General features: G+C 40.0%; 1 protein-coding gene across 1 annotated transcript; it reads right to left on the reverse strand.

The window, feature by feature from the left end:
• Window positions 1–226: 226 nt before the first annotated feature.
• On the reverse strand, window positions 227–154,397 carry COL6A5 (collagen type VI alpha 5 chain). The gene is made up of 41 exons (XM_065942638.1): window positions 154,272–154,397; window positions 126,357–126,452; window positions 124,138–124,728; window positions 120,260–120,892; window positions 114,112–114,672; window positions 108,968–109,522; window positions 106,058–106,636; window positions 101,886–102,461; window positions 99,843–100,183; window positions 99,649–99,730; window positions 97,752–97,894; window positions 96,807–96,899; window positions 94,068–94,121; window positions 91,800–91,871; window positions 91,461–91,487; window positions 91,325–91,369; window positions 91,182–91,235; window positions 88,564–88,626; window positions 87,849–87,914; window positions 87,371–87,424; window positions 83,357–83,392; window positions 82,830–82,892; window positions 79,809–79,871; window positions 78,739–78,801; window positions 76,849–76,911; window positions 75,349–75,399; window positions 75,012–75,047; window positions 73,045–73,107; window positions 70,695–70,757; window positions 68,486–68,521; window positions 68,328–68,364; window positions 65,425–65,436; window positions 62,668–63,155; window positions 58,797–58,890; window positions 57,602–58,255; window positions 54,206–54,296; window positions 46,807–47,012; window positions 18,509–19,198; window positions 17,083–17,179; window positions 16,110–16,351; window positions 227–1,019 (listed from the first exon to the last, which is right to left on the reverse strand). The coding sequence occupies exons 2-41, from the start codon at window positions 126,421–126,423 to the stop codon at window positions 1,000–1,002; spliced, it is 7,824 nt and encodes a 2,607-aa protein (XP_065798710.1). The 5' UTR covers window positions 126,424–126,452; window positions 154,272–154,397; the 3' UTR covers window positions 227–999.
• Window positions 154,398–251,413: the final 97,016 nt, after the last annotated feature.

Below are 251,413 nucleotides of genomic sequence, written 5' to 3' on the forward strand. Positions count from 1 at the left end.
GGATTATTTAAAAATTATTTGAACACAAGAGTATTGTTAAGGAGAATTATAGAGAAAAAGTATAAAAATGCCTTTAGTATTACCCCCTTAACATAGTCACTTAAAAATATGCAAAATATACTCACTGACTTGGTAATTATCCTGTACTGGTGGCCTAATGGGTCTGCGTTGGACTACAGTGAAGTAAAAATGAACAGAACAAGTGTCCACGTCAAACTTGCCTTTATTTTAGAACTTGTCTCTTGCTAACATTGTAATTCCCAAGAACAGTTCTGTCACATAGAGTGTGCGTGATTTTCCATGTTTTGTTTTGTTTGCAGCAAAAATCAAGTACACACAGAGTAAAGCATGCTAAAAGATAAAACAGAGGATCACAGCACAAAATAGCAGTTTATATAAAATTAGCCTCATCTCACTTTTTTCTTTCTTACAAATTCCATTGTTTTGTAAATGTCCTGGAAAGGGCAAACATTGTCTATGATGACAGTGGCTGGACAGATGGGACTTTACAGGTCAATCAGTGTTAAATGCAGCTCTAGGGACATATCAGAAATGAAGACTTGGGCATGGATTTTTATTTCTCAAAAATAGAAAACATTCTTAGGAAATTCTAATCCTAAATCCTTTTTACTCCTGTCCAATTTGAGATATAGATGTGATAAAAAATTATGGCAAAAATATCCTGTAGGCAGGTGCATCATTACAACTGATGCCTCACACAGAGTTGTCAGAGAAAGGATTAAGTTAACTCTTCAAGGTCAGTTGTCCCAAGATTCTCGGGAGAAATGAAATCATTCCTAGTTTCTTGAGTCTGTTCATTGATGTTTTCACTCAGAGAAGTCTTTCCCTCAGATTTGGAACAGAACAAATTTAGTATGTTATTAGTCGTGAAAAATTCCTGCCACTTACGACTCCACTTCTAATAGATGATTTATACTTCCCAGTTAGAACCATATGGAATTTCTCATGCCAGTGGAGCTAAGTTCTTTTCTGCTATGATCATCTTGTGTCCTCACCATCTGCAAAACAAAAATATGTGTTGCTCTTAATGTCACTGAATTTATTCAAAATATTCCCTTTAGAGCCTATTCCTTTTATGCCACATAAGAAAAAAAAAGAGACATAATTTTGCCATTTTCTTTTTTTTTTTTTTTTTTAGTTTTGCCATTTTCAATAGTCATAATAAAAGAGTGGTGCGATCATAGATATAAAAGAACAACATGTACATGGAAGTATAGATATACTTCTTCCTGGGAAAATAGCGGTACACTGATGATCTGAAATTTGATGCTTAGCATATTTACTGACTGGTAAAAGAAAAGTACAGAGATAGATGGATTCTGCCCAGAATCCCTCTAATCTTTTTTTAGCATTAAGTCCTAATTTCTTGGCATTAATTTCTCCTCCTATCCCTCTTCCCCACTCTTCCCTGATCACCTCTGTGTGAGCTTTGGCTCCAGAATCAGCAATACTAGTCTTTGGAGAGCTTGTGTTCAGCTACTGGAGTGGTTTTAACCTCATACAGCCAGAGTACTTGGGAGTTCAAGGCAACCCTTGACCAATCAACAGTCTATGAAGGAGTAAGAAAGCCTCTAGTCAAGACAACTCTGAAGCACAATTCACAGGAATAGCTTGGAAACCCATAAGACATTGATGAAAGAAATGAAGATGATACAAATAGTTTGAAAGATTTACTGTGCTTATAGATCAGAGGAATTAATATTATTAAAATGATTATATTACATAAGGCAATCTACAGATTCAATTCAATCTATATCAAAATATCAGTGGCACTTTTCATAGAACTAGAACAAATTAACCCTAAAATTTGTATGGAAACCCAAAAGACCCTGCATAAATAGCCAAATCAGTCTTGAGAAAAATAGAACAAAGCTATAGGTATTATGCTCCCTGATTCCAAACCATACTACAAAAAATACAGTCATCAGAATAGTATGGTACTAGTGGAAAATAGACATATAGATCAATGGAACAGAATTGAGAGCCCAGTGATAAACCTGTGCTTATATGGTTAGTTGAACTACAATGAAGGCATCAAGTATACACAATGGAGAAAAGGCAGCCTCTTCAATACATTATGTTGGGAAAACTGTACAGCTACATAAAAAGAATCAAACTGGACTGCTTTCTCACACCATAAAAATAAACTCAAATGGATTAAAAACTTAACTCTAAGATCTAAAATCATGCAACTCCTGGAAGAAAACACAGGCAGCATGCTTTCCTGAAGGACTGACTCTTTAGCAAGAGAAACAAAAGCAAAAATAAGCAAATAAAAGTTTGTAAAACTAAAAAAACTTTTGCAGTTAAGGAAAGTATCAATAAAACAAAAAGGCACCCTACTGAATGGGAGAAGATATTTGCAAAGAGTATGTCCAATAAGGGATTAATATGCAAAATTATACAAAGAATATTTATATGTATACACACATATATAAATGTGTATTGTGTATATATAAATATATAATGAAATATATATATAATGCATATGTCTATATAATGAAATACTACTCAGCCATAAAAATGAAATCTTGCCATTTGTGACAACATGGATAGATCTAGAGAGTTCTATGCTAAGTAAAATGAGTCAGACAGAGAAAGATGAATACCACATGATCTCACTTGTATGTGGAATCTAAAATTCAAAATAAGCAAACAAAACAAAATAAAAATAGACTCATAGATACAGAGAACAAATGGGTGGAAGCTAGAAAGGATTCAGGTGATTAAGAGGTACAAACTTCCAGTTACATAATAAATAAGCACATTGGTATGTACTTTCTTTGATAAAATAATATTTCTTATGATTTACATCGTTTTTCTGTTTCACATAGTTTTTCTTCAGAATTTTGAAGCTGCAACTTAGCTCATTCACTTTTAAGGACATATCCCCACGTAGTCTAATTGGCAGAACTAGGCTTTACTGTAAAACCAATCCACTAGTCCTTACGGTAAAACAATTTCCACCTTAAAAAGAGTCTGATTTCTTCTTCCATTTGAAATAAGCACATTGCTAAGGACCTCTGTTATGACATCCTGAGATTTCATTCTGAAATACTTGAATGGGTAAGGCTCTTGCTATGATTTTTTTGGTTTGGTGAAACCACGCTTGCTCCCCTTCGACATTTCTCTTGTAATGCTCTCTGCTTTGTTCTCAGAATTTTCACTCAGGAAAGCTGTATCCTTTGACAAGGGAAATGGAACAGGCCGAATTACTAAATGAGATTTACCATAACTCCGATCATGCTCACTCTGTCACCTATCTGGATTCAGAATATCCAAACATGAGTTCCAATACCCGAGCTCTAGCAACACACGTCCTCCGTAACAGAAACACGTGCAGGATGGGAAAGATCTGAATTCTTACCTGATGTAAAGAAGGCCTACAGATCCAGTATTTAAAGGGCACTTTGTTTGACAACATGTCCCCCAGCCTGTGCTTCCCCCAGAAGACTTTACACCTGGGCAAACTGTCATCCAAAGGCTTAGAATGCCTGAGAAATATGCCATTCTTTGTGTGGGTGACATGGGAGCACTTGTAAAAGGGGATACAGGAAAGGAGGTCTCCATGATTCTTCATACGTAACCAGTCTCAGGGAGATAGAGTCCTTTAAGTACTATTTCTTAGAAATCCACGCATTTGAAAGTCCTTGTATGTCCTCCAGTGTCCCAAAGTATAAAAAGCAGTAGCCTTGCCCAAGTGCCTCCTTAATATAAAAAAGAAAGTTGAGGACCAGGGCAATCAGGTGACTTTTCATGGTCTCGAACCTAGTTACCGACAGACACAAAACGAGCGTCTGGATCTCCTTATTCTCAGTTTAGCCTTCTTTCCACTATGACTGCCATCATCATCATCATCTTACATAATACCTAATGTTTATTAAAATTTAACTCTTTGCAAACTGCTGTTTGAAGCACTGTACGTCCATTTACTGCACACATTAACCTATGATGTAGGCTACTTTTACCCCAGGTGGAGAACAGAACCTCAGAGAGGCAAAACTATGTGCCCAGGATCAAATGACCAGTAACGGCAGAAATAAGATTCAAATTCGTGTCTGACCTCTGGATTCATTCTTTCAACTACTGTTTCCCAAAGTGGTTTCTATAAAACATGAGCCCATTGAAAAATAAATGGAAAAAAAATAAAAACATGAGCCCACTGAGATGCTCCCTGATAGAGAATTCTGTGGTCAAAGGGGCGTGACTATTAGCCCTTCTCTCAGAATTGCAAAGAAAATGAGCTCATTAAAGTCAATGAAAAATTATGCAAAATAAAAAACCAAAAACCTACTTATTAGTATTTTACAGAAACATGATTTCTCCCAAATACTTGTAATATCTAGTGACAGGACCCCCATTAAGAAGACTAATTTAGGCTCAAGGACTATACATTAGGTCAGTGGTTGGCAAACTCTAGCCTGCATCAAAGTCTTCTGGAAGGCCCTGACCCAAGCTTCTGACTTAGTAGGTCTTTGGTAGAATCCAAGAATCTGCATTTCTGATGAATTCCTAGGTGATGCTGACATTCTTGGTCCAGGGACCACACTTTGAGAGACGCTGCACTTAATGATGGAAAAATAAAGGCTAAGAAAGAGTCCCTGGGTTGGCATAATGGAAAAATGAATAGTTACACTTTTCAAAACGTACATCAAAACCTTGCAAATGTACATTATGATGAGCAAATAGAAAGCATGTACATTAAGTAGGTGGATAAAGTGAAAACATCAGAAAAAATGGGCAGGTAAAAAGAAAAGCCCCCTCTCTTTGGGAAAACACAAGTGAGCAAAGCAGAGTAAATGCTGACTGTTCTTCACAATGGATTTTTATTTTTAATTGTCAAACATATTACCAGGCAGGTAATTCACAGGACAAGCCTAGTTGATTATGTACCAGGCGCAGTGTGTGGTCTGAGCTTCAAAGGTATCGTTTCCAACCTTTCAGCAACCCAGAGGTAGGTTTAATGATCTCCTTTTCAAGCTTGAAGGTGTACTTTTGTTTTAGAAACATAATTACAGAGTGTTAATCACTGTGACAAAGCAGTAGGTGCTGTGGATGTTCTTTGGGAAGACGCTTCAGATGTCTGCATCTTCTATTTCCTTATCTATAAAAAGATATAGTACAACTCGAGATTTCTAAAGCTTTTCTGATTTTCAAATTCTAATTTCTCATAAGCCTAAGAAGAAAGCCAAAGTGAGATTTTCTGAAGAGACTCAGACGTACTTCAAGGAGCGGGGCTGACCAAGTCACCAGATCAATCAGTCAGCTAGACTTCTCTGAGAGAAATGATTAAAGACATCATCCACTTCTACAGTGATAGTGTTAGTCGGTCAGTCCTGTCTGACTCTTTGCAACCCCATGAACTGTAGCCCGCCAGGCTCCTCTGTCTATGGGATTCTCTAGGCAAGAATACTGGAGTGGGTTGCCATGCCCTTCTCCAGGGGGTCTTCCCCACCCAGGGATCAAACCACCATCTCCTGTAGCTGCTGCATTGCAAGGCGGATTCTTTACCAGTGAACCACTGGGGCAGCCCAAGTGTGGGAAAGAACCCCCTAAATCTGTGTTTCCCAAATGCGTCTATGCATTATAAATGGTTTGATATTTGCTGACTGTTCAATTGCCAAGCCCACACTCACATCAATTTAATCACATTCTCTGGTATTTCAAGGTATGACTGAAAATGCCAAGGTTAGTAGAATCAGGATTGCAATGAAGCAAGCATTATCAGTAACTTTCTCATTTATTGTCATTTTGCATAATTTCTCCCCTTCAGAAGTTTTCTCCATTTTTCTATTTTATTATACATCAGACATGCAGAAGTGGAGAGCTTCCCTGGTGCCTCAGATGGTAAAGACTCTGCCTGTAATTCCTGTGCTTACATTGTTAATTATATTCCCTACTGTCGTATTTAATCGCTCAGTCATGTCCAACTCTTTATGACCCCATGGACTGTAGTCTGCCAGGCTAGCCTGTCCATGGGATTTTCCAGAATACTGGAGTGGGTTAGCATTCTCTTCTCCAGGCGTCTTCCCAACCCAGGGATTGAACCTGGGTCTCCTACACCGGAAGGTGAGTTCTTTACTGCTGAGCCACTGGGGAAGCCCATATTCCCTGCTACGTCTCCCCAGATTCATATGTTGAAGGCCTAACCCCCACGTAACCGTATTGGATGCAGGGCCTTGAAGAAGGTGAAAGTGAAAGTGAAGTTGCTCAGTCATGTCTGACTCTTTGCAACCCCATGGACTGTAGCCTACCAGGCTCCTCTGTCCATGGGATTTTCCAGGCAAGAGTACTGGAGTGGGTTGCCACTTGAAGGAGATAATTCATGTTAAATGAAGTCATCAGGCTGTGGGCCTGATGTGATAGACGTGGTGCAATTACAAGAGAAAGAGATGCTAGGACTGTCCACTGTATCAGCTCCTGGGGAGATGGTGGCCGTCTGCACACCAGGAAAGAGCTCTCACGGGAAGCAGATTGGCTGGTCCCCTCGTCTCGGACTTCCCAGCCTCCAGAGCTGGGAGAAAATAGCCAACGGCTGTTCAAACCATCCAGTCTATGGCACACGGCACGGCAGCCTGAGTTGACGAAGATGTCCGCTCTTACACCCATCCTCTCTGTCCTGATTTACCAGATTCCTCCTTCCAAGGTTGTGAGAGCATGCCGAATCAGGAGCTGCCCGGTCAGGGTCAAGCCCACATAACCTCTCTGAGCTTCAGTTTCTTCATCTGCGTTGGAAGGTTATTAATCCCTGTCTCCTACTTTTGGAGGGGATCCACATGAGATCATGTTACTGAGACTGCCTTATAAATGGAGAGCTCTGTGCAGGGGTGAGCTGCGTTGGTACCTGACGCTTCCTCTTCCTCAACCAGCCTCCCTTCCCGCCCCTCCTTGATTCCTCACTCCTGTCCCTTCTTCTGTCTCACCTGACCGGTTTGTCCTCTCCTCCATCCACTCCCCAGTCACTTGAGCCCACTCAGGTTTCTTCCTATTACAGTTGTCCTTTTAGAATAGATATGCTGGCAACAAATTCTCTTAGTTTTCCTTTATCTGGAAACATCTTTAATTTGTCTTCACTCTGGACAGCTATCTTTGTTGAGTACCAAGTTCTGTGTTCACAGTCTCTTCCTTCAAGCACTTTGAAGAAAAAATGGTGTTCCACCGCCATCTGGCCTCCATGGCTTCTGATGAAAAATCTACAGTCATTGCAATAATTATTCCTTTCTTTTGTGAAAGTGGAGTCACTGACTTGTGTCCAACTCTTTGTGACCCCGTGGACTGTATGTAGCCCACCAGGCTTCTCTGTCCATGGGATTTTCCAGGCAAGAATACTGGAATGGGTTGCTGTTTCCTTCTCCAGGGGATCTTCCCAACCCAGGGATCGAACCCGGGCCTCCCACACCACAGACGGGCGCTTTACCCTCTGAGCCACCAGGGAAGCTCCTGTTTCCAGATTGTTTATTTCTCCTTTGTTTTCAGCAGTTTGATTTTGATATGTCTGAGTGGGGTTTTCTTTGAACTTTTAAAATCTATAACATTGTCTCTTTTACCAATTTGGGAAGTTTTGACCATTATTTTCTCGATTCCTCTCCCCCACCCCCCCCAAATGGATCCCATTCTACTTTCCTTCTAGAATACCAATGAAACAAAAGTTAGACTCTTTTATATTGTTCAAGTTTCCAGACTCTGTTCATTTCAAAATATCTTCTTTGGTCCCTTTCTCTTTCTCTTCACCTTCTGGGACCCCTATAATGTGAATGTTGGAGCGTTTAATGTTGTCCCAGAGGTCTCTTAGACTGTCTTCATTTCTTTTCAGTCTTATTTTATATTCTGTTTTCCACCATGGATTTCCACCATTCTGTCTTCCAGATCACTTTTCTGTTCTTCTGCCTCAGTTATTCCGCTACCGATCCCTTCTAGTGTGTTGTTCATCTCTGTTTGTTTGTGCCTTGGTTCTTCTAGGTCTTTGGTAAACATTTCTTACATCTTCTCTATCCTTTTTCTGAGATCCTGGGTCATCTTCACTATCATTATTCTGACTTCTTTTTCTGGGAGGTTGCATAGTTGTTTTTTCATTTAGTTGTTTTTCTGGGGATTTACCTTGTTCCTTCATCTGGGACATAATCCTATTTCTTTATCTTGGTAAGCTTTCTGTGATTGTGATTGTGGTATTAGTTCTGGAGGCTGCTGGGACTGGAATTCTTGTTTCTTCTGTCTGCCCTCTGGTGGATGAGGATAAGAAGCTCTGCAAGTTTCCTGATGGGAGGGGCTGGCTGTGGGGAAAACTGTGTCTTGCTCTCTGGGCAGGGTCAGTGCTCAGTAAAACTTTAATCCAATTGTCTGCTGACGGGTGGGGCTGCGCTCCCTCCCTGTTACTTATTTGGCCTGAGGCGACTGAGACCTGGAGTCTACAGGCTCTACAGTAGGGCTATTGGTGACCTCCAAGAGGACTTAGGCCAAGACACATCTCCCAGGACTGTTGCTGCCAGTGCCCCGTGCCTGCGGCAGGTTAAACTACCAACCCACACCCCTGCAGGAGAGCCTCAAGCACTCCTGTGGGGTCACTGCTCCTTTTCCTTGGGACCTGGTGCATACGTAGGTTTTTATTTTTTGTGCCCTTCAAGAGTGGAGTCTCTGTTTCTCCCAGTCCTGTGGAGGTCCTGTAATCAAATCACCCTGGACTTCAAAGTCAGATTCCCTGGGGATTCCCAGTCTCTCTGTCAGATCCCCAGGCTGGGGAGACCGATGTGGGACCTAGGACCTTCACAGCAGTGCAAGAACTTCCTTGGTATTATTGTTCTCCAGTTTGTAGGTCGCCAATCCAGTGGGTATAGGATTTGATTTTATCATGATTGCGCCCCTCCTACCATCTTGCTGTGGTTTCTGCTTTGTCCTTGGATGTGGGATGTCTTTTTTTGGTGGACCCAATGTCTTTCTGTTGATGGTTGTTCAACAACTAGTTGTGACTGTGGTGATCTGGCAGGAGAAAATGAACACACATCCTTCTTCTCTGGCTATGCTGTCCACCTTTGTTCATTTTTTAAAAATTTCCTTTCTCTCTTCAGATCATGAAATGAATCTACTCTGAAATTCACTGACTCTTTCCCCTGTCTTCACTCTACTACTGAGCTCATCCAGAGAATTTTTAAAATTTCAGAGATTGTAACTTTTTCTTTTAAAGCTTCTTTTTGGTCCTTTTTTGTAATCTCTGTTTATCTATCCTGTTCAGATTTCTTATGTTTATCTCATAGAGCACATAAACAATTTGAACAGAACGCCAGATATTCTCAGCAGAGAAATAGAGATTGCAAAAGAAGGCAGCCCACCCCAGTATTCTTGCCTGGAGAATCCCCAAGGACAGAGAAGCCTGGTGGCTTACCGTCCTTAGGATCGCCAAGAATCAGACATGACTAAAGCGACTTAGCACTCACATCTCATGGAGCACAGTTATAACAGCTGCTTTAATGCCTTTGTCTGATAATTGCAATATCTGAGTCAATTTGAAAATTGGCATCTGTTGTTTTTTCATTTGAATACCGTTCATAGCTACTACATAGCTACATAACTCTGTTATGTTAAATAATTTTGGATTGTATACGAAAAGTTTTTTTTTTTTAGGTTTGAAGTATCTTGGTGTTTTTAAAACATATTTATTAAATTATAGTTGATTTACAATGCTGTGTTAATTTTAGGTTACAGCACAATGATTCAGTTATACATACAAACTTATATATATATATATGTGCATATTTTCTTTTTCAGATTCTATAATAAACTTACAGGTAATTATAAAATATTGAGTAAGCTTCCCAGGTGGTGCTAGTGATAAAGAACCTGTGTATCAGTGCAGGAGACCTAAGAGACATAGGTTTGATCCCTGGGTTGGAAAGATACCCTCGAGAACAGTATGGCATCCCACCCCAGTACTCTTGCTTGGAGAAGCCCATGAACAGAGGCAGCTAGCAGGCTACGGTCTATAGAGTCACAGAGCATCAGACACAACTGAAGGAAAAGCACACACATACGTGTATAAACATTAAGTATAGTTCCTGGTGCTAGACAGTAGGTCCTTGATGGTGATCTATTTTATATACAGTAGTGTGTATGTGTTAACCTCAAACTCCTAACTTATTCCTTCCCCCGCCCCACCGCCTTGATAACCTTAAATTTATTTTCTATGTCTGTAGATCTACTTCTGTATTGTAAGTAGGTTCATTTGTAATTTTTCCCACATAGAAGTGATATCACAGGGTATTTGTCTTTCTCTGTTTGAACTACTTCATTTAGTATAATACTCTCTAGGTTCATCCATGTTGATACAAATGACATTATTTCATTCTTTTTTTACGGCTGACTGAATTTCCATTATGGGCTTCCTAGGTGGCTCTAGTGTCAATGAAGCCACCTGCCAATGCAGGAGACAGTAAGAGATACAGGTTTGATCCCTGGGTCAGGAAGACCCCCTGGAGGAGGGCATGGCAACCCACTCCAGTATTCTTGCCTAGAGAATCCCATGGACAGAGGAGCTTGGCAGGCTAGAGTCCATAAGGGTCACACAGAGTCAAACACAATTGAAGTGACTCAGCATGCATGCAATATTCCTACATCTACACTATAACTTCTTTGAATATTATATTTTATATATTCTGAGTCTACCATAATTCTCTGTAGAGTTTTAATTTTTTAAGTAGGCAAGGCAATCAATATACTAGGTTCAGAATGTCAGTGTCTCACTTTCTATGGGCAGTGGTTTCAATCACAGTTTAGCGTTCAAAACCTTTGCTATCCTGTTTTGGTTCTTTCCAATCCACGTACAGCTTAGGGGAGATTCTGGGACTTACGGAGTTCCCATGATTAAAACTAGAGAACCCCTTCCTCCGGCTCTCTTTTCTGAGGCTACCCCCATATGCTGACCAACAGGTCCTGTCTTCTCAGTTACCACACTCCAAAAGATAAGACTTCTCATTAATTTCAGCTGTCTAGCCTTATATTCAGCTCTAAACTGGAGTCCACCTTTAGAGCAAAACCACGAGAGAAAGGAAGAAAAAAATGGGGTTTTCTTCCATAATCTTGGACAAACAGAATTTCCTAGTTTTCCTGGCCAGAAATATGAGGTTTCTATCAAGTTTCAGCCACCTGCTGCATGGCCATCATGCAGACCCAGCTGTGCACATGGCCAAAGAGAAAAGAGAATAGAAACTTGGAAACTCATTCCCTTTCACAATGTCTGCTTCTGCTTTCTGCTCAGAGTTCTTAAGGAGTTACTTTTTGTGTTCTGTCAAGAGTTTTCAGCTGCAATTAGTGGGAAAGAGAGATGGTAAGGGTTCACTGCATCCTGAGACCAAAGTAGGTTTAGTCTTTCTCGACCAGATCAGATATTTCATTATGTTTATAGTTTTCCTTTTCTTACATCTTATCTTCTCTCTCCTGTCTATACTTTTCTCTATCCTCACCTCTTGTTTTCCATAATTTTGCTCATTTTATTATATTCCATATATTATCTAAAATTAAACTCATATCTAATATATATAGTATATATGAAAATAACATATGTACATGTATATAAAGTATGCATGCATTATATATATATACAGTATTCTAATATATGTACAATGTATACATACATTATATATAGTACATACTTTATTGTGAAGGGGCGTGAGTTTCCTATTTTCTTTTTTCTCTATAGTATATGAACTATATATAGTATATATTAATATATAGAATGTATGTATACATTATATATAGTAAAATAGTCTATATATAAAACATATGTATTTACTATTTACTATATATATATATATACACATGATGTGTGTGTGTGTGTGTGTATATATATATATATATATATATATATATATATATTACTATAACTCTATACAGTCAGAAAAAAAAAGACCGGGAGCTGGCTGTGGCTCAGATCATGAACTCCTTATTGCAAAATTCAGACTTAAATTGAAGAAAGTAGGGAAAACCACTAGACCATTCAAGTATGGCTTAAATCTCTTACGATTAAACACTGCAAGTGAAAAATAGATTCAAGGGATTAGATCTGATAGATAGAGTGCCTGAAGAACTAAAGTAGACAGAGGTTCATGACATTGTACAGGAGGCAGTGATCAAGACCGTCCCCAAGAAAAAGAAATGAAAAAAGGCAAAATGACTGTCTGAGGAGGCCTTACAAATAGCTGAGAAAAGAAAAGAAGCTAAAGGCAAAGGAGAAAAGGAAAGATACACCAACTTGAATGCAGAGTTCTAAAGAATAGCAAGGAGAGATAAGTAAGCCTTCCTCAGTGATCAATGAAAAGAAATAGAGAAAAACAATGGAATGGGAAAGACTAGAGATCTCTTCAAGAAAATTAGAGATACCAACGGAACATTTCATGAAAAATGGGCACAATAAAGGATAAAAATGGTATGGATCTAACAGAAGCAGAAGATATACACAGAACAACTGTACAAAAAAAGATCTTCATGACCCAGATAACCACAATGGTGTGATCATTCACCTAGAGCCAGACATCCTGAAATGTGAAGTCAAGTGGGTCTTAGGAAGCATCACTATGAACTAAACTAGTGGAGGTGATGGAATTCCAGTTGAGCTATTTCAAATTCTAAAAGATGATGCAGTGAAAGTGCTGCACTCAATATGCCAGCAAATTTGGAAAACTCACCAGTGGCCACAGGACTGGAAAAGATCAGGTTTCATTCCAATCCCAAAGAAAGGCAATGGCAAAGAATGTTCAAACTATCACACAATTGCGCTCATTTCACACACTAGCAAAGTAATACTCAAAATTCTTCAAGCCAAGTTTCAGCATTACGAGAAATGAACTTCCAGATGTTCAAGCTGAATTTAGAAAAGGCATAGGAACCAGAGATCAAATTGCCAACATTTGTTGGATCATCAAAAAAACAAGAGAGCTCCAGAAAAACATCTACTTCTGCTTTATTGACTAACTGTGTGGATCACAACAAAATGTAGACAATTCTTAAATAGATGGGAATACCAGACCACCTTACTTGCCTCATGAGAAATCTGTACACAGGTCAGGGAGCAACAGTTAGAACCAGACATGGAACAATGACCTGGTTCCAAATTGGGAAAGGAGTACATCACGGCTCTACACTGTCACCCTGCTTATGCAGCTTATATGCAGAGTACATCATGTGAAATGCTGGGCTGGATGAAGCACAGGCTAGAATCAAGATTGCCGGGAGTAATATCAATAACCTCAGATATGCAGATGACACCACCCTTATGGCAGAAAGTGAAGAACAAAAGAGCCTCTTGATGAAAGTGAAAGAGGAGAGTGAAAAAGCTGGCTCAAAGTTCAGCGTTCATAAAACTAAGATCATGGCATACTGTCCCATCACTTCATGGCAAATAGATGGGGAAACAATGGAAACAGTGACAGACTTTATTTTGGAGGGCTCAAAACTCACTGCAGATGGTGACTGCAGCCATGGAATTAAAAGATGCTTGCACTTTGGAAGAAAAGCTATGACCAAACTAGACAGCATATTAAAAAGCAGAGACCTTTGCCAACAAAGGCCCATCTAATCAAAGCTATGGTTTTCCCAGTGGTCATGTATAGATGTTAGAGTTGGACCTTAAAGAAGGCTGAGCACCAAAAAATTGATGCTTTTGAACTGTGATGTTGGAGAAGACTCCTGAGAGTCCCTTGGACTGCAAGGAGATCCAACCAGTCCATCCTAAAGGAAATCAGTCCTGAATATTCATTGGAAGGACTGATGCTGAAGCTGAAACTCCAATACTGTGGCCAGCTGATGTGAAGAACTGACTCATTGGAAAAGACCATGATGCTGGGAAAGATTGAAGGTGGGAGGAGAAGGGGACAATAGAGGATGAGATGGTTGGATGGCATCACCGTCTCCATGGACATGAGTTTGAACAAGCTCCAGGAGTTGGTGATGGACAGGGAAGCCTGCTGTGCTGTAGTCCATGGGGTCGCAAAGCATTGGACACGACTGAGCAAATGAACTGAGCTGAACATTATATAATGTATGTGTACATGGTATATATACTGTGGCTCAACTGGTAAAGAATCTGCCGGCAATACAGGAGACCTGGGTTTGATCCCTGGGTTGGGAAGATACCCTGGAGAAGGGAAAGACTACGCACTCCAGTATTCTGGCCTGGCGAATTCTATGGACTGTATAATCCATGGAGTCACAGAGTTGGACAGGACTGAGCAACTTTCACATAGTTCACCTATATACATATATACAATGTAAATGTTATGCCTTATATATACTATACATATAGTAGATATAGTATGTGTGAGCATGCTCAGTCATGTCTGACTCTTTGTGACCCCATGGACTGTAGCTTTTCAGGCTCCTCTGTCCATGGAATTTTTCAGGTAAGATTACTGGAGTAGATTGCCATTTCCTACTCCAGGGGATCTTCCCAACCCAGGAATTGAACCCACAACTCTTGAGCCTCCTGAATTGGCAGGCAGATTCTTTACCGCTAGCGCCACCTGGGAAGTCTTATAGTATAGTATATCCTACATGTACTGTAGTGCTAAGTCATCTCAGTCATGTCTGACTCTTTGTGACCCCATGGACTGTAGCCTGCTAGGCTTCTCTGTCCATGTGATTTTCCAGGCAAAGATACCAGGGTGGGTTGCCATTTTCTTCTCCAAGGGATCTTCCCTGTTCAGGGATTGAACCCTCATCTCTAATGTCTCCTGCATTGGCAGGCAGGTTCTTTACAACTAGCACCACCTGGGAATCCCATATATACTATAAATAATGTATATATACATTGTACATATAATATAATACTATATATGTAAAATGCAAGTATACTTCATATACATTTACATATATGTAGATTATATATAGTATATGCATTCATTATATAGTATATACTATATAACATGATATACATTGTACATATGTGTATATATATATATGAAGTATACACACTTGCATACATATGTATATAGTGTTTGGGGCTTTCCAGTGGCTCAGGTCATAAAGAATCTGCCTGCAATGTGGGAGACCTGGTTTGATCCCTGGATTGGAAAGATCCCCCTGGAGGAGGGCTTGCAACCCACTCCAGTATTCTTGCCTGGAGAATCCCCATGGACAGAGGAACCTGGCGGGCTTCAGTCCATGGGGTCGCAAAGATTTGGACACAACTGAATGACTAAGCACAGCACAGCACATATAGTATATTACATACGCAATGTACACATACACAGTGCTTTATTATATAACTGTACAAATGTTTATCAAATCACTGTTGGGCATCTCTGTTACCACTTGGAGGCCATTACAAATAATTCTGCTATGAACATTCTAGTACCTGACCTTTGGTAAATATATATTTTTCTGTTGGGTATAGATATTGCAGTAAAATTGGTGGCTCATAGGATATGCCTATTTTCACCATTAGTAGATATTCAGGAATATTTATTTTAAAATAATCTCTCCCATGATTTGGTACACAGCAGAGATTGTGAACAGTTGCTCTAAAATCAGCTACGGCTGCCTCTTCTTCCTCTCTATTTTCTCTTCGCTGTAGGCTCATAACCACTTCCCCACGCACCCTAAGAAGCTCATGGAGATCTCAGAACCGTAGCAGCCATGTCCTGTCTGGTCTCTGCTGCACTGGGGCTCAGCCAGAAGCCTTCTTTGAAGCCAGGAAAGCGCTGATCACCAAGGGATAAAGCAGACCCCCAGCCTTCACATTCTGGAGGCCTGTCGTTCAGTCCCTCTCCTCTCCCATCTCCCCAAGAATGCAGAGCTTCTCCTGCTCCCCCAGGACCTGTGGTCCTCCCTCCCGTCCTTCTCATGTTTCTATGCCTTGACTCACCTCAGGCATTTTTATCTAGTTCTGGTTTTGTCAACACCCGTGGCCCCCTTTCTTCGCCCTTCTAGAGTTTTGTCTCCTTTGTCCCGTTGTTTTGGGGACCTCATGTAGCCTAGATGATAAACCCCTCTGTTAAGCCATCTCTACTCATCCCGATGAGCTCTAATTGCTCATCATCTACCAGGGAAAATCCAGACAAACAAGGGTATTTCAGACTTGTCAACTCTTCGGCACTCAAGGTTACCTTTTTCATCTTGTCTGTCATTTGTTGGAGATGTAATTTCTTCTGAATGTGCCTCTTTCTTGTCTTTCATCATCAGTTCCCCAGATGAAAAGAGCATGTATAACCTCTGGATCAAATCAGTGGTGATACCAGAACTGTTACTATGACTGTTCCCTAATTCAAAGAAATGCCACTGCTGGGAATTGGGTTCACCCGAAAGCTCACTGCTGTCCATCTCAATTTCATATACCTCAGGAAGAAGGCTAAGGTAACAGAGAAAAGTGATGAAACATAGGTTAACCAAGTCCCTTTCAGGATTCAATGTAGTTACAGGCAGCTAATGCAGCAGGAATCAATTTTATGCATGTTATTGGAATAGTCCAAATGTAGTTTGTGTAAGAAATTTGACTGGAGGGGCAACTTTTTAATATTCCAAAGGGAAATTAAACATTTGTGCCCATGGCTTAGTACGCCAAACCATATTATTTTCACTACTGAATTTTTACTGAATACTTAGGACTGGACTTTGCAAAATCAAACTTAAAAAAGAATTCTTTCCACCGACTCCATATGGGTACTGTTTCAAAACAGTATGTTTTTGTTGCTGCTTTATGAGTTTTTCATCTTTTTTCTTATTCTCTAAAACTATTATATCTAACCTTTGATATACAAATTTTCTGTTTTGACAGTACCCAGTATTTGAATGATATTATATAGTTACTAATAAGGTGTTAATAACCCTTTTCTTCCATAAAAACTACAGAGATAGAAATACGGTTCTTTCTAATATGCATCACATTCTATGTGATTAACACCAGATCTATGATGTTGTCACAAATCAGGAACATTTAAAACACACACACATGCACATACACACACATACCCCATAACCAAACTTGCATCCTGAAAACTAAAATGCCATTTATTTCAAACTATTTTCTTAAGGGCTTTTTCTAGTGGTAATATTACCCAAACTGTGAATTTGTCAACTCACAATACAGTGTTTTCTATGCCATTATTCTCTGGACTGAGAGAGGTGATGTTAACACATTTGGGTTTCATGTCTGCAGGGGGGTATTTGTTGATGGCACCTAGAGAGAGAGTGGAGAGTTAGTCTAAATTTTACCCTTCCATATTCTATCACCCAAAGTCAGTTCATTTTTTCCTGTAGTTGGGGGTGTTTCCAAGAGCAAATGAATTTTATAAGAGACTCAGCAAAGTATGCACCTTCTGACTTTGCAATACCTCATTGGCAAAGTCAGCGAGATGTAGCAGTGATTCAGTCAAAAATTCTCATGCTCTCTGTGTTACAGGCTTGTGGTATGATTCAAGGATAACTCTTAACCCCATCTATCATCTGTTTCTCTCCTTCTGAAAGGAGGACTTTCTGGAAGACAGCATTTACTATTGAAATTATCTGCCTTACTTATCTTGAGGTTAGAAGAAGGCATCTTTTTTTTTTCAAATGACAAGCCTGCCACTAAATATAAATATAAATCTACAAGAGTGCCAAGATTTCTGAGGGTTCTGTGGGCCATGGGCTTTATGAATGCCAGAAAAATCTGTATCCCTGTGATTTCCCACTGAACTTGTAGGAGCTACATACAAACGTTCAGTGTGGTCTCTGCTGCACTCCTAATTCCCGGCACTGGCCAGGACTGGCTTGATGCTACAGTTCTTACGTTTGTTACTATAACCATGCCTGGAATTATGGCACGTGGACAGAGACTGGGAGGCCTCTCTCAAATGCCTGCTATGCAAAGATACCCTCAAACCCCTTGCCTGGCTGTGCCCGAGCCAGCTGTCTGAGACAGAGGCTCTACAAGAGATTCATGCCCATGGCTCTTAATAATTCAAGCCAGAACCAAAGTTGGCTTACAGTGACAAGGTAAAACAGAATTCCTTGGAGTAGGTGGAGGGTGGTGGGAGTGGAGTATTACTTATTAGAGTGATGTCACCGTAATACTTTCATTAAGGCTTTAATAATTAAAGTACAGCTTAATGGACAAGAGCACAACTTTAGGGTCAGAATGCATATGACTGAGTCTAGAATTTGCTAACTATTAACTGTGAGCATTTGAGCAACTGATTTAACGTCTCTGAACCTCAGTTTTCTCACTTGTAAAGTGGGGATATTACTACTCTCCTTTGAGGGCCATCCTGAGGATTAAATGATCCACTCCTTAAAAAAACTTGACACATAATAAGCCCTCACATGTTAGGGTTTAAAAGATACTTGTTAGTTTCTCAAGGTCACTAGGACCTGGGGTTTTCTTTGTGGTTTTCTCACTGCCTCCTGCTCACAGTCTTAGGACTGTGACTCCACCACTATTGATGAAAATGAGAATCATGTTACTGGTGGATTGTACACAGAGATATCTATTGCAAAAGCAACAGAAAAGAAAACTTTAATGACTTACGTCTGATTGAATGAACAAATGGCTTGACAAATTTGATGATATAGTTCAAATCTGGCTTGTGGGTTCGGCCAAGCTGGACTAAGTGATGATCCAGTGGGTGGCTGGCTAATTCTTCTAATTCCTTGTCATTGTGTCGAGGACCAAAAGAAAACACAAATATGGAGTAGCCCTGACACTTGGCTCTCAAGGACACATTTCTTAAGACTTCCCTGTCTAAAGGGTTGGTCTCACCAGCAGATATAACAAAGATAACTTTGTTTTTCCTCAGCTTGGGAGTTCCTGCAAAGACATTATCAAGTGTCCACTGAAGGGCATGACCTGTAAAAACATCTCCATTGAGCTGCTGAAGGGAATCTTGGAGATGATGTTTCATTTGGTGTATACTGTTATAAGTGACCAAATCAAATTCTAGGTAGACAGGGCATTCTTCTGTGTTGGGCATGTAGCCTGGAGGAGAGTAGGTCACGATTGCTACTCTGTCTCCCAAGGTGGAGGTCAGTGGATCTGGGGCCAGATGAAAATAATCAAGCACGGAGCTTATAAAAGCTTTCACTTCCTTAAACTCATCACTTCCTATTCTTTTGGAAGCATCTACGAGAAAAGTCACATCCATGTAATATTCTTGAAGAGAGGCATCTCTACTTTCATAAGTAAGACCTGGTTCTTCTTTTCTGCCAAGGTTTTCATGTCCTGCAACAGAATAACTCAAGTCACTGTTTTTAGTAGGAGAATAAACTTGGAATTCCTAGCCCAGGATGGCAGTACTTAGTATGGGGTGTTAATCACACACCATCCCCATACCCATGGCAGATGGTACTAGTCAATATCAGTACTTGTTCTCAGATACATTCACTAAGTTCATCTCTACACAACGTGTGGAGAGCCACTATCATTCAACAGATATTATCACATGTGAAGAAACTTACCCCATCTCTGATCTTTGTCAAAGGATTGACTGATCCTCCTGATATTCTCACATAAGCAAGGTAAGAAATATACAGCCAGTTATAATGAACCCAAGAGAAAAGTACACATGTCAAAATCACATTTATTGATGACATCTTTATATACATGTTTAAAATATGTACCATAGTATGACGCAATGAGAGCAAGTATAAATGCTGACTTCGGAATCAAAATTCTGTGTAAGACACGACATACTCTAAGACCTTGATGGTCAAAGTGCCAATCCACAGTTTACTGGCCCGTAACAAGATAAGAAGCTTGCACCATGATGTAAGGAGGTCCACTACATCACTAAACACACATATTATTTCATTGATTTCATTATCATTATTGTAGCAAGACTTTCTCAATGACGGAAATAGTGCCTCAATTTACACTTTAAGGCCAACTTCTTATCTTGTTGGAGGCCAGCACTTCAAGCAGCTCTGAAGGGTCATGAAATCATGTCCAAAACCATGCGGACAATGGCTGGTTGGTGAGGCCACAACAGGAAATGCCAGCTCAGAAATACAGGAAGGACATGATCAATGTTCTTTTTTTTTTTTTTTTTCTATGAAAGAGATGTGTTTGTGAACCTAATCAGGCAAGAAGTAGATCCCTAACTGGCAAAAATGTATTACTGTCCAACTGTGCTTGGCCCATTATTAAGGCTTTTCATCTATTATTTAGCTTGATCCTCACTACAACCTCACAGATGAATTGATTAACCTTTATGAATGCCACAGAAGTTTAACATTGAAATAGAATGCAGAGAAACAATATCACGAGTGATGTTATTAACAGGGCAAATATTATCAGATGACTTTCGCATGCTCAATGATTTCTGCTTTTCTGGGGCCAACTCCACCTTATCTATTTTATCTATTATAGGATTTTTTCTGATAAATAAAATTTGTATATGTTTAAAATGTACAATGTTCATCAAAAAGTCTACACAAAATAAATGACGGACAGGGTGTGAAGAAAAAAGAACCCTCCTAATTGTTGGTGGGAATGTAAATTGGTATAGACATTATGGAGAACAGTATGGAAATTCCTTAAAAAACAAAAAATAGAGTTACCATTTGATCCAGTAACCCTACTCTGGAACATATATCTGAAATAAACTATAATTTGAAAGGATACATGCACCCTACTATTCATAGCAACAGTATTTACAATAGCCAAGATGTGGAAGCAACCTAAGTGTCCATTGACAGGTGAATGGATAAAGAAGATGTGGTACATATACACAGTAGAATATTACTTAGCCATAAAAAAGAATGAAATAATGCCCTTTGCAGCTACATGGACGAATCTTTACTACTTCATTTAGAGGTTATCACACTAAATGAAGAGAACCCGACATAGAAAGATAAACATCCTATGATACTGCTTATATGTGGAATCTGAAAAATGATACATATGAATTTATTTACAAACAGAAATAGATCACAAATACAGAAAAGGAAAATGGTTACCAAAGGGACAATGTGGGAGGATAAATTAAGAGTTTGGGATTCATATATACACACTACTACGTATAATATAGATAAGCAACAAGGGCGTATTGTATAGCATATGTAACTATACTCAATAGTTTGTAATAATCTATCTGGAAAAGAATTTTTAAAAGAATATATACATATATACACACACATGGATATATGTATTATAACTGAATCACTTTGCTGTACATCTGAAACCAACACAACGTTGTGAATCAACTATATTTCAATAAAAAGTTTAAAAATTGAATGGAAAAAAATACTAATAAAGTACACAATGTTTTGATATAAGTATACATGTATAACGATTGCCAAAATTTGGATTTGATTTGCCAAAGTTTTGTTCAGAATTTTTGCATCCATGTTTACAAGGAATGTTGGTCTGTAGTTTCCTTTTCATGTAATGTCTTTGTGTGGTTTTAGCTTCAAAGAATGAATTCAGAAGCATTCCTTCCTCTTTAATATTCTGTAAGAGTTTGTGCAGAACTGATACTATTTCTTCCTTAAATGTTTTGTTGAATTCATCAGTGAAGTCATCTTGACCTCGAGTTTTCCTTATGGAAAGTTTTGAACCACAAATTCAATTTTGTTAGTCAAGGTTTAGGAATAAATATTTAGGTTACTTTTCCCTGAGTGAGCTTTGGTAATTAGTGCACTGCAAGTAATTTGCCTATTTCACCTAAAATGTCTAATTGATAGGCAAAAACTACAGTCCATGGGGTCACAAAAGAGTTGGACATGATTGAGTGGCTGAGTACACACAGGAGCGTGTGTGCTAAGTCGCTTCAGTTGGGTTCAACTCTTTGCGACCCTATGGACTGTAGCTGGCCAGGCTCCTCTGTCCATGGGGTTCACCAGGCAAGACTACTGGAGCGGGTAGCCATGCCCTCCTCCAAGGAGTCTTCATGACCCAGGGATGGAACCCGTGTCTACTATCTGCATGGGCAGGTTCTTTACCAGTAGCGCCATTTGGGAAATCCGAGTACACACACACATAAGCAAAAACTGCTGATGTGTTCCCTGACTATCCTTTTAATATCTGTAGAATATGTCTCCTCTCATTTCTGATGTTGGTGATTTGCATTTTCGTTTTCACTGGTGAGTTTGACTATAGGTTTACCTATTTAATTGCTCTTATAGAAAAAAAACACTTTTTTTTTTTTCTTTTTTTCTTTTCTTTTCTTTTTTTTTTTTTTTAAATAAATAGTGAGCTTTTATTATCCTCAGCGCCAGAGGGAAGTCAAGCCTGAGCTCTCCGGGCATAAGTAGCTCCACCCTGGAGGTGGAGCCTTCAGCAGCACCTGGAGGAGCTGCTCAGAGACTCGCTTCATCTGGCCGCCCTGCCCCAGGCGTTTCTGAGGAGTTGGGGCCCACAGAGGTCAGCAGGGAGGAGCACAAGGGGGAAGCTCTCCAGCCTGAAGTCAGGCGTGTCCAGAGCGAGAACCCGGCAACACACAACTTGCATCAGCCCTAGAAGGAAGGTGAGAACCCGCCCCCGGCACATCACACGTCCTCCCTCTGGGCATCTCTCTCTCCTGTTCCTCTCTGACTCCACCTTCCTCCACGGGTCCTCAGCTTTGGCCACAGTGCTTGGTTTTTGAGAAGAGAATGTTGAACAAGCCAGGCTCTCGTCATTCTGAGTTCGAACTCTCATTTGACTTGGAAGAGATGTGCTTTCATTTTTTCTTCTTTTTCCTATGCTTTTCTTTCTTCTTATTTTCTCTTTTCTATTTCATTGACTTCTGTTTGAATTTTATTACTCCTTATTTCTCCTTATCTTAGGTTTAACTTGTTCCTCTTTTTCTGGTTTCTCAAAATGAAAATTGAGGTCATTGATTTGAAATCTTTCTTCTTTACCAGTATAGGCATTTAAAGCTATGCTAGATCTCCAAAGTACTGCCTTTAGTGGAATCTCACAAATTCTGGTATACGGTGATTTCTATTTTCATTACTTTCAAAATACTTGCTAATTTCCCCTTTGATTTCTTCTTTGACCATGGGTTATTTAGAAGGGCTTTACTTGGTTTCCAAATACTTTGGGATTTTTTAAAGATTTTCCTGTTACTGATTTCAATTTAATTCTGCTTTGGTCAGAGAATATACTTGGAATGACTTGAATCCTTTAAAGTTTTGAGAATGGTTTTTTTTGATACACAATGTGGTCTATCTTGGTAAATGTTTCATACGTACTTGAAAATAATGTGTGTTTCTGGAATTTTTTACAATTAAGTTTTATTGGAATATAGTTGCTTTATAATGTTGTGCTAATTTCTGCTGCATAGCAAAGTGAATCAGCTATATGTATACATATATATCTCCTCTTTTTCGTATTTCCTTTCCACTTAGGTCACCACAGAGCAGTGAGTAAAGCAACTATACAACAAAAATTAATTTTTAAAAAATTCCAGAAAATTTTTATCCTGAAAAAAGAAAAGGATTGGCATTTGCTACTATTGTGTGCAGTGTTCTATTAATATAAATTAGGTCAAATTAATTGATAGTGTTCTTCAAGCCTATGATATTCCTGCTGATTTTCTGTCTATGTTTTGGCCACTTATGAGAGAGGGCATTGAAACCCACTGAAAGTCTTCTCATTTTTTAAAATCATTTTTGTCTTTGAGTTTTATTTTGAATAACTTATATTGCTACATATTTAAGGTCACTAGTTTTCTCTTCTATCAAATCTAATTTCCTATTAATCCCATCCAGTGTATTGTTCATCCTAGACACTGTAGCTTTCATCTTTACAAATGTATTTAATTTTTTTTTTTACATTTTCTATGTTTCTACTTAACTTTTTAACATATAGAATTTAGTTATAATAACTTTTAATATATTTGCTAATTTTTAACATCTTTGTTAGTTCTGATTTGGTTTTGAGTGATTGTGCTTTTGATCATATGTTCTTTCTGCTTCTTATGCCAGACATTATGAAATTTGCTTTTTTGGATATGGGATACTTTTACGTTCCTATAAATGTTCATATACTTTGTTTGGGGAAGCAGTTAAGCTACTCGGAAACAGTTTGATCTTTTTGGGCATTGGTATTATGATTTGTTAAGTATGTCCAGAGTGGTACTTAATTTAAGGCTAATTATTCCCCACTACTGAAATAAGACCTTTCTGAATTTTCTCCCTAGTGCTTTATAAATTATGAGTTTTTCCTCCCTCTCTAATGGTAAAAGGCACTATCCTTAATGCTGTGAACAATGGAAATTATCCTCTAATCCTTTCTAGATGGATGTTCCCCAGTTGGGTCATTTCCTCCCATTTCTTGTACCATCAGCACTCTGATGAATAACAAAGAGGCATCCTCTGCGGAGCTTTGTTTTCCTCTGCACAGCTCATGCCTCTCTGGTATTCTGTCCTGTGAACTCTCATCCCGTGGTCTCCCCAGACTCTCAGCTTTGTGTCCTCATCTCAAGGAGTGCACTGAGCTCCACCTGAATCCCCTTTCGTGTACCATGGCCTGGACACTCTCGGCAGTAAACTGGAGCAATTGTAGGGTCCATCTCATTTGTTTCTCATCTTGCAGGGATCGCTGTCTTTTACTCCTAATGTCCAGTGTCCTGACAACTGTTGTTTCATTTTGTATATATATGAAATGAACTAATAAACATATATATTTCTTTTGGCTATTTCAATTGGTAGGTAAATCCAGTCCCTGTTACTTCACCTTGGGCATTCTAACAGATGAGAACTGATCATCTTGTTTGAGAAGTTCCTATGAAAACTGTCATCGATGTCAGTTCAGTTCAGTCTCACAGTCGCATCCGACTCTTTGCGGCCCCATGGATTGCAGCACACCAGGCCTCCCTGTCCATCACCAACTCCTGGAGCTTGCTCAAACTCATGTCCATCGAGTGGGTGATGCCATCCAACCATCTCATCCTCTGTTGTCCCCTTCTCCTCCTGCCTTCAATCTTTCCCAGCATCAGGGTCTTTTCCAGTGAGTCAATTCTTCGCATCAGGTGGTCAAAGTACTGGAGTTTCAGCTTCAGCATCAGTTCTTCCAATAAACATTCAGGATTGATTTCCTTTAGGATGGACTGGTTGGATCTCCTGCTGTCCAAGAGATTCTCAAGAGTCTTCTCCAACACCACAGTTCAAAAGCATCAGTTCTTCTGCGCTCAGCTTTCTTTACAGTCCAACTCTCACATCCATATATGACTACTGGAAAAACCATAGCTTTGACTAGACAGACCTTTGTTGGCAAAGTAATATCTCTGCTTTTTAATATGCTGTTTAGGTTGGTCATAGCTTTTCTTCCAAAGAGCAAGTGTCTTAATTTCATGGCTGCAGTCATCATCTGCAGCAAGTTTGGAGCCCACCAAAATAAAGTATCTCACTGTTTCCATTGCTTCCCCATCTATTTGCCATGAATTGATGGGACTGGATGCCATGATCTTAGGTTTTTGAATGTTGAATTTTAAGTCAACTTTTTCACTCTCCTCTTTCACTTTCATCAAGAGGCCCCTCAGTTCCTCTTTGCTTTCTGCCATAAGGGTGGTGTTATCTGCATATCTGAGATTATTCATAGTTTGGTCTCAGGTCAGACAACAGGGAGGGAACACAGCCCTGCCCATCAACAGAAAACTGGATTAAAGTGTTACTGGGCACGGTCCTCCCCATCAGAACAAGACCCAGTTTCCCCCACAGTCAGTCTCTCCCATCCGGAAGCTTCCATAAGCCTCTTATCCTCATCTATTGGAAGGCAGATGGAATGAAAACCACAATCACAAGGAAACTAATCAAACTGATCACATGGACCACAGCCTTGTCTAATTTAATGAAATTATGAGCCATGCCATGTAGGGCTACCCAAGATGGATGGGTCATGGTGGAGAGTTCTGGCAAAACGTGGTCCACTGGAGAAGGCAATGGCAAACCACTTCAGTATCCTTGTCTTGAGAACCCCATGAACAGTATGAAAAGGCAAAAAGTTATGACACTGACAGATGAACTCCCCAGGTCGGTAAGTGTCATTGATGTATCAGATTTTATCAATACATTCATAGTCATAAAACAGGATTTTACATATTAGAAGTGTGTTTGACATGTATGGATCTCCAATCCTCCACCAGAAACTTAGCTTCAAATTCTTCTTAGAATTTTTTATCAATATAAAATTCTTGATCAAATTACTAAATATAAAACTAGAAGTGCAGACCAAAGCATAGCTATTATATTTGTCTATGCAATAGATGCTATGTAATATAATTTAACCCTAAAATACCAACAAAACCCCTTCTAGAGCTCTTGGCAATAGTGTATCAGGATCTGTGAATATTAGTTAAATGGACATTTCTTTCCTTTTGAGTTTACAACCCTGGAGTTGGCTAATCATTACCTGCTCTGTCACCAGAATCTCTGCTTTGACTTAAAAAAACAAAAAGGCCAATTGACATACTTAGTTAAAACATAAGAACAAATATTTCATGAATGTTCTGGTAGAAGAGGAAGAGGTAGAAATGAAAAAGAAGAAATTACAACTGACATCACAGAGATACAAAACATCATGAAATACTGTAATCAACAGTTCCATGTCATGCACACTACTATTTATTAAACAGGTAACTAATAAGGACCTACTGTATAGCACGGGGAACTCTACTCAATACTCTATAATGACCAATATGGGAAAAGTATCTAAAAAAGCGTGGATATATGTATGTGTATGTGTACATGCTAAGTTGCTTCAGTCGTGTCTGATTCTTTGGACCCCCCAGACTGTAGTCCGCCAGGATCCTCTGTCCATGGGATTCTCACAGTAAGAATACTGGAGTGGGTTACCATTTCCTTCTCCAGGGGATCTTCTTGCCCCAGGAATCAAGCCTATGTCTCTTGTGTCTCCTGTTCTTTACCACTAGCACCATCTGCGAAGCCAGATTTATGTAAATCTGTAACTAATTCACTTTGCTGTACAGCTGAAGATAACACGCATTGTAAATTAACTATACTCCAATGAATTAAAAAAAATCAGTTACATGTCCAAAACACAGACAACCTAGAGGAAATGGATAAGTTTCTAGAACCATGCAATTTTCCAATACTAAATCAGGAAGAAATACATAGTCTGAACAGAGTGGTCACTAGCAGTAAAATTGAATTAGTAATCAAAAAACTCCAAACAAACAGAAGCCCAGGACTGATCAGCCTCATGGGGAAATACTACCAAACATATAAAGAAGTACTAATACCTATCCTTCTCAAACTATTCCAAAAAATTGAAGAGAAGGGTACAGTCTCAAATTCATTCCACAAGACCACCATTACCCTCATACCAAAACCAGACAAAGATACCACAAAAAAGAAACTTATAGGCCAATATACCTGGTGAATATAGATGCAAAACCCTCAATAAAATATTACCAAACCTAATTCAATAATACACAAAAAGGATCATACACTATGACCAAGTGGGATTTATTCTAGAGATGCAAGAAGGGCTCAATATCCACAAATCAATCAGTATGATACACCACATTAACAAAAGGAATGATAAAAACCACATGATCACCTCAGCATATGCAGAAAAAGCATTTGACAAAATTCAGCGTACACTCGTGATAAAAACTTCACAGCACAGGATACTATCTCAATATTTTGTTATAACCTATATGGGAAAACAATCCTAAAAAGAACACATACACATATATAACTGAATGAGTTTGATGTACACCTGAAACTAATACAAGGCTGTAAACCTCTATACTTCAACTAGCAAAAATAAATTAAAAACAAAATGTGGTCATGGAGGAAACATATCTCAACATTATAAAAGATATGATTTTCATAAGTTTGTCTCATTTGTGACAAACCCACAGCTAACTTCCTATGAAAGGTTGAAAAGCTGAAAGATTTTATTTTAAATCTCCAGGAACAAGACAATGATGCCCACTCTTGACACTTCTATTTAACATAGTATTGAAAGTCCCGGTGAAAGAAATCTCAAGAATAAGAATAAGAAATAAAAGGGATCCAAATTGGAAGGGAAGAAGTAGAACTGTTACAATTTGCAGATGACGTGATACTATATATAGAAAACTCTCTACCAAAACTATTAGAATAAATGAATTCAGTAAAATTGTATGATACAAGACTAATATACAGAAATCTGTTGTTTTTCTATGCACTAGTAATGAACTATCAGAAAGAGAAATCAAGAAAACAGTCTGTTTGAAATTTCATAAAAATGAATAAAATACCTAGAAATAAACTTAACCAAGGAAGTTAAAGATCTATATCCTGAAAACTATAAAACATTGATAAATGAAGGAAATTAAAGATGATACAAATAAATGGAAAAATATCTCATGTTCATGGATTAGAATTAATATTGTTAAAATGCTCGTACTATCCAAAGCAATCTATGGATTTAATGGATCTCTATCTCTATCTATGTTTAATGAATCTCTAGCTACCTATGTCTAAAAATCATTTTTTACAGAACTAGAACAAATAATCCTAAAATTCATATGAAACCACACAAGACCCTGAAAATTGACAAAGCAAGCTAGAAAAGAACAAAGCTGGAGATATCATGCTCGCAGACTTCAGACTATACTACAAAGTTACAGTAATCAAACAGCAAGGTACTGGCACAAAAATAGTCATATAGATCAATGAAGCAGAACAGAGAGCCCAGAGATAAGCCCACACACTTGTGGTCAGTTAGCCTATCTATGACAAAAGAGGCAAGAATGCAAAATAGAGAAAAGATAATCTCTTCAATGAGTGGTGCTGGGAAAACTGGACAGCTACATAGAAAAACAAAGAAATTAGAACATTTCCTCACACCATATACAAAGATAAAGTCAAAATCAGTTAAGACTCAACTTTAAGACCAGAAATCACAAAACTCCTATAAGACAACATAGGCTAAATACTCTTTGACATAAGCTGTATAAATACTTTTTGAATCTGGGTCCCAAGGCAAAGAAAAAAGAAAGCAAAAATAAAGAAATGGGACATAATTAAAATTAAAAGCTTTTGTACAGCAAAGGGAACCACTGACAAAGCAAAAAGACAACCTACTGAATAGAAGAAAGTATTTACAAGTGATATGAATGATAAATGGTTAATATTCACAACATATAAACAGCTCATACAACTTGATATTAAAAAACAACTCAGTGAAAAAATAAGCAGAAGACAAAGAGACCTTTGTATAAAGATGACATGCAGATGGCCAACAGGCACTGCAAAGATGCTCAGCATTGCTAATCATCAGAGAAATAGAGATCAAAACCACAGTGAGAAATCACTTCACACCTGTCAGAATGGCCATCATCAAAAAGTCCACAAATAACAAACTCTTAGAGGAAAATATAGGCAGACTACTCTCTGACATAAATCACAGCATCATCTTTTAAAGTCTATCTCCCAGAATAACTGAAATAAAAGCAAAAATAAACAAATGGAACCCACTAAAAGACAAAAGCTTTTGCACATCAAAGGAAACAATAAACGAAATGAAAAGACAACCCACAGATTGGGAGAAAATATTTGAAAATGATGTGACTGATAAGTGATTATTAGCCTTCAAAGTTTACAAACAGCTTATGACACTTATTAGCATTAAAACAAGCCACTCAAAAAATGGGCAGAAGACCTGAAGAGACATTTCTCTATAAAGGACATAGAGATTACCAATAGGCATATGAAAGATGTTCACAATTGCCAGTCGTTTGAGAAATGCAAATCAAAACTACAATGAGATTTCACCTCATACCGGTCAGAATGATTATCGTCAAAAAATCCACAAACGGCAAATTCTAGAGACGGTGTGGAGAGAAAGGAACCTTCCTACAGTTGTTGGTGGGAATGTAAATTGGTACAGCCGCTATGGAGAACAGTGTGGAGGTTCCTTAAAAAACTAAAAATAGAGCTACCATATGAGCCTGCAATCCCACTCCTGGGCATGTATCCAGAGAAAAACATGGCCCAAAAAGATACATGCACCCCAGTGTTCACTGCAGCACTGTTTATGATGGCCAAGACATGGAAGCACCCTCAATGTCCATTGACAGAAGAATGGGTAAAGAAGATGTGGTACATATATACAATGGAATGTTACTCAACCATCAAAAAGAATGAAATAAGGCTGTTTGCAGCAACATGGATGTACCTAGAGCACGTTATACTGAGTGAAGTAAGTCAGACAGAGAAGCAGAAATATCATATCACATCCTTTAGATGTGGAATCTAAAAAAAAATGATACAAATGAACTTACTTACAAGACAGAGACTGACAGACTTAGAAAATGAATTCATGGTTGCCAGAGGGAAGGAATAGTTAAGGACTTCAGGAAGGTCATGTGTACACTGCTATATCTAAAATGGATAACCAACAAAAAACTGTTGTATAGCATGTGGAACTCTGCTCAATGTTATGTGCCAGCCTGGATGAGAGAGGGGGATTTGGAGGAGAATGGATACGGGTATATGTATGACTGAGTCCCTTCACTGTTCACCTAACACTATCACAACATTGTTAATCAGCTATATACAAATACAGAATGCTTTTGGTGTTAAAAATAAAGTACAAATGCCTTTAAAAAGTCCACAAATAACAAATGCTGGCAAAAATGTAAAGAAAAGAGAACTCTCCTACATGGTTGGTGAGAATATAAATTGGCACAGACAGTATGGAAAAGAGTATGGAGGTTCCACCAAAAAAACTAGAAATAGAACTACCACATGATCCAGAAACCCCACTTCTGAGTATGTATCTGAGGAAAGTAAAGGCACTAATTCAAAAAAATACATGCATGCTGATGTTCATAGCAGCAATATTTACAATAGCTAATCTATGGAAGCAATTGAAGTATCCATCAACTGATGAATGTATTATATATATAATACATGAGAAACGTTTCATGAGAAACACTGGGCTGGATGAGCACAAGCTGGAATCAAGATAGCTGGGAGAAATACCAATAAACTCAGATATGCAGATGATACCACCCTTAAGGCAGAAAGCGAAGAAGAACTAAAAACCCTTTTGATGAAAGTGAAAGAGGAGAGTGAAAAAGTTGGCTTAAAGCTCAACATTCAGAAAAATAAGATCATAGCATCTGGTCCCATCACGTCATGGCAAATAGATGGGGATATGTAGAGATATATTTCACTTCTAAAATCTCTAAAAATAGGTTATTTACCTACTTGAAGGATTAGAATGAGAATAAAAGAAGCTAAGTGCTAAACTCTAAAATTTAGCCAAACACTAAATAATCACTTACAATTATTCTATTTTGAGTCTAAAGTATCTTACTTGGAAAGATTGGGCCTTTAAAAATATCTTTTTTTCAATAATAGTGAAGTCTGGTAGAAGTGTGGCTAAAGAATATCTATCACTCAGAGCAATGCTGTGTATTTTCTGGTAATGTCACCAAGCCAAATACTCATCTCCAACTCTGTGGATAAATTCCTCAGAATGGAAGAGGAGGAAGGGCTGACTCACTTGTTATGGCTTGAGAGGAATGAGGGACCCAGCTGGATTTCCAGGGAAGCGCCCCCAGAGATTAGCCTAATTTTGCAACCACAGGGCTGAGTGTGGTCCAGCACCTTTCAGGAGAAGTGGAGATGGAAAGGGAATTTAGGGAGAAAGGAGCATTTACAGGGCTGGACCATCTGGACGGGGATTATGATACTATGGAGCTATGATGCCTTTCATGGTTGTGGGAAATCTCGAGATATGAACAAATTATCTTGTGATCTGCCTTGGATTTGTCCAGTGGCCAGAATCAGTCATGTGTTCTCCAACAGGCAAGCCACATAGACACTGTGGTTGATGTATGTGTCGTTTCTGCCCAGATGGACGGCAAAACACATTTTTCAACTTAACCTTTTTTTTTGTAAGGTTTCCCATGAGACTGGCAATGCTTTCATTTTCAATTCTTCCATTTTCTGAGTGTTGAATGAGCTTCAGAGCTTGTGCTCAGCTCCATGCCTGTCTCCTCTCATTTAATATTCCACATAGCACTGTGAGGATGAAATTATCATCATGCCCATTTTACAGATGAGCAAGCTGAGGCTTGGAGGGAGGAAATGACTTGGCCAATAAATGATAGTGTATCAGTGGTAGAGGCACGATTTGCACCCAACTTTGTTTAACTCCTTCAGAAGAACTGGTTATCAGATTTGAGTGTGGAGCAAATACATTAAGGAACACATTACACCTAGCCAAAGGCCCCAGGACCTGGTTTAAAGAACTGGGGTCTTGGTCAATGCTATTCTTTCTGATCAAACCTACTAAAGAAAGTTTTCTTTCAAAACTAGGCAGCTAAATAAAATTTTCAATATTTTCTTCCCTAGGCCATATGGAGCAATGGTTATGAGCTGAATCTTTGGAGTCTGTGACCCTGAGTCTCTTCCATGCCTCTGTTTCATTCTCTAAAAATATATATAATTGTAATAATAAACTATAACCTTATGTTTTTTGAGAAAATTAAAACTTTCACAGTGCCAAGCATATCCTAAGTACTCTATAAATATAATTTTTAGAGGAAAAAAAAACCAAATAAGAGTCTCAGACATTTGAAAATCCTACCTATGATACTATATTTTACAAGCCAGAATTTCAAAAAAATGCAAAGCCGGTTGGTATTAGTAGAACACAATGGACATGCATTCAAGCTCATTCTGTTGTGTTTACACATACTTAACTGGGGAGGAGTTGTGATGATTTATAGACCTCTCCATTTAATACTGTCACCTCAGGCCTTTCTGGTGAGGTCACTAGTAAAGCTACAAGATCGAGCACATGTGTGTCTCTGACTGTGTCTCATTACTTTTATGCCAAAGGGAAATAGAGACATATCTCAAAATGCCTTGTTTTGTTGAATGAATTCCTCTCTCCCCCGTTTGCCTGAACAAGTAGGAGTCATGGTCCTAAGATGAATTTCACCTTTTTCCCAGAAGACAGAATAAATACCCTCTTGGCCGTGACTTTTCTAGGCGACGCTTTGTCCGCAGGATTCACGCTTGCTGTCTACCTCACACTCTGAAACAACAGTCTACAGAAAGGCACTTGCACGCTGAGAAAAGTGATGCAAGCCTGAGGAGTCATTTACACTCAGACCTCCTGGCTCTATCTCTAGATATTTTTAATTATCACTGAAATACAGTTGATTTACAATGCTGTTAGTTTCAGGTGTATAGCAAAGTGATCCAGTTATACATAATTATCCTGGATTATTAAAGGTATTGAATGTAGTTCCCTGTGCTACGCAGTAGATCCTTGATATTTGTCTATTTACATATAAATTTATGTTATATATATATGTGTATATTTTAATTCCACCCTCCTTATTCATCCCTCCCCCTTTGGTAACCTTAAGTTTGCTGTCTATGTCTGTGAGTCTGTTTCTGTTTCATGAATAAGTTCATTTGTGTCATATTTTAGATTCCACATGTAAGTGATACATTTGTCTTTGCCTGGCTTACTTCACTGAGGATTATCATCTCTACGTCCATCTTTCTTGCTGTGAATAGCATTATTTCATTATTTTTTTATGGCTAATATTACATTATATATATATATGTGTCTATATATAATGTATATGTATATATTATATATATAATGTCTGTATGTATATATAATGTGTGTATACATATATAATATGTGTATATATATATAGTGTGTGTATATATACTCAGTGTGTGTATACATATATACTGTGTGTATATATGTAATGTATGTGTATTATATATATAATGTTTATCTATAGGTAATGTGTGTGTATCTATATAATGTGTATATATACACATTACATATATATCACATCTTTTTTATCTGTTCATCTGTCTATGGACATTTAGGTTGCTTCCATGTCTTGGCTATTGTATATAGTAGCACCATGGTTTTAATGGTGTTATTTTGCACTCTGACCCCTGGATGAGTTTATAAGCAGTTTATAAAGCCAATGTATTCTGGTCTATGTCCTCTAAATGAGCTATAAGCAGGAATTTTAGAAAATTAAATTAAAATCTAGAACTTGAGTTGTACCACTAAAATTAAAAATAACTCTCCCAATGATGACATGATACTCCTCAAATTTAGCAACTGGATATATTTCCTTATTTAAATGCGGACAATGTCCTTGCCAGACAACACAGCCTGCATTGTTAAAAGTTAGCATTTGGGGGTGGGGGCGGCTTTCAATATGGTGAAGGAATAAGGCAGAGCAGTCACCTTCCTCCCCACAAAGTCAAAAATACATCTGCGCATGGAACAATTCTTACACAACACCTTCTGAACAATGGCACATTACCCCAGAGTTCCAAAAAGGCAAGCCAGTCTCCTTAGAATGAGGTAGGGCAATAGATAAAAAAAAGGGACAAAGGATTTCAGAACGGAGACCTGCACCCCAGGGAGGTGGCCATGAAGCAGGAAATGTCTCTGCACACTCAGAAACTCCCTCACAGGCAGGGATGGGCAGGGGAGCTTCAGAACCTTAGAGGGAAACTCAGAAGGCAAAACAGAGAGAACTCACTGCAGAGATCATAGCTGGCCAGCACGTCCCAGCAGAGAAGTTGTTTGCACACCCACTGAGGTGAATGGGGGCTGGGTGCTGAGGGTGCAACCCCAGGGAGAGGACCGGGGCTGACGGCTGTGAAGATCCTCTGAAGGGCCTGGTGCAACACAGCTGAGGGAGCCCCGGGAGAAGCCTGGGACTCCCAGAGAGCTCTCTAACGCCCCATACTTTCAGATCTCAGGAACTCATCTTTGTGAATGGCCTAGGTGGGACAGGCCACAGCTGTGAACTGCGCAGCCGCAGGAATAGATACGCCCAGCTGCTGCCAAAGCCAGCAAGAGCGTCAGAGGCAAACTAGGTGTGACTGCAGTTTATGATCCAGAGAGGGGAATGCAAGCCGAATGGCCACAGCCAAAGCCAGGGCAAGTGCCTGAGGCAGGAGACAAAACACCGCTCCTGCGGTCCCAGCCCCAGAGATATCAGCTGTCACCGAGCCATGACCGGGCACAGTGGCTGCCCACACCTTCCTAGGAGCCTGTGAGACTTGCCTCTGTCAAGGGACACACGACTCAGGGCCGACTCCCTTGGGAGAGCACACAACCCGCCTCCGACTGCAGCAACTTCCCGCAGGCCTTGGCTGCAGAAGGCACTCCCCAAACACCCACTTGTGGCTTTCATACCCCGCTCTCTTCCCAGCCTGACTGAGCAAGTGAGCCCTAATAAGCTGCTGGTTTCACCCGCTCTGGTCTGGGAGGGGAACAGACACTGGAGGGTGTCCTACAAGCAGAGACAGGCCCCAAACCAAAGCGGAGCACCCGCAGCGGTGTGAGCAAGGGAAAGGAAAGGAGTTTGTTCATGGAGTCACAGACGCATAGGATCAAATCCCCGCAATTAGCCTGAGACTGTGAACTGCAGGGGCAACTGTGGGGTTTGAGAGCAGGTACAAACTGGAGTAAGGCCAGGTCTGAGTCTGAGCTGACCGCGCAGCGGGTTTAGAGACCTGCCTAGAAAATTCGAGGACTTCTGATGAGGCAGATTGGCTGGAGAGGACAATGGAGGACTCAGGAGGACATTCTTCTCACTACCACTCTCTCCATATGTATTTCCTTTTTCAACTTTAACACCCCACTTACACCAATGGACAGATCATCCAGACAGAAAATTAGTAAGGAAACAGAAGCTTCAAAGGATACATTGAACCAGATGGACCTAATTCATATCTACAGGACATTTCATCCCAAAACAGTAGATTTCACTTTTTTCTCAAATTCACACAGAACTTTCTCCAGGATAGATCACATCTTGGGCCACAAATTAAGCCGTGGTAAATTTTTTAAAAAATTGATCTTGTAGCAAGCATCTTTTCTGACCACAGTGCTATAAGATTAGATATCAACTACAGGGAAAAAACACAAATATATGGAGAATAAACAACCAAGAGCTATTTATTCTGAATAACCAAGAGTTCGGTGAAGAAATCAAAGAGGGAATAAAAAAAATACCTAGAAACAAATGACAATGAAAACATGTCACCTCAAAACCTATGGGATGCAGTAAATGCAGTGCTAAGAGGGAAGCTTACAGCAACAAAAACATACCTCAAGAAACAGGAGAAGCATCAAATAAACAACTTAACCTTGCATCCAAAGCAATTAAAAACAGAAGAACAAAAAAACCCCAAGGTTAGTAGAAGAAAATAAATCATAAAGCTTCAAGCAGAAATAAATGAAAAAGAAATGAAGGAGACAATAGCAAAAATCAATAAAACCAAAAGCTTGTTCTTTGAGAAGATTTTAAAAAATTGACAAATCATTAGCCAAACTCAGAAAAAAGAGTCAACCCAATAAAATTAGAAATGAAAAAGAAGAAATTACAACAGACAACACAGAAATACAATGTGTCATAAGAGATTACTACAAGCAACTATGTGCCAATAAAATGCACAACCTTGAATAAATGGAAAAACTTTTAGAAAATTAAAACTTTTCAAGACTGAACCAGGAAGAAATAGAAAATATGAACAGACCAACCACAAGAACGGATATCAAAACTATAGTAAAAAAAAATCTTCCAACAAGCAGAAACCTTGGGCCAGATGGTTTCACAGGCAAATTCTATGAAAAGTTTAGAGAAGAGATAAACACCTATCTTGCTCAACTCTTCCAGAAAATTGAAGAGGAAGGAAAATTCCCAAACTCATTCTACTAAGCCACCATCATCCTGATACCAAAACAAGACAAACCACAAAAAAAATCACATACTAGTATTACTGATGAATACAGATGCCAAAATTCTCAACAAAATTCTAGGAAACAGAGTCCAAAAATACGTTAAAAAGATGATACATTGTGACCAAGTGGGCTTTATCCCAAGGATGCAAGAATTCTTCAATATACACAAATCAATCAATGTGATATATATTAACAAACTGAAAGATAAAAATCACATGATCATCTCAATAGATTCAGAGAAAGCTTTCAACAAAATCCAACACTCATTTGTGATTAAAAAAGAAAAAACTCTCCAGAAAGTAGGCATAGAAGGAACATACCTCAACAAAATAAAAACCATATATGACAAATCCAAAGCAAACATTATTCTCAATGGTGAAAAACTGAAAGTACTTTTTCTGAGATTAGGAACAAGACAAGGGTGCCCACTCTCACCAATATTATTCAACATAGGTTTGGAAGTCTTAGCCACAGTAATCAGAGAATAAAAAGAAATAAAAGGTTTCCAGATTGGAAAAGAAGAAATAAAATTCTGTTTGCAGATATTTCACATAGACAGTCCTAAAAATGTCACCAGAAAATTGCTAGAGCTAATCAAGAATATAGTAAAGTTGCAGGATATAAAATTAATACATGAAATTCCTAGCTTTCCTATACACTAACAATGAAAAATCAGAAAGAGAAATTAAAGAAACAATCCTATTCACCACTGCAACAAAAATAAAATGCCTAGGAATAAACCTACCTAAAGAGACAAAAGACCTGTATACAGAAAACTATAAGACACTGATGAAAGAAATAAAAAACAACACAAACAGATGGAGAGATATTCTATGCTTTTGGATTGGAAGAATAAGTATTTTGAAAATGACTATATTACCCCAAGCAATCTATAGATTCAATGTAATCTTTATCAAACTACCAATGGCATTTTTCACCAGAACTACAGCAAAAAAGTTCACAACTTATATGGAAACACAAAAGATCTGAATAGTCAAAGCAATCTTCAGAAAGAAAAACTGAGCTAGAGAAATCAACCTTCCCGACTTCAGACTATACTACAAAGCCACAGTCATCAAGAAAGTATGGTACTGGCAGAAAAACAGAAATATAGACCAATGGAACAAGATAGAAAGCCCAGAGATAAACCCACACATCTATGGGAAACCTGTCTTTGACAAAGGAGGCAAGAATATACAATGGAGAAAAGACAATCTCTTCAATGAACAGTGCTAGGAAAACTGTACAGCCACATGTAAAAGAATGAAACACGAACATTTTCTAACACCATACAAAAAAAAGAAACTCAAAATGGATTAAAGACTTTAATATAAGGCCAGAAACTATAAAGATCTTAGAGGAAAACATTGACAGTACATTCTTCGACATAAATTACACCTATATCCTCTTTGACCCATCTCCTAGAGTAAAGGAAATAAAAACAAAAATAAACAATGTGACCTAGTAAAAGGTCAAAGCTTTAAAAGTCCAAAGCAAAGGAAACTATAAAGATTGAAAGACAACCCTCAGAACAGTAGAAAATAATTGCAGATGAAACACCTGACAAAGAATTAATCTCCAAAATAAATAAGCAACTTATACAGCTCAATATCAGAAAAAAAAAACAACCGAGTCAAAAAACAGGCATACTTAGCCAGACATTTGTCCAAAGAACACATACACATGGCTAATGAATACATGAAAAGATGCTCAGCATCGCTCATTATTACAGAAACTCAAATCAAACTAACATGAGCTGTTTGTTCACCCCAGCCAGAATGGCCATTATCAAAAAATCTACAGACAAGTGCTGGAGAAGATGTGGAGACAAGGGAACCCTCCTACACTCTTAGTGGGAATGTAAACTGATATAGCCTTAATGGAGAACAGTATGGACATTTCTTTAAAAACTAGGAATAAATCTACCATATGATACAGCAGTCTCACTCCTGGGCAAATACCCTGAGAAAGCCAAAATTCTAAAAAAACAACACATGTACTCCTATGTTCATTGCAGCACTGTTTACAATAGCCAGGACATGGAAGCAACTTAGATGTCCATCTACAGATGCATAGATAAAAAAAAGATGTGGTACATATATACAATGGAATATTACTCAGTCATGAAAAGAGTGAATTTGAGCCAGTTCTATGGAGGTGGATGAATACAGAGTGTATACAGAGTGAACTAAGAAAGAGAAAAACGAGTGTTGTGTATTAACACACATATATGGAATCTCCAAAAGTGGTACTGGTGAACTCAGTTGAGACTGACCTGTGGACACCGTGGGGGAAGGAAGGGTGGGATGAGTTGAGAGACCAGCGTTGACACACACCCACTGCCATGTGTAAAAGAGATGGTTAGTGGGGAGCTGCTCTGTAACAGAAGACGCCTGGCCTGGTGCCCTGTGATGGCCTAGAGAGTGGGATGGGAGGAGGGGAAAGAGGCTCAAGAGGGAGAAAGGAAAGGAAAGTGAAGCCGCTCAGTCATGTCTGACTCTTGGCGACCCCATGGACTGTAGCCTACCAGGCTCCTCTGTCCACGGGATTTTCCAGGCAAGAGTACTGGAGTGGGTTGCCATTGCCTTCTCCGGGGGATCTTCCCAACCCAGGGATCAAACCCGGGTCTCCTGCATTGCAGGCAGAGGTTTTACCCTCTGAGCCACCAAGGAAGCCCTTAAGAGGGAGAAGACATATGTATAATTATGGCTGATTCTAGTTGTTGGACAGCAGAAACCAACACAGCATTGTAAAGCAATTTTCCTCAAATTAAAGAGAGTTAGCATTTTTTGTGGAAACGGGCATGGGTTTGAATTCTGGCTTTGCTGCTTATAACTTGTGCTTGTGGTTCTTTGCATTAGTGTCCTCATCTGTAAAATATAATAGTCATTATAATAATAACAGATTGGGGGTTAAGGATGAAATGAAGTCATGTATTAATTTAAAAAGAGTTTAGCACAGTGCCTGGTACATAGTTGCACATAGTAAATAAGCAGTAACTTATTACTATTATTAGCTACTGTTATTCCTAATGCATTGTTCCATCAGGCAAGACAGTGTATGCAATGCTGAAATCAATATTGGTCCCCGAAGAATTCCATCTGCACTTTTTTGAACTGGATACTTTCTGATTTGTATTAAGCATTTACTTTTTTGTACACGCAGAGTATACTCTATCAGATTATAGTCTCCTTTTAAGATAGGGCCTCTGTCTGAATCTTTTTTTTTTTTTAATCTCTTTAAGACTAGCATGGGGTTTAATTCAGAACAGGAGCCAAACACCTATTTGCTGCATTAATATTCACAGGAAAATTCACTTAAATGCTTGGCAGAGTTCTTTCCTATAGTAAGTCCTGGCTTCTCTGGTGGCTCAGACAGGAAAGAATATGCTTGCAATGCAGGAGACACTGGTTTGATCTCTGGTTTGGGAAGGTACCCTGAAGAAAGGAATAGCTTACCCGGTCCAGGATTCTTGCCTGGAGAATTCCATGGACTGTGGAGCCTGGAAGGCTACAGTCTATGGGGTCACAAAGAGTTGGACACGGCTGAGCGACTAACACACATACCAGTGGTAAGGGCTACCACTGCTTCCTCCATCACCACCACTAACATCACCCAATTATTTCTTCAGCTATCCACGTTTTATTCCATTATCAAAGGGCCCCGATGAAAAAAGTGTTGCTAACACTGTAGAACATTGCTTTAGTAATTGCAACAAATGATTGCATGAGACCTACAGAAGCAGCCTGTGAAGTCAAATCATCCACGTATCTTGAACTCGCAATTCACATTAGTTCTGCCATACTCAAAATCTTCAAGGAAGTCACCCAAACTATAATAACTATACAATAAATTCCCGAACAAAAGTGAATGCCACAACCTGTCTACAGTTTAATATTAACAGAAGACTCAGTTTGTCTCCCAAAGAGCATCCAGATTGTTGAGATTTCCTAAAGCATTCATGAGATGTGTCACTACAGTTCAGACATAACCCCAATTCTACCACTGACCTCTTTCACACATGTACTAAAATGAAAGTAGGCTGTTCAGCTAGGGGACTGTTTTGATGGGTAACTCAGAAGCCAATTCTGCCGCCTTTAATTTCAGTACAGATTTTAGTGTAGCAGAAGATATATGTATTCAAATTCAACACGTAACAGCAAAAATTGGAAGCAAGCTAAGTGTTCAAGAGGTAAACAGTTAAGTACATTCCTTCACTGAGAGAAACATTATGAGAGAACAGAAAAATCAGTATGAAGCTTGCAGCAATATGTAAAATGTGTAACATGTGTGCAAAGCAGGATATGTAACTGAATAAAACTATGTAAGCCTGTGTGTGTGTGTGTGTGCTCATTCGCTCAGTTATGTCCAGCTCTTTGTGACCCCGAGGACTGGAGTCCACCAGGCTCCTCTGTCCATTGGATTTCCCAGGCAAGAACACTGGAGTAGGTTGCCATTTACTCCTCCAGGAGATCTTCCCGATCTAGGGATTGAACCTGAGTCTCCTGCATCTCCTGCACTGACAGATGGATTCTTTACTACTGAGTGACCTGGGAAGTGCATGCAAACGTACATGCCAAAGAATGTGTTCCACTCCACAAACATCTCAGTGTGCTAAATTGTCTGATTTGTGATTGTAAGAAAATTTTATATGGTATAATGTTGAAGCTGAAACTCCAATATTTTGGCCACCTGATACGAAGAGCTGACTCATTTGAAAAGACCCTAATGTTGGGAAAGATTGAGGGCAGGAGGAGAAGGGGACGGCAGAGGATGAGATGGTTAGGTGGCATCACTGACTCAATGGATATGAGTTTGGGCAAACTCCAGGAGCTGGTGATGGACAGGGAGGCCTGGCGTGCTGCGACTCATGGGGTTGCAAAGAGTTGGACATGACTGAGCGACTGAACTGAACTGAACTAATAGTATCTATGTAATTTTTCTCAAAAATTAGCAGAACCCTGAGGGTGTACTGGGAAACAGTGGACAGTGTGTAGAAGTCATGAGTCCTATACGGAACTAGTCTTTCAGTTTCATAGTCCTGAGGGCGTGGAGTTTCTCCTAACAGGGTTTCTTTCGCTATTGACACTCTGACTGCATGATTCTTTGTTGTGAGGGGATGTCCAGTGCACACCTCAGGGTGCTTAGCAGCATCTGTGGCCTCCACCCATCAGCTATCAGTAGCACCTTCCAGTTATGAAAACTAAACAGTGTCTCCAGACACCTCAATATGCCTCTTAGGGTGAGTGGGCGGAACCACCTCCAGGTGAATTTGCAACAACTAACCACTAAATGAGGTCGCAAAGTTGACATGACTTGGTGACTGAACAACAACAAGAGCAAATCACTAAACACCTTTCCAATGTTAATACCTTATTCTTGATTCAAAGTGAAAAAGAGACAGTGGCTTAAAAAAAAAAAAGCTGACTATAGATCACAGTCAAGTTAGAAAAATATTGGCTTGATCAAAAACTTTGTTCGGGTGTTACAGCAAAAGCCAAATGAAATTTTTGTCCAACCCAATAAAAATGTAAAGCAAAATCCAGGCAATTCCCTTGTGAACAACTCCAGCCTGGTTTTAAGAGGGAAGTGTTCCTTCTCATTATTTAATAAAATTCATTGAAAAGAATATCAGTTGAAGTTGTCCTAAGGCCAGGGACCACTTAAAGCTATGAGTGAGCACTAAGCTGAGTTTGGGTTGGTATTCCACATTTTAAAAAATTATCCTGTCCCTGTTTAATCTTGACAGTAGACTAATCATGCCTTAAGTATTAACGCAGCATCCTTAATGAAAGTGCCAGTCTCACCATTGGGTCAACAGTTGAATTTAATTAGAATTAAACCATCATTTTTCATTACATAATTCCAAAGAACTATGTGTAATCCATTGGTGAGCAATTAAGAGGAACTGAATTTTCCAAGGAATTTTTACATTGTGGAGGTCTTGGTCAAAATGTGTAATGGTATCGCTATATAATCTCTTGGAGAAGGAAATGGCAACCCACTCCAGTATGCTTGCCTGGAGAATCCTGTGGACAGAGGAGCCTGGTGGGCTGCTGTCCATAGGGTTGCAGAGAGTCAGACACAATTGAAGCGACTTAGCATGCATAGCACGCATATGATCTCTACATATTTGGATCTTAAAAATGTTTTCTTAGATAGATGTTAGATAAAGAGATGGGTGGATGAATGTTCAGTGTTCTTGGATGAGTAAAATAAAATTATCCCTGGATCCCTTCGGCAATAGGCATTCTTCTGTTCTGTGACACTATCAGTAGTTACTCAGTTGATTTTAGCTGAGAATGAACAGCACCTCTGGTACGCTAAAGTGGTCGCATGCACAGTGGTTCTTAAACTTCAGCCTGGATGAGAGTCACCTGTGTTGCTTGTTAATCATCAAAGGGCCGAGCCCCACCCCTCAGTTTCTGCTTCAGCAGACCCAGGACGAGTGCAGTTCTAGGTTTCCAGGTGGTACTGACGCTGATGATGTACAGATACGCTTCGAGATCACTGGGATAGTGGATCTCAAAAATGAGTACCTACAGAAATCACCTAGGGTGGTTTTAAAGCTTGTAGCTTTTTCCTAGCCACACACACACCCCTAAATATGAAGAAGTAGTACTGAGAAAGGCTTAGGAATCTGTGCTTAGGAAGGGTTTCCAGTTAATTCTGATACAAATTGTCTTTGAGTTGCAGTAAAAGGCAATGCCAACGAATGCTCAAACTACCACACAGTTGCACTCATCTCACATGTTAGTAAAGTAATGCTCAACATTCTCCAAGCCAAGCTTCAGCAATACATGAACCATGAATTTCCAGATGTTCAAGCTGGTTTTAGAAAAGGCAGAGGAACCAGAGATCAAATTGCCAACATCCACTGGATCATCAAACAAGCTACAGAGTTCCAGAAAAACACCTATTTCTGCTTTATTGACTATGCCAAAGCCTTCGACTGTGTGGATCACAATAAACTGTGGAAAATTATGAAAGAGATGGGAATACCAGACCACCTGACCTGCCTCTTGAGAAATCTGTATGCAGGTCAGGAAGCAACAGTCAGAACTGGACATGGAACAACAGACTAGTTGCCAATAGGAAAAGGAGTATGTCAAGACTGTACACTGTCCCCCTGTTTATTTAACTTATATGCAGAGTACATCATGAGAAATGCTGGGCTGGAGGAAGCACAAGTTGGAATCAAGATTGCCAGGAGAAATATCAATAACCTCAGATATGCAGATGATACCACCCTGATGGCAGAAAGTGAAGAGGAACTAAAGAGCCTCCTGATGAAAGTGAAAGAGGAGAGTGAAAAAGTTGGTTTAAAGCTCAACATTCAGAAAACTAAGATCATGGCATCCGGTCCCATCACTTCATGGCAAATAGATGGGGAAACAGTGGAAACAGTGGCTGACTTTATTTTTCTGGGCTCCAAAATCACTGCAGATGGTGACCGCAGCCTTGAAATTAAAAGACACTCCTTGGAAGGAAAGTTATGACCAACCTAGACAGCATATTAAAAAGCAGAGACATTACTTTGCCAACAAAGGCCCATCTAATCAAGGCTATGATTTTTCCAGTGGTCATGTATAGATGTGAGAGTTGGACTATAAAGAAGGCTGAGTGCTGAAGAATTGATGCTTTTGAACTGTGGTGTTGGAGAAGACTCTTGAGAGTCCCTTGGACAGCAAGGAGATCCAACCAGTCCATCCTGAAGGAGATCAGTCCTGAGTGTTGATTGGAAGGACCGATGCTGAAGCTGAAACTCCAATACTTTGGCCACCTGATGCAAAGAGCTGACTCATTGGAAAAGACCCTGATGCTGGGAGGGGTTGGGGGCAGGAGGAGAAGGGGACGAAAGAGGATGAGATGGTTGGATTGCATCACTGACTCAATGGACATGAGTTTGGGAGGACTCCAGGAGTTGATAATGGACAGGGAGGCCTGGCATGCTGTGGTTCATGGGGTTGCAGAGTCGGACACGACTGAGCAACTGAACTGAACGGAAGGAGTGGAGCAGGCCAGAAAAGAAGATGGAATTAAAGCTGAATTGGAAACCAGAGTAGCGAGGAAGAAGCAGAGGGAGAGGACTAGGTGAAGAGACCGTGGCTGTGTTTCTTATGAAAGAGAGTGATACACAACTCATTGCCAGCTGCAGTACTCTGGGAACTAAAAATTCTTCAATGGTTAAGATTCCTGACTTCTGCAGGACTCTCAGTTCAACGACATGAAAATTAGCTATTGACCACATGAATCACATTATAAATGAGTGTTATGCATAGCATATGGACGTTATCAACCTTTTATTTGTGCAATACATCTGTAACGTATCAAAGCTCATCTCTTGGTGACTAAATAAAATATTTGAACTACAATTTATTCTCCTTGAGGTTGGCACATTATACAGAAAGTTCTTAGCAGCTTTTAACAACCAGCTAACAATGATTTTAAGATAAAAAAACAGATAAGAATAGTACAAAGTCCCTAGACAGTACTGATGATCTGAGACTCAGATTTATCATAAAGGAAAAAAAAAAATATATATATGTTATCCATAGGTCCGAGACTCTGTTTCCAGGAAATTACAACTTGACATGATCCTCCATGGAACTCTCAACACACTTCAACCCACTGCAAGAGAAATTGTGTGAGGTAGGGATAAGAGAAAATTGACACTTTTCCCTATAGAGCCATGCAACAATTATTTCTTCAGCCAAATTAGACCTTAAGCTGGTACTTTTATGAGTATCTCCATTCCCAGACATCTGAAAAACCAAGTGAAAAGTTTCTACTATTACTGAACAATGTTCATTAAAGATGGCTGCAAAGATGAGTTTCTTTTTTTTCCCCTTAAGTATCCAATTATTTCTGCCTTTCTTGAAAAGGTTCACACTTTTGAATTATCAGACTTTAAAATGCTCACCTCTAACCATACTATCACAAATGACCATTTAGTATTTCAAAAACTGCCAAGACAATTTCTCTTTTTCTGTTTTTAAAACTTGAGCATGATAAATTCCTGTGCCTTGAGAACTGTTTTAATTCCCATATCATTAGAATGAATACCCCAAATTAACTGCATTCATTAAGAAAAACAATTTTTATTCTCTTCTTTAAGTTATGTCTCTATAATGATAATATGTTTTAAATAAGCAATGAACATACTTGAATACCTTAATGCCAAGGAACTATGTACATGCAGTTTTACTCTATTACCTTTTTAAAAAAGTCTTATTTTTCAACTAGTGATTGATTGACTTTTTAATTCTGAATTCTAGTTTCTATAAAGGAAATTTTAGTTATTTTTAAAGGTAAAATTCAAACTTATATATTTCAGAAATAGGGGGAAATATGGGGACATGAGAGTTGAGCCCAAAGAATAGAACATTTATTTATCCAAGGGAGTTACTAAGAATTAGTATTATTCATTCTTGTGAATAATTGGCATGCGATTGGCCCCCTTTTCTTTCAAACTTGCATATGCTAACAGTACACATGAAACTTATGATATAATGCTTTAAATGTTTGCACTCTGGCCAAATGAGCATTTTGGAAGACTCCAGATGCATAGATGGAATAGCTGACCAGTCTTTTAGAATGTCACCCTTTAAAAAGAAAATAAGGCCAAAATTCTATGTATCTGATTTGCTTGAAACTATTAAACTCTGACAAAAAGCATTTCTGCTTTGCCATTAAAATGTAAAGAGTAGACAGTGGAGTATTTAATTTATTTCCAGTGGGAGGGAGGAATCTTACACCATCTTATACAATCGCAAATTCTGGGGCACTGGCCAGGGCAACTTTTAAGTTATTTTAACTCCTCCTTTGCTATGGTATTTCCCTATATTGCCTCCTTCTACGTCACACTAACCTAAATTGTGGCTTAAATTGTGGCTTCTAGAGAAATCTTAAGTTTGGTGAGAATATCAGGGATGTTTCTTAGGGCTTACCAGTGATTTCCAGAATGATACCTGTGACCATTTAAATCTTCAAATCAAATAAAAACAGCAGTTGTAGCCACCATCTTGAACTTGAAAAAAACTTGCTTTTTATACCATGGTTGTTTGTTTGATTCCCTATTAGTGTTAAAAGATGAAGATCAAGTTATTCAGTATAACTTTTCATTTCCTTACCAGATGTGAGACTTGTGATTGCTTCAGAACCCCAATCTTCTTCATATTTAGTCATTAATTTCTGTGGCATGAGCATCTGGCTTGGAATGTAAACCAAGTGGTCACTTCCATTGTCCTCCAGTACAAAAGGTGCATCTCTCCTAGCACTCAATCTCTGACCAATGATGTTCTCTCCTGAAGAAATCTCATAAGGTGCAGGGGTAAATCTAGAAGATAAAAAGGAAGGTTTTAGGTGAACTAAAACTTTAGGAAAAGTTTAAACTTCAGGGAAGTTTTAGTTTTATTTGTATTAGGGGAATATAAACAAAACATCCCAATGATTTAATATGGTTACTTAATCATTTCTTAGAATGATAGTTGGGTGCTAAAAATCTAAACTTATTTCAATCAAATAATTCATTAAGATTCATTACACTACATGGGGAATTCTACCAAACATGTAGAGAAGAACTAATACCTATCCTTCTTAGCCTATTCAAAAACATTCAAGAGGACAGAACACTCCCAAATTCATTATAAAAGGCCACCAATATCCTGAAACCAAAACCAAAGACACTCCAAAAAAAAAGAAAATTATATGCCAATGTCTTAGATGAGTATAGGATGCAAAACTTCTCAATAAAATATTAGCAAACTGAATCCAACAGTATATAAAAGAATCATAAACCACATGTCAAGTCAGATTTATGCCAAGGACACAAGAATGGTTGAAAATACACAAATCAATCAATGTGATATACCACATTAAAAGAAGGAAAGACATAAAATCACACGATCATCTCAACATATGCAGAAAAAGCATGTAACGAACTCAACCTCCGTTCATGATCAAAGTGGGTATAGAAGGAACATATCTTAACATAATAAAGACCATTTATGACAAATCTGCAGCTAACATCATATGCAATGGTGAAAAGCAGAAAGGTTTTCCTCTAACTCTAGGAACAAGACAAGGATCCACTCTCACTACCTCTATTTAACATAATTCTGAAAGTTCTAGTCACAGCAATCAGATAAGAAAAAGAAATAAAAGGTATCCACATTGGAACAGAAGAAACAAAACTGTCCCTATTTGCAGATGGAATGAGACTTTATGCAGAATATCCTAAAGGCTCTACCCCAAAAGTATCAGAACCAATAAATGCATTAAGCAAAGTCACAGGACACAAGTTTAATATACAGAAATCTATTGCTTTTCTATATACAAATAATGAACTTTCAGAAAAAGAAAGCAAAAAATCAATCCCATTTAAAATTGTATCAAAAAGAATAAAATACCAAGGAGGGAAAAGACCTATACTCTGAAAACAATAAAACATTGATACAGAAAATTAAAAATGATACAAAGAAATAAAAGATATAATTTGCACTTGGGTTGGAAGAATTAATATTGTTAAAATGGCCATGCTACCTAAAACAATCTACAGATTTAATGCAATCTCTATCAAAATATCCATGAAAATTTTTCACAGAACTAGAAAAAATAATCCTAAAATTCATATGAAACCACAAAAGACCTTGACTTGCCAAAGCAAGCTTAAAAAAAAAGCTGGAGATTCCATTCTCCCAGGCTTCAGACTATACTACAAAGCTACAGTAATCAAACTAGCAAAGTACTGGTATAAAAATAGATGCATAGATCAATGAAACAGATTAGAGAGTCCAGGAATAAGCCCACACACTTATGGACAATTAATCTATCTATGACAGAAAAAAGCAAGAATGTACAATGGAGAAAAGACAATCTCTTCCATTAGTGGTATAAGAAAATGGAGAGCTGTATGTAAAACAATGAAATTAGAACATTTCTTCACACCATATACAAAAATAAACTCAAAATAGATTAAAGACCTAAATGTGAAGATCGGAAACCATAAAAGTCCTACAAGAGAACATAGGCATGAATCATAGCAATATTTTTTGGAACTGTCTTCTCAGGTAAAAGAAATAAAAGCAAAAATAAAGAAGCAGGATTCAATTAAACTTAAAAGCTTTTGCACAGCAAAGGAAGCCACTGACAAAACTAAAAGAGAACATAGGGAGCAGGAGAAAATATTTGCAAATGATATGTCTTATGAGGGGTTAACATTCAAAAGAGATAGATACTTCATACAACTCAATGCCAAAAAAACAGCCCAATTAAAAAAAGAGAGAAAACCCAAACAGATATTTCTCCAAAGAAGACATACAGATGACCAGCAGGCACATGAAAAGATGCTCAACATTGCTAATCACCAGAAAAAAACAAACCACAATGAGATATATCCTCACACCTGTCAGAATAGCAAACATCAAAATAGCAAATGTTTGAGAGAACATGGAAAAAGGGAACCCTTGTATACTGAGTGAGGATGTAAATTGGTGCAGTCATTTGGCAGAGCAGTATGGAGGGTCCTTAAAAAACCTTAAAAAAAAGAGAGCTTCCATATGATCCAGAAATTCTTCTCCTGGGCATATATAAGAAGAAAACAAAACCACTAAAAAATACTAATCTGGAAAGATATATGCACCACAATGTTCATAGCAGTATTACTTACAATAGCCAAGACATGGAAGCACCCAAGTGCCCATCAACGGATGACTGGTTTAAGAAGATGTGGTATATATATATATACAATGGAATATTACTCAATCATAAAAAGAATGGAATATTGCCACTTGAAGGTACATGAATAGACTTGGAGAATACTAATAGTTAGTTAAGTAAGTCTGAGAGAAAAACACAAATACTGTATGGTATTGCTTATGTGTGGAATATAAAAAATAGTACAAATTAATGTATATAGCAAACCTGAAACAGATTCACAGATGCAGAGAAAAAACTTGTGATTAGCAGAGGGGAGAAGGTGGGGGAGGGGCAGATTAGTGGTATGGGATTAAGAGATATGAAACTATTATATATAAAATAGATAAGCAACAAGAATATTTTGTATAGCACAGGGACTTATAGCTATTATCTTGTAATAACTTTGAATATAATCTGTAAAAGTACTGAGTCACGGTGCTATACCCCTGAAACTAATATAATATTGTAAATCAACTATACTTCATCTCTTAAAAAGCATATACTGATACATTTTTGTAAATTCCCATTTATCATCCTCTTTCCCCCCATTTGCTTAGAGCCTATGAAATATTATTTAATATGTTGAAATAAATCAATCAAATGCAATGACAAAGAATGTTCAAACTAATGCATAATCGCACTCATCTCACACGCTAGCAAAGTTATGCTCAAAATTCTCCAAGTGAGACTTCAACAGCACATGAACCGAGAACTACCAGATTTTCAAGCTAGATTTAGAAAAGGCAGAAGAACCAGAGATCAAAATTGCCTACATCTGTTGGATCATAGAAAAAGCAAGAGAATTCCAGAAAAACATCTACTTCTGCTTTATTGACTACACAAAAGTCTTTGACTGTGTGGATCACAACAAACTGTGGAAAATTCTTAAAGAGATGGGAATACCAGACCACCTGACCTGCCTCCTGAGAAATCTGTATGCAGGTCAGGAATCAACAGTTGGAATCGAACATGGAACAACAAACTGGTTTCAAATTGGGGAAGGAGTACGTCAAGGCTGTATATTGTCACCCTGCTTATTTAACTTATATGCAGAGTACATCATGAGAAACACTGGGCTGGAGGAAGCACAGGCTGGAACCAAGATTGCCAGGAGAAATATCAATAAACTCAGATATGCATATGATACCACCCTGATGGCAGAAAGTGAAGAGGAACTGAAGAGCCTCTTGATGAAAGTGAAAGAAGAGAGTGAAAAAGCTGGCTTAAAACTCAACATTCAAAAAACTAAGATCATGGCATCTGGTCCCATCACTTCATGGGAAATAGATGGGGAAACAGTGGAAGCAGTGTCAGACTTTATTTTTGGGGGCTCCAAGATCACTGCAGATGGTGACTGTAGCCATGAAATTAAAATACACTTACTCCTTGGAAGGAAAGTTATGACCAACCTAGACAGCATATTAAAAAGCGGAGACATTACTTTACCAGCAAAGGTCTGTCTAGTCAAGGCTGCGACTTTTCCAGTAGTCATGCATGGATGTGAGAGCTGGACTATAAAGAAAACTGAGCAACGAAGAATTGGTGCTTTTGAACTGTGGTGTTGGAGAAGACTCTTGAGAGTCCCTTGGACTGTAAGGAGATCCAACCAGTCCATCCTAAAGGAGATCAGTCCTGAATATTCATTGGAAAGACTGATGCTGAAGCTGAAGCTCCAATACTTTGGCCACCTGATGAGAACTGACTCAAAGACCTTGTTGCTGGGAAAGATTGAAGGCAGGAGGAGAAGGGGACGACAGAGAATGAGATAGTTAGGTGGCATCACTGACTCAATGGACATGAGTTTGAGCAAGCTCCAGGAGTTGGTGATGGACAGGGAAGCCTGATGTGCTGCAGTCCTTGGGGTCGCAAAGAGTCAGACATGAGTAAGCGACTGAACTAAACTGAATTTGTCACTGAGTTTTAGATAAATGACAAGAAACTCATAGGTTACTTGGGAAAACCAAATAATGTGTCTCAGATTGATATCAGTCTCCACAGAAAACCTAGAATATAGTCGTTTAAGTTACTATCAACTACCCTGAGAGGAATAAGACTACATAAAGCATATCTCACTGACATTATCCCTCCTAAAATGGTGCTTTCATTTACATTCTTTGGAGTAAGAATGATAGCTTGAAAATATTTTTGCTTTTATTTAGATGATTATAAAAACATATTCAATATAATTTTATTCTTATTTTATTAATGGCTCTGTGAGTGAGTGAGTGAAGTCGCTCAGTTGTGTCTGACTCTTTGCAACCCCATGGACTGCAGCCTACCAGGCTCCTCCGTTCATGGGATTCTCCAGGCAAGAACACTGTAGTGGATTGCCATTTCCTTCTCCAGGGGATCTTCCCGACCCAGGGATCAAACCAAGGTCTCCCTCATTGCAGGGAGACGCTTTACCCTCTAAGCTACCAGGGCTCTATAGGCAATTTCAAATCCGTGTTTACATTTGCATTGATACTGGTGTTTGGCACCCCCTGGCACTACTTGAACTGTTGAGAGAGGAAAGGAAATAAAGTCTGATATAATATACCAATAATACATTCAAACCAAGCAAAACCCAGATGAGATGATGACATAGAGTGGGAATGATCATTTTATGGCCGTGTAGGGGAGGATGAGTGCTGGAGAATCAAGGCCTCACGGAATCAAGCAGAGCAAGCTGAGCTGCAGCAGACATCATGTTTTATATATCTTACCAAAACATGTACTGTTTTAAAAATGTATTGAAATATGGTTAATTTGCAATGTTTTGTTAGTTTCAGGTGTAGAGCAAGGAGATTCGGTTACATACATATACATATGAGTGTGTGTGTGTGTGTGTGTGTGTGTGTGTGTGTATATATACGCACATACAGATTCTTTTCCATTATAGGTTACTACAAGATATTGAGTGTAGTTCTCTGTGCTATACTGTAGGTCCTTGTTGGTTACTTATTTTATATACTTCACTTTAATTTCAGTGTATATGTTAATCCCAAACTTCTAATTTATCCCACCTCCTTGCTCTTTCCCCCTTTGGTTAGCACAAGTTTATTTTCTAAGCCTGTGAGTCTGTTTCTGTTTTGTAAATAAGTTTGTTTCTATCACTTTTTTAGATTCCACGTATAGCCAGTATCACATGATATTTGTTTCTCTTTGTCTGGCTTCCTTCACTTGGTATGATAACCTCCAGGTCCATTCATGTTGCCGCAAATGGTATTGTTTTGTTTTTTATGGCTGAGTGATATTCCATCGTGTGTGTGTGTATATCTCATCTTCTTTAACCATTCATCTGTCAAAGGACATTTAGGTGACTTCCATGTCTTGGCTATAAATGCTTTTTTGTTTTTAGGAATTCTATTTTGGCAAAACAGAATCACCCAATACATTAAATTAGTGTCTTCCTGAATTTCCTTAGGTTTGATGTATAAATTTGTTTTTGTTTGCTAGTTGCTTAGGAACTAGACACACATGGTATTCGCAGCTAGTTTATTTTTGTACATGCCTAAATGACATTATATTAGAATATAGTTCTGTAAGAATGGATTTTCCTTTAAATAAGATTATTTTCTATTCCACACTAGGAAACACTGCTTCATAGGGCATCAGTGCCATATTGTCCTTCAGGAGGTGTGAACTGATGGATGCTCCTTGTTAAACTACCGACATGACAGAAATACTTTAATCTTCCCATTTTGCTCCTGGATAAATGGGAAAGACTGCATCTATTCTTAGAAGCTCTTTACTTAATTGCAATGTGATCAGTCAGGGCCATTATGAGCCTAACTCTGAACTTTCACAGGCTACAGTTAGGGATCCAAGGTCTGTGAAATAGAGAAGCACAGAGCAACCAAATAAGCTAAATTCTCATTCTAGCTGAGGTTCATGATTCATTCAGATTAATTATTTGTATATTCATTCATAAAAAAAAAAATTAAAGAAAATTGTTTACATGTGCAGGTTTCTCTGATGGCTCAGTGGTGGGGAAAAAAAAAAGTCCACCTGCCAATGCAGATGTGGATCCAATCCCTGGGTCAGGAGGATCCTCTGGAGAAGGAAATGGCAACCCACTCCAGTATTCTTGCCCGGGACATCCCATGGACAGAGGAGCCTGATGGACTACAGTCCATGGGGTTATCGAGAGTCAGACATGACTTAGCAACTAAAACCAAATATTTACATATGCAATGATATCATGGGGTCTTTCATACTATGTTTTTGGAACGAAACAATGAATCACATTGAACCCCAGGCTTCAATGAGACAAGACAATGGGATAGAGTGTAATAAACTCCTCAGCAGAGGTGTAAAACAGAATTAAGCAAGGAAGAACCTCTGGATTTTGGCTGAGAGTAAAGATGGGCTTCGAAGAGTTAACAGCTTCAATCGGGGCCTTGAGGGGTGGTAGGGTTTTACTGGGAGGAACAAGGTCTCAGGGAGTGTGACCAGAGGTTCAGAAGGGTGAAACAGCAGTTCACACAGGGCAGACAAGAGGCCAGCGTGGCCAGAACTCTGTGCTCATGATGGGCAGAGATGGGAAGTAAGGTTGAGATAGGTTGAGGCTGAATTCTGGGTTCTATTCCGGGGTAAAACTTCAATATGGAAATTTCTGAGGAAACCATGAAGTTTAAAGCAAAACTGCAATAAGCTAATGAGGATGTTATAAAATCCATCAATTCAGAAAGCATGCTTGATGTGTAACTTCTGCTGCAGATTGTGGAACACGTGAAGAGCCTTTCTCCAGAGACCTCGTCAGCTTCCTCCACCTAATACCTGCCATCAGCCAGTTACACACTGCTCAGTCAATCAAACGTCACTGATAAATATCAGAGCTTTCCAACTCACAGGAGACCAATGTTTTGATCTTCCTCGTCTTCTGAAGCAATGAGTTTGCAGATGTTCTCAAGCACTGGTGGTGGGTACTGATTGAATCCTCCTATTGAGAGAGGAAAGTGATAGTTAAATTTTAAACTAGAAATTGTACGTGCTAAGGGGAAGAGAATCTCAGTAGGAATCTTCTTGAAGCAATAAATGTCACTAAAATACTTCAGCACAATTTGGCTGGGGTGAAAAGAAAATAGTAGCAACTGGAAATAGCATTCAGAATTTGATTATAGAATATTTTTCAGCCAAAGAATTACCAGGGACCTCCTCAAATTGTTCATTTTAAGAGTTCATTGTGAGGCAGAGACACTTGATTTCCATATGTTCAGGCTGACATGATCTAAGGAAATTTTTATTCTGATTCTATAATACTTTTTTCACTCAGACTTATGCTAATAGTTGAAATACAGAAGACATGATGTTTTATTACATAATGCTACATCTGTGCTTCTGCACCAATTAACACTGATTTCCTAAGAGGAAAATCGTCACAGGAAAGATTTTAACTTATTTCCCTACACAATATATCCTTACCTCTTCCTATTGTCCTATAAACTGTGGGATACTGAGAAGTATATAATTTCCCTCCTTATTCAGGAAAATAAATCAGTTTCAGTGAAAGGAGACCTTTGACCATTGAAAGATCAAACACACCATGAAAACATCTGTGAATGCTTATGGTTTTATAATAATCATATTTCTCTGGTTCTAAGATGAGCAATATTTCTGTTTCTTTGAAATGAAACTGTCTTCTAATTAATTGAGGTTGACAGTTATTGTTGATGAGGAAGGAACTGTGAGCCATTGTCATCGCCTGTGCATGTGGGAACAGTAAATATGCCAGCTCCAAAATGTGTCAAATTGTAGGAAAAAAACTCTTGGTAGTAAAAGAGACTTTTAACCTCTACAAATCAAGTGGATATGGGAAGGCAGTGAATACCACACCTTTAACAACACGGCTCAGCTGGCAATCATGGATAAGCCAGCTCAAATAACTGTGAAGCATAACTTAACAGGCCAACAAGATCAGTTTGGGGTTGTTTTGTGGAGTCTTTTTAAAGTGCTGCTCCATGATGATTGTCAGGAAGGGAGATAAATTGGGAGATTAGAATTGACATATACATACTACTATATATAAAATAGGTAACTAATAGGGACCTACTGTATAGCACAGGGAATTCTGTAAAGACCTGTATGTAAAAGAATATAAAAACAAGTGTATATGTATGTGCACATATATGTACATATATAACATTCATTTTGCTATATTCCTGAAACTAACACAACATACTCCAATAAAAAAACTTTTAAGAAGACAGAAAAGGTCTTGATGGCATAAAGAACAATATCACGTGGGGAAAGATGGCTATTGATGACTCTTAAGAAAGAACTCACAAGATCAAATTTTGAATAAGAACAAGTTTTCAGAATGCTTTAACCAAGTCTATTTCATGTATGTGTGCATGCATGCCTCGTTGTCTGACTCTTCGTGACCCCATGGTCTGTAGCCCACCACGTTCCTCTGTTCATGGGATTTTCCTGGCAAGAATAGTGGAGTGGGTTGCCATGCCCTCCTCCAGGGAATCTTCCTAACCCAGGGATGGAACCTGCCTCTCTTATGTCTGCCATATTAGTCGGTGGGTTCTTCACCACTAGCACTACCTGTATATTTCCTTTTTATATATGCATAAGAGTGACATATCATAGTCTGTCTAAAATAACTCTTTCAATGACTATAAAAAACTCTAACATGAAATCAACATTTACTTGGAAGTACTTTTTCTTTTTTCATAATACAATGGTGCATTACAATGGAAGGACTTAGGGTTAAAGAAATAACATGATATTCCAAAAGGGGCAATTACTGAATTCTTCAATGAAATGTGGGTTGCAGGGAAAAGGAGAAGCTCCTTCTGCAAAGAAGAGTGAACTCCCAAGATGTTGTCACCATGATAGGGTTAGAGATTCCTTGAATACTAGGGTGACTCTGGAATCCTAAGGTGGTGGAATTGGTTCCAGCAGATTCCCAGAAAGAAGAGGTTTAGCTCTGATTCTATGGGATCTTCTAGAGTAGGGTTTCTCAACCTCAATGCTATTGACATTTTGGGCTGGATTGTTCCTTGCTGTGGGGGAAGCATCCAATGCATTGTAGGATGTTTAGCAGCCTCCTTGGTCTCTACTCAGGTGGTGTTAGTGGTTAAAAAAAAAAAAAAAAAAAACTGGCCTGGCAATGCAGGAGATATAAGAGAAGCAAGTTCAACCCCTGGGTTGGAAAGATTCCCTGGAGGAAGGCAGGGAAATTCACTCCAGTACGCTTGTCTGGAGAATCCCATGGACAGAAGAGCCTGGCGAGCTACAGTCCATAGGGTCACAAAGAGTTGGACACGGCTGAAGTGACTTAGCATGCAAGCATTGGTCTCTACCCACTAAATACCAGGAGTATCCTCTCCCTTAGTTGTGCCAAATAAAAATGTCTCCAGGTATTTCCAAATGTTATCTGGGGGGCAAAATCATCCCCAGCTGAGAACAATCTGTCCGGAAAGAGCATTTCTTGAACCACTTGTGGTGAAGGACAAGGTATTTTTATTTCCAGCCCTTTGCAGACTGATCCTTTTGGTTTATCTTTTGTTCAGTGAGACAAAGTACACATTCTTACACTTGTATAATGTGGCCATGTCAAATTGCTCTAAGAGTTTCTAGATGCTCATTATCAATTTGTGTATTTCTCTCTGTACTCTTTAATTTATGGACTAACACTGATCCAATGGGTGACATTTCGTAGTACATTGACCTAGAACTTTGCTACTCTAAGTATGATCTGTGGACCAGAAGCACTGACATCGCTGAGGAGCCTGTTAGAAATGTGGAATCTCATGATCCACCCTACATGTACTGAATCAGAACCTGCATTCTAACAAGATTCCTGTATGATCTGTAATTAGACTTCTGGGGAGCAGCACTCTCACACAGGTCTCCAGGCATGTCAAGATTGTGAAAAAACCAGGTGTAGCAGGGAAAACTTTTATTTAAATGTTCAACTTGGAGACCACATAAGAGCTGCAAGAACTTATTTAGGCTGAGTAAGTGTGATTTGATCTGAAGTCAAAGATTGGAAGTCACTCTGTGCTTTATCATGCTGAGATTTTGGCTAAGAGACATTCTATCATGAAATCGGTATCATGACCCAGGTATAAATAGGGTATAACCAAGATGTGTCCTATTCCTGTCACCCTTTCACCACCCAATTCATATATTTTGGTAAGCTATAGATACAGAGATATCTTGAGTTATCAACACTATTAACAAACACTAATTTATTAAAACAAAGAGGTAAAAAAAAAAAAAATAGTGACTTACGTCTCACTGAGTACACAAATGGCTTTAAAAACTTCACAACATAATCCAGATTTGGTTTATGAATTCTCCCAAGCTGTATCAGATGGTGATCAAGTGGGTGGCTGGCTAGCTCCTCCATGTCCTCCTCGGTTGTCAAACCCAGGGAAATCACAAATATGACATAACCTTGACACTTGGCCCTCAGAGCCATCTTCTTTAGGAATTCCTTTCTCTCACGGTTTTCTCCAGCGGAGACCACAAAGATGACCCTGTGTTTTCTTAGCTTGGGTGTTGCTGGGAAGAGATTCTCCACGGTCCACAGTAGGGCATGACCAATGGTGGCTTCTCCATTTAGCTGTTGGAGGTCAGTTTCAATGTACCTTTTCATTAGAGCTTGACTGTTATAAGTTGTAAACTCAAACTCTGTTTTTACCACATTCTTCTGTCTCCTATCCCAAGGAGAATAGCTCAACAAGGCAATCCTATCACCAGAGTCTGAGATTATAGGGTCTGAGGCAATGTCAAAGTTGTCAAGCATTGAGCTCACCAAGGCTTTCATATTCTTAAACTCATCACTTGCTATATTTCTAGAATTGTCTAAGAGGAAGGCAACATCCATGTATGAACTTTCAGGTAAGACAATTTCTTTCTTGCAAGTATCTGGAAAACATTTATCTGAAAACATAGAGATTCATCATTGGTTCAATGTTGGCACAAGGAGACACTGTTGGTTGAGATCTTCCAATGAATAAGAAACTGATTATCAAAAATTAATCATCTAATCAATACCTCTTCAACTTCAATACTTCAGTTAATAAGGAATTTTCAACTTCCTCATAATTTCTATGACCACTAGCATACAACTTGGGAACATCTTTGATGAAAGTAGATATAAGTAACAGGTATATTTGAAGTCTATAATTCATGTCCAAACTCATTTAGAAAATATTTCTAATATTTTAGAAGCCTTTGATACAAACTATCAAATTGTCCCCAGGAAGAGCCAAATCAATTGGGATAATCTTCTAAACTAATTTTTACATTCTATGGAAACGTCCAACATTACAGAGATTGAAACCCTGACATATGGTGTTGAAAGACTGGAAAACTTAAAATAGAATCTACAATCAAAAATCTTTGATAAAAATAGATTTAATAACTCACCCAGAAGGCATTTAAGTGTTTCAGCCCAATAAATTCTTTTCATTAGTCTTACCATAGCAAAGGGTACAGCGCCGAAGCCTTTCTAATGGATCATATTCCCCGTCTGGAGGAACAGAAAGCACCTGAAATGTTCCTGTGTTGTCAAACTGCATTGAAAAAGAAATATATGCTCATTTGATTGTTTTCTTTTTCATTTATTTTTATTAGTTGGAGGCTTATTACTTTACAATATTGTAGTGGTCTTTAGTCATCATTGTTACAGGGAAGAATCTGTTTCTTTAACTTTAACATTTGCTTCCCGTTGCTTTTGTTCACTGAAAGGATACTGTCCATACATAATTGCCTTGGGGAACCCTGACCCTCTGCCTGTGTGTTAAACCAAAGTGTCTTTGTTCAGAGTCACAGGTGATTCTGTCCACCTGTGAGTGGCTGCAAGAAAGAAGAAATTAACACATCCTCTACCTGAGGCTGACCATTCCAGGAGACATTTGCAAGATTAATGGCCTTTTTACTTTATTTCCTCACCTCCCATCTCCCCTCTATGTTCTGTAGAAGAAACTGGCCTTCAGACCCCAATAAGATGGCTTTTTTGGGGTTATTTTGAGACATTAGTCTGCCATCTTCTTGGTCTGCTAGTTTTCCAAATAAAGTCATTACAACTCGCCTCAACACCTTGTCTCCAGATTTACTGGCCTGTTGTTCAACAAGCAGAGCAACCTTGGACTTGGTAACATCATCAAGAATTCACTGTGCACCCACTTCAAGAGTTTGAAAAACACCTGACTGGTCACCATCACCTTGCATTGTTGCTCATTTCTGTATTCTGTGCATCTTCATGTATGCACACGCATACAAACACACACACACACACACACACACACACACACACACACACAAAACTACCCCCCTTTGATCCTAAACATAACCAAAGGAAACACAGAAACTGTATCAGCAGCTCAATTTTATAAGAAAACTGCCACAAGATAACCACAAGATTCACTCACTGGGTTAGGTATTAAAACCTCATTCCTATCTCCAAACCTGCAATTCTGCATTGAATTTTTACACATTTCTGATTATGTACCAGCTGATTATGTGCTATCCATTAGCTTCTGGAGTTGGGTCCTGTAGAAATTTTATATTCACAAGTTACCTTTGACTTCTTTAAGTAGAGATTCCAACTATTTCTGGGCTTCCCAGGAGGTGCTAGTGGTAAAGAACCTGGCTGCCAATGCAGTAGACATAAGAGATGTGGGTTCCATCCCTGGGTCAGGAAGATCCCCTGGAGCAGGGCATGGCAACCCACTCCAGTATTCTTTCCTGGAGAATTCCATGGACAGAGGAGCCTGGCAGGTTACAGCCCATAGGCTTGCAAAGAGTCAGACACAACTGAAGTGACTTAGCACGCATGCACAACACTATCTCCACCCAATTATGCTATCTATGAATAGAAAAAGGTGCATCTTTCAGATGTCAACTGGATTTCCCTGATCACAAATTCCAACTAAAAATCTATTCCAGTCATACATCCCTTCACTGTTCACCTGAAGCTATTACAACATTGTTAATCGGCTATACCCCAATACGAAATAAAAAGTTCAAAAGATAAAAAACCTATTCCATACTACTCAGCCATAGAAAATAATGAAATAATGCCATTTCCAGCAACAGGGATGGACCTAGAGAAAGACAGATATCATATCACTTCCATGTGGAATCTAAAACACAGCACGAATGAACACATGCACAAAACAGAGACAGACCCATAGACACAGAGAAAAGACTGGTGGTTGCCGAGGGGGTGCAGAGGAGGGAAGGATGAGGAGTTTGGGGTTATCAGATGCAAACTATTATATATAGGATGGACAGACAACAAGAGCCTCCTGTATAGTGCAGGAGACTATATTCAATATCGTGATAAACCACAATGGAAAAAGAATGACTCTCAGAATCGGGTGGAAAGGGAGGTGGGAGGGGGATCGGGATGGGGAATACATGTAACTCCATGGCTGATTCATGTCAATGTATGACAAAACCCAAAAATATTTTTAAAAATAAATAAATAAATAAATAAGAAAAAAAATTAAAAAAAAAAAAGAATGACTCTCTATGGATAACTGGGTCTCTTTGCAGTACAGCAGAAATTAACACAATATGTAAATCAACTACATTTCAATTTATTCATTCATTTATTCATTCAGTGACTCAATGACTATATCTTGGGCATTTACTTTGTATGAGGCACAATGCATCACAGATACTTTGATTATATGGAACAAATAAATCATTCTCAGGTGATGAATGGATCTCTCAATCCACAGACATGCTCGTGCTTTTGTTTCCTCCCCCTCAAGAAATTAACAGATTAGAAAAACCACCCCCTCTGTTTTTCTGTAAAGTGCTGAGTATTTTGAAATATTTATAATCATTCCAGCCTTATAGTTAGAAAGTAGCTATTTCTACTCTCTAATTTTTATGAAACTGGATGCTTTGGTATAATTTTGTATTGATCTTGTTGCTCCCCTGTGTTAAGCATTAAATGCCTATCCCTTTTCCAGCAGATCTTCCTGACCCAGGAATCAAACCGGGGTCTCCTGCATTGCAGGCGGATTCTTTACCAACTGAGCTATCAGCGAAGCCCAAAACATTAATTGCAACCTTGGTGAATCAAGGAAGTTTATTCACAGGAGTCAGTCACATGCTCTTCATGCATTTGTTCATTCAACAAATATTCATTGAGCGCACACAATGTTAAATAGGTACTATTCTGGGTGCTGCGGATACAGAAATAGACAAAGCAGATGAAACCTCTACCCTGTATTCCAGTGGGAGGATATATACCATAAGAAAACAAATAAATAAATAATCTATATGGGGAGGTAATATTTTTATAAAAATACTTTAACTTCCTACAATTCTTTCTGTCAGGATCTACTGTGACTCTATGGCTCCTATTTTCAAAAAATTGTGTTTTTCTTATGAGCAGATTAAATCTTTTCATGTTATGGAGGGCTTTTCTTTTTATAGTAGAAATATATGTATTTGTAGGCTTCCCAGTTGGCACTAGTTATGAAGAACCCGCCTGTCAATGCAGGACGTGAGAGACGTGGGTTTGATCCCTGGGTCAGGAAGATTCCCTGGAGAAGGACATGGCAACCCACTCCAGTATTCTTGCCTGGAGAAATCTATGGACAGAGGAGCCTGATGGACTATGGTCCATAGGGTCACAAAGAGTTGGACACAACTAAAGCAAATTAGCATGTACTCACACATGTGGATTTGTGTAAAATAGATCCTTATAATCTCTTGGGCAACATAATGGCTTCCCCCAGCTTCAGAAGCATATACTTCATGGTTAATATGAACATATTTTATAACAGTAGAACAGTAGATGGAGAAGTTCTTATGTTTGGTGGGAGAAAGAGGGAAGCACAGATCCCATGAGAATCTGTGAATCCAAAAGGGACAGAACTCCTCTTGGGAAAAAGGTTCATACACATCATAGTTTTACACAACATTAAAGGTTCAAAGTTCCCTTAAACTTCACCCATCACAGGTTAAGACCAGTTGTTCAATGAGACACAGCCAAGAGATGGCAGATTTGAGAAGTACTAGATCACCAGAAGACCGACAGTCCTCTCTATCAGACAAACTCAAGTTCAAAGCTTGATTGAGCCACTTAGTAATTGTACAAAATGGGAGAAGTCACTCAACAATCTGGGACTCAGCTTCTCGATTTTTAAATAGAGATAACATGCATTCAGTTCCATGTTTACTAGAAATTGGATTTCAAGGACTCTGGAAACAAGACAGCTATGAAAATTGTACAGGGGGTCAAGAGGCCACTTGATTCCTACTCCTCAGTATTCCTATTCTGCCAGTACCAGTATCTAAAACCAGACATTGCCAAGGGAGGTACTTACCCCAAAAGCCTCATCGAGGTAAACCTTCTCATTAAAAGCGAAGACTGCAGGACTGATATCCAAGGCGCTAAACTCCATGGTGGCCGTGATGATGGATGACCTACTTGCAGCTTGTCCGTTGCTAAAAAACACAGCAACTCTCTGCACATTGGCTCCCACAGATGTCCGCTTAAAGATGTTCCGAGCCACAAACCTCATCGCATTCCCAATGTCTCGGACTTCCCCGGAGTTTTGATATTTTATTTGGGAGAGTAGCTGAAGAAGCTGCTTCTTGTTACGGTAGTCAGACCCACGGATGAGGTAGCTGGTGCCCGAGTTGTAGGAAACCACAACAACTCTTGCTCCCACAGGGCAATTACTTTCCCTGACGTGAAGGTCGCTGACAATAGAAGTGATGATGTCCCTCATTTCATTAAATCTCTGCTCTGTGATATCGTTGGACTGGTCCAGGGCAAATACCAGCTCTGTTGGATATACAGGACACTTTTCTACAAAAGTAAGAGTCAGAAGCATTAAGTTGTTCACTGGGTCAGAAGGCTTTCCAATTCCATTTACTCCAGTGAGACAGTTGACACTGAGGTCTGGGAAAACACAGCTGTCACATCAAATCTAGAATCAGAGCTATCCACGTGTAAAGGGGGGGAAGGATTCTGCTTTGTTAGCCTAAAGTGTTACCTAAATACAGAGTAGTGATATCTGGCAATATAATGCTCAGACTTCACCATCTACCACCATCTGTCTTCTATTTAAAAAGAAACTGGAAGGAGTGTTTGGGCTGATGGAATTACCCTGTAACCTGATTGTGGTGATGATTACACAAATCATGCATGTGTAAAAACTGGACAAAAGAGTGAATTTTACTCTATGGAAAATTTTAAAAGGAAACTATGGCTTTTCAGAAAATCTGAAAGCTTATTCTCTTAAAAAAAAAAAACACACTTCAGAAACGACCTACTAATAAGGATAAAGTCAGTTGGAAGAATTTCATCCATTTATGTGGCAAATACCTGAGTATTCATCATGTGAAATGCAGGGTAACATGCCCTGTGAGATACACGTGAAGATGAACAAACACAGGTCTACCTTTGAGGAACTTGTCTCCGGAGGATCATGATATTGAAAGGTAGACAGTGATCATTATTCTTCTTGGGGATTATTCTTCAGAGGACAAAGAGGCTGTTTCTAGGGAGAGGGGATTTCTGGGGCTTTGGGATGACAGCCAGGGTGGCAGGAAGAAGGGGCAGCATAGTGGTCCACAGCAGACCTGCATTGAGCTGTCTGTAATCCCCAACTCAGTCGTAATGGTTTGATGATAACTGCACTTTGGGAATTTCACAGGGCATCTCCTCTATGATTATAAATAAAGGCCTTATTAAAGTCTGGACACGGGAAGAGAAAAAGAAATTATTTAAAAATTAGCCGACCCTCCATGTACACAGGCTGTTTTACTCTCCCCAATCTGGCTTACTCCCAAAGCACATTAAATTTAAAGTATCCCATCTCCCAGCTGCTATTCTCAGTAACAGAAATAGAGGAGAAAGTGTTGATTTCAAGACTGTGTTTTGAATCAAGACATTTTACTGCGAAGAAATTTTAAAAATATGAAACCCAACAATGAAAACCAAAATGAGAAAAATGATGTCTTGTTTCTTGTTCAGTTGCGAAGTCATGTCTGATTTTTTGCAACCTCATGGACTGTAGCACACAGTTCTTAACCTTATAGTAAAAATGCTTAACAAAATGGTAGATAAGCATCTTCATAGATGAGCCCTCATCACAGATATCCCCAGGAGGCACTACCAATTTCCATTTATTTTTCATCTCTCCCTTTCCTAGTGCCAGCATGGTCCCTGATAAATTTAATTCAAATCCATGAAATTTTATTGAGCTCTTAGACATCAGAGTTCGGGGGGATTAAAGGGAATGGCACCAAACTTTGGGATGAGCTCAAAGACCCTGTTAATCTATCTCAACAGGCCGCTAGGAGACCAGGAGGTCTTGGAGTTGATCTAACTGGTTTCAGGGGCAACGTCATCTGAGGGGTCACTGAACACCCTGGAAGATCCTCCTCCGTCCTCCGGGTCAGGCTGACAAGTGGGAGACACGTGGAGGTGAGAGGTGTGAATGGAGGACAAATGGAAGAAAGGAATCATCACCTATCCAAGGTGCCAGTGTCCACAGACTTAGCAGCAGATGGAGCAATGAATGTGGTCAGACACCTGGCCTTGCCCTGAACTGCTCAGCAGCACAAAACCTACCCCGTGAAGGAAAGGAGTTAGAAACTGTGGCAGGACTTGGAAAGAACAGCTTGCGAAGGGGCTGGGGACCAGGTGGTCAGCATTGTATAGTCAGGTCCAAACATGACGTGTACAGTTACAGTCATAATACGTGTCTACCAAGAAGTTAGAAATTCCTTTTCTCATGGGGATGAGAGTTTTTTTTCCCTTTATGAAGTGCTTATTCAAATCCTTAGCCCATTTATCTTTACTCTTATTTAATTATTTTTTGAAGTGTAGTTGATTTACAATGTCGTGTTCATTTCAGGCATACAGCAAAGTGATTCATTTATACACTGATATATAAATACATATATTCAGATTCTTTTCCCTTATAGGTTATTATAAAATAGTGAACAGAGTTCTCTGTACTATAGTGTCTGTGTTGGTTATCTGTCTTATATACAGCAGTGTGTATATGGGCTTGTCAGAATGCAGGAAATAGTTCAGCAAGAAACATAATATGTTTAAGAATACTCACCTTTCCAACAAGCTATAAAAAGGAGAGAGAGAGAAAGAGTCTGTTACATTTTTGGAACTCAGACTAAAAATAACCCCCAAAACAAAATTTCAACAAAACTTAGTATTCTGTTTAGCTCTTATTGCAAATGAGGCTAATTCCTAATTACAGGAGGTCAAGGTTAAAAGTGAGAGGAGGATGGACACAGAATTCTACTATTTTATGGATCTTTCCGACCTTTCCTCCTTGCGAGCCCTGGTCAGCAGACATTAGCAGAACTCTGGTTGAAATTTTAATCACTGGTCACTTGTTTTAGAAACAGAACAGGTGAGCCTCTGATCAAATGGCATGATAGCTAAAATTAAATTTGTTTTGTCTCTCTTTTTACAGCTTTCTGAGAACCGTTCAGCAAGGCAGGACTAAAATATGGGGTCTTCTTGTCTTCCTTGATGAACACCTTGGGTATCTCTATTTTTCTGCAGAACTGTGGGGATTTCCAAATGAATTTTGTCTCTGCTTAAAAAAAAAAAACAAAAAACAGCTCCTGTGTTTGACTGATCTCTGTATTCAGACAGAAGGAACACTCAAGGCTTTCTCCTGAGCATCTGGTTTCTCCAAGTGATTTGCTTGGTAAGTGTGGGATGAATCAGGGGGAAATACTGGTAAATCTTTAAGCACAAGCCTAACAATTTCCTGCACCCCCTCATGTCAATCCTATGAGCACGTTTGTTTGTCTTTATCCTGCAGCTGCTGAGATGCTGAGGGTCAGCAGAGGGCACACAGGGCCCACTGCCTCCTCTGCATCTCCGGGCCTGAAATAGATTCCTTTTTCTGACTGAGAAGTCCCATTGGTTAACCTCCAGCCCAGCTGCAATGCTAGAAGCACAGACTCTAGGAACAAACACTTTTGTCTGGTTTCAATCTGGCAAAGCTGCATGACTTTGTGGAGAAACTACTTGACTTCTTTCAGTGTGTTTCCTGTTTTATATTTAGTTTTTCCTGAAAGTCCAGTTTATTATGTCTCTTCTTCTAACACTCTGATTACTAGGGCCCTCCTACGTTATTCCGACCACTGCTTTCTCTCCCCATTCTCCATAGCCTCCCAGATCTTATTTTATTCTGGGGGAAGGTGCCACCCACTAACCCAGGGCCCAGGCCCTCATCCCGGTGTGGCTAGAGCTGTCCTAGGACTGAAGAACAACCCCAGTGGAGCAGGATTCCAACCTTGTGGGACCTTGGGTATCAGCCATCAAGGAAGGCCGTCTAAATTAGCTCCAAATGTCTTTTTCCCCATCTCAGTTCTGCATTCTGTAGCTCATGGTCTGGTTACAAACCCCGCCCACTCCCTCCCCACCACCAAACTTCCTGACTAACTCCTTCCATGCAGTGTTGGGAAGTACCCTTCAAAGCCCAAATCCTCCAAGGTGGGCGCTCACCTCCCCACCCCTTCTCCCTCTCAGGTCGTCCTTGATTGGGTCACACACCCTTCTCTCCACAGTGGCTCTCCGCTTGTTCTCTCCCTGAGCCCGGGGCTGGTTCTCACCTCCTCACCGTGCCGGAGAGCCTCTCAGCTCTCCAGGGACATCTTTGACATGGGTTCCCTGCCCCGCCCCACCCAACACCTCACTTTGGAGTTCTCTTCATTGACTGCTTGCTGCCTTTCCCCAAGCTGCCCACACTTGGCAGGACTCTGTGTAATACCGGTTTTCTGGGGTTAAGTCCACTCTTTTTGCTAGGGCAACTCCCTGGGTTCATCCCGTGGGTTTCCATATCTGTCTCTCGAGTTGCAAATTCTTGGGAATCTCATCCATCCCTGAGGCTCTATGGACATTAGTGACTCCAGCTTTCTGAGCTTCTTCCTTGATTCTCACCTTTAGAGGACTATTTTATCAGCTGCCTGTATATCATTTCACTTTAGGGTCTGCACAGCATTCCTTTCCCTCTGAAATGTGGAAACTCGTCACCTCTTCCTACCTATCTATTTTCTTCACAATTCTTCCTCTGTCTGTTCATCCACGGTGGTACCAAACCTCTCCCCATCTGGCCTTATGGTATTTTAAACTTGATTCTGTTGTTGGTCTTTGCTGGCCATACACCTGCAATGACTACATTTTTATCTACTCTCCTTCAGTAAATCTCTCAGATTTTCCATTCTTCTGACTGTGATTGTGTAGCATGACTATAAACCACAATGGAAACACAAAGAAAGAAAAACCACATACAAGTCTACCACCCTAACATAATACATGGCTACATTTCCCCAATTTCTCTTCTCATATTTGTTTCTAGTGGTGTGTGTGTGTGTGTGTGTGTGTGTGTGTGTGTGTGTGTGTGTGTGTGTGTGTACATATAGGGGTTTCTCTGGGGCTCAGTGGGAAAGAATCTGCCTGCCAATGCAGGAGACTTGGATTTAATTTCTGGACTAGGGAGATCCCCTTGAGAAGGAAATGGCAACTCACTCCAGTATTCTCGCCTGGGAAATCCCATGGACAGAGGGACCTGGTGGGCCTCAGTCCACTGGGTTGCAAAAACTCGGACACGGGACACAACTGAGCAAGCAAACAGCAACAGCATACGTATAACCTCGAACCACCACATTCATCCCTTTCACATCATGCCCTCCAGGCCTTGGTACATAACTGCTAGTGTGAGCTAAGTCACACAACTTTTGAGTTGGTCTCATCGTATTTCACAGGCGTGTTTTCTCTCCCTCTAGAAAGTACACCTCTGAGCTAAGGCGTGTGTCTTTCCCTTCCACATTTGTCATGAGCTGTTCCCACAGCAGGCACTCACAGCAAGCCTGCTGCTGAGGACATGGGGCTTCTCCACCAGCGAGTCCAGCCTACTGATTCCGCATCCCCACACGGCTTTCGTCCTAAGTGCCCTCACCAAGCACCGATGCCCTAAGACACACAGATACTCACGACTGTGGTCCCGCATGAACTGGATTAGATCACACTGCTGTATGTGGAAAAGGAGAGAGAAAAAAAGGAACATGAGCACGGTGACTTCCAAGTGGCCATATTCATTTCCCAGGGAACGGGTTGCATTTTTTTGTGTACGTGAATAATGAGATACATACAGAATATACAGGCTGCCCTGCCATCCCTTTAGGGCCCTAGGAAAACAAACACAGAGCAAGTTATTAGTAGAAGAACTGGAGTCTTCAATGCTATTTCCTGACACACACCAAGAGTATAAACCTTTCTGTTTCAGCATTTGATCAACTAAGCTAATATCTACCTGGACTGAACTGAATGATTTTTCTAGGATGACAAGAAGGAAAGAAACAAAAGTATTTCTTAAAGATATATGTACTGCAGATAGAACATTTAGAAGGCATTTCTCATAAGAATACTTAAAATTACAAGCAGTAAGCTTCCCAAGAAATAGCATGAAGGAGAGACACTTACTGAAGTATATTTAAACTTCTGGCAGCGGCACTCAGCCACCCCATATGTGAAAAAGGCAATTACATAGCAGAATGGACGCTACATGGAAGGAGAGCATGCACACTAAGCCCATAAATCCTGAAAGGTGTTGGATGGAAGGAGTACAGATAATCGGGTGAGATGAGTCAAGAAAGGCTCCTAAACACACCCAGCCACCTTTCTTGACACTGTGAATTTTTCTCTTTCTCTCTTTTAATTTCTTTTATGAGGATCAGCCTTCTTCTTGGCATTTGGTTCTTAATGTGTTTGCATATAGGAATCCCTCTGGGCAGCTGGTGAAAGCTAGGATGCTGTCTTCAGAAAATATTATCACATGTTCATGACTGCTATGCAATTTCACTGACTCTCCCACCAGAAGCTCAACTACTGATGTCAGTGAAAGAACCTCTTTCTAAATGATAACATGAGCACCCATCCATCCATCCGTCCATCCATCCATCCATCCATCCATCCACCCACCCAATGAACAGCTAAACATCTGCTGAGGGCTGAGGTACCCCTCTGCATGCTGCCACTGTTAACCAGAACTGTGATGGCATCCATGATCTTACCCTCTGGGGGCATATTTTCTTCCTGATCCAAATAAGGAAATATGCCTCTCACTAAAAGCCGCAGAATCTCATTCTTCCCTTTACAAGTGACGGCAGGAAACAGAAAAGAATGCACAGCCTTTTAAACAGAAGGAGGAACAGTTTCCAACTAATGAATAGGATAGACAGCCCACATCCTACAGAAGATCAGACAATAGAGAGTAGGTCCCAAAAGACTGAGTTTAAGAATAACTTGGAGCAACTTCTTCGGGAGAAGCTAAGGGCCTCAGGCCTGAGACAGAGAAGCCACAGTCTAGATCAGCACGGCCAAACACAAGAGCAGGAAGACGTGGGACCCCCAGGGCAAGCTCCAGAATCTGGAAAGGAGACCAGGCCAGATTGACCCAGGAACTCAATTCTCACCCACGTGCCTAAGAATAGTCACTAGTTCCTTCATGCAAAAGAAAAGATTATATCAAAGTATCCTTTACTCTCGTTGATTCTCATTCTATTATGGACTCAGTTTTCCATGAAAGATGCATGTTTGTTTTTTTTTTTTCTTTATAAAGTGGCAAGTTAAAGAACACCTCCAGGTAGTCAGAAAATAGTCACACTGCACAAAACAAGAGTAAGCAGTTGCTCCTCTCCTTAACACACTGCTTTCTGCACCTCACACACGAAACAGGCACCGGCAACATTTAGCTCTTACTTGACTGTTCTGTTTAGGAGGGGAGAAACAGGTTAATAAATCATCACAGTAAAACAAAAGGCACTAACATAGAGACGTGGATATCTTGCCAGTGAGAGATGTACCTGGCTCTGCTCAGGAATGCTTCTAGAGGGAACTGAATCCCTCATAATTCAATCACAGAGCAAAGTGGTAATTTTACCTCCAAATCTCTTTAGCATTGAAATCATGAGTTCAGGAAAGTAACAACAGTGGCTTGGGAAACTTTTATCAACTTGTCAGGACACCTTAATGAAGCTTATGCAATTCTATCTCTATTTTAAAGCCTCATTAAAAATTAACAGTCATAGCTCATATTGGTATTGAAATTTTATAGTTTACAAAGAACACTCACAGTTGATTATCTGATCCTCACAGCTACCTTTTGAGGTGGTTCAAACACGACACATCATTACCATCTTAGAAGGAAACTAATAGGCCCAGGGATGCATCCAAGGGCACCCAGGCAGCAAGAAACAGAACTTGAACTTGAACCCAATGTTTCTGACTTTACTTTCTGTGCCTGTTCCATTGGGCATCCTAGGAAGCCGCACAGTACTTAGTATTCGTGAGTGTACTTACTCTCCGTCCAGGAGGTCCTTGGCGTCCAGGAGAGCCTTTTTCACCTTTCAAGCCTACCGTGAGCTGCAGGTAGAAATATACATGAGTTTCCACATCCTCTATCCATGGGGACTCCCTCAGCCTTAATGAGACCTTATAATTGCTTTTAAAAATTTAGAAAAAGCAAACAAGAGTTCAAGTCAAGAAAGTTCCTTACTTTTAACATAAATAGCCATCCTTTTTACTCATAGAACTCAGAGAAAAAATAACTTTCCCAACAGTTCATTGTTAGTGTATAGAAATGCAACTTATTTTTATATGTTGATTTTGTATCCTGCAACTTTACTGACTTTATTAGTTCTAGTATTTTTTTGGTGAAGTCTTTAAGATTTTCTATGTACAAGATCATATCACTGCAAATAGACACTTCTACTTCTTCCCTTTCATTAGAATTACTTTTATTTCCCTTTCTTGTGTAATCCCTCTAGCTAGGACTTCCAGTACTATGTTGAATAGGGTAGAGAAAGTGGACACCTTTGTCTTGTACCTGGTCCTAGCAGGAAAGTTTTCAACCTTTCATTGTCGAGTGTGATGTTAGTTGCAGATTTTTTTTTATGTATTGTATTGACGTACATTTCCTCTATACCTAATTTGTTAAGAGTTTTCATACAGAAAAGATATTGAATTTTGTCAAGTGTTTTTTCAGCATTTATTGAGATGATTATATAATTTTTATCTTTAATTCTAAATAGCCATTCTTCAGTTCAGTTCAGTTCAGTCGCTCAGTCGTGTCCGATCTTTGTGACCCCATGGACTGCAGCATGCCAGGCTTCCCTGTCGATCACCAACTCCTGGAGCTTGCTCAAACTCATGTCCATTGAGTCGGTAACATGATCCTACCATCTCATTCTCTGCCGTCCCCTTCTCCTCCTGCCTTCAATCTTTCCCAGCACTGGGGTCTTTTCAAATCAATCAGTTCTTCGCATCAGGTGGCCAAAGTATTGGAGCTTCAGCATCAGTCCTTCCAATGAATATTCAGGACTGATTTCCTTTAGGATTGACTGGTTTGATCTCTTTGCAGTCCAAGGGACTCTCAAGAGTCTTCTCCAACACCACAGTTTAAAAGCATCAAATATTCGGCACTCAGTTTTCTTTATAGTCCAACTCTCTCATCCATACATGACTATTGGAAAAACCATAGCCTTGACTAGACAGACCTTTGGTGACAAAGTAATGTCTCTGCTTTTTAATATGCTGTCTAGGTTGGTCATAGCTTTTCTTCCAAGGAGCAAGCATCTTTTAATTTCAAGGCTGCAATCACCATCTGCAGTGAGTTTGGAGCCCCCAGAAATAAAGTCTATCACTGTTTCCATTGTTTTCCCATCTATTTGCCATGAAGTGATGGGACCAGATGCCATGATCTTAGTTTTTTGAGTGTTGAGTTTTAAGCCAACTTTTTCATTCCTCTCTTTCACTTTCATCAAGAGACTCTTTAAATAGCCATTCTTAATAACTGGTAAACATCCATTTCCTTCTTAGCCTCTTCATCTAGTGAAGAGGCACTGGCTGTGCATTTAAATCTAAATCAATCATAAGCTAGAATTAGCACTTAAAAAAGCAAATATACTAGAGCATGTGGAAAGCTAATAAAACCTACCATCTGCAAAGGATCAAACAAGAAAATAATTCCCCACATTCATTACGACATGGGTTGCCTGTATCATTCCCCATAATTCAAGGTAATGGATATAGATGCTAATGAAAAATATCCAACCAGATGTAAATTGCATCTACTCAATTGCATCTCTTTCACAATGCTAATGACCATTGATATAACACTCAATTTTAAAATGAAAGGATGCTTGTCTCAGCATTTTGTTTTTCAACAACTATAACACTCTGCACTTTGCTATTAGAACATCTCAACAGACTTGCTTAAAATGAACACCTCAAGTGACCATGGCTCTGGGACCAGAATTGTCAGAAAATGCTCCAGGACACAGTGGGAAGATGTCAGCTTCATGCTTCATTTCCACTCACAGGGTTAATATCCTGGGCTTTAATATATGTCTTAGAAAAGACTGGAAGACACTGGCATTTATTGGAACAGCTTATTATCAATCTGCAAAAACTTAAAATAGTTCAGATTCATGCAACCATAGAATTTTGGAGCTCAAAGTGACTTTTGGTGTCATTAACTCTCATGTTACAGCAATAGAGACCTTGAAAAGTTGTGTTGAAGATCACACAGGTAGGAAGTGGCATTTCATATGACCCTGGGTTGGACTGACAATCCACATTTATAATTATAACATAAAAGCCAGAATCTTCAAAGAAATATTTATTATTTCTGCAATTATAGACCACTTACAGTTAATCCCCTAAATCCTTTTGGTCCAGGCCCACCAGGAATTCCAGGATCACCAGCATCACCCTAAAGATTCAAATATAAGAAATCAAGATGTTAAAGTGCTTGCTATGATAAAATGAAAATAATTCTCTCCAAACCAAAACTTAATTAATTTTGTAACTATACCACATACTAAACATTAAATGTAGCTCTTCTTATCATTTAGAACTAAGTCTAAATGATACACTTAGATATTCCCCAAACTATTTTAATTGTCTGAGAACACAAATATTTATGCATAAATATCAATCCAATGGCTATTCCATCAGTTACTAAAAATACCTAAAGAGAATTGCTTGAAAATCAAGGAAAACATATGCGGTGCTGATTTTACAAAGTACGAAACAATGAATTACTTCCTAAATTCCTGAGTTGTTTCTCAAAAAGTTAAAGGTAAAAACAAATTTATTCTGACTTGGGTGGAAAACTAATTTAGCACTTAATCAATAAGCTAATTTCACATTTATCTGTAAATTGAAATGTGCTAATTTTCTCTTTATCAGCAAATTAGAAAATTGGTCCTTTACAATGAGAACTCCTATTCTAAAAGTTATTTACGTAGTCCCTTCTTGTACCCTTCTCCACCTCGGAAAGAATCTCTTTTGGTAATTCATCAATTAAAATCACTTTTAAGGGGACTCAAAACTTGACTATTTTCCTATACTGAAGTTGAGTCAATTTGCTCAGACATTCTATTTTTTCACCCATATTTTCCATCAATTATTGGAAGCCATTTTTCTAGACAGGATAATTTTATTTATTTATTTGACTTTTATTGAAGTTTAGAAGTATAGTTGATTTATGATGTTAGTTTCAGATGTATAGCAGAGTGATTCAGTGATACACATACACACACATATATATATTCTTTTTCAGATTCTTTGTCCTTAAAAATTTTTACAAAATATTGAGTATAGTTCCCTGTACTATACAGTTGGTTATCTGTTTTATATATAGTAGAGTGTGGAGAATCCCATGGACAGAGGAGCCTGGTAGGCTACAGTCCTTGGGCTCACTAAGAGTCAGACACGACTGAGTGACTTCACTTTCACTTTGCACTTTCCTGCATTGGAGAAGGAAATGGCAACCCACTCTAGTATTCTTGCCTGGAGAATCCCAGGGATGGGGGAGCCTGGTGGGTTGCCATCTATGGGGTCGCACAGAGTTGGACACGACTGAAGTGACTTAGCAGCGGCAGCAGGAGAACGTATATATTAACCCAAACTCCTAATTTATCCCTCCCCAACTTACCCGTTTGGTAATCACACATTTGTTTTCTGTGTCTGTAGGTTTATTTTGTAAATAAGCTCATTTGCAAGATTTTTAAAAGAATTCTTATCACGGAATTCCAATGTATAGAACACATATAACCTGAGTTAAAATGGAAGGGGCCTCTGGTCGTAGCCCTTGAAGGTCAAATTCAGGCTGATAGGCAATGAGGAATTCTAGAAGATGTTTGATCAAGAAAGTAACATAACAAATCTATACCTTGGAAAAAACAGGTGACAATAGTGTTTTGAACTAACTGAGGTTAAATTTGAAAGTAGGAAACCAATGAGAAGACTCTTGTAATCTTTCAGGTAAGAGGAAGTGAAGCTATGAAGATGAAGGGCAAAGAACAATAGCAGAAGCCAAGAGTTTTGCATGAGATCACCAGGGTAGAGAAATCAAGAAAAAGACAAAGGAGTGAACTTGAGAGGGTACCTAGAGGTAGGGTTTCAAGACAAGGAATATCAGGCAGTGAAGGACATCTTTTCCAATTTAAGGATTCATAGGGGTTAAGTATGGTCCTTTTTTTCATGAAGCTCAGGCAACCAATTATCCTGCTTTTTTTTTTTTTCTGTTTCATTCAGATCCACTGACTTATCTTACTTCTCATGTTGAAGGTCAAGATCACAGTAAGTTTGACAAGTTCATGTGCACCATACCTTTTGGCCCATATCTCCAGGGAATCCTCTTGAACCCTGCAATTTTCAGCAGATAACATAAATAAATCAACACACCATTTCTGCAGTATAATCATTTTTTCTATTATTAAGTTTGATGGTTAAGAATATGCTTGCAATGCAAGAGATCTGGGTTTGATCCCTGGGTCGGGAAGATCCCCTGGAGAAAGGAATGGCAACCTACTCCAGTATTCTTGCCTGGAGAATTCCATGGATAGAGAAGCTGGTGGGCTACAGTCCATGGGGTCTCAAAGAGTTGGACACAAGTGAGAGGCTAACACTTTCACCAATTAAAGAAATAATTGTTTTCCATATTTACCTTGACTCCTTTTCGTCCCACAGGACCATAACCTGGGATGCCATAATCACCCTGTGAACAAATCAGTTTATTTCAGTTCCTTAAGAGTGAAAATTAATTGTAACTTATACTGAGGAGATTATAGTGTCAGGAGCAAAGCCCTGGGGACTTCCAGGTGGAGGGAGCCTGACAACCTTGAACTCTTAAAATATGCATGTTGCTTAGTTTTCTGCATTTCCTGGTATGGCCCTGGTACTTTACCGGTCAACTCTGCTTTTCAGACATTGCAGGAGGCAGAGGGAAGGCCATTTAGACTGACGGATCAGTAGTGGTTATTTACCTGGAAAATTAAGAGCTAGTCCAAAGAACACTGGGTGAGGAATTCCTCAAAGAAGAATTATAAATGACCAATAAACATATGGAAAATTGTTATCCTCACTAGTAACCAAAGAAATGCAATTTGAAACAGTAACGAGATAAAATTGGTAAAGATGAAGGAAAAAAAAAAAAAAGCACAATGCCTATTGTTGGTATGTATGCCCTGAAGTGAATACTTTTCCTGAATAACAATGCATACCTTGTTTGATTTTTCCTAAGGGCATCTTGCAATAGGGTTTAAACCCTTAATTAAATATGTACATATTCCTTGACCTAGCTATGCTACTTCTAGAAATTCCTATGTAGAAATTAATTATGGCTTCATCCAAAAACTTAGTTACATACAAGAATGTTCATTGCTGTGCTATTTAAGACAGTGAAAAACTGAAAGTAAACTGAATATATAGTAATAAGAAATCGGTCAAATGAGCTAAGGTACATACATTCAGTAGAATATTTTGAAGCTATTAAAAGCAACATTGAGGGGAAAATGTAATGACTTGAAAATATGTTCATGATACAGTGTTAATAGGGAAAAATAGAAGTTTTTTCAGTATCCCAGAATATTAATGTTACATATTTCAAAATGGTGGGATTATGGGTAATTTTTTTTCCGTTTCCCATGTTTTATGCTTACCCAACTTCCTACAATATTTACACGCAACATTTTAATAAACATTATTTTTGAGAAGAAAATAAAAATTTTCCTAGTTTTTCCTATATTGGTGGCTCAGTGAACTACTGAGGTCCTGGTACAGCCGGAGACACTAAAACAGATACCCTATTTCTTGATCCTTCTTGATTCTCCCCTCTTCTCATCACTCTGGAGTTTTGCAGGAACTCAAGAGAAACTGGCAGTCCTGACTTGCAACTGACAAGGCCATATAGGTTGTTAACATCCTGAACTCATCCGTTATTCTCTCTGCATTCCGTGTTCCCTGTTAACAACTGTTCTCCCCTTGTTTCAGCAGACAGACCAGCTGCAGAATGAAAGCTGCAGGGAGCCAGAGGAACGTCCTCACATCTTCCTCGGAGGTCCCAAAACATCTTCAGGACCCAGCTGCTTGACCTGATAGTATCAGCCCTCTTCCGTTTACTGAGCCCTTGGAACTGAGAAAGGGTGAGGGTCCTAAAACCTCGTACCTGCTTTCCTCGCTGTCCAATTTGCCCCGCTGGCCCTGGATCTCCAGGAATCCCAGGTTCTCCCTAGTGAGTGAGGCAAGAAGAGCTTCAGATCAGTAAAAATCAAGCCTGGCTTCCACCACAGGACATTCTGTCTGTTCGCTGGGGATACTGTGTTCTCCCTGAGGGTCCAGCACTCAGTAAGGAAAGGGAGTGTGGGAAGCAAAGGATGATCTTCCCAAAGGCGAGTAGGAAACACTAGCACAGCCCAAGCCTGGACTCAGCACTGCTTTCCCAGTGCTCTCGATGGACTAATGGAGAGGGGAAGAGTGGAAAATTTACTCCAGGGAGAGTGAATTCATTTGCTGATTTATTCATGCATCCAACAATTATTTATTGTTCTGGAAAAGGAACTGTTGAACACGACTCACATGGTTCTGCCCTCATCAAGAATACTCCGGTTAGAAAGAGAGACAATTAGGCAATTCTACATCAAGTGATGAAGTTCAGGGTCGCCATGGCAGCAGAGAGGAGGGGACTCTAAGTCAGATTTGATGGGGTTGGCAGGCTGACTGCCTAAAGGAGGGAAACAGGGATGCTGAGGCTTAAAGTATGAGTTGTGCGAGCTGGAAGAAGGACCGAGGGAGGAATGAATATGGAGAAGGGAAGGGAAAGTGAAAAGCCAGGGCAGCTACACAGGAGCAAGATGAGGGAGGAAGCTTTAGAATTAAATAGGGTCAAAGAGCCTTCTAAGCTACTGGACCAACCTAGATAGCATACTAAAAAGCAAGAGACATTTCTTTGCCAACAAAGGTCCATCTGGTCAGAGTTATGGTCTTTCCAGTAGTCATGTATGGATGTGAGAGTTGGACCATAAAGAAAGCTGAGCACTGAAGAATCGATGCTTTTGAACTGTGGTGTTGGAGAAGACTCTTGAGAGTCCCTTGGACTGCAAGGAGATCCAACCAGTCCATCTTAGAGGAAATCAGTTCTGAATATTCATTGGAAGGACTGATGCTGAAGCTGAAACTCCAATACTTTGGTTACCTGATGAGAAGAACTGACTAATTGGAAAAGACCCTGATGCTAGGAAAGATCGAAGGCAGGAGGAGAAGGGGACGATGGAGGATGAGATGGTTGGATAGCATCACCGACTCGATGGACATGAGTTTGAGCAAGCTCCAAGAGTTGGTGATGGACAGGGAGGCCCGGCACACGGCAGTCCATGGGGTTGCAAAGAGTTGGACACAACTGAGCGACTAAACTGAACTGAACTGAAACTACTGGGAAGTTTGGAGATTTTCCTAAGGGCCACTGGGAAGTTAGGACCAGTGACATAATTTGTGGGATGCAAATGAAAGCATGGCCCCTTAACCCAAATGCAAAGACCTTCCAGATGGTCAAAGCAGAGCAGGAAGCCAAGCACAGGTGCCTTCTAAGTGAGGCCCCCTGTTTCACTGAACAGAGCTCAGGGCCATGAAACTGCCCTGGAGGAGGGAGCCTCTGAAAGGTTTTGAGCAGGAGAGTGGGATTCTGAACAGGCCAGTGGTCTGTTCTCTAGGGATCTTGGAAGTAGGGACACTTCCAAGAAGGCAGGTTGAGTTAGACAGAGGACTGCATGCATGAACAGATTTGAGCCCTGACATCCCCCATGTCCCTGGCCGACTCTGCCACAAATGCCCTGATGCATTCAGAAAATCAGGAAGTTGAGTTTATCAGAGTTGCTTTATGATAGGTGAATAAACCGTGTCTCTCCTAGTGAAATGAGGCAATTTCACAGAGGAAGGAAAAGAATCTATTGCAGAAAACAGGTGAGAGGTTGATGATGTCTGGATCATGTGAAGAATTAACATGAAAATTCAAAAACCGGAGCTCCTCTTTTCTCAGCATTTGAAATCTGTAGGAATTTACCTTTTTCCCCAAAAGACCAGGCCTTCCAACACTCCCTTTATCTCCTACTGGTCCAGGAGCACCCTGAAAGAAAACAGGAAACACAGAAGTTCGCACTGCAACAATTCATATAAAATCTGTCAGAATAGATTGGCTTTTCTTTGTGTCATTTCTAACGACTTATTGATACTTGCTGAAGAAGAGACCCAACCTGAAACCAGATGCCTTGGGCTTCAGTCCTGGTTAAAGGAGCCCAAGTTTTCATTTACAGGGATGTGGCTAGTCCAAATGGGGCCTTAGTGAGAAATTAAAATGGCACCCTTGATGCAACACATTACTTCTGAATGTGGCAACTCTGTAACGGACTGATCTTGTTAGAACAAGACATTGTGCTGTCATTGTCACTTTTGTGCTCTGCGCCATCCACGTATGTGAAAAGGGATGCCAAATGTGTTGCTAATCTGCAAAGGGGGCCAACATGTCTCTCACAAACATGCTGGGAAGATCACTAAAGCAACACAGGCAGCCCTTGCCTTCTAAACTCTCGCTATCTGCACTGAAAAAGTGAACAGATTCAGAACGTTTTCATATGAATCTCTTACCATCCAAACTCTCATTATTCACCATCAGAAACTCAGGAACAAAGTAGCTTCAGGGGGTGAATTCAAAGCTGAATTTTGGAATCAAATAAATTCGAGTAGCAAGCGATCTTTTTAGAGTCAGTTTCAAATATCTTTCGTCAACAGAGACAGGCATGACACAGATAATTTTCAAAAGTTAGAAAAGCCTGAATAATGTATCAGGTTTGTAAATTTCCTGAGTCAGCATGATGCGCATTCTCCTAAAGGTTTTCTTCAGACAGATGAAGTAGGTCTGTGCTTTCCAAATCAAACCCCAGAGAAGGAGAAAGGGGGAATGAACAGGGAATCTGAGCTGTGCTCAGTATTTTTCCCCCAGTTTGTCCCAAGTTAATCCTCAAATGAAAGACTCCACATCTAGATAATATAATATAATCTCTATGCGAAGATGTTTCTGAAGCAAGAGGAGAAGGAAGGTTGGAGGCCACTGACAGGACCACCTTGGTCACGCACCTGAGGTCCTTTCTGTCCTTCGTCTCCCTTCTCTCCTTTCCTGCCCGGAGGTCCGCTTAATCCCTTTGGGGGTAACAAAAGAAACACAATGCAATCAAGTCAATGAAAAGGGATTTTCTTTGCTACTGCTCTTGAAAGACAGGCATGGAAAAGCACCAGCCCAGCCCTTCAAGCAGTTTAACACCACGATTAAGCTTGTCTCAGAAGAGAAGGTGCTGGGAGATCCGGACTCCGTGGAGCAGCTCTTATGAAGAAATTCCCTGCCTGGGTATAAGACCTTATCCCTCTGTAACAGGTAGAAATGGAAAAGAGATTTAAAGAAGAAATAAAACCCACAGAATAAGGAAGCGAGACACAAACAGTAGGCAGATGGACTCCTGTGATGTGGCAAGTTATTGGGCCAAAGTACTTCGATGTGTAAAAGAGAAAGCAAGTTGTTCTAAGTTAGCACAAAAGGACATTTCCACAGAAGATCTCTATCAGAGAAATTAAAACATATTAGCTGCCATATTTCTCATCAATTGTTTGGTTCTCATATGGTTCTCTCGCATGGAAAGGAAAATGAGAGGTGCTGGTATAGTTTCTCATCACCAAAACAGCAGCTGTAAGATGTTTTGGCTGCTCAGGGTGAATGGTGGTCAGAGCACCCACTCTCACCTTGGTTCACAGTCTGAGCATCACAGAAACCCTATAGGGGCTCAGGTAATGCTACTCCTCTCCCTACAAAGGCTGGGGATGGACTTAGGCTGGCAGTCATGTCCGACTCTTTGCAGTCCCATGGACTACAGCACGCCAGGCCTCCCTGTCCATCACCAACTCCTGGAGCTAGCTCAAATACGTCCATCGAGTCAGTGAGACCATCCAACCATCTCATTCTCTGTTGTCCCCTTCTCCTCCTGCCTTCAATCTTTCTCAGCATCAGGGTCTTTTCCAATGAGTCAGTTCTTCGCATCAGGTGGCCAAAGTATTGGAGCTTCAGCTTCAGCATCAGTCCTTCCAATGAATATTCAGGACTGATTTCCTTTAGGATTGACTGGTTGGATCTCTTTGCAGTCCAACAGACTCTCAAACGAGTCTTCCCCAATACCACAGTTCAAAAGCATTAATTCTTCGGTGCTCAGCTTTCTTTATAGTCCAACTCTCACATCTATACATGATTACTGGAAAAACCATAGCTCTGACTAGACGGACCATTGTTGGCAAAGTGATGTCTCTGCTTTTTAACATGCTTTCTAGGTTTGTCATAACTTTTCTTCCAAGGAGTAAGCATCTTTTAATTTTACGGCTGCAGTCACCATCTACAGTGATTTTGGAGCCCAGGAAAATAGTCTCTCACTGTTTCCATTGTTTCCCCATCTATTTGCCATGCAGTGATGGGACCAGATGCCATGACCTTAGTTTTTTGAATGTTGAATTTTAAGCTAGCTTTTTCACTCTCCTCTTTCACTTTCATCAAGAGGCTCTTCAGTTCTTCTTCACTTTCTGCCATAAGGGTGGTGTCATCTGCATATCTGAGGTTATTGATATTTCTCCCGGCAATCTTGAATTCAGCTTGTGCTTCATCCAGCCCGGCATTTCACTAGATGTACTCTGTATATAAATTAAATAAGCAGGGTGACAATATACAGCTTTGAACGTACTCCTTTCCTAGTTTGGAACAAGTCGGTGTTCTACCTCCAGTTCTAACTGTTGCTTCTTGACCTGCACACAGATTTCTCAGTAGACAGGTAGGGTGGTCTGATAATCCCATCTCTTCAAGAATTTTCCATAGTTTGTGTGATCTACATAATCAAAGGCTTTGGCATAATCAGTATAGCAGAAACAGATATTTTTTCTGGAAATTTCTTGCTTTTTCGACAATCCAGTGGATGTTGGCTATTTGATCTCAGGTTCCTCTGACTTTTCTAAATCCAGCTTGAACATCTGCAGGTTCATGGTTCATGTACTGTTGAAGCCTGACCTGGAGAATTTTGAGCATTACTTTGCTAGCATGTGAGATGAGTGCAATTGTGCAGTAGTTTGAACATTCTTTGGCATTGCTCTTCTTTGGGATTGGTATGAAAACTGACCTTTTCCAGTCCTGTGGCTACTGCTGAGTTTTTCAAATTTGCTGGCATATTATGTACAGCACTTTCACAGTATCATCTTTTAGGATTTGAAATAGCTCAAGTGGAATTCCATCACCTTCACTAGCTTTGTTTGTAGTGATTCTTCCTAAGGCCCACTTGACTTTGCGTTCCAGGATGTCTGGCTCTAGGTGAGTGATCATTTTGGCTTGTGACATTGTGCAGGAGACAGTGATCAAGACCATCCCCCAGGAAAAAGAAATGCAAAAAGGCAAAATGGCTGTCGGAGGAGGCCTTACAAATAGCTGAGAAAGGAGAAGCAAAAGGCAAAGGAGAAAAGGAAAGATATACCCATTTGAATGCAGAGTTCCAAAGAATAGCAAGGTGACCAACTACCCTTGTGTTAAAGCCACTCTCTTGGGTGACCCTAGCATATTTCTGACGTGAAAAAGAAAGAGATGTCACAACTCTAATGCCTGTCTCACTAATGATATGACCAAGAGAATATGCAGATGCCTCAAATGGAGCCCTATCAGTGATATTCTGGAAGCCCTGCCACCCCCTGTAGAGCTAGTTTCAGGAGAGGTGAATAACAGTTGTCAATTTCTAAGTTTCCTTTATGGGAGTCTGTGTGCAGGACCTTACTTAAGTAAAACCAATTTGTTGATCCGGATATTGATTAGTGACAAAGTATTAAGGTCTCAATAATCCATTATGATTAAAATGCAGACACGATGCCAGGTACACACTAGAGCAAGCTTTCCTCTATAAGTGAGCTGCAAAAATGGAGCAAAGTCATCTACCTGCATTGGGAAAGGCAGAATCCCTGAGACATGTATCATGGAGGAGGGTAGGGGCAACTTCAAATTGTTTCAGTTTTTTATGTTTACACAGAACTACGTCTTCCCATCAGAATAGCAGCATTATTATCAGTATTATAAATATTCCAACTTACCTGTGAGCCTTGTAATCCTTCAGCTCCTGATTCACCTTGAGGTCCAGGCGTCCCGGGTTCCCCCTGATGGATGAATTTTCAGTGTTAAGATTCTCTTCACATGGTTTCCATCTAGGTTTTCTCTTCACAGTACCTAGTGCTGCATGGCATGGTACCTGGAACTGTCTTGTCTGACTTGGATCGTGCCCCTCTTGGCCTAGGACTGTACTCTTCCATGCTGTCTAAGGACTGGACTCCAGGTCATTCCTTACTCTAAGACAGAATTGCTCTGTCTTGCAGTCAAAGCCCAGGGTCTGTGAACAGCACAGTCTGCAGAACCGCACAGGTCCCCTTGTCTCTGAGGTGTTCATGAAGGAGGTTTGCCTTACTTCAGGTCTGTCCTGTGTCTGGTCGCCTAACTGATGGACACTGGCTCCACCGGTTGGCAGGGCTCATATCCAGTGCTCGGCACTTCCTGCAGCACCCTTATCAAATGCTAGCTCATTGGCCCCACCTCCCGTAGAGGACAGGAGAGAAAGGCTACTCACCAAGGCTCCCTGGACTCCCCTATGGCCTTGTCGTCCCTGGATCAGAAAAGACAGAGGGTTAGTGAGTGGGTGTCGAGATGGAGGCTCCTTAGAGCCTTAGAGGCTCTTAGAGGCAATTGCTCCTTAGAGGCAATCCGATCTCTCTTGTTCCGGATAGACAGAAAAACAGGCAGCTTGCAGAAATGACTTCCCTGAGCCACTCTCCAACAACAAGATTACATACTGGCACTTAATTACTAACTAACATTTGGGGGATTGATTGCAAACCAATCTAAAAGTCATTACAGACTTGGCTCTAGTCTGACAACCCTGACAATTATCTGGGAGGCTGTTTGGAGAATCAGATCATCCCAGAGCACCTGTCTGACGCCCACGGACTCCAGCAAATCCCACAAAGTACTGTCTGCTGATCAGAGGTTTCCTGCCTGAGAACAAGCTGTGCCATATCCGTCACTCTCTGTCCCAGTCCCTGATCATATCTCAGGGGAGAGTGAAATATCATTACACACAGTGCCCCTTAGACTCCATGGAATTCTCCAAGGAGGACGTGGCCAATGGTGTCCACATGCCGGTACAATGCCACCATCAGGGTCGTCAGAGAAAAGCTGATCTGAAGCCAAAATACAGCAGCACGTCTCCAGAAGCAACTTCACGTTGCCAGGGCAGGCTCTCCACCTAGTGGCTATCTCTGCTATCTAGAGGGTGGCTAAGCCAAAGGAAGATATCCCAGCCCCAGATCCTAACTTTTCTCCTAAAAAGCTATGATGAGGTCTGTCCTCACCCCTCACCTCCCAGCTCTGCCTCACTGAAGTTGCCGGAGGGACATCTCACCCATCAACCAACTTTGTGTGGTGATAAACAACTATGATTACTTCACATACAAAAGAAATACTCAAAAAAACTTTTTTTTTCCCTACATTCGTTTGGAAAGGTAACCATGGAAATAATTGCAGAACAGCTGTTTTCTTTCAACTGCCCAGCTTCTGAATCTTCTTAGAATAAACCACCTCACCAAATATCACCTCCACTGGGTTGGCTAATGATTAGAATTCTTCCAAAGAGGTTCTGCCTCTTGATTCAGGTACTCTTTGCTTAAAAAGTGCAAATACCCTTTGGAGAAGTTGCTCTTTGTAATTTGTCAGCTATTTGTACCTTGATGTGACTCACAGAACTCTTGACAGATGAAAGCAGAGAAGAAACAGTACATAACATTTGAAGTCACTGTTTCATGATGTCGTAATTCTGTCTCCATTAAAAAGCAAGGATGAAATGGCATTCATTTTGTATACAGACAGTGCAGCCAAATGGTTAGGCCATTCATTGTCCTCAGAAGTCAGATGGCTGTGAGCTCAGCCTTGCCCTTTGAAGCCTGGGTGGCACAGAGCAAGTGCACAATAAGCCGGAGCCTGACTGGTTAGGAGTGAGACACCCTGGTTCAAACCCCAGCTCCAACATTCACTACCTATTCTGATCCCGGCCAGTTTGTCCAAGGTCCCTTGCTTTTTCTCATCTGTAAAATGGCTATAATCATAATTTCTACCTGATAGATTTGTTATGAGGATTACACAAATTAATATTTGAAAGTGATTTGAACCAGATCTGGCACAAATTAAGTGCTCTAGAAGTATAAATACTACTATCTATAAGTATTCCTTGTGCTTGATAGGCCAAAGGCATTGGGCCTGGAAGAAAAGCATGTCAGTCATGTCCCACTCTTTGTAACCCCATGGACTGTAGCCCACCAGGCCCCTCTTTGCAAGGAATTCTCCAGGCAAGAATAGTGCAGTGGGTTGCCACTTACTTCCCCAGAGGACCTTTCGAGCTAGGGATTGAACCCAGGTCTCCTGCATTGCAGGCAGAATCTTTACCATCTGAGCCACCAGGGAAGCCCCCAAATGGGCGTGGAACATGCTTTCAAATGGTCTGGTTCTTAGTACACAGATCCATTGCTTTTTCAAGAGCTGGGGCAACAATTTAATTTATATAGATTGAAATTGTGTCACCCATGAGGAGATGTCTTAGGTTTGCTTGTGTTTTTAGCATTTGTCATTCATTTAAGATCCTCTGACCATCATAGAGAAATCTAGCCTTCACTGGAAAGGTGAAAGAGAAGTAGAAAAGCCATTGCTTTATATCCGTCCATGTTGCCTTGTTTAATTCAAGAGAAAAGAGGTTAGAGGAGGAGATGGGCAGGAAAGTGGGTGAGGATGGCAGAAACAAGCTGAGCCTCCTGTCTGTGAAGTGACTTAAAGTCACTGGGTGGTTTGTCCAAGCAGTAATCCTTTTGCCTGGCCCCAGCACCTCTTTTTTAAAAGTGCTAATTGACGGTGACTGCTATAAAGCTGTTTCACACCAACAAAACTAGATATTTATCTTTCAGATTTATAGCATTTAGTTCATCTTGCTGATCTCCTGCTTCCTCTGATTAATTTGAATTATTTTGTGTGGAGAGGAGGGCAACGTCCCAAAGAATTTCACTAGTAGCGTTGGGAGGCCTAAGTCATCCAACTGGAGACCTTTCCCCTTAAGAACTGAGTCAAGATAAACAAAGGCAGGAGGAATTAGAACATTCACCCATTATCTCTCCCAGAGAGAGAGGCAAAAGCCACAGCTTTCAAAGTGGCAGGAAGATTCCAAATTTACAACAGAAAAGGAAGCCAAGTATTTCTAGTGTTCTCTTGACCAAAACCCAGGGCCAAATCTAGGATGTTTTACGTAATTTCTTTTTGTGATCTCCATCTGAGTGCATGATGAGTGACTTTCTAACACACCATAAACATACTCTCTAATGTCAATAGTCCACAAAGGGAAAATGATTTCTTGGTTGTTCTTTAAAAAGAAGGGGAAATCCAACATTTCTGTTTTAGGTGTGATATCACACGGGATGTTGTAAAATTACTTGCACCATCTCAAGGTTGCCACTGGCTCACCCCTAATCGCCAATGTTTTGGTTTATTCAGGAAGAATTTATTAATATCTGTGATTTTTCTTTCCCACTGGTGCTATACGAAGAGGAAGAGAGTATATTTGAGTGTTAGTCGCTCAGTCATGTCTGACTCTTTGAGACCCCATGGACTGTAGCCAGCCAGGCTCTTCTGTCCATGGAATTCTCCCAGGCAAGAATATTGGAGTGGGTTGCCATTTCCTTCTTCAGGGGGTCTTTCTAACCCAGGAATTGAACCCAGATCTCCCGTATTGCAGGTAGATTCCTTACCTTCCAAGCTACCAGGAAAGATATGTATTTCTTAATGTTCTTTAAAAAGCTCAAAGATGCTGAGCTACTGGAGGATGATTCTTATGTGAAAGTCATTGGCTCTCTACAAAGACATTTAAAAGCTTCCAGAAGGTGGAAAGGGAAAAACACACCATCACAATGGTCCTCAACCAGGAGCAGTTTGCCCCCTACCACTATCCTCGACTGAAACTTGGCAAGATCTGCAGACATTTCTGGGTGCCACAGCTCAGGAAAGTGGGTGTTACTGACATCTAGTGTGTGGAGACCAGGGATGCTGAAAATATATATAATGCACAGGAAAATACATATAATGCACAGGAAAGCCCCTCAGAAAAAAGACTCATGAAAGTGAAAGTCACTCAGCTGTGTCCAACTCTTTGCCACCCCATGGATTATACAGTCCATGAAATTCTCCAGGCCAGAATACTGGAGTGGGTAGCCTTTCCCTTCTCCAGGGGAATCTTCCCAAACCAGGGATCGAGCCAATGTCTCCCATATTGCAGGCAGATTCTTTACCAGCTGAGCCACAAAGGAAGCCCAAGAATACTGGAGTGGGTAGCCTATCCTTTCTCCAGCAGATCTTCCCGACCCAGGAATAGAACTGGGGTCTCCTGCACTGCAGGCGGATTCTTTACCAACTGAGCTATCTTGACCCCAAATGATAACAGTGTCAAGATAATACTCTTGGATCAGCTGACTGCAGGGACACATATTCCGAATGCCTCCGTGGCATCTTCAGGTGATAAGGAGGGGTAATAAATGTCCATGGAAATACTTACCCTGCTCCCTTTGGAGCTAGGACTGCCTGGAGTCCCTTTCTGCCCAGTTCTACCCTGAAAGAAAATCATTTCCCCAAGATCAAAAGGTGAAAGATTCTGAAGAAAGGACAAAGGCATCAGCATAACAACATCAAATACCATTAAAACTGAACAGATGTGTCAAGAATACTTCTGCATATTAACCCTATTGGGTATGTATGTATTAAAGAGGAAAATGATATGGCAACATGCACTGCTATGATGGTTTCCCCATAAAACAACATCACCTGCCAGAAATGTGATGATTTTGCCCATAGAGATGTAAGTTACTACAGACATGCCTTATTGCAAGAAAATAAGGCTCTCTTAAACTGAGGAGTGATTGTTCAATTATAAAAAAGGGTTATGTATTTTAGTAAATAATTAATTTAGACTTTAAGAAAGCCTTGGCTCCATAACAGAATTAACCAACTCATATACATTAAACAGATCCAATTACTTGTCTTCCTTGTTCTCCTTTGGAGCCCTTTTGTCCTTTGATGTTACTGCTTTGTCCTGGATTACCCTAGAGGAAGATTTAAAAAGTACTTTAGAATCAAGAAATATCAGCCTTTTTTTTTTTTTCTCAAAATAGTACAATGTTCAAGAACTAAGCTAATTTGAGCTAAGTAATGAGAGGTGGGAGAAAATTCTCCATAGTTGAAGCACAATTTTTTAAAAAGATGAAAGTAATATTTTCCTAAATCTGAAGGAGGCTTAGTGATAAATGAAGAATTATGAGTGCTTGCTGAAGTTACAGTGATTTTCCCTTCTCTACACTGGCAGCTTCACTAATGCACACATCCCAACAGGCTTATGCCACTCATTCAAAATGTAGCAAGATTCCCCTGTAATCGAGTCTGCATTAGGGAATCTACAGGACTGAAAACTCAATAAGCAAAATTATGGAAATTTCATTCCCAAAGGAACTTGACAGTCTTAAAATGAATAAGATGGAATTTTTGTTCCCATCTCTGAGGGTTTTTTTATATATATATAAAATCAGCTCAGATCACATGCAGGTTTACCTCCAACAAATCAGCCTCAGTCAATACCTACTACACCCCTCCCAAGTCATGTGTTTGCCTATGGGTTAGTGGAAACACAAGAGGAAAAAACACAGGAAATGTGGAGTAACTACGCAATTCAGAACCACCTGGGCCCCAGAAACTTACAGGATCCCCTGGGAAGCCCTTCTCCCCATATCCCCCAGGGGGGCCTCTGGAACCTGGGCTGCCCTGAAAAAAATAAAATAAAATGAGCTCCAAGTTAGCCTGCAGGAGGGTGTTAAAATATCAAGGGCTGTGGCGTTTGGTGGGGGGGGAGAAAATCAATCAGACAAAATGATTCACATTCCTCTATCCCAGCCAGATTCCTTTCAGCCTCTCAAGCAGAACCAAGCCCAGTTTGAAACTTACGGTCAGGTCTATTTATAATGAGGCTGAGAAAAGGTAGAAATTCTCATGGTCTAGCACCACCCTCTAGAACCTTCTGCAGAGATGGAGAGGTCTCCATCCGCACTACCCAGTACACTAGCCCCTGGCCATAGGCGGCCATCAAGCACACGAAATGCATAAGTACGATAGGAGAACAGAATTTTTCATTTTAGCTAATTTGAATTTAAGTAGTCATATATTGCTAGTGGGTACCTTACTAGCAATCCCAGCCAGTCTAGCCACTTCTGACACCTGTAATTAAGCTGTCCACCAGAAGCCTTCAGTGGGATGTTCCCTTGTCACTTCAGATGACTATTCCCGACTGAACTTGCCCAAGCCAGCATCCTTGCAGGAATTTTGACTGACTTCTCATTTCCTGCTCCTCTGGTCACCTGAAAATCTGACATCCTGGAGCCAGAGCCAGGGTCAGACAAACAAGATACTAAGGGTACAATATTTGGGCAGGCACCCAATCTATATCACTCTGAGAATAAGTGCTTCCTTAAATTTTGCATGCCAGGGCCTCACTTCAGCCTGGACCCTTAATGTTACATCCTTAATGTGTCTTTTGTCTGTTGCTTAATTTGAAGGCTTCAGCACATCTCACCCTGGTTACTACAGATCCACCTCTCATCTTTGCCTTGCATCTATGTCATCCCCAACACACCCTCCACACTACTGTCATGGAATATCTCTAAAATGCAAATTGGATTGTGACCTCCTTGCTTAAAATCTTTTTAAGGCTCCACATCCCCTAATGGTCGTAATCCATACTGCTTCTCCTTGGCTCACCAGTGCCTTCCCCAGCTCTTCCCATCCCGCTTTGAACCCCAACTCCCTCCACCTGAACCTTAATGCTCACACCAGGCAGAACAACTTGCAGGGCCCCCAAGCCTCCATGTCTTTGCTTAAACGAATGGATACGAAAGTTGTGGTACATATACATAATGGAATATTATTCAGCCATTAAAAGGAACACATTTAAATCAATTCTAATGAGGTGGATGCAGCTGGAGCCTATTATACAGAGTGAAGTCAGAAAGAAAAGCACCAATACAGTATATTAACACATATATATATATATATGGGATTTAGAAAGATGGTAACAATGACCCTATATGTGAAACAGCAAAAGAGACACAGATATAAAGAGCAGACTTTTGGACTCTGTGGGAGAAGGCGAGGGTGGGACAATTTGAGGGAATAGCATTGAAACAAGCATATTACCATACATGAAATAGATCGCCAGTCCAAGTTCAATGCATGAAACAGGGCTCTCAAAACCGGTGCCCTGGGACAACCCAGAGGGATGGGATGGGGAGGGAGGTGGTAGGGGGGTTCAGGATGGGGGACACATGTGCACCATGGTTGATTCATGTCAATGTATGGCAAAAACCACCATAATATTATAAAGTAATTAGCCTCCGATTAAAATTAAAATTAAAAAAAAAAAAAAACAACTGCTCCCTCTGTCTGGAATGCTCTCTCTCCACGTCTTGCTAATTCCTATTCATCTTCAGTTCAGGGATCATTTCCTCCAGAAAGATTTTCTGCTCTCCCTCCCCACTCTTCTCTGGGCCCACACAGTTGCCTATAACATGATCCCAACCACATCCCTGCATTCCACTAGCTACTGATATCTCCATCTTCCCAACCACACCAGAGGGTTCCTGAGGACAAGGACAGTCTGGTTCATCTCTGAGTCTTTCGTGCATAACTCAGTGCCTGACACACGCCAGGTATTCAAAAGTATTTGATAAATAAGTGAGTCAGAACATAAAAGGAAAGCTGCTTGGAACCAAGGAGGCACACATTAATGAGTGCTGAAGTGAACTGAATATAAAATACATATATATATATATATATGATGATCTAGTTGCTAAGTCGTATCTGACTCTTGTGACCCCATGGACTGTAGCCTGCCAGGCTTCTCTGTCCATGGGATTCTCCAGGCAAGAATACTGGAGTGGGTTGTCATTTCCTTCTCTACAATATACATATCATTGTGATTTGCTATATCAAGTCCACCAAAATAATTCTGTCCTTTTCTCTTGCTTTTTTTTTTTTTTATGCAATAAAGAAAACAAGTTGCCAATGGGCAAATGGATTCACTTGCAGACTTCTAAAAAGATGCTCACAGATTCTTGCAAGTTTTGGATCTTTCTAGCTTGGAAATTCTTGAAAATTGTATAGTTACCCACTTGCCCCAAATGGGGATGCACCATCTACTCAGTGGTAATAGGCTTCACTGTATGCCAGTCAGCTGTCCACTTTCTTCCTCATAACCTCTGACACACTACAGTTAAGGTTATCTCTAATGCCAAATTCTCCTTTTTTGATGTACAGAAAAGTGTTACCTGGGACCCTGGATCACCTTTTTCTCCCTTTTTCCCAGGAAGTCCATGAAAGCCCTAAAAGAAGACAAAGCAAATGAAATTCCCATTAAAGACATACATCGATCTGATGATGATTTTGTGGCACTTGAAGAAAAATGGCTTACCTCTTCCCCATCCAGTCCATCAACCCCATCATCTCCGTGTTCTCCCTGAAAGACAGACAAGGCAGATCTTTGCCACCTAATGTGCAAACTAATCCCATTAAGAAGTCAAATTTGACTGAGGAGTAACCACACGTACCTTATATCCAGGAAATCCTCTGTCTCCCTGTAAAAGATTAAACATCTCTCACTGGCATGTCAAAGACTGAAGGTGGATTCAGTCTGTTGGGGAGGAAAGGGGCTGCTTCCATGAAGAGTGACTGTGTTTTCCTTTAGTTACTTTTGGCTATACAGCCACAAAGAAGTTATGGGTGGAATTTAATTAATGCTCATAATTTATTGAAATGACTAAAGAGACTTAGTCTGCCGAGGAAGAAACTAGCATATAATTAGGGATAGGGAAAGTGGGAGGAGGGATGGAAGAGGGAGGGAATGGAGGAGAGACAGAAGATGCCATAGGGAATTTAAAAACATTTACCTTTTGACCCCGCTGCCCTGGACATCCTGCACTCCCTCTGTTTCCTTGGGGTCCAACTTCTCCTCGAGTTCCCTGGGGAAAGGTACCCAAACAGATATCCATGGTGATTCTTTGGCCAGAAAGCTGCCAGCCATTTAGTTTTCCAGAGTGAAGCCAGAACTGCACACCCTGAGCTCCAGTTAAAGCAAACTCGCCTGCACACTGGTTCATTAATTCTGTTTGTCCCCTGGATTCAAACATTTTCCCATCAGCGCTTCTGTACAGTTCCAAGATCACACTAAGGTATGACGTGAGCTCAGCTGCTTCCCTGCCCTCAACAGAAAGCACAGCCAAAGATCTGAGGTCACATCACTTTCCAGCCACATTTCAAATGGTCCCCTGACACATGTTGACCCTGCCATCTTGCCCAGGCCCTAATCAGCCTGGAAAAATCACCATGGTTCATGGCAGAGAAGCAAGTTGGTTCCAGGGGACTGGAGCTGAGCAGAAGCAGCTGATCAGAAGTGACACTGCCTCAAGTCAGTGCTCATGGGAAGGACTCCCCAGTTAAAGATCCCCCAAATTAGAAGATCCACACAGGGAAGAGTACCCAAGGTCAATGACCTGTGCATCTCTCACTAGTCCAGCTTCTCCCAGGAAATATTTAAAAACAGGTAAGGGCTGGAATGGGCTTCCCTGGTGGCTCAGATGGTAAAGAATCCACCTGCAACACGGGAGACCTGGGTTCGATCCCTGGGTAGGGACGATGCCCTGGAGGAGGGCGTGGCCACCTACTCTAGTATTCTTGCCTGGAGAACTCCATGGAGAGAGAAGCCTGGTGGGCCACAGTCCATGGCGTCGCAAAGAGTCAGGCACGACTGAAGCAACGTAGCATGCATGCACCACACAATGGCTAGAATAAAATGAGTCTCAAGAGAAGAACAGTACTGTGTTTCCTGAGAGCTGGAATCCTCAACTGTCTTTCCCCATTGAGTCCTTGGGGCTTGGCTCAGATCGGGGTGCACAAAAGGTGCTAGTGGTTTGCTGTGTGAATAAATACTAGCAATGAACTTAGTTCTCTCCTTCCTGGTAGGTGAGGGCAGAGGCAATTTCCCTTTCACTGCTTCGCTTTCTTTATTTTACTGAGGATTGTTTGCAATAAAAGCAGGAGGCCTCACCCATGGCCACAGGTTGCTGAGAGTGAAAGTGAATGAAAGTTGCTCAGTTAAACACTGTATTTGTCAAAGCAATGTCAGATGTGTTTAAAACATTCATCAAGTGAAAAGTGTTAGCTGCTCACTGGTATCTGACTCTTTGCGACCCCATGGACTATATAGCCCGCCAGGCTCCCCTGTCCATGGAATTCTCCAGGCCAGAACACCGGAGTGGGTAACCTTTCCCTTCTCCAGGGAATCTTCCCAACCCAGGGAAAGAACCCAGGTCTCCCACATTGCAGGCAATAAGAGGAATCAAAATGTCCGCATGGTTTGGACTCAGCCAGCTGCGGGCTCACAGTCAGGCAGTGGGTGACTCTCTTCCCCTCACTGGTTGGCTCAGTTGGCTCCATAACTCCTCCAAAGGTATAGGGTGGGTAAACTATAGTCTTAGAGGAATTTATAAGTTGACAGAGGAGGAATCCAAGGGCCAAGAACTTACATATCTTATTAAGGTTTCACTAGGTCAGCCTTGGGCCGTCTGACGCTGGAGGCTGTACTTTTAATCTCAACTTGCTATGCAGACAAGGGTTCTAAGCAGGTTGAGATGCAGGTTGGATACCTCCTGAACTTTCCCCATCTCAGTGGAGCTGCCCAAGTGGTTTCCATTCCTCCAAATCCATTTTTATAATTTGACTGATGAACCAAGAGAGAGTTATGGTTTGGGCATCAAAGACTGAAACTCAGAAGCCGTGTGCGGCGTAGGACCGTGACACCACATGTGGGGGTGCTTTGCCCACGTCTCTTTCCACTCTGGAAGCACTGGGCTGCCGGTCCAGAGAGACACCCTCTCAGGCTTCACCCTACGTGGGGGCAGAGGGAGGGTGCCCAGATCCTTGCCAACCCCCCCAAAATGTGGCAGGCAAAACATAGGTGAGTCTGCTCCCTTCTTTCCCCCAAAAGTAGATTCAGCAAGTGCCTCGTGATACAGACAAAGAGAAGGGAAAAAAAGCAACCCATCTCACCCCTCAAACTACAAAAAGCATATAAACAAAACCCCATTATTCCTTCTGGAAAATAAAACTTTCTATGGAAAAGGAATGAGTGTGGTGGGCAGTGAGTCACAAAAACTTACAGGTTCTCCGTCCTCTCCTCTGTATCCTCTGCTGCCTTTCAAACCTGGAAAACCCTGCAGGGAAAGAGAACAATCCATCTTAGTCATCTGTCATCAACTCAGACCTGCTACCTTAGGCATTTCAGGCAAGTCCCTCCCTCCAGCCTAGCTGTGGTTTTGCAGGCGCAGCTGTGAGTTTGGGGAGAGTTGGACAAGCGCTGGGGCTGGCTTTGGTCCTGGCTCTCGGCTCTGAAGCTCTCTGCAGAGGTGGCCCTCCCGATGCCTCCAGAAAGCTGGGTTTGGAGGCCCCCGCCGCGTCCTTCAGGGCCAGATCTGTGCCTGGGGGGTTGCATGGAGGATAGCATTGTCCACCATGACCCCTTCAACAGGCAAACTGAGAATATTTCCAAAGACATCACTTTACTTTCTTCCTCCTTTTTTTTTTTTTTTTTGAGGGCTCGAAAAAGAAGGAGCCCTTCCACCTATCAGCTCTATCGGCTGTAATCTGCTATCTTCTCTCCCTCTCTTGTTTCATCGTCTCCTGGTTTAATTTTGACAAGGATTTCACTTGAGGTTTGCTTTCCTCACCCTCTAACACAGATCCCCACTGTTTGCCCAGTATCCTGGGAGGTTGTGCTCTTGGAATAGAATTCTAGTCTCTAGCAGCATAATAAGAGAGGAAACCGGGCTAAACAAAACATCATAACTTGGCAAAAAGCCCAGGGGAGGGATAAATTAAGAGTTTGGGATCAATGTATACACACTTCTATGAATAAAATAGGGAAATAATAAGGTCCTACTGTGTAACACTGAGAACTCTACTCAATATTTTGTAATAACCTATAACGGAAGAGTTTGAAAAAGAATACACACACACACGCACACATGTATGAATCACCATGCTGTATATCTGAAATGAACACAGCTTTCTAAAACAACTGTATTTCCATAAAAATATATTAATAAATTTATTAATTAAAAACTTAAAGTCAGTAAAAAGGCTGAGATCAATTATCCTCTCACAAGGATGGACAGTGTAAGACTCCGGAGCAAGAATCATTTTTGAGCCCTTAAAATAAAAAGGAGTCTCCTTTCCATTGTGAGATCTAAAAGGCATTTGAAAAAGTGCATAAAAGTGAATAAAATAGAAAGGTACAGCTTAATTGTTATGAAGTGAACATTGGTATAACCACCGCCCAGGCCAAGATATAGGACATGGCTGATACCCACACCTAGCAGCTATCCCAATCACGAACTATTCCCCACCCCTTCCCTGGGAACACACGCTTGCTTTTATGATGACATTTCCAAGTCTTTGAAAAATACTTCACTACTTGATTATTCATCCTTAGACAGAATAGCTATAGGTTAGTTTTGCCTGTTCTCAAACTTTTTATAAATCTATCATACCATATGCACTTTTATGTGTTCTGCCCTTTTTTTGGCCATTACTGTGCTTATAAAATTCATACCTGTTGTCATGTGTAGTTGTAGTTCATTCATTTTCATTCCCTTAGAGCATTTCACTGAATTAAAATACCATGATATATATACACACATATATATATATGTATATATATGATTTATTTATTTATGCTATTGCTATGTAATTCATTTTTTAAGGGCTATTACTCTGCAAGTCTACACTCTTTATGTAGTTCAATCATGTCCCATTGTTGATGAAGCAAAACTTTCCCCACCATTTCTAACACCTCTTGCCACCTTGCAAACTGTCTAAAGTCTAAATTGCAGAGCCAAGGAGCAATACCCCAAAGTCTACACAAGGGAAAAAAAGGAGTCATTCTTAATAGTAGAATCAAAAGTGAGCCTTCTGAACCCTCCTACACTGTTGGTAAGAATGAAAATTTGTGCAGCCACTATGAAAAACAGTACGGAGGTTCCTCAAAGAACTAAAAATAGAGTTGTCATACAATTCTGTGATCTCACTCTTGGGCAAATATCTGAAAAAAAAAAAATCTCTAATTTGAAAAGATACAAACACTCCAGTGTTAATAGCAGCACTGTTTACAACAACCAAGATATGGAAGCAACCCAAACGTCCATTGACAGAGAAGTGGGTAAAGAAGATGTGGTATATTTACACAATGGAATATTACTCAGCCATAAAAAGAATGAAATAATGCCATTTGCAGCAACGCGGGTGGACCTAGAGATCATCATATGACGTGAAGTAAGTCAGACAGACAGACAGATGTCATATGATACCGTGTATATGTGGAATTTAGGAAATTATACAAGTGAACACATTACAGAAATAGACTCACAGACATAGGAAACAAACGTAAGGCTACCAAAGGAGATGGAGGGGATGGAGGGCAGGAGTTTGGATTAGCAGATACACACTACTATATATAAAATGGATAAACAAGCTCCTTCAGCAGAGCACAGGGAACTATACTGAATATCCTATAATAAACCATGATGGTTTGTTACAGGTTTATAGAAAAAGTATGTATAACTGAATGTATACCTCTCTTAATACATATGTATAACTGGATCACTTTGCTGTATAGTAGAAATTAACATAACATTGCAAATCAACTATACTTCAATAAAATAACTATTTTTTTTTAATGTGAGCCTTTCTGATCTGGCTCCTATCCCAGAGAAGTCACACAATTTGCCCAAAGTAATTACCTCAGCCTCAAGTGAAGGCTGCAAATCCAGCTACTCAATCTCAGTTCCATCTACACCAAACCAAAGCCCATTCGGTACAACAGTGTCACAACTGAATGGTACCTGGGAGGCTCGTGGCCCTCGGATCCCTTGAGGTCCTGGAATCCCTAGACATTTGCAAAACTTACAGCAACAAGTCCTCTCTGCAACATTCCCCTGGAAAGAAGAAAAACTGAGTGAGAAAGTGCAGCGTGGAAATTCATCACGTAAGAACTGAATTGGCATAAACCATAATTCACCACCTACAGCCCGTCCTCTCCTGTTGGGTGAGGGACTGTGGAGAATAACAGGTGTTGTTTTGTTTGTTTGTTTTAGCCTTGAGGAGAAAGCATCAGATTAGCAATTGCACTGGCAACATACCTTCTCCAAGGAAATGACCTCTATTTATAGAAGGGGCGCTCACCACACAGATGACCACTGGTTGGTTCCTAGTTGACAGGCTCTTGCTTCCTGGGATTTCTGCAGTATAAACTGCTGGTTTTTTTTTATTTGATTAGGGGTTGGTTGACTTTTTATTTCCCTCAGCTTTCATTTGGTGAGAGAACAAAGGATGAAAGGTCATGGGGAAACAAAAAAACGATGCTCTGGGCTTTCACACTTTTTCATATGCTAAAGACCGTGTGCTGAATTTAGGGCGAACAAGGGAATCTTTGAGAATACTCATCAAAATTCCAATCTTGTTCCCAGGGCATTTTTTAGAAAGATTTCTCTATTTATTTTTGACAGCACTGGGTCTTCATTGTTGAGGGCTTTCCTAGTTGCAGGAAGCAGGGATGGCATCACAGTGTACGAGCTTCTCATTGTGGTGGCGTTTCTTGCTGTGGAGTGCAGGCTCTGGGCGCTCAGCCTTCAGAAGTTGTGGTGCATGGGCTTAGTTGCCCTGAGGCATGTGAAATATTCCTGGAACCCATGTCTCCTGCACTGGCAGGCGGGTTCTTAACCACTGGACCACAGGGAAGACCTCCCAGGGCATTTCGAATAACGTGGGATTTTTGTTCAGCAACTCACCAGATAATGTGATAGCGTACTGCCCAGTTCTTTCATTTCAATGGTCAGGTGAGTCCTGTAGTCAAATCCTTTTCCAAATTCAAAGCTGGAAAACTCGCCATGAGTGGTTGCATTTAAGGACACTACCAGCAAAGCATCAAGCCCTAGGCAGCAAAAAAGATGATGATAAAACCCAAGGAATCACACCCCCAAAAGAAGAAAAGCCCATCTTATCTCCTTTCAGTGAACATGATTCAACAAATCAGAAAGAGGGGGAAAATAAGAGAAAGAAGTGCTCCTGACATTGAAGAACCCAACAGTGGCATTGCCTGCATCTTTTGTACATACATAAGGCAATGGTTCCTGACTTCAGCATGAAATCTAAGAAGTCTTACACAAAAACACTAGCAGAAAACAGTGTTTAATATCTCACCACCAGTCCTAATGGAGTTCTTCAGCATTTGAAAGCAATTTTTAAGAAAAGGTGTTGCTTATCTTCAGAATTCTTCAGAATGTTTTTTAACATGGTAGTTAGTAACATATCTTTTCCCACCACTTTAAAAATGGAAGTCTTGTGTAAAACATTTACAGTGCTGTGTTAGTTTCAGGGGTACAGCAAAGTTATTCAGTTATTTTTATGTATACACACACACACACACACACACACACACACACACAGAGGTTATTCTAAGATGCTGAATATATTTCAGCATCTGAGCTATACAGTAGGTCCCTGCTGTTCATCTGTCCTATATGTAGTTGTGTGCATATGTTAATCTCAAACTCCTAATTTATCTCCCCCACCACTATACCCTTTGATATACGTTTGTTTTCTATGTCTGTGAGTCTATATCTATTTTGTAAACATTTGTCTTTCTCTCTCTGACCTACTTCACTTGGGCTTCCCTCATGGCTCAGCTGGTAAAGAATGCGCCTGCAATGTGGGAGACATGTTCGATCCCTGGGTTGGGAAGATCCCCTGGGGAAGAGAAAGGCTACCCACTCCAGCATTCTGGCCTGGAGAAGTCCACGGATGGAGGCAAGGGTAATTAATGCAGAGGGCTATGGAAGCCCAGCACCCTTGCCCGAAGTGTACAGCCTGCACCCCAGAGTCCCTCGGGAATCAGACCAAGGTGAGGACTTTATGGAGACACGTCATTGTCCATAACCTCCACTTCTCTCTGTGGTTTCTCTCTCTACCTCGGTAAGCCACATACACACCGATGCCTTGCCCAGATTCAGCTTCTAGGGAACCTAAGACACTTGCTGTTTCTGTCTGTGACACTCCGTTTCTGCTCCCAGTCCATCTGAAACTATGACATGGACAGGGGAGGTACAGTGAGGAGTGCTTTTCAAAATCCATGATGCAATCTTTCCTATGGAAAATCAGACACAATAGGAGGTGTCTTAGGTCCCCTAGAAGCTGACTCTGGGAGAGGAACCTCTGTGTACGTGGCTTACCGAGGTAGAGAGAGAAGCCGCGAAGAGAAGTGGAGCTTGTGGACAATGACGTGTCTCCATGAAGTCCTCACCTTGGTCTGATTCCCGAGGGACCCTGGAGCACAGGCTGTACACTTCGGGCAAGGGTGCTGGGCTTCCATAGCCCTCTGCATTAATTACTCTTGCCTCCATGCACCAGGTGGAATATGTTATAACCCCAACCTCCCCTCCAAGAATCAGGTCGCTGGTGAGGTTAGTCATGGGCATCGGGCTATAGAAGGTCACAGGAATAAGTCCTTGGCTGTGGCATTTGCAGCATCTGGGGGATGTGTGGGTGGTCAGGAGGGGTTGGGCAAGGCACCAGCAGCATTTGCTTCAAGGGGCCGGGCAAACCCCAGGTTCCAGAGCACCCGAGGAGGTAGAGACTTGTGCAACACATCCCCTGCTTCCTCATTTACATTTTCAGTTTCAAGTTTACCTGCTTCCCTGAGCCTGTCCGATTGATCTTCAAGCATCAGCTTGCTTTCACCCCCAAGACCATCTGAAAAGATGAGCAACACCTGGAGAAAGAGGAAAGCATAGAATGGGATGACTTGAGAACAAACCATGTAACTGGGAGGCAGAAACTAATGAAAGGACATGGAGATGGGAGCTAGAGAGTGACTTGGTTACCTGTCCTTGGGATGTAGACACATTCTCAAACGTGTCCCACATGGACTGCAGGAACTGCGCGTTCAGGTGAGTTGGCCCATTGACGGTGACTTGCAGGAGGCGGTCAAATATGGTTTGCTGGTAGATTTGGAACTTGGCAGGGACATTCTGGTCGCTGTTCACCTTAAAGGCCATGCTCACCTGCACCTCTGCACCTGCCCCGCAGCTGACACCCCTGATGGACGTGATGTCCTCTAAGATGCCTGGGAGGTATGATTCCAGCCGGGGGTGGCCGTGGAACAATGGCTGGCCCCGCAGGTGAGTGGAAATGTCGAAGCCAACCACTATGTCCAGAAAGCAGTCTGGAGACCAAGGAAAACGAGGCCAAATTAATGACCAGCCAGGAGTAAGGAAGGGCAGAGGGTTCTGAAAAGGGGGAGCATCACGGTCTAGGGCTGGAGGGTCTCTAGGACCCAAAAATGTCTAAGAAGGAGGATACTGGCTGCTGGGTCAGCTTGCAATACAGGTATTTGTTCTGTCCCCTTTCAAATGTTACATGTTTCAGGGACTATTTGAAGTCTAATCCTGGTTTAGTCTTATTCTCAAACTGGCCTTGTATGTGTGTGTGTGTGTGCATGCATGCATTTTTTCTTCATTTAATGAGGACATATTATGGTGAATATAATTATAAAATATAAAATATTTGAATTGTTCTTAGAATTTATTTAATCCAGAGGCCATCAACTCAGTCAACAACAAAGGTCAGGAGGGTCATGTTATCAAGTCAAGTGGGCAGTGGGTGAGAAAGTGAATGCAGGGCAATGACCCATCTGTTCACCATTCACTTTCAACTGAGAGTCGCCATGTGGGAAAGGGGGCCCTGTCTGGTCACACCGTCTGATTTTTTTCAAAGAGAAGCCTGAAATCTACATTTTAGTGCAAAACCTCCAATCTGTAAATGCTATCAGCTAATTTCACAAGATCACAACACCAAATAGGACAAACTCAATTCAGCAGCAAGCTGCTATTTGGTCACCCGTGACCCTGTCCAGTTGCTCGTCTTACACACGAGGCGATGGTGAGCTGCTGAACCGGAGCAGGAACCCTGACTTTCTGATTCCGGTCCCGGGCTCCTCCACCGCTGTCGTCTGCCCCCAGTGAGCACCCCACCAGACAGCTTGGAAAAACCAATGTGGTTTGTGAAAGAACCGGCTTATATCATACTAAGTCTAGAAACAGAAGCCCTTGGGGAATTTCTGCCTGTTGCACAAATTCCACAAAATCTTATCCTTCACTGATGCTCTGTCCTCCCAACTCCCAGTCCCAAGTGTACAGAACCAGAATCCTGCACACAGCTCTCAGCTGGAGCTAAAGAATGACATCCCCATCAGATGGACCACAGCTCTGCTTTTATTTCCTTCAGTCCCAGCCCACGTGACTCACCTCCATGACACCCCTGGCCTTTGCAGCCACCAGCCCCAGTGACCTCTGGAAATTAAATAATCCCCAAGGACAATTCAAATCTTTGCTATGTTGGGATTATATGAATACCATTATTCAAAGAGGAAAATGTACCAGACATGTGCTGATACAGTTGACACAGACAGACACACAGACACACACGTGCACACACATGCACACATACTGAGTCCCTTACAAGATGGTTCAACAAAGTTAAAATAGGAAAAAGTCCAGCCAGCAAATGTTTATTTTGTTTACTCACTGTGGGATGTAGGGCATTGCTCTGGGACTTCCGGAAGCAGAGAGGATAGAAACAGAAGGCTAAGTTCCGAGTGTTAAGAAGAATATAACCCCTGGATGGTAATGGAGGAGAGGGCTGACCTGGGCACACAACCCAGGGCATCCTCTGGCCTCTGAACCCTTTCCCCTGCCTCTGAGGAAGGCTGACCAATCCCAAACTTTTGGAAACAGAGGAGACACCTATTTTCATTGCATATTATTCCAAACCACATCCTGTTAGATTTGCCCAAAGACACCCCGGGAAATGGACAACCAGGAAGCTGCAATCAAACAAAAACAAAGAAGGAGCCAAGGAGCACTTACTGGTTTTCCCGCAAGTCTGGCAGATTTCACGGATCATTCTTTTTTTCACATCCACATTCTTTAATCTATCGAAGTCTTGAAAAGTGATGATTTTTTCAGAACTGCCCGTGATCGGCAAGAGCTGCTCCTTATAAACATCTCCTATGCCCAGAGCCAGAATACAAATGCCAGCTTCTCTCAGGGCCTTCACTGCCTTTGACACATCATAGCGCGGACCCCCAGATGTGATGACCACCAACATCTGAGGGACACCAGCGTTCCTTCTGCCACCGGCGGACGGCTCAAACATAAGGCTCACTTTTCTCAGGGCCAGGTCTATTCGCGGAAGCCCCTTGCTCTTGCTGATAGCTTGAATTCGAGACTTCCATTCAGTTTTGGTCAGAGAGTTTTGTAACTTGATAATTTCTTGGTAGTGGCTTCCAAATTGGACCATCCCAATTTTCATCCTCTGAGACTGAATGTCAAAATTATCAATCAAGTCTGACAAGAAAGTTGTCATGGTAACAAAGTCTGAATCAGATACCATGTCAGAGCCATCACAAAAGAAAATCACATCCGCTTCTTGAACATTACAGACTGCAATTGAAAAAAAGTAAATCACTTATTGTCCTCAAGAATCATTCTAAATGTTCCCGTCTCTCAGATATTTAATTTCTTCTAAGTCCTCACAGTCATGGCAAATTGAGATAAGATAACAGATGAGAAATCACAATTGGCCCTCAAAGGGAAGAAAAAGTAGTGGTGAGGAAAAGTTAATAGGCTTTGTTTCAAATTTTAATAATGTACATGATACATCTGAAAGGACACTGAAAGCTCCTCTGAGAAAGGAAGGAAGAAGTTTGACTAGATTGACTATATTCATTGAAAGGTCATTGCAAAGGCCTGAAATCCATTCAACACTCCCATACTGGAACATCCGCCCAAGTTGAGTGCCACTGTACTCAAGTGCCATTAGTAATTTTGTTATTATTAATGCCACCACTTTACATTTGTGTTGAAAACTATCATTTTAAAAATGTGTTTAGCATACAATAATGGTTAATATTCACAACCACCTGTTGAGGAATTGTTCTGATCTTAGGTAGAGAAAAGGAATTCAGCGGTTAAGGTGCCTCAGAATAGGCAATCACTATGCAGTGGAGCTGGCATCTGGATCCCTTTTATCCTTAAATCCAGCACTCTTTCCTACTACAAATTGATTTAATAATATCATAGCCCAAATATTGAAATTTCATGGACAAGTGCTAGTCAACATTGGTTACAGGGTCATCTTTCTGAAGTCCCATGTGACATGACCCAAAACGAGGAATGATCTTTTATGCTCAGTTTCCATCAAATGCAAAGGCTGGGATGGGGCTGTATTAAAGTGCATCATCCCCAGCTGGGATGACGGGGCACGCGTCATGGATTTGTTTTGTCTCTTCTGCTTTCCACTCTTTCCTTCAGAGCTGTGCCCTAAACATTGTGCTAGTAAACACCATGCATCCAAAAGTTAGACTCTATTATCTCAACATCTATCTCAAAACCCTGTCTCCACACCGACTTCCAAAAGCAGGTGTGGGAGATGAGAAGAAAGCAATCCATAAGGAAAAGACTCCAGTCCTACTAATAGCTCTAGATTTGGTGGGGACCCAGTGATAAATAAGAGTCTTAGCCCTGCCCAATGAGCTCAGTCTTGTTACAAGGAACCAGCAAATATGTGTTAGATGCTACCATCAGGGGAAATAGAAGGTGCAGGAGACATAGGACATACCAGTGGGCCACTGACATGTGCTGGGTCAGAAAACTGGCAAACACAATCTGAAAGGTGACAAGCAAGCTAGATGCAGCCAGGAGAAGCCGTAGGCCGGTGTGTTTGTGCTGGGTAAGATGCTGCATGTGAAGATGAAGGGACTTCAGGATGACTGGAGAGGCTGTGAAGCAGGGGGCAATTAATGAGGTTGGAGACGTCAGCAGGACCTACTTGGAACTCAGGAGTTTAGAAACGGTAACCTGTGAGCAGGTCAGTGACATAGCCCAGTTTCTATCAGAAAGATGCCTTGGGGACAGTCATGTTTAAAGAGGATACCCACATTCTGTATCTGAAACCAAGAATCTGAATTTATTGCTTACTTAAGTAAAGTAGAGTTGTGGAGATGATCAGATGTAGCTTTACTCAGCCCAGCAAATGCTGGTCTGACACAAGATTTGGGGGGAGGTTTTGTTTGGGGTTGGACGATTTCACAGAGAAGTGAGTGGGTTAATGTCAGTGGACAAAACAGGATTTGTGTTGAACACTAAAGTAGGTTTCAAGCTGGTAGAGAGGAAGGAAGGGAGGTGGAAAGGAAAAAGAGAAGGAAGTCGGAAAAAGGGAGGGAAAAAGAAAGAAGAAAGGAAGTTAGCTGGATGGTTGATGTGTTTGCCATGTGGGGAGGACCAGGACAGTATCTGGGAAGGATTCCAGGTTTCCAAGGAGGCACAGTGACCCTCCTAGAGGGCGGGTTGATCTCCACTGCTTTTAGTCAGGTGGCAAATCCCACCCCTTCCTCACTCAGACGTGATGCCACCAGCTCGCCCTACCGCAGGGGTATCTCCTGGTTCAGCTCTGACCCCTTCCCTCCTGGTTCCTAAAACTGGTCTCTGTTATCCCATTCCTGGGATATCCCACTGATATCCCACTCCTGGCCTTGATTCAGAAAAGCTCACTGCCCTGGTTGGACTTCCAGTGGCCCTACAGGGTGCTGACAATCCCATTTAGAGGGTCCTGAAATTTTGAAGACAAAAGTCTATCTGTTTAAAGCATGAAACTTTCCACCTGAATTTGGCCTGAACCTGATACAAAGTATTTGCACTGGGGCCATCAAGCAAATGCACAGCACAGGCAATCATGAGATGAGGAAAGCTGAATAGGGCCCTAGGAAGAGCCGAGGAAAGGGAAACAGAGACGCCCAGCAGCAAAGAACGCTTCTGCAAACTTCCCATATGTCTTCAGTACGGCAGCTAAGGACCTTTAGATCTTTCTGACTCAAGAATGCATTTCATACACACTGAGGAAACCAGATCTGAAAGAGACACGTGCACCCCAATGTTCATCGCAGCACTGTTTATAATAGCCAGGACATGGAAGCAACCTAGATGCCCATCAGCAGATGAATGGATAAGGAAGCTGTGGTACATATACGCCATGGAATATTACTCAGCCATTAAAAAGAATTCATTTGAATCAGTTCTTTTGTTTTTGTTTTTGTTTCTTTTCTTTTCTTTTTTTTTTTTTTTGTTCTTTTTTTGAATCAGTTCTAATGAGATGGATGAAACTGGAACCCATTATACAGAGTGAAGTAAGCCAGAAAGATAAAGAACATTACAGCATACTAACACATATATATGGAATTTAGAAAGATGGTAATGATAACCCTATATGCAAAACAGAAAAAGAGACACAGAAGTACAGAACAGACTTCTGAACTCTGTGGGAGAAGGTGAGGGTGGGATGTTTCGAAAGAACAGCATGCATATTATCTATGGTGAAACAGATCACCAGCCCAGGTGGGATGCATGAGACAAGTGCTCGGGCCTGGTGCACTGGGAAGACCCAGAGGAATCGGGTGGAGAGGGAGGTGGGAGGGGGGATCGGGATGGGGAATACGTGTAACTCTATGGCTGATTCATGTCAATGTATGACAAAACCCACTGCAATGTTGTGAAGTAATTAGCCTCCAACTAATATAAATAAATAAATAAATAAAAATTTTTAAAAATTAAAAAAAATTTTTAAAAAAAGAATGCATTTCTGATGATGAGTGATGTTGAGCATCTTTTCATGTGTTTGTTAGCCATCTGGATACATGAGTCAGGTGCTCGGGCCTGGTGCACTGGGAGGACCCTGAGGAGTCGGGTGGGGAGGGAGGTGGGAGGGGGGATCGGGATGGGGAATACATGTAACTATATGGCTGATTCATGTCAATGTATGACAAAACCCACTGAAATGTTGTAAAGTGATTGGCCTCCAACTAATAAAATAATATTAAAAAAAAAAAAAAAAAAAGAATGCATTTCTCTCAGAGACGAGAAAACTGGTAGCCTGAGAAGAAGAACGTTCAGCCCACGCCATCTGGATGACGGGAAGCCAAGTGTCATCGCTTACTTTTTGTGTAAACTTGTATTGCTACACCAACTTTAAAAGCACAACTTACCCTCTTGCGAGTTGTTACACATACTGTCCTGCAGAGGCAGGTAAATATCTTTCAGTTTGTCGAAAGCACTGACATGGATAGTGTGATTTTTATCCCCCGCCATCATCTCCAGTTCCACTTGGTCAGCCGCACCTACACCCACTGCGTGGATGATGACGCCTTTGGTTCTTAATTTTGAAGCCGCGTCACTGAGGTTCTCTCTGTCATGGGATACCCCATCCGTGATAACGATCAGCATCTGCTTCACATTTTGCTTGAGACGGCTGCCGTGTTGCTCTGTGAACAGGTCGTTCGCACGCTCCAGAGCCTTGGCGGTGTAGGTCCTCCCGGCCGTGCTCCTCCTGTGCCGCCTCAGATGCTCGATGATGGCTGATCTACTTGAGTACTTGTTGAGGTAGAAAAGGACCTCGGGGTCATCTGAGTATCTGAGCGCTCCAAACCGAACGCGGTCCAGGCCCACGTCTGATTTCTTCACCAAATGGATGGTGAGGTTGATCATGTTTTCTTGGTCCTGGGTGTTGATGCTGCCTGAGTGGTCCAGCACAAACACAACATCTAACTGCTGAATCCGTTTACAATCTGAAAGCAGAAGAGAGCAGGCGTGACAGATGTTTGCAGTGCGCTGCTTCCCTACTGGCTCAGAGGTTAAAGCGTCTGCCTGCAATGAGGGAGACCTAGGTTCGATTCCTGGGTCGGGAAGATACCATGGAAAAGGAAATGGCAACCCACTCCAGTATTCTTGCCTGGAGAATCCCATGGACAGAGGAGACTGGTGGGCTACAGTCCACGGGGTCGCAAAGAGTCGAACACGACTAAGCGACTTCACTTTCACTTATCTATATAACTCCCTGATCAGATCAGCGCTTCTCACACCTCCCTACTCTTGTTCTGCTAAACCTCTTCAGGTCATTTGCAGCAATGTTTGCTAAGCAGGCTTTCACCAGGAAGGGAATGTCAGGAGGTGATTCAGTGTAGTACAGTGGTGAGCCTTGACCAATTCTTGCCAGACTGGCCTGCATTTTTGAAGGGCTGGGGGGCTCAATGTACAACCTTGGAGTTTCTGTCTGGCCCCTTCAGGCTCAGTTTCCAGGAGATAAGTTTTCCTCTGTGCACCACGCCTCTTCACATTTCTTTGTGGCCCTTCCTCTGACCTTCCCAAGCTGGAGCCCAGAAGACCCCACACAGGGGAAGACCTAAGGCGCTTGTCCCCACACCCTGGCCCCAAGCCCTCCTCCTCCTTAGAAACCAAGCACCCACTCTGGGTGGGTCTCCAATGTATGGCTTCTTTCCACCCTTTTCCTTCCCTGAGTAGCTTAAGCACATGCTTCCCAATGGTTCACCCTCCACCTGCCATCCTTAGCTCCAAGCCTTATTTCTGGCAGTGAGGTCTCCAAGTTTTCAGGGATCATCTGCTGCAGATGAACCCAAGCCATGTAGGAAGAGGACTCAGCATGATTTGGCAACAAGTCATAACTCGATGTATATTTATGAGCAAACTTGATACACACTTCTAAATTTACATGATAAATAAATTTATAAACTGAATGTACAAGTCAGCTAAAATTCTACCTCATGTTACAGACAGGGACTCTACAAACATGACATTTCTCAATGAAGAAAGGCCAGAGCCCTTTGGATTTCAGAAGTGGGGCTGTGGCCTTACTGTGAGCCCTTCTTAGAATGTCTCCACAATCCCAAGAGTTTGGGAATTACTGCCATTCGTGGAGGAAGAAGAAAAATTCCAGTTAAGCCTTTCCAAGAGAAATCTTAGGGCCATTGCCTAAAGCTCAGTTTACACTGAGACATCTTACTTGTTAACCTTCTGAAATTTTCACACACAAAGTTCTGAAGAACCAAGTTCAAAGGAGGTTTCTATTGCCCTAGGAACAACATACAACAAACTGACTAATGCTTTGGTTTGTTCTCTTAGTTGTATCCAAAACACAGATAACAACAGCACGTGATAGATTTAAAAGTACTGGTGGTGTTAGCCTTACATGTGAATTTATAGCAAGTTCTGACACAAGTCATTAAAATTGATGGGCTCAAACCTAAGGTTGCTTAATACAATTTGAAAAGCACTACAGTGTCAGATAAAAGTGATGACTCCAAGCAATCACTTTAAGAAAAGTAACAAATTAAAATTTTCCAAAAGGATAGGTATATGAACAGGCAAATGTAAACTACTTAGCTGAGAGAGGGTAAGAATGTAAGTAGTAAATGTATAAAAATACACTGTATCTTTAAAATACAAAGAAGGTGCAGAGTTGTGCTTTGGATACGGAACTTAATTTAACTAAGAGGAAGATGACTATTTCTAATTACACATTCTTACGTATACATACTTAGCAATGGTTATACGTAGCCAAGAAAAACTGGGAGAATCATTTGGGATTAAAAATTGACTGGAAAATCTAGGTATGTAGGTATTAAAAAGCTGGAAATTTAATGTAAAATTCTGAGATCTCCTTGGTATATGTGGCTTCCTGGTGGCTCAGCGGTAAAGAACCTGCCTGCAATGCAGGAGAAGTGGCAGGAGCCGAAGTTTCGATTCCTGGGCTGGGAAGATCCCCTAGAGAAGGACATGGTAACCCACTCCAGTATTCTCTTGGTATATCTATTTGAAGCTATCAAAATCAGACTATATGTTGCCAAATTAGCAGACAAAACTGTTATTCTGGAATATCCCTGGGTATTTCACATAAGTATACAGCCCATGAGTTTGAGTAAACTCCGGGAGTTGGTGATGGACAGGGAGGCCTGGCGTGCTGCAGTCCATGGGGTCGCAGAGAGTCGGCCACAGCTGAGCGACTGAACTGATTCAGCCCTGAGGTCATAGCTTTTAATTCACCCCACTATAAAGTCAACAGCTCGCATCCTTGCGTCCTGAAGGATAAGAGGGTCACTTACCATGAAGAGCACACACGCGGAAGACGAGTTTACTCTCTATTGACTTTAGATCATCGAAGTTCTCCACGTGGAAGATCAGGCTGCCATCCCCACTGATCTCCTCCAGCTGAGTCCTGTTGGCCCCGTACACCCCCACAGAGAAGATGACCACACCTTTGTCCCGAAGAGCTTTTGCGGGGTCTCTCACATCATCTTGGGCTTCTCCATCAGTGATAAGAATGAGAAACTTTTTCACCATTGCGCGGCCACCCTTGGCCTCAGTGAAGTATGGTTCCACAACGGTTATCGCACTTCCAGTCAAAGTGTTCCCACTGATGAGGTCCATGCTGTCTATTGCATCAGAAATTTCTTTCTGTGTGAAGTATTTATTAAGCTGGAATTCTTCCTTACTAACATCACTGAATTGAACTACACCAACTCGGCTTTTGTCTTCACCAATCTGAATCTTATCTAACAGGTTTTTCATGAAAGTTTTCATTTTCTCAAAATTTTCATATCCTATACTGCTAGAACTGTCCACCAGAAACATGATGTCGGCCTTCATGTTTTCACATCCTGCATGTGACCAAAAAGACCAGAAATATACCAGGTTGGCATGGTTATCAGAGTATGTAAAAGACAGTAAAGCAGAAATAAATAATTTAATCAGTAAATATCACAAATTAACTCAAGCAACTGCCACTGCATTTGAAAATTTTGTTTCTTTTGTAGTATTCTGCTGACTAGAACCCTAAATCAGAAATTCATTGAAGATTATCTAAAAATTTTCAAAGAAGAAATGCAACTCCTAAAGTATATATTCTTTCACTCACTTATACATGCATGCATTATGCACTTATTCATAATTCATAATTCTTGAAGTGTATGAAATGGCGAGCATCAGGCCAAGTGTTAAGGATGCAGTGGTGATCAACAAAGAAAGTCAGAGAAAAGTAACCAATTTTTGGCACTAATATGACTAATATTTCAGGGTTTTATGTGCATGAAGCACAAAATTCTAAGTAACCTTTATATAGCATTCTTTCTGGAATAAATTAAAGCAATTAAAAATATCAATATTAGAAATTGGGGTGAAAAGTTTTTACTAGAGATAATAAATACTTCAGTAAGCACATATCTATTCAACAGGGACTATTACTTTATTTATACATAAAATCTGTTGATACCCCATGGACTGGAAGTGGGCGTATATATACATATACGTGATGGCTCAGATGATAAAGAATTTGCCTGTAGTGCAGGAGACCCAGATTTGATTTCTGAGTCTGGAAGATCCCCTGGAGAAGGGAACAGCTATCTACTCAAGTATTCTTGCCTGGAAAATTCCATGGACAGAGGAGCCTTGTGGGCTACAGTCCATGGGGTCACAAAAAGTCAGTCATGACTGAGTGACTAACACTTTCACTTCCACCTCATACATATCTGTGCATATATACACACATAGAAGATCAATTTCTATAAGCCATAAAAAAGTGCTATTAATTCATGTGTGTGTGTGTCTGTGTGTGTGAGTGTGTGTGAGTGTGTGTGAGTGTCTGTGTGTGTGTGTGAGCGTGTGAGTGTGTGTGTGTGTGTGTGTGAGTGTGTGAGTGTGTGTGTATGCATGTGTGCATGTTCAGTTGCTTCAGTCTTGTCTGACTCTTTGAGACCGTATGGACTGTAGCCTGACAGGCTTCTCAGTCCATGGGATTCTCCAGGCAAGAATCCTGGAATGGCTTGCCATGCCCTCCTCCAAGGGATCTTCCTGATCCCAGGATCGAATCCACATCTCTGGCATCTCTTGCATTGAAGACAGATTTTTACCATTGAGCCACCTGGGAAGCCATGTGTGTGTGTATATATGTTTACATATGTATACACGCATATGCACCATAGTACATATATATATATATATATAAAATATATATAGCATAAAGTGTAAATATATTGTCTTTAGCATGTATCTCCTTAGTCTTAACCCTTTCTTTTGTTATCACTGCCATTCTCTTACCAGTCCCTTCCTCAGTCCTTACAGAATCTATCCCATACTATTTGTATATGACCAGTTATCATCAACCATAGAAGAATTAAAAAATGCCTACTATTTTTTACCTTTCTTTTCTTTTTTTAAAATTTATTTACTTTTAACTGAAGGGTAATTGCTGTACAGAATTTTGTTGTTTCAAACCTCCACATGAATCAGCCATTGGTATATATATATCCCTACCCTCTTGAAATGCCCTCCCATCTCTCTCCCCATCCCACTCCTCTAGGTTGATACAGAGCCCGTGTTTGAGTTCCCTGAGACATACAGCAAATTCCCAAATGTTTACTATTTTTTAATAATTTATATGAGGTCCACCGGAACTTCCTTGATGACTCAGGGCTAATGAACCCACCTGCCAATGAAGAAGATGTAGGTTCAATCCCTGAGTCAGGAAGATCCTGTGGAGAAAGAAATGGCAACCCACTCCAGTATTCTTGCTTGGAAAATCCCATGGGCAAAAGGAGCCTGGCAGGCTACAGGCCATGGAGTTGTAAAAGAGTTGGACGTGACATAGTGACTAAACAACAACAACAAAAACAACAACATAAAGCCCAGTAGGGGGATTAAAACCATTTGAGATCGATGCTGCCCTGGGGCCATTTTGAAAGTTGTGAATAGGGAAATTGCCAAAGATGTTTGAGGGTCTTGATAAATCCCCAGTGCTGGGAAGTGTGGAATGCTCTCTTCCACAATAACATGTCAAAGGGGGAGATTTCTACATGCAGTCACTATTCACGGGATGCACCTCCTCATCGAAAAACCATAGCTTTGACTAGATGGACCTTTGTTGGCCGAAAAATTGATGCTTTTGAACTGTGATGTTGGAAAAGACTCTTGAGAGTCCCTTGGACTGCAAGGAGATCCAACCTGTCCATCCTAAAGGAAATCAGTCCTGAATATTCATTGGAAGGACTGATACTGAAGCTGAAGCTCCAATACTTTGGCCACCTGATGCGAAGAACTGACTCATTGAAAAAGACCCTGATACTGGGAAAGATTGAAGGAGGGAGGAGAAGGGGACGACAGAGGATGAGATGGTTGGATGGCATCACTGACTCAATGGACATGAGTTTGGGTAAACTCCAGAAGTTGGTGATGGACAGGGAGGCGTGGCATGCTGCAGTCCATGGGGTCGCAAAGAATCGGACACAGCTGGGCTACTGAACTGAACTGAACCTCCTCATCTCCCATTCCTCTATGTCAATAAAAGAATTTCAACCAGGAATATGGCCGCCCAGGTAAGGACTACATTTCCCAGGTTTCCTTGAAGTTAGATGTGGCCCTATGACTGTGGATTTGTTAGTAGCTATGAGGAGGAGTGATTTAACCCCTTCTAGGTCTGAACAATAAAACAATTGAGCCTGATGAGATGCCCCTGGTCCTATCTCCGTTTCCACAAACGGAACACACCAAAGACGACAGGGTGTGGAGCTCCATCTTTGACCTACAGATAGTTACTATGTGTTGCAAATGGACCTGCCTCTTTGCTAGACCTGGACTGCTCACCCTGGACAACTACACAAGAGAGAAACAATACTCTCTGTTGTGTGGAATGGGGCCTTTTTGCTAGAGCCTCTTACCCTGCCAGTGAATGGACACCCTGGGCCTCGCTCCATCCATGTCCTCTCTGAGAGGAATCAGTTTTTTCCTAGGTCATCCAGCTTTGGCGTCTTGGTTTTTCTGGCCCTCCATTCACCATCTGTGGCTCCTTTCCTTGTCCACAGTGTCTCTTCCCTCAGGTATGCTATGGTTTGGGCACATGGACTGCAGCTACTTTACCAATAATAAATATCCTGTCCCTCTCAGACTGGTGCCTGCCTTTGAAAAGACCTCAAATACAGTCTATTTTATTTCTCCTGAAATCTTTTTACTTTCTTTGGCATCAACTGCAGGAAACATAAAGGAACTTGTATTCATACTGTTTCTAAGACATCCTGAAGACCCAACTTTACTCCTGTCCATAACGGGATGAAAAAGGTCAATAAAGTTATGATTTAGGATTTTACTGTCAATGTTACTTATTTGCTGGCTTATTTTTCTTTGGATTTTAATGACTCAGAGAAAATTCCAACACAGTTTCACTTTTGTAAGTTCGAGTAAAGCGAGAATTCTTTTCTTTTCCATACCGATGAACACCTTGACCAACTTTTATAATAATCACACTTTATGTAGCACTTACCATGGGCTAAGCCCTCTTCTAAATGCTCCACATGCATTATTTCCTTTAAGCTTCATAATAAGCCTGCACATACAGGACCAAGCCAGGTAGACAGTAAGTAACCCATTCAAGGTACACAGCAGGAATTTTCACATTGTTCTTCCTAACTTCTGTTACTTAATTTTTAGTCAGAGCAAAAATGCAAGTATGTTGTTTGCATTATGAATAAAAATAAACAGGGGTTACATATGTACTAGGTATGCTTTCATAATAAAGAAATAACAGTTTGTATTTACTGTAAGGATATTCTGATGTAGGTATTGTCCTAATTTTATAGATGAGCAAGTACAAGTTTCAAGTAATGAAATGAGTTGAATCCTAATCCACTGAAAACCAGAGCCTGTTTTCTTTCCACTGTTCTCATCTGCCTCCATTAGTGTGTCTCACACACACATACACACACATACACACACATACACACACACACAAATATAAGGCTTTCCTGGTAACTCAGAGGGTAAAAGAATCTGCATGCAAAGCAGAATACTTGGGTTCAATCCCTGGGTCAGGAAGGTCCCCTGAAGAAGGGAATGGCAACCCACTCCAGTATTCTTGCTTGGAGAATTCCACGGACAGAGGAGCCTGGCGGGCTACGGTCCATGGGATCGCAAAGAGTCGGACACCTGAGTGACTAGCACTTTCACCTCCATGGCAGTGGGCTTGGTTAAGGTAATAGCATCCTTAGCAACCTTCTTCTCACCTACAGCTTTCAAGATGGCCTTGGGGCATCTGTCTACAGAGGGATTCTCCCACCTTGGCAACTGGCTTAAAGTCAGGAGCCGAACCCCTTCAGCAAAATGTGAGCCAGACAAATGGTCACATCACTCATCTACTTGGCTTATTAGTGCCCCTGAAACAACTAAGAAAGTACAGATAATAAAGCCTTTTTGTTTTGCTTACCTTTCTCAGTGCAGATACTGTGAACGACTTCATTTTTGATGCCTTTTAAAGCATCAAAGTTCTGCCCAAAGTTAACCCTTTCCTCTTCCCTAGCAATTTGTTTCAGTTGCGTTCTGTTAGCCTCCCCAATACCAATCGCATGGATGGTGATATTTTCAGCCCTTAGTCTCTCAGCAGGTTCCAGGACAGCATCTCCGGATAGCCCATCGGTCAACACAACAAGATGACAGGGTACCTCATTTGTCCGCTGCTTCCTTCCCTTCTTCATCAGTGGCAGCATGAAATCCAGGGCTGCCCCAGTAAAAGTTCCACCGCCAAGTTGCTTGATGTTAGAAACAGCCTTTCTTAATTTCACATCATTAAGGTAGTCACTGATATCAAATTCCACTTTCTGCTGATAGGAATACTGCACAGCTCCGACTCGAACTTTGTCTGGACCAATGCTAAACATCCCTATCACCGCCAACATGAATTCCTTGATTTGCTCAAAGTGTTTTTCCTGAATGCTTCCTGAGCCATCAATGAGGAAATAGAGATCAGCCTCCTTTGTGTCCACACAGCCTGCAGAAAAATTGAAAACAGAAAGTACATCCTCTGTTAATTGTAGAGAATCTGGAGAGAACTTTGCAGGAGGATTTGGAGAGGAGCCTGAGGCTGTGAAGCTGTTACAGGGAAGAGCAAAACCTGACTACATGTTGGATCTGTTTCTTTTACTTTAGCCTTTGCTTCCTACTGCTTTTGTTCACTGAAAGAATACTGCCTGTACATAATGACTTGCCTTGGGAACTCTGCCACCCTGCCTGAATGGTAAGCTAAAGTGCCTTTGTTCAGGGGAACATTCTGATTCTGTCCACCTGTGAATGATTGCAAAAAGAAGAAAGTAACACCCCCATCCCTGAGACTGGCCTTTCCAGGAGATGTTTGCAAAATGTATGATCTTTTTACTTCCTCACCTCTTCCCCTTTTGGCTCTATAAAAGAACATGGCATCCAGGCCCCATAAGATGATTATTTTGAGACATTAGTCTGCCATCTTCTCAGTCTGCTGGCTTTCCAAATAAAGTTGTTATTCCTTACCTTAACACCTCATATCTCAGATTTACTGGCCTATTGTGTATCAAGAGCAGAGTGAGTTTGGATTCGGTAACAGCTTCTGAAGAATGAGGACACTTCAGCTGAGGCCTGGACATTTCACTGAGCACATTCAGATCCATTTTCTCCTGCGAAACTTACCACCACCTTGTGAGGAAATTGAAACTGAGTGAGGCCTGGTCACCGAGGTCACGCAGTGAATTAAAGACTACAGACCAGATTCCCAAACCTCCAGGCTTTTTAAGATTGATTTTCTGGTATTGACACCTGTCTGCATTTGTAGTTTATGCCTTATCATTCCTTTGAGAAATAGGTTCAGACGACTTTCTAACTTTCCCAATAATCTCTTCTACCTGGAGCCACTAGAATAATATATTTAAAACTAGAACCGGACCATATTACTCTTCTACTTAAATGGTTTATCACTGTAGTTAGAATTTTAAAATGAAAAATAACACTAACCTTTCCTCCTTATCTTTCTCATCCTATTTCTGAGTAAGTGAGTGAAAGTTGCTCGGTTGTATCTGACTCTTTGCAACCCCATGGACTATACAGTCCTTGGAATTCTCTAGGTCAGAATACTGGTGTGGGTAGCCTTTCCTTTCTCCAGGGGATCTTCCCAACCCAGGGATTGAACCCTTGTTTCCTGCATTGCAGGTGGATTCTTTACCAGCCGAACCACAAGGGAATTAGCAATTCTTTATCTTCCTCACTGTGTTTCAACAACACTGAGCTTCCTCCTGTAGTTTTGTGCCTGCCCTCTTTCCTGAAATATTCTTCCCCCCAAATCTTCACATGGTTGGTTCCTTCTCATCTCATGGATGTGTCAACTCAAATGTTCTAGGTTCTTTAGAAGCCCTTCTCTTCCCTTCCAGCTAAAGCACATCAATCATTATCTATCCTATTACCCTGTCTACTTTATGATATCCATTACTTCCTGAAATTACTTTATTCATTTGTTCATGATCACAGCCTGTTTCCTGACACAGAGTGTCAGCTCCATGAAGGCAAAGACTTTGCCTAGTTTTCTGCTTCTGCCCAAGTGAGGCCTGGTACATCACAAGATTTCAACAGAAAATTGTAAATGAAAGAGCTCTCAATATTTTTCCTTTGTTGAGAAGATCCTCTGTCAAAAAGTGCTTTAGCTTTCCTAATAGTCTCTTTACTACTCTACTTAGCCATTTTTTTAATTGGGTAGAAGAAAAAAATATACCTTTGAATTTAGGTTATATGCACAGTTACCTGGTTGAGTATGTGAAAAGGTCTCTAAAATACAAGACAATTTAGTCATTTCAGAAATATTTTCTTTCTTGATAGCTTGTTGGTAACTTATAGCTGTTGACAATACTTCAGGCTATGGGGAGTTGGCTCTTAAGAAATCAGAAATACTGAAAATAAGTTTGAGAATTAAACTATGAAGTCAACATATAAAGTATTAGGGCAAAGGTAATGCTGAAGCTGAAACTCCAATACTTTGGCCACCTTATGCAAAGATTGACTCGTTGGAAAAGACTGTGATGCTGGGAGGGATTAGGGTCAGGAGGAGAAGGGGACGACAGACTGAGATGGCTGGATGGCATCACCGACTCGATGGGCATGAGTCTGAGTAAACTCCGGGAGTTTGTGATGGACAGGGAGGACTGGCATGCTGCGATTCATGGGGTCGCAAAGAGTTGGACATGACTGAGCGACTGAACTGAACTGAACTGAAGCAGTTATCTGCAAAAGACAAGTGTGATCCCCAGACAGAAACACATGATAGAGACCAAAATGAATTGACTTATATATCTAATAAATAAAAATGGTGGTCAGTAATGAGGAAGAGAAAAATTCGAGTCCCGGGGGTAACCATGGCAATGCCCATCAATCCTGTCCTGGAGCTGTGCCAGTCCAATACACTAACCACTAGTCACATGTTTCTATTAAAATGTGAACTTAAACTGCTTAAAATTGCATAAAATTTAAAAGTCAACTCTTTAGTTGCAAAAGCCACATTTCAGGTGCTTAACAGTTCCATGTGGCTATTACACAGGACAGTATAATTACAGAATATATCCATCTAAAAAGTTCAGTTGAACAGAGTTGAAGGAAAATGTGTCCCCTGGGGCAAGGTCTTACCTGCACAGTTATCTAGAGATATAGATCTATATATTGGACTTCAAAACAGCATCATTCCCCTGACTAAATACCACAAGACATTTAAGTCATAAAACTAACTCCTTTGCTCTGATTCCACATCCTCCAGCAATCTTTTGCTTACAGTCTAGCTTCCCACTTGTATATATGTCTACAGGGAGAGACTGTATTTCTCAGAGGAATATGGTCTTCACTGTCCAGGTCCCTGGCACTATAGTTCCATTATAAATATAATCATCAATCTTTTCCTATCCATTAGTCTCCTGGTTTGGTTAATATGAGATTTTCCTTGCTTTCATGAAGTTCTATTAAATAAATTGAAAACAGTCGGAGGTGGTGGACACAGCAGTGACTAAGTCAGTAGAGATTGGTTGCCTGTGTTTGACCATTTTGAAACTGCAAAGCTGGCTCTCTCACTGCAGACCATGGCAAATTCACTGAGGTAGTGGTTCTCAGATTGCTAGTTTGAGTTCGTTGGAGAGCTTTCTAAAATGCCTGCCCTACCTTCAGACACTGGTCATTGGATTGGGTCACTGAATTATTAACAGTCCCCTCAGGAAGCCCTGATAAATTTATAGTAGACACTGTGGGTGCTCCACCTATATCCCCTCAAATCTTTTACCATTTTTGTGTAACCAGTTCCCAGCACTTTCATTCCAACAGTTAGCACCAGTGTCTAGGGGTGGGTGGCTGCTCAGGCTGTTGAAATCCTTTCTGCTTTTTACTTGAGCCTGAAGCGTCTGGAAACGAATATTTCCTCCTGTGTGCTGGAATATGAATCCTTTGGTTACATTGCCCCCTGACTAGGACAACTCTAGGCTTAACCCACACTGTCTCTAGAATTGTTCAGTGGAACTGGCCCTTCATGGGACTTTGCTTATCATCCTGCCATTCCTGGTCCCATATGCTCACTTCCCTACCGATCTCCAGTTTTCCTGGGTATATTTTTAATACATCAATTTTACATGAATCCTTATCTGACATCTACATCTGAGGAATCCAACCTAAGTCAGGTATCAATATTTGAGAGCCACTGAATGAATGCGAAGCCACTTACTGAGGCTTTATGGAAGATAAGGGTACCCTTGTCCTAGCCTTGGTCCCATTTCTTCCCATTTAGAAATTCTATAACGGCAACAATAGTTTTTGTCACGTAATTACAAACTCTCTGAGATAAACCACACTACACATCCCCCTATGCCTTAAACTTTATACTACAACAAAGCACCTACCACTCTGAAGGACTGCTGTCTGCATCATGCAGGAGGTAACAGGATACTGGTTCTTTGCTGCTGCCATGTAATGTATATATGCAAGAGGAAAGTGAGGGCTGGCCCAGGACTGCATCCTTACACTTTCAGTTGACTAACGTGAATTTAAAATTAACCTTTAATGTGATTGGAGGATTCTTTTCCAGGTGGGTATTGCCAAATTTGAATCCAATTGTTTGAAAGCATTTTATTGCAGGGAAATGTGTGAAGACAGCAGATAGCTCAGAAGTAGATAAACTCAAAGCCACATCGAGTAATTTTTGTCTGTGTGTCCTGGCACCTTTGAAAAGAACTTGGTAAGGCTATAGCAGATTCAGTTGTGGATAAAGATATAAGTAAAATGATGATCCCTGCTAAGATCTTCATAAGAGCAGAATACTGGCAACAACCTCTATATCCAACAATTTAGGCTATATCAAACAAATTATGTTATACCCAGAGGATGGAATATTACTTCCAACCTAAAAAGAATATTGTCAATGAACATTAAAGAGGTGGACAAAAGTTCATGGTATAAGGTTGATAGAAAAGGGAGTAAGGCATATCATCCTGGTTATCCCTAACATCCACTCTCTCTTCTAAACTAATTTAGGCCCCAGTAATTTGCCGAGGTACTTGGCTGCCCCAAGTAAAGATTACATTAATGAGGAGTGATATGTGACTAAGTTCTGGCCAATGGGATATAAGCAAAGATGGCATGTGTAATTGCCGGGAACATCTTTGAAGAAAAGGAGGGGGAAGCCTGCCTTTTCCTTCTATTTTTATCATTCTAGTTTCTGGATGTGAATGTAATTCCAGGAGCAGTTATCTTGGATTATGATACTGGGAATAGAGACCACAAACAAGAAAATAGCTTAGACACTGACACTGGTGTACCATTCAGCTCTTTATACCTACCTTAGGACTTATTTGTGAAACAGAAAATAGTTTTATCATATCTAAATCAGTGTTACTTTTTTTCCTTTTGTTAGTCACACTCAGCGGTAACAGTCAATGATACAAGTACCCAACAGTGTGTTCCTGCATTGTCCAATATGCCAGCCACCAGCATGTGGCTGTTAAAAATAAACTAAATTAAACTTAAAACTCAGTTCTTCAGTTCCACTAGCCACATTCCAAGTGCTCAATAGCCAAAGTTGGCTAGTGACTGCCTTACTGAACAGTGAAGCCAAAGAACATTTCCATCATTACATTAAGTTCTTTTCAACAGCACTGATACCCATGTTACATCATTTTTTTAAAATGTGTATGCATGTGTTTGTATGTCCATGAGTGTAGAAAGAGAGAAGAGACTAAAAGATAAGAGAAATGTTAAGAATGGCTTTATCTGAAAGCTAAGACTATAGGAGACTTTTTTTTTATGTTCACCAACACTATTAAACTATTTTATAATTACCATTTTTATATTTTATTCCTATATGACTTACATGCTTAAAACCTCCGTTGCAATCATTTAATAGCATTTAGGAAAGTCATAAGGTTTGAAAATTTATAAAGAGAAACTATCACCAAAATCTAACTTTAGAATATTTCATAACTCCCAAAATTCCTATACCCAATTACAGTAAGTCCTTGAGCCTGACCCTGCTCCCACCCTTGACAACTGCTCCTATTACTTTTATAATATGAAAAGTATTTTTTAAAACATACCAGTTTTATCAAGTTCCACTTGTTCAGCCTGAGTCGAAACTTGGGACCATATTTCATTCTGGAGCTTTTTAAAGAAGTTCTTACTGTAATTATGCAAGTCTGCATAGGACCCTAGTATGGAGATGGTCTGTCCCGGAGGGTAAGACACTATTTCTTCTAACTGGGTCTTGTTGGCCCCTTCAATGCCCACGGCATGCACAGTTACATCCTGCAGCCGGAGGTCGAGGGCCACCTCCCGCACATTGTCATCTGACGGCCTGTTAGTAACAAGGACTGCTATTTGGGGCACTCCTTGGGCCCGTCTGCTGCCATGTGATGCTGAGAAGCCTTCCCTCCTCATCTGCTCAAGGGCAGCTCCAGCATTGGATTTCCCAGCCCCCAGAGAAAGCTTCTGGATTTGCTCCTGAAATTCAGACAGGGTTATGCTCGAGTTCAGAAGAGAAAACGTCTTGACTCTGTCACTGTAACTCATAAGTCCAAGCCGCAGGCAGTTGTTTTGCACATCCATGGAGGAGGTGACGTTCTTCAGGAAGTTCTGCAGAAGCCTTAGATTCTCTGTGGTCCCAACAGCCTCATCCACCAGAAACATGAGGTCGGCAATTGAATCTTTCCTACAGGCCCTGGGAAAGGGGACTATGGAGAGAGAAAAGGCAGGTAGGTTAGTACAGACCCCTGGCTCGGAGTGAGAAAGTCACCGTATAGATTGTCAGACGTTATTAGGGAAAATGGAGGGAGTCATGACAAATAGAGGTAGCAATTTTTTGCTGAAAAAAAATAAAAATAAGAATTCTGAGCAAAATTTGCCCTATGTTGGTGATGCGGGGTAAGAACCAAATTATCTGAGACATAAATAAGTTAGGGAAGGCCTCTCTGAAAGGATCACATTTAGGTTGAGAAAGGCGAAGAGAAAGATTCAGCTGCACGCTATTTGAAAAAAAAAAAAGAAGAATTCTGGCAGAAAGAAAGGCAAGAAGTAGAAACAAGCAAGAAGCCCAGAGTAGCTGGAACCGATGAGCGAGGGGAACAATGGTGAGGTCAGAGGGAACCAGGTCCATTCATATGGGACTCACCTGATCCTATTCGCATCTTTTAAATATCACCCTAATTCCTGAAGGGAGACAGTGAGCTCATTAAAATTTACTTAAAAGTAATTGTCCTAATACAAGAAATAGATAATGGTTCTTGGGCAAAGATAAAGCAGATAAGATAGAACAACAAGAGTAGTTTTGATACATGAATTCGAGGTAGAATGGAGGACTTGATGATAAATTAGATATATGGTAGGAGACAAAAAGTAGTGTTGAAAGCGCCTAGGTTTTCGATGTGAACAAGTGAGAGGATGTTGGTTGTGTCTTTTTCCAAGATAGGGGAGATAGGGGAAGAACAGGTTAGAGGGAGGAGTCAAGAGCTCTATTTCAGACATGCTAAGTTCGAGATCTATTGAAGATGCCAGGTAAGCAGTTGGCTGTATAAATCTGGAATGCAGGGGAGAGTATATCACATGCACAGAAAATACCCACTCCAGGCACAGATGGGGGAACCACAACTGTGATAAGTGCAGCTGAGAGATAAGCTCAAATCTTGCCAAAAGCTACCCTAAGATAGTGAGCTCTAGAAGCCAAAAGACATACCTTACTTACTTCTATCTCTCCGGTACCTGGTGCCTGGTAGGAGCTCAGAAGTATTTGTGGAATTATAATTCTCATAAATCTACTAATGTACTCTGAACCCCCACATAGTTGGCTAAAACAAACTTTCAGCATGACTTGCTCAGCTCAGCATTTATTTGCAAATAGCTATTACAAACTGTTTGCCAAACTCCATACAAGTCATATCACTCATATCATAAGGTCAACACTATTATCCTCACTTTATAGGTAAGGAAACTGGAGCTCAAAAGTTAAGCAGCTTACTCAAAGCCCTTAGCAGTCAAGCCAGGGTTTGAACTCAGATTCCAAAACCCTTATTCTTAACCTCTAGGCTTCCCTGGTGGCTCAGATGGTAAAGAATCTGCCTGCAATGTGGAAGACCTGGGTTCAGTCCCTGGATCAGGAAAGGAATGGCAATCCACTCCAATAGTCTTGCCTGGGGAACTCAATGAATAGGGGAGACTTGTGGACTACAGTCCATGGGGTCGCAAAGAGTCAGACATCACTGAGTGACTAACATTTTCACTTTCAAAGGGAAAGATAGGGTCCTGACAAGCAACCCTTGTTGAACCATATACTGCTGTGAAATAAATCAGGAGGAGTGAGAGCAACACGGCCAGTACCCAGAGCCTTCTAAGAAGGTGGTAAAGCCCTACTGTCATGGAGACCTCAAGCTATCTACAGGGTTGTAAGATCTCCAAGGTTCCCAAGGGGAAGGGTCACATTCATTCATGTGCTTAGTCACTCAGTCGTGTCTGACTCTTTGGGACCCCATGGATGGTAGTCTGCTGGCTTCCCTTGTCCATGGGGATTCTCCAGGCAAGAATACTGGAGTGGGTTGCCACACCCGCCTCCAGGGGATCTTCCCAACCCAGGGATTGAACCCGGTTCTCCCGCATTGCAGGCAGATTCTTTACTGTCTCAGTCACCACGGAAGGGTCACAGGAGGGTCTCTCTAGGAGGAGAAGTACATGTGCTCTGAGAACTTGCTATTTCCCCCAAGGCAGAAGGAATGAAGGCTGGGAAAAGTGGAGGTAAAAGTACTTCCTGGTGCTTCAGAGGCAACACTAACTGAACAGAGGCTGCCCAATACTTACCCAAACCCATTTCCTCCTCTTGCTCACAAGACTAGACATAGTTCCCAGCCTCACCTACAGTTAGGTGTGGCCATGGGACTAAGATCTTACTAAAGAAATGTGAGCAGAAGTAATGTGTGCCTCTTCCAAGCTTAGCCCATAAAATCATCCGTGAATGACCTTCCCTCTTTTTCCCCTTCACCAGCTTCATACCAATTCCCAGGGCACCTTGAAAGTAATATTTGAAGATGGAAGAGCCACCACCAGCCTAATTATTTGAATAGAAGCAAAACAACTGGTCAACCTGAGCACTAGTCCTATAATGTTACAAGGGAAAGCAATAAACTTCTTATTCAGAAAGTCTACTTTTTATTAAGGCATAGCTTGGTCTGATTACAAAATCAATCCATAGTGATAGCCAAGGAATTGGTGAATGAGAGCAGGAAAAAAGTTTCAAGGTCATTCCAACTTTTATAGCTTACAAATGAGGGTGCTGATGCAAGGATCACAGAGACAGAGGTGACTCTACTTCCTCAAGTTCACAGCCAGCTAGCACCACTGTCTGGATCTTTTTTACCTATAGTAAGGGCAGTTTTGACCACACCGAGTGGCTTCCTTGAGTCTTAGAACTAGATAGCACCTACTCAGAATAGTCTATCATCATCAACTGAGCACAGAGGCAGCCAGAAAAATCCATTTGCTAGGAACTCTTTCCACCTCACTCTGGATGGAATGGTTGGACCCGTTAGCAGTGCAGTATGCTTACTGGGTGCCTTCCATGTGTGTACTGACCTGTTCCACCTGCTCGTCAACATTGCTTACGTGGCCTCCTGTCTCACATCACCCACTCTTTGGTAAGGCTTTCTAGGATTACCTCCTAAGTAAACTATATTTTTACTCAAAGGTCTTCTGTTTGGGGGTCTTATGGAGAACTTTCCTAAGACACAAATAAAGCATTTTTCAAATGAGAAGCTGTGGTAGTCTCCTTTTAGATTTAGAGGATCAGGAATGAAAGTTGATGAGAAGGAGGTCTTCTACATTTCTGCGTGAAATAGAGATTTCTCGTGGGTGGCACCCTAGAGATAATAGGAGATGGCTTTCTCGGTCAGAGTGCATAGGGGTAGGACACCTCTTCAACCAATGACCGCCTTACCTTCTATATCAGAGTGGGCTACTGCATCTTTGTACTGAACTGCATCCTTGAGAATTTGCGTCATGTTTCTGGAGAACATGCTGAGGTCCCTGGCCGTCCGGAGGCTATAGTGGAACTGGCCCGTGGCCATGGCCTTCAGGGTCTTCTCAGACGCCCCCTGCATCCCCACAGAGACGATCCTCACCCCATCTTTGCGCAGCGCTTCGGCGGCCTCTTCCACAGCATCTTCAGACTCGTCGGAAGCCAGGACCACGAGGATCGGGGGAAATTGTTTCTTGTCCCTCCCGCTTGAGAAGTAGGCCCTGTGCACCTCCTGGAGAGCGTTTCCAATCCGCAAGGAGCCCCCCAGGAACCCGAAGTTCTTCTTGATGTGATTCAACATGGGGCCCCTGCTCTTGAAGGCTCTGAGCAGGAACTCTCTGTGGAGCCCATCACTGTACTGGGCCAGGCCCACGTGGTACTTGTCAGCCTCTATGGGGAGGCTGCTGATCATCTTGTTGATGAAGGACTTCACAAACGGGAAGGACTTAATTCCCAGGCGGTCGGAGCTGTCCACGAGAAACACCACATCAGCATACTCAGGGCCTGGCCCTATCAAAATAAGATGACAACAAACCCAAATGAGGTGATGGTTTAGCCTTGGTATTTTAACCACATCTCCTTTGAGATTATGTCCTAGTGTTAAGGGTAACTCAGAATCCCGAGGAAAGAGTCTTCTGGAGGTCAAACAGAGGAAACTGTACTTGTTTATGCTAAAATGTCAAACAAGAGAACTTCTGTAATGTTAACAACAAATTTTTCTTTCTCAACTCTGTGCCAAAGGCAACCAACTGACATTTTTGTTGTTGTTGTTTTTTGGTTTTTTGGAACCCCAAACAACTGGATATTGTACTAAAAGAATAAACAATGTGATACCAGAAAGTCGCCAAGTGGCCTGCGGATTAAAACCAACTTTTATAACAATATCAAGCAGAGAAGCAGCTATCTTGGGCTGGAGATCATAGAGGCAGATCTGAAACAGGAGCTTTTGATTGAGGGGAGGCAGAGGAAGAGAAGCAGGATGTGACTTGATTTGAGGAGACTCTGGTGCATCCTTTACACGAGAGCATCCCTCTTTGGTTCAAGAGGGATGGCTTAGTGGTAAAGAATCCACCTGCCAATGTAGAAAACAGTTTCCTTCCCTGCTTAATGGTAAAGAATCCGCTTGTCAGTCCAGGAAATAGGTTCGTTCCCTGGTTTGGGAAGATCCCTTGGAGAAGGAAATAGCAACCAACTCCAGTATGGTAGCCTAGGAAAGTACTGAATGAACAGAGGATCCTGGCTGGCTGTGGTCCATGGGGTCACAAAATAGATGGACATGATTTAGTGACTAACAACAGTCAGTTATCAGCTACAGACCTTCCCTAAGAATTGGAGAGAAGGATCGGAGGGTTACAGGCATAACCTCCTGGGTAAGGTGACTCTGGGAAAGCCAAGGGCAATTCTCCTGAGAAAGCGAGGTACTGCTGTGAGTCATTGTAGGCAATATTCACAGCAACTAGGGGCGGGGGAATATATGCGTACCTCATAAAGAGCGTCTGGATGATGGAAAAAAACACCAGTGTTGACTATAGCAGAAATGGTCAGCCACCTCCATCCTCCCAATTAGTGATCTGCTCGTAAATGTTTAACTAAGCAGGATATTTCTTAAAAAGTGACCCTGATATCAGGAAATCTGAGGGTAGCACATGCAGAGTTAAAAATATTTCTTTGAGTGATATTTTTATAAATACAGAAAAATCTAGCTTTTATATTCTACATATATATGGAATATGAAAACTTTTATATTAATTATTATATACATATAATTTCCTCTGTGGGGTTCCTTTTTTTCCCTTTTCTTTCATTTATTAAAGCCAAGTTGCAAACTGACCTACAAAACAAATGGGCTGATTCTATTCATAGAGACATAGAACATCAGGACTTCAGAAAATCAGTGAATAATTGAAGTTATTCTGGCCAGGTATACCATAACTCATGATTTTGCATCTAGTTTTCTATCATCTTTGAAAGCTTAAGTACGCTTGACATTGTATATCACCAACTGCAAATAAATTCCATCTACTTCGATTTTTCAGTAAAGAAATACATCCCTTGTTTCTGTTAATTAAAATAAAGATTTGTTGAGACACAGAAATATTTATTTTCCTAATAATAATAAACATAAAATATAGTGGTACCTGGGCTCTGATATGTCAGGGTTTCAGTCCAGAAGATCGGAACAAATATAGTTAGCAGGATCTTCATCTTGTTAGTGAAGTTTTCTTGCTTTTATTCTGTTAAAAAAAAAGCATGTTGTTCACCTTAGGAAAAATCTCATTGTTAAACAAGAAATAACTACTGAGAAAGTTGAGTTAGAACCCAATATACTATAAACACTGTATTTATCAAAGCAATGTCAGGTAAGTTTAAAACATTCATCAAGTGGAAACTGTTAGTTGCTCAGTCGTATCTGACTCTTTGCGGCCCCATGAACTGTAGCCTGCCATGTTCCTCTGTCCGTGGAATTTCCCAGACAAGAATACTGGAGTGGGTTGCCATTTCCTCCTCCAGGGGATCTTCCCAATGCAGGGATCGAACCCGAGTCTCTTGTCTTCTGCACTGGCAGGCAGATTCCAAGTCTCCGTTGCAGGCAGATTCTTTACCATCTGAACTACGAGGAAAGCATTCATCAAGTGTTTGAGTGTTTGTTGAAAATGTCTCTGTGTGTATGCATTTGCTCAGTCGGGTCCAACTCTTTGCGACTCCATGGACTGTAGCCCAAAGGGCTCCTCTGTCCATGGAATTGTCCAGGCAAGAATACTGGAGTGAGTAGCCATTAGCTTCTCCAGGGGATCTTCCCAACCCACCGATCGAACCTGCGTCTCCTGCATTGCAGGAAGAGTCTGGGCCACCAGAGGAGCCCATTCGCTGAAAATAGATAATGTTAATGTTTGTTGTGTCCTTACCATGGCTCAGATATTTTTCTTAGTGCTCTTTAAGCATCATATTATTTAATCCTCCCAACCATCTTACTGAGGTACACCTACTATAACACATGACAGATAAGGAAACAGGCACAGGTGTCTTGGTATTGATAAGTGGTGAATCCAGTGTCCTAACCTAGACAGGTGATCATGGAGCCCAAACTTTAACCACAGTTCTATAAGCTTTATGCAAAATCTGTGAACTCACAGAATTTACAAAGTCACTATTCTTGATTATCTGTTTTCACATCAACAATAACTATTGCATATGTTTACAACTTGGCTTAAAAATCCAACAGCTACCCACATTTCTTTCTTCATTAATCCCCTGTGAAAATTGTTCTGTCACTTGTGGTTATACCCAATTTTGCAAATTACTTTAACTTCAGTATTTCTCTTCATGAGCTCACAATCAATTAGAAATATTCTTCATGGGAAATTATAATCTTACAGAAAGGCCACCAAGTCAAAGTTGTTGTTTTGATTAATAGGGAAATACATAAAATAACCAATACTCAAGAATAGAGATGCCTTTAAAGAAATACCTAAAGTATAAGGGCTGTATTTTATTCTAGAGTTGACCTTTCAGCAGTTATTTTGAAATTGCTAATCATGCAGGAAGATTGAGGGAATCACTGGAAACTAGATTTGGAAGCCACCTTATAGATCATTTAGACTAAACCCTTATTTTGCCAAAAAGGAAATAGAGGCTCCCTGGTAGTTAGTAGCTGAATCACGTCATCAATGACTTTCAAATCTATAGTCATCATATTCTAACATATCATATATTTTACTTATTAATCAATTTTATTTTTAAGATATAGTTCACATTCTACACAATTTGCCCTTTAAAGTGGACAATTCAATGTGTTTCAGTTTATTAGCAGGATTTGCATCAATTATCAGTAATTTCAGAACATTTTAATGACACAAATATGACACCCCATACCCATCAGCAGTTACTAATTTTCCCCTCCCCAAAGTTCCTGGTAACCACTGATCTGCTTTCTTCTCTATGGATTTACCCATTCTAGACATTAATATAAATGGAACCATATAGCATGTGGCCTTTTGTGTTTGGATTCTTTAACATAACGCTTTCAAGATGTATCCATGTTGTAACATTCTTTTTATGTTTGAGTAGCATGAGATGGCTGAAAGTCATCACCGACTCAATGGACTTGAATTTGAGCAAACTCCAGGAGATAATGAAGGATAGGGAAGCCTGGAGTGCTGCAGTTCATGGGGTTGCCAAGAATCGTACATGACTTAGCGACTGAATAACAATATTCTACTGTATGGATATACAACATATAAACAATCTATACACCAGTTGTTGGATATTTGGATTGTCCTACTTCTGGCTATTATGAATAATGCTGCTATGAATATTCATGTACAAATTTTTATGTGGATAAATGTTTCCATTTCTTTTGGTAGACACCTAGAAGAATTTTTGATCTTATGCTAGCTTTATGTTTAACACTTTTAGAAACTGCCAAATTGCTTTCCAAAGTGGCTGCCTCATTTTACACTCCTACCAGCAGATATAAAGGTCCCAATTTCTCCACATTCTCACCAACACTTGTTATTGTATATCTTTTTTAAAAAATTACACTCATAGGAGAACTCTCTGAAAACAAAAATTATTAATATGCTAATGGCTCTAATGAAAAATGTAGACAGCATGCAAGAACAGACGGGTGATGTAAGCAACAAATTCAAGAGAGTAGAAACTCTGTAACAGAAGTGAAGAATGTCTTTGATGGACTCATTACTAGACTGGACTTAAGCTAAGGAAAGAATCTCTGAGTTTGAGGATTTATCAATAGAAACTTCCAAAATTGAAAAGCAAAGAAAAAAATGGAACGTTACATGTAAGAACTAGGGGACAACTCTTAAAAGTATGATATATGTGTAGTGGAAATACCAGCAGGAGAAGAAGTATTTGAAACAGTAATGATTGCGAATTTCCTGCAAGTTAATGTCAGACACCAAACTACAGATCCAGGAAGCTCAAACAACATAAAAAGGATAACTGCCCAAAACAAACAAAAAACAAATGCATTATCTATAGAGGAGCAAAAATTACATCTGACTTCTCAGCAATCACACAAACAAAAGGAGGTTGGCACAGACGATTTTATTTATTTTACATTTTATTTTTTTCTGTGCTGGGTTTTCATTGCATTGTACAGGCTCTTTGTTGAGGCACACAGGCTTCTCTTGTTTTGGAGCATGGGCTCTAGAGTGCAGTCTCAGTAACGGGTGCACAGATTTGGTCTCCCCACAGCATGTGGGATCTTATTTCCCCAACCAGGGAGTCAACCCATGTCCCCTGCATTGGAAGGCAAATTTTTAACCACTGGACCACCAGGGAAGTCCCAGGAGTTGACTATCTTAAGTGTCGAGAGAAAAAGACCCACAAACCTGGAATTTTTCAACCTGTGAAACCATCTTCAAGAGTTGACAGAGAAATAAAGACTTTCTCAAACAAAGGAAAAAAAATGAGAGAATTTGTTACTAGCAGACCTGATGTTCTTGCAAAAGAACATTTTGCAAGAGATGTTCAAAGAAGCTCTCAGAGAGAAGGAAAATAATATAGGTCAGCAATTTGGATCTCCATAAAGACACAAATCATGTTTTCATCAGACACAGAAAGATGCACAGACACAGATGATTGTTAAAAAAGGAAGACATTTTTATTGTACTCACAGCCCCTTAGAAACAAAAAGCAAGATGTGCCATGCAGGGCCACAGAGGGAAGACCTGAAGAGACAGGAGCAGGCAGAAAGAGGTGGGGAGGAGTCTCATCCTGGTTTTCCTGGGAGGCAATGGGCAAGGCAAGGTGTGGCAAGCTACAGCAACTTAGAAGTGAATAGTCCGAGAAATCTCAGTGGGGTCTGCATTGTAGGGGTGGTCATTTGTTGCCAAGTACATGTTACTGGGGTGGCAAGGAAAGGTGAGTAGTGCCCCAGAGTTCAAGAGCCCAATAAGCGGAGGCAGGAGAGGGTGTGGACTCAGGATTTATTGGTTTCTACATCCAAGGAGTGTTAGCAGGCAAGTCCTACTATTTCTAGGAATTAGTTAATCCTGGGGAAGGGCAGTCCCTCCTTGGGTCAGCAAGCTCTCAGAAGCCAGAGCATCAAGAATACAGAACACACTACTGAATTTTTAGAATCAAACTTAAATATACAAATAATTTATTTTAAAATTTATTTATAAATAATTTATATAAATATAAAAAAATTATAAATAAAATCAATAACTAACAAGGATCTACTGAATGGCACATTAAACTATACTCAATATTTTTTATAACCTGTAAGGGAAGAGAATTTGAAAGAAAAGGATATATATATATATACACACAAATACATATATCTGAATCACTTTGATATACACTTGAAATTAACACAACATTGTAAATCAGCTATATTTCAATTTAACAAAAAGGAATATAGAACATAAGAAAATACTGTTAATGCAAGAACAATAAAGAGGGGATAAGTGAAGTTAAAATTAAGACATATTTTTCTTATTCTTTAACTGATATAACAGATAAGAGCTTGCTCAAAATAGTAGCAACAACAATGTATTTGGTGATTATGCCTTTTATATATTTGAAGTGAATGACACAATAATATGCTGATTATTGACAGGAGGGAGAAGTTAGGGATGCTTGGTTATTAAAAGGTACTTGCAATTCCCATGAAGTAATATAGTGTTATTTGAATTAGCTGTAAATACCCAGGACAAATTTTAAGGCAACCACTAAAAAGGTTTTTTTTTAAAAGATAATTGATACACTAAGAAAGAAAACATGGAATCATATAAAATTCTCAATTAATTAAAAAATCAAAAGACATAAAAGAGTATAAGACACAAATATAAAGAACAAGTAGGAAACTAACAAACGTAGGTATATATGGGAACCCAGCTATATCAATAATCACTATAAATGACATTGGTCTAATTACTTCCATTAAAAGACAGAAATTATTAGAACGTATCCAAAAAAGACCCTATTATATGTAGTTGAAGCCCACTTTAAGTATGAAGACAAAATAGAATAAAGAAAGTGGATGGAAAAAATATGCTAAAAGATAGAACAATGCTATTAATTTCAGAAAAACAAACTTTTGAGTAAGGAAAATTATCAGTGATAAAGACAGACATTACAAAATGATAAGGGATCAATTCTCCAAGAAGACATAATAATCCTTAATGTATATGCATCTAAAAAGAGGGCATCAAAATCAGTGAGACAAAAACCAATAGACTTGTAAGGAGAAATAGATCAATGCATTATTATAGTAGAAAACTTCAACATCCCTCTCTCAGAATTGGGCAGATCCAACAGAGAGAAAATCAGTAAGGAAACCATTGCACATTTTTTAACATAATTGACAACTATAAAATACGTTATTCAACAATTGTGAATATGTATTCTTTTCAATCTCACATAGAGCATTCACTGAGATAGACCACATTCTAGGCCATAAGACACACTTTAACAAATTTAAAGAAATACAGATCATACAATGTCTGCTTTTAGACCACAGTGAAATTAAACTAGAAATCAACAATGATAATTAGAAAGTACCAAAATGTTTGGAGATTAAACAACACATGTTTAAATAACACAAGGGTTATAGACAAAATTTCAAAAACAAATTTTAAATACTTTGAACCAAATAAAAATAAAAAAACAGCTTATCCAAATTTGTGGAATGCAGCAAAACTAGTATTTTAAAGGGAAATCCAGAGTATTGAATGTATATTTCAGAAAAGAAGAGAGATATAAAATCAATCAGCTAAGTATCATATAAGCATCTGCTTTAGGAAAAATTTTAAAAAGAAGAGAAAATTAAATCCAAAGAGAGGAGAGGAAAAAAATTTTTAATGCAACAGAATCAATGACATTGAAAACAGGAAATAGAGAAAAAAAATCAACAAAACAGAAAGCTGATTCTTTGAAAAGATCAAGTAAATCTATAAACCTCTAGCTAGTGTAACTAAGAGAAAAAGGGCACAAATTACTAACATCAGAAGTTACATCACTTGGGACATCACCTGGATGACATGGACATCATTGTTATTATTGTTCAGTCACTAAATCATCTCCAACTCTTTGCAACCCCATGGGCCATAGCACACCAGGCTCCTCTGTCCTCCACTATCTCCCAGAGTTTGCTCAAATTCACATCCATAGAGCTGGCGATGCTATCTAACCATCTCATCCTCTGCCCGCACCCTCTTCTCCTTTTGCCATCAAACTATCCTAGCATTACGGTCTTTTCCAGTGAGTCGGCTCTTTCCATAAGGTGGCCAAGGTATTGGAGCTTCAGTTTCAGCACCAGTCCTTCCAATGAATAGTCACGGTTGATTTCCTTTCAGATTGACTGGTTTTATCTCCTTGCTGTCCAAGGGACTCTCAAGAGTCTTCTCCAGCATCACAATTTGAAAGAATCAGCTTTTTGGTGCTCAGCTTTCTTTATGGTCCAACTCTCCCAACTGTACATGACTACTGGAAAAAGCATAGCTTTCACAATACAGACTTTTGTTGGCAAAGTGATGGCTCTGCTTTTTAGCACACTGTCTAGGTTTGTCATAGCTTTCCTTCCAAGGGACAAGTGTCTATCAATTTCATGGCTATAGTCACCATCTGCAGTGATTTTGGAGCCCAAGAAACTAAAATCTGTCACTGTTTCCACTTTCCTCCCTTCTATTTGCCATGAACTGATGTAACCAAATGCCATGATCTTAGTTTTTTCAAAATTTGAATTTTAAGCCAGCTTTTTCACTTTCTTCTTTCACCCTCAAAGAGGCTCTTCAGTTCCTCTTCACTTTCAGCCATTTGAGTGGTATCATCTGCATATCTAAGGTTGCTGATATTTCTCCTGATAATATTGATTTCAGCTTGTGATTCATCCAACCCAGCATTTCACATGAGGTATTCTGCATAGAAGTTAAATAAGCAGGGTGACAATATTTAGCCTTGTTGTACTCCTTTCCCAGTTTTGAACCAGTCCATTGTTCCATGTCTGGTTATAACTCTTGCTTCTTGACCTGCATACAGGTTTCTCAGGAGACAAGTCAAGTTGTCTGCTACTCCATCTCTTTGAGAATTTTCCACAATCTTGTGAACCATGCAGTCAAAGACTTTCGCATAGTCAATGAAGCAGAAGTAGATGTTTTACTGGAATTCCCTTGCTTTCTCCATGATCTAGTGAATGTTGGCAATTTGATCTCTGGTTCCTCTGCCTTTTCTAAACCTTACAAACCCAGCTTGTACATCTGTAAGTTCTCAGTTCACATACTGCTAAAGCCTAACTTGAAGGATTTTGCTGCTGCTGCTGCTGCTGCTAAGTGACTTCAGTCATATCCGACTGTGTGTGACCCCATAGAGAGCAGCCTACCAGGCTCCCCCATCCCTGGGATTCTCCAGGCAAGAATACTGGAGTGGGTTGCCATTTCCTTCTCCAATGCATGAAAGTGAAAAGTGAAAGTGAAGTCATTCAGTCATGTCTGACTCTTTGTGACCCCATGGACTGCAGCCCACCAGGCTCCTCCATCCATGGGATTTTCCAGGCAAGAGTACTGGAGTGAGGTGTCATTGCCTTCTCCTGAAGGATTTTGAGCATAACCTTATTACCATGTGAAATGAGCACAATTATACGGTAGTTGGAACAGTCTTTGGCACTGCCGTTCCTTGGGATTGGAATGAAAACTGACATTTTCCAGTCCTGTGGCAACTGCTGCTTTCCAAATTTGCTGATATATTGAGTGCAACACTTATCAGCCACATCTTTTAGGATATGAAAGAGCTCAGCTGGAATTCCCTCACCTCCACTATCTTTGTTCATAGTAATGCTTCCTAGAGCCACTTGACTTCATATTCCAGGATGTCTGGCTTAGGTAAGTGACCACAACATTGTGGATTATCCAGGTCATTAAGACTGTTTTTGTATAGTTCTTTGGTATTCTTGTTATTTCTTCTTAATCCCTTCTGTTTCTTACTGTTTTTGTCCTTTATCATGCCCCATCTTTGCATGAAATGTTCCCTTGATCTCTCAAATTTCCTTGAGGAGATCTCTAGTTTTTCCCATTCTATTGTTTTCCTTTATTTCCTTGCATTGCTTATTTAAGAAGGCCTTTTTATCGCTCCCTGCTGTTCTCGGGAACTCTGCATTCAGTTGGATATATCTTTCCCTTTCTCCCTTGCCTTTTACTTCTCTGCTTTCCTTAGCTATTCGTAAGGTCTCTTAGACAGCCACTTTGCCTTCTTGCATTTCTTTTTCTATGGGATGGTTTTAGTCACTGTCTCCTGTATAATGTTATGAATCTCTGTCCATAGTTCTTCAGGCAATCTGTCTACCAGATCTAATCCCTTAAATCTATTCATAACCTCCACTGTATAATCATAAGGAACTTGATTTAGATCATACCTGAGTGGCCTAGTGGTTTTCCCTACTTTCTTCAATTCAATTGCCCTAAGGAACTCAAGATCTGGACATGGACATTAAAAGGATATTAAATTCCATGACTGCAAGGACGATTATGAACAATTCTATGTTCACAAATTTATAACCTGGATGAAGTGGACAAATTTTGAAAGACACAATCTGTCAAAACTCACACAAGAAGAAATAGACAATCAGAATAGGTCACATCCATTAAATAAATTGAATCAACAATTAATGACCTTCCAAAATTGAATGCACCAGGCTCAGACAGGTTCACTGGTAAATTATACCAAACACTTATACCAGTTCTTTACAATTTCTTCCAAAAGATAGAAGCAGAGAGAATACTGCCTAAATCATTCTATGAAGCCAGAATTACCCTTATACCAAAGCCAGATAAAACATTACAAAAAAAACCACTACAGACCAGTATCTTATATGAATGTAGATGCAAAAATTCTCCAAAAAAGTTAGCAAATCTAAGCCAACAATGTACAAAAAGAATTATACACCATGATGAAGGTGTATGAACCAGGTGCAAAACTGGTTCAACATTCAAAAATCATTTATATAATTCATCATATCAAATACATAAAGAAAAATACAAACTAGGAATAGAGGGACTTTTCTTAACATTTGCATACCAATTGGAAAGGAAGAAATATAATTATCTTTATTTGCAGATAATATGGTTATCCATGTAGAAAATCCCAAAGAATCCACAAAAAATCCCTGGAACTATGGTAGCAGGATAAAAAGTTAATATACAAAGCCTATTACTTTCCCATATTCCAACAATGAACAATTTGAATTTTAAATTAAAAACACAATGCCATTTATGTTAGTATCTCCAAAACTTAAACACTTAGGTATAAATTTTTAAAATATATATAGGATCTATATGAGGAAAACTATAACATTCTGAGGAATGAATTAAATAAATGGAGAAGTATTCCATGTTTATGGATAGGAAGACTTAGATTGTCAAGATACCAGTTATTCCCAACTTGATCTATAGATTCAATGCAACCCCAATCAAAATCCCAACAAGTTACTTTGTGGATATTGACAAACTGATTCTAAAATGTATACAGAGAAGCAAAAGACCCAGAATGGCTTACAGAACATTGAAGAAAAAGAACAAAATCAGAAGCCTGACACTGACTTCAAGAATTTTTATAAAGTTACAGTAAGCAAGACAGTGTGGTATTGGTAAAAGAGTGGGTCAGAATAGAGAGCCCAGAAACAGACTCACACAAATACAGTCAATGATCTTTGACAAAGAAGCATGGACAATAAAATGGAAAAATGATCTATTTTTTCAACAAACCATGCTGGAAAAACTAGACATTCACATGCTCCAAAAAAAAAGTAATCCAGACCCAGACCTTATACCCTCCACTAAAATCAAGTCAGTGTAGACCATAAACCTAAAATTACAATGTAAAACTATCAAACTCCTAGAAGGTAGCATAGGAGAAAATTTGTTTGACCTCAGGTTTGATAATGACTTTTTAGATACCATTTCAAAGGCAAGATCCATGAAAGATATAATGCATAAGCTGGGCTTCATACAAAACTCTTGCTCCACACAAGACACTGTCAAGAGAATGGGAAGACAAGTCACAGACTGAGAAAAAAAAAAATGTGCAAAACATGTGTCTAACACAAGACTGCTATCCAGAATATACAAAGAACTCTTAGAATTCAACAATAAGCAAAAGAACAACACAATTAAAATGTGGGCAAAGATCTCACCAAAGAAGACCCACTAGAATGCAAATAAGCATATGAAAGACAGTCCACATTGTGTATCATTAAGAATGGCAAATTAAAACAATCAGGTAATGTCACACATCTATTAGAATGGCAAGAATCCAAATTATTGACAACCAAAATGCTAGCATGGATATGAAGCAAAACAAGCTCTCATTTATTGCTGATGGGAATGCAAAACAGTACAGCCCTTATGGAAGAGACTTTGTTAGTGTCTTACAAAACTAAACATATTCTTACCATATGATCCAGCCATCACACTCCTGAGTATTTAACCAAATGAGTTGAAAACTTATACTCACACAAAAATATGCACATGGATAAGTTCATGGTAGCTTTATTCATAATTTCCAAAGCTTGGAAGCAACCAAGATGTCTTTCAAAAGGTGAATGCATAAATACATTTTGGTACAATGGATAAACACGTTTTGGTACAACAGACCATGGAATATTAGTGGTAAAAAGAAGTGCGCTAACAAGCTATGTAAAGATTTAGAGGGATCTAAAATGAATATTAATAAGTGAAAGAGCCAATTTGATAAATTCTGTATCCATACGACAGAGGATGAGATGGTTGAATGGCATCACCAACTCAATGGACAGAGTCTGAGTAAACTCTGGGAGTTGGTGATGGACAGAGAGGCCTGGCGCACTGCAGACCATTGGGTCGCAAAGAGCCAGACACGACTGAGCAACTGAACTGAACATTCCATATGATTCCAATTCTATAATATTCTGGCAAAGGAAACTATGGAAATAGTGAGGAGACCAGAGGTTGCCAGTGTTTGTGGAGAGAGGGGAATGAAGCTATTCTCTATGATACTATAGTGGTGGATATGTGTCATTATATACTTTCCAAAACCCATAAAATATGCAACACCAAGAGTAAACCCTAATGTAAATTATGGGCTTTGGGTGACAGTGATGTGTTAATGCAAGTTCATCAATTATAACCAATGAATCAGTTTGGTGGGGGCGTGGGAGGCGGCATGTGTATTCATGTGTGGGAGCAGGGAGCATATGGGAACCCCCCGTACGTCCTGCTCAGTTTTGCTGTAAGCCTAAATAAGGGCCCTAGTTTGAGCATTAGGAATCTGTCAAGGATGATAAAAATGCTCTCTGTATTGATTGTGGTTAGATGGAAGTAGTATGTGCCAAAACAATTTTAAAAACACACTTAAATGGATGCATTATATTGTGTATGAATTATGCCTCAATACAGTTGATGTGCCCAGTTTGGATGATAGATTATGTGGTCTTAAGCATAGTGTATCAAGGGCAGGGAGGTAGGAGTGGTCTAACCTGGAATAGGCATAAAGGGGTGCATAGAGACTTTAAAAACGTTAATAAACCCAAGTGGACCTGATTCCCAGTATCCCAATGAGCTGGCAATTCTAATCAATATTGGTAACAATCTAATCCTTCTTAGCCACATGGACCATTTCTACTGCCCTTCCATGTTGTTAAACCACACGATACACATTCCCATGCCTAGAGACAAAACTCATACCAGTTTAGAAATAATCTTCCAGAAATCTTATGAATAAATGGGTCATGACCTATGACACTTAAATGCCAAGAGTCTGAATCTTAAAATTAGGATATTTTAGTCTAAGCTAAAATAGACCCATCATAGTACAAATTTGAGGAATCTAAAAATAAATCTAAAATTGTATGCTAAACGTGTGGCCTATTACTGTTTTCTTCACACTTTAGCAGCAGAATTATAAACAATTGGCATTGGAGCTCAGGAACCACACCCTTAACATTGTCAGCTGCTGAATTATTCATGAGGTCACTGTGTTACATTCATGCCACAGAAGGCAAATGTTTCTTGCAACTGATGTCTATTTGGAAGAGCATACTATTTAGAGATATTTTTCCCTTAAAATTTCTTTTTTATCTTCATTTTCTTTATATTTTGTGTGAAGTCTGGCATAAAGATAATTTAATCTAAATATAGATTATTTGGTGATTTTCCTTCTCTTAAACTTTTTAACTGACATAGTTGACATTCCTTCTTTAATACAAAGAATTTGAAAAACACAACTTTTTTCTTAAAATTTCATGGTCAGAATGGTATTCAAAGTAAAATTCAGTTTATGAAGATGATTTTGTTTAACAGCATGAGTCCTAATACACTGAGCCAAGCATCAGGAAATTTTTCCTGGACTTTGTGTCCAATAAAGAAAAAGTGAAAAGTGAAGTCGCTCAGTCATGTCCGACTCTTAGCAACCCCATGGACCACAGTCTACCAGGCTCCTTCATCCATGGGATTTTCCAGGCAAGAGTACTGGAGTGGGGTGCCATTGCCTTCTCCGGCTATAACTACTCCATTCTGTACTTGCAAAATCAGCTGCGGACAATATGCAAACATACCAGTATGGTTGCAGAATTGCTTTAGGACTTCGGTGGGGCCAAACAACTTCTGGCTCATGGGCTCCCTCCCAATATAAAAGTAAACTAAAAATTATATTTAAATAACTTTAGATACATGAATTTTTTTGGCAAAAATTAATAGACTTTTGTGGGCTCTAACATTGCATTGTTTTCCTGATGTGAGAAAAAAAATCAAATGTTTTGACCCTAAAAAAATTTTTTCTGTTTTTTAAAGACATTAAGGGATTTCATTGACTTCCGTGGGCCCTGTTCTTCTATGCCTTCTGTACTGAATGGATAAGTCAGCTGAAAACAGCTGTGTTTCAATAAAACTTTGTTTGGCAGCAGGCTGCCATCTTTGTATTAAATAGTTAGACAAGTTTAATATTATGATTTAATCTCTATTATCCTGCCTGGTAGGAGTTTTTAAAATTTTAAAACAATTGTTGGCTTAATTATTCTTCCTAAATGTATCTACCTCATTCATACTTTATTAATATTCATATTAACTGTTCATCTATTTTCTTATTTGAAATTCCATAACAATTGTCCCTGACCAGTATCATCATATAGTTGAAACCAGCATCTTTTCTGATTGGTCAATGATTATTGTTAACTACTGTTAATTCTGCTCTTGTATCTACCTTATTCTTCCTAACAGCTGTATAGTACTCCACTATACCAATGTATCCTAACTCATTTTGCCAACTCTCTATAGATGAATACTTAGATTGTTTCCAATTTTTTCACAATTCTGAATAATGTTGCAATAAATTCACAGCACATTGGGAAAAGTATTTTTACAGAAACACTTGTTAGGAGTGGAAACTCTGGGTCAAAAGGAATGTATATCAAATTATAACCAATATTAAACAACTGCAACAAAAATGTGGTACTAAATTACATCTCCCTGGGAACATATGGGAGTCCTTATTTCTTCACATTCTCATCACACACTGTTAAAGTTCTGGAGGGAAATTCATATTATCGCATGGCTCTCTGAATTCCTATAATTATTAGTGAGCTTGCAAATTATATTTCTCCTATGAACTATATACCTAAGATTCTTAACAGCCATTTTCCCTTATCAGTGTTTGTCTTGTACTGACCTGGATACACTCTTAACATTCATGAATATACACAGTCCTGGGTGTTTTATATTTTTTGTTGTTATTATAAATTTCTTCTACTCACTTTACTAAATGATTATTTATATTGACCACATTCCTGAACTCTCTTGTTGAGTCATCTAGACTTTTCTGGTATATTCCGAGTTTAAATGGAAATAATGATTATTTTGTCTCCTCCTTCCTAAATGTCTGTATCTTACATTATCTTATCCTATTATATTGACCAGAACTTTGAAAGCAATGTTAAATAATAATGATGTGGATAATGTTCCTAACTTAATGGTAATATTTCAAATATATTAAAGTGTGATATGCTGGCTGTTAGTTGGTAACGTGTATTTCTAACCATGTGTATTGCTGATCCTGTTTGTGTCGCCAGTTGTCTTGCTGCTCACACTATCCGCCTTGCTCGCTGAGCCAGGGTAGACAAGGCGCAAGATAAGAGGCTGGAAGAAAATGCGAGGAGCTGAAGGAGGTGCAGATGCATTTATTCTCTTCTGGCTGGCATGGAAGCCGTAACACCGCCTCTCTCCTGGCCAACGCAGCAGCCACAGCAGCAAACATAGCACCACACAACATAACCGCACACAGCCCTTCAGGGCTTTCCCAGGTGAAGCTTACATAGGCCTACTGTACACAGTAGCCCGTGACCAAGCGAGCACCTCATGACGCGCATGTGCAGTGCTATAATGATCTCAGCTGTTGCACAGTCATTATTTGCAACACGTGGGGCGAGGGAGCCTTCTTGCATCAGCTACAACAACAACCAGTTACATCCCCAACACGTAGCAAAACCCAACTCCAGGTGTCACCTAGAACGCATGTTGCAGTCTTTGCTCTTAAGGGGTTAGAAGAGCCACCCTCCACATGTGGAGTGCTGTTATCTGCCATGCCCAAGTTCTGTCCACTGTGTCCTTGTGAGATTGCAGGAAGGCCTCCGCAGAGGCAATCCCACCCCTGCGGGACTTTTATTAAGGACCCCCAAAACACGCCACGGGCCCACAAAAGAGGGGACTTTTGTGGCGTTGACAGCCCACCCACATATTCAAAATGCTTTGCAATATGTCCTACTGTTTAGTGTGGAATATGTTCACACTGTTCTAAGTCTGCAAGAGAATCAGAGGTTAGAAGCACAGCACAGACACAGCCTTTACACTTTACACCGTACACTATCCTAAACTTGCAAGAGAAGACAGAGCCTTTACAGTACACCTCTGCACCAATCAGCCCACATTTGCATCCGCATAACCTGGACGGGGACTTTACCAGCTCAGCCCGGCTTCAGAATCTTCACACTCCTGACACTTTTTGCCTGCTGCTGCCCCTCTATTTCTCCCAAGCGAGCCACCATTGAGGTCCCTTCATAGATGGAGCACCACACATAGGGTGCAAGGAGAGCAGTCAGGGATCCAAAAGAGGTCCATGGGGCATTATTGAAAATGGTGTATCAAATGCCGCTAGCAAAATGCTCATCATCTGGGCCTCAGGTAATTGGGTTAAATACCGACTGCTTCATGCCCAGTTCTCTCACGGCTTGGGTCAACTCGGCATAGGTATGCCATTTACTCCTAGTATCCGGGAGCTTTCCCACAGTGGACCACGCGGCGGGGCTGGCTGCGTGAATCCATTCCCGCGGTCTCATAAGGTTCATCATCACCTACACTTACCGCCTCGCTGTCAGAGATGCCGGCTTCATCAGGGTCACAGGGCTCTTGCTCTAGCACCAATATGCATTGCTCGAGCTCTCTCAAGCGTCCCTTCACGTTGCTCATCGGCTTGGCATCACGGAGATCACTACCCATATTAGCTTTCAGGGCAGTCAGGAAAATCCACCCGACAGTGCCGGCAGTATATGCCGCCTTGGTCAGCAGGTGGGAACTCACCACCTTCATAACACCTTTTCAGTGCCATCTGGCGAACCGCCCACCGCCTCCCAGTCTTCCGCCAGAGCCGATGCCCGAGAGGATCACAGTCACACAAACTGTCTGGTGGCCCCTGGCTTCCCCCACCCCGTGGCGCCTCGGGCTCCCCTACCCGCTGGGCATCCTGCCGACTATGCCAGTGCTACTGCTGATCCTGTTTCTGATGCCAAGCGCCTTGCTGCTCACACTGAACGGCCTGCCCTGCTCGCTGAGCCCAGGGTAGGCCAGGCACGAGCGAGGAGGCTGGAGAGCTGTAGGGACTGCAGATGCGTTCATTCTCTCCTGGCTGACACAGCCGCCATAGCAGCAGACAGAGCGTAACACAACCCCTCAGGGCTTTTCCAGGTGAAGCTCATTTAGGCGTACTGCGCACAGCTGCCCGTGAGCAAGTGAGTACCTCATGATGTGCGTGTGCAGTGCTACGAATGATCTCAGCTGTTCAGTTCAGTTTAGTCGCTCAGTCGTGTCCGACTTTGAGACCCCATGACCCGCAGCACGCCAGGCCTCCCTGTCCGTCACCAGCTCCCGGAGTTTACCGAAACTCATGTCCATTGAGTCGGTGATGCCATCCAACACTGTTACACAGTCATTATTTACAAAACAAGGGACGAGAGAGTCTGAACACACCATCTTGGCTAATTTTCTCTCTCCCCACACCATGTTTTAAAAAAAAAAATCCTCAGGGTACATGCCTAGGAGTGGGATTGCTGGGTCATATGGTGGTTTTATTCCTAGTTTCTTAAGGAATCTCCATACCGTCTTCCATAGTGGCTGTATCAATTTACATTCCCACCAAAAGTGCAAAGAGTGTTTGTTCCCTTTTCTTCACACCCTTTCCAGCATTTATCGTTTGTAGACTTTTTGATGAGGAAACCAAAATTGGAAGAGACACATGTATCCTATTGTTCATTGCAGCATTATTTACGGTAGCTAGAACATGGAAGCAACCTAGATGTCCCTTGACAGATGAATGGGTAAAGAAGTTGTGGTATATATACACAATGGAATATTACTCAGCCATAAAAAGGAACACATTTGAGTCAGTTCTAATGAGGTGGATGAACCTAGAACCTATTATACAGAGTGAAGTCAGTCAGAAAAAGAAAGATAAGTACCATATTCTAATACATATATACGGAATCTAGAAAAATGGTACTAAAGAATTTATTTACAGGGCAACAGTGGAGAAACAGACATAGAGAATAGACTTATGGCCATGGGGAGAGGGGAGGAGAGGGTGAGATGTATGGAAAGAGTAACATGGAAACTCACATTACCACATGTAAAATAGATAGCCAACGGGAATTTGCCGTATGGCTCAGGAAACTCAAACAGGGGCTCTGTATTAACCAGAGGGGTCGGATGGGGAAGGAGACAGGAGGGAGGTTCAAAAGGGAGGGGATATATGTACACCTTTGACTGATTCATGTTGGGGTTTGACAGAAAACAGCAAAATTCTGTAAAGCAATTATCCTTCAATAAAAAATAAAATTTTTAAAAATCTTGTTTTAACCTAAATTTAAGAAAATCATGAATAGCTGTGAAATATTACCAATTACTTTTTCAACATCTACTGTAATTACCAGGTATATTTTTTCTTTTACAAACTAATAATATTTTAGCTTTAACAAGGGGTGTGTGTGTGTGTGCTGAGTCACTTCAGTTGTGTCCAACTCTGCAACTCCACAGACTGTAGCCCACCAGGCTCCTCTGTCCCTGGGATTCTCCAGGCAAGAATATGGTAGTGGGTTGCTGTGTCCTCCTCCAGGGGATCTTCCTGACTCAGGGATCAAATCTATGTCTCTTTACATCTACCTGCATTGGCAGGTGGATTCTTGACCACTAGAGCTACCTGGGAAGCCCTTAACAAGACATTAGTGGGTAATTTATTATAGTTCTTAATATTTAACTATTATGGAACAAATCCCACTTAGTCATCATATATCCTCTTCTATGTACTGTCAGATTTTACTTGCTAATATCTGATTCAGAAATTTTGAACCATTGTTTTGAAATGAAGAACACTTCACTTTGTGACCTCTCTGGGTTTGTATCAACACTGCTGCACTTATAAGAATGACTTGGAGGCTTTTCTTCTTTCTCTTCGTTTCTAAACATTTTAAACATTAGAGGAATTATCTTTCAACACAAGTTTTGATGGGATTTACCCAGGGTCAAGAGTGCTAGCTTTCAGCTGTCTTAATTCCTCCCAGTGTTAGATGCCACATCAACTTTCTACTGCTTCTTTAGTTGGATGTTGTAATTATCATTCTTGCTTTCTTCTGCAAGTTTCCATTGCATCTTGGTTTCAAATTATTTATGATAAAATCAGACACATTATTTTCTCTTTTTTCTCTCCCCTCTAGGATTATCTCTAACTTCTCTTTCCTAATATTATGTATTTGTTTTTTTTTTCTTTCTTTCTGGATTATGGCAATTAGTAGATCATCCTTTTCACTGTGAGATTTTTCACCAAAGAATTTTTTGCATGTAGTAATCAATCCTTTTGTTTTTCTTTGCCTTAATTCTCAATTTTCTGTTTCTATCGTTATTTGGGTTCATTTTGTGCTTTCCTATAATTTCTTGAATTGAATGATTAAACCATTATTTCTATTCTTTCTTTCTGTTTTTTTTTTTAAGGAGTAAAAACTTTTTGAGGCAATGCATTTTCCTGATTATAACTATATCTCTATAACACTGACTTTGGTAAGTGAGCATTTTCATCTTTATAATAGGGCAGTTATTCTTCAATTATGGTTTTAAATTTTTAAGTAGTTAGAGATTTTAATTTTTGGCTTTTTTATTGAAGCTGTTTTATTTTTCAGTGTGAGTGTAATTCCTACTTTTATTATTTACTTTTGGCTTTAATGCATCACATTCAGAGATTGTGGTCTGTGCTATTTCTTTTTTTAATCTACTGAGGTTTCCCTTGTGACCAATATAAGCTCTCTTTTTAAAATGACTAATAAATCTTCTTCCTGATAATATAGAATTTATTATTAGTCTATTAGGTTATCCTTATTTATTTTTGCCTATCTAATTTCTCAAGGACTAAAATAAGGGCAACGCATTTCCCCTACACTATATTTTCATGAATTTTCTTTTATTTCCTACATTTTAGCTTTATATATTTCTGTAACAGCTAGTTATTTTCTAAGGTTTATGTTGTCCTCGTGGACTATATTCATCATTTGTTAATCTTTATTATATGACCTTTGGAAACAGCTTGTGCCACCATTAGATCAGAAGCTCCATCAGAAAAGCATATCTGTTTTGGGTCACTGTTGTATCCCCAGACTTTACTATTGTTTATCAATAGCACTCAAAAAATACCAGTTTTTAAAAAGAAGTTTAAAAAAGGGGGGACGGATAGAGAAGGAAGTGAAGAAAGTAAAAAAAAAAAAATGTTTGAGGCCTCACTGAGTATATTTTAATTGCTCTCAACATTATCTGATACAACATTATAATCCCTGTTTTCCCTTGAGTCAGGTCAGTTCAGTCGCTCAGTCTGACTCTTTGCAATCCCATGATCTGCAGCACGCCAGTCTTCCCTGTCCATACCAAATCCCAGACCTTGTTCAAACTCATTCCATCAAGTCAGTGATGCCATCCAGCCATCTCATCCTCTGTCATCCCCTTCTCCTCCTGCCTTCCATCTTTCCCAGCATCAGGGTCTTTTCTAATGAGTCAGTTCTTCCCATCAGGTGGCCAAAGTATTGGAGTTTCAGCTTCAGCATCAGTCCTTTCAATGAATATTCAGAATTGATTTCCTTTAGGATTGACTGGTTGGATCTCCTTGCAGTCCAAGGGACTCTCAAGAGTCTTCCCTAGCACCACAGTTCAAAGGCATTAATTCTTTGGCTATTGGCCTTTTTTATTGTCCAGCTCTCACATCTGTACATAACTACTAAAAAAACCCATAGCTTTGACTATACAGACCTTTGTAGGCAAAATAATGTCTCTGCTTTTTAATACACTGTCTAGGTCTGTCATTCTTTTCTTCCAAATAAATAGGTGAAATGAATTAAATAATATGTTTCACTTAAACTGACATATCTAAAATATTATAATCTCAATGTATTATAAATATAAAAATTATTAATGAGACATTTCACATTATTTTTTCACACTAAGCCCTCAAAATCTGGCACAAGTCAACTCAGACTCATCACATTTTAAGTGCTCAATAACCACCTATGGTGAGTGGCTACCTAATTGGACAGCACAATTATAGATCATGGAACACGGAGAAAAGGACAGTGTTCTTTAGGCCCTCAGTCCAAGGCCTTCTACCTCACCACCCCAGGTTAAGGAGAGCGATATCTCAGCACATCCAGAGTCCTTATAGCACAAACCAGTTAGGAAGTGTTGGGCTGGGTGACTTTTAAGAAGCAGTTCATTAAGACAGTGTTTCTGCAGCCTTAATATGCCCATGAATTACCTGGGCATCTTTTAAAAATTATTTTACAGAAGTAGATTTGATTGACAATGTTGTGTTAATTTCTGCTATAAGGAAGGTCATTCAGAGAGCCAAAATATTCACTCTTTTTCATATTCTTTTCCATTATGGTCAATCACAGGATATTGAATATAGTTCCCTGTGCTATATAGTAGGACCTTGCTGTTTATCTGTTCTATATAATAGTTTGCATCTGCTAATCCCAAACTATCTTTCTGACTATTCACAAGAGAAGACACTACACATGGACATCACAAGATGGTCAATACTGAAATCAGATTGATTATATTCTTTGCAGCCAAAGATGGAGAAGCTCTGTAGAGTCAGCAAAAACGGGAGCTGACTGTGGCTCATATGATGAACACCTTATTGCCAAATTCAGACTTAAATTTAATAAAAGTAGGGAAAACCACTACTTTTTAAGACCACTACTTTTAAAAGACTGTTCAGGTATGACCTAAATCAAATCCCTTACAGTGGAAGTGAGAAATAAATTCAAGGGATTAGATCTGATAGAGAGAGTGCCTGAAGAACTATGGACAGAGGTTTGTGACATTGTACAGGAGACAGGGATCAATACCATCCTCAAGAAAAAGAAATGCAAAAAAGCAAAATGGCTGTCTGAGGAGGCCTTACAAATAGCTGTGAAAAGAAGAGAAGCAAAAAGCAAAGGAGAAAAGGGAAGAGATAACCATTTGAATGCAGAGTTCCAAAGAATAGCCAGGAGAGATAAGAAAGCCTTCCTCAGTGATCAATGCAAAGAAATAGAGGAAAACAACAGAATGGGAAAGACTAGAGATCTCTTCAAGAAAATTAGAGATACCTCTTATTTAACTTATATGCAGAGTACATCATGAGAAATGCTGGGCTGGATGAAGCACAGGCTGGAATCAAGGTTGCTGAGAGAAATATCAATAACCTCAGATATGAAGATGATACCATCCTTATGGCAAAAAGTGAAGAGGAACTAAAGAGCCTCTTCATGAAAGTGAAAGAGGAGAGTGAAAAAGTTGGCTTAAAACTCAACATTCAGAAAACTAAGATCACGGCATCTGGTCCCATCATTTCATGGCAAATAGATGGGGAAACAGTGGAAACAGTGAGAGACTATTTTTTTGGGCTCCAAAATCACTGCAGATGGTGATTGTAGCCATGAAATTAAAAGATGCTTCCTCCTTGGAAGAAAAGCTTTGACCAACCTAGACAGCATATTAAAAAGCAGAGACATTAGTTTGCCAACAAAGGTCTTTCTAATCAAAGCTATGGTTTTTTTCCGGTAGTCATGTATGGATGTGAGAGTTGCACTATAAAGAAAGCTGAGCACCAAAGAACTGATGCTTTTGAACTGTGGTGTTGGAGAGGATTCTTGAGAGTCCCTTGAACTGCAAGCAGATCCACCCAATCAGTTCTAAAGGAAATCAGCACTGGGTGTTCATTGGAAGGACTGATGCTGAAGCTGAAACTCCAATCCTTTGGCCACCTGATGCAAAGAACTGACTCACTGGAAAAGACCCTGATGCTGGGAAAGATTGAGGGCAGGAGGAGGAGAAGGAGGTGAGGATGAGATGGTTGGATGGCATCACCGACGCAATGCACAAGAGTTTGAGTAAACTCCGGAAGTTGGTGATGGACAAGGAAGCCTGGTGTGCTGCAGTCCACAGAGTCTCAAAGAGTCGGGCAGGACTGAGAGACTGAACTGAACTGAACTGAATCCCAAACCCCCACTCCATCCCTCTCCCTTCCCATCTCCCCCTTGGCAGCCACAAGAATGTTCTCTATGTCTGTGAGTCTGTCCATTTCTTGAATAGGCTCATTTGTGTCATATTTTAGATTCCACATATAAGGGATGTCACGCGGAATTTTTCTTTCTCTTTCTGACTTACTTCAGTTAGTATGGCACTTTCTAGGTCTGTCCATGTTGCTGCAAATGGCCTTATTTCATTATTTTTTATGGCTGAATAGTACTACATTGTATATATGTACCACACCTCCTTTTCCAGTCATCTGCTGATGGGCATTTAGGTGCTTTGTATGTTTCGGCTCTTGTGAATAGTGCTGCAATGAACATAGTCTTGCATGTATCTTCTTGATTTAAAGTTTTGTCCAGATATTGGGTGTCTTTTTAAAATGCAGGCTCTGATTCAATAGCTCTGGAGTGCATTCTGTATTTTTAACAAGACCATAAAGGATGCTGGTCCTCTGAAAACACTTCTTGTACCAAAGGATTAAGTTATATATTCTAAAGTCTGTCATAATTGTGAGTGTCTTTCTGATATGTTTTCAAGTTGCCATCTAGAGCAGTCTAAACCAGTGCTATTTAACAGAAATAGAACACAAGGCATATATAGAATGTGGCTATATATTCTTGGGTTTCATTCATTTCATTTTTCCTTTTAGTTCTTTGTTACTGAGTCATTGTCTTCCAGAATCTGATGTTACTGAGATAATTCATTTGGTTAACCTAATTTATTTTTAATTTTTCTGCCAACATAATGTATCTATTAAATCTCAATAACATCATGTTTATCTTTGTTTTTGTTTTTCTGGAACATAATAAGACTGAGAATTTTGATCTGCCAATTCAGATGTTCTTTTACTTTGGCAATGTTTTCATCTATTTCCATATTTCTTCAATTAAAAGATTTTTTTCACATTTGGTGTTTCTCAAATAACTTGTAAGTAACATGTTCATGCAATAATTTATCATTTACTTTTATTCTCTTGAAAGCTATTTTTAAATCAATGGTGCATCTTGAAATTAATGATAGTTTGAGACCAAAGAAATGCAGTGTTTTATATTTATCTTCACTTCCCTGTGATCTTTCTCTCCTTTTTTTTCCTGGAAAGCCACATGGTTTTGTGCTTTTTGTCTGTTATTTGTCTTCAATCACCATTACTCTCCTTAACCAGTTTTCTTCCTCTGTCCATATGCTCCGCAATCTGTCAAATTTTTCCCCAAACTGCCCTTCGAGTCAAAGCTCAATTTTCCACAAAGCTGACTTATATCTAGTTGCTTCTAATATGGGTTTTGGTTTTGTAACAGTTTTATTTTCCTTTTGTACTTTTCTTGACTTTCCCTTTCATTATGTCTTACATTTTTTTTTTTTACCACTTTTATTATAAACCTGTTTTCTCTAAAGCCTTAGAGTTCGGAGTAATTTTCTTCTTTTTTGGAATAAATGTTAATCTCTGTGTGGCATATACCAAATGCTTCTTTCTTTACTGGAAGCAGTTTTGCATAACCACATTGGTGCTTTGGGTATTTTGTATAGGTTTTGAATATGTTTTGGGGATAAGGGGATGAGGGGCAAGGGGAGTAAAGCTAGGATCCAACAGAAGTTGGTTGTACACATTTCACATTTATGGTTCTCAGCTATTTTGTAGTTTATTGATATTGGGAACAGACATTTTCCTCTCATTATACTTTTAGCTGCTCACTACTACTTTATACAGAAGCTACTGATTTTTTTTTCTGGATTTATTTTGTCAGCAACGTCAATTAACTCAACCAGTTTTTAATTATTTCTCTTAGCTACGGTCTCTGTGAGTCACTACTACCACTTTCCCATAAGACAAAAGAAGATGGTGATGTAACTATCTCCCCCAAGCACGTGCATGCTCAGTCGTGTCCAGCTCTTTGTGACCCCATGGGCTGTAGCCCACCAGGCTCCTCTGTCCATGGGGTTTTCCAGGCCAGAATACTGGAGTGGGTTGCCATTTCCTTCTGCAGGGGATCTTCCCAACCCAGGGATCAACCTTGCCTCTCCTGCACTGGTAGGTGGATTCTTTACCACTCCACCACCTGGGAAGCCCCACCCAAGTTCACACAGCTATTAAATGATGAAATTTTGATTTGCAGGTGGGCTGCCATCTCTCGGGTCGCACAGAGTCGGACACGATTGAAGTGACTTAGCAGCAGCAGCGGCAGTAGCAGCAGTGAGAGTGAAACTTGCTCAGTTGTGTCTGACTCTTTGTGAGCCTATGGACTATCCAGTCCATGGAATTCTCCAGGCCAGAATGCTGGAGTGGGTAGCCGTTCCCTTCTCCAGGGGATCTTCCCAACTCAGGGATCCAACCTAGGTCTCCTACATTGAAAGCAGATTCTTTACCAACTGAGCCATCAAGGAAGCCCTGATAGGTAGGGTAGACTCCCAAATCATTACACTGTTTGAAACTTTTGACTATGTTACCTCCCTCTTTCCTTTTTTCTTACCTAATTGCAGAGTCATCTTCATTCTCTCATTTCTTCTACAACCTGCTCCCTCTCTAATAGAGATGAACTGAGTAAAGTAAAGCTAAGGTCCAGGGTAGGTCTCTAACTGGGCATGTGCTCTTGCCATCTTAAGCCTCAACTTCCTCATTAATGAAATAGTAATAAACACACCTACTTAAAAAAAAAACTTTCTGGATTACTGCAAGATTTAGATATAATCATTTAATAAACTTCTTCAAGACCTAGACAGAGATATCATTATTATTACAATGTCATGGAAACAATGACAGATTTTATTTTCTTGGGCTCCAAAATCACTGTGGATGGTGATTGCTGCCATGAAATTAAAAGACATTCACTCCTTGGAAGAAAAAAACTGTGACAAACCTAGACAGTGTATTAAAAAGCAGAGATATCACTTTACTGACAATGCTTCATCAAAGCTATGCTTTTTCCAGTGTCATGTATGGATGTGAGAACTGGACCATAAAGAAGGCTGAGCACCAAAGTATTGATGCTTTAGAGCTGTGGTGTTGGAGAAGACTCTTGAGAGTTCCTTGGACTGCAAGCAGATTAAACTGGTCAATCCTAAAGGCTATCAACCCTGAATATTCATTGGAAGGACTGATGCTGAAGCTGAAGCTCCAAAAGTGGGGCCACCTGATGCAAAGAGATGATTCACTGGAAAAGACACTGATGCTGGGAAAGATTGAGTGTTAAGAGGAGAACAAGAAGGGGGCAACAGAGAATAAGATGGTTGGATGGCATCACCAACTCAAAGGGACGTGAGTTTGAGCAAACTCAGGGAGACTGTGAAAGACAGGGAAGCCTGATTTGCTGCAGTGCATGGAGTCATGGAGAGTTGGACATGACTTGGTGACTGAACGATAGCGATCGTGCCCAGAGCATTTCTATTTCAGGGCCTATCTGCTTGACTTGAACATCCTCAAGCCACCTAGTTGCCTAGAAATTTATTACACTTCCTCTCTCACCTTCTATTCTCCAGTGCACTCACAAGTACGCATCACATCCACTGTCCCTTGCTCTTCAAAGAACCATTCTTGTCCAGCATCTGCACTACATAGATTTCTAGTTGCCTACCCATTATCCATTATTGCATCTTTATCAACTGACTCTCTATATCAATGAGTGGGGCAACATGCTCAGCTGCAAAAACACATTTTCAAACCTCCTTTGTCACAAAGATTTGCCAACGAAATATACACAGAAAGTGGATGACCCAGCAGAAAATAGGTCTTCGTGTAGTATAATTATGCCTGCACTACTGATGGAGAAATTAAGGTAACACATCTTGCCCCAAAACTTGAGGTCTCTCTGACTGTAAAGATGATGCTCTTTCTATTGCCTTACACTGCCTTTATAAGGCTCCCCTCTCACTATTCAGGTCTCTTTATGTCCCTATTGTTGAAGGTAATTAGTTAACCATACTAAGGGAGAAAGCTCAAGGTATCATCTGGGCCCTGCAAATAATGTGGAATTTTACAGTGGCTTTTCAGAGACCCGGTCTTGAATTACAGAATACCCCCTTGAAAAGTCAGAATTCAAACAAGTCAGAAAAATCTAGGGCAGTACCATCAGGCACTGGGGATTGGCAGGACTAACAAAAATGGTGACAATTGTCACGGGTACTACAAGCTAGCTCTTCCTCCTGAGGTAGGTAGGCATGCATCTTGTTTGTATCCGAGACCCCAGTTTTGCCCAGCCCTTACCTTTTACTCCTTTGTACCTGCCCAGAGAGGACCTGGAGCTATATCCGACAAGATTGACAGGGGTATCCTAAAAGCAAACTGCAGAGCCATGAAAAGTACACATTCCAAGTGAATTTCTGCCCTCCACTGCTCGAGCTAAAGAGTTCTAGGTAAATATTCCAGGATTCAAAAGTCCTCCCTTTTGGAAGGTGATTTGAACTTGAAGGCAGAAAATCACAACATAAAATAAAATGAAAACAAGATATATGTCATAAATCTTATACTTTGTTACAGAAGGATGCTGATTTTATGTTCTTTGAGTACTTATGAACAAGTATGACAGGTATGATTCTGAGGAAAACAGAAAAGCTTATAGGGCAAACTTTATTTTCAGACACTCATGACATTCCTAGCAATGGCTTAAAATTTTACCAACATTTCCAAAGTTGTTTTCAAAGAGAATTTAGTTCGCCTTTGATAGCTGTGAGCAAGCCTTTCGGGTGTTTTAAATTAAAACATGCATACATAATTAATTATATGGTCATCCTATTAAGCATTTTCTCTGCTTTAACATATCAACAGAGTCCAAGTTGTAACCATACAGTAGGTAGGGAGCTCCGCGGTGGTGATACTTTGAAATCATGCTGGCTAGTGCCACCTCAAAACCATACATCCTGCATCCAGAAAACTGAGAAATATACACATTTTTCCAGAGTCTCAGAATGAGTCAATAATGGATTTAGACATAATATTTAAATTAAGCCACCAAAGGAGAAGCAGAAAAACAAACAAACAAACAAAACCCACAACTGAAAGCAAACCGTTCACAGAAACAACATCACTGAATATTTCATGAGTAAGGTTCTCAGCAGTGATGAAGAGACAGCCCCATCTACAGAAATTGTTCAGAACCTTGGAGAATGAGGAACCACATGATTTGGGTATACCTGGCATCTATATTTGTTTCTAAAAGGCATCCCTAAAGCAACTGATTCCTTTTCAGAATTCCTACGAGGTAGCTAGCTCTGGCATTGGGCTTCTCAGAGAAGGGGACAAATTTTCTCTCTCATTTTGATTCATAAGAAATTTCAGGATATCTATTTATTCTACTTGTAAAATATATTACATAAACTCATACAAAGATAAAAAAAAAATATGTGCTGCCAATGTGAATCTCTTTTTCTTAAAAATTTTGTTCAGAACTCACTCACAAACTAAAAATCCCTCTTCCAAAATATCTATTCTGGCATTCAGAGTTAACAACAACAATAAAAATTAACTTCAGAAGGAGCACTTAAATGCTAAAAACCAAAATTAAAAAAAGATATGAAACACTACACCAAATTACAAAGATCCTGGTTAAAAAAAAATATGCTAGCAGTTTGAAGATGTTAAGAGCCAGATAACTCCCTCCTTCATTTTGAAGGAAACTTAATTGGAACCTGGCACACAGCAGAAATTCAGAGACGTTTGTTAAAGTGGTGAGTGCTGTTTTGAGGAAATTTCAGAGATCGTAGTTCACAGTTTGGGACAGAGTGGCAACTTCTACAAACTATGAGTGTTTCAAAGTTCTTATGATGCAGCACCTGAATCTACCCCAGTAACTAATGCGTTATGGCTCACTGTGCACCCACTGTTGTTTATGTCAGGGTTTTGCATGGGGTAAGAGGCCCAAGTGTTAGACCCAAGTGATCTCTAAGCCAGTGGCTATCAAACTTCTGCAGGGTCAGAATCTCCAGGAGGGCTTGTTAACACACACACTCCTGAGTTCCAGAGATTTAGGCTCAGCAGGTGTGGGTCGGGGCCCTTGAATTTCCGTTTCTAACCAGGTGCCAGGGGATGGAGCTGCTACTTGTCCTTGGACGCGTGGAATAGCACTGCTGTTGGATCTTTTTCAATTCAGAGTCTAACCTTTCAGAACCAGGTCTCAGTTTGCAATATTCCTTAAAGTCTGGGATTTGACAGCATCCTATAGGGGCAAAAATTATCAGGATGTACTCACGTCTGCCTACCTGCCCTCGGAGCCCTCCTCCGCCCATTTTATGCCCCAAGCCCCTGCAACCGGCACTCACCAAGCTTTCCCAGGGCCCGGGGCCCCTCGGAACCGTGGGCACGGCCCCTGCTTCCCAAGGGCGGCACTAGCGACCGGGCGCGGGAACGGCGCGCGGTGGGCAAGTGCGGAGCTGGGTCCCCGCTCTACCGCGGGTGGTACGGAGCGCCCCGCGCCCTGCTGGCCCTTTTAAAACGCGCGGGACTGGTGAACTTGCCTGGGCTCGTCCCGCAGGGGGGGTCGGGGGGGTGCTGGACTGTTAATTCTTCGTGGGTTTCATGTGAGTGTCCAGAGACTCTCCAGCTGTTGGCTCTCTGCGCAGCTGCCAGCAGCCGTTTCGGAGGAAGCCGGGGGCTGCCAAAAGAAAAAAAAACTTGAAAAAGCGGTTTCTCAGAAACCCAGGGCAACTTTTATCTGCTGAACTGAGGTCACTGCTGCTACTTGAGCTGAGGACTCGCCATTTGGCTCCAATGGTTTACGGCTTACTCTGTGGTCTCCTCCAAGCCAGCCTGCAGAGAACCAGAGAGCATTCCCAGAGTCAGAGAGCAGGCGATGGCTGGGGGAGCTGAGGTCCGAGAGGGAGCAGAGAGCAAGGCTGGGCTAAAGGCAGCAGAAGCTCCCCAGCAGCTCCCAACAAGGGCAAGGCCGGGAGGGGGCTGGGAGGGGGGTGTGCAACAGGAGTTTCTCGATTTCTCGCAGGGATCCCAATTATGCACTTGAAAAGCATTGCCTGTTCTTAGGTGGATGGCGTGTTTGCTTGCTTTTATGTTTTCCATTGATGTGAACCCACGATTGAGATTTTATGGATAAACCTATTCCCAGCTTGAGCAGTTGAATTCAGTCTATCCCCACATGCTCAGCCTGCCATCTTCTCCGTTGTACTTGAAGAAGTATGGAAATACGTAACACTGATGAAAGTTTATTAAAAATGCCAAGTTGTTGTCAGTCACTAAGTCATGTCTGATGCTTTGTGACCCCGTGGACTGCAGGAGGCCAGGCTCCTTTGTCCTCCACTAAGGCCAAGAGGAAAGTTTATTAAAAGGTCAAGACCCTTGCTTAGCAAGGGCCATTAGAGCTCCAGGCCTCTCCCGTTCTAGAATAGCCTCAGAAGTGAATCAGGAGTTTCCTAGGTGTGTCTCAGAAGGAATGGGGCTGGAAGAATGGAGAGAAGGTAGTGGAAGGAGGGCTGTCAACACTTTTTCCTTTTATTATTATTTTTTAACAAAGGGAACACAAATTTTGGTAAAACTAATGACTGATTTCTTTTTTTTTTTTTTTAACTAGTAAGGGGCACAATGATCTTTCTCAGAAGATAGTGTATTTGCTGTAAGCTAGAGCTTACCTTCGAGAAGGAAATGGCAACCCACTCCAGTATTCTTGCCTGGAGAATCCCATGGACAGAGGAGCCCCATGGGCTACAGCCCATGAGGTCGCAAGAGTCGGACATGACTTAGCAACTAAGCCACCACCACCCTTCTGGGATCTACTTAGTAGAGTGAGGATCCCAGGGTGTTCTGCACAGGATACCCCAAAATGCTGGGTTTGAACCTAGTCCTGTCCCGTGTGGAGGAAAGGTCTCATCCTGGCCCCCAGGGTTCAGAACCCCCTGCCTGCCTCACCTGTGTCCTCTCTCCAGTGGTTTGCCTTTTGTGTGTGTGCTGTGGGGAAGGATGCGCTGGTACTCACTGTCCTTCCCTGACACTGCCCACCAGAATTATGCTGCCAAACATGGCCCAGCTCAGCAGTCCCCCGAGAGATGTGACGAGAACAGGAGCACAATCCAGCAAAAGCAGAATGGGGGCGGGGGGGAAGAGGCCATGTTCTCAAGTATACCACCACCCAGTATCACTGCTAGAAACTAATCAGAAAAAAATCTCAAGGTGCCAAAGAATGGTTTCCCTGATCGAGCTGTTCTGCATTGTCCATCCTCCGCTGCCCCCAGGACTGATCGTTTAGTATCGACGCATCTCAGATTCTGTCCAGGCTTTGATGAAGGAAAGAGGAGACTGGAAAAGCAAACTTAAAACTCAGCATTCAAAAAACTAAGGTCATGTCATCCGATCCATAACTTCATGCCAAATAGATGGGGGGAAATGGAAACAGTGACAAATTTTATTTTCTTGAGCTCTAACATCACTGCGGACTGTGACCATAGCCATGAAATTAAAAGTTGCTTGTTCTTTGGAAGAAAAGTTATTGACAAACCTAGACAGCATATTAAAAAACAGAGATATTACTTTGCCAACAAAGGTTCGTATAGTCAAAACTATGGTTTTTCCTGTAGTTGTGTATGAATGTGTGAGTTGGACCATAAAGAAGGCTGAGCACTGAAGAACTGATGCTTTTGAACTGTGGTGTTGGAGAAGATTCTTGAGAGTTCCTTGGACAGCAAGGAGATCCAACCAGTCCATCCTAAAGGAACTCAACCCTGAATATTCACTGGAAAAACTGATGCTTAGGCTGAAGCTCCAATACTTTGACCACCTGGTGTGAAGAGCCGATTCATTGAAAAACACCCTGATGCTGAGAAAGACTGAGGGTAGAAGGAGAAGGGGACGACAGAGGATGAGATGGTTGGATGGCATCTTTAACTCAGTAGACATGAGTTTGAGCAACCACTGAAAGACAATGAAGGACGGGGAAGCCTGGCGTGATGCAGACCATGGGGTTCAAAAGAGTTGGACACAACCAAGCAACTGAACAACAAGTGCGCCTCACAAGGGAAGCCCATGACAGTCAGGGCTGGAAGGTCAGAACCCACATTCCAGAAGCAGAACACACATGCTGTTCCCATTTGCACCCTCATGAGCTGTCCATACACCCTCTGTGGACAAAGACTGCTTAAGTGAGATGTTTTTTCTAACCAAGAGTGTAATCCCAAGGAGACCTGTCTCACTTCAGGAGAAGGGCGCGGTTCTTTCCCTACACTTAACTGAAGTAGTATTCCAATTGCATTGGAGTTGTTCTGAATTTGGCTTTTTTGAGTAACTTTTCTGGAAAACATTATTGTAGAAATGTTTTTATTTGTAATACAATTACAATTGAAGTTTCACAATCACACTATGATATAAAAGTGGTTTTGGTGACCAACAGCCTTTTCTACAGAATTCAACGCGTTCTTTTTCTTCCTTCTGTTTGTAAAATTGAAACAATTGTTCTCCTAAAGAAGTGAAGTGAAAGTCTCTCAGTCACTCAGTCGTATCCAACTCTTTGTGACCCCATGGACTATACAGTCCATGGAATTCTCCAGGTCAAAATACTGGAGTGGGTAGCTGTTCCCTTCTCCAGGGGAATCTTCCCAACCCAGGTCTCCAGCATTGCAGGCAGATTCTTTACCAGCTGAAATAACCAGTGAAGCCCTTTCATAAAGAAATTATAATGCAAAATTTGTCCTCTGTTAGGAATTACACTTGTTCTACTAAAGATACATTAATTTGTTTCAGAAAGTAGGAGTTTTAAGCTCAGCTTTGCAAGGAATTCAGCTACTAAAATCACCAAGCTTTCAATTAGCTACCATGGAAAGTAGACTATTTGGACTTACATTTATCTGGCTTTGATATTGAATAAAAGAAAAAAAATCCAGTATTTCAAAATTGTGGTGTCTTAAATATGTTCCCAGAATTGTCATGAGTTATTTGCTTTTCATTAACCCAACCTGTACAGTCTGGGATTTCTGCAACTGTTTTAGATAAGGAGATAACATTAGAATGAGTCACTCTACAACTGTCTTCTACTCTACCTTCCTTAATTCTTACTGAGAAGTATTGATTTATTTCCAAATTTGTGAACCCTACACTGTTACTGAACACAAGTTCATGTGCCCAATGCACAGTGAAGCCAAACAAACCAAAGTATCAGTTTGGAGCACAGAAAGGTTTGTTACAGGGCCATGCAAGAACAGGTGGCTTATGCTCAAATAACCCAAACTCCTTATAGAGTTTCAGCAAACTATTTTTAAAGGCTGGATGAGGGCAAGATTCAGGAATCACGATTGCTGGGAGAAATATCAATAGCCTCAGATAACGACACTGCCCTTATGGCAGAAAATGAAAAGGAACTAAAGAGCCTCTTGGTGTGAAAGTTCAGTTCAGTTCAGTTGCTCAGTCATGTCCGCCTTTGCGATCCCATGAACCACAGCACACCAGGTCTCCCTGTCCATCACCAACTCCCAGAGTCTACCCAAACCCATGTCCATCGAGTCGGTGATGCCATCCAGCCATCTCATCCTCTGTCATCCCCTTCTCCTCCTGCCCCCAATCCCTCCCAGCATCAGAGTCTTTTCCAATGAGTCAACTCTTCGCATGAGGTGGCCAAAGTATTGGAATTTCAGCTTCAATATCAATCCTTCCAATGAACACCCAGGACTGATCTACTTTAGGATGGACTGGTTGGATCTCCTTGCAGTCCAAGGGACTCTCAAGAGTCTTCTCCACAGTTCAAAAGCATGAAAGAGGAGAGTGAAAAAGCTGGCTTAAAACTCAACATTCAAAGAACTAGGATCATGACATCCAGTCCCATCACTTTATGGCAAATAGGCAATGGAAACAATGAGAGACTTTATTTTTTGGGTGCTCCAAAATCATTGCAGATGTTGATTGCAGCCATTGTACTGATTATATCCTCAAATTCTATTACAAGTTCTTACTATTCAGGTGGCTTGATATATTATATTTTTCTATAAAATTTTGCTTCTAGCCTTTCAATGAGTATTCAGGGTTGATACTCAGTAGGATTGACTGGTTTGATCTCCTTGCAATCCAAGGGACTCTCGAGTCTTCTCCAGCATCACAATTTTAAAACATCAGTTCTTCGGTGCTCAAGCTTCTTTATGATCCAAATCTCACATCTGTACATGACTGTTGGAAAAACCATAGCTTAGACTATATGGACCTTTGTCAACAAAGTGATGTCTCTGCTTTTAAGTATGCTATCTAACTTTGTCATAAATTTCCTTCCATAGAGCAAGCATTTTTTAATTTCATGGCTTCAAACACGATCCATAGTGATTTTGGAGTCCAAGAAAGGAAAATATGTCACTGCTTCCACTTTTGCCACTTCTATTTGCCATGAAGTGATAGGACCAGCTGCCATGACCCTAGTTTTTTAAATATTGAGTTTCAAGTAGCTTTTTAACTCTCCTCTTTTCCCATCATCAAGAGGCTTTTCCATTCCTCTTCAATTTCTGCTATGAGAGTGGCATCATCTTCATATCTAAAGATGTTGACTTTAGATTTTTGACTCAAGCCTATGATTCATCCAGCCCAGCATTTCGCATGGTGTGCTCTACATATAAATTAAACAAGCAGGGTGACAATGTATAGCCTTGACATATTACTTGCTAAATTTTGAATATGTCCATTGTTCCATATCTGGTTGTAGCTGTTGCTTCTTCACCCACATACAGATTTCTCAAGAGGCAAATAAGGTGGTCTGGCATTCCCATCTCTTTAAGAATTTTCCACAGTTTGTTGTGTTCCATGCAGTCAAAGTCTTTAGCATAATCAATGAAGCAGAATTAGATGTGTTTCTGGAGTTCCTTTACTTTCTCTATGATTCAGTGAATGTTAGCAATTTGATCTCTGGTTCCTCTGCCTTTTCTAAATCCAGCTTGTACATCTGGAAGTTCTCAGTTCACATACTGCTGAAGCCTAACTTTGCTAGCATGTGAAGTGAGCACAATCGTACAGTGGTTCGAATACTCTTTGGCATTGCCCTTCTTTGGGATTGGAATGAAAATTGACCTCTTCCAGTCCTGTGGCCACTGCTGAGTTTTTCAGATTTGTTGATATATTGACTGCTGCACTTTAACAGCATCATCTTCTAGGATTTGAAATAGCTCAGCTGGAATTCCATCACTTCCACTAGCTTTGTTCATAGTAATGCTTCTTAGCCCCACTTGACTTCACTCTCCAGTACATCTGGCTCTAGGACAGTGACCACACCATCGTGGTTATCTGGGTCATTAAGATCTTTTTTGTACAGTTCTTCTGTGTATCCTTGCCACCTCTTCGTAATATCTTCTGCTTCTGTTAGGTCCTTACCATTTCTGTCCTTTTAATGCCCATTCTTGCATGAAATTTTCCCTTGGTATCTTCAATTTTCTCATCTCTAGCCTTTCCCATTCTGTTGTTTTCCTCTATTTCTTTTCTTTGCTTATTCAAGAAGGCCTTCTTATCTCTTCTTGCTATCTCCAGAACTCTGCATTCAATGGGGTGGAGCTGTCCTTTCTCCCTTGCCTATTGCTTTACTTCATTCCTCAGCTATTTGTAAAGCCTCTTCAGATAACCACTTTGCCCTCTTGCATTTCTTTTTCTTTGGGATGATTTTTGTCACTGTCTGGTTTATTGATCAAATGTCCTTTTCCTATTTGATTAATCTTTGCTCCAACTTCACTATTTTGCTGTATTCAGTTTCTAGGTATCAATACATTTTCCCCTACTTTCTAAAAATTAATTTATCTAAGGCTACAGACATTTCCTCTGAACACAACTCCAGTTACAACTTAAAAGCTTTTTTGTGTAGTCTTCTCATTTTCACTCATTTCTAAATACACTTTAACTTTAAATTTCCTTTCTTGAGTTATTTTTAAGTGCATTTTATTTCTCCATCTATATTTATATTCATAACATAAAATCATTGCACATGACTTACTTGATGTGAGTGCTTTCCAATTCATCAAGATTCTGTTTGTTCTTATAACAGAATTTTACTTGTCTCCCCAACATCTAACATGTGTAACATTGTACAGGAGGCAGTGATCAAAACCATCCCCAAGAAGAAGAAAGGAAAAATGGTTTGTCTGAAGAGAAAAGAAAAGAAGCAAAAGGCAAAGGAGGAAAGGAAAGATATACCCATCTGAATGCAAAGTTCCAAAGAATAGAAGGAAAGATAAGAAAGCCTTCCTAAGTGAAAAATGCAAAGAAAAAGAGGAAAAACAACAGAATGGGAAAGACTAGAGATCTCTTCAAAAAAAAATTGGAGATCAAAGGGATATTTTGTGCAAAGATGGGCACAATAAAGTACAGAAATGGTATGGACCTAAGAGAAGCAGAAGACATTCAGAAGAGGTGGCAAGAATACACAGAAATACTATACATAAAAGATCATCATGACCCAGATAACCACAATGATGTGATCGCTCACCTAGAACCAGACATCCTGGATTGCGAAGCCAAGTGGGCCTTAGGAAGCATCACTATGAACAAAGCTAGTGGAGGTGATGGAATTCCAGCTGAGCTATTTCAAATCCTAGAAGATGATGCTGTTAAAGTGCTACACTCAATATGTCAACAAATATGGAAAACTCAGCAGTGGCCACAAGACTGGAAAAGGTCAGTTTCCATTCCAATGACAAAGAATGTTCAAATTACTGCACAACTGCACTCATTTCACATGCTAGCATGGTCATGTTGAAAATCCTCCAAGTTAGGCTTCAACAGTACATGAACCGGGAAATCCCAAATGCAGAAGCTGAATTTAGAAAAGACCAAGGAATCAGAGATCAAATTGCCAACATACACTGGATCCTAGAAAAAGCAAGAGAATTCCAGAAAAGCTTCTGCTTCATTGACTATACTAAAGTCTTTGACTGTGGATCACAATAAATTGTGGAAAATTCTTAAAGAGATGGGAATAGCATACTACCACACTTGCTTCATGCAAAACCTGTATGCAGGTCAAGAGGCAAAAGTCAGAACTGGACATCGAACAATGGACTGGTTCCAAATTGAGAAAGGAGTATGTCAAGGCTGTATATTGTCACCCTGTTTATTTGACTTATATGCAGCGTACATCATGCGAAATGCCAGGCTGGATGAAACACAAGCTGGAATCAAGATTGCAGGGAGAAATATCAACAACCTCAGATATGCAGATGACACCACCCTAAAAAGTGAAAATGAACTAAAGAACCTCTTGATGAAGGTGAAAGAGGAGAGTGAAAAAGTTGGCTTAAAGCTCAACATTCAAAAAACTACGATCATGGCATCCAGTCCCATCACTTCATGACAGATAGATGGGGAAACAATGGAAACAGTGACAGACTTTATTTTCTTGGGCTCCAAAAATTACTGTAGATAGTGACTAGAGCCATGAAATTAAAAAATGTTTGCTCCTTGGGAAAAAAGCTATGAAAAACCTAGACAGTGTATTAAAAATCAAAGACATAAGTTCGTGGATTTATCTCTGGGCTTTCTATTCTGTTCCACTGATCTATATTTCTGTCTTTGTGCCGGTACCATACTGTCTTGATGACTGTGGCTTTGTAGTATAGTCTGAAGTCAGGCAGGTTGATTCCTCCAGTTCCATTCTTCTTTCTCAAGATTACTTTGGCTATTTGAGGTTTTTTGTATTTCCATACAAATTGTGAAATTATTTCTTCTAGTTCTGTGAAAAGTACCGTTGGCAGCTTGATAGGGATTGCATTGAATCTATAGATTGCTTTGGGTAGTATAGCCGTTTTGACAATATTGATTCTTCCAATCCATGAACACGGTATATTTCTCCATCTGTTTGTGGCCTCTTTGATTTTTTCATCAGTGTTTTATAGTTTTCTATGTATAGGTCTTTTGTTTCTTTAGGTAGATATACCGCTAAGTATTTTATTTTTTTGTTGCAATGGTGAATGGTATTGTTTCCTTAATTTCTCTTTCTGTTTTCTCATCGTTAGTGTATAGGAATGTAAGGGATTTCTGTGTGCTAATTTTATATCCTGCAACTTTACTATATTCATTGATTAACTCTAGTAATTTTCTGGTAGAGTCTTTAGGGTTTTCTATGTAGAGGATCATGTCATCTGCGAACAGTGAGAGTTTCACTTCTTCTTTTCCTATCTGGATTCCTTTTACTTCTTTTTCTGCTCTGATTGCTGTGACCAAAACTTCCAAAACTATGTTGAATAGTAGTGGTCCACGAGTCTATGGACACCTTAATTCGACAAAGGAGGCAAGAATGTACAATGGAAAAAAGACAACCTCTTTAACAAGTGGTGCTGGGAAAACTGGTCAACCACTTGTAAAAAGAATGAAACTAGAACACTTTCTAACACCATACACAAAAATAAACTCAAAATGGATTAAAGATCTTAATGTAAGACCAGAAACTATAAAACTCCTAGAGGAGAACATAGGCAAAACACTCTCCTATATAAACCATAGCAGGATCCTCTATGACCCACCTCCCAGAATATTGGAAATAAAAGCAAAAATAAACAAATGGGACCTAATGAAACTTAAAAGCTTTTGCACAACAAAGGAAACTATAAGCAAGGTGAAAAGACAGCCCTCAGATTGGGAGAAAATAATAGCAAATGAAGAAACAGACAAAGGATTAATCTCAAAAATATACAAGCAACTCCTGCAGCTCAATTCCAGAAAAATAAATGACCCAATCAAAAAATGGGCCAAAGAACTAAACAGACATTTCTCCAAAGAACACATACAGATGGCTAACAAACACATGAAGAGATGCTCAACATCACTCATTATCAGAGAAATGCAAATCAAAACCACAATGAGGTACCATTACATGCCAGTCAGGATGGCTGCTATCCAAAAGTCTACAAGCAATAAATGCTGGAGAGGGTGTGGAGAAAAGGGAACCCTCTTACACTGTTGGTGGGAATGCAAACTAGTATGGCCACTATGGAGAACAGTGTAGAGATTTCTTAAAAACCTGGAAATAGAACTGCCATATGACCCAGCAATCCCACTTCTTGGCATACACACACTGAGGAAACCAGATCTGAAAGAGACACGTGCACCCCAATGTTCATCGCAGCACTGTTTATAATAGCCAAGACATGGAAGCAACCTAGATATCCATCAGCAGACGAATGGATAAGGAAGCTGTGGTACATATACACCATGGAATATTACTCAGCCATTAAAAAGAATTCATTTGAATCAGTTCTAATGAGATGGATGAAACTGGAGCCCATTATACAGACTGAAGTAAGCCAGAAAGATAAAGACCAATACAGTATACTAACACATATATTTGGAATTTAGAAAGATGGTAATGCTAACCCTATATGCAAAACAGAGAAAGAGACACAGATGTACAGAACAGAATTTTGGACTCTGGGAGACCTTTTGGGAGAAGGTGAGGGTGGGATGTTTCGAGAGAACAGCATCGAAACATGTATATTATCTATGGTGAAACAGATCACCAGCCCAGGCTGGATGCATGAGACAAGTGGTCGGGCCTGGTGCACTGGGAAGACCCAGAGGAATCGGGTGGAGAGGGAGGTGGGAAGGGGGATCAGGATGGGGAATACTTGTAAATCCATGGCTAATTCATGTCAGTGTATGACAAAAAACACTGCAATATTGTAATGTAATTAGCCTCCAACTAATAAAAATAAATTATAACCCTATATGCAAAACAGAAAAAGAGACACAGAAGTACAGAACAGACTTTTGAATTCTGTGGGAGAAGGTGAGGGTGGGATGTTTTGAAAGAACAGCATGTATATTATCTATGGTGAAACAGATCACCAGCCCAGGTGGGATGCATGAGACAAGTGCTCGGGCCTGGTGCACTGGGAAGACCCAGAGGAATCGGGTGGAGAGGGAGGTGGAAGGGGGGATCGGGATGGGAAATACGTGTAACTCTATGGCTGATTCATATCAATGTATGACAAAACCCACTGAAAAATAAATAAATAAATAAAAATAATAAAATAAATGAAAAAAAAAATCAGAGACATTACTTTGCCATAAAAATCTATCTAATCAAAGCTATGGTTTTTCCAGTAGTCATGTATGGATGTGAGAGTTGGACCATAAAGAAGGTTGAACATCGAGGAATTGATGCTTTTGAACTGTGGTGCTGGAGAAGACTCTTCAGAGTCCCCTGGACTGCAAGGAGATCAGACAGTGATGCTAGGAAAGATTTAAGGCAAAAGGAGAAGAGGTGGCCAAGGATGAGATGATTAGATAGCATCACTGAGTCAATGGGCATGAATTTGAGCAAACTCCAGGTGATAGTGAAAGACAAGGGAGCCTGGCATGCTGCAGTCCCTGGGGTCGCAGAGAGTAGGACACGACTTAACAACTGAATAGCAACACCCTGACCGTGTTTTCATGCTTGCACTCCACATCTGCTGTATCTTCCTGCCTCCCCAGCTAGCCTCCTTGCAGTCTCAGTCTCTCTGCCTGAGTACTTAGGCCCCTTGGGTCTGAAACTGAACCTCAACCTCAAGGACTCTGAGACTAACCTCCATCCCTCCTCAGTCAGGCCTACTTTAGACTCAGTGTGACCCCACTGCTCTGAATAGTGACTCTAAGTGAGGGAGTCCTACTCCTGCTGAGAATGCTCTCTGTCCCATGGAAGAAAATCATACACATGGTACACCTGCAAACAAGGATAAATCATAAGATAAAGTAATCCCAACCAAGAAGCCCATGAGGGATCCACAGACAAGTGCAACAGAAAGTCAAGTGATCACTGAAAGCTAAACAAATCAGAGAAAGTATCCAGAGGAAGCAGGATTTGAAATGTAATTTGCTGAAAGGGCAAAGGCTAGGCAAGCAGATGGAAAATGTGAGGAATGCTGAGAAAGAAGTAGGAACGCATTCTGAGAAAACAGAACAAGGAAAAGCCCGTGAGATAAACCCATCATTAAAGAGAAACTTCTTCTATAGGAGAATGTTTGCTGTTCCATTTTCATTTTATTTTCATTTACAGTACCATCATCATCACCATCCACCCCCGTCTCCAGGACCAGCATCACCACCATTACCATCCCCATCATCAGTCAGTCAGTTCAGTCGCTCAGTCATGTCCGACTCTTTGTGACCCCATGGACTGCAGCATGCCAGGCCTTTCTGTCCATCACCAACTCCTGGAGTCCACCCAAACCCATGTCCACTGAGTCAGTGATGCCATCAAACCATCTCATCCTCTGTCGTCCCCTTTTCCTCCTGCCCTCAATCTTTCCCAGCATCAGGGTCTTTTCCAATGAGTCAGCTCTTCACATCAGGTGGTCAAAGGATTGGAGTTTCAGCTTCAACATCAGTCCTTCCAATGAACACCCAGGACCAATCTCCTTTAGGATGAATTGGTTGGATCTCCTTGGAGTCCAAGGGACTCTCAAGAGTCTTCTCCAACACCAGAGTTCAATAGCATCAATTCTTTGGTGCTCACCTTTCTTTACAGTCCAACTCTCACATCCATACATGACTACTGGAAAAACCATAGTCTTGACTAGACAGACCTTTGTTGACAAAGTAATATCTCTGTTTTTTAATATGCTGTCTAGGTTAGTCATAACTTTTCTTCCAAAGAATAAGCATCTTTTAATTTCATGGCTGCAAACTCCACCTGCAATTTTTATAGCCCGGAAAAATTAAGTTAGCCAGTGTTTCCACTGTTTCCCCATCTATTTGCCATGAAGTGATGAGACCAGATGCCATGGTCTTAGTTTTCTGAATGTTGAGTTTTAAGCCAACTTTTTCACTCTCCTCTTTCACTTTCATCAAGAGGCTCTTTAGTTCTTCACTTTCTGTCATCTGCATATCTGAGGTTATTGATACTTCTCCTGGTAATCTTGATTCCAGTTGTGCTTCCTCCTGCCCAACATTTCTCATAATGTACTCTGCATATAAGTTAAATAAGCAAGGTGACAATATACAGCCTTGACATACTCCTTTTCCTATTTGGAACCAGTGTGTTGTTCCATGTCCAGTTCTAACTATTGCTTCCTGACCTGCATACAGATTTCTCAGGAGGCAGGTCAGGTGGTCTGGTAATTGTAATAAACTACAATGAACACATATAATATGCAGACCCAGAAATATCCAGAGACCCAAATTCTAGAAAAACACTTGTCTTTCCCACTTTCAATTCTTTGTTTGGAATAGGACCAAAGCTGCTTTGGATCATTTGTCATTTCTTGTTTTCTTTTCAAGAGTTTAAGGATGAGAACTACTTAGCTTGTTCCCCATTGTCATCATCCTCTGTCCAAATATTTTGAAAACCCACTTATAGAGCATTATCTGCATTAAAACACTCTAGATTCAAAATTTTTTAGTCTGTTTAAAAAAAAAAAGTACAGGCCAACAACTAGTGGGTCTGTGCACTCTAAAGCCCAGAGCATTCTGCAGTCAGAGAAGCCCATGCACCACAACTAGAGAAAGCCCACACACCACAGAGAAGAGCCCACACACTACAATAAAGACCTAGCACAGCCAAAAAGTACATAAATAAGAAAATTGTGGTACATGCACACAATGGAATGTTACTCAGCCATTAAAAAGAATACATTTGAATCAGTTCTAATGAGGTGGATGAAACTGGAGCCCATTATACAGAGTGAAGTAAGCCAGAAAGATAAACACCAATACAGTATACTAATGCATATATATGGAATTTTAAAAGATGGTAATGACAACCCTATATGCAGGACAGAAAAAGAGACACAGGTGTACAGAACAGACTTTTGGACTCTGTGGGAGAAGGCAAGAGTGGGATGATCTGAGAGAATAGCGCTGAAACAAGTATACTATCAAGGGTGAAACAGATCACCAGCCCAGGTTGGATGCATGAGACAAGTGCTCAGGGCTGGTGCACTGGGAAGACCCAGAGTGATGGGATGGAGAGGGAGGTGGGAGGGGGGATCAGGATGGGGAACACATGTAAATCTATGGCTGATTCATGTCAATGTATGGCAAAAACCACTACAATATTGTAAAATAGTTAGCCTCCAACTAATAAAAATAAATGAAAAAAAAAAAAAAAAAAAGAAAAAATCCAGTTGTAAAAGAATGAAGTAATGCCGTTTGCAGCAACATAGATGGACCTAGAAAGTGTCATTATGAGTGACGTAAGTCAGAGAAAGGCAAATATCATTTGATATTGCTTATATGCGGAAGTCAAAAAAGGTTACAAATGAACTTATTTACAAAACAGAAATAGAGTCACAGAGGTAGATAACAAACTTATTGTTACTGGGCAGGTGTGGTGGGGGAAGGCAGGAATTGAAGAAGGGATTAATGGAGAGCTCATGACTGACATATACACACTACTATAAATAAAATAACAAGGACGTACAGTATAGCACAGGGAACACAACTCAACACTCTGTAACAGGCTATATTGGAAAAGAATCTGAAAAAGAGTGCATATGTATATACATATGACAGATTCACTTTGTTGTACACCTGAAACCAGTACAATATTGTAATCAACCATATTGCAATAAAATTTTTTTAAAAAGAAAAAATAATATAGTTATGATCTAAAGACAAAACAAAAAACTACATTGCTATATAATGTCAGGGTAATTTTCCCAGCAGCTTCTATTGTGAGGTTCCCTGGTCCTCTCTATGGCACCAGATATGTAGTCTTTACATTGCTTTATTCATTGAGCCAACAGATATTTATAGGGTAACTTACTATATGCTGAGCACAGAGCATGCAATGGAAAGCAAAAACACTCCCTGCTTTGTGAGGCATTTGGTGCTGGGGAAGAGATGGGCCTTGTATTGGGTTATCTACTCTTACCTCACCTCACACAATTTCTGTGAGTCAGGAAATTTAGAAGTGGTTTCTTTCAGTTGTTTTTGCTCAAGTTTCTAAAGAGTCAAGTTGTTGGCCAGATGAAAGCTTGCCTGGAGAAGGAAGGTTTGCCTCCAAGATGGCTCACTCACATGGCTGTTGGCAGGAGGCTTCAGCTCTTCACCATGTGGAGTCCTACAAGGTTGCTTCAATGCACTCCATGAATGAGAGACCCAGGAGAGCAAGGCAGAAATAAAACTGCTTTTCAGGCTCTCAGCTGAAAGTCACACAGTCATTTCCACAGAATTTTGGCTCCACAGGTCAGCCTATGAGAGAAAACTACATAGGATATAAAACAGGGAGATGAGAATCATTGTGTGTTGGGGGGGGGGGCGGGGTTGGTCCTTGTGGACAGGCTACCAGACGTCATTAAATGATAGCAAATATAAATGTAAAATTATGTCTACATTAAGGAGGCCTTCATAGACCATGTCAAAGATATATTTTAGCCTTTATTCCAAGACTGTCAAGACTCCATTAAAATATTCTTGTGAGAGGGACAAAGCCCTGAGCAGTACGGCACAAAGCACTCTGGAAAGCCCTTCCTCCATTATTGTGACGTCATCAGCTCACTTCTGAGTGAATCATAATGAATGTATTTTAAATGCATTGCTGGGCTCATGAGAAAGTGCAAGACGCCTCTAAGGGCTGGAGAAAATTGCAAATAAAATACATCAGAGAGATAGGCAAAAATGGACAAAGGTGGTGCTTCTGGGAGCAAAAGCCAATTTCAGGAACCCAGAGTATGGGTTTAGCTGATTCAGGGAATAGGAGAGTAGCCCTTACAGAGAATCATGTCAGGAATCACTTAAAAGGGATCCTTGAGGAAAAAAGTCTTACAAAGTGAGCCAACATGGGAAGAAGCTCTTTCTACTCCTTTCCTGTGTGAAAAAATTATTAAATACTAGCGATAGATTTTCAGAGAAATGATAACTATAGCCTTGCTCTAGTAAGAGTCTAGAAATCAGATTTATACTACTTAGGTATAGAGGTTTATGTGGTTCCAAGTTTGTGGTACTATCTGATACCTAGCAAAAGGAAATGCAAGTTCTTTCTGAATTTTGAGTGGGAATGGAAATATTCATTATAGGCTTTGTTATGGTAAGAATGCATGTTTTTAAGAGTAATGACTAAAAAACAAAGAGTGCATAATTTCCAAACCAGTCAGTTCAGTTCAGTTCAGTTCAGTGGCTCAGTCGTGTCCAACTCTTTGCCACCCCTTGAATCACAGCACGCCAGGCCTCCCTGTCCATCACAAACTCCCAGAGTTTACTCAAACTCATGTCCATCGAATCAGTGATGCCATCCAGCCATCTCACCCTCTGTCGTCCCCTTCTCTTCCTGCCCCCAATCCCTCCCAGCATCAGGGTCTTTTCCAATGAGTCAACTCTTCACATCATATGGCCAAAGTATTGGAGTTTCAGCTCAACATCAGTCCTTCCAATGACACCCAGGACTGATCTCCTTTAGGATGGGCTAGTTGGATCTCCTTGCAGTCCAAGTGACTCTCAAGAGTCTTCTCCAACACCACAGTTCAAAAGCATCAATTCTTCAGTGCTCAGCTTTCTTCACAGTCCAACTCTCACATCCATAGGAGACTACTGGAAAAGCCACAGCCTTGACTAGATGGACCTTTGTTGACAAAGCAATGTCTCTGCTTTTTAATATGCTATCTAGTTTGGTCATAACTTTCCTTCCAAGGAGTAAGCGTCTTTTAATTTCATGGCTGCAATCACCATCTGCAGTGATTTTGGAGCCCCCAAAAATAAAGTCAGCCACTGTTTCCACTTTTCCCCATCTATTTGCCATGAAGTGATGGGACCAGATGCCATGATCTTAGTTTCCTGAATGTTGAGCTTTAGGTCAACTTTTTCACTCTCCAAACCAGTAGAAGGGAATAAATGGAATTTTTAAAAAATGCATTAATGTGTCATAGGAAGCATATGCTACAGGGAAGAAGTGACTCCAGGTTGGATCTAAAGCTTCCTGTTGCTTTCATTCACTAAAAGTGTACTGTCCATACACAATGGCCTGCCTTGGGGAACATTGTCTCTCTGTCTGCATGTTAAAACAGAATGCTTTTGTTCAGAGCCCTATCCCCCTGTGGATGGCTATCAGTTCAGCTCGGTCTCTCAGTTGTGCCCGACTCTTTGTGACCCCATGGACTGCAGCATGCCAGGCCTCCCTGTCCATGAATAGCTATAGGAAGAAAGAAATTAACACATCTGCTCCATGAGGCTGGCTATTCCAGGAGATATTTACAAGGTTAATTAACTTTTTTTTTTTTTTTTTACTTTACCTCTTCACCTCTCCTCCTCTCTGCTTTAGAAAAGAACCTGGCATCCAGATCCTGATAAGATAGCTATTTTGAAACACTACTCTGCGATCTTCTTGATCAGTTGGCTTTCCAAATAAAGTTATACTCCTTGCCTCAACACCTAGTCTCTTGGATTTATTGGCCTGTTGTGTGGTGAGCAGAGTGAGCTTGGACTCAGTAACAGGCACAACACTTTATAGGTTTTTTTTACTATAGGTAAAATGCATTCATTATGTTAACCTTGGTTATCTCCAAAGGTGTACAAAATAGCTGTGAAGAAGATGAACTCTGAAATGAGATAACCGAAGTTCAAATCCTACTCCAAGTACTTATTTGCTGTGTGATCTCAAGCAAGTCATGTAACCTTTTCTGTCCCTCAGCTTCCTCAACTATAATTTAAAAATTACAACTATATATATATATATATATATATATATATATATCTTATAGAGGAGTCAATGAGTTAATATATATAAAATTCTTAGAAGCATTTCTTAGAAGCATTAGATTTCTAATGTTTAATTTCTAAGCATAAATTTCTTAGAAGCATTAGAAGTATTAATGCTTAAATTCTTACTAAGATTTGTGTTTTAAAGGGGAAAAGAGAATAACTTTTTATTTTCTTGTTTATACATTAATATATCTCTGGTAGGCTCACAGTGAACTGACAAGATTGGTTGCGTTAGTTTTCTGCACTGTTGGTGGGAACGTAAACTCGTGCAGAGACTATGGATAATGGAATGGAGGTGCCTCCAAAAACTAAAACTAGAGTAAATATTATTCAGCTGGTCCACTCCTGGGCATATAATCAGAAAAAATGAAAACTCTAATTTGAAAAGATACATGCACCCTATGTTCATGGCAGCACTATTTACAATAGCCAATACATGGAAACAAAAGGAATAAACTTACAGTGTTCAGTCTCTCTTCTTTTTATCTTGCAATAAACTATAATGGAAAGCAATATGAAAAAGAAGACAGATAGATAAACTGAATAACTATGTGATACATAGAACTAACACAACTTTGTAAACCAACTATACTTAAATTTAAGATAAAAAGATAGGTTTCCTTCGAGGAATGAGGGAGGGAGATTTAACACTGTAAACTTATTTCTTTTGTTGTTTGATCTATGTACCTTTGTGATCTATTTAAAAATTAATTTAGAAATATATAGAGATATATATCCTTAAATATATTTTAAATAAACTATAAATCTTAAGAGATCACTTATGTATTAGAATAGGCTAACTGCTCTAGCAAATTGAGCCAAACTCTACAGAAATTTATATGCTATATCCTAAGTTATACTATTTCTTTCTGCCCTTCCTCTCCCCTATCTACACCTTCGTAGTAGGTTACTTTATTAAACTCTCTTCAAATTACCCAGTTTGAGTTTGCCATCTAAGAACAAGACAAGAGTAAACTATCAACCTGATAGTTGTGCCCAATCTGACGTGTCCTTTTTACCATTTCTTTCACACAAGTTCTACACTGACTATCCATTCTCTGGGGTCTCTGATGGTTTAAAGGGCACACATCAGGCTTTTGGGCTTAATCGTGATTTGCAGCCTTGATTTTCTCAACTGTATTTCCCTCAAAAACATGACTTTGAGCAATTACTCAGAAAATTTTAAGATGAAGACTGAAAAATGTAAAGATTTGTTTTTAAAACATCTGACACTCTTCAATGATAACCCAGGCAGAAATAAGACATTTCACATTTTTTGGAAATATATGACAAACACATTACCTGTGTGATACATTTTATTCTGTTATACATTAAGAATAAAAATGTTGAAAGAAATATGTGCATGATTCTTCATAAAACAAAAGCAAGTTAATATCTTGGAAGAGGTAGGAAACTGTTTCCAATTTAACTGGGGAAGAGACACACCTCTGTAGTAGCTAAACTCATGGTGCATGTTCAGCAAAGGTTAAATGCTTTAGTGGGCACACAGAAAGGCCAGTGTTGTACAGTTAAGTATGAGCTATCATAAAAACTTACAGGCTAAGATTTTAGGCTAAGCTTTGGGAGTCTGCAAACACTAGTCATCCCAATACAGCTGAACTAAATTAGCAATTTAGTGAAGAAAAGCATGGAGTGGGGCGGGAGGAATAGCACAAAATATGCTTAGAGAAGTAAGCATGGTCAAGTATTATCTAGTCTTGTTCCAGAGCCTGGATTTTATTAAACACATTGAGAAACCACTGAAAGATTTTGGGCAGGAAAGTGACACAATTCCCTTCACATTTTAAGTAGAACATCATGTGGGCTTTGTGCTGACCAAACGGAACCATGAATGCAGAGGACCAAACTGAAGATCATTGCAGTGGTCCAGATGAGAGGTAACAGGGACTTTGACTAGGGTGGTGACCGTAAATATGGATGGAAGTGCCCAGAGTTTAGCTGTAACTTGAAAACAAGATTACTTTGGTTTGGCATTGAATCTGATATGGGATACGAAGGAAAGAGAAGTATGAGAGCTGGCTGCTGGATTTCTGGCTTGAGTGCCTTGAGAGGAAGACTGAAGCTTTTAGTGATATGAGAAAAAAAAGTTGTTTATTCATCACAATCCTAATAATTTTCTAAGAAAGAGGATGCTTATAGCTGGAGGAGGTTTCTGTTTACTTAAACTAAACAAAGTCATCATCTTCACTATGAGAGATTCACATACTCGGAAAACAGGATTAACTAGCAGATGGGAATATTTGAGATGGAGAAAGCTGAGTTCAAGCTGAATATCTCTATATAGAAATGTGAAAAATTGAAGAGAGGAAAGCTCTGCACTGAGGGGAGATGGAAAAGCCCTTAGCCTTCGTGTAAACAATAGCCAAAGACCCCCTTACAGCCTACCTGGCTAGTGGACTGTGAGCTACTTCATCTGTGGCCTGCCCAGCTTATATCAGGAAAAGAGACCAGGTTGCTGTTGTTCAGTCACCCAGTCATGTCCGACTCTTTGCGACCCCATGGCCTGCAGCACACCAGGCCTCCCTGTCCTTCACCATCTCCTGAAGTTTGCCCAAGTTTATGTCCATTGCATCAGTGATGCCATCCAGCCATCTCATCCCCTGATGCACTCTCCTTCTGCCCTCAATCTTTCCCAACATCATGGATTTTTCCAATGAGTTGGCTGTGGGTATCAGATGATCAAAATACTGGAGCTTCAGCTTCAGCACCAGTCCTTCCAACAAGTCTTTAGGCTTGATTTCCCTTAAGATTGACTGGTTTGATATCCTTGCTGTCCAAGAGACTTTCAGGGGTCTTTTCCAGCACTACAGTTTGAAGGCATCAGTTCTTCGGCATTCTGCCTTCTTTTGTCTTTAAACAGGTTTAAATAGAACAAGACTTGGGTAAGAGGCCCATGATTCCTATCTTTTCGGTCAAATGAAAATGAATCTTGAAAAGGAGCCTTGATCTAGAGAAAGAGATGAGAGAACTTAGCCATCCCCATTTGATTCTTGAACACTTTTTTCTTTTTGAAATCATACCAATATTCAGCAGTATCACTGTTTGGAAATTTTTCTTAAAGCAACTGCATCTGTAACTTACTTTTTAAAAAAATTAAAGTATGGTTGAGTTACAATATTATGGGTATTTCTGCCACACAGTAAAGTGACTTGGTTATGGAGCTTTGCATGTACATATATATCATTTTTCATATTGTTTTCCTTTATGGTTTATCACAAGATTCTGAATATAGTTCCCTGTGGTCTGCAGTAGGATGTTGTATTGTATCCATTCTATATATCATAGTTCGTATCTGCTAATCCCAAACTCCCAATTCTTCCCTCCTCAACCCCACCCCCTTGGCAATCACAAGTCTATTCTCCATGTCTGTGAGCCTGTTACTGTTTAGTAGATATGTTCATTTGTTGTCATAGTTTAGATTCCACACACAAGTGATATCATATGGTATTTGTCTCTCTCCTTTTGACTTATTTCACTTAGTACAAAAATCTCTAGTTGCATCTCTGATTTACTTTTTAATTAAAGCACTGTCTCTATTTTGGGCTTAAGAAAGGTAGAAAATAGCCAGGAGTCATCACTCTGTGGGAATAATTTTAAATTAACACTCAAAGACTAATGGAATCCATAGGCCAAATTCCCGCACATGAAGGGCATCCCTGCAGCTCAGCAGGAAAGAACCCTCCTGCCAATACAGGAGATGCAGGAAATATGGGTTTGATCCCTGGCTTGGAAAGATCCCTTGGAGGAGGGCATGGCAACACACCCAGTATTCTTGCCTGGAGAATCCCATGGACAGAGGAGCCTCACTGGCTACAGTCCATGGGGTTGCAGAGTGGGACACGACGAAGCAACTGAGCATTCACTCGTGTTCCATATGGAGACTCCACAGGCTCTTTACTGTTCTTAACCACCCAAAACTTAACATTAGCTGAACTCCCTAAAGAAAATGCATTCATATTGAAAGGATTAATGAGCAACATAGGTTTTGTTGACAACTATTGAGTGGGCAACAAAATAGGACTTATATCACACCCTGCAAAACAATCTAATAAAAATTTTCATTAGACATGTTATCCTAAGTCCCTTCTTCTCTTGCCTCTTTCTGCTGAGAGTTCCCCTTGCCCTTTCCCCTGCAGAGTATTCTATTCTTCTGTTCTCCCCCAAACCTCAATACCTTCCATGTGTTATTGGGCTTTCCTTTCTTGAAGCATAAACCACAAGCTACCACAACTGTTAACAAAGAGTGGAAAATTTTATCCTATTTTTTTTTTTCACTACTGTTTGTTCCCTGTTGGAGAACAGTGGCTTTTGATTGGCTTAACTAAATTAAGTATGCATGACATTCTTCCAACATTCAACCATAGGTACTATTTTCTTGCTACTGATCCCCATAGAACCAGCACCAGAAAGAGATGCAGTTTCTGTCAGATGTATGTGGGCCACCTCCTTGGGCTCTTCAAGGAGAAAATTCCCAAGAGAATACATAGTTTGAGGCCATCTCACAGAGAACCACTACATCTCAGGGGAACAGAGTCAGAAGAAATTGGGGATGCTTGGGAATTGATGATCAAAACCAGAGATAGGACTGAATCCAAAGATAACAAGCCCACAGCTGGATGTCCAGAAATCCAGATCCCAGATGTGTCAGCCTTTGGGCCCTGCTTTGGCCTTATTGTAGGATGGATTTAAAGAGCTAAAAGCTTTAAAGAGCTATGAGCCCTTTTAGACGATCTCAATCTGAACACAAAAATAATTATTTGAGTGGCTATTTTCTTCAATCTCCCAAGAATGGTGTATGGGCAGTATTAGATACAAAGGAAATAAAATAATTCATGGAATGCATAAGATGTTTTAGGTCAGTGGTTCTCAGCATCAGTGAATATCAAAAGCACCTGAAGGGCTTGTTAAAACAGCTGGACTCAACCTCATATACTTTCTTATTCAAAAAGTATAGGGCGAAGCCTGAAAACATGCATTTCTAACAAGTACCCACTTGTTAGGTCTAGTCTAGGGCCACACTTTGAGAACCACTGCCTTAAGGCATTAAGTATCCCTTAATCTCTTAGACGATTCTGGTTGACAAAGGTCCTTTCTGTGTATATCTGCTGTGACTCATGATTTCACTGCCATCTCTTCTATAGAGAAGCTTCTAAATATGGCATTTACAAGTCATTATGAAATGTCAATCAGAAGTTAGTAGTATGTAGAATTTGCCATATGAAACTGATTTTTAATTCTTTCCTCTAAAGTAAATTTATCAAAGTAAACTTACCATAAATAACAAATGATTCATACTTGAAAGTAAAGTGACTTTGAAATATAACAAAACCTCAGCTACTCCATCATATAGGTATATTGATTCATCAATCAATTTTAATTAACCTCCAATAATATACAATGGACTGGTTCTAAACTGGGAAAGGAGTATGTCAAGGCTGCATATTGTCACCCCACTTATTTAACTTATATGCAGAGTACCTCATGCAAAACACTGGGCTGGATGAAGCACAAGCTGGATTGCACAGAGAAATATCAATAACCTCAGATATGCAGATGACACCTCCCTTATGGCAGAAAGCAAAAAACAACTAGAGAACCTCTTGAGGAAAGTGAAAGAAGAGAGTGAAAAAGTTGGCTTAAAACTCAACAAATGAAGACCATGGCATCTGGACCCATTACTTCATGGAAAATAGATGAGGAACCAATGAAAACAGTGAGAGATTTTATTTTCTTGGGATCCAAAATCACTGCAGATGGTGACTGCAGCCATGAAATTAAAAGATGCTTGCTCCTTGGAAGAAAAGTTATGACCAATCTAAACAGCATATTAAAAAGCAAAGACATTACTTTGCCAACAAATGTCCATCTAGTAAAAGCTATGGTTTTTCCAGTAATCATGTATGGATGTGAGAGTTGAGCTATAAAGAAAGCTGAGCACCAAGTAATTGATGTTTTTGAACTCTGGTGTTGGAGAAGACTCTTGAAAGTCCTTTGGACTGCAAGGAGATCAAACCAAGTCCATCCTAAAGGAAATCAGTTCTGAATATTCATTGGAAGGACTGAAGATGAAACTTCAATACTTTGACCACCTGATTCAAAGGACTGACTCATTGGAAAAGACCATGATGCTGGGAAAGATGGAAGGTGGGAGGAGAAGGGGATGAGAAAGGATGAGATGGTTGTATGGAATCCCTGATTCAATGTACATGAGCTTGAGTAAGCTCTGGGAGTTGGTGATGGACAGGAAAGCCTGGCGTGCTGCAGTCCATGGGATCGCAAAGAGTCAGACACGACTGAGCAATTGAACTGAACTAATCTTGACCTTTAAATTGGTTATAAATAATTTGATTTAAGGAAGGATATAAAAACTGCTGTAAGTCCCACCTTAGGGGGATTCTTTACCCCCTCTCAGTGTCTATGCTGAGAGCTTTGTACTTTCCTCCTCTTTAATAAATCCTAATCACTTACTGCCATGAGTGTTTTTGTGTGTTCATGGATTCCATTCTTCATTTCTTCAGACAAGAACTCACATTCCCATCTCACCTTTTGGGGGCAGGATTCCTCAATGCGTACTCAAGGTAAGCACAGATATTCACTCTCAAGTCCGGCATTCACCTCTTGTTACCTAATCTAATTGCATGGTCTCTTGAACCACTCATTGTTTCACAAATTCACTGCATGAGTTTCAAAGGCAGACAGAATTAGAAGACAGTGGCCTCAGGCCTTGGTATTGACCAGCTGATTGACCTGGAGGTGCTGAACCAAACTTCTGCTGGGCTGCTGCCTCAGTGAGAACTGCAATACATCTACCATTTCTCTTTCCTAACATCTAGAGGTCATGAGATTTTTCACTTAAGGTAAGATCATTTTGGAGGATGTGTAAATACTACTAACCTTGCGCACTGCATAGCTTGCTTTAAGGGAACTCCAGTTCAGGCATACTCGTGTTCAGGAGCATAGGAAGTCCACCAACCTAAGCTCTCACTCTATCTATCTCTAGGTGGAAGGGAAGATAGAGACAGGAAGAGGACAAAGGCCCAGGGCACCCAGATAAGGGTGGTCAAGCCCAGGTGCCCTCCAAAGTTGAGGGAAGCATACATTATTGCTGCTTCTTTGCTCTCACTCCACAAGGAGGGGACACCCTCTATCAGAGGAACCAGAGAAAAGAGCACCGGACACTGGTCTTCTCTCTTTCAGATGAGGGCAACCTCTTCGAGTCCCATACCCAGCTCAAAACAGACGCCTTTGGAATGTATACTGAAGAACTGGAAGAAGTTTGACCCTCACACCGTTAAAGAAGAATATAATCTTTTTCTGCACCGAGGCATGGCCTCAATTTGATCTATCTGATGGTGAAAAATGGTTCCCTGAGGGCTCATGTAATTATAATGTCATCTTCTAGACCTCTTTTGTAGATGTAAAGGAAAATGGTCAGAAGTCCCATGTATACAGGTTTTCTTTGTCTTGAGAGAAAACACTGTCTTATGCAGGAGTTGTGGGCTTTTTCCTTCTATGCTGCCTATAAGTTTCCCCAGACTCTTAGGTTCAAACTGTCTCCCTTATCCAGGGCTGCCCAAACCTAACCCACAAGGAGCCTCCACAACCTCCAGTAGCGCTTCTGGAACCAGCAGCAGCTCCTACCCCAGTGACTCCTAACCCAACCCGTGATCTCTAGGCTATATCCTTCCCTCCTTCCATTACAGGAAGTTCCTAAAGGAGACTTGGGACCCACACAAATCTATGTCCCTCTCCCCCCCCCCCCAAGATTTCAGTTCAGTTCAGTCACTCAGTCGTGTCCGACTCTTTGCAACCCCATGAATCGCAGCTTGCCAGGCCTCCCTGTCCATCACCAACTCCCGAAGTTTACTCAAACTCATGCCCATCGAGTTGGTGATGCCATCCAGCCATCTTATCCTCTATCATCCCCTTCTCCTCCTGCCCCCAATCCCTCCCAGCATCAGGGTCTTTTCCAATGAGTCAACTCTTCGCATGAGGTGGCCAAAGTATTGGAGTTTCAGCTTCAGCATCAGTCCTTCCAATGAACACCCAGGACTTATCTCCTTTAGGATGGGCTGGTTGGATCTCCTTGCAGTCCAAAGGACTCTTAAGAGTCTTCTCCAACACCACAATTCAAAAGCATCAATTTTTCGGCGCTCAGCTTTCTTCACAGTCCAACTCTCACAACCATACATGATCGCTGGAAAAACCATAGCCTTGACTAGACTTAAGACAGATTAAATTAGACCTAGGATGCTTTACTGAAGATCCTGACAATTATATAAGTGTTTTCCAGGGTCTAACCCAATCTTTTGAAATGGTATGGAAAAGATGTTATGCTAATCCTTACTAGCGCCCTTACTGACAATAGAAGAAGTAGAGTAATTAAAAACGTGCAGGAATGCGGAGATGAGTGGTATGTTACTAGCATGCAAGGGAGATCTGACAGTGAATCAGTCCTGCAGGACTCCAGGCAGTGTCCATAGCTGACCCCAACTGGGCCCATGACAAAGACAGTGATGACTGGAAGAGAGTCACTTTATCACTTGCATTAAGGAAGGCTTTTAAAAAATCACTAGTTAAGCCCTTTAACTACTCCAAACTATCTGGAGTGACTCAGGAAAAGAAGGGAAATCCCACAGCTTCTCTGGAAAGGCTTGGGGAGGCACTGAGAAAACACATTTATTTGGACCCAGATTCCCCAGAGGGCCAACTTATTCTTAAAGACAAATTTGTTACTCAATGAGTTCCAGATATTTGGAGGAAGCTCCAAAAATTGGCCTTCAGCCCCGATATGGATTTAGAATGCCTCCTAAGAGCTGTCACATCAGTATTATTTAAGAGATCAGTATTATTTAAGGAGGAACATAAGGAAAAAAAGAAAGGAGAGATAAGAGAAAGACTGAAGCTCTCATTGTGGCCTACAGGGAGTTAACTTTAGGGCACCAAAGGGGGGAGGACAAAAGCAAAAGCCTGGAGCCTGTTTTCATTGTGGCAAGGATGAACACTTTAAGGGACAATGCCCCCAAGGCAAGCAGAGGCCACCACCAAGGCCTTGCCCCACTTGCAAAGAAGATCACTGGAAGAACTGTCCCAAATGATGTAGGCTTCAGGGGTCAGAAATTCAGACCTAGGATCAAGACTGATGTGGCCTGGGGCTTCCCACTTTGTCTCCTGTCCTCATCACTGCACAGGAGCCTCGGGTGACTAACTGTAGGAGCCCATCTTGTTAACTTCCTACTCGATACAGAAGCCACTTTCTCAGACCTCCTCTCTAATGCGGGTCCTCGTTCTACTAAGTCAGCTACTCTACGTGGCATTTCTGAAAAGCTGATTACAAAATTCTTTAAGCAAGAGTTGAGTTGTAACTGGGATTCCATTCTCTTTTCTCAAGCCTTTCTGATCCTAGGAAGAGATATTCTATCTAAAATGCAACTTTCAATTCATATGAAAATGGGATCTACAGAAAACTTATACTTACAACCCTTACAGAAGCAGAAATTAACCCTGAAGTCTGGGCAACCAGAGGAAAGACAGGAAGAGCCATTTATGCTCAACCAGTAGAGATAACTCTTAAAAATCCTAAAAACTTTCCTCACCAGAAACAATACCCTCTAAAGCAAGACTCTAAAGAACTCTAAAGCACTGCTTAGAAGAGCTTTTAGAAGGCTAACACAGGGACTAATTTCCTTGATTGAAAACCTCAAAGGACAGGGGCTCTCAATCAAATGTTATACACCTATTTTGGGAATCCAAAAGCCTAGTGGGGAATGACTAGTTCAGGACCTCTGCCTCATCAATGAAGTTGTAATTCCATAACATCCTGTCGTGCCTAACCCCTATCCTGTACTCTCCCAAATCCGAAAAACAGCCACTTATATTTACCGTTTTAGATTTAAAAGATGCCTTTTAGCCAGACTCATCAAGAAACAAAGGGAGAAAAATCAAATCAACAAAATTAGAAATGAAAATGGAGAGATCACAGCAGACAACATAGAAATACAAAGGATCATAAGAGACTATTATCAGAAACTATATGCAAATAAAATGGACAACTTGGAAGAAATGGACAAATTCTTAGAAAAATACAACTTTCCAAAATTGAACCAGGAAGAAATAGAAAATCTTAACAGATCCATCACAAGCACAGAAATTGAAACTGTAGTCAGAAATCTTCCAATAAACAAAAGCCCAGGACCAGACAGCTTCACAGCTGAATTCTACCAAAAATTTAGAGAAGAACTAACACCTATCCTACTCAAACTCTTCCAGAAAATTGCAGAGGAAGGTAAACTTCCAAACTCATTCTATGAGGAAACCATCACCCTAATACCAAAACCTGACAAAGATGCCACACAAAAAAAGAAAGAAAGAAAGAAAAGAAAACTAAAGGCCAATATCACTGATGAACATAGATGCAAAAATCCTTAACAAAATTCTAGCAAACAGAATCTAACAACATATGAAAAAGATCATACATCATGACCAAGTGGGCTTTATCCCAGGGATACAAGGATTCTTCAATATCTGCAAATCAATGAATGTAACACACCACATTAACACCACATTAACAAATTGAAAAATAAAAACCATATGATTATATCAATAGATGCAGAGAAAGTCTTTGACAAAATTCAACATACATTTATGATAAAAAAAAAAAAAAAAAAAACCTCCAGAAAGCAGGCATACCTCAACATAATAAAAGCTATATATGACAAACCCACAGCAAACATGATCCTCAATGGTGAAAAATTGAAAGCATTTCCCCTAAAGTCAGGAACAAGACAAGGGTGTCCACTCTCACCGCTACTATTCAACATAGTTTTGGAAGTGTTGGTCATAGCAATCAGAGCAGAAAAAGAAATAAAAGGAATCCAGATTGTAAAAGTAGAAGTAAAACTCTCACTGTTTGCAAATGACATGATCCTCTACAGAGAAAACCCTAAAGACTCCACCAGAAATTTACTAGAGCTAATCAATGAATATAGTAAAGTTGCAGGATATAAAATTAACACACAGAAATCCCTTGCATTCCTATACACTAACAATGGGAAAACAGAAAGAAATATTAAGGAAACAATTCCATTCACCATTGCAACAAAAAGAATAAAATACTTAGGAATATATCTACCTAAATAAACAAAGACTTATATATAGAAAACTATAAAACACTCGTGAAAGAAGTCAAAGAGGATACAAATAGATGGATTGGATTGGAAGAATCAATATAGTGAAAATGAGTATACTACCCAAAGCAATCTATAGATTCACTGCAACCCCCATCAAGCTACCAACGGTATTTTTCAGCGAACTAGAACAAATAATTTCACAATTTGTATGGAAATACAAAAAACCTCGAATAGCCAAAGCAATCTTGAGAAAAAAGAATGGAACTGGAAGAATCAACCTGCCTGACTTCAGTCTCTACTACAAAGCCACAGTTTCATCAAGACAGTATGGTACTGGTACAAAGACAGAAATATAGATCAACGGAACAGAATAGAAAGCCCAGAGATAAATCCATGAACCTATGGACATCTTATCTTCGACAAAGGAGGCAAGGATATACAATGGAAAAAAGATGACCTCTTTAACAAGTGGTGCTGGGAAAACTGGTCAACCACTTGCAAAAGAATGAAACTAAAACACTTTCTAACACCATACACAAAAATAAGCTCAAAATGGATTAAAGATCTAAACCTAAGACCAGAAACTATTAAACTCCTAGAGGAAAACATAGGCAAAAACTCTTCTATATAAACCACAACAGGATCCTCTATGACCCACCTCCCAGAATATTGGAAATAAAAGCAAAAATAAACAAATGGGACCTAATTAAAATTAAAAGCTTCTGCACAAAAAAGGAAACTATAAGTAAGGTGAAAAGACAGCCTTCAGAATGGGAGAAAATAATGGCAAACGAAGCAAAGGACCAATAATTGGTCTCAAAAATATACAAGCAACACCTGCAGCTCAATTCCAGAAAAATAAATGACCCAATCAAAAAATGGGCCAAAGAACTAAACAGATATTTCTCCAAAGAAGACATACAGATGGCTAACAAACACATGAAAAGATACTCAACATCACTCATTATCAGAGAAATGCAAATCATAACCACAATGAGGTACCATTTCATGCCAGTCAGGATGGCTGCTATCCAAAAGTCTACAAGCAATAAATGGTGCAGAGGGTATGGAGAAAAGGGAACCCTCTTACACTGCTGGTGGGAATGCAAACTAGTACAGCCACTATGGAGAACAGTGTGGAGATTCCTTAAAGAACTAGAGATTAAAAAAAACAAAAACAAAAACAAAACTGGAGATAGAACTGCCATATGACCCACCAATCCCACTGCTGGGCATACACACTTAGGAAACCAGATCTGAAAGAGAAACGTGCACCCCAATGTTCATCGCAGCACTATTTATAATAGCCAGGACATGAAAGGAACCTAGATGTCCATCAGCAGATGAATGGATAAGAAAACTGTGGTGCATATACACAATGAAATATTACTCAGCCATTAAAAAGAATACATTTGAATCAGTTCTAATGAGGTGGATGAAAGTGAAGCCTATTATAGAGAGTGAAGTTAGCCAGAAAGAAAACACCAATACAGTATGCTAATGCATATATATGGAATTTACAAAGAAGGTAATGATAACCCTGTATGCAAGATAGCAAAAGAGACACAGATGTATTGAACAGTCTTTTGGACTCTGTGGGAGAGGGCGAGGGTGGGATGATATGGGAGAATGGCATTGAAACATGTAAAATATCATAAGTGAAACGAATCACCAGTCCAGGTTTGATGCATGATACAGGGTGCTAGGGGCTGGTGCAATGGGATGACCCAGAGGGGTGGGATGGGGAGGGAGGTGGGGGGAGGGGTTCAGGATGGGGAATACATGTACACTCATGGAAGATTCAAGTCAATGTATGGCAAAACCAATACAATGTTGTAAAGTAAAAGTAACTAATTAATTAATTAAAAAAATAAAAGATGCCCCCCTTTTTTTGGCATACCCTTAGCTCAAAGTTCACAATTTTTGTTTGCTTTTGAAGATCCATCTGATTCCTCTACTCAATTGACTTGGACAGTGTTGCCTCAAGGATTTAGAGATAGCCCTCACTTGTTCAGACAGGCTTTCACCAAAGACCTAGCTGCCTGTGGGCAACTGAATCTATAAAAGTTGATCAATATATAGATGATATTCTCCTTTGTGCTAACACAGAGAAAAAATATAACCAAACCACCTGTGACTTTCTTAATTCTAGCTTTATGTGGCTACAAGACAACAAAATCAAAAGCTCCAATGTGCCAAGAAGAAGTCAAATATTTAGGATCAAACTCTCTCATAGAGTTTGAGTCCTAGGAAAAGAAAGAATGGAACCCATTTTACAAAAGCTTCACCCTAACACTCTTAGACAACTCTGTGGTTTCAATGGCATAACTGGCTACCATGAGATTTGGATTCCAAGATATGGAGACTTGCCTTGACCTTTGTATAAGTTACTAAAAGACACTCAACAATCAGGACCAAAGGTATTACAATGGGAACCTGGAGAAATGCATGCATTTAAGACTTTTAGCCTGCCTTCAGTTCACTTTAGTTCTGTCACTCAGTCATGTCCAACTCTTTGCAACCCCATGGACCGCAGCACACAAGGCCTCCCTGTCCATCACCAAGTCCCAGAGTTTACTCAAATTCATGTCCATTGAGTCAGTGATGCCATCCAACCATCTCATCCTCTCTCGTCCCTTTCTCCTCCTGCCCTCAAACTTTCCCAGCATCAGGGTTTTTTCAAATGAGTCAGGTGGCCAAAGTACTGGAGTTTCAGCTTCAGCATCAGTCCTTCCAACGGACACCCAGGACTGATCTCCTTTAGGATGGACTGGTTGGATCTCCTTGCAGTCAAAGTGACTCTCAAGAGTCTTCTCCAACACCACAGTTCAAAAACATCAATTTTTTGGTGCTCGGCTTTCTTCACAGTCCACCTCTCACATCCATACATGACTACTGTAAAAACCATAGCTTTGACTACACGGACTTTTGTTGACAAAGTAATGTCTCTGCTTTCTAATATGCTGTCTAGGTTGGTCATAACTTTTCTTCCAAGGAGCAAGTGTCTTTTAATTTCACGACTGCGGTCACCATCTGCAGTGATTTTGGAGCCCCAAAATAAAGTCTCTCACTGTTTCCACTGTTTCCCCATCTATTTCCCATGAAGTGATGGGACCAGATGCCATGATCTTAGTTTTCTGAATGTTGAGTTTTAAACCAAGTTTTTCACTCTCTTCTTTCACTTTCATCAAGAGACTCTTTAGTTCTTCTTCACTTTCTGCCATAAGGGTGGTGTCATCTGCATATCTAAGGTTATTGATATTTCTCCCAACAATCTTGATTCCAGCTTGTGCTTTTTCCAGTCCAACGTTTCTCATTATGTACTCTGCATATAAGTTAAATAAGCAGGGTGACAATACACAGCTTTGACATACTCCTTTCCCAATTTGGAACCAGTCTGTTGTCCTGTGTCCAGTTCTAACTGCTGCTTCTTCACCTGTATACAATTTCTCAGAAGGCCAGTCAGGTGGTCTGGTATTACCATGTCTTGAGGAATTTTCTACAGTATGTTGTGATCCACACAGTCAAAGGCTTTGGCATAGTCAATAAAGCAGAAGTGGATGTTTTTTTGGAACCTCCCTCACTTTTTTGATGATCCAGTGGATGTTGGCAATATAATCTCTGGTTTCTCTGCCTTTTCTGAATCCAGATTGAACATCTGAAAGTTCATGGTTCACATACTGTTGAAGCCTGGCTTGGAGAATTGTGAGCATTACTTTGCTAGCGTGTAAAATGAGTGCAATTATGCAGTAGTTTGAGCACTCTTTGGCATTGACTTTCTTTGGAACTGGAATGAAAACTGACCTTTTCCAGTCCCAGGCCACTGCTGAGTTTTCCATATCTGCTGGCATATTGGGTACAGCACTTTCACAGCATCATCTTTTAGGACTTTAAATAGCTCAACTGGAATTCCATCACCTCCACTAGCTTTGTTCATAGTGATGCTTCCTAAGGTCCACTTGACTTCGCACTCCAAGATGTCTGGCTCTAGGTGAGTGATCACACCATTGTGATTATCTGGTCATTAAGATCTTTTTTCTACAGTTCTTCTGTGTATTCTTGCCACCTCTTCTGAATGTCTTATGCTTCTGTTAGGTCCATGCCATTTCTGTCCTTTATTGTGCCCATCATTGCATGGAAAGTTTCCTTGGTATCTCTAATTTTCTTGAATAGATCTCTAATCTTTCCCAGTCTATTGTTTTCCTTTATTTCTTTGCATTGATCACTGAGGAAGGCTTTATTATCTCTCCTTGCTATTCTTTGGAACTCTGCATTCAAATGGGATAATCTTTCCTTTTCTCCTTTTCCTTTCACTTCTCTTCTTTTCATAGCTTTCTGTAAGGCCTCCTCAGACAACCATTTTGCTTTTTTGCATTTCTTTTTCTTGGGGATGGTCTTGATTACTGCCTCCTATACAATGTCACGAACCTCCATCCATAGTTCTTCAGGCACTCTATCAGATCTAATCCCTTGAATCTATTTGTCACTTCCATTGTATAATCATAAGTGATTTGATTTAGGTCATAACTCATCTAGTGGTTTTCCCTACTTTCTTCAATATAAGTCTGAATTTGGTAATAAGGATTTCATGACCTGAACCACAGACAGCTTCCAGTCTTGTTTTTGCTGACTGTATAGAACTTCTCCATCTTTGACTGCAAAGAAAATAATCAATCTGGTTTTGGTACTGACCATCTGGTGATGTCCATGTGTAGAGTCTTCTCTTGTGTTGTTGGAAGAGGGTGTTTGCTATGACCAGTGTGTTCTCTTGGCAAAGCTCTATTAGCCTTTGCCCTGCTTCATTGTATACTCAAATTTTCCTGTTACTCCAGGTGTTTCTTGACTTCCTACTTTTGCATTCTAGTACTGTAAAATGAAGAGGACGTATTTTTGGTGGGTGTTATTTCTAGAAGATCTTATAGGTCTTCATAGAACCATTCAACTTCAGCTTCTTCAGCATTATTGATTGGCACACAGACTTGGATTACTGTGATATTGAATGGTTTGCCTTGGAAACGAACAGAGATCATTCTGTCGTTTTTGAGATTGCATCCAAGTACTTGATTTTGGACTCTTTTGTTGACTATGATGGCTACTCCGTTTCTTCTAAGGGATTCCTGCCCACAGTAGTAAATATAATCGTCATCTGAGTTAAATTCACCCATTCCAGTCCATTTTAGTTTGCTGATTCCTAAAATGTTGACATTCACTCTTATAGCTTCTGTTTGGCCACTTCCAATTTGCCTTGGTTCATGGACCTAACTTTCCAGATTGCTATGCAATATTGCACTTTATACCATCAGACTTCGCCTCCATTACCAGTCACATCCACAACTGGGTGTTGTTTTTGCTTTGGCTCCATCTCTTCATTCTTTCTGGAGTTAGTTCTCCACTGATCTCCAGTAGTATATTGGGCACCTACCAACCTGGGGAGTTCATCTAAAAAAGATAATGTCCTATCTTTTTTCCTTTTCATACTGCTTATTAGCCTACCTACAGGAGACTAATTTAATCTTTTTGTAACAGAAATATCAGGAATAGCACTGGAAGTTCTAACTCAGCCCAAAGGAAGCTCACAACAACCTGCTTCTTATTTAAGCAAAGAACTCAATTCTATAACCCAAGGATAACCACATTGTCTACCAACAGCGGCCTCAGTAGCTCTATTAATTCCTGAAGCTACTAAGTTAGTTATAGGCCAAGATCTGACAGTCTATACTTCACATACTAACTCTGGAATTTTAAGCTCTGAGGAAGGGCTATGGTTATCTGACAATCTGATTCTCATATATCAATCCCTGCTCTTAGAAGGACTCATAATTCAGCTAAAAACTTGCTCAGCCTTAAACCCAGCAACATTCCTTCCTGAATCATTAGATGAGAAGCCAGAACATGATTGCCATCAAGTCCCAGCTTTAAACTACTCAGCCAGGGAGGACTTAATAGACAAGCCTTTAGAAAATCCTGATGAAACTATATTTACAGATGGCAACTCCATCATGGAAAAAGGAGAACATAAGACAGGATACACAGTGGTCATATTATCTAAAATTTTAGAAAGTAATCCCTTATCACCTGGAACTAGTACTGTTAGTTTAATTGATTGCTTTAACCAGAGCCTTAGAGCTGGAGACTGACAAGAGAGTGAGCATCTGTACTGACCCTAAATATGCTTACTTAGTCCTTCATGCTCACACTGCTATCTGGAAGGAAAGAAATTTTAAAACCACAGATGGCAATCCCATTAAAAACTACTAAGAAAGTGTGCACCTCTTAGATGCAAGTAAACTACTCAGAGAAGTGACAGTAATACACTTCTGGGGCCATCAAAGGGATGATTCTGATGTAATAGAGGGAAATAGGAGAACTTAACAACAAGCAAAAAAGACAACCATCCAGTCTTTTAATACTCAGGCTCCACTTCTTTGGGATAAGATCCCCACTGACATAAAACCCCAGTATTCTCCCGAGGAACTTCAACACTCTCTTTCTGGTGGAGATATTCTACTCTCCTCTGGATGGCTCCAAACAGAGGATGAAAAGCTTATATTACCTTCTATCACTCAATGGAAAGTTCTTAAAATTCTACAGCAAACTTTCCACTTGGGAATTGAAAATACTTACCAACTGGTTAAGAGTCTTTTCAAGGGAAAAGGATTAATAAAAACTCTAAGCCTGATTGTTAAATGATGTGAAGTCTGTCAAAAGAATAATCCCGATAACAGCCAGTCAGCTCTCCCAGGCTTACAGCAAACAGGAAGTTATCCTGGAGAGGACTGCAAATAGACTTCACTCATATGCCAAAAGTCAAAGGACATCAGTACCTACTAGTTTGGGTTGACACATTTACCAGGTGGAGAGAGGTATTCCCTTGTAGAACGGAACAAGCAAAAGAAGTTATTAAAACTTTAATACATGAGATCATGGCCTGATGTGTGGAATTCAAAATTACAATGGCCCTGCCTTCAAGGTTACATGAACACAGGGCCTCTCCAGGCCCTAGGAATTGAATTTCTGTATTTACATTGTGTCTGGAGACCTCAGTCCTCTGGGAAGGTAGAAAAAGCTAATGATATGATAAAGAGACATTTACAAAAACTCTCACAAGAGACTCACCTTTTCTGGACTTCATTACTTCCTTATGAGAATAAGAAATACTCCACAGTCATGGGGATTTAGCCCTTTTGAAATGCTATATGGGAGGCCACTCCTCAAAAAAGATTTACTTCTAGACCAAGAAATGGCTGAACTAACAAAACATGTCACTAATTTAGCTTCTTTTCAAAAACAGTTGCAATCCCTAGTAAATGGAATCTGACAATCAAAAGAAAATAAAAAGTCCTTATATGATCCTAGGGACCTGATTTCTGACAATAGTCCCACCTTAACTCCCACATAGGAGGAGTCCTATACTATTATTCTCTCTACCCACTGTTAAGGTTACAGGTATCAATGCCTGGATTCATCACACACCAATAAAGCCTTGGAATTCTCCTAGAGAAAATCACAAGGACCACCCAACACCCCTAGAGGAAAATTCACAGGAAAATTCTCAGTGTTTGGAATATCAATACACTCCCTTAGAAGGATTGAAAGGACTGCTCAAGAAGGGCCCAGGTAAGTAACTCTTCTAACACAGCATGCTCAGACACACACTACTCTATTTTGTCCTTCTTAATGTAATAATGACCTCTCTGGTCCCTTTAGATTGGACACAGGATAATGTTTTCATTTCATGGGCACATTTGTATGCAATGTTCCAAAATCCATCAGACTGTTGGGTCTGTGGGGCCCTACAATTATCCTCCATTCACAGACTGCCTTGGTTACTGTCACTCATAGAAGGACCCGATTTTCAAAAGATACGAAAAGTCAAGTCCAGGCAATGGCTGATTCCACTTCTCCTTCTGGGACTGCCCTATGGAACTGGGTATCAATTTCCACCTAGTGGAAACCCCTGGTTCTGATGGGAAGCCTTATTTTTCACTTATTGCTTTTTGGCTCTTGTATTCAAAATCATCTCTCTCGCTTTGTAATGTCTTGCATAGAAGCTATCAAACTTCAAATGGTTATGGACATGGAGCCTAAGATGACATACCAAGGTCCACTAGATCATCCAACTGGTGGAGACCTAGCTGCCATCCCTTCATGATGCCCCTACACAGCTCAAAGAAGCCAGATCAGTCATTGCCCCTTTTCCCATAATGGCAGTTAGAGTCTAAAGGGGGGCTTTCAGGTAGAAATTACTAGGCAGTCAGTGTAGAACTATGAGATCTCAGTCTTGTTTTCAGTAAATATCCTGCTCCATTGTCCTGAATTCCTGGAATGTGTCTTTAGTCTGAAAAATTATCAGCATTCAGATCCAGGGAAGGGCAGTATTTAAATTCTGTTCCAGATGCTTGAGGGAAAAATAACTGGTGATCATTCATCTTAAGCCCATACATCTGGTCCATTATAAAATGGCCAGGGTGAAAAATGAAAATGAAAAAGAGTGGTGACTTAATCCAAGGATCAAGAGAAACCATAAAGATGTTAAGTATCCTGACCTTTAAATTGAGTGGTTAGAAATAATTTGATTTAAGGAAGGACATAAAACCTACTGCAAGTCCCACCTTAGGGGGACTTTTTACCCTCTCTCAGTGTCTATGCTGAGAGATTTGTACTTTTCTCCTTTATAATAAATAAATCCTAATAAAAGTAATAAACCCTATTTGCTTTCTACCATGACTGTGTGTCCACGGATTCCATTCTTTGGCTTTGCAGACAATAACTTGGATTCCCATCTCAATGGCGTGGAGGAAGCAGATTAAAAAACCACCCAGGGCTGTGACCAGCCTGCCAGAACAAGCCTAGCACACCTCCAGCCTATACTGAGCTCCTGTTCCAGCCCCTCCTGGTCCAGTACTGCTCCCCAGTAAGGCAGAAGTTGTTATGGCCAATAAAGGTGTACACACTTGGAGGGAATGGAGCCAACTCAGATCCCCAGATATGCCTCTGACCAAGATGCAGTCTGCCATTGCCAGTCCGCCTGCATCAGTGCACTCACTCATGAGGGAATTAAACTAGATGTAAAGCAAGGAGTGCCATCTGCCACCCACACATTCCTGCACACACTTGGGAGAGAGCAAAACCAGCTCAGCAGTGTAGCAACACCATATCCCCAGACAATCTCTAACTGTAGCACATATGCTAGGGTAAAAGGGAAACCACCCAAGAAGTGCAGCCTCAAGCCCTCAGGCCCCACTCAAGACCCCAGTCAAGTTAGATACTGCTCTCATGGCCAGGAGAAGCCCAACTCCCTCAGGGCTGCTGATTCAGCTACCTCAGGACCTGCCCCTGTTCCTCATAGGCCACTGATAGCCATTGGGCATAGGAGACACCCAGATTGCATCTGGCTTTGGCTGTAGCCCCTCCAACTCCAAACAGCACTTGTTGTTCAGTCGCTCAGTCATGTCCAACTGTTAGCAACCCCACGGACTGTAGCATGCCAGGTTTCCCATCACAATCTCCCAGAGCTTGCTCAAAGTCTTGTTCATTGAGTCAGCGATGCCATCCAACCATGTCATCCCCTGCTCCTCCTGCCTTCAATCTTTCTCAGATCACAGTCTTCTCTAATTAGTCAGCTCATTGCATCAGGTGGACAAAATATTGGAGCTTCAATTTCAGCATCTGTCCTTCAAATGAATATTCAGGACTGATTTCATTTAGGATGGACTGATTGGATCTCCTTGTTGTCCAAGGGACTGTCAAGGGTCTTCTCCAACACCACAGTTCAAAAGCATCAATACTCAGGTGCTCACCCTTCTTTATGGTCCAACTCTCACATCTATACATGGCTACTGGAAAAATCATAGCTTTGACTAGATAGACCTTTGTCGGCAAAGTAACATCTCTGCTTTTAAATGCATTGTCTAAGTTTGTTGTAGTTTTTCTTCCAAGGAGTAAGCATCTTTGAATTTTGTTGCTGCAGTCACCATCTGCAGTGGTTTTGGAGCTCAAGAAAATAAAGTCTCTCAGTGTTTCCATTGTTTCCCCATATATTTGCCATGAAATGATGGAACCAGATGCCATGATCTTTGTTTTTTTGAATGTTGAGTTTTAAGCTAGCTTTTTCACTTTCCTCTTTCACCTTCATCAAGAGGCTCTTTAGTTCCTCTTCACTTTCTGCCATAAGGGTGGTGTTATCTGCATATCTGAGGTTATTGATATTTCTCCCAGCAATCTTGATTCCAGCTTGTGCTATATCCAGCCCAGCGTTTCTCATGATGTACTCTGCACATAAGTTAAATAAGCAGAGTGAAAATATACAGCCTTGATGTACTCCTTTCCCAATTTTGAATAGTCCGTTGTTGCATGTCCAGTTCTAACTATTGCTTCTTGACCTGAATACAGATTTTGTAGGAGGCAAGTAAGGTGCTCTGATATTCCCGTCTCTTTAAGAATTTTTCAGTTTGTTGTGAGTTACACAGTCAAAGGCTTTAACATAGTCAGTGAAGCAGAAGTAGATGTTGTTCTGGAATTCTCTTGCTTTTTCTATGATCCAACAGATGTTGACAATTTGATCTCTGATTCCTCTGCCTTTTTTTAATCCAGTTTGAACATCTGGAAGTTCATTCTGTTGAAAACTGACTTGGAGAATTTTGACCATTACTTTGCTAGCATGTGAAATGAGTACAATTCTGCTGAAGTTTGAACATTCTTTGGCATTACCCTTCTTTGGGACTGGAATGAAAACTGATCTTTTTCAGTCCTGTGGCCGTTGATGAGTTTTCCAAATTTATTGGCGTATTGAGTGCAGGGCTTTAATAGTAACATCTTTTAGGATTTGAAATAGTTCAGCTGGAATTCCATCACCTCCATTAGCTTTGTTCATAGTAATTCTTCCTAAGGCCCACTTGACTTTGCACTCCAAGATGTCTGGCTCTAGCTAAGTGATCACACCATTGTGGTTATGTTAGGGGAAGCACACTGATTGAAACCGCCCACCCTGGCCAGGCACCATAGTAACCATTTGCATGAGTTGTTTTATGGCAGGAGATCCTGATAAGGAATACGGAACTAATAAGCCACCACCAGCCGGAAGAGTTCGGGAAAGATCGAGAGGAGACACAACCTGTCTGTCCACTTCCCAGAATCCCTCTTGCTAGCATCCATCTTGGCTGAGCGATGCGTGCGCCACCAGGAAAGACTCTGAATTAGAATGATTGGCCAAAGACCACCCGGAAACTAATCCCATCACCATAAAACCCAAGACTGTGAGCCACGCGGCAGAGCAGTTCTCCTTGGGTTCCCTTACCTACTGCTCTCCACCCGGGTGCCCTTCCCAATAAAATCTCTTGCTTTGTCAGCACGTGTCTCCTCGGACAATTCTTTTCCGAGTGTTAGACAAGAGCCCAACTTCGGGCCCTGGAAGGGGGTCCCCCTTCCTACAACAGTTATAAAGGTCATGAAGATCTATTTTGTATAGCTCTTCTGTGTATTCTTGCCACCTCTTCTTAATATCTTCCTCTTCTGTTAGGTCCATACCGTTTCTGTCCTTTATTGTGCCCATCTTTGCATGAAATGTTCCCTTGGTATCTCTAATTTTCTTGAAGAGATCTCTAGTTTTTCCCATCCTATTGTTTTCCTCTATTTCTTTGCATTATTCACTTAGGTAGGCTTTCTTATTTTTCCTTGGTATTCTTTGGAACTCTTGAAAGGTTGTTGTTGAGCCATGACAGATGCTGAGATTCTTAGCCTCTGGAGGAAAGGAATTCAATCCAGGGCCAGTGACGAGGCTTGATGACTCAGAGCTTTTGTGTAATAAAGTTTTATTAAAGTATAAAAGAGATAGAAAAATCTTCTGACATAAACATCAGAAGGGAAAAGAAAGAGTGCCCCACTATTAGTCTTTAGCCGAATGTTTTATGTCTGTTAGAAAGCTATTAATCATTACCATGTTTCTAAATTCCATATATATGCATTAGTATACTATATTGGTGTTTATATTTCTGGCTTACTTTACTCTGTATTATGGGCTCCAGTTTTATCCATCTCATTAGAACTGATTCAAATGAATTCTTTTTAATGGCTGAGTAATATTCCATTGTGTATATGTACCATAGCTTCTTATCCATTCATCTGCTGATGGGCATCTAGGTTGCTTCCATGTCGTGGCTATTATAAACAGTGCTGCGATGAACATTGGGGTACACGTGTCTCTTTCAGCTCGTTGTTTTTGGATGGAAAAATGAGGAATGGGCTAATAAGGATGCAGAAAGTAATGGAAGGTTTGTGGAAAGTGGACCCTGAGAAGGGTTTTGTTCATGATCAAGTCTGTTTGAGTTTGGAATGAATTTAACTGAGTAAATGAATTTCAAAAGTGAACAAAGAAAGAATGAAAGAAAGCTATTAATCAGATAATAGAGACACCTCAAGGCTGATGGAGTTTCACCAGGCCCCTCTCCCACAATATACATTTTTGGGCTAGGATGGCAGAGGTGTGTTATCACCCAGCCACAAAACAATTAATATGAATACTGGTCTGTTGAGCTATTATCAGTCCAAGCTTTGAGAAAAGAACAAAAGTTAGTCTTAGGTGGAGCCATTTTGAAGAAAGGCAAATTCCAAAGCAAATACATAGTTCATTAACATAGCTTAAGAAAAACATTTCCATAAGAAAACGCATCTGTTAGCTCAAGGTTTGAGAAAAGTTAAGTTCAGGTGAGCCAGGTGTTGTCAAGGCAACACAGAATTTTAAGAGAAAAAAATGTGACACTTGCAGCCTCTTTCCTCTGGAGACCCCTGGCCTCTTGCCTGTTACCCTCTCACTCTGCACTCAGATGGGTATATCTTTCCTTTTCTCCCCTGCCTTCTGCTCCTCTTCTTTTCTCAGCTGCTTGTAAGGCCTCCTCAGACAGTCGTTTTGCCATTTTTCATTTCTTTCGGCCTGACCACCCAACCAGGTGGTGGCTGCAAGCACCCCCCAAGTGGTGATATGCCCTGTACTCATTTCAGATCCAGCTCTCCGACCAAAGCCACTAGACACGTGCAGACTGCACAGGGATGCTCTCAAACAAGAACATGCCTTCCAGGTTATTTCACTGCATTTAGTGAGAGAAGTGGGCTATTGGACTTCCCTTGTAGTTCAAGCAGTGAAGAATCCACCTGCAATACAGGAGACCCAGGTTCAATCCTTGGATCAAGAAGATCCCCTGGAGAAGAGAATGGCAACTCACTCCAGTGTTCTTGCCTGGAGAATTCTGTGGACAGGGGAGCCTGGTGGACTACAGTCCATGGGGTCGCAGAGTCAGACACGACTGAGCGACTAACATACATGCGTGCACATGTGTGCACATACACACACACACACATGCACACACACACAGGTTACTGGAAATCTCCAGCATCAGAACACTTCCTTTAGTTTTTGATTCATTTAACTTACTGGATACACTATTGAGAAGTTTTCTTAAGAAGGGAAGAATAATTATTGCTTTTCTTGAATTCTTACATATCTTAGATGCCTCTTACTTTTACACATCCATAACATTTAACAAAGTATAGAATTTGAGGGTCGTTTTTTTGCTCCCTTGAAACATTATTGATCTGACTCCACTGTCTTCTGGTATTAAATTTTTCAGGGAGAGGAATAATCTGTGATGAGCCTAATGTTTTCATTCTTAGAGGAATTGGGTGGAGAGGGAGGTGGGAGGGGGGATCGGGATGAGGAATACATGTAACTCTATGGCTGATTCATATCAATGTATGACAAAACCCACTGGAAAAAAATAAAAAATAAAAAAACTTAAAAATAAAATAAAATCCCTAAAAAAAAATTTTTTTTTAAATTATGAAAGTATGATAACACATTTACAGGAGACTTGGAAAATACAGAACAAAGTTACATATAGTTCCACTGTATGTTGCAATTATTTTTTAAGTAGATAAATTAAGACTTTTGGTTGGAATATCGATATCAAACTCTCAAAAAATAACAGAATGAATAGACAGAAAAGCAAAAGGATATAGTAGACCTGAAAAGCACTATGAACTAAATCAATGTAATTAATATTTATATAATTTTCACACAGCACCAGGGTACAAATTCTATCCAAGTTTCCACAGACTATAAACCACAAGGCACTGGAACATATTCAGTGCCATAAAGTAAGGTGCAAAATTTTTGTGGTCTGGAAGTACTGAAATCATACAAAGTCTGTTCTCTTATCACTGTGGAGTTATGTTAGAAATCAGTATCAACAGATAGTTGAAAATAACCCACTTATTTTCAATTGCAATGTGACATTTACCAAGAGACATCTTTAACCTAGGCAATGAAAGCCTCAAGAAAATTAAATATTGAAAAAAATACAGAGGGTGATTGCAGAGAAGAAAGCATTTAAATGATAAATTAATAGCAAGGTTACTTTTTAAAAAAACATGTACTTGAAAAGTAAATGTCCACTTTTAAATGATGGGTGTATCTAAGAAGCCATAACAAAGAAAATATAAAATATTTGTAACAGGATAAAAATTAAAAGAGAATTTGTCAGAATTTGTTGCATGGAGCTGAAGCTGTTCAGTGCAACTAAGTACAATGTAGAATCTTGAATAAGGTATGAAAACAAATAATGGACACTAGCATTAAATATTGTGAAACCTGATCAAATGTCATTTAGTTAATAATACTGTATCACATGTTAATTTCCTGTCATTGTTGTTTTTACAATTAGTATTTCTTTATATTTCCAGAGACCCACCTCAAAGCAAGGGACACATACAGACTGAAAGTGAAGGGCTGGAAAAAAAAATATTTCATGCAAACGGAGACCAAAAGAAAGCAGGAGTCACAGTACTCATATCAGATAAAATAGACTTCAAAATAAAGGCTGTAAAAAGAGACAAAGAAGGACACTACATAATGATCAAAGAATCAATCCAAGAAGAAGATATAACAATTATAAATATATATGCACCCAACATAGGAGCACCACAATATGTAAGGCAAATGCTAACAAGAATGAAGGGGGAAATTAACAATAACACAATAATAGTGGGAAACTTTAATACCCCACTCACACCTATGGACAGATCAACTAAACAGAAAATTAACAAGGAAACACAAACTTTAAATGACACAATGGTCCAGCTAGACCTAATTGATATCTATAGGACATTTCATCCCAAAACAATCAATTTCACCTTTTTCTCAAGTGCACATGGAACCTTCTCCAGAATAGATCACATCCTAGGCCATAAATCTAGCCTTGGTAAATTCAAAAAAATTGAAATCATTCCAGTCATCTTTTCTGACCACAATGCAATAAGATTAGATCTCAATTACAGAAGAAAAAAAAAAAACTATTAAAAATTCCAACATATGGAGGCTAAATAACACGCTTCTGAATAACCAACAAGTCATAGAATAAATCAAAAAAGAAATCAAAATATGCATAGAAACAAATGAAAATGAAACCACAACAACCCAAAACCTATGGGACACTGTAAAAGCAGTGCTTAGGGGAAGGTTCATAGCAATACAGGCTTACCTCAAGAAACAAGAAAAAGTCAAATAAATAACATAACTCTACACCTAAAACAACTAAAGAAGGAAGAAATGAAGAACCCCAGGGTTAGTAGAAGGAAAGAAATCTTAAAAATTAGGGCAGAAATAAATGCAAAAGAAATCAAAGAGACCATAGCAAAAAAATCAACAAAGCTAAAAGTTGGTTTTTTGAAAAGGTAAATAAAATTGACAAACAGTTAGCAAGACTCATCAAGGAACAAAGGGAGAAGAACCAAATCAACAAAATTAGAAATGAAAATGGAGAGATCATAACAGATAACTCTGAAATACAAAGGATCATAAGAGACTACTACCAGCAGCTCTATGCCAATAAAATGGACAACTTGGAAGAAATGGACAAATTCTTAGAAAAGTACAACTTTCCAAAACTGAACCAGGAAGAAATAGAAGATCTTAACAGACCCATCACAAGCACAGAAATAGAAACTGTAATCAGAAATCTTCCAGCAAACAAAAGCCCAGGACCAGATGGCTTCACAGCTGAATTCTACCAAAAATTTAGAGACGAGCTAACACCTATCTTATTCAAACTCTTCCAGAAAATTGCAGAAGGCAAACTTCCAAACTCATTCTATGAGGAAACCATCACCCTAATACCAAAATCAGACAAGGATCCTGCAGAAAAAGAAAACTACAGGCCAATATCACTGATGAACATAGATGCAAAAATCCTTAACAAAATTCTAGCACACAGAATCCAAAACATATGAAGAAGATCATACATCATGACCAAGTGGGCTTTATCTCAGGAATGCAAGGATTCTTTAATATCCAAAAATCAATCAATGTAATACACCACATTAACAAACTGAAAGATAAAAACCATATGATTATCTCAATAGATGCAGAAAAAGCCTTTGACAAAATTCAACATCCATTTATGATAAAAACTCTCCAGAAAGCAGGAGTAGAAGGAACATGCCTCAACATAATAAAAGCTATATATGACAAACCCTCAGCAAACGTTATCCTCAATGGTGAAAAATTGAAAGCATTTTCCGTAAAATCAAGAATAAGACAAACGTGTCCACTCTCACCACCACTATTCAACAAAGTTTTGGAAGTCTTGGCCACAGCAATCAGAGCAGAAAAAGAAATAAAAGGAATCCAGATAGGAAAAAAAGAAGTAAAACTCTCACTGTTTGCAGACGACATGATCCTCTACATAGAAAACCCTAAAGACTCTACCAGAAAATGACTACAGCTAATCAATGAATACAGTAATGTTGCAGGATATAAAATTAACACACAGAAATCCCTTGCATTCCTATACACTAACAATGAGAAAACAGAAAGAGAAATTAAGGAAACAATACCATTCACCATTGCAACAAAAAGAATAAAATACTTAGGAGTATATCTACCAAAAAAACAAAAGGCCTATATATAGAAAACTATAAAACACTGATGAAAGAAATCAAAGACGACACAAATGGATGGAGAAATATACTGTGTTCATGGATTGGAAGAATCAATATTGTGAAAATGAACATACTACCCAAAGCAATCTATAGATTCACTGCAATCCCTATCAAGCTACCAATGATATTTTTCAGAGAACTAGAACAAATAATTTCACAATTTGTATGGAAATACAAAAAACCTCGGATATCCAAAGCAATCTTGAGAAAGAAGAATGGAACTGGAGGAATCAATCTGCCTGACTTCAGGCTCTACTACAAAGCCACAGTCATCAAGACAGTATGGTACTGGTACAAAGACAGAAATATAGATCAATGGAACAGAATAGAAAGCCCAGAGATAAATCCACGAACCTATGGACACCTTATCTTCGACAAAGGAGGCAAGGATATACAATGGAAAAAAGATGACCTCTTTAACAAGCGGTGCTGGGAAAACTGGTCAACCACTTGTAAAAGAATGAAACTAGAACACTTTCTAACACCATACACAAAAATAAGCCCAAAATGGATTAAAGATCTAAACCTAAGACCAGAAACTATTAAACTCCTAGAGGAGAACATAGGCAAAACACTCTCCTATATAAACCATAGCAGGATCCTCTATGACCCACCTCCCAGAATATTGGAAATAAAAGCAAAAATAAACAAATGGGACCTAATGAAACTTAAAAGCTTTTGCACAACAAAGGAAACTATAAGCAAGGTGAAAAGACAGCCCTCAGATTAGGAGAAAATAATAGCAAATGAAGCAACAGACAAAGGATTAATCTCAAAAATATACAAGCACCTCCTTCAGCTCAATTCCAGAAAAGTAAATGACCCAATCAAAAAATGGGCCAAAGAACTAAACAGACATTTCTCCAAAGAAGACATACAGATGGCTAACAAACACATGAAAAGATGCTCAACAATACTCATTATCAGAGAAATGCAAATCAAAACAACAAGGTACCATTACATGCCAGTCAGGATGGCTGCTATCCGAAAGTCTACAAGCAATAAATGCTGGAGAGGGTGTGGAGAAAAGGGAACCCTCTTACACTGTTGCTGGGAATGCAAACTAGTACAGCCACTATGGAGAACAGTGTGGAGATTCCTTAAAGAAGTAGAGATTAAAAAAAAAAAAAAAAAACTGGAGATAGAACTGCCATATGACCCAGCAATCCCACTCCTGGGCATACACACTGAGAAAACCAGATCTGAAAGAGAAACGTGCACCCCAATGTTCATCGCAGCAGTTTATAATTGCCAGGACATGGAAGCAACCTAGATGCCCATCAGCAGATGAATGAATAAGGAAGCTGTGGTACATATACACAATAGAATATTACTCAGCCATTAAAAAGAATTCATTTGAATCAGTTCTAATGAGATGGATGAAACTGGAGCCCATTATACAGAGTGAAGTAAGCCAGAAAGATAAACACCAATATAGTATACTAACGCATATATATGGAATTTTAAAAGATGGTAACGCTAACCCCATATGCAAAACAGAAAAAGAGATACAGATGTACAGAATAGACTTTGGCACTCTGTGGGAGAAGGCAAGGCTGGGATGTTCTGAGAGAATAGCATTGAAACAAGTATACTATCAAGGGTGAAACAGATCACCAGCCCAGGTTGGATGCATGAGACAAATGATGGGGGCTGGTACACTGGGAAAACCCAGAGGGATGGGAGTGGGACGGAGGTGGGAGGGGGGATCAGGATGGGGAACACATGTAAATCCATGGGTGATTCATGTCAATGTATGGCAAAAACCACTACAATATTGTAAAGTAATTAGCCTCCAACTAATAAAAATTAATGAAAAAAAATAAATTTTGTGAAATCTGATCAAAATCTGTGTCATTTAGTTAATAATACTGTATCACATGTTAATTTCCTGTCATTGTTATTTTTACAATTAGTATTTCTTTATATTTTCAGAATTGGATTACAAGTTTCGAACCTCATTAATTTTTTTTTTAAATAGTAAAAATAACGAGCTTTCTAGACTTTGAGCAGTAATACTAGATGCCAGAATAAATGGAGCTATATCAAAATTTTGAGTGTATATAAATTAGAAATCTAGCATTCTATTCACACTTTGTCAAATGAGAGGAATCAAACCGTCAAATTATTTAACTAAGCAAAAGTCATAAGTTTTCTAAAATATATATATTGTAATATATATATACACACACAAAAAAAAGCTTCTCTACTACACTTGATAAAGGCTTGAGAAAGAACAAAAAAGAGACAGAGAAATTGGAAAACATAAACTATTTAATTGGGAGCACTGAATATGAAACAGAAAATGTGAGACAAACTAGGTAGAAACAAAAACTTTGAAACAAACAAAAGTAAAAGATCATCATATACTCCAATTAGTTTTAAACATGGATGCTCATTAAAATCACATCTGGATTTTGGAGGAAAGAGCAGTGCATCAGCATTTGTATTTTTCAAAAAATTCCAAAGTAATTCTAAGTTGCATCTGGATTTTAAAAAGTGATTACAGGTTTTTCTATTAATAGGTAGATTTAGTGATACAGAATTCTATTACATTCTTTTGACCAATCGTGATACAATGATATTTAAATGAATACTAGTTATATAATTAAAATAGTAAAAGATGTTTCTCAGTTTTCACAATTAAAAGCCACACCAAAAAAAAAAAAAAAAAAAAAAAAAGATAGTTACAATTGCAAGCCATAATGGAAGCATGATTAACCTAACAGTATAAAATAATTACATACAATTGGAGAGGTTAAGTAGAGTGATGTGGTAAGTGGAAGTGCATACAAGAACGTGTTTTCATCCACCCAGCCAGTCTGTGTCTTTTGGTAGGTGCATTTAATTCGTTTACATTTAAGGTAATTATCAATATGTATGAAGTCGCTCAGTCATATCCAACTCTTTGCGATCTCATGAACTGTAGCTTACCAGGTTCTTCCGTCCACGGGATTTTCCAGGTCAGAGTGCTGGAGTGGGCTGCCATTTCCTTCTCCAGGGGATCTTCCCGACCCAGAGATCGAACCCGGGTCTCCCGCATTGTAAGCAGACGCTTTACCGTCTGAGCCACCAGGGAATCCTTGAAGAATAATGATCATATTACCATTTTCTTAATTGTTTTGGGTTTATTCTTTGTAGGTCTCTTATTTTCCTTGTGTTTTCTGACTAGAGAAGTTCCTTTAGCATTTCTTGGAAAGATGGTTTGGTGGTGCTGAATTCTCTTAACTTTTGCTTGTCTGGAAAATTTTTGATTTCTCCATCACATCTGAAGGAGAGTCTTGCTGGGTAGAGTATTCTTGGTTGTAGGTTCTTCCCTTTCCTCACTTTAAATATATCATGCCATTTCCTTCCAGCTTGTAGAGTTTCTCTTGAGAAATTAGCTGATAGCCTGATAGAAGTTTTGCTTTATGTTATTTGTTGTTTTTCCCTTGTTTCTTTTAATATTTTATCTTTGTCTTTAATTTTTATCAGTTTGATTACTATGTGTCTCAGTGTGTCCCTCTTTGGGTTTATCCTGCCTGGGACTCTCTGCACTTTCTGAATTTGGTTGATTATTTCTTTTCCCATTTTAGGGAAGTTTTCAGCTATTATCTCTTCAAATAGTTTCTTGAGACTTTTCTCTCTCTCTCCTCCTTCTGGGACTCTTATAATGTGAATGTTGGAGCATTTTGTGTTGTCCCTGGGGACTTTTAGGCTGTCTTCATTATTTTCTCTATATTCTATTTTACAGTATTGGATTACACCATTCTGTCTTCCAGGTCACTTATGCACCTTTCTGCCTCAGTTATTCTGCTGTTGATTTCTCCTAGTATATTATTCATCTCTGTTTGTTTGTTCATTACTTCTTTTAGGTTTCTGGTAAACATTTCCTGAATACTTGCCATTCTTTTCCTCAGATCATGGGTCATCAGCACTATCATTAGCTTGAATTCTTTTCTGGGAAGGTTGCCTACCTCCACTTCATTTAATTGTCTTTCTAGGGTTTTATCTTGTTTTTTCTTTTGGGAGATAATCCTTTGCTTTTTCATTTCCATTAACTTTCTATGGCTGTGGTTGTCATTTTGGAGGCTGCAGGATAGTAATTCTTACTTCTGTCTGCCATCTGGTACATGAGGTGGATGGGAAAAACTAAGTCTTGTTCTGGCGGACTCGGTCATGCTCAGTAAAACTTTAATCCAAATATCTGTTTATGGTTGGGGCTATGCTTCCTCCCTGTGAGTTGTTTGACTTGAGGCAACCCATCCCTGGAGTCTAGGTTGGGTATACAGACTCTTGTTCAGTCACTAACACCTGTCTGACTCTTTGTGACCCCATGGACTGAAGTACCCAAGGCTCCCCTGTCCTTCACTATCTCCTGGAATCTTCTAAACTTCATGTCCATTGAGCTGGTGATGCAATTTAACCATCTCATCTTCTGCCACCTCCTTCTCCTTTGGCTTTCAATATTTACCAGCATCAGGGTCTTTTCCAATGAGTCACTTCTTCACACCAGGTAGCCAAAATGTTGGAGCTTTAGCTTCAGCATCAGTCCTTTCAATAAATATTCAGGGTTGATTTTCTTTCGGATTGATTGGTTTGATCTCCTTGCAGTCCAAGAGACTCTCAAGAGCCTTCTCAAACACCACAATTTGAAATCACAAATTCTTCAGTGCTCAACTTTCCTTATGGTCCAACTCTCACATCTGTACATGACTACTGGAAAAACCATAGCTTTGACTATATGGACCTTTGTGGCCAAAGTGATGTCTCTGCCTTTTAATATGCTGTCTAGATTTGCCATAGCTTTCCTTCCAAGGAGTAAGTTTCTTTTAATTTCATGGCTAGAGTCAATGTCCACAGTCTTGAGGAGACAAAGAAAATAAAATCTTTATGTCTTTGAAGCCAAAGAAAATAAAATCTGTAACTAGGTCTACTTTTTGCCAAGAAGTGATGGGGCTGGATATCATGGTGTTAGTTTTTTGAATGTTGAGTTTCAAGTCAGCATTTTCACTCTCCTCTTTCACCCTCATCAAGAAGATTTTTAGTTCCTCTACCTTTTCTGCCATTAGAGTGGTATCAACTGTGTGTATGAGGTTGTTCATATTTCTCCCAGCAATCTTGATTCCAGCTTGTGATTCATCCAGATCAGCATATCACCTGATGGACTCTGCATGTAAGTTAAGTCAACAGAGTGACGATATACAGTTTTGTTGAACTCCTTTCCCAATTTTGAACCAGTTAGTCATTTTATGTCCAGGTCTTGCTGTTGCTTTTTGATCTACACACAGGTTTCTCAGGAGACAGGTAAGGTGGTCTAGTACTCCCATCTCTTTAGGAGTTTTCCAATGTTTGTTGTGATCCATACAGTCAAAGGCTTTAGTGTAGTCAATGAAGCAGAAGTAGATGTTTTTCTGGAATTCCCTCACTTTCTCTATGATCCAATGAATGTTGGCAAATTGATCTCTTGTTCTTCTGACTTTTCTAAACCTGGCTTGTAAGTCTGGAAATTCTAAGTTCATGTATTGATGAAGACTAGATTGAAGGATTTTAAACATGACATTGCTAGCATGTGAAATGAGCATAATTGTACAGTAGTTGGAACATTCTTTGGTATTGCTCTTCTTTGGGATTAGAAATAAAACCGATTTTTCCAGTCCTGCAGCCATTGATGAGTTTTTCAAATTTGTTGACATATTGAGTGTAGCACTTTAACAGCATCATCTTTTAGGATTTGAAATAGCTCAGCTGGAATTCCATCACCTCCACTAGTTTTTTCATAGTAATGCTTCCTAAGGCCCACTTGACTTCACAATCCAGATGTCTGGCTCTAGGTAAGTGATCACACCATCATGGTTATCTGCATCATTAAGAGCTTTTTTGTATGATTCTTCTGTATATTCTTGCCACCTCTTCTTAATCCTTTCTGCTTCTGTTAGGTCCTTACCATTTATGTCCTTCATCGTGCCCATCCTTGCATGAAATGTTCTCTTGATATCTACAATTTTCTTGAAGAGATCTCTAGTCTTTCCCATTCTATTGTTTTCCTGTATCTTTTTGCATTGTTCATATAAGAAGGCCTTATTGTCTCTCCTTGCTATTCTCTGGAACTCTTCATTCAGTTGGGTATATCCTTCCCTTTCTCCCTTGCCTTTTGCTTCTCTTCTTTTCTTAGCTATCTGTAACACCTCCTCAGACAACCACTTTGCCTTCTTGCATTCCTTTTTCTTGGGAATGGTTTTGGTCACTGACTCCTGTACAACATTATGAACTTCTACCCATATTTCTTCAGGTCCTCTGTCTATCAGATCTCTTCCTTTGAATCTACTCATCACCTCCTCTGTACGATTGTAAGGGATTTGATTCAAGTCCTACCTGAATGGCCTAATGATTTTCCCTACTTTTTTCAATGTAAGCCTGAATTTTTCAGTAAGGAGCTAATGATCTGAGCCAGAGTCAGCTCCAGGTCTTGTTTTTGCTGATGTATAGAGCTTCTCCATCTTTAGCTGCAAAGAATATAATCAGTCTGATTTTGATACTGACCATCTGGTAACATCCATGTGTAGAGATGGTAACATCCATCTCTTGTGTTGTTCGAAAAGTGTATTGATTATGACCAGTGTGTTCTCTTGACAAAATTCTATTAGCCTTTGGCTTGCATCATTTGTTCTCCAATGCCAAATTTTCCTATTACTCTCAGTATCTCTTAATATCTTATTTTGCATTCCAATCCCCTATGATGCAAAGGATTTTTTTTTTTTTTTTTTTTTTTTTTTTTTTTTTTTGGTGTTAGTTCTAGAAGATCTTGTAGGTCTTTCTGGAACTAGTCAACTTCAGATTCTTCTACAGTAGTGGTTGGGGCATAGAACTGCATTACTGTGATGTTGATTGGTTTGCCTTGTAAGCAAACCAAGATCATCCTGTCACTTTTGAGACTGCACCCAAATACTGAATTCCAGAATCTTTTGTTGACTGTGAGGGCAGCTCCATTTTTTCTAAGGGATTCTTGCCCATGTGTGCTCAGTTGCTAAGTCATGTCTGACTCCGTGGACTATTGCCCACCAGGTTCAGACTTTAATCCATGGGATTTCCTAGGCCAGAATACCAGAGTGGGTTGCCATTTCCTTCTCCTTCTCGCACATAGTAGTAGATATAATATTCATCTGAATTAAATTCTCCCACTCCCATCCATTTTAGTCTGTATGGTAGGGCTAATGGTGACCTCTAAGAGGGCACACTTGCCGAGGGACACCTCCCAGGACTGCTGCTCCCAGTGCCCCCACGGCCGTGGTGAGTCACTGCTGACCCACCCCTCCACAGGAGACCCTGCAGTACTAGCAGGTTAAATCTGGCTCAGTCTTCCCTGGGGTCATGGCTCCTTTTCCCTGGGTCCTAGGGAGGCCACGATTGTGTTTGTACCCTCTGAGTGGTTTCTCTGTTTCCCCCAGTCCTATGGAAGTCCTATAATCAAATCCCACTAGCTTTCAAAGTCAGATTCCCTGGAAATTCCCTGTTCCTTTGCCAGCTAACCGGGATGGGAAGCCTGACATAGGGCTCAGAACCTTCACAATAGTGGGAGAATTTCTAAGAAGTTATCCTTCTCCAGTTTGTGGGTCACACACCAGGTAAGTATGGGATTTGATTTGATAGCGAATGGCCCCTCCTCCCATATTATTGCAGCTTCTCCTTTGTCTGTGGACATAGATTATCTTTTTTTGGTGGGTCCCAACATCCTCCTGCCGATGGTTGTTCAATAGCTAGTTGTGATTTCAGAACTCTCCCCAGGGGAAATGAGTGCATGATTTTCTACTCTGCCATCTTGATTTGATCTTAATATTTCCATTTTTGCATATAACTTTCCTTTTCAACCTAAATACTTGGAGAATTTTTTCTTTCTCTTTTAATATTAAAAATTCTGCCAGGATGGTTCCAAGTGTTGTTTATTCTGTTAGTTTCCCCAACAACACAACAAAGCCTTTTCAAATTTTTTAGTTCTGAATGGCTTTTTTCCCACTGCCAGTCAGTGCCATGTCCTTGTTTTTCTTATTTACTTTATTGAAACAAAATCTCTACTGTCTCTTTCCTATATCCATCAACTTCTTGATCATTTTCTTCCCTTCATTTTTCCCTTGTGTATTCTGGAAGTGTTCCACATTTGTTCACTATATACATGATAGAGTTTTCTGCTTTTGATTATCACTGCCGTGGAAGTATTCTATCATGTTTTGGGTTTCTTTGTATTATCTACTTATATAAGTCAGCACACTTTGTATTCTGCCTTCACTTCAAGGCAGAGACACACTTCAGAGATACACTACAGAGATTCACTTCTTTCCTTGTATATCCAGTTTTGTGTTGTAGAGGTTTTATCTTTTTCATCTTTTAGGAAGAAAACCAAAACAGTCTTTTCAATATTTCTTTTTAATTGGAGGATAATTGCTTTCCAATACTGTGTTGGTTTCTGCCATACATCCACATGAATCAGCCATAGATATACATATGTCCTCTCCCTCTTGAACATTCGTCCCATCTCCCACCCCATCCCACAACTGCTTTTTTTAAATTGTTCTTTTTTTTTTAAACTATTTTCAAATATTAGCACTTGTACTTCTCAGAGTCTTGAGGAAAGCATTCCCTTTCCCCTATGTTGCATTATCCTTACAGAATACCAACAGAGGTTTCATACTTTGAAAGGAGAGAGGTCTACCTGGAATCTGACAGTGTGGAATGTCCTCAGCTCCTTTGGCTGTTCTCTCAGATGCTGGCAGCCTCATCATCTCAGCCCCAGATGTGGATGTCAGGTAAGTCTGGACAGTCACTAATTTAATTATTAAAGTCTAATTGTGTTCATTTAGCATAATCCTGCCAGCCTGAGAGTGACTGCTTTCTTGATCTGGCAGGCAGAGATCTCTAATTCTGAGCCAGAGGTCCATAGCTATTGTTACAGTGAATGACGGGGCAGGGAACACTAAATGCTCAGTAAGCACTGATCCTAGAATTCTTCCTATCTCTATAACTGTTTGGTGGGTTTCTTCAATGACAAAGAATGCTAGGATAAAATGAACCTTTGCCTTCCTTTCACTCCTGACATGTTTTTCATTAGGAATATGAATTTCTGCATTAATATAGAGGGAGAGAGGTGTTGATGGGGCAAAGGGAGACCAGGAGACTGGATTTGGGAATGAAGTTCAATGTTTTTCAGTCAGTGGGCCCCATACCCCAGATTTAGAAATGCATCACTCAAATCTTTCCTCAGTTCTTTGAGGAGGCTCCGAATTCTCTATTGCAAAAAGTGGACAAGGAGATGATCTCAGACTGTGCTCCTAGGTCATTCTAAAATGATGTGTTCAGAAGAAATTCCACTCCAAGCCTATCATCTCTTATCTTCATCTTCCAGTGTGCTTGCCAGTTTTTATCATTTTCTGTTTTCTTTTTTAAGGCTACTTTAATAAGAAGCTGGAAGGGGAAATATTAAGTCTGGCAGGCTGGTCTGTCACTGTAGCTACCCAGGGTCCTCTGTAATTGTCTTCTGAATACACTGCTTACTTGGCGTGATTGTCAGTGACTGTCTAAGTAATTGGCAAAAATAAAGCTGTCAGTGTGACAGTTATTCTAACTCAAAGAATATTCCATGCAGAAGTTGAATAAAAAGCTCTGATCCTCTGGGAGAGCTGACACGTGCAGCAAAAGTGTTTTCTGTGGGTCCTTTGATTCCTGTGAGGAGTTCCTGTCTCTTAAAATTTCTACCTTTTTTAAAAAGTTATTGAAATACAGTTGATTTACAACTATAGGAAAGCGTGTTATATTAGTTTCAGGTATGCAGTCAAGTGATTCGGTTATACTTACATCTATCTGCCTATCTATTCTTTTCAGATCCTTTCCCAATATAGGTTATTACAAGATATTGAATATAGTTCCCTGTGATATACAGGAGGTACTTGTTATTTACCTATTTTATGTATAGTAGTGTGGATATGTTAATCCCAAACTCTCCCCACCACACTAGCTCCTTTGACTATCATTAAGTTTTTTCCTACCACTATGAGACTATTTCTGTTTTGTAAATAAATTCATTCTACCATTTTTTTAGATTCCATAGGATTTCTACTTTTTTCTTCATGCACAACTCCACTGACTCTCCTTAAAAAGAAAAACAGATAAACTAATCAGTTGCTTTGGATTTGGATCATATTTAAGACAGAATATTGAAAAATTATTCTAAGGGCAGGTAGTTGAGTTTATCTTTTAACACATGGTATTTCATACATTCTTTCTTAGTTCCTCACCAACACTTCTTCAGTTGATACATTTATCCTGAGCTTCTGTTGAAATCACTACGCAGACAAACTCATTTTGCTACCTACATTCTTGTTTTCTCCTGTAGTTTATTATAAAATTGTTCAAATATATGGCAAAGTTGGAAGAATTTTACAGTATACCTCTACATAGATTCTACTGTTTATCATTTATTCTACTTATTTTGACATAGAATTAGCTGTCCTTTTAGTCATTCATCTTTTTTTTTGACGCATTTCAAGGTTTCAGACATCAGTACCCTTCCCCTAAATGCTTCAGACACTGTACCATTAAGTAAAGTTTAATATTTGCTTATGTGTCTCCTTTTGACATAAAATTTGTATACAATTAAATACACAGATGAAATGTGCATTGGCTGAGTTTTAATAAGTACATATATCTCTGTAATCCAAATACCCAATGCTATTCCTGAAACTGTGTATAAGTCTCTGTATTCTTGTCTTTTGAAGTAAAATGCTGATTCAAGAGTTAATGATTGGGAAATGCGAAAATGTAGAAACAAAGGCTAGCTGTTGAACTAGGGATCTGGTAACAATTTAGACTGTAATTCTGCCACATAGCAGAATTAGCAAAATCCCAGTTGCTTGAAAGATATAAATAAATGCCTGGCATGCACTCCTCAAGTTGTTTCAACAGGAAGGGGACCTCCTCCAGATGAAAACCACTGACCACGAGAACATAGATCCTAGACTGGTTGAAACCAGAAGGTTGATAATGGTTGAAACTTCACCTTGAGGCCAACCAATCTGAGAAGTGTTCATGAGCTGATCACATCCTGTTCCTTAAACACTGTAAAACTTCTCACTACTCGCTCCAGGGTAGGTCACACAGTCTTGAGGGCATAGCCCACTGTGGTCCCCTTTGCCTGGCAAAGCAATAAAAACTACTTTTTCTACTTCACCCAAAACTCTGTTTCTGCACTTCTATTTGTCACCAATGAGCAGAGGCTAAGTTTTGGCAACATTCCCACTCTTGGCAATCACCACCCTACAGTTCCCAGGGTGACAGTTTTACAGCCAGTCCCAGCTACAGCAGAAGGGCCCAGGGCTCCAGGAGAGAGGTAAAGAGGTAAAAATGGATAGAATAACCATGTTTGAAGAGATCTGGAGAGGAGTTATACTTCTCAGAGCATTTGGCAATGAAATTGTCATACACATACCAAGGACTATCAGGCAAAGCCAATAAAGAAGTGACCATTAATCCCAAAGAATTTTTATGAAATATGGCTGTTCTGGGAATAATGTTTACGTAATCCTAGCAATAGAAACATTGAGCACTGATCTCATCTAAATAGACAAAATTGTTTGGAAGATGTGGAGAAGAAAACAAACGTGATTAAGAAAACCTATAGTCAACAATTACTGAAGCTCACGTGCCTAGAACCCGTGCTTTGCAACAAGAGAAGCCAGCACAACAAGAAGCCTGCACACTACTGCAGAGAGTAGCCTCAACTCACTGCAACCAGAGAAAGTCCTCATGCAGCAACGGAGGCCAGTGAGCCCAAAAAAAAAAGAAATCAAAAAGAGAAAACCTGTATTCTTTACCTTCAGTAAAGAATATCTATAACTAAAAATCAAGGAAGATGTGTAAGAATTTTAAACCAAAAAAAGAGAGAGAGAGAGAAAATATTGAATATGATTGTCTTTGGAGACCTTGAATTGAGGCTGCTGCTGCTGCTAAGTCGCTTCAGTTGTGTCCAACTCTGAGCGACCCTATAGGTGGCAGCCCACCAAGCTTCCCCATCCCTGGGATTCTCCAGGCAAGAATACTGGAGTGGGTTACCATCTCCTTCTCCAATGCAAGAAAGTGAAAAGTGAAAGGGAATTCGCTCAGTCGTGTCCAACTCTTCGCGACTCCATGGACCGTAGCCTACCAGGCTCCTCCATCCATGGAATTTTCCAAGGAGTGGGTTGCAATTTCCTTCTCCATGAACTGACGAGGTAAGGGGGAAAAAAAATTCTGTCCTCTGTAGTTGCCTTAATAGAACCCATGGATTTCTTAATCTATATACCAGTAAAATCTTATTAAAAATTAAAGTTAAATTTTAAGCAAAAGATGAAACAAATACTGTGTGTCAGATTTCCAATCCCATTAACATTTTGTGCTATATATGTATATGGGGGGAACCTCTCAAAAGCAACTAGAAATATTGGTGAGATACACTAAACTTTTTAATTCTATGCCTGAATTTAAAAGCAGTGAAAGGAACACCCACCTCCCACTCCCCACCGCACCCCCGCTCCCCGACCCCCTCTACCACCAGCGAAAATCAAAAGAAACTGAAAGCATCGTGACATAATTTGCCAATTACTGAAAACAAGGGATTTAAAATTCAGTGACCCCTTAGGGATAGGACAAAGTGTTGGGTGATACAAGGGGTTGGAATGAGACCCCCACATAAAACCAAGACTCTCAAAGAGATGCTCCCATGGAGAGAGAGGATGACAGAGAAGAACAACTCTTTGCAGAAAAGGACATGACAAGGAACACATCCACTTTGCCCTGGGCCCTGAATGGAAGGAATGTTATAATTTATAGGCAAAGGTCTGCTCTCACACAGGACAGGGGTTAAACATACTAAGATCTTGGATCCCCAAGCTAAGAAATTTTCATAAAAAGTCTTAGATTAACAACAACCCTGGGATTCCTGGCAAAAGCCAACACAAATCCTCTCCGGAGAGACATATACTTACCTAGGGATCACAGGATTCTGACGACATAAAATTCTGCCTTAACATCAGCCCAAACACAAAGTTAGAAAACAGAGTATAAAGCAACAAGGAAAGAAGCAAATATCAGTCCACCATGAGCAAGAGTCTGCAGAAGCAATATATACTATAATTAGGGTCTCAGAACTTTAGATAATAGACTCATCAGATATAAACAAACTATTAAGTATACTTGAAATTATTAGTTCATTAAAAGAATGACAAAAAAAGAATGTAAAACTGAATCTCTGCTTGTACACCAGAAACTAACACAGCATTGTAAATCAATTATACATCAATAAAATTTTTTTAATTTGAAAATTTGTTTAGAATTTAAAAAAAAAAGACTGAAAAACATGAAGTAGGAACAAGGTAGCCTCACAAATGATACAACAAATTTGAAAAATATTTGTACAGTACATCTATATGTAGATGTCAATGAAATTTAAAATACTATGAAGTTCTATTTTCAAAAATACTAATTTAGATTACCATTTCCGTCTGGATTGAAAGAATTGTTTTCTGTCTTAAGACAGCAATTATTAAAACTGTCTTAAGAAGAGATAGAAAAAAATGAATTAAGTTCATAAAGGAAGATGACTAAGTTTCCAAAGAAATTCTTTCTTTACACTCTACACCTCCCTAAGAAAAAAAAAAAAACAAAAGGTTCAAATATTTTAGTCAATTTTTCATCTGAAACAAAGCACAAAGACTTGGCACTATTTGAATTGCTTTAGCCGCAGAAAAAGAAAACAAGCTTCCAAATTGCTTTTTAAAAATTTTTTTTTATTTTTTAATACATTAGGCCATTGTTGATTTTCTATTTTAAACATAGCAGTGTGTACATGCCAATTCCAAACTCCCAATCAATTCCTCCCCCTCAACCTTCCCTCCAGTAAGTATAAATTCATTCTCTAAATCGGTGAGTCTGTTTCTGTTTTGTAAAAGAATTCACTTGTATCATTATTTTTAGATTCCACATATAAGCAGTATCATATGATATTTGTCTTTCTCTGTCTGACTTCCTTCACTTGATATGATCATCTCCAGGTCCATCCATGTTGCTGCAAATGGCACTATTTTATCCTTTTAAATGACTGAGTACAATCCCACTGTATTTGTGTATCACATCTTCTTTACCCATTCGTCTGTAGATGGACACTTCAGTGGTTACCATGCCGTGGCTATTGTAAACAGTGCTACAATCAACAGTGGGGTGCCTATTCGTTTTGATATGCTTTTCTCTGGATATATGCCCAGGAGTGGGATTGATGGATCATAGGGTAACTCTATTTTTGTTTTTTTTAAAGAAAGTGTTAGTCTCATGTCCAACTCTTTATGAACTGATGGACTATAATGTAGCCTGCCAGGCTCCTCTGTCCATGGGATTCTCCAGGCAAGAATACTGGAGTGGGCTGCCACTTCCTTCTCCAGGGGATCTTCCTGACCCAGGGATCAAACCTGGGTATCCTGCATTGTAGGCAGATCCTTTACCATCTGAGCCACCAGATCCATACTGTTCTCCACAGTGGCTATACCAATTAACACTCCCACCGATAGTGTAGGAGGGTTCTCATTTCTCCACACCCTCTCCAGCATTTATTGTTTGTAGATTTTTTGATGATGGCCATTCTGACTGGAGGAGAAGGGGACAACAGAGGATGAGATGGTTGGATGGCATCACTGACTCAAAGGACATGAGTTTGGGTATGGAGTTGGTGATGGACAGGGAGGCCTGGCATGCTGCAGTCCATAGGGTCACAAAGAGTCGGACACAACTGAGTGACTGAACTGAACTGAACTGAATTGAACTGATTCTGACTGGTGTGAGGTGATGTCTCATTGTGGTTTTGATTTGCATTTCTCTACTGATTAGTGATGTTGAACATCAATTTGTATGTCTTCTTTGGGGACATGTCTATTTAGGTCTTCTGCCCTGAGGAAGCCTCAAATTTTGACAATGATACAAAGGGGGAAAAAAGCATGATCTGATATTGTTCAATGTTAATCATTAATAATACTTAAATTAAAGATGTAAATAGATTAATTGGCATTGGATTTAAAGAAAATACCACAAGAAAATGAAATTTGTAATAAGTATTCAATAATAGAAAGTTTCATGAAACAACTTATTAAGTAGGCCAAAGAAGAAAACCCATTTAATGTTTGCAATAAAAATAAAAGCTTCTGAGGTTCAGAGCCCTTCCAAAGAACAGATGATCAAATGCAAATACAAGCATCTTGGAGAATTGTTTTAACTGGATACATGTTATACATAACAGAAAAGAAGTTAAAATATATGTTATTAACTACTCAGTCATAAAAAAAAAAAAAAATGAAATAATGCCTTTTGCGGCAACATGGATAGACCTAGAGGTTATCCTACTAAGTGGAACAAGCCAGACAGAGAAAGACAAATACTATATGATATCACTTATATTTGGAATCTAAAATATGACAAAGGTGAACTTATCTATGAAACAGAAACCAATTCACAGACCTAGAGAACAGACTTGTGATTGCCAAGGTGGAGTGGGGGAGGAGGGATGGATTGGGAGTTTGGGGTTAGCAGGTGTATAGTATTATATAGAGAATGGATGAACAGGGACCTACTGGAAGCTATTTTCAATATCCTGTGATAAATCATAATTGAGAAGAATATGAAAAATAATATACATATGTGTGTGTATAACTGAGTCACTCTGCTATATAGCAGAAATTAATGCAACATTGTAAATCAACTATACTTCAACAAAATTAATTTTTAAAAAATTTGTTAAAGTATATTTTGTGATCTGAAGGATGTGTTATAAAGTAGGGAGGGAGGTTAAGAGTATTCATATGAATCCAAAGCTGTATAAAACTACAAAAATGCTTGTACCCAATTATAGTAGTTGGTCCTGTGGCAGTTCATTCAAAACCACATTTCCCGGAATTCTCTTTGCTGTATGATTACAGACTCAATTTGGACAGAAGAGGTATTTGCTTGCTATTTGGAAGTTTGAAAGGGAAGGCCGCTGAAAAAAGTGTGAAAGTGAAAGTCACTCAGTCATATCCAACTCCTTGTGACCCCATGGACAGTAACCTGCCAGGCTGCTCTGTCCACGGAATTCTCCAGAAGAGAACACTGGATGGGTTGCCATTTCTTTCTCTCAGGGATCCTCCCACCCCAGGGATCGACCCTGGGTCTCCTGCATTGCAGGGGGGATTCTTTATTGTCTGAGCCACCAGGAAAGTTCGGAAGGTCGCTGAAGGCTGCCATGATTAAACAGAGTGACAAGGGTTGGTGAGGATGGGGGTACTGGTGGGGATAATGCAGCTTATCCTTGCTCTCTCTGCTTCATTTCTGGATCTTCCTAATCGACGGTGCTGTTGATCAACCCAGGCCGAACACCAGCAGCTTGACAGAAGACTAGCAGGGTTGGCAGCCACACAGAGGCAGGGGTCCCTTTGCATCCCTTCCTCGGCAGGTATCCACTTTCCTGTGGGGCAGTTTGGGAAAGCCTCAGTGCAGACAGCTGGTGTAAATGTTTTCCCTTTTCTTGGGAATTACAGCTGTGCATACTGTTTACTGTTTGAAAATAGCTGCTGCATGTGTTTGGACCAGTTTTATGCTTGTTTACAGCAAGAGGGTAGTAAATATCTGTTAACTCTATCATAGTCAGAAACAGAAATCCATATGCCATTTTTTCATCCATGAAAGTCTTAAACCTTGAATATAGCACAAGCATAAGAAACTTAAAGTGAGTAAAAGCAAAGGAGTTGCTGAACATGAAGGCAGACACTTCAGCACAAAAAGTATTCCTTAAAGTATCCTTTAGCCCTCTAAGTTAAAAAAAAAAAAAAAAAAGCCCATAGTCATAAAAAAAAATAATGACATTGTGGGCAGCGAGTTGTTTTTCTTTTTAACTACATGTTATTTTCAATCGATATCCTACTATGAATGATGAGAACGCTCTTACAATTTTCCCCACCACCCCTATTCCCATTTGATTTTCATTTTCAAGTCTATAACATTTACTTTGTCCCTTTCTTTCTGATCAGTATGCCTAGTGTTTCCTTTTTTGGTCTTATTTCATTGATAAGAATCTCTAGCAAAACGATGAAAGAGGAAGTGAAAGTATCGATATTTTCCCCTTGCTTAACAAAAATATTTCTAAACTTTAACCATTAAGTATAATATTTGCTATGGTTACTGGTAGTTGCTCTTCATAGGTTAAGAAAGTAAGAATTTTTAAAAATCATAAATGTATTGCATTTTATCAAATGCCTTTTTTGTAAATATGAGATGACCATACAATTTCTATTCTGTTGATATCTTACCATGATGGATCTTATCAAAATCATCCTTGGATTCTAGGGATATATCCTATTTGAACATGAGATATCTTTTCATATGCAACAAGTTAATTAGTTAATAATGTATTTAAGATTTTTGCAATAATTTTGTTGTATAGCTCTTTCTGTTTTTAATATGGAGTTTATACTAGCTCTATGAAATAGTTAAGTAGCTTTTTTCCCATCTTTGGAATTCATTTGGGGGTAAGATATGGGTTATCTATTCCTTGAAAATTTGAACATCATAGAAGTAAAGTACCTAAAAAGTTAAGCACATGACTTCTCTTTCTTTCCTTTTTTGCTATTGTGCTTGACATACACTAAGCAATTTATTTTTACTGCATGTTTTTCTTAGGTTCAATTTATAATTTTACAATCTTAAATATCTAATAGAGATAACATATATTTGTTTGACTATTAAATCCAGGGAGGAAAAATCATATATATGCATTATTTAATGCTGAAAGTTCTAGGGAAAAAAAAAAAGAAAAAGAAAATTTGATAAAACTTACCTACAAGACACTGGCTCAGTGTCTTCTGAGTGGAAAGACTTTTGATTTCAGGTTTAGTTTATTTACTGATTACCAGTTTACTTCATTTTCCCTATTTCAAGTCAATTTGACTAATTTCTAGAAAATTATCTTTTTATCTAAGTTTTCAAATTTAGTAATATTGCATTTTAATATTTTCTCAGGTTTCCTTTACCTCTATTTTATCTATAGTTATGTCTTATGTTTTATTTTTGTGAGATTGCTTTCCAAAACTGACCACAGCAATAGTTTCAGTTTCAAATGCTCTTTGACACTCTCTAAAGTGATAATGTATACTGTCCTCCTTGAATCTGGACAAGGCTTGGTGACCACACTTGAAATCCAGCCACTCTTTATTCAGATACAACCAGAATCCAAAAATCACATGATGACTCAACGCTTGTCTATCCCCTTGAGACTTAGTTCGTTTATGGCAAATAGTTTGCAATTCCTTTTATGGTTTTCCTTAGGAAAGTGCATTCTCACTTAATTTGGATTGAGGGTAAGGGGAGACTTATGAACAAACAGCATGCTTTTCTCCTCTCCTCTTGACTAGGTATGAAGTTACAGTTAAAAAGATGCTTATGCTTTACTAAAGTAATCTAACAATTTGTCAAGATAAAAGCTACACTCTTAAACATGTCAGCTGGAGAGTAAGTCTTTCTGACAGGAAATCTGGAGAAGGGGCAAGCCAGGTAGCATGCAAGGGAGACTCTAATTTTGACTATTCAGAGTCAGATCATCAAAGAAGAAATTCCTAGTGGTAGATTTTGGATGATCCCTAGGTGGAGGGGACCTTGGATGACCCCTAGGTGAAGGGGACACAGAGTTCTGTGGCAAGTGTGCTAATTTCACAAAACAAGAAAAGGACACTTATTTTCTGGTGGTTTATCTGGGAGATCTTGGAATGATGGTTCAATATGCCTAGGGAGAACTGGCCTGAGAAACTAGAATTGACCCACAGAGAGAAATAGAATTATGGGCAGAAATATGGACCTAAGTGAGTGTTTGAGTCCCTGGCTCCAGAAACTCAACTGCATCCATTCCTTCAAAGGGATATAAGAGCAAGTAAATTCCTTTTTTTTTTTTAATTGAAGTATTGTTGATTTACAATGTTGTATTAGCTTCAGGTGTACACCAGTGATATATGTCAAAAAGACTATATATACACATTCTTCTTCATTTTAGGTTATCACAAAATACTGAGTATAATTCCCCAGTGAATTCTTATTATTGTCTTAAGTGATTGTTTTCCGTTTGTTTCCTGTCACTTCTATTCAACAGTCTTCACTAAACACAAGTAATAAGGGACTCATCTACACTTGAACTGGAGATTTGAATGCCTACGTATCCATTAGGGTCTTGTTTGGTCGCCGGCTCCAGAAAATCTAGCAAACCATTGCTTGGGGACTTCCCTGGTGCTCCAGAGGTTAAGAATCTGCCTTCCAGTGCAGGGAACACAGGTCCGTTTCCTGGTCTGGGAACTAAGATCCCACACGCCACAGGAAACCCGGCACCACAGCTGCTGAAACTGGGTGCTCTAGACCCGTAACTAGAGAGGAGCCTGGGTGGAACCAAAAAGATCCCACACGCTGCAACTAAGACTCCACTCCACCAAATAAGCAAATATGTAAATATTTAAAACAAAAGGCAAACACCACCAACAAATAATCGCTCAAGCACATAAGGAATCCGTCTTGCATGACAAGAAATCCAGGCTAGGCAGTCTGTAACGGATAGGCCTGAGGTTTGTACCCTCAAGAATAGAGACGTTTCCAGTCTTCTGCCATCTTTAGAGCAGGTTTCGGCATCTCTGGCCTCACACTCACATTCCAGGTGTAGAGAAGAGGAAGCTGGGAAGCCCGCCCAGCAGCCTCCCCGGTCTTTCCCATCAGCCATGACTGCGTCACATGGCCTCCTTGCTGACAAGAAGGAGGTCCAGGCAGTGGGGTTTTCAGCTTGCCATATTGTGCCACAGAGGAGGGTCAGAAAGCTGGAAACTCAAACAGACAATGGGGTGGTGGCAGTGAGCAAAAGAGACACTAAAAACGGAAGTCAAGGGACTGCATTTCTCTGTCAACTGTCCTCTGAGCTGGGAGAGTCTCTTCCTACTGCCAACTTGGGAGAGTCCTGAGGATGGGAGACTTCTGCAGTTAAGGGGTGTGATAGCTGCAAGTATCATTCATATCCTTCTGTTTATTTTTAAAGTATATGAAAAAATTCACCAAAAATACACAGAAAAACAGACCATAAAGGAAATGATTGGTAAATTAACTACTTAAAGTTTCAAACCTCTCTCTCTCATTCTCTTTTTCTCCATATGTATATATGTATGTATGTATATGTGTGTGTGTGTGTGTATATATATGTGTGTATATATATATATGTCTTCCCTGGGTTGGGAAGATCCCCTGGAGAAGGAAATGGCAACCCACTCCGGTATTCTTGCTTTGAAATCCCATGGACAGAGGAGCCTGGTGGGCTAAGTCCATGGGGTAACAAAGAGTCGGACACAACTGAGCGACTTGACTTCTGACTCTACACACACATATATATTAACAGACATATATATGAATACATATGTACATATATATGCTTAAATATTATATATAAATAAAACATGGTCTAAAAACTAACAACAAACTGAAAAAAAATCAGTTGTGCATATAACAAATAATCTTTACTTGTGAAGAGATCCTAAAATCTTTAAGAAAAAAATTATCAAGTCAGTAGAAAATTTGACTTAAAGAGTATAAATAGCCAGTGTCCAGGGGAAAAAAAAGAAACCAAATATCCAAAAGATGATCACCATATTCATAATTAGAGAACCATAATTAAAGCAAGCCATCATTTTATAGCTTATCTATCATTTACAGATCATTTACCATTCTGATATATCAGATTGATCAGTTTTGAAATTTGATGTAAGCAGTGTTCACAAATATATGAGGAAGTGGACATTCTCATACTGTCGGTGGGAGTTGAAATTAATGCCACAATTTGGAGGGATATATGGCAAGACCTAGCACAATTTAAGATGCATACCTTTTTTCTGCAGCAATCTTGTTGCTTGTAGTGAGCTCATTTATTAACATTTGTTAAGACATAATGTGATCAAAGCTGATATGGCCCTCTGCTAATGTCCATTTGTTTGATAAGGGCCCATGCAATATCTGTAATATCAGTCTTAAACATTTATGTACTGACTAAAACTGGAAATTATCAGCTCATCTATCCATAAGAGAATAGGTTAAGTAGACTAAAGTCTTCCAATTCAAGAATATTTGGTCTCTCCATTTATTAGTGTCATCTTCAGTTTCTTTCACCAAAGTCCTGTAATTTTCAGTGCATAGGTCTTTCACTGCCTTGGTTAAATTTATCTCTAAATATTTTATTCTTTTTTATTTTATTGTGTGATTGCTTTCTTAAGTTTTCCTTCCAAGTAGTTTGTTGTTAATGTATAAAATGCAATTGGTTTTTGTATGTTGATTTTGTATCCTGAAATTTGACTAAGTTTCTTTATTAGTTTTTAAAGTTTTTTGGTGGAGTTGTTAGGGTTGTTTATATACATGAGCATACCATCTACAAATAGAGGCAGCTTTACTCCTTTCTTATTTGGATATATTTTATTTCCTTTGTTTTGCCTAATTGCTCTGGCTAGGATTTCCAGTACTAACAGTGAATAGGAGTGTCAGGAAAGTGGGCATCCTTGTATTAATCTTGATCTCAGAGAAAAAGCTCTCAGTCTTTCATCACTGAGTTTGTTGGCTGTGGGTTTCTCATATATAGCCTTTATAGTGTTGAGGTACATTTCTTCTCTACCCAATTTGTTGAGAACTTTCATTATGAAAGGATGTTGAATATGTCAAATGACTTTTCTTCATCTATTGAGATAATCATATGATTTTTATCCTTCATTCTGTTAATGTGGTGTATCACATTTATAATTTGTGCACGTTGAACCATCCTTGAATCCCAGGGATAAATCCCATGTGATCATGTACCAGTTCAGTCACTCAGTAGTGTCTGACTCTTTGTGACCCCATGGACTGCAGCACTCCAGGCCTCCCTGTCCATCACCAACTCCCAGAGATTACTCAAACTCATGTCCATTGAGTCGGTGATGCCATCCAACCGTGAACCTTTTAATGCGCTATTAAATTTGGTTTTCTAGCATACTGTTGAAGATGTTTGCCTCTATATTCATTGGGGATATTGGTCTATACTTTCCTTTTCTTTCATTTTCAGTGTTCTTATCTGGCTTTGGTGACAGGGTAATGTCAGCCTCATAATATGTGTTTGGAAGTGTCTAGTGCTTTTCAATTTTTTGGAAGAGTTTGAGAAGAATTGTGTTAATTCTTCAAATGTTTGGTAGAATTCATCATTGAAGCCATCTGGTTCTGGGCTGTATTATAATGCCTGACATTTCACTCTTTTGACTGTAATATAAGGGCCTGACATGAAGCTTTTGACTGCCATTGCAACCATTTCAAAGACATCATCCAAACAAAGACATCCCAAACAAACACATCACCAGCTACACAACTGGATAAAGATCCAGACTGCCCTACCCATGAATCTTCCCATCTAGAAAGCCCCAAGTCACCTAGATAACTGACCATTTGAGTCATCCTGTGTTTCTCCTCTTATGTTTCAATTTCACCAAAAAAGAATGAGTTTCTGAAACCTTAGGTGCCACACAGTCAACCCTAATAAAGGCAGAACTCCAGGCTTATATACACTGTCTCTACCTGCAAATTTGTTGGGTGGCCCTGGGCATACCGTGTGCCTTTCAGGCTTATAATAAGCCTTGTTTTTCTCAAAGGTCCCTGATAGTTGTCACTGAGGTGCATCTTGCCTAAGAACTCATAAGAGCTGCATGGGCCAGCTCAACCACAACGTTAGTTCTAGTCAGGAAAACATCCATCAGAGCTCACTGCAAGTGGTATCAGCTCAGAGGAGTATCCCCAGGCATTTCTACTCAGTGACATTATTATCAATAGCCTGAGGCTGACACACATGGCTTTTCTTTGTTGAGAGATTTTTTTACTACAAATTCAAGGCCTTAGTCTTTATCGGTCTCATCAGATTTTCTATTTCTTCATGACTCAGTCTTAGTAAGTTGTATATTTCTAGGAATTTAGTCATTTCTTCTAGAGTATTCAATTTGTTAGTGTATAATTGTTCATGCGAGTGTGCGTGCTAAGTCATTTCAATTGTGCCTGACCCTTTGTGACCCCATGAACTGTAGGCCACCAGGCTCCTCTGTCCATGGGATTCTCCAGGCAAGAATACTGGAGTGGGTTGCCATGCCCTCCTCCAGAGGAATCTTCCCAGACAGGGATCAAACCCTTGTCTGTCTCTTACATCTCCTGTATCAGCAGGCAGATTCTTTATAATTAGCACCACATCTCTTATGATTCATTTATTTCTGTGGTATCAGTTATATCTCCTCCATCACTTCTGGTTTTGAGCCTTTATTTTTTTTCTTAGTCTACCTAAAGACTTTACACTTTTACTTATCTTTTTTAGAAAATCAGCATTTGCTTTAATTGATCTTTTCAATTATCTTTCTGTACTCAATTTTATTAGTTTTTGCCCCAATATTTATTTCCTACATTCTACTAACTTTGGGCTTAGTCTCTTCTTTCTCTAGCTCTTTGAGGTGAAAACTTAGGTTGTTTATTTGAGATTTCTTTTTTCTTACTGTACACGTGTATCACTATAAACTAACCTCTTAGGACCGCTTTTACTATATGCAAAAGTTTTGGAATACCACAATTCCATTTTCATTTGTCTCTAGATATTTTTTGATTTCCCTTTTGATTTCTTCTTTGACCTATTAATTTCTCATGAGTGTATTGTTTAGTTTCCACATATTTGTGAATTTTCTAGCTTTCCTCCTGTATTGCAATGAGATGTCACCTCAAACCAGTCATAATGACCATCATCAAAAAGTCTACAAAAAAAAAAAGTGCTGGAGAAGGTGTGGAGAAAAGAGAACCCTCTTGCATTGTTGGTAGGAATGTATATTGATACAGTCAGCTGTGGAGAACATGATGGCGATTCCTTAAGAAACTAGGAATAGGCTTCCAGTTCAAGATGGTGGAGTAAATGGATGTGCTCTCATCTCTTGCTGCTAGAGTACCAAAACTGCAACTAGATGTTGAAAACCATCAATAGGAAGACACTGGAATCCACCAAAAAAGATATCCCATGTCCAAAGACAAAGAAGCTTCAATGAGATGGAAGGAGTGCAATCACAATAAAATCAAATCCCATATCCACCAGGAAGATGACCCACAAAGTTCAGAACAATAATACCAAAGAAATTCTCACACCATTAAGGTTCTGAACCCCATGTCAGGCTTCCCAGCCTAGGAATCTGACAAAGGGACTGGAAATCCCCTAGAGGACCAGCAGGGTTTGATTATAGGTCTTCCAGAGGACTGGGGGAAACAGAGACTTGGAGGGCACAAGCAAAATTTTGTGTGCACCAGGACCCAGAAGAGAGGAGCAGTGACCCCACAGGAGACTGAACCAAAACTACCTGCTGGCATTGGAGGGCCTCCTGTGGAGGTGTGGGTCAGCAGGAGCTCACCACAGGGGTGGGAGCACTGGAAGGTCCCTCTTGATGTAAACCCTCTTGGAGTTCACCACTAACCCTACCATAGAGCCCATAGTTCCCAGGGCTGGGTCCCCTCAGGCCAAACAACTACCAGGCAGGGAGTACAACTCCACCCATCAGTAGATAATGGTATTAAAGCTTTGCTGAACAAGGCTCTGCCCACCAGAGCAAGACCCATTTTTCCCATCACCAGTCCCTCCCATCAAGGAGCTTACAGTCTCTCAGCCTCACCCATCAGAGGGCAAACAGAAGAAGCAAGAAGAAGCTCAGTCTCACAGGAGCTAAGACAAACACCATTTTACAGAAAGATAATCACAATGAAGAAGCAGAAAGTTACATCCCAAATAGAGGGACAAGATAAAATCCCAGAAAAAACAACTAAATGAAGTGGAGATAGGCAACCTTCCAGAAAATGAATTCAGAATAATGATAGTGAAGATGATCCAGGATCTTGGGAAAAGAATGGAGGCAAAGATCGAGAAGATGCAAGGAATGTTTACCAAAGACCTAGAAGAACTGAAGATCAAACAAATGGAGGTGAATAATACACTAGAAGGAATCCATAGAAGAATAACTGAGGCAGAAGAATGGATAAATGACTGGGAAGACAGAATGCTGGAAATCACTGCTGCAGAATAGAATATAGAAAAAAGAATGAAAAGAAATGAAGACAGAATAAGAGACATCTGGGACATTAAACTCACCAACACTAGCATTCTAGTTGGTGTAAGACCCCAGAAGGAGAAGAGACAGAGAAAGGACCTGAGAAAATATTTGAAGAGATAATAGCTGAAAACTTCCTGAGCATGGGAAAGGAAATAATCAACCAAGTCCAGGAAGCACAGACAGTCCCTGCAAGGATAAACCCAAGGAGGAACACACCCAGACACATAGTAATCAAACTGACAAAAATGAAATACAAAGACAAAATATTAAAATCAACAAGGGAAAAACAACAAATAACATACAAGGGAACTCCCATCAGGCTACCAGCTGATTTCTCAACAGAAGCTCTACAAGCTGGAAGGGAATGGCATGATATGTTTAAAGTGATGAAAGGTAAGGACCAAGAATACTTTACCCAGCAAGACTCTCCTTCAGATTTGATGGAAAAATCAAAAGATTCTGGACAAGCAAAAGTTAAGAGAATTCAGCACCTCCAAAACAGCTTTACAACAAATACTAAAGGAACTTCTCTAGTCAGAAAACACAAGAGAAGGAAAAGACCTACAGAAATATAAACCCAAAACAGTAATAGGATCATACATATTGATAATTACCTTAAATGTAAATGGATTAAAATGCACGAACAAAAAGGCATAGATTGGCTGGGTGGATGAAAACATGTGCATGCATGCACTTCCACTTACCACTTACCACATCACTGTGCTTGACCACTCCCCCAGATTGTGTGTAATTGTTTTATATTATTAAGTTAATCATGCTTCCATTATGGCTTGCAATTGTAATTATCTTTTTGTTGGGGCGGGGTAGGGGGGCATCTGGCTATTATTTGTAAAAACTGATAAACATCTTTTACTGTTGTAATTATATAACTGAAAATGAAAGTCTTTCAGTCGTGTCCGACTCTTTGTGACCCCATGAACTACACAGTCTATGGAATTCTCTAGGCCAGAATACTGGTGTGGGTAAGCCTTTCCCTTCTCCAGGGAATCTTCCCAACCAAGGGATTGAACCCATGTCTCCTGCTTTGCAGGTGAATTCTTTACCTGCTTAACCACAAGGGAAACCCAAGAGTACTGGAGTGGGTAGCCTATCCCTTCTCCAGTGGATCTTCCTGACCCAGGAATTGAACTGGGGTCTCCTGCATTGCAGGTGGATTCTTTACTCACTGAGCCTTAAGGGAAGTGATTATGTAACTATTGCTCACTTAATACCATTGTATCATGATTGGTCAACAGAAAAATAATAGAACTCTATATCACTAAAATTAGGATCTAATAGAAAAATCTCTAATCACTTTTTAAAATCCATATGCATATCAGAATTATCTTGAAATATTTTTGAAAAATACAAATGCTTAGGTATTGTTTTTTTTTTTTACAGAGTTCCAGAAGGGTTTCTAAAGGGCAGACATGTTTAAAAATGACTGGACTATATGATGATGTTTTACTTTTATCTAGCTTATTTCACTTTTTCTATTTCATATCCAATGCTCCCATTTCATTTAGTTTATGTTCTCCAATTTCTGCATCACTTTTTTTATGTTATTTCTCAAGTCTTCATTAAGTGTAGCAGAAAAGCTTTTGCATACATATATAAAAATATGTACAGTGTATATATATATATATATATATGCATATATATATATATGAAAACTCACAAATTCTTGCCTAACTAAAAAAATTATGACATTGATTCCACTTGTTTGACTTAGTATGAATAGAATGCTAGGTTTCTAATTTTAAAATAGGTATGCAACAAGCAACAAAGGTTTACTGTATAGCTTAGGGAACTATAGTCAATATTTTATAATAATCTATGATGGAAAATAATTTCAAAAATAATATATGTGCATTTGTATAACTGAATCACCTTGCTGTGAACCTGAAACATTGTAAGGCAGCTATACTTCTATGAGGTTTCTGTTTATTAATTTTATATCCTATGACTTTACTATGTTCATTGATTAGCTCTAGTAATTTTCTGGTGACATCTTTAGGGTTTTCTTTATATAACATCATGCCATCTGCAAACAGTGAGAGTTTTACTTCTTTTCCAACTTAGATACTTTTCATTTCTTTTTCTTCTTTGTTTGCTGTGGTTAGGACTTCCAAAACTATGTTGAATAATAGTGGTGAAAAGGAGCACCCTTGTCTCGTTCCTGATCTTAGAGGAAATGCTTTCAGGTTTTCATGGTCAAGAATAAGATTTGCTGTGGGTTTGTCATATATGGCCTTTATTATGTTGAGGTACGTTCCTTCTCTGCCTACTTTCTGAAGAGTTTTTATCAGAAATGGTATAGAATTTTGTCAAAAGCTTTCTTTGCATCTATTGAGATGATCATACAGCTTTCATCTTTCAATTTGTTAGTATAGCATATCACATTGATTGACTTGCATATATGAAGAATCCTGCATCCTTGGTGTAAAGCCCACCTGATCATGATGATGTATGATCCTCTTAATGTGCTGTTGGATTCTGTTTGCTAGAATTTTTTGCTAGAGGTTTTTTGCCTTAATAGCTATTTTTAATACTTGTGTCTTTTAACCTTTATACTAGAGTGAAGTGATTTGCATCCCGCCTTCATAGTATTAGGATATTCTGAGTTTGATTATATGCTTAACTTTACCATGAGTTTTATGGTTCATATACTCTCATATTACTAATTAGTATTCTTCCATTTCAGCTTGAAGAGCTGCCTTTAGAATTTCTTGTAAGGCAGGTGGTGATGATGAATTTCCTCAGCCTTTGTTTATCTGAAAAGGTCTTTATCTGTCCTTTATGTGAAGGACAGCTTTAAGGATGCTTGGTTGGCAGCATTTTTTTTATTTCAGGGCTTTGAATATACTATCTCACTATCTCATTGCCTGCAAAGTTTCTGCTGAGTAATGTGCTGGTAACCTCTTGAGGGCTCACTTGTAGGTAATGAGTTTCTTCTCTTTGTAGCTCTTGAATTTCTGTCCTTGATCTTTAGTTGTTTCATTATAACGTGTCTCCATGAAGTCCTCTTTGGGTTCAGTCTGTTTGGGGACTTTATGTACCTGGATATCCGCATCTGTTCCCAGACAGGAAGTTTTCAGCTATTATTTCTTTTTCTCCCCTTCTCTCTCTTTTCCTTCTAAGACTCCCATAATTTGAATATTGTTTTGCTTGATGGTGTTTCATAATTCACATAGGCTTGATTTATTCTTTTTCATTCTTTTTTCTTTTCTTTTCTGCCTGGATGGTTTCAAATGTCCCATCTTCAAGATCACAGATTCTTGCTTCTGAGTGAATAGTCTTTGTTGATGCTCTCTATTGTATTTTTTCATTTCATTCATTATATTCTTCACTTCTAGAATTTCTGTTTTTTTCTTTTTTATGAATTCTGTCTCTCAATTGTACTTCTTGTTTTGTTCATGTTGTCTATCCATGTTCTCTTGTTTGCTGAACCTCCTTCAAAATACTTATTTTGAATTTTTTTCAGCAATTTGTATATTTCCATTTCTTTGGGGTCAGTTACTGAAAAATTATTGTATTCCTTTGATGGTGTTATGTTTACTTGATTTTTCATGTTTCTTGTAGCCTTGGTTGATGTCTACACATTTGTTGGAATAGTTACCTCTTTCAGATATACCAACTAGTTCACCCGCAGGTAGGTTTTAGGGTTGCAGATAGGTGAGTGTGGTGGTTTCAGACTTGGGGAAGGCTGATGGTACAGTCTTGGTGAACTGAAGTCAGTGCTGGCAAAGATTGAAGGAACCTTCAACAACCAATGCTATTGATTTCTGTAGCAGCAGTAAAGGCTGCTAGGGTCTTCAGTGGTGGAGGCTGCTGATCTTTTCTCCCACGAGGGATGTCATGACCAAGTGGTTTCCTCTTGACCCTGGGTCTGGTTTATGGATGCCCTCATGGTGATGGTGGTGGTGCTGTTGTCTAATGCATGTGCACCTGTGGAGCAGCCACGGAGCTTGGGTCTGGAGCCTGGGCACTCACAGAACAACAGTGACTCCCTCTAAGGTCTAGGTCACTGGCTAGCCTATAGCATGGTGCCTTGGGTGCTTGAGAGGTGGGCAAGCACCAAGTGGCCAAGGATCCAAGTTCTGGAGTGAAGGCAGGCATGGAGAGAAGGCACTCTGGGGCCCAGAACAGTGACTCCAGACCCTGTGATGTGAGTGTACACAGAACAATCACACAGTCAGGGTCTAGAGCATAGGCCCACGTGGAGGAGCTCCAGCTCTGACATCTAGGGCGTGCATGGGGCTGGTGAAGACTGGCAGTCCTAGACCCACAGAAGCACGGCAACAGCTCCTCCTGCTGGGTGCATAGCAGCATCTCCCTTCTAGGGGTCCACAGTAGCTATGGCTGTTGATATCTCAGTGGCAAAAGCTGTTGGCAACCACTGTGAAGCAAACTTTTGGGGTCCATGCTGATGAACATTATAGGGTCCTCTGCTGTAGCGTTGTCAAGAATCTGCAGCAGTCACTGGACCTATGAGATCCTCAGTGGCAAAGGATGCCAGGGTCTCATGCAATGCAGGCACCAGGGATATAACGGCAGACAGCGCCTGCCACATGACTGATCCTGAGAGCCCTTCCCCCTTTCTTTGTTCCTGGTCATCTCCAAACATCTCAACTAAGATAATCTCCTCAGCAATCTTTTCAGTACAGTTATTTACAGTTATTCCAGTATTCTTGCCTGGATGATCTTAAGGACAGAGGAGCCTGGAAGGCTACAGTTCATGAGGTTGCAAAGAGTCGGGCATGACTGAAGAGACTTAGCAGCAGCAGCAGCAGCATTCATTTTTTGCTCCACTGTGTTAATGCAGGTTCTTTGTTGGACTCCTGAGCCCTTCCAGGGTTATTTTTGTCATGGATAGCTAGTTGTTGTGGTTTTTTGTTGTTTTTTGTTTGTTTGTTTCTTTGTTTGTTTTTGAGAGATCAGAGACAAAAGCTGGTATACTCTACTCTGCCATCTTGCTGACTGGAAATGATTTTTTGAGTATGACACAAAAACCCAGGCAACAAAAGCAAAAATGAACAGATGGGACGACATCAAACTAAAAAACTTCCGCACAGCACAGGAAACAATCAACAAAATGAAAAGGCAAACTATGAAGTGGGAGAAAATATTTGTAAGCCATATAACCAATAAGGGGTTAATATCTTAAAAAATAAGGAACACATACTACTCAATAGCAAATGAAAGCAAACAACCTGATTGAAAATGAGCAAAGGACCTGAGTAGGCATTTTTCCAAATAAGACATACAAATAACCAAGGTAGTGAAAAGATGAAACATCACTAACCTATAGGGAAATGCTAATCAAGTCTACAGTGAGCTATCACCTGACACCTGATAGGATGGTTCCTATTAAAAAAAAGCAAGAGATAACAAATGGTGAGGATGTAGAGGAAAAAAAGCACTTGTGCACTATTGGTGGGAATGTAAATTGGTATAACCATTATGGAAAATAGTATGGAGGCTCCTCAAAAATCTAAAAATAGAACTATCATATTGCGTGATCCAACAAACCCACCTCTGTGAATACATTCAAAGAAAATGAAAGCAGTACTTTAGAGAGATACCTGTGATCTCAGGTTTGCTTCAGCCTTATTCACAATAGCCAAGATGTGAAAACAACTTAAAGTGTCTGCTGATAGGGGAATAGATAAAGAAATCATGGCTGTGTATGTATACAACTGATCTCCTTTGGGATGGACTGGGTGGATCTCCTTGCTGTCCAAGGGACTCTCAAGAGTCTTCTCCAACACCACAGTTCAAAAGCATCAATTCTTATGCACTCAGCTCTCTTTATAGTCCAACTCTCACATCCATACATGACCACCGGAAAAGATCAGTCCTGGGTGTTCATTGAAAGGACTGATGTTGAAGCTGAAACTCCAATACTTTGGCCACCTGATGAGAAGAGTTGACTCATTGGAAAAGACCCTGGTGCTGGGAAAGATTGAGGGCAGGAGGAGAAGGGGAAGACAGAGGATGAGATGATTGGATGGCATCATCGATTCAATAGACATGTGTTTGGGTGGACTCCGGGAGTTGGTGATGGACAGGGAGGCCTGGCATGCTGCGGTTCATGGGGTCACAAACAATCAGACACGACAGAGCAACTGAATTGAATTGAACTGATATATGCAACAGAATATTATTCATCCTTTAATAAGATGGATATACTGTCATTTGTAACAATACGGATGAACCTAAGAGACATTACACTGGGAAAACAAGCCAAACACAGAAAGAAAATACTACATGTTCTCTCTGCCATGTGGGATCTAAAAAAGTCAAGTATGAAGAAACAGATAAAAGGAGTAGCTTTCCCTTGTGGCTCAGCTGGTAAACAATCCACCTGCAATGCGGGAGACCTGGGTTTGATCCCAGGAGACCTGGGTTCAATCCCTGGGTTGGGAAGATCCCCTGGAGAAGAGAAAGGCTACCTATGCCCGTATTCTGGCCTAGAGAATTCCATGGACTGTATAGTCCATGGGGTCGCAAAGAGTCGGACAAGACTGAGTGACTTTCACTTTCACTCAGGTCAAGGAGGTGGATGAAATGCAGGGTACAAAGTTACAATTATGCAGGATGAAAAAGTTTACAGGTAGGATAGCATCATGGTCTCAATAGACATGAATTTGAGCAAACTCCTAGAGATAGTGAAGTATCCCATGACCCTGCAGTCCATGGGGTCACAAAGAGTCAGACATGACTTAGAGACTGAACAACAACAAATTACTATATTTAGTATTTACTATATTTTACACTGAAAATTTGCTAAGATGATGCTCTCACTACACACCAAAAAATGGTAAGTATGTGAGCAAATGAGAGCAAGGATTTTTTTTCTTAATTCTTAATGGATATATCTCAATCTAATAGAAGAGTTCCTAGCATATCAGAACTCAGTAAGTGCTCAGTAAATAATTTTTGAATGAATAGATATTACTTCTTACATTTCCTCTTATAAGTTTCTCTCTAAGCCTCTGTGCAGTTCTAGGAGTCAAAACTAAGTTATCTCTAAAGTACCTTGACATTAAGAATGAGATCACTATAACTGATTCATGTCAATGTATGACAAAACCCACTGAAATGTTGTGAAGTAATTAGCCTCCAACTAATAAAAAAAATTAAATAAATAAATAAATAAGGAAAAAAAAAAAAAAGAATGAGATCACGCATTCTAACATCACACTTTAGTTTCCCCTGAGGAATGTGATTAAGAAATCAAGACCGGGACCCCATCTGGGTTATTTGTTTATTAGCAGAAAGAATTCTGATGCAATCGCTGTGTTCTGATGAATGAAAAAAAAAAATCATGCTTTTAAAATGTACCCACTCATAAATGCATAAGAAAGAATTTACTGCCACTTCCAAAGAAAAAGATTAAGTGAGGCCAACATAGAACATGCTATACTTCCCTGAATCGAGGGTCATGTGCAGATAACATCAGTTCACACGGACTAGATTTAGGTTTCCGAGGAATTTCTGTGCTGTGTTGTGCTTAATCGCAGTCGCTCAGTCGTGTCCGACATTTTGTGACCCCATGGGCTGTAGCCCGCCAGGCTCCTCTGTCCATGGGGACTCTCCAAGCAAGAATACTGGAGTGGGTTGCCATTTCCTCCTCCAGGGACACTTCCTGACCCAGCAATCAAACCGGCGCCTCCTGCATTGTAGGCGATTCTTTACCACTGAGCCACTAGGGAAGCCCATAAATCAAGTATATAAAACATCAATGTACTCTTCAATGAATACGTATAAAGTGAGTAACTATGGAAATGTAACTCTGATAGAAGAATGGGAAATTATCAGCATTCATATTAGGCTTCCCAGTACCAGGCATTTCCCTCTGCAACAGGATAGTGGACTGAGAGCCCCAGGAAGCAGTCTCTGAAACAGAGATGAGCACCCTGGATATTTATAAGGGAGTGCCCTTGAAGCCAACACATGTTACCCTTGAGGCCAACTAAAGTGGAAGGAAAGGGGAGAAACTTGAGTTAGGCAGGGAGAGAAGCTGGGCTGGGCTGTAATTGAATGAAGGTCTCAGCCCACCCCAAAGGCAACTCTGGAGCTGGGACTGCCCCTCAAGGGCTGTCCCAAGTTGTAGGACTGGGCCTTCATAACTCACTGCTAATCGGTCACTGCTTATATCTACCTATAGAAGGATTTGAACTGTCCTTCAACTGAAGAAATCTCCAATAAAGTTTGACCTCTGAGGGTCACCTTCCTACAGCACTCACAGCAGTTGGTGCTAGAGCGTCCCCGGTGGCTTAGACAGTAAAGAACCTGCTTGCAATGCAGGAGACCCGGGTTCAGTCCCTGGATCAGGAAGATCCCCTGGAGAAGGAAACAGCAACCCACTCCAGTATTCTTGCCTGAAGAATCCCATAGACAGAAGAGCCTGGCAAGCCCCAGTCCGTGGGGTCACAAAGAGTCAGACCCGACTGAGCAACTAACACCTCACTTCATGGCAGCAGGTGGGCTGAGTCCTCTATTCCTAAAGAGGCATGTGGGTGACACATCCCAGCTTCCACTGCGTTGCCATCCTGACTTCAACGGAAATTGCACCCGTGCCCCCTTTTCGAGCTTAATCACATAAGGAATAACATCATAATTCATTTTTCTGTTTTTAAAATTTATTTTATTGAAGGATAGTTGGTTCACAAGGCTGTGTTAGTGTCTGCTACATGGCAATGTGCCTCAGTGATACATACAAGTATACTCTTTTTCATATTCTTTTCCATTATGGTTTATCATAGGATATTGAATATAGTTCCCAGTAGGACCCTGTTGTTTATTCATCCTCACCTATATGTGATAGCTTGTGTATGCTAACCCCAGCCTTCCAATCCTTCATCCCCTTACTCTCTTGGCAACTACAAGGCTGTTTTCTATGTCTGTAAGTCTGTTTCTACTTCGTAGATAAGTTTCATATTTTAGATTCCAATAGGCGTGATATTGTATGAGATTTGTCTTTCTCTGACTTACTTCACTCAGTATGATAATCTCTGGGTCCATCCATTCTGCTTTAACTAGCAGTATTTCGTTCTTTTTAATGGTTGTGTAATATTCCATTGTATATATGTACCACATCTTCTTTATCCATTCTTCTGTCAATGAACATTTAGATTGTTTCCATGTCTTGTGAGCAAGTGGCTATTGCAAAGACTGCCACTGCAAACATACGGATGCATTTACTTTTTCGAAGTTTTGAAGTTTAGCTGAATAGAATACTACTGTATGCATGTTTTTTATCTTTCTCCCAAAAATATTGTTTTAAGACTGAGCCATGTTACTGAATTTCAATTTAGCTTAACTCATTAATTTGCACTGTTGTACACCCTGTTTTAATATACCACATAAAGTACACCCATTCCACTAATTAACAGACCTATGGGTTGTTCATGACTTTGGGTTTTAAATTATGCTTCTCTGAACATTGCTCATGAATGAGTATATATCTTGATGACCATGCACTTGAATTTTCAGGGAATATGCTTAAAGCTAAAATTGCTACTTCAGTGTGTTTGTGTTTCCATGTTACTAGATAATGCCAAAATGCTTTCTAATTTTCACTGCCAGCAGCTGTGTCTGAGAGTCCCCATTGCCATCTGCCTGTATCTGCAAGAATAGGCTTGGTAATGCTACAGTAAACCACAGATCTCAGTGGCATACAATAACAAAGATGTTTTTCTCAGTTCTGCTCCATGTCCATCACAGGACGCTGTTGCATGATCACAGCAGGAACCTGGCTGATGGTGTGGGCTTTAACTGCTGCTATCCTCAACCTTTTTACTTTTCTAGATATAGATTCATGTCATCTTCAGATAGAGGTTGTATTATTTCTTCCTTTCCGATTTGTCTGCCCCCAAATGATTTCTCTAATTTAATTGCACTGGCCTTTCATGTACCTTGAGGCTATGTTATTGAAAGTGAAAGTGAAAGTGTTAGTTGCTCAGTCACATCTGACTCTTTGCAACCCTTGCACTGTAGCTTGTCAGGCTCCTCTGTCCATAGAATTCTCAGGCCAGAATACTAGAACGGGTTGCCGTTTCCTTCTGCAGGGGATCTTCCCGACCCAGGGATCGAACCCTTGTCTCCTCCATTGCAGGCAGATTCTTTACCAGCTGAGCCATCAGAGATGCATACAAATATAGAAAATTTCCATCATTAAGAAGTGACCTGAGGCCATCCAAGTGCCCTAGACTGGAAGCTGGTGGTGGACACATGAACAAACTCAGTCACATTTTTGTCGAATAATAATCACCCCAAAGCTAGGGTTTTAAAAACAACAGCCATTTATATAGCTCATTCATTTGTATAGGACTCAGCTGGATGGGTTCTTTTGCCCTCAGCTGAAGTTGCTTCCCCTAGCTGCCAAAGATGAGTTGGGATATTTTTTTGAAGAAAGATTTAATTTGTATGCAGAAGTTAGAGAGAATTTAAAGAGGCAAAAGGTGATTCTCTCGTTACCAATTTTCTCAGCCAGAAAAGACTGAAAATCCAGAAAAAATGAGTCACTTCACTCCTTTGAGAATGGGAGGAACAAGAGGAAATATTGCAAATAAAATGCACGTCCAAGATTTAGTGGTAGAAGCAAGCAAATTCATAAGATACTGTGGGAAAGCGCTTCATAAATGGTGTATTCGTCATTTCAGTGAAAACTATGTAAAAATATCTGATAGTTGTTTCTGTCCCTTGGTCAGATTGTGACTGTGTTCAGTGCTTTTCAAGTAAACTTTCTTTTTTTTTTTTTTCAAGTAAACTTTCTGCAGGAGTCAGAGGAGCCCCACGGAAGGGTTATAGCCCCACTTTGTCATTACTGGGAGAACGGCAGTGGATGCGGTGAACACACCAAGGATGGGAACAACCAACAGCTTTGAACATGTCCTCTTATCTCTGAATCTCTGCCTTTGCATCCCCAACTCCTGGACATGGGAAGGGCAAGGTAGGAATGGGTGGTGGAAAACAGATCCCAAATTGCATCCCATCCTCAGAATGGATAAGCTTGGCCCCTTTATGCCCAGGCAGCTGAGGCCATGTCTAAAAGAGAAACACATATTGCAGATGAGCAGCTCTGGATGGGTAAGAAAGAACGCCTGCCATTTCTTTCCCATCATGCAGATACTTGATCCAAAATTAGTTGCAATGTAGTCTGTTAAGGAAGGAAAAATAAAAAGATAATATTCTAAGGATTAGACTTCCCAGGTGGAACTAGTGGTAAAGAACCCGCCTGCCAGTGCAGGAGACATGAGACAGAGGTTCAGTCCCTGGGTCGGGCATGATTCCCTGGAGGAGTGCATGGCAAACCACTCCAGTATTTTTGCCTGGAGCATCCCATGGACAGAGGAGTCTAGTAGGCTACAGTTCATGGAGTTGCAAAGAGTCGAACACTACTGAAATGACTTAGCACTCCTGCACACGTTCTAAGCATTAGAGAAAGCCTGTGTTTCCTGTGCTACCCAGCAACTTCTCGTCAGCTAACCATCCTAAAACTGATAGCGTATGACCAATGCTCAGTCACTCACTCATGTCCAACTCTTTGCGACCCCATGGACTGCAGCCCGCTGGGCTCCTGCATCCATGGGATTCCCCAGGCAAGAATACTGGAGTGGGTTGCCATTACCAGTACAATAATGTAAAAAAAAAAAAAAAAGAAATTAATACTTAAATTTTTTAAATATAGGAAAGAGAAAAAAAAGGAAAAGGCTAGATCATGCCAAAATGGTTATCTTTGGGAGAAAAGAGGACAGATAATTATTATATCTTCCATGTGCACTTATGTTTATTACCATAAACACACGATTATCCTTTTGTGATCAGATGAAACAATTGTCATAACAATAGGCTAAAATTCTCATGTTTCTATGATCAAGCATGTTCCCACTCCTGTTGCAACGTCAATGGGCTGAGAGAGGAGCAGAGAGAGTCTAGAAATCATTGCTTTCATTACTGAACTGGGAACTTGCCAGAAAGCAAGCTCCACTCTGGGTCCCAGCTGTTGGTGGTCTGTTATGGACCAGATGTTTGTGCCTGCCCCCACTCCCCAGTTCATATATTGAAGCCTTAACCTTTAATATGGCGGCATTTGTACTTGGAGATATGACTTTAGGAGGTAATTAAGGTTAAGTGAGGCCATAATCCTCATTTAATGGCATCCTAATCCTTATGGGATTTTGTTGTTGTTCAGTGGCTGTCCTGTCTGACTCTTTGCAACTCTGTAGACTGCAGAACAGGCTTCCAGTGGCGCCAGTGGTAAAGAACCCACTTGTCAATGCAGGCAATGTAAGAAATGTAGATTCAATCCCTGGGTCAGGAAGATCCCCTGGAGAAGGAAATGGCAACCCACTTCAGTATTCTTGCCTGGAGAATCCCATGGACAGAGGAGCCTGGTGGGCTACTGTCCATAGGGTTGCAAAGAGTCAGACACAACTGAAGCGACTTAGCATGCACATGCACACACACTCTACACAGAAGTTACATGAGTAGAGTGACAACATACAGCTTGGTCATATTCCTTTCCCAATTTTTTCCAGTCAGTTGCTCCATGTCCTGTTCTAACTGTTGATTCTTGACCCACATAAAGGTTTCTCAGGCAATAGGTAAGATGTTCCAGTATTCCCAAAACTTTTAAGAATTTGCCAGTTTGTTGTGATCCACACAGCCAACGGCTCTAGCATAGTCAGCAGAGTAGAAGTAGATGCTTTTCCGGAATTCCTTTGCTTTCTCTATGATCCAACTAATGTTGGCAATTTGATCTCTGGTTCCTCTGCCTTTTCTAAACGCTGCTTGTACATCTGGAAGTTCTGGATTCACATAATGCTAAAGGCTAGCATGAAGGATTTTGAGCATAACCTTGCTAGCATGTGAAATGAGCACAATTGTATGGTAGTTTGAATATCAGTATTGCATGCACTTCTTTGGAACTGGACTGAAAACTGACCTTTTCCAGTCCTGTGGACACTGCTGAGTTTTCCAAATTTGCTGACATACTGAGTGTAGCACTTTAATAGTATCATCTTTAGGATTTTAAATAGCTCAACTGGAATTCCATCACCTCCACTAGTTTTGTTCATAGTAATGCTTCCTAAGGCCCACTTGACTTTACACTCCAGGGTGTCTGGCTTTAGGTGAGTGACCACACCATTCTGTTTATCCATGTCATTAAGACGATTTTTGTATAGTTCTTCTCCTGTGTATTCTTTCACCTCATCTAAATCTCTTCTGCTTTTGTTAGGTCCATACCACTTCTGTCCTTTATTGTGCTCATATTTGCATGAAATGTTCCCTTGATTCTCCAATTTTCTTGAAGAGATCTCTAGTCTTTCCATCTACTGTTTTCCTCTATATGCATTGATGACTAAGGAAGGCCTTCTTATCTCTCCTTGCTACATTCTGCATTCAGTTGGGTATATCTTTCTCCTTCTCCCTTGCCTTTTGCTTCTCTTCTTTCCTCAGCTATTTGTAAGGCCTCCTCTGCCAGCCACTTGCCTTCTTGAATTTCTTTTTCTTTGGGATGGCTTTGGTCATTGCTTCCTGTTCAATGTTACAAACTTTTGTTCATAGTTCTTTTTTTTTTATGTTTATTAGTTGGAGGCTAATTACTTGCTCAGGCTGGATGCATGAGACAAGTGCTCGGGCCTGGTGCACTGGGAAGACCCAGAGGAATTGGGTGGAGAGGGAGGTGGGAGAGGGGATCGGGATGGGGAATACATGTAAATCCATGGCTGATTCATGTCCATAGTTCTTCAAGCACTCTGTCCACCAGATCTACTCCCTTGAATCTATTAATCATCTCCACTGTATAATTGCAAGGGATTTGATTTAGGTCATACCGAATGGTCCAGTGGTTTTCCCTATTTTCCTCAATTTAAGTCTGAATTTGGCAGTAAGTAGTTCATGATCTGAGCCAAAGTCACTTCTTGGTCTTGTTTTGCTGACTGTACAGAGCTTCTCCATCTTTGGCTGCAAAGAATATAATCAGCTGATTTCAGTATTAACCATCTGGGGATGGTCATCATAGAACCATTTAGCTTCTTCAGCATTAGTGGTTGGGCCGTAATCTTGGAATACTGTGATATTGAATGGTTTGCCTTGGAAATGAATAGAAACCATTCTGTTGTTTTTGAGATTGCACCCGATTACTGCATTTTGGACTTTTTTGTTGACTAGGTGGGCTACTTCATTTCTTCTAAGGGATTCCTGCCCACAGTAGTAGACATAATGGTCATCTGAATTAAATTCACCATTTCGGTCCATTTTAGTTCACTGGTTCCTAAAATGTCAATGCTCACTCTTACCATTTCCTGTTTGACCACTTCCAATTTACCTTACATTCCATGGATCTATGAATCTAACATTCTAGGTTCCTATGCTATATTGTTCTTTACAGCATTGGACTTTACTTCCATCACCAGTCACATCCACAACTAGGCGTTGTTTTTGCTTTGGCTCTGTCTCTTCATTCTTTCTGGTGCTATTTCTCCACTCTTCTCCAGTAGCATATTGCACAATGGGGGAGTTCATCTTTCAGTGTCATATCTTTTTGCCTTTTTGTACTGTTCATGGGGTTCTCAAGGCAAGAATGGTATGGATCTAACAGAAGAAACAGTATGGACTTAACAGAAGCAGAATATATTAAGAATAGGTGGTAAGAATACACAGAACAACTATACAAAATAGATCTTAATGACCCAGATAACCACAATGTTGTGATCACTCACCTAGAGCCAGACATCCTGGAGTCCAAAGTCAAGTGGGCCTTAGGAAGCATCATTACAAACAAAGCTAGTGGAGGTGATGAAAGTCCAGCTGAGCTATTTAAAAGCCTAAAAGAGGATGCTGTGAAAGTGCTGTACTCAATATGTCAGCAAATTTGGAAAACTCAGCAGTGTCCGCAGGATTGGAAAAGGTCAATTTTCATTCCAATCCCAAAGAAAGATAATGCCAAAGAATGTTCTAACTATCTCACATTTGTACTCATCTCACATGCTAGCAAAGTAGTACTCAAAATTCTCCAAGCTAGGCTTCAATAGTACATGAACCAAGAATATACAGACATTCAAGCTGGATTTAGGAGGCAGATGAACCAGAGATCAAAATGACAATATCTGTTGGATCATAGAAACAGCAAGTAAATTCCAGAAAAACATCTATTTCTGTTTTCTTGACTATGCCAAATGCTTTGACTGTGTGGATCAAAACAAAGGAAAACTTCTTAAAAAGACGGGAATACCAGACTACCTTACCTGCCTCCTGAGAAACCTGTATGCAGGTCAAGAAGCAACACGTAGAACCAGACACGGAACAATGGACAGATTTCAAATCGGGAAAGGAGTTCAACAAGGTTGTGTGTTGTCACCCTGGTTATTTAACTTCTATGCAGAGTACATCATGCGAAATGCCAGGCTGGATGAGGCACAAGCTGGAATCAAGATTGCTGGGAGAAATATCAATAACCTCAGATATGCAGATGACACCACCTTTATGGCAAAAAGCGAAGAAGAACTAAAGAGCCTCTTGAAGAAAGTGAAAGAGGAGAGTGAAAAAGTGGTTTAAAGCTCAACATTCAGAAAACTAAGATCATGGCATCTGGTCCCATCATTTCATGGCAAATAGATGGGGAAACAATGGAAACAGTGAGAGACTATATTTTGGGGGGCTCCAAAATCACTGCAGATGGTGACTGCAACCATGAAATTAAAAGATGCTTTCTCCTTGGAAGAAAAGTTATCACCAACCTAGACAGCATATTAAAAAACAGAGACTTTACTTTGCTAACAAAGGTCTGTCTAGTCAAAGCTATGGTTTTTCCAGTAATCATGTATGGATGTAAGAGTTGGACCATAAAGAAAGCTGAGCACCAAAGAATTGATGCTTTTGAACTGTGATGTTGGAGAAGACACTCGAGAGTCCCTTGGACTGCAAGGAGATCCAACCAGTCCATCCTAAAGGAGATCAGTCCTGAATATTCATTGGAAGGACTGATGCTGAAGCTGAAACTCTAATACTTTGGCCACCTTGTGCAAAGCACTAACTCCTTAAAAAGACCCTAATGCTGGGAAAGATTGAAGGCAGGAGGAGAAGAGGGCAACAGAGGATGAGACGGTTGGATGGCATCACCGACTCAATGGACATGAGTATGAGAAAGCTCCGGGAGTTGATGATGGACAGGGAAGCCTGGCGTGCTGCAGTCCATGTGGTCGCAAATAGTCAGACACAATTGAGAAGCTCAACTGAATTGAATAGTGTGTCTGTCTCCACAGAGAAGAAAGGCTATTTGAGGACATTGTGAGAAGGCAGTTTTCTGCAGTCCAGAAAGAGAGCTCTCACCAGGAACCAATTAGCTAACACCTTGATCTCGAACTTGCAGCCCCCAGAACCGTGAGAAATAAATTACTGATGTTATAAATTACTGATGTTAAGACACCCATCCTATGGTGTTTTGTCATGGCAGCCTGAGCTATTACATGATGCCCCAGAGGCCCTGCACCAGGCACCCTCAATACCCTGTAGCTCCAGAATTGCATGCAGTTCGGTTCTTCCCTGAAGCTGAACCCAAGTTCAGAGCCTGGAGAACTGACCTGTGAATTGGAGGAAAATCTTGCAAATATCACAGTCATCCTACCATATTGCAAATTCCTTCTGCAGGGTGAACCTAGACCCTTCGTCCCATATATGTATTGACAAGGTCACCTGAATTGCCCAATCCCCAAATTTTGGAGGACAAAAGTCATTGTAGTTGATGTCAGTGGATCCAGCCCATCACAAACTCACTGCTGTTTCCTTTCCCTCTATTGCTACTTCACACAGTATAATGCAGAGCATAGTGAGTGGTATCATATATCGTCTCACACCAAGTGGTTTAATCAAGGATGCCTTTATTCTTATACTACATAATAAAGATGAAATTTCACATTGGATATCCCTTTTCCAGACCCCCCCACCCCTTGAACTAATGCTTCCATGTTGTCTTGATGATAAAAAGGATATCGTTTCAACTCATTTCCAAATGAGGTTTTACTTACTATGTCAAGAAAAATTTCTTTTTGCTACCATGCCAAGAAAACTTTTAGGTAATGTCAAGTTTCTTTCTTGTGAAGTTTTTAAATCATTTAAAGAATTTTCAGGAAAGTTTCCATTCCTTTTTTTGAAACTACTAGAGTGAAGTCCTTCACAAATCATCTGGTCCAAGCCCTCACCGGCAGAAAACACTTCACAGGTTGAGGGGTCCAAACTCTGAGGTCGTGGTGTGGGCTTCATCACTTCTGAGCTGGGTGGCACCGTCTCAGGAAAGGTCATCTGCATTCCATGAGTTTTTTAAGAGGCAGCAGCGCTGAGGCTCTTTCTGACTCTGCAGGGAAACTGGAACACACCAGCTTCACATGCTTCCTTGGTCTTGAACCGGTTGGCATCACCTCCACAGCCGCCATACCAGAATTGTCGGCAAGCCTGTTCCTTCTGGTTATAGGACCATTTCAGGACATAATCTTGGCACTCTCCTTTCACTGGAGCCAGGGAACAAGGATCTACAAGAAAGTGAATGCAGAAAAGAGAGACCTGTGTGAGCGAGTCACCTTAAAAATGAATCCTAACCTCACTAACAACTGGCTGTGTGACCTTGAGGGTAACTACCCTCTATGAGCCTCAATTTCCTCAACCATAAAAGCAATATTAAAAAAAAACAAAAACCTGCATTACAAGTTCATCATAAGGTGTCACATAATGTATGTGAAAAGGGCAATACAATTAGAGCTATTATTTGGCACAGTGTATAGTATATGGCAGATATACCAGACAATGTATAAATGAATGAATCGATCAATCAATAAAGCTTTTCTCAGTTAAATGCTAGCAAACCAAATTCAACAGCACATTAAAAGGATCGTATACAATGATCAAGTGGGATTTACCTCTGGGATGCAAGGACGGTTCAACATATACAAATCAATAAACATGTTCACCACATTAGCAGCATGAAGTGTAAAAATCATATGATTATCTCAACAGATGAAAAAAAAGCACTTGACAAAATTCAAGAGAACTCCTCACTTGCTTATCATGCTTATTTTCCTCTTTTTTTTCTCCAAACCATCTCTCAATCCCTTGCCTAATTCCCAAATGTTCCAGGCTTCTAAAGGCCTGAGCGAATCAAGCTAATTTATTATTTACTGCAGCCTGACACTTGCCCAAGAAGTTATCTAATAAAAGAAAATACAATGTTCCTGGAAAATAGCATTGAGAATCCACCAGTTGCAAGAGCAAGATCTGGAATGCCTATTTTAAATTTTAAACCAGACATGAATTTTCCCAGGTCTGTAACCTCTATCTTCTATGGAGAACAGATTTCCTTGGCACACTCTATATGGGAGGAAAATATTCTTGTCTTATAAGCGCAGAATGATGGTGTCTTCCAAATAATTTCCCCTCAGCCTTCCAAGTACTCCCAAATAAAGAGGATGTTGTCTTCAGAAACAAATTCATAGCCTGTTCCCGGGAAGTTGCCTACTCACCTCCCACTAGTATAATCAGCACAGATCAGTTTTCCTGAGTGACCAGATGTGCTGGATCCCAGTGAATGAGATATATTCATGGGAATTGTCTTCTACCTTAAATAAGCACATCAGAACTAGCCTGTTCCATGACTCCATGGAGAGTGTAACACAGCAAGTAGCAAGTGCCCAGGATAAACCAGAGAAAATGCTTCTCCAAAAACATGGGAGGTGGGGGTGATCAACAGAAAAACAATCCAGTGGTGACCTTTGTGCTCTATAGGATCAACAAATGGACTTGGGGCTCAACAATCAGCTGGCCCCAACTTCTACCATTACAAACTGATTCCAAACAGAGAAGCCAAGCACTAGTGTAATAAATCATACACTTTTCCCAGTGACCTTTGTGGTTTTCATCTTTAGAAGCCCCACCCTTGTCTTTAGCCTGAGACAATCAAACATGGTTGCTTCTTCTATATTATACTTCTTAGGATTGCACTGTCCAGCAGAACTTGCTGCCATGAGGGAAATATTCTGTATCTGCCCCATCTAATACAGGAGCTACTGCCCATGTGGCTGCTGGGCATTAGAAATGTGGCTATTGTAACCAAGGAACTACATTTTTCCTTTGATTCAACTGCAAATTATTGAAATGAAAATGGAAATAGACAGTGTGGTGCAGCTCTAGGTAAGTAAACTCTTACTGCTTTGAATTAATTATCTCTAAGGTGTTCTTTGTAACCTAATACTCAGGAAGCCTCAGACTCTTCAATTTTTTTTTTTAATCAGTATGATATAGTATCAGGGGCCATTTCACCCACATAATTATTGATAGCTTCCAATTTTATATTTGGTGCTATTTTCACCATAAGTATTATATTTTGCCATTTCAGAAGAACCCTGCAGCAGGTGTCAGTTTTACTGAAACAAGTCCATAGAATTCAAGAAGAAAGGAAAGAAAATGGGAGGAGAGAGAGATGAGCACTGGGAAGTTACAGACAGCAATGGCAGGGAAACTGCAATTTTGCCAAGGTCAGTTTTGTCTCTTAATGTACATCTTATAACATAGTCCTACTGGGAGGGGAAAACCACAGAATAGATCTGTGCACTCTGGAGATAGCAGTGAAACTGAAAGTATGCCAAGATCAGCCTGACTGCTGGGAAGAGAAAGGATGTCCATTTAATTCTTCACAATAGATACAGCAAAAGGGACCAGAGCTCTGGCAGAATTTGGCCTGAAATGCAGGAGGCCCTGGGAGCTTAACACTGCTCAGGACCGAAGAGGGCTCTAACTTCAAATAATATGGGCCTGAGCAGTAAAAGACAAGCAGATGTGGTCCAGATGGACACTGTGGAGAGGATGCGGGGACAGGCAGGTGATGGGAGAGATGAAATGAGGACACGGGGTAAAGACGAAGATAAAAGGGTTACTTTGGTGGCACAAAAGGTGTGTATTCAGGGCAGTGGTGGCCAGTGCGGCCCCCGGAACCAGGTAGAAGCCTGTGTGCCTTATCCAGGCACCTGGACATGCTCCATAACAGTGGGGACCACAGAAGAATAGAAATCACATGGCTAGATCTGCATCTTGGAAAAAATGAGTTGGTCTTCAGAATGGAACTGGGGAAAGAACAAATTGGAAGACAGGAGACCAGTTAGAGTACACTGCAGTTACACTTGAGGTGGATGGCAGGAGATATCTTGAGAAGATGTGGAGCAGGGGGCAGGTCTGAGAGATGCGGAGGAGGGAACCATGCCAAGATCTGGCTCCCAACTGAGGATTCAGTGGTGAATGGAGAATGACTGGTGGAATGTGGGCTTGGTTTTCCATCCCTGGGCCAGCATGGCTCCCTCCAGTACAGGAGTAAAGGGAGAGAATGTTCCGAGGGCCGGCAAGGCCAGTCTGTTTAAATGGGTTTGTGTAAGAGTGCCCGTCAGCATCTCAGTGATACAGTCTGGAGGGTGGTTGAACATACTGGTCTGCAGCTTAGGACAGAGTTAAAGCTGGAAGACATGGATTTAGAATCATTTATCCAGAGGGGATAGTTGAAGTCATGGTAGTAAAGCTTGCCTGGTAATATGTGTAGACAACTTCGAGGTTTGAAGACAAGACTTGAGGAAGGCATTGTGGATTTACCATGAAATTAATGAAGCCTAAGCTTCAGGGTCTTTATGCACAAAGGACCCTTATGGCATATTCCTCTTCAAAATAAGTATTTATTTTTGCCCTTAAATAATTTTGTATCTTGTTCTTACAGAGGGTCCCCTAAGTTCTATGAACTTCAGACTCCATGAAACCTGGATGCCCCATGAGAATGAACCTAGACAGAGAAACCCACAAATATGGGCTGGTCAGAAGTGGAAGAAAAGATAGCGATGTTGTCTCTGAAATGCAAATCAAAACTACAGATACCTAACACACTGGTCAAAATGGCCATCATTAAAAAGTCTACAAGAGATTGAACAAGATGGTGGAGGAGTAGGTAGACATGGAGTACATCTCTCTCCACAAGTACATCAGAAATACACCTTCAGACACAGAAGTGCTTGCAGAACACCAGATGAGAATGGACAAGAATACCTGAACACAAGAAAAGAATATATAGAACCACGCAAAACTCAAGATCAAGCCCTGAGCCTTTGGAGTGGGAGTACCGACTCCAAGACCCTAGACTACCAGAGAACTCCTAACCCTAGGAAATATCAAATAGTGAAAATTCCTACAAAGGAAACAACTTCAATACAAGACCTGGCATCACCCAACCACCAGTAGCACCCTGTGCAGGACGCTTCATCCAAACAACAAACAAAACAAAAATACAAACCCAATCATCAGCAGACAGGATTACCACCTCCCTCAGCCCTGCCCATGAAAGGGAAAAAAAAAAAAAACAACAACTCAGCACAAATCTCACCCTGTATAAAGCTTACACAAACCACTGGACCAAGCTTAGGAGGGCAGAAACCAAAACGAAGAAGGAATTCAACCTTGAAGCCAGGGGAAAAGAGACTTCAAACATAGTAAGTCTAAAAATTAATAGTAAAAAGGCAGAGAAATACTGCACAAATGAAGGAACAAACTAAAAACATAGAAGTCCAAATAAATGGAGAGGAAATAGGCAAACTACCTGAAAAAGAATTGAGGATAATGACAGTAAAGATGATCAAAAACCTTGAGAACAGAATGGAGAAAAGGCAAGAGTCGATTAACAAAGACCTAGAAAAATTAAAGAATAAACACACAGAGACAAACAACACAACTACTGAAATTAAAAATACTCTAGAAGGAATCAATAGTGGAATATCTGAAGCAGAATGGATTGGTGAGCTGGAAGATAAAATGGTGCAGATAACTGCTGAAGAACAGAATAAAGTAAAATGAGAGAAAAGAACTGAGGATAGTCTCAGAGACTTCTGCGACAATATTAAATGCAACAATATTCTAATTATAGGGGTCCCAGAAGAAGAGAAAAAGAAAGGATATGAGAACATTTTTGAAGAGATTATAGTTGAAAATTTCCCCAACATAGAAAAGGAAATAGTCAATCAAGTCCAAGAGGGGCAAAGACTCCCATACAGGATAAACCCAAAGAGAAACATGCCAAGACACATTCTAATCAAACTAACAAAGATTAAACACAAAGAATCTTAAAAGCAGCAAGGGAAAAGCAATAAATAACATACAAGGGGAACCCCATACGTTTAACAGTTGATCTTTCAGCAGAAACTCTGCAGGCAAGAAGGAAATGGAAGGATATATTTAAAGTACTGAAAGGGAAAAATCTACAACCAAGATTACTCTACCCCGCAAGGATCTCAAATAAAATTGATGGAGAAATCAAAAGCTTTTCAGATAAGCAAAAGTTAAGAGAATTCAGTACCACCAAACCAGCTTTATAACAAATGTTAAAGGGACTTACATAGTCAAGAAATATAAGAGAAGAAAAAGTTCTACAAAAATAGACCCCAAACAATTAAGAAAATGGCAATAGGAACATATATTTCAATAATTATTTTAAATGTAAATGGATTAAATGCTCTAACCAGAAGACACAGACTGGCTGAATGAATACAAAAACAAGACCTGTATATACGCAGTCTACAAAAAACCCACTTCAGACCTAAAGACACATATAGACTGAAAGTGAGAGTATGAAAAACATACTCCATGCAAACGGAAAGCAAAAGAAAGCTGGTATAGCAATTCTCATATCAGACAAAGTAGAACTTAAAGAATATCACAAGAGATAAGGAAGGATGCTACATAATGATCAAGGGATCAATCCAAGAGGAAGACATAACAAGTGATATATTTATGCACCCAATATAGGAGCACCTCAATACATAAGACAAACACTAACAGACATAAAAGGAGAAATCGACATTAACACAATAATTGTAGGCCACTTTAACACCCCAATTACATCAATGGACAGGTTATCAAAACAGAAAATTAACGAGGAAACACAAGTCTTAAATGATACATTAGACAAGATGGGTCTCATTGATATCTTCAGGACATTCCATCCAAATGCAGAAGAATATACCTTCTCAAGTGCACGTGGAACATTCTCCAAGATAGACCACAGGTTGGGTCACAAATCAAACTTCAAGAAATTTAAGAAAATTGAAATCGTATCAAGCATCTTTTCCAACCACAATGCTACAAGACTAGATATCAAATACAAGGGAAAAAACTGTAAAAAACACAAACACATGGAGATTAAACAATACATTTCTAAATAATGAACAGGTTACTTAAGAAAGCAGAAGGGAAATAAAAAAACTCCTAGACACAAATGACAATGAAAACACTACAACTCAAAACCCATGGGACACAACAAAAGCAGTTCTATGAGGGAAGTTTATAGAAATACAATCCTCAAGAAATAAGAAAAACATCAAATAGACAACCTCAGTTTATACCTAAAACAAATGGAAAAGAAAGAACAAGAAAAACCCCGAAATTAGCAGAAGGAAATAAATTATAAAGATCAGAGCAGAAATGAATGAAAAAGAAATGAAAGAAACAATAGCAAAGATTAATAAAACTAAAAGCTGGTTCTTTGAGAAGATAAACAAAATTGACAAACCTTTAGCCAGACTCATCAAAAAAATAAGAGAAAAGAATCAAATCAACAAAAATAGAAATGAAAAAGGAGATGTTACAACAGACAATGCAGAAATGCAAAGGATTATAAGAGACTATTATGAACAACTATACAGCAATAAAATGGATAGCATGGAAGAAATGGACAGATTCTTGGAAAAGTTCAATCTTCCAAGACTGAGCCAGGAAGAAACAGAAATTATGAAGAACCCAATTACCAGCACTGAAATCTAAACTGTGATAAAAAATCCCCCAAAATCTCCCAAGAGCCCAGGACCTGATGCTTCACAGGAGAACCATATCAAACATTTAGAGAAGAGCTAATGCCTATCCTTCTAAAACTCTTTCAAAAAATTGCAGAAGAAGGAACACTTCCAAACTCATTCTACAAGGTTACCATCACTCTGATACCAAAATCAGACAAAGACAACACAAAAAAAGAAAACTATAGGCCAATATCATTGATGAACATAGATGCAAAAATCCTCAACAAAAGTTTAGCAAACAGAATTCAACAATACATTAAAAAGTTCATACACCATGATCAAGTTGGGTTTATTTCCGGGATGCAAGGATTGTTCAATATATGCAAATCAATCAATGTGATACACCATATTAACAAATTGAAAGATAAAAACCATATGATAATCTCAATAGATGCAGAAAAAGTCTTTGACGAAATTCAGCACCCACTTATGATTAAAACTCTTCAAAAAATGGGCATAGAAGGAACCCTGCCTCAACACAGTACAGGCCATATATGATAAGCCCAAAGCTAACATTATTTTCAATGGTGAAAAACTGAAAGCATCCCCCCTAAGATGAGGAACAAGACAAGGGTGTCCACTCTCACCACTATTATTCAACATAGCTTTGGAAGTAATAGCTACAGCAACCAGAGAAGAAAAAGAAATAAAATGAATCCAGATCAGAAAAGAAGAAGTGAAGCTCTCACTGTTTGCAAATGATATGATACTATACATATAAAACCCTAAAGATACTATCAGAAAATTGGTAGAGCTAATCAGTTAATTTAGCAAAGTTGCAGGATATAAAATCAATACACAGAAATCACTTGCATTTCTATATACTAACAATGAAATATCAGAAAGAGAAATTAATGAATCAATCCCATTCACCATTGCAACAAGAAGAATAAAATGTCTAGGAATAAACCTACCTAAGGAGAGAAAAGAGCTGTATACAGAAAATTATTAGACATTGATGCAAGAAATCAAAGATGACATAGACAGATAGAGAGATATTCCATATTCCTGAATGCAAGTGTGCACGTGTTCATCACTCAATCGTGTCTGACTCTTTGCAACCCCATGGAGGCCAGGTTCCTCTGTCCATGTGATTTCCCAGGCAAGAATACTGGAGTTGGTTGTCATTTCCTTCTCCAGGGGATCATTCTGACCCAGGGATTAAACATGGGCCTCCTGCATTGCAGGCAGATTCTTTACCACTGAGCCACCAGGGAAGGAAGAGTCAATATTGTGAAAATGACTACATTACCAAATGCAATCTACAGATTCAGTGCAATCCCTATCAAATTACCAATGGCATTTTTTTCACAGAACTAGAATAAAAAAAAAAATTCACAACTCATATGGAAATACAAAAGACCCTAAATAGCCAAAGCAGTCTTGAGAAAGAAGAATGGAGCTGGAGGAATCAACCTTCCTGACTTCAGATTATACTACAAAGCTACAGTCATCAAGACAGTATGGTACTCTCTCAAAAACAGAAATATAGACCAATGGAGCAAGATAGAAAGCCCTGAAATAAATCCATGCAACTATAGGTACCTTATTTTTGACAAAGGAGTCAAGAATATACAATGGGGCAAAGACAGCCTCTTCATTAAGTGGTGCTGGGAAAACTGGACAGCTACATGTAAAAGAATGAAATTAGAACACTTCCTAACACCATACACAAAGATAAACTCAAAATGGATTAAAGGCCTAAATGTAAGATCAGAAACTATAAAACTCTTAGAGGAAAACATAGACTGAACATACAATGACATAAATCAAAGCAAGATCCTCTATGACCCACCTCCTAGAGTAATGGAAATAAAAACAAAAATAAACAAGTGGGACCTGATTAAACTTAAAAGCTTTTGCATAGCAAAGGAAACTATAAGGGTTGAAAAGACAACCTTCAGAATGAGAGAAAATAATAGCAAATGAAGCAACTGACAAAGGATTAATTTCCAAAATATACAAGCAGCTCAAACAACTCAATACCAGAAAAACAAACAAACCAATCAGAAAGTGGGAAAAAGACCTAAACAGGCATTTCTCCAGAGAAGACATGCAGATGGCTAACAAACACATGAAAAGATGCTCATCACTGCTCATTATTAGAGAAATGCAAATCAAAACTACAGTGAGATATCACCTCACACCAGTCAGAATGGCCCTCATCAAAAAGTCTACAAACAATAAATGCTGGAGAGGGTGTGGAGAAAAGGGAACCCTCTTACACTGTTGGTGGAAATGTAAATTGATACAGCCACTATGGAAGACAGCATGGAGATTCCTTAAAACACTAGGACTAAAACCACCAAATGACCCTGAATTCCCACTCCTAGGCATATACCCTGAGGAAACCAAAATTGAAAAAGACACATGTACACCAATGTTCATTACAGACTATTTACAATAGCTAGAATATGGGAGCAACCTAGATGTCCATCAACAGATGAATGGATAAAGAAGTTGTTGTACATATATACAATGAAATATTACTCAGACATACATATAAAGGAATGCATTTGAGTCAGTTTAAGGGGGAGGATGAACCTAGAGCCTATTATACAGAGTGAAGTAAGTCAGAAAGACAAAGGTAAATATCATATACTAATGATTTTAGAAAAGGCAGAGGAACCAGAGATCAAATTGCAAATATCCACTG

Source organism: Muntiacus reevesi, chromosome 8, assembly GCF_963930625.1.
Source record: "Muntiacus reevesi chromosome 8, mMunRee1.1, whole genome shotgun sequence".
Classification (NCBI taxonomy): Eukaryota; Metazoa; Chordata; class Mammalia; order Artiodactyla; family Cervidae; genus Muntiacus; species Muntiacus reevesi.

Excerpts from the sequence above, each read along its gene's own strand:
- COL6A5 (XM_065942638.1), bottom strand. The coding sequence starts at position 126,423 with ATGAAGATCCTGCTAACTATATTTGTTCCGATCTTCTGGACTGAAACC. Across the intron at positions 83,393-87,370 it reads CTAGCTCCAAAGGGAGCAGG|GGACGACAAGGCCATAGGGG; the intron begins GTAAGTATTTCC and ends TTTCTGATCCAG. Across the intron at positions 73,108-75,011 it reads CTGGAGATATGGGCCAAAAG|GGTGATGCTGGTGATCCTGG; the intron begins GTATGGTGCACA and ends TTGAATCTTTAG.